Source organism: Rhinolophus sinicus, linkage group LG03, assembly GCF_036562045.2.
Source record: "Rhinolophus sinicus isolate RSC01 linkage group LG03, ASM3656204v1, whole genome shotgun sequence".
Classification (NCBI taxonomy): Eukaryota; Metazoa; Chordata; class Mammalia; order Chiroptera; family Rhinolophidae; genus Rhinolophus; species Rhinolophus sinicus.
In genome coordinates this window covers 176,219,128-176,507,485 of record NC_133753.1, presented here as the reverse complement: position 1 = coordinate 176,507,485, position 288,358 = coordinate 176,219,128, and the positions used below count along the sequence as shown (strand labels likewise).

Sequence of the window (288,358 nt, the reverse complement as noted above, 5' to 3'; positions counted from 1 at the left end):
TCGTAAAGTAACCCAGCCACAACAAAACATTCAGAATGTCCTCAAGTTGGGCCAGACCTATTTTCATTCACTACCTAAGTGATCATTACACTATTTTTGCAAAACAACTCTTTGAACTGTCTCTAAGTGCTTTGGCTCCAGAGATAGCAGATACAACTTCATAGAACCTCAGTGGAAAGCTATGGTCTTAAAATCTAAATGAAGTAGCACTTATAATCCGAACGGCTTTCTTTCCCTATCATAATTGTCACCCTGACACAACACCAACACTGAAGAAGCAAGCCCTAATTGACATCATGGCAAGGAGCCAAGCCAAAGGCTTGTAAGTACAGAGCAAGCCTTTTAACAACCAGGATGAGGTCGTTTGTATTGGGACAAGTCTAAAAGGTTAGCACAGCCTATCCAAGCACAGAGGGTCATACTCATAAAAACTTAGAGTCAAATGAAATGGAATAAGCCATAGCATTCACTACAACACAGTATAAATGAACTAAACATTCTCTTCCAGAGGAAATCACCTAATGAATCCCATAGGCATGTTTTTAATTGGGGTAGTTTAAGGATTCTAAAAAAAAACAAGCAAATAAACACATAAAAACAAACGAAAAACCTAAATACTGGTGAGTTTTCCTTGGAGAAATATAACCAAGATTATCACTTAACAGGAATTATAATTAGCATTACTTAGTAAACAAGCAGTAATTTTGATTCCAAAGCTTGAACAGAATTTCACAAGGAAAAACAAAGGGAGACAATAACCTAGAGCCAAGCAAGCTAATTATTAGCAAATATAATAATGCAAAATGCTTAAAGTCTATACCATTCAGACACTCTGTTCTAACGTTGTAAAATTTTAATAAGACATACACTAATGTGTGGTACATCATATTTCATTTTAACTGATGTGTTCTACAGGGAAGCAGCATTAGCGTTTTATAAAATGAAAGCTGTTTAGCTGGATTTCAGGGATTTTCTTCGTAATCAATAGAGTAGTTTCAGAGAGATGATGTGTTTTTATAAATTGAATATACTGGGTAAATGCAGTACAGCAGTTTACCTATGTATAGTCATCCTTTGGTTTCCACAGGGGATTGGTTTCAGGACACCCTCTTAGATACCAAAATTCGAGGATACTCAAGTCCCATATATAAATAAGATGGCAAATACTGTATTTGCACGTAACCTATGGGCATCTTCTTATATATTTTAAATCATCTCTGGATTATTTATAATATCTAATACAATTTAAATGTTCTGTAAATAGTTGTTATACTGTATTGTTTAAGAAATACTGACAAGAAAAGAAAGTCTTACATGTTTAGTACAGACCCAACCACTGTAACTCTAACTATATAGTACACATCAGCAACAACATAACTTTTATTTTCAAATATTTTTGATCCAAGTTTGGTTGAATCCACAGATTTGGAACCTGAGGATGCGAAGGGCCAACTGTAATAAAAAAATTAAAAAAAAAAAAACAACTCAAAAAACCAAAAACAAATGCAGGAATAAAAGGATTGGCCTAATCATGTTAGGTTTTTCCTTGAATATTTTGCAATCAAATAAAAATCTGTTCCACTGAAGTCTTAAGTGAAAACTTGGAGTGTAGCTAAATTCACTGATTAAGGGGATGAAAGTAGTAAAAAACATTAGTCTGATTTATTAAATCATATGGATTATGAAATAGCTTTTAATGTATAATGGGACATAACATGTTGTTTTAATGAGAATGGATCAGGAGCAAGATGGTTGGCAACTGAGCCCTGGTTTCAGTGTGTATTAGCTTGTGAACTTGGACAAGTCATATCCTTTCCGATTGGAGGTTTGTTCAGTAGCACTGATTTAAAAATAATTTTTTTTGTCCATCTCACAGGGTTGATGTGATGATAAGATGAGATCATGTACATTGAAGCACTTTGTAAACTCTTAAGTGCTGGATACATGTAAAGTATTTTTATTGTAGTCAAGTCTATGCAATAGCAACATAAGCTAATGAAGTGTTGCCTGATATTGATCTTCAGGGAATTTAATGAATACTTGACTGTATTTTAAATTAACACCTCAATTTTGTGTATCTAACTACTGCCTCTTAAGTACTCAAAAGTTGTTTCTCTTAAGTAAGCCATTCTCTGCATGGTCTTTTCTTCATTGTAATGAATATGATCATGTCGATTTGCATTAAAAGTACAAAGAAAAATTTCAATCCAGCACCTGCACTCTCAGTTGTTTCAATTCATTAAGGAAGCAAATGGTTACTGTGTGCTAAATTCTGTGGGAGATAACCTGGTTCCTCTTTCACTTAAGAGCTTTTCACTAATAGAGACATAAGTTATAATTGTATATAATTAACTATAATACAAAGCAGATGAAAAAGTACTTATAAGAATGGCCCAGAGAATAGAGGGAGATCCAAGATGGCAGTGTAGATAAATACTGTGCCTGTGAACAAATTAAAATTCCAACTAAATTATAGAACAATCAACCTGGAGAACCATCTGAAGTCTGGCTGAACAGAAGTTTTATAACTGAGGATATGAAGAAGAAGCCACGTTGAGACTGGTGGGAGGGATTGAGTTGTAGAACTGGCTAACCCCAAACCTCCGTGTGGTGGTTGAGAACCCCTAAGGATATCTCAGCCGTAGAGTTTCCTGCCAGAGGAGTGAGGGATCCCAGTGCCACATTGGCCTCCCAAGCCCAGAGTACTGTTGCAGGGAAGAGGAGCCCCCACAAAATCTGGCTGTGAAAAACAGTGGCGATTCCAACCATCTGGGTGGGACGGAATGCTGCGGGAAATACAGGTGTCCACTTAAAGGGCCTGTACACAGACTTACTCACTCTGAGGCACTCACCTCCAGTGGAGCAACAATAACTCAGGGATATACAAGGGGCAGACTGAGTTGTGCTGTTCTGGGTTGAGGGCTGGCAGACAGTCGCCATTTCCCTGTAAAGAGGTCCACCTCCTGAACAGCCGGCAGGCAGGCGCCATCTCTCCTGTGTTGAGCCCGCTCCCACACAATGTGAATCTGATTGACTTGATGAGCTCTGCTGCTCTGCCCTGCTGACTCACTGGGATCCTACCCCACCCACCTCCCTCAACCCCAGAGAAACTTTCTCCAAAAGCAGCCAGCCCTTCCCACATTGCACTCTTATTTCGAAAACTATCAGAGTCTGACAGACCCCAGGCAGTGACTGGCCTTGGTATCCTCTGAGTCTTTTGCTGAGTAGCTTCAGGCTCAGCACTGGCACCAAACCAAAATTTACGTTAAGCTGATGGCCACAACTCTCCTCACTCTGTCTCATTCAACTTGTATACAGCACGAGGCTTTATCAGTAGCTGAACCTTAAGAGAGCTGGCAGGTGGTAGCAGCCTCAGGGTGTCCCGGCATTTTGCAGAGCTACCCTTGGCTGGCTACTGGTGGCAGACATCCCTGGTTCACAGTGTGACCTCTCCCATATACCTCCAGGGTTAGCAGAAGCAAGAACATCCATAGATGGCTTTGTAGATTCTACCAGATAGTCCCAGCTGGTCACAGGCAGTGAGTGACCTGGGCCTGCACCAGAGGCCCTCACAATAAGCCCCTTGGAGGCTTAAATACTTGGATGTTGGCTTCAGACCACAGCAGAGCACTGCCCAATTAGCTCCAGAAGTGGTATACCAAAAGGGCAGCCTTGACATGCACCAGAGCCCACTGGGGTAAATCACACTCAGTGGGGTAAGCCCCACACACAGCAGCCTGTAAGCTGTGTACCTGGCCAGACCTCACAGCCAGTCAGCCTGAGGATCAATCCCACCCACTGATTTCCAATAGCAATCAAGGCTTAACTCTAACAGTAGGGAACACACAACCCACACAAGGGACACTCCTGGAGCACCTAGTGCAGATGACCTGTGCAACTGGGGCCCCACAGGGCACCTACTACATAAGGCCACCCGGTTAAGACTGGGTGACATAGCAGATCTATATAATACATAGAAACAAACAGAAAGGCAGCCAAAATGAGAAAACAAAGAAATATATCCCAACTGAAATAACAGGAGAAAACTCAAGAAAAAGAACTGAAAAATAATGGAGGCCAACAACCTACAATGCTCAAGGAACTTAGTGAGAACTTCAACAAAGAGATAGCAAGCATAAAAAAGGACGTAGAAATCATAAAATGAAGCAGTCAGAAGTGAAGAATACAATAAATGAAATGATGCATTAGAAAGAATCACCAGCAGACTAGATGAAGCAGAGGATCGAATCAGTGATTTGGAGGGCAAAGTAGCAGAAAACACTCAGCCATAACAGCAAAAAGAAAAAAAGAATCCAAAAAAATGAGGAGAGTTTAAAAGACCCCTGGACAACATCAAGCATAACAATATTTGCATCATAGGGGTATTAGAAGGAGAAGAGAGAAAGAAAGGGACTGAGAACCTATTTGAAGAAATAATGACTGAAAACATTCCTAATCTGGTGAAGGAAATAGACATACACATCCGGGAAGTGCAGAGTCCCAGACAAGATAAACCCAAACAGGCCCACACCATAACACATTATAATTAGAGTGGCAAAGTTTAAGGACAAAGAAAGAACCCTAAAAGCAGCAAGAGAAAGGCAACTAGTAACTTATAAGGGAGTTCCCATGAGATTGTTAGATGATTTCTCAACAGAAACTTTGCAGGCCAGGAAGGATATGCACAAAATTTTCAATGTGATGAAAAGCAAGGACCTACAACCAAGGGTATTCTACCCAGCAAAGCTATCATTTAGAATCAAAGGACAGATAAAGAGCTTCCAAGACAAGACAAAGCTGAAGGAATTCCTCACCACCAAACCAGTAGTATAAGGAATGTTAGAGGGACTTCTTAAAGATGGGGGGAAAAATAGATCAAAATTATGATAATAAAATGGCAATAGCCACATATCTATCAACAATTACTTTGAATGTCAATGGATTAAATGCTCCAATCAAAAGACATAGGAAGGCTGAATGGATAAGAAAATAAGACCCTTACATATGCTATCTACAAGAGACTCATTTGAGATTGAAAGACACACACTGAAGGAAAGTAAAGGGATAGAAAAAGATATTTAATGAAAATGGAAATGAGAAACAACAACAATAACAACAGCAACAACAACAAAAGCTGGGGTAGCAATGCTTAAAACAGACTTAAAACAAAGGCTATAACAAGAGACCAAGAAGAATCTGGTAATCCCACTTCAGGATATTTATCTGAAGAAATCCAAACACGACTTTTAAGGGGGTATGTGCATCCATATGCTCATTGCAGCATTGTTTACAATAAATAAAGAGAAGGTAGTACATATATACAATGGAATATTGCTTGGCCATGGATGGGAATGGGTTCTTACCATCTGTGGCAGCATGGATGGACATAGGGGGTACTGTGCTGAGTGGAGTGTCAGACAGCGAAAGACAGATGCAATGTGATTTCACTTATATGTGGAATCTAAAGAACAAAATAAGCAAACAAAACAGAAATAAACTCATAGATACAGAAAACATACTGATGGTTGCCAGATGAGAGGAGGGTTAGCAGTGAGTGACTAAAGGGAAGGGATTAAGAAATACAAATTGCTTGTTACACAGTAATTATGGGGATGGAAGGAATAGCATAAGGATTATAGTCAATAATATTGTAATAACTACGTATGATGCAAAAGGGTAATAGATTTGTTGGGGTGACAGTTGGGAGGGGCTTGGGGACAGGGTGAAAAAGGTGAAGGGATTAAGAAGTACAAACTGATAGTTACAAAATAGTCGTGGGGATATAAAGTAAAGCATAGGGAATATAGTCAATAATATGGTAATAAGTATCTATAGTGCCAGGTGGGTACTAAACTAGTCAGGGGGATCATTTCTTAATTTATACAAAAGTCTAACCAATATGCTGTACACCTGAAATTAATATAAAATAATATTGAATGTCAACTGTAATTAAAAAATTTAAAAATGGGGGAAAAGGTGAAGGGGAATAAGAGGTCCAAATTTCCAAGTATAAAACAAATACGTCATGTGGAGGTATTGTAAAGCATAGGGAATATAGTCAATAGTGTTGTGATAATGTGGTACGGTGTCAGATGGTTGCTGGACGTATGGTCATCACTTATTTAGGTGTATAAATGTTGAATAACTATGGTGTACACCTGAAACTAATATAATATTGTATGTTAGCCATATTTTAATGAAAATCTTTTTTTTTTTTTAAAGAATGACCCAAAGTCCTACTGATGCTCTAAGAAAAGACTATTTCTAGAGAGAGATTTAGAAAAGTTTTACAGAGGTGAAATTTCATCAGATAGATGTAGTTCAATAGCATATTCTAGGCAAACAGACATAGAAAGTGGAGTCAAAGAGTAGTCTAATTTGGCTGGAATATACAGTTCATGGGGGAAGTAGAGGGGAACTATGGCTGGAAAGACAGGCTAAGGTACATCAGGAAGGATTTTAAAAACAAAATACAGGGAGAACAAAAAGCCAGTAAGAAGAGAAGAGAGACATTTTCTCCCCTCTTAAGAGACTGTGTCTTATTATTATTTGTCTTATAACAAAAGCAATACATGTCTGTTCAGGGGGAAATCCTCACAAAATAACAAAAACAAGCAAACAAATAAAATAATCATTTAAATCTCACAATGACTCTTGTGAACTAATCCACATTTTACAAAGTGAGGAATTCACCTTAGAGAAGATAAATATTGCCCCGATCCATTGATATAGACTGAATTGTGCCCCCCTCCAAATTTCATATATTGAAGTCCCAAACCCCAATTGATGGTGGGGCTTTGGGAGTAATTAGGTTTAGATGAGGTCATAAAGGTGTGTGTGGGGGGGGCTGGTCTGATGAGATCAGTGGCCTTATAAGAAGAGATACCAAAGAGCTTGTTCTCTTTCTCTTCTGGAGCTCTTACAAAGAAGATGTCATGTGAGCACATGGCAAGAAGGTAGACATCTACAAGACAGAAAGAAAGGTCTTATGAACTGACCATGTGGCACCTTGATCTTGGACTTCCAGCTACCAGAACTGAGAAAAAAATAAAGTTTGTTATTTAAGCCACCCAGTCTGTTTTGTTTATGGCAGCCCAAGCTGAGTAGTACACTCATATGGCTGGTAAGTCTAGGCTCACACTTCTAACCTCAAGATTAAATGAAAATAATATAATCTACCCCCCAAAGCTAAGGCTAATAGTAATAATAATAATAATAACAACAACAGCCAAACGTGTTACATGTGCAACACTTTACATATATTAACTCACTAAATCTTTAGTATAAAGTTATGACATTTTTTCTATTACAATTCCTTAGTGTACTAATAAAATAATTAAAACTACATTAGAAAAATAAATTTTTATTGCAAAATAAATAATAGGGAATGATTAATAACCCAGGATACTCTTTAATAATGATAGATTGGATTCAATATGCACACACAACTCTCAGTGAAGTCTTTTGTTTTGTCTATAATTAATTCCTAGGCTGACAGTGTTTCTGGAACTAAATTTTTGTAATCTCATGCTTCACCTACTCATGGTGAGAAATTAAAATGGCCTTGAAATAGAAGAATCTGGAATGTGTGACAGGCATATACACATGGGACACAAATATGCAGACTGACTGGCTCTCAAAATGTTTCTCTGTTTAGAAGCCTAAATGTGATGTGTTTCAAGAAAATTCACAATAAGATACCTGATGGCCTGGGTATTCTGAAACACACACAGCCTTCATATACCATTAATGATCTGTCTAGAGAATAAATAATCTTAGTTAAATAAAGACCTTATTGCAATCGAAAAATTGCTAAAGGAGAAAGATACACACTTATTCATCAACTTGGAAGGATCATAAAAGGACCAGAAAAGCACAATTAGTGGTAATAGAAGAAAAATAATGATATAAGGGAATGCGTGAAAGAACAGTTCTAATAAAATTATAATGATTTTGAGAATTAACATTATGAAGGACCAGTTTAAACTAATTGAAAAATCTCACAATCCACTTCTCCCCTCAAGATTTTCTCCCCTTCCCACAGATCTTATGAACTCTTTCATTTTTTAATATATTTAATAATCTTCATTTTGTTTTAGAAAAGCAGCATGTTGATTTTGGAGAAGAAAAATCTCATCCCAGGCAATTTCTCCTATCCTACAAAAATAGCTTTTAAAAGTTAAACAATAACAACTATAATACTTGCACAAGTTGAGACTTGACCCATCTTTTGACAATGGGATAGCAAGTGCATTAACCAAATAGCTTAAGCACTCAAGAATCAATTGGAGACAATTAATGGTATGAACTAATAAGGTGGATCTCTCACATCCAAAAAGTATAGTCAACAAATGCATGTATTCTTGTATTGTAGCAAAATCAGATTAATCATAAAATAAAATTAATACAACATGAATTATATTTATACAGATGTCTTCAAGTAATGGACACAATAACAAACATCCCATCTCCCAATTTAAGTTCTAAAATAATTGAGAAAAGACAAAAGGATTAGCAGATAGAGACCAAAATAACTCCTTTGTTGAAGAGATTCTTTTAGAAAATCTGGCATACATCTGCAAGCATATAGGATTTGTCATACTGAACCCCAAGACTCGTCAGATTTACAAATAAACATGGGACTGGAGAGAACTCCTTACCTGCAGGGTTGGGTTTCTTCCTCAGAGGCCTTTCCCAATACTGACTCTCCAAAGGCAGTTCACTCTTAAGAAAAAAAAAAAGCAAAGAAAGGATCTCAGTGACCCATGCCTTCTTCCATTCACGCTCAATTCCCAGTGATGTCTAAGAGGGTACAGAATGGCTAAGAGTGTTAAACTATGTGAAGTTCCTTTACATGGAAGGAAACACCAGAAGTTAGGAAGAAGTGTTTTCCTGCTTACAATATACATTGCAATAATTTCTGAAATGTACTCTCACCAGAGGATGATTGAATCATCACCTCAAAGCATTCATCTGGTCCCGGTCCCCAGGACTTCCTATGTCATGCAAAAGATAGAGTTACCCCAGATAGTAGAACTCCAAAAACAAATTTTTAGTGATTCCAAAGGTATAATAAAAAATAACCAGAACACCTCCTGCACACTAAGATGGCTCTAGTAGAAACTACAGAAAATAGTGAGTGTTGGAGGGGATGTGGAGAAAGTGGACCCTTGTACATTGCTGCAAAACGGTGCAGCTGCTGTGGAAAACAGTTTGGCAGTGTGATATTATGACTTACAATAAGAAATACATATTTGGTCTTAAGCTTGTTTCTGGCATGGAGGTAGTAAAATCCTTGGAATTTTCTGAGTGTTGAGATCAACAAAGTTGTCTCTAATAATGTCAATAAGGTGACCCCTGAGCCCCACCTAAGGATGGGGCTGGTTGCCAGGAGAACCAAACATGTGATTAGAAGGTTGGAACTTTCAGTCCCATCCCTGATTTAAGAGGAGGGAAGAGGGCCTGAAGGTTGAATCAATCACCAATGGCCAATGATTTTATCACTCATGACTGTGCAATGAAACCTCCATAAGAAGCCAAAAAGGACAGGGTTTGGAGAGCTTCTGTGTTGGTGAGCATGTGGAAATTTGGGGAGAATGGAGCACTCAGAGGGAGCATGGAAGCCCCACTCCCCTTTCCACATACCTTGTCCTCTGCGTCTCTTTCATCTGTTTCTGAATTATATCCTTTTATAAAAACTGGTGATTTAGTAAGTAAAATGTTACTCTGAGTTCTGTGAGCTGCTCTAGCAATTATGTTTTTTCTTAGTGTGTGTGTGTGTGTGTGTGTGTGTGTGTGTGTGTCAAACACACAAATTTATTATTAAATTTATTAACCTTATGCTGACTTGGGATCTGAATCACAACAAGCAAGGTTTACAAACATTGAGGTTGCAGAGAAATTCATTCTCTTAGAGCATGATGGTTTCATAGACTAAATTTAAATACCTAACCTCTTCAGTTTATTCTTGTGTATGGTATGAAGAATGGCACTTAATTTATCTTTTTCTGAAAGGTTACTCAGTTGTCCCACCACCATTTATGAAATAGGCCATTATTGCCCATGTGTTGGGAGGTGCCATATCTATGATATATTATGCTCTTTACTTTTCCATTTGTATATTAGGTCCAGTTCTTGGCTTTCTTTTCTATTACACTTGGTTTGTCTATTTATGGAACAGCATCACCACGATGTTTTAATTATAGGGGATTATTTTATGAGTTAATGTCTGGTATGCCTAGTCTTTCCATATAATTTATCTTTTCAGTGGTTTCCAGACTATCTGGACAAATTTATTTTTTCATATGAACTTTTGAATCAACTTGTCTAACTCCATAAAAACTGCTTGTGCATTTTAGTTAGGATTATATCACATCAGTTATTTTTTGAATTTATATTAAATTTATTGGGGTGACATCAGTTAATAAAATTATATAGGTTTCAAGTGTACATTTCTATACTTCATCATCTATTTATCTTATTGTGTGTTCATCACGCAGATTAATTGAACCAGATGTGGGGGTCATGAGAACCTCTGATCTACTGCCAGTAGGTCTTGCGACTGGTATCTGTAGTGTTGGGGAAAAGTGTGCAGTCTTGTAGACTGAAAGAATTCTCCTCAAATATATGGCATAGAAACAAACCTTACCTGAATTTGCAGCCTGCAAACTACATATATATAGTTATATATATATATATATATATATATATATATATATATATATATATATATAGAGAGAGAGAGAGAGAGAGAGAGAGAGAGAGAGAGAACCTATTGGTTCTATGGTTCTATTTCTCTGGAGAACTCTAAGATGGTACATACCCCAAAGAATTAAAAACAGGTACGCAAACAAATACATGTACATGAATGTACCAATAGCACAATTCATGATAGCCAAAAGTGGAAACAACAGATGAATGGATAAACAAATGTACATTAACAAATGAATAAATAAACAAAATGTGGTAATCCATAGAATGGAATATTATTCAGCTATAATAAGAAATGAAGTACTGATGTGTGCTTACAACACTCAAAGACATTATGCTAAGTGACACAAGCCAGACACAAAAGTCTCGTATTGTATGACTCCAATTATCTGAAATATCCAGAATAGGCAAATCCATAGAGACCGAAAGCAGATGGGTGGTTGTCAGGTGCCCAGGGGCCGAGGATGGGGCTCAGGGGATGACTGCGTAATAGGTATGTGGATTGTCTTTGGTGAGGAAGGTGTCTCAGAACTTGATAAAGGTGGTGGTTGCACAACATTGTAAATGTACTACCTACCACTGAATTGTGTGCTTTACAATGCTTAATTTCATAAGGATTTCACCACAATTTAAAAAATGCAGTAGAACTTGGTGATAAATTAGACATAGAAGAGCAGAGGACAGGGTGAAGTGAAAGGCGAAACCAAGGTAGGTGTCCAGGCTCAGCGTATGGGTGACTGATGATAGCATTAGGAATACTGGAAATATGAGTTCAGAGAACAAGAGGAAAATGCAGCTTTGTACATGTTGAGACTGAGGCAACGTGGCATTTATGTGAAAAGATGTTGAAGACATTTGGAAAAAATGGAAGCACAATGTGGATGACAGATGAGAGGGAGAGTCTTGTGAATAGAATTCCGCCACCCATTTTCCACCTGTGGTCATCTCATCAGTCTTCTAGGATTCTTCAAAAATAACACCTCTGGCTCTACAATAATTTTTGTTTCAAGTTATTGCAATTGACATGGTAACAAAAAAAAAATTGACTGTAAAAGCATTAAGTATTAGTGTAATATAAATGTTAATAACATTTAGTACTATACTAACTATAATGTTGTATACTAATAACTAGTATAATACATATCTACCTAATTAGTATAGTAATAGCACTAACATACATTTATTACATGAATGCTTTTTAGTATGATTTCCCATTCAATATTTCCTTTGGATTGCTTCAGTCTTAGGCTGTGACAACAGAAATCTGAGGCCCAAAGCAGTGACAAGGTCATGTTATATAGTAGGTTGCAGCTTGGCTTTCTTTCATCCCAGCTCTGGGCTCATTTCTCTTTCAGAATAAAATTCACATTTTTGGTCTGTCTTTTGTAATTCATTCAAGTCCTTCTATTTGCCTTTGATCCAGTATCAAGTTCAAATACTAAATATTCAGAGCTAGTTTATAACAAAGTAAATTTTAAAACATTATTTGCTTCATATAGTTGCTTTGCATAAATGAAAGATTTTAGTTTAGTTAAATACCTGCTGCAAAGTTTAGGAACTATTACAGATAAATCTTTGGTTCACAGAGGTATAACTTGGAGTAATAGCAAGCACTTCTGACATTTGCATTGCTTAAGAATCCTTGTTTTCTGTCAGGAACTAAAATCAGGAGTTGCAAACCAGTCCTAATTCTAATTTTTAATCTGTGTAATCTCAGCCAAGTAATTTATTATCTTCAGCCCCAAGTCCACATGAGAGGATTATATGTAATACTGTCAGAACAGAATGGAAAAATGTGATGTTGACAGACATGTTTAGTGAAATGTCAATGATACATTGAGTAACAACAATGCTTTTGTAAATTGACCCATATCTCAGTGAACCACGTTGGGTTTTCTCCTTTATGGTGAACCCTTCCCAACAAAGTGATCCTTCACCTCGTATATTTCAGCAACCATTCACTGAGCAGCTGATACGTGCTCAACATTTGCTGAGATCTATTATTATCGTTAACAGGCATTGTATTACTCCCCAGAAATACAAAGAATACAAGAGGCACACTTTCTGTCCTTGAGTAACTTATACTTAAATGGGGCAATCTTCAGTATAGTATTAAGTTTGCAAAAAAGTACAAAAAAAAATAATAATCTTGGGGTCTATTTCTGACAGCATCTGTAAGGGACATTTTGTGGAGAATTGATCCTTGAAGGTTATATGGTTCGCGCCTCAAACTGTCCATAACTTGTTATGGATTTATCTTCTAATATTTAATTCATTTTCTGTATTCTCCTTTCTTGGGTTTTTAATTTCTTTCAATTTAATACTTATGTATACACCAATATCTTAGATATAGAGGTTTTCTTGTCCCAAGATTACCCTAATTTCTGAATCTTTGGACCTCATTAACTATTTCCCTCAGTTTAAGAATCAGAGTCATTAAAGTGATCTCCATTGGGACCTTTGTTAGCATGTTCACACACTTTAGTGTGCACAAAATCAGCAGAAAAGCCTGGATTTGGGGGCTTTGTGTTTACCCCCAGATGGCTTTCTTAGGCTGATGGTACAGCCTTTGAAATTTTAATAAACACGTTAGGAGTTTCTGATGTACATTTTCCAAAACCACACTTTGAGAAACATTTTTCTGTGGAATGCTACCTCCCAGCATGACATAATGTTTTTCAGCCTATACAGGAGTTAGAGAAGATAACTCTCACTTATGTTTACTTATTATAAATTATACCCACAATGTCAAACATAGCTTAGCTGGACAGTGTCTTAGCATCTAAGTCTCCTTCAGAGATACAGGAATTAACTCGGATCCAGCTCACAGTTCTTTGGAATTAAAAATTAAACTTTTACATTTAGATTCTTCGTTTGTCTACCAGGCAGCTTTTTCTTGTAACAGTATTGCAGAGACTCACACACATAAAACTTTATTATCTTGTCTGGGGAGAACCAGAAACAGAAATAATGTAGATAGTTTTCTATAGAAATATCACTGTGGAAGAAAGAATGAAAAAGCTCGTTTTGGAGGTTGCAATAGCAAGTGCATTGACCGATAGTGTTTCCTGTATGTTTAGAAATTAAATCAGTGGAAAACAGACTGGAAACTAGAGGCTACACTATTAGAAGCTAGAACCCATGGAGAAATGAGAGTCAAGAGCTGTCATCAGTGCTAAGTAAACAGCAATGCCAGTGGACCTCCTATAACAGGCTGCAAACTGGCACTGTGAATGTGGGCATTGATTTCTCTACAGCTATGGTCAGGACTGGCTGTGTGGTATTACCAGGTTGGTGCAAAAGTAATTGTGGTTTAAAAGGTTAAAAATAATTGCAAAGACCTCAATTACTATGTACCAACCTAACTTACAAGCCACTGCGCCTGTCCCAGCAGGGACACAAAGGCTCAAAGGCAGAGACTGTGGCTCAAACCAGACCCTGGGCACTCAGTGCGAACGTAGTGGGCACATTTTATTCAAATTCGAATTTCTTTTCATTTAAATATAATTTTTAAAATATATTTTATTTAAATTAAATTTAAGAAGCACTTCCAAGGGCTTTGCTAAGTGTTGCACTGCTGTTACACTAAATTACATTCTTATAAGAGCTTTACAAAGATGAATTTATTTATTACTGATAGCCATCTTCTGAGGTAGTACAATTATCATCCCCATTATATAGAGGAGGAAACTGGGGGAAGAGAAAGATTAGATAACTCCCCTGAAGTCATACAGTTAGTATGTCGCAGGGGGTGTTTGGAGTTGTGTTTAAACACTTGATTGTGGATGACTGAATGAGCTCATTTATCTCATCAGTTGGTTATACTCTTGGGGAGAAAAAAGGTCTGGTGAAAATTGTGGGTTTCACTGCTATTCCTATCTCCCATTTCCCTTTCTTTCTTTGCTTGGTGCCTCTAGTCTTCCCAACACTTTACTCCTCAGTTTGTACTATCCCAATGGGCAGTTAAAGGGGTATTTTACAACTATTTTGGGCGAAACATGTGATCAGTCGATTCTTGGTCCCTGAGGGTGCTTCCAGAGCCAGGCACCCCAGTGCTCCATGATTCCCGGGGCCTCTACTCCTGAACAGGCATGTATGTGCTCAGCAGGAACCATGAAATCAATTGCTTCAACAACTTCAAGAGATGTCACACAGACTTCTGGCATTCTCTGCCCACTCACAAGTTGTTTCTAAATAAGGGTCTCCATCCAGAAAACAAGTAAGGGTCATAGTGTTCCTCTGGCGCTGAGGCCATCTGGCTTGGCTAAGAAGCTGCGTAAATCTCTGGCTTCCTCTCCATCCTTACCGACCTTGTCTCCTCATGTTTCATCTGAATTACGTCACCTCTTCCTAACTGCCTCTACTCTGCCAGCTCCCAATCCATTCCTCAAACAGCAGCCAGAAAAGTCTTTTTCTGAAATAAATTTGACCATGTTATTCCACTGACTGGCCTCCTTCAGTGACGCCAGGTCACATTATCTTCACTGCTGTTTCTTCAATTTTCGGAGGCAGAAGAATCAGTTGGAGATCTGGTTATAGATGCAGGTCTCCGGCCCCGCCCCGGACTTGTGAAATCAGTCTCTGAAAGTTGGGCCTGCAAGTCTGCATTTGAAAAATGTTCACCAGCTGATGCTAATGCACATACTTTAGGAGAAATACTAACCTATGGGATAGTTTGGTTTCCTTAACACGTTACATAAGGTGAGTCTACAAGAAGAATGCACGCTTCTGAGTGCCTCGCCTACCTCATCTCCTGTGAGGACCTGTCTCCGTTGCAGCAAGAACGACATTTTGTAGTTCTTTGATATCTTGCACCATTTTCCATTTTCCTTTGTCTTTATTGAGGGTTCCTGCATACAGTAGTAAAGGTTGTGCATCGGACAATCCTAAGAGTTGTCACTCACATTATGGTCTGAGTGGTGGATGCCCTGCCTTTGTTCAAAACATCTCCAATGCCTGGAATGCTTCCTCTCTACTGGACTTAGCTCCCAGTTATCTTACAAAACACAGCTCTGGCACCATCCCTTCTCTGGAACCCAGGGATATTTGTATAACTCTATCATGGCATTTATCACATTGTATTTCCATGTTCCTTTTCTACATCTGTAGTTTCTAGCAGATAGGAATGATTTGAGGGTAGGGTCTTACTTATCCACTTACCCTCACTGTCAAGCATAGTGCCAGACCCAAAGTGGACACTCCTCTAAGGCTTATAGAATTAATGAATAAAATGTGATGAGTAAACCAACATTCATTCATTCATTCACTTGTTCATTCAGAAACTCTCTGCACCTTAGAAAGTTGATCCTATATGTTTACATAAAAATGTAGCAATGTAAAAGGAAAATTATATATTTTAAGTATATTTTAGCATTTCTAAGGTGTTTTAGCAGCAAGTAAGAACATGCAGTTGGCAATGGCAAAAACATTAGGTTTCATAGGTGGAGATCCTAAGGCAACATCCACTTCCGGTTTACTCCAATGTGTTAACAATGCCATGGAGGGCTCAGCTTCCCCTCTGCCACCCGGCCATCCACAGTATCAGCTGATTCCCCTTGAAGTCATAGATGGCTGACTTTTTCATATCTGGTGAAGCCACAGCCTCCATCCAACGCTTCTGGGGCCAGATTGGGTCGTATGTTCATTCCAACACCACTCACCGGTAAAGGGGATGAGAAAACCTCATAACTGAACACGCCCTTTTCAAAACTCAAGTCAGTTCCCCAATTCTCCCAAATACATTTTTATGTCCGGTGGAAGAGAATGGACTGGCTCTCTGGGCGACAACCCCACTGTGCACAGCAGATACCTAGATGGACCTACTGTGCTTTGGCAATCAGTGAGCAGTGCCGGTGGCAGCAGCCACGCTGAGAGGCGCCGCGCTGCCACACTGAGGAGGGGACATCAGGCATCTCAGCTGTTCCTCTTTTCTCATCTTGTTTTCAAGTGGGAGGAAATTAGTGGTTCGGCAAATCCACCTGCCAAACAATTCCGAGAATCAGAGAGTCGTCTGCTCCGGAGGCTGCCTCCCAAGACAGGCGAAGTTAGCTGGGTGTGATGAGAGCCGGGTGATGGCTGCCCGAGGGAGGGGTGCGATGGTAAGGGCGGAAAGGGTCCTCTGTCATCCTCAGGAGCCGAGCGTCGCTGTGGAGTCAATCACCACCCGCCATAGGTAATTTCCTCGTGACCATAGCAGTTCCTGGAATCAGTGTGATGGGAGGAAAGTGCCAACAGCAGGATGAGTAAGCCCTTCAGACCTCCAGCCACGAGAAGAAAGCACAGATGAGCTCCTGCTCAGGGTTTTCAGCCGTCAGCATTTCTTCGCCTCTTTCTCTTTAAGGAGTAAAGCACGGGAAAAAATTCATTTTTAGGTGAGAAATTACTTCTCTCGCCCTGGTATGTGTTAAAATCCACCACCTCTTACCTTCCATTTTCTGTCCATGTGAATTCAACTACAGATCAACCCATCTGAGTGTATTATGTTACCCATGCCAGACTTTTCAGAGATTTTTTTGGTTCATTGGACTTGTTATTTTATTCCTTCAACAATAATCATTTTTCATGGTTCCCATTCAGTTTCTCCTTACTGAGAATAACAGCAAGGAAAAGGATGGAAAATTGTATAGTATTTTCCTGTTATCCTCCTTTCTTCTTGTTATTAGTATTCAAGAATCTACATACCAAAAAAAGAAAAGCACCATCCCTTGCGGCAACCACAAGGTTGCCAGTTGGACTCCCGCAAGGGATGGTGGGCTGCGCCGGCTGCAACTAACAATGGCAACTGGACCTGGAGCTGAGCTGCGCCCTGCACAACTAAGATTGAAAGGACAACAACTTGACTTGGAAAAGTACAACCTGTTCCTCAATAATAAAGTCCTGTTCCCCTTCCTCAATAAAATCTTTAAAAAAAAAAAAAAAGGCATGTTAAATAAATAGATAAATGGTATTTTAATGATTTCCATCTGCCAGGTACTATTAAAATCAGTCGTATGTATGTGTGTATATGCTGATTGCTGATTTTACATATGTATATGTATATAAAGATATATTAAGTGATATATAGATCTCTCATATATATTAAGTGATATATGTATATCACTTAATTCTCACAATAACCATATGATATAAACATTATTTTCATATCTTTCAATCTCCCTCATTTACTGATAAGGTAGGACAGAAAGGTGACATTTCTTGCCCATACCAGGCTAGAAAGTGACAGAGTCAGGAAGCAGATCCATAGGGCCCGGTTTCAGAGCCCACACTTTCAGCGGCAGCTGTCCACCACTTCTCCCAGGAGTGCCAGCTGTGTACCACTCGCAATTGTTTTCGCCCATCCCTTCCTCCATCCCTTCATCCTTCCAGCCATCCAACAGTTCTCACTGAGTACCTACTCCTATGAGGTCGTCTGCTACGCCCGGTGGGTACAGGGTGAACGAGATGGACAGAGCTCTTGCTAAGCCCTTATGAACCTCATATTCTCCCAGCCAACTCATGGCAGCACCCCTCGTAACAATCCTATCTTCAAACATTGTCCCTTGGCTTTCTCTTCTCCAAGTGTAACATTCCCAATTCTTATGACATTTACATTTGTGCTAAGGCCATGCAGGGCTTAAAGTACAGTTTTCTGTGCACTGAAGGCACACACAAAATATGTACAGTCCATGGAAAAGTTAAATCTATCATTACATGAATAGCAAGATCTTTACCTCAAGAATAGCAAGTATGTATTTCTAAAACCATTCTATGGCACAATTTGTCTGGTTTAGGGATTCTCCCCTAAATATTCTTTTATCATCTTTATGAGGCAGAACTTTCGCACATTCTTCATCATATGAGTTTTTATTTCCTTTAAAATGTATCCCTTATGATAGAAGTGAGATATACAGTACAATAAAAATGACAGTGAAACATCGGTCTGTAGTCTTTCATCTTACATTAGTCGACCTTATGTTCATTCCTCCATTTGTCTTGTAGGATTACTTGACAGGTTATTACAAAGCACCAGTAAGTACCAGAAGTGGGGTATGAGAGGCTATGAGGAGCCTGATTGTAATGTTCTAGAAAGAGTTCCTGTCCTTAGGTTATTCTGCAAGACATTATTCTGACCACTCTTTAACACTTTGCCCTCATTTCTTGCCACTACCTCACATATATCTTCACTCCCACTGTGCAGCTCCCATTGCCCTTCTTCAAGTGAGCCATATTGTTTCATGCCTCCATGTTTGTGCTCAGCTACTCCCTCTTGCCTCAAGGCCCAGCCCTTCACCTAACTTATTTATCCTTCCATACTCAGCTCAAGTCTTCACGGACCCCAAGTCTAATCTAGATGCTTCTTTTCTATGGCCCCTTAGCACTCCATGTTTACTTTATATTAGTGATTCTCATACTGGCCTGTGGACCTGCCCTCACTATTCAATGAAATTCCTGACACCAAGGACCTCGGACCTTGTCCTGTTCATCTCTGTATCTTCAATTCCTGATGCATAGGATATGCTCAGGAGATGCTTATGGATCATGAAAAGGACCCCTGAGAAGCTTTATTCCAGAATCAGGCTCACAGCCCTAGAACAGCCCACAATCTTAACATCTGTAAACACAACTCTTCCTTCTTAGAACCCCGAGGCAGAGATTCTCTCTGTGACACCCATCTCTTCCTCACTGCCTTCTAACCTGCAAACATGCACCATCACTCACTATTGAAATGCCTTTTGGTGGACCTTCAGTGTGTAGCACACACCCAGGATAGGAACTGTCCCTAAGAAATATTCTCCAGATTTCTATACCTTCACAACAGACTCAATCACATTGCCTAGGTATGTCCTTTTACTCCTTCTTTTCCGTATCCATTACACAATCATCTTATCCTTCTAGTATCTGTCATTGGTTTTTTTTTTAAATATTTATTAAATTTATTGGGGTGACATAGGTTAGTAAAATTATACAGGTTTTTCAACTGTAAAATTCTATAATACATCATCTGTATATTGCATTGTATGTTCACCACTCAAAGTCAATTCTCCTTCCATCACCATATATCTGACCCCCTTTATCATCTTACCACACCCCCTTCCCCCTTCCCCTTTAGTAACCACTAAACTGTTGTCTGTGTCTGTGAGTTTTTGTTTGTTTCTTTGTCTTGTACATTTGTTGCTTTCAGTTTTATATCCCACGTATGAGTGAAATTATATGGTTCTCGACTTTGTCTGACATTTCACTTAACATGATAATCTCAAGATCCATCCATGTTGTCGCAAATAGCAGTATTTCATATTTTCTTATAATTGAGTAATATTCCATTGTATATATTTACCACATCTTCTTTATCCAATCTTGTACTGAAGGACACTTCAGTTGTTTCCATGTCTTGGCTACCATGAATAATGCTGCAATGAACACAAGTGTACATCTATCTTTACAGATAAATGTTTTCAGATTTTTTTTTGTTGTTGTTAGATACCCAGAAGCTACCCAGAAGCTGGTCGTGTGGTAATTCTACTCTTAATTTTTTGAGGAACCTCCACACTGCCTTCCATAGTGGCTGCACCAATGTGCATTCCCACCAACAGTGTATGAGGGTTCCTTTTTCTCCACAGCCTCTCCAACGCTTATTATTACTTGTCTTGTTGATGATAGCCATTCTAACAGGTGTGAGGTGGTATTTCATTGTAATTTTTATTTATATTTCCCTAACAGCTAGTGATGTTGAGCATTTTTTCATATATGTGTTGTCTGCTTGTATGTCTTCTTGGGAGAAGTTCCTCTGCCCATTTTTTAATTGAATTGTTTTATTGTTGTTACTGAGTTGTATGAGTTTTTTTATAATTCTGAATATTATCCCATTATTGGAGGTGTTGTTTGCAAATATCTCCTCCCCATTCAATTGGTTGTCTCTTTGTTTTATTGATGATTTCTTTTGCTTTGAAGAAGTTTGATCTAGTCCCATTCATTTATTTTTGCTTTTACTTCCCTTGCTTTTGAGGTCAAATTCATAAAATCCTCTCTAAACCCAAGGTCCATAAGTTCACTACCTATGCTTTCTTCAATGCAATTTATTGTTTCAGGTCTTATATTTAGGTCTTTGATTCATTTGAATTACTTTTGGTACATGGTGACAGATAGCAGTCTAGTTTCATTCTTTTGCATGTGACTTTCCAATTTTCCCAGCACATTTATTGGAGAGACTTTCTTTTCTTCATTGAATGTTTTTGGATCCTTGAAAATTATCTACCCATATATACGTGCATTTATTTTTGAGTTCTTAATTCTATTTCATTGGTCTGTGTGTCTGTTTTTCTGCCAATGCCTTGCTGTTTTGAGTATTGTCACTTTGTAATCCAAATTGAAGTCACAAAGTGTAATACCTCTGGCCTTGTTCTCTTTTTCAGGATTGTTTTGGCTATTCGGGGTCTTTTGTGTTTCCATACAAATCTGATGATTTTGTTGTTGTTGTTGTTCTATTTCTTTAGCAAATACCATTTGAATTTTGATGGGGATTGCATTAAGTCTGTAGATTGCCTCAGGGAATATGGCCATTTTTACTATGTTGATTATTCCAGTCCATGAACACAAAATACCTCTCTATTTCTTCTTCAATTTCTTTTAATAATATCTTATAGTTTTTCATTGTATATGTCCTCCACATCCTTTGTTAAGTTAATCCTAGGTATTTTATTCTTTTATTACAATTGGAAAAGGAATTGTTTTTTTTTTTTTTCATTTCTTTTTCTGAAATTTCATTGTTAGTATATAGGATTTTTGTACATTGATTTTCCTGCAACTTTACTGTATTTGTTTATTGTTTCTAATAGTTTTTTTGGTGGAGTATTTAGGGTTTTCTATATAAAGAATCATGTTGTCTGCAAAAAGTAACAATTTAACCTTTCCATTCCCAATTTGAATGCCTTTTATTTCTTTCTCTTGCCTGATTCCTCTGGCTAGGACTTCCAACACTATGTTGAATAACAGTGGAAACGGGGTCAACCTTGTCTTTTACCTGATCTTAGAAGAAAAGCTTTCAGTTTTTCACTATTAAGTATGATATTAGCTGAGGGTTTGTCATACCCTGTTTCCCCGAAAATAAGACCTAGCCAGACAATGAGATCTAATGCGTCTTTTGGAGCAAAAATTAATGTAAGACCCAGTCTTATATTATATAAGATCCTGTCTTATAGTAAAATAAGACAGGAACTTATATTAATTTTTGCTCCAAAAGACGTTTTAGAGCTGATGGTCCGGCTTGGTCTTATTTTCAGGGAAACACGGTATATGGCCTTTATTATATAATTTCCTTCTATACCCATTTCTTAAGTGTTGTAATTATAAATAGATGTTGTATCTTGTTAAATACTTTTTCTGTATCTATTGAAATGATTATATACTTTTTATCCTTTGTTTTGTTTATGTGGTGTATCACATTGCTCCATTTGTGTATGTTGAACCCTTCTTGTGCGTCTGGAATGAACCCCACTTGATTGTGATGTATAATCTTTTTAATGTATTGCAGTACTTGATTTGCTAATATTTTGTTTAAGATTTTTGCATCTGTATTCATCAAAGATACTGGTCTGTAATTTCCTTTTTATTTTGTCATCCTTACCAGGTTTTGATATCAGGGTAATGTTGACCTCTTAAAATGAGTTAGGAAGTATTGCCTCCTCTTCAATTTTTTGCAAGAGTTTGAGACTGATAGGTATTAAATCATCTTTGAATGTTTGGTAGAATTCAATAGTGAAACCATGTGGTCCTAGACTTTTGCTTTTGGGGAGGTTTTGGATGACTGATTCAATTTCCTCATTGTTGATCAGTCTGTTTAGATTTTCCAGTTCTTCATGATTCAGCCTAGGATGGTTATATATTTCAAAGAATTTGCCCATATCTTCTAGGTTATTGAACTAGGTGGCATATAATCTTTCATAGTATTCTTGCATGATCATTTGTATTTCCATGGTATCCATCATAAAACTTCTCTTTCATTTCTGATTTTGTTTATTTATGTCTTTTCTCTTTTGTCCTTAGTGAATCTAGCCAGGGGGTTGTTAATTTTTATTCTTCTTTTTAAAGAACCAGCTTTTTGTTGCATTAATTTTTCTATTGTCTTTTTGTTCTCTAGTTTATTTAATTCTGCTCTGATTTTTATTATTTCCTTCTTTCTGCTGACTTTGGGTTTCATTTGTTCTCTTTTTTTCCCTAGTTCTTTAAGATGTAATGTTAAGTTGTTTATCTGGGATTTTTCTTGTTTCTTGAGATAGGTTCTGTAATGATATAAATTTCCCTCTTATTACTGCTTTTGCAGTATCCCAATAATTTTGATGTTTTATATTTTCATTCTCATTTGCTTCTATGTATCTTTTAATCTCTCCTTTTATTTCTTCTTTGACTCAGTCATTCTTTAGTAGCATGTTGTTTAATCTCCAAGTTTGTAGGTTTTTCCCATTTGTGGTTTTTCCCATTTTCTTTCTGCAGTTGATCTCTAATTACAAAGCATTTTGGCTGGAGAATATGTTTGGTATAATTTCAATGTTCTTAAATTTGTTAAGGTTAGTTTCATGACCCAACACATGGTTTATCCTTAAGAATGTTCCATGTACTCTAGAATAGAATGTATAGTCTGATGTTCTGGGATGAAAAGCTTTGTAAAAGCTCTGTTGATTATGTCTATTTGTTCTAATGTGTCATTTAAGGCTGATATTTACGTATTGATTTTTTTGTTTGGATGATCTATCTATAGCTTTCAATGGAAGTTTCTTTTATACAAAGTTAATAGCAACCACTCAAAAAAATAAAAATCCAGAACTGAACCATATAACATAAAAAAAGAGGACACAGAAGGGAAAAAATCATAGAATACCACCAAACTAAAATAACAGATAGAAACAGAAAGGCCAAGAAGCAGTGGAGACACCAAGCTACCAGAAAACAAAAGATACAATGGGTATAAGAAATCCTCATATATCAATAATTACCCTAAATGTAAACGGACTGAACTCACCAATAAAAAGGCACAGAGTAGCAGACTGGATCAAAAACCAAAACCCAACAACATGCTGTCTTCAAGAGACCGATCTCAGAAGCAAGGACAAATATAGACTCGAAGTGAAAGGGTGGAAAACAATACTCCAAGTAAATGGCATCTAGTGCGAAGCATGTGTAGTCCTACTTATATCTGACAAAATAGACTTCAAGATAAAAAGGCAACAAGAGACAAAGATGGACATTTCATAATGATAAATGGGACAATACATAAAGAAGACATAACACTTATCAATATATATGCCCCCAATCAGTGAGCATCAAAATATATAAAGCAATAGAACTAAAGGGAGAAACTGACAAAAACACAATTATAGTTTTTAAAACAAATACTATTTTTAATACCCTTTAATATTAAAATTGTTTTAGATTTGCAGAAAAGTAAACTACCTAAAAGACGGAGGTGAAAGGAAGGAGTAGGGATAACCTACATTTTCAGGTCTCCAACATACTATTTCAGAGATACCCTTTGGAACATGTTTTCTCTGGCTAGTTCACGCCAAGGGTAATGAATCATGCAAATGCTTTTCCTAAAGTCACTGAAATCGTTATTTACCTCCAACCTGTAAGTTGTTTTGTAATAGACATTGTCTTTGGCTATTGGTGAGGTGGTCCCGAGTTCTGAGTATGGACTGTTCACACAGCATGTGCCAACACTGCCTCAGAGCACTGTTGAGCTCATACCTTCAGGGTAATTTAAGTCAAAGATGGGGAGGCTATAATCTGAATTCAATCAACAGACTGGTGGGAATCCAGTGACTGTTCTGACACATGACATCTAGAGCCCAGAGACAATGCAATGATTTCTGGTCTGGTTTCTGTTATTCTCTAGCCCTGTAAGCACTGGGCAAACACAGCATAACAAACTTGAGGCAAAACAGATAAAACGACTTTTATATGGCTATTACATTGGAAGGCAGTTCTGTGTACCAGAGGTCTGTCTAAACATGCTTAGCAAAGTAAATTACACCATGGACCATCCTGACCTTCCCTTTTAATCCTTGGTGATGTGTTTCTTAAGGATACAACCAAGTTTAATGGATGACTGTTGTTGTTTTGTTTGTTTGTTTATTTGTGTTTTTAATGAACCAAACAGTTTGTCAAAGCTTGAGAATTACTTTCAAAATGAGACAGATAACATTTTCAAGCAAAAGAGTTGTATTTATCTTCTTCTATCTGACTTTTAGTATGCTTATAGAGTGGCACACTTGGATGACTAAAAAGAGAGGAAGAAATCCACGCCAGGCTTAAGAAGTGTATCATCATTTGTCAACACGCATTATTCTTAGAAGCTATAAGGGCCCAGGAAAAATTACACTAAGTGAAGCTTAGGTAGTTATGAAGTCATTTTATCCATGAAGGATTTACCTCCTAATAAAGGTGTACTGTCACTAAAAGCCCAATAAGCATATAAGTGGATGAAAACAAAGTCATTATGGCAATCATTGTTTGTAAGAGACAGTGTAATACTGAGAAAGGAATGTTGCCCTTATTTAAAAGTTTGTGTTCCTATCCATCCATGTCCTTGCCCTGTGTCCTTGGCATGTCACTTCATCTCTTTGAGCCAGTTTCCTTCTTTGTAAAATAAAATATTGTCATCTCCAAAAAGTTGATAATATATTTTACAGTTGTTGAGAAACATGTTATTGAAGAAGTCCAGCTGCTCAATTAAGTTGAGTCTCAGAGTCTTAGATCTCAAGTTTGCTGTCAAGAAACTATTTTGACACCATAATTAGAGGGCAAAGGGAGCTCAACCAATACTCTTCAGACTCAGTAGTGAAAATTTATGAACATGTCAATATGTGACTACAATGAGAAAAATAAATACTAAGGGCACTGGGATACATAGGTTTTCTCGCCAGTGTACTCTCTCTGTGCTGACGTCTCCAGTGACTCCAAATTACAGATGGAAAACTGAGCAATGATTATGAACCCAGAATGAAGAGCCTTAAGATAATATTGAGAACACTTCCAATTTAGGGTGAAGCTTGATGACTCAACTCTAACTCAGAAAATAAAAGGTTTCTCCAGTGATCAGATAGTTATTTTCTCCCAAATCCAATCTCTCTCTCTCTCTCTCTCTCTCTCTCTCTCTCTCTCTCTCTCTCACACACACACACACACACACACACACACACACACACAACTGTACTGGGTAACACTATCAGTATTTTTATTATTATTATTTCAGAAAATAGCAAGTCTAAAAAGAGAGACAGTAAAGAGACAGTGACTTCAAAGGAATGAGTAGCCTGTTATTAACAAGCTTTTCTAACACCTGCTACAATGCAATTGATTAGGTTTCAATATTGTGATTGCCAACATTTTCTAGTCTTGCCAACTTGAATCACATCCAAGTTACCTTGGATTGTTGGTTTGGGTGTTCCCTTCTTCTCAGATCGAATATTTATAAACCAGGTCTTCATTTACTTCTCCAGACATCATCTCATACATCATATATGGGACTCACTATTTTAAGAGGGTAGCCTTATTCAAAATCCCTGTTGAAATGCTTTGACTTTAAAATCAAGTTAGAAAGACCTGGCTGTTCAGGACTGATGAAAGAAAAATGACAATGTGAGATAGACTGGGGATCCTCTAAGGCAATGATTATCATACTTTAGTCCTGGGGTCCATGTTAAAAATGCAAGTTCCAGAGTGTCAGGCACTGAGATTGTAATTCAGTAGGAATTTCAAGTGTTCCTAGATGATTTTAATGTGGGTAGCCAACAGAACCCCTTTCTAAGTTATCTTAGTTACATGGTAGGCTTGGATATTAATTTATTTTGGGAACAATTCCAAGTTTTCAGAAAAATGGAAGCTTAAGTTCACAGTCTAAAAGACCCTTAGAATAAAAACTAAAGTGCGGAGTGGGTCCTATTGAGGTTTTAGAAAGGAGACCCTACCACACAGATGTACCAACCACTCTGCACTCATCCTGATTGACTAATGGCAGTCGCTCTATAAAATCTCTGTGTATTTAGTCTACTCTATTAAAACTGAAATGGAGGGGGAGAGGCTCCCCATCAGCCCCATTTAAGTATATAAAATGCAGCCTTGAGAGTTACTTTTCTTTTCTTGGAACAAGCTCAGTGTAAGTACTCCATAAATAATTGGTGGGCGAATAAATATATTGATAACACTGCATCGATAGCTTCTGTTTTCTCTCCTGTAATACCCATTAGTATTTAAGTTTCTGGGGAAATGGGACTATGCCTGTCTTCTTTGTCATTGTATCCCTAATGCCCAGCAAAATGACATGGTAATTATTCAAACACTCATTGAATACACAAGTGAAAAGTGGAAATGCAAACTGAGAGTATACAGGTAGTCATGCAATCAGGAAACTGAAATTCTTCACCAGGAAGTTCAGCATATGCTGGGCACAAATAAAACTTTTAGTATTTTCTTTTCACATTTGGTCTTTCTGTCCAGAATCAGGGTGATTGCCTTGTTTGAATTGATCTAATAGTGTAAATTTTCATAGCTGGGGTGGGGAGAGAAGTTCTATCCACAGAACAGGAACTTTTGAGGAAGAATTTGAGAAAACAGAATTAAGAGCTTCTCTGAAAAATCGGGCAATTGTGACTGAACAGCATATATGTGTATACACAGGGATGATCACAAAAAAGACACCTAAGACAAGAAAAAACTCGTATCAGTATGGTGACAAATCCTCAAAATGATAGCTTTGTTTATTTAGAGCTCTGGGCAACACTGAAAATACTGGGCATGATGAAGAATCCAAGAGAGAGCTTCCCTTTTCTCAGTGCTGTTCCCTCTGCTGGGCACCTCTTCCTTGGTGCCTTGCACACAGCAGGTACACCATATCTCTCTGAGGATTTGTGAACTGAGAGGCTGTGTTTTCACTATGGAGGCTAGGCATCATCCAACACCCAGCTGTAGGAATTACAGTCCTCCTAGGTATCATGCTTGACGTGAGAAAGCTGATATGTACCCCCTGAGCCCTGGGACGACCAAAAAGCGGATCTCCGGAGTGTTTTCATGTTTCCATGGGTTTCTCTTCTTATGTAATAGGCCAAGTTGTATTAGTTTCCTACTGCTGCTGTAACAAAGGACCACAAACTTAGTGGCTTAAAACAACAGAAATGTATTATCTTATACTTTGGAAGGTCAGAGTCCAAAATGTGTCTCACTTGGATTAAAATAAAGTTGTGGGTAGAACTGTGTTCCTTTCTGAAGGCTCTAGGGGAGAATCCATTTGCTTGATTTTTCCAACTTCTAAAGGCAGCCCATTGCTTGGCTCGTGGCTTTCTTCCTTTTTCTTCAAAGCCAGCACCAGCAGTTGACTTCTTTTCAACGTCACATCCCTCTGATCCCACATTTGTTGTCACATCTCTTTTTCTGACACTCTTGTTATGCCATCCTCTTCCACTTCTAAGGGCTCTTGTGATTATTTTGTATCCAAATGGATAATCCAGGATAATTTTATCTTAACATCAGCAACCCTAATTCCCTTTGAGGCCTTAAATCCCCTTTGCGGTATTCATGCTATTCAGGTTCTGTGACTTCAGACCTGTGTTTGGGTCCATTATTCCACCTACCACACCGGTCTAAGGTCCTAGTTAATGTGGCAATCTGAAATCAGATATGATCTGATTTTAGGCTTACCTCACTCCCAACTATGGACTACTCTCCCAAATAAATAATATATACATAGAATAAAGAGACTAATATTTATATTCTGTTACTGAAACAACTGCCTTCTCTAAGAACAGTTGACTTTGGAAGCATATACAGAGTTTGGAGCTTTTAACTAATGATGAACTGCAAAGCACTGTTCATTATGTGTGAATTATTCTAATGTCAGTTTTATGTGAGACAGTTTAATTTCATGCTGCTGCAGTGCTTGCCAAATTAACTAGAACAGTGGCTATTAACCTCGGTTGCACAATAAAATCATCTGAAAAATTTTTAGAAATTCTGATGCACAGACTATACTAAGACTAATTAAAACTCAATACACAGGGGCTGGAACCCAGATATAAATATTTATTAAAGTTCCCAGATAATTATATCATGCAGCCAGGAATAAGAAGCTGCTCTATAGGCAAATACTCAATTCAAGTATCTTTCTACGTAGATTAAATGGGAGCTGGCTCTATGTCCATAAACTTCTAATAAAAGCAGACAGAATCATTACAATTAACAGAACTTGTAAGGCTTAAATTAGCCTCCATTTCAGTTATTTCAAAATTTTCCACCTTGTCAACTGTGCCTACTTTTCTTTAGATTTTTCTATCTTTTCATGTTTCAAACCAAGTTCAAAAAATAGTTTCCCTACACTCTTCGCAAAAAATTTCCCACGAATATATTTTTTCTTGAATTACTTAAATGGGTCCTTTAATGACACCTTTTCTAAAGAATATTCTAGAAAATCTGAGAGATCACTATTTCCCATGTTAGACATTTAATTCATCTTCCTCCTTGTTACAATACTATGAACATACACATATGGATCCAAGAAGAGCTTTCTGAGGTTTTCACCAAAATCTTCTCAAAGCATGAGACTAAACATGATTTCGTAGAAATCCTGGAGAGTGCAAGTTCTTGGATGCTGCCTCATACTTACTGTATCAGAATTTCTGGGAATGAGACTAGAAACCGATAATTCTTACAAGACAGTGTTTTCCCAGATAGTGTTTTCTTAAGTACACTACACTCTGAGAACTACAAATCTGTAGAATTTCTCTCAATGTGCTTCCATCTTTGGGATCACCTTCAAGAATCTAGGAACAGGGTCAGGAACTGTGGGTTTGTGCTGAGGTAATAGCTCCTTGTGAGAAGATTAGCCTTTTCATGCTGTTGACTCTTTTCAGTTTTTAAGATATTAATTTATCAAGCACCAAAGTGTTTTTCATCCAAGAGGTTTTCACAGAGAAGGATAGACTTCCATTGTGTGTTAGTAGATAGATGGACCAAAGATGAATAGTGATGAATGATGACACAGATAAAATAAACTCAGAAAGCCTGGAAATTATTCAGAGTAGACTGTTAGGGGTTGGTCTCATGGGGTAAGGGCTAGGAACAAAAAATAAAGTAGGTTAAATTTAGATAGAGGAAATTAGGAGAATCCAGTTTACTGTTGTACCCTTGCAAAGTAAATAAGGGCAAACTGGAGAAAAGTTCTGTGAATTGTATCACTTATTGCATATTTTTCAAGGCCATGTTAAAAATTAGTTAAAAAGGGGAAAAAACACCCTGAAACACATAGCTAGAGGCAAAAATGAACCTTCTAAAAAATAAAAACAAGTACATTCTGTTAACCAAGTAAAACCATATGACTGTTACAATTTTTATGGTTTTCAAAATGTTAATCATTGTGTGTGTGTGTGTCTATTTTAAATTATGTAAATGTGTTTTGTGGTCTGGTGTTAAAAATAAATAAAGTTTGTAACCAACTTTAAAATGGAGTGAGGCACATGCTGAAAAGTAAACTGGAAATACAAAGAAGATGAAGCATAAGCATGGAAATGGTGATAAAGAAATGTGGAAACGTTATATTTGAAAGAAAGATTTGTTAGCCAGTGAAAATAAAGAAGTTCTCTGTTGTGTGCCTGAGACTGAAATAATTTTCATTTATTATTCAAATGTTAATTCAGATAGTCTTTTAATTTTTTTTAAAAAGCTAAGCTTGAAAAAAATAAAAAGCAAAATGGAGGCAACATGATTCCAAATGCTGATATAATACTAATAAATCCCTAAGATGAAAAGTATAACTTCATGGACAATCTGTGTTTGGAAAGTCTCAGTGGCTTGTAAGGCTCATAAGCAAGAAAAAAACCCCTAATAATTAATGTGTGAATTTCATATAGAACAAAGAATCTTCATAATTCTAAAAGGCTATAAATTCAATTTTCAGGGACCCTCAGCTGAGCACCATTAAAACAAATAATGAATTATTCATGAAAGCTGCGGCACATTTGTTAAAAATAGATAATGAATTATTAATGAAAGCTAAACACTTCCAAAAAGGGAGGAAAGACTAAAGGGAACTACTCTGCAGCATGAATGGAAGTGATAAGTTAAAAAAGTTTATTACTTATTTATTAAGTGATTTTGTAATAGTCCCAAGTCCTAATGCAGCTTTGAATAGCCTGTTCCATGGATACAAGCAAAATAGAAAAGCAAGACAAAAAGGAAGCAATAGATGTGAAAAATTAGGATTGAAAAACAAACGCATCTTGTAAATGGGTTTAAAACATGATTCAAAGTTTTGACAAGTTTACACGCTTTTCTCCTCCATAAGGAGAAATTCTCAGTATTTATGAGGATTGAAAATATTCAAAATCAACATCAGAAATGCTCAGAATATCCTGGAAAGATACACAAGAAACTAGCAACAGTGACTTTTCTGGGTAGAAGTACCATAGGGCTGGGTGTGAGAGGTGGGAAGATCTATTCTCTCTGAAATGCCTTCACTGTTGCCAAACTTTCTCCAAGTTACCTATATATACCCACATAAGATGAGACCGAACTGACCTCTACTTATTTTGAGAGCAATTTTAGTCTGAAAAACACTGCATTAGATGTATATTGCTGCATAAGAAATGACCTTCAAACGTAGAGACTTGAAACCATAAACATTTGTTACCTCCCAGTTTCTGAAGGTAGGGTGGTTCTGGCTCAGAGAATCTCTGGAGTTTGCAGTCAAGACGCTGGCTACAGTCTTCTGAAGGCTTGACTGCTCTGTGGGATCCTTTTATAAATTCACTCAGGTGGCCGTTGGCTATAGGTCTTAGGTTCTTCACATCTAACTTTCCTTCTAGGGAGTACCTAAGAGGACGAGAGAGTGACTAACTAACATGCAAGCCACATTATCTTTTATAACCTAATCGCTGAAGTGATGTACCATTACCCCTGTCATATCTTATTGGTTACACAGACCAACCCTGCCTGGTACGATGTGGAGGGGACAACACAAGTGTGTGCATAGTAGGAAGGGCAATGGTTCAGGGCCACCTTGGAGGCTGCCTACTGCAAACACCATTTGACACTTTTTAGTGTTTTGCGCTAATCTCCCACATTTGGATTGTTAATTTCTTGAGAACAGAACCCAAGTTATATGATCTTTTTTTTTTTCCTTTAAATGACTTAGAAGTTCTGGGAGACTTTCATTCTCTCTTGGTTCCCTCCATCTCTATGTAACCTTAGTTTAGGGGGAAAGCAAAGTCTGATCCCAGGTGTATTAGGCTGAAATAGGACAATGATGGGACATGAAAGGACAATACAGAGTGAAAATATTTCAAGGAATACAACAATGGACAGTTTGACAAAAATAAGATTTTGGTTATTTTTTTTTAGATGTATTTTCTCGTATCTGGAGGAAATCTCCTGTCGCAGCCTCCTCTACATCTGGTTGATTTTCAAGAGTCAGCTCTAGACATCTGGAAAACTTATTATTGCCTACTAATATACATGCATAGGGCTTCTGGGGCAACGCTATCTTGGGAACTGAAAACTTTCTCTTGCAAGAACAGCATAATCAAATCTACTTTGGTTATAACCAAATCTTCACTGAATACCACTGCTGACAATGTCTTGAACTATTTTAAAAGTCATAAAAGTGAGTCTGAGACATAGAATAATTTGTAAACTATTACTGCACAGCTGTTAAACTATCAATCGAACTCTTTTCATCTAATCTTGGATTAGTCAATGTCCTGTGGCATTTTTCTTTATTGTCCTCTCCAACTCCTTCCTTCCACCATTATGGAGATTTATTTCAAGTTAAACAAACCCAACTTTTCCTAAACCAATAGAATGACTTGAGAGTAGGAGCAGTCACACTCTAGGTTGCATTGAAAAAAAAAATTAATTCTATAACAACAGCAAAGGTCAAAAATTATGTTTAAAAAAGAGGAGAAAAAATACTTATATAAACAAAAAAGATTATTTTGAATACTAAATTTATAGTAAAGAAGGAATGACTGATTATGTATGCCATACCTTAAATCCACCAAAACCAACAGGATGCTGATGGAATGAACACAACACAAGATCCTGTTTTCAGTCCTAAGTATCTATTATCGAAGGAGCATATCTGCTCATTTTTAAAATGGCTTCACATTTTTTAAATAATTTTTATTTTTTAATTACAGTAGACAGAATTTTATGTTCTGGTGTACAACATAGTGATTAGACATTTATATAACTTAAGAAGTGATCACCCACTCAGATAAATCTAGTACCCATCTGACACCATACATAAATATTATAATATTATTGACTATATTCCTTATGCTATAACCCACATCCCCATGACTATTTTGTAACTACCACTTTGTACTTCTTAACCCTTTTCCCTTTTACACCCATCCCCCATCTGGCGACCGTCAAAATGTTCTCTGTATCTATGAGTTTGTTTCTGTTTTATTTGTTTGTTTTGTTCTTTAGATTGCACATATAAATAAAATCACATTGCATCTGTCTTTTTCTGACACTCCACTCATGACAATAACCTCCAGGTCCATCCATAGCACTGCAGATGGCGAGAACCCATTCCTTTCCATGACTGAGCAATATTTCATTGTATATATGTACCACCTACTCTTTATCCATTCTTCCATTGACAGACACCCAGGCTGCCTCCACATCTTGGCCATTGTAAACAATGCTGCAATAAACATATGTATGCACATGTCCCTTCGAAGTAGTGTTTTGGTTTTCTTTGGATAAATACCCAGAAGTGGGATTACTCTTGTTATGGACTTTGTTTTAAAGTGCATTTTGTCTGGTATAAGTATTACTACCTCAGCTTTATTTGTTTCCATTTTCATGAAATATCTTTTTCCATGACTTTATTTTCAATCTGTGTGTATCTTTTGATCTGAAGTGGGACTCTTGTAGACAGCATAAGGAAGGGTTTGTTTTTTTCATCCATTCAGCCACCCTATGTCTTTTGATTGGAGCTTTTAACTCATTAAATTGGAAGTAATTGTTGATAGCTATGTAGTTATTGCCATTCTGTTTTTCATATTTTTTAATCTTTTTTTTCTTCCTCTTATAGAAGTATCTTTACCATTTTTTTTTTTTTTTTTACTGGTTTGGTGGTGGTGAACTCCTTTAGCTTTTTCTTGTCTGGGAAGCTCTTTATCTGTCCTTTGATTCTAAATGATAGCTTTTCTGGGTGGAGTAATCTTGGTTGTAGGTCCTTGCTTTTCATTGCTTAATATTTCCTGCCACCGCTTCTTGCCTGCAAAGTTTCTGTTAAGAAATCTGCTGACAGTCTCATGGGCACTCCCTTGTAGGTAACCGCTTTTCTCTTACTGCTTTTAGGATTCTCTCTTTGTCTTTAACCTTTGTCATTTTAATTATGATGTGCCCTGGTATGGGTCTCTGCATTCATTGTTTGGGACTCTGTGCTTCCTGGACTTGTATATCTATTTCCTTTTCCAGGTTAGGGAAATTTTCTGTCATCATTTCTTCAAATTGGTTTTCAATACCTTGCTCTCTCTTGTCTCCTTCTGGTATCCTTATGATGCGAATGTTGGTACTTCAAGTTGTCTCAGAGGCCCCTTAAGCTATCCTTTTTTCTTTTCTTTTCTTTTTTTTTGGATTCTTTCTCTCTCTCTCTCTTTTTTTTTTTTCTGTTCTGATTGGGTTGCTGATTCAATCCTCTGCTTCATCTAAATTACTGTTGATTCACTAATATAGTCATTGTTTCAGTTACTGTATTATTCATTTTGACTAGTTCTTTTTTATGTTTTCTATCTCCACGTTTATGTTTTCTATCTCTTTGTTGAAGTTCTCACTGAGACCACTGAGCACCCTTTTAACCAGTGTTTGGAACTCTGCATCTAGTAGATTGTTTATGTCCATTTTGTTTAGTTCTTTTTCTGGAGTTTTATTCTGTTCTTTCATTTGGGACATATTTCTTTGTCTCCCCATTCTGGCTGTCTCTCTATGTCTGCTGCTATGTAATAGGTAAGGTGGTTGTGTCTCCTGATCTTGGTAGAGTGACCTAATGGAGTAGGTGCTCTGTGGGGCCCAGGGGTGCAGTCTCCCTGGTCACCTGAACTGGGTGCTCCAGGTGTGTCCCTGTGTGGATTGTGTCCCCTTCTGTTGTAGTTGAGCCTTGTTTGCTGTTGCTGTGTCAAAGGGAGGGAATGACCCTCAGGCTTATGTGGACTGGCCATGATGACAGTGGAGGAGCTGTGGTGCAGGGGCTGACTTGTGAAGCAGGATTCACTTTAGCAGGGCTCTGGTGCCTGCCCTGTCTGCCCTTTGGGCGTGTTGTTTGTGGAGGTTGCTGGGTAGAACTCTGTTGTGGTCTGAAGCTGGCCACTGGGTATGTTGGTTCTGGGTCCTCTTGGGAGGGGCTCTGGTGAAGGCCACGTTCAGCTCCTGCTTGTGCCCTGCCCAGGGCCACTTGGTATGAGCTACAAAGTGATCTGCAGATGGTGGCCACTTGTGCTGGGCTTGGAGGTGATTGGGAGAGGCTAAGCTGTGAACCAAGGTTGGCTACCACTAGTGCTGGGCTTGGGGCTACTTAGCAAAAGGTACAGGGCCCACCGAGGCCAGATGCTTCTTCTCTGGGGTTTGTGAATCTTTGAGAGATTTTAGGAAAGTCTGCAGCATGAGCCAAGATGTGGCCTCACATTTTTGAAGCACTTTTATCTTTCAAAGCACTTTAAAATTAATTGTCATTTTATCCACTGAACAATCCAGGAAATTGACACTTGGACCTAATTATTTTATCCTGCATGGTTCCCATGACGCAGAAGCCTTTCAGACTTCTGTTTCTGCTTACGTCATTGGCTATGTCAATTAATGACTCAAGAGCTACTCTTCTCCATTCCCTGTCTGCATGAACTCAAAACCTTTTCCATTTGATTCTTACTCGCATTTTCCCTATGAATATTTTTTCTGCAATTCTTTCTACTCAGATCACTTTTAGAACTTGAAGTGAACTGAGGCTAACCCTTTTGTTTTTCTGGTGAGCAAATAAATGATCCCCCAGAGAAATTAAATAAATTATCTGGGGTTACAGATACCAGGGACTATTGCATTTGTTACATAGCTTCCTACTGTTAAAATAATGATCCAATCTGAGTTTATATTTACTTTATTCCTCTCAGAACCACCAGGCTCTCTGTTAGATTATGGAAAAACTATGACTAATTACCCTGTCAAGAAATAATACTATCTAATATTGATTGAGTGATCATTCTGTACCAGGCAGTACATCACATGTATTATCTCATTTAACTCTTACAAGAACATTGTGAGATGAGTAATTTTATTATTTCATGTTTCAATTGAAGAAACTGAGGCACAAAAGAACCAAGTGTCTTGCCCAAACACACAGCTGCTAAAGTGTATATCTGTGATCTGAGCTTTCCACCCAAGTGTCCTCTGCCACTATGCCACATTCTGAGGACAAAGAATTAGCTGGCTTTTGCATCCTACCAAAAGTATTGAATAAACACAAAGTGGATGGTTTGGGGGCATATCTACATAGTCTCTAGGATGGGATGAGGGCCAAGGGAGATGTTTATAACATGACATAGTTGTTTACTTTAGTTGGGTGATAGAGATTGTGGACAATAAAGTCTTTCATGGGACAGAAGCATTTTTCTCTCATAACATAACAGAACAAAACAAAAGAAAACACAACACAAAACCAAGAGAGATGGGTCAGAATGGAGAGAAGGTAGCTATATCTAAGACGAAAATGGCCTTCCTATAGGGTTATTATAGAAGGCACCAACTAGGGCTTGGCCCTGGCTTTGGACTGAGCACCCACCTTATCTCTACCCTAAACATCACCACGGTCTTCTTTTGAATGTCCATGAATTTTGTGAGCTATGCATGTACACAGTAAGAATGGGAGATTTTTAAAAAACATATTGATACATATATATAATTTGCAATATTAATGATATACCATCACTTCTGTAGTATAAATATACTTGTACATAAATATTTTTTATTCTATATTAATTACCCTTTTCCTATAATCTTATGTTCCCTGAAATATAAGCTCATGGGAGTAAACACTATCTGTATCACTGACCAGTGAATTTGCAGCTCCTTAAAATGTCAGGCAGCATAGAAAGTGTTCAATATTTTTTTACAGAATGACAGATTAATTGAGTTCTGTCCGGGGTCGGCCATGATTCTGCCTGTCCTGAACAGCGGATATTTCTGAGTCAGTCCACCTAAACCAGTGACCAGGGCAACCTCATTAAAAGGACATCTGGTAATAGTGTTTTCAATTGGGAAAATGCTTTGTACATTCCAGAAGATATTACCAGTCTTTTATTTCAGCTGATTTGACAACAGTCTTACAAGAATAGTATTATTATGCTCATTGGATGGCTAAAGAAACTAAACCAAAGAGGGTTTGAGTGATTAGGTTAAACTCATAGAGCCGGTAAATTGCAGAACCTGGACTAGTATCAGGATTTCCAATCCCCACTCTTTCCACAACATGCTGTGGCATGTAATGAACTAATGGAAAATGGACCATCACCAAAACAAGCATGAACAAAGAATTCATGGGGTTTTATAGCCATGTTGGAAATGGATTAGAACCAAAAGAAGGAAGCACTATGATGCCTTTCCTATTCAAAATTAAGTACAGAGAAAAGAGAGGGGAAAAACAACAAGGTTAAAAAACATACATTTGCTAATTCAAATCTTGGCAAGGGAATCAGGGGTGATAAATAAACTAGCAAAATATGGTAAGAACTCTCAGGATGTAACACAGAAAAACATAAAACTAATGCAAAAGTCATGAGCAGATCAGCCAATCCTTCAACATTAGACCCTTCTGTAAATAATTAAAAGTATGAAAATATCAGCCAGTGTGTGGAGAAATCAGGGCAAAGAAAGAGAGAAAACAAATAGACTCTTCACGGGTGATAAACAGGAAAAGTACCAGGTTTTAAAAACAAGTACCCCAAAGAATCCCCTATTCGCCCCCAAATGAAGCCCCTCACCCTCTATTTTAAATGAATTCTAATCAGTAAGTAGTTTTAGAAATGAGTTCTGGCTGTAACATCCTGAGAGGTGAAGCCATGCTGTTGACATGCTCAGATTTCCACTGAGACCCCAGTGACGTGAAAGTGCTGGAAGCACAAATTTCATTTTTCTTCAGCTCTCCACCCTGGATGAAAAATATTTTCAATCTATATTCATGAAGAAATTTTTCACTGAAAACCACCCATAGCATTGCAAAATATTCTAATACATTTGCCACAATTTATCTACTCCTGCATTCATTTATTTGTTAATTCAACAAATATTTATTAAGTGCCCCCTCTGTGGCAGGAATTAATCAACATAACAGGTAAACCAACGTTTTTGTTAAGTGGGTGAAAACAGACCAATTCTATAGAGAGTATTTGTGTAATATGTTCTATAGGCCGTCTTTCTGTATGTAGTTTACCGTTACCATCTTTATCATAATCATTGCTTTCTGATGCCCTTTAGTGCTTCTCAAACATCAACCTGCTCCCCATCCTCCCCCACAATCAAACCCACAGATCCTTTTTCCTCACTCCCGTATTTGGCCCAGTCTTCGAAATATAGTAGTAAGTCTGTTGCAAATGACACTCAATTTATATTCTCAGGGTTAACATTGGTCTGGAATTTGACTTGTGATAAACCTAAGCCAAAATTCTGCATTGGCAATGGACCCCATTCCTCTTAAAGTGAGTCTATCCTTGGTTTGATGACACATTCATTGTGTGCAATTCCAGCTTCTATGTAGGATCAAGAACTGTGCATCTTATTTTCAATGGGATAAAAATAGATACGATATTTAATGGGTTATTTTGCATGGTCTCAGGAAACAGATTTACAAAGATGATAGAGCAATGATAGAAAATTCAGCCATCTGGACATCTGAAAAAAACCACAATATGTGCTGTATTGGACATCTATGAAGCGGCCTTCTTACCTAACAACATGTAGAAAATTCCCCTCCCCATCCTCACTGTTATGTTCAAAGCCAAGCTCATACATTGTGACCCTCTCTTTTCTCATTACAGTTGATTGGTTCAGGGATGGGCACTTGACCACGCTGAGCTAATTAGATAATGGGTTTTCTTACCTAATATTTGCTGAGTGAATGAATTCTCAGTCTGCTCCCAACTTTCGTCAGTGGGATACGAAAGAAAAAACCTGAATTCATTGCTGACAATCTACCTATGGTGACCTCTAAGAATCTATGAATGCTCCATTTATTTCAATACTGTAAAAAGTATCAAAATGTTTGACTTACCCAAATTTGCCTCAAAATACTTTGATGTTTATTTGGTTGGTTTTAATGTATCTGGAACCCTCAATGACCATTCTATCGTTAGGTTCATGGGGCTACTTTTCAGATCCAGGACAACGCCCTTGAATTTATTTTCCTCCCAGAAATCTTACCCTAGAAACACAGTCTGCTTTCCTTAATGCTTTAATGCTGAACTGAGCCATTCTAGCTCTTAAGATTTGTACTCCAATTCTATTCTAGAATAGAGTACAGGCATATTTTCTGGATACAGTCATACTTTCTGCAGCTCTTAATTTTCTTTCTACCTTGGAAAAAAGCACAACATATCCAGGAAGAAATAAACCCATTAAAGCAACATTTTGAAGGATTACTACTTTTCAGGTTTTGTTCTTTATAAAAGCATAAGAGGCAGGTCAGATAAATCATAACAATATCCAGAAGAATTCTTCAACTCAAGACATGTGAAGAAAACAAAACTAGAACTCCTTATGTGTTTTTTTTTTATCTTTATGGTAAATGTACGCTGAATAATTATATTCAGAATAGATTCAATATAGTGGTCATTTGATATTAATTTCCAATTCCCTCTCAAATTAGTAATTTGTGAAGATATTTAACCAGTAAAAAAACAGTGTCTGTGATTTTTCTGGTCCAAGTTTTTTCTCCAAGTTTCATTGATCTTTTTGGGGATCCTACACTATTCTCCACTCCCACCAATACGCAACAATATATATTCGTCCTTACTCAGGGCCTTTGAAATAACCTGCAAAAAGTTCTCAGGCATTGCTTGTACACTTGTTCAAAATTATTTTCTTTTGTGTAAAAAGAATACAGTTTGGGGTTCATCCTTAGAGCTTTGGGCAAAAACAAAAAGGGGACCTACTTCCAACTAGAGCATCATTAGACATCCCTTGGAACAGAAGCTCAGGGCTATAATAGAATTTTTCTGAAGTTAGTGTAACATAGACTATACAAGTACATAGTTGGGCTTTTTGTTTGTTTATTTGTCTTTTATGAGTTTCATTACTAGCCATTGTGGAGAAATAGCTAAAGGAAAGCAAATTCCCATGAACTTGATTCAGTTTACAAAATTCTTATAGGTATGGTTTACTATTTTTTACTTCTTGTATGTTGGTAGCTAGAAACTGCTCTTTTACTTCGGCTGCCTGCTTTATACCCGAGGGCACATCTCACCAAGTATTAATCCTTCCTTCTGTCTTCCACTAAATGGAAGTGCACACCTAATTAGAGAAGAATAGTGGATATAAACCAATTCACATGCAGTGGTTTCAATTAGTTATTTCCACTTCTCAGGACTTCCAAAAACAGTGACACCTATTTCAGTAATCCCATTAGGCTCTGGGGTTTACGTGATAACAAATCAAACAGATTAGGACAGTGCTTCTCACAGGTTTTCACCTAAATAACTTGAAAGAGAGAGATTTAACTAATACCTGGTAAATTTATAGAAATAGCCCAAATAACCTCCTCACCTCCAATACACAGAAGTACATATATACACTCACCAATTCAAAGAGCTCAGAAAAGATAATTGTAGTTTTTGATTGAGTCTCCCCATAAATGTTTCCCAAACTAGTTTGTGTTCTAATCTTGTCTAAGAGGACAAGATGAAACACACAAAAACCCTGGGCCTTACGTGAGACAGTTCTTGGATTCACTTCGTGGCTCTATAATTTACTACTGGTATGGCCTTGGACAAGCAAAGTGAATCTCTGAGTTTCATTGAGATTTAATGATATCTTATTCCTTCGGGCTTTTGTGAAGATTAAATTAGCAATACTGTATATGACTGTACCTAATATAGAGCTTGGCCTATTTTAGGAACTCAGTATATATTGTGTTCTTTTCCTTTTATTTCTTTTTTCTCAGAATTTAGAAACCAGAGGTAAGAACATCACAAAAGAACAGATGACTCTGCTGACTTGGTAGGCACCAAGAAGCAAAAGTGACCAAATGAACCATTTTATTTAGTAAACCTACATCCTGAAAAGATATTCAGAATTTAATTTATGGAAGCTAGAATTTCTGAATCCCCAGTTTATGTTCTTCTTTGTTCACTGTTGAGTGAGATTGATGTCACCTTTCACATTGAACAATCAGGGACAATTTGGTTCAGAGCGTTCAGATAAGTCTCTACCTGTTTCCCAGAAGTCATTTTTTGAAGGAAAGGTCCAAAAAATAAATTATTTTTGCTTTCAAAAGCCACAGATATATATATATATATATATATATATATATATATATATATATATATATATATATATGATTCAGTGTGCTTCTGAGCCACCCATAGAGACGCTGGTTTGGTAGATCTAGAATTAGGTCTCAGAATCTGTTTTTAATTCACACAAGTGAATCTCACTCAGGTCATCTCTTGGTTATACTTTAATCACAGAAACCTACAGCATCTCATGACCGGAGGAGTTAGGGGCAATATGACTGATGACATTTTGGTCATGATTTTTGTTGAAGGATTTTCACCTGGTATATCTCATGAATCTTTGCCATGAATTAGGAAAGTCTGCCTTTTAAGATTAAAAAACATTCCTCAAATGTCGTCAGCTTATTTACATGTCTTCTTGTCTAGACTGTGTAAAGCAGGTTTTCCTCCCTAATGTGGTTGGGCCTTCATTCAATCAATTAAAGATCTGAATGGAACAAAAAGTCTGAGTGGGAGGGAGTTCCATCTCCTGGACTGTTTGATGTGGAATGTTTGTCTTTTCTAGACTCTGGACTCATGCTGAACCATTGGTTTTTCTTTGGTCTTGAGCTTTTTGGCTTTCAGACTAGAACTACACATCAGCTCTCCTGGGTCTCCAGCTCACCGGTGGCAGATCTTGGGACTTCTCAGTACCCACAATTGTTTGAACCAATTTCTTCCAATAAAGTCTATTATCTATCTATCTATCTATCTATCTATCTATCTATCTATCTATCTATCATCTATCTATCTATTTATCTATCTATCTCTTTCTCTGCAGATTTATATATTGATCTATATAGATATACATATCTATCTATCTGTTTATCTATCAATTGATCTACTTGAAAAATCTTAGTGGCACAAAAATCATAAACTGACTTTGTGGAACCATTTCCTACCCCAAATAATCTTCTGTGAACAAATTGGACATTTGAGTACAGCAATTCTTTCTGCTTCTCTGCAGAGGCAAATGTCTGCATAATAGGAATCTGTTAACAGCCTAACGTTATTGTTAGGAAGAGTGGATCACTTTGGCATCCACAATTTAGCCATTTATGCTTTCAGCATCGTTGTAGAATAATTGACTTGCTTTTTGTCCCAGGACTGCTGAGTCAGATGTTCTGATGCCTTCTCATTTGGTGCATTCCCAGTACAGTTCCATGCTCATGCTATAACCTCAGCATCCTGAGAGTGCAATCAGTACTCCTTTAAATACGGAGAACTTGAACATAGAGAAGAAAGAGGACAGCTGAAGCCCTATCCTGGTGGAGCATCTGGAAGGCAATTTTATCTTTAATAAGCAATACTTAAGCTCCACCAGCCTCAATCTTGGGCCTAATCAGACGCATCTTTGTGTGACAGGTGATCTGTGTTCTTTTGAGAACTACCTGTCCTAATTCACTTCTCTTACATTTATTTAATGGAAAATGTCTAATAGAATTGTTATCCGAAGATATGCTATAAAAATGGAATGATTTCAGACTTACAAACCTGGCAAAGGAAACAGATATATTGTGTGCCCTTGAGTGTAGAGAAATACATTTAGATAGTGCATTTGGATGTCATGTAAAAGAAGATAAAATGAGAAAAATAAAAATCAGAACCTTGTCTGTATCCATGTGCCTCATTTTAAAATATTTTAAAAAATAAATCAGTAGTACTTGAGTGTATTTAAATGTTGATTGTGCATATTAAAGCTCTCAGTGCAGGGCTCTTCTGGTATTCTAGTTTATTCTCATTAACTTTGAATCTCAGAGATGATCAGGAATGAATATCTAAAGTCAATTTGATTAACAAAATAAGAAAGTCAATTTTTACTTTGCTTACAAGTACTGAGATTGTAATTACTTTTAACATTTTCTTATTTGTATTTAAAATAAATATCATACTTCTTGTACCTTTTCTCTCATAATTCTTTCACTTCCAATTTTGAGGGGAAAAAATGAAAAAACACAAAACGTTTTTTTCCCTTCAATAGTATTTACTTTTTTACTGTTAAAGGCAGTGAATGAAACTCTGATTACTGTAAAGCAGGTGTGTCAAAACTGCAGCCTGCGGGCCAACTGTGGTCCGCAATCCATTGTTAATTGGCCCCCAGCAAATTCCAAAAATATATTTAGTTTACTTAAATAAACCAGGTGAGGCAATATGTACTCCACGTCAAGTGAGTGGCCTGGCTGTTTGTGTATTTTACTGCATATGGCCCTTGGTAAAAAACGTTGAAAAAAGTTTGGACACCCCTGCTGTAAAGCAAGCAGTTTTAGGGCAGGTGGGTGGGCTGATGCCTAGATAAAGTTAATTAAACATATATCAAGAAAAGTAAAAATGGATTCCAATGAACTTAATCACTGTTTGAAACCTCACTTTGGGTGAGTTAACTCATTGATAAAGAGCAATGACAATGTCAATGATAGATGAGGTACCCAAAAATATGCATAATTATCTATTTTCTATTTATTCAACTTAGGAAGTGATTTAAGCAAAAATACTATTCTGGGGTGAGCGCAGAATAAGGCAACTAATATTTATTGAGCATCTACTTTGTGCCAGGTGTTGCTATTTCAAAACAAATCTTTAAGGTAGGTATTGCAACCTCATTATTTTATACATAAGGAAACAAACTCTAAAACCAGGTCTTTTAATTGAGCAGAACTAAGGGGAGGAGTAGAGTTTCAAACCAGTTTTTTATTACTATAGAGTTTATTGTCTTTATAGAATGCTGCCATTTGAAAAGAATAAATAGAGACTATAGAAATAAAAAGTACTCATAAACATTATAGTTAAGCATTTATAATGCATACTTTTGTTGAGTTTTATTGAAATACTAGAATTTTTGATTATTAAATTTTTACTTTCAAACCTTCAAATTTGGGACATTTGAAACTGCAGTGAAAGCCTTATAGTGAAGTCTTCTGACTGAACTTTAGGGGAGGAGGCTGGCACGAAATGCAAGCTAGACAGATTGATTTTCAGGAGTGGTGGGATGGACAAAGGATGGATGGTCTAACAACTGGAAGAGGTTTGCTGTAACCAGGTGAGAAGGAAAGGTTGCCTGAAGTAAAACTAAGGGTTGAGGGAGGCAGAGATAAAAATAACGCAGAGATCTAGAGACCCAGGCCCAGCCCAGATGTTGAGTCAACATCAGCCCTGGGGTTCAAGGTTGAGGGATGGAGGAAGCAGCAGTAGTCAAGGCAGCATGAATACCCACATTCCCACCTGTAATACAATGCTGCTGACCATCTTCCTGAGGCTCCTACCGATGCCTCGTGGCCTGCCCCAGATGGGAAAGTTGGGGCCGCCCAGACACAGATGGTAGCAGTGTGCTCAGTGGTGCAGCAGCTGCCGGGGATTCTCTGAGTGGAGCACATATTGTCAGGTCCATGACAGTCATCCAGAGAGTTCCTGTGGCCACATGTGAAAAGCTGGGAGATGAGCATCATTAGACACCCGAGAACTCAGTCTCTCCACACCCCAAAACATGTTTTGCAAACAGAGGGAGGAGGATAGAAGAGCTGAGACAGTGAAGAGCTCATGTGTTTCTTGATGCACTCCACCTCCATGCCCGGGGAAATATGGTCTGTGTCCTGCATCTTAAGGCAGTACCAGAGTTTGCATGCTTCTTTCCAGGAGGGATGACGGCTTTGGCCACCCCTTGATTTCTCTTGGGGATCCTGAAAGATAGGAGAATTTAATGGGAAATGGTGCACCCCCAAATTTTTGATAGCTGTAGTATTATCTTTTGCTATTGAAAAGGATTCCACAGGGCTTCTCTGCTTCGATCTGCATCCTGGATACACATGCATAAGCCAGAAGTCGAGCCAGAGTCTGTAGCGGATATAAATTCTTTGATAGCCTCTCCACAGATTAGGATTTGACTGAGAGGTTAGTTGGCAACAGGTTCCAAATAGCCAGAGGTTAGTGCAGTGTTTGTTGTCCAGGATTTGGAGAGTACAGATGTCTTCCAAGCTTAAAGTGTGGGCTGGCAGGCAGAATGAAAATGCACATTTCCACTGCTGCCTGGTCTAATAAAAATGCGTTAATTATTGATTTACCTTAAGGGGACTAAAAAGTACAATACACAATAACGTTCTTTTACCAGTCCAGACACCAAAGATTTAAAGTGGCAATCCTGGGGATAGTTTTAAAAATTAACAATGCTGAAGTAAAGAAAAATGTTCTGAGATATTTCTATGTTTTCACTATATGCTGAGCTAAGTAACCAACTGTCTTAGGAAGACATTAAAAGTGTCAGAAATAAAGATGAGCCTAATCTAACATTGTTTTACGTAGTGTCTTCAAATGAATTTTATTCCGAAGGGTATTCCACTGATCAATGTAAAAGAAATTGCTTGCTAGCAGGGCCCTTCCTAGCAGTGCCACCTCTAGCTTACACAGTGACTTTGCGTGAATTAGAAAATGGTGCCTCCTCTGGGTGGAGGCTGCCTAAGCAGCAGCTGGTAGTGGGGGAAGCAAAAGCTGGATTTCAGCCCCTCACCACCTTGGCCTCAGTGCAAGTTGAACAGCTATACGCAGCAGCTCTGGTTATATTAAAATAGGTTAAAAACCTATTCCTAAGTGGATGAAACCTAGGTTGGGAGTCTCAAGAAAGGTGTACAATTTTATCTGTGAAGAGCTCTCTCTTAGTCCCCCAGAAGGCTTCATCAAGACCAGCCTTGGACATATTGCTTCAATACTCTGTGTCTCTAGTCCTCCAAAACTTTCTCACACTAACTTTCAAGAATGTTTTAAAACTAAACTATTTATCCCAGTGCACCCAGGAGGAGAGTAAGAGCCAACGCATAAGCTTATAGTTTCCTGACCAATTATTCACTCATCTCTCAACAAAGCTTTCACAAAATGGAATTTGTATCCTCTCAGGTAATTTACTTTGTTTTAAAGACAAATGAGAGTCCTTTGAAGGAAGCTGTCACACAGAGTTTACATTTCAGATGTGTCATTTTTGTTAATGCGTTTGCAAAACACAGGGGAGGCTATAGTCCTCCCTCCATCTGGAACTTCAAGTAGAACACAATTAGCTCTTAGGAGCTGTTGCAAGATGGCTCCAAGATACTGCTACCTGGAGTCTGAGGTAAGATTATACATACATGACTGCCTGAAAAGGAGTCAGAAGAACTACAAATTAGTGGTAGTTAAAAAAGTAAATAATAGCCAAGGAGAAGTGAAGAAATATCTTGGGTATTGCTCTGAAGAGGATTGGAGTTTCCAAGGACCCATTTTGTTTTAATCAGCCATATGATGCATGGTACATGAGTGACTGAGCTGTCCATTCAATGGATAAATATAAACATTCTATCAATATAATAATCATGAATTATGGTGGAAATATGTATCTGTGGATTTTCCTTTCTTACCTACAAGAGTCAGGGGGGAGAAGAAACAACCCACAAAGAAACCCACAGAAATTGAAACAGGGTCACCATAAATGTAAATGGAGTGAAATCACCAATAAAAAGGCACAGAGTAGCAGACTGGATCAAAAAACTAAACCCAACCATATGCTGCCATCAAGAGACACATCTCAGATACAAGGACAAACATAGACTCAAAGTGAAAGGGTGGAAATTGACACTCCAAGCAATAGTATTCAGAGAAAATCAGGTGAAGCCATACTGATAGCATATGAAACAGACTTCAGGATAAAAAAGGTAACAAGAAACAAAGAAGGACATTTCATAATGATAAAGGGGACTATACAACAAGAAGACAGAACAGTCATCAATATTTAAGCCCCCAATCAGGGAGCCCCGAAATACACCAAGAAACTACTAACAGAACTAAAGGGAGAAATTGACCAAAACACAATTATACATCATTGACAGCTATGGATAGATCATCCAAACAGAAAGCAAATAAAGAAATAACGGCCCTAACTGACACATTAGATGAAATGGACATAATTGACATTTATAGATAGAGCAGTTCATCCTAATACATCAGACTATACATTTTTTTCTAGTGTGCATGAAACATTCTCAAGGATAGACCATATATTGGGACATAAAACTAGCCTCAGCAAATTCAAGAAGACTGAAATCATAACAAGTATATTCTCTGATCACAGCCTTTGAAATTGGATATCAACTGTAAAAAGAAACCAGGAAAAACCATAAATACGTGGAGATTAAACAACATACTTTTAAAGATCGACCGGGTCAAAGAAGAAATAAGAGAAGAGATCAAAAGATATATAGAAACAAATGAGAATGAAAATACTTCCTACCAAAATTCTTGGGATGCAGAGAAAGCAGTTTTAAGAGGGAAATTTATATCATTACAGGCATAGCTCAAGAAACAAGAAAAATCCCAAATAAATAACCTGACGTTACAACTTAAAGAACTAGAAAAAGAACAAATGAAACCCAAGGTTAGCAGAATGAAATGAAATAGAGAACAAAGAGACAATAGAAAAAATTAATGTGACAAACAGCTGGTTCTTTGAAAAGATCAGTAAAATTAACAAACCCTTGGCTAGACTCACTAAGACAAAAAGAGAAAAGACACTAATAAACAAAATCAAAAACGAAAAAGGGGAAGTTATCATGGATGCCACAGAAATACAAAGAATCATCCAAGAATACTATGAAGGACTATATGCCACCAAATTCAATAACCTAGAAGAAAAGGACAAGTTCTTAGAAACATATAGGCTTCCTAGGCTGAGCCATGAAGAACTGGAAAATCTAAATAGACCGATCACCAGTAACGAAATTGAATCAGTCATCCAAAACCTTCCCAAAAGCAAAAGTCTGGGACCAGATGGCTTCACTAGTGAATTCTACCAAACCTTCAAAGAGGATCTAATACCTGTCCTACTCAAACTCTTCCAAAAAATTGCAGAAGAGACAATATTCCCTAACTCATTTTATGAGGCCAATATTACCCTGATACCAAAACCTGGTAAGGATAACACAAAAAAAGAAAACTACAGACCAATATCTCTAATGAATACTGAGGGGAAAATCCTAAACAAAATTATAGAAAATCGAATGCAACAATACATCAAAAAGATTATTCATCACGACCAAGTGGAATTCATCCCCGGGGCACAAGGAAGTTTCAACATCTGCAAATCCATCAATGTGATACATCACATAAACAAAATAAAGGACAAAAATCATATGATTATATCAATTGATGCAGAAAAAAAACATTTGAAAGATACAACATCCATTTGTGATTAAAACACATAATAAAATAGGTATAGAAGGAAAATACCTTAACATAATAAAGGCCATGTATAATAAACCCTTAGCTAATCTCATAATTAATGGTGAAAAACTGAAGCCCTTTGTTCTACATTCAGGAACACAACTGGACTGTCCCCTATCACCTCTGCTTTTCAACATAGTGTGGGAAATAAAAGGCATCCAAATTGGGAATGAAGAAGTTAAATTGTCACTCTTTGCAGATGACATGATGCTATATATAGAAAACCCTAAAAACTCCACCAAAAAGCTATTAGAAACAATCAACAAATATAGTAGTGTTGCCAGCTACAAAATTAATGTACAAAAGTCCATTGCATTCCTATATACTAACAATGAAATATCAGAAAAAGAAATTTAAAAAAATTACTTTTGCAATTGCAACAAAAAGAATAAAATACCTAGGAATAAACTTAACCAAGCATGTGAAAGACCTATATGCTGAAAACTATAAGACATTTTTAAAAGAAATTGAAGAAGATACAAAGAAATAGAAAGACATTTCATGTTCATTGATTGGAAGACTCAACAGATTCAAAATGGCCGTATTACCCAAAGCAATATACAGATTCAATGCAATCCCCATCAAAATCCCTATGGCATTTTTTAAAGAAATAGAACAAAAAATCAGCAGATTTGTATGGAACCACAAACAACGCCGAACAGCCAAAGCAATCCCAAGAAAAAAGAACAATGCTGGAGGTATCACATTCCCTGACTTTAGCTTGTACTACCGGGCAACAATAATCAAAACAGCATGGTGTTGGCAGAGAAACAGACACATAGACCAATGGAATATAATTGAGAATCCAGAAATAAAACCACATAAACATGGACAGATAATTTTTGACTAAGAGGCAAAAAACATACAATGGAGAAAAGACAGCCTCTTCAATAAATGGTGCTGGGAGAATTGGAAACCCACGTGCAAAAGAATGAATGAAACTGGACGGGTATCTGCCACCATGTACCAAAATTAATTCAAAATGGATCAAAGACTTAAGCATAAGACCTAAAACAATAAACTGCATAGAAGAAAACATAGGTACTAAACTTATGGACCTTGGGTTCAAAGAGCATTTTATAAATTTGACTCCAAAGGCAAGGGAAGTAAAAGCTAAAATAAATGAATGGGACTATATGAAACTTAAAATCTTCTGCCTAGCAAAAGAAACCATCGACAAAATAAAGAGGCAACCAACTGAACGGGAGAAGATTTTTGCAAACAGTGCCTCTGATAAGGGGCTAATATCCAAAATATACAAGGAACTCATGCAACTCAACAACAAAAAAACAAACAACCCAATTGAAAAATGGGCAGAGGACCTGAAGAGACATTTCTCCAAAGAGGACATACAAATGGCAAATAGACATATGAAAAAATGCTGAACATCACTAATCATCAGAGAAATGCAAATAAAAACCACAATGAGATATCACCTCACTCCAGTCAGAATGGCTATCATCAACAAGACAAATAGTAACAAGTGTTGGAGAGGCTGTGGAGAAAAAGGAACCTTCCTACACTGTTGGTGGGAATGCACATTGGTGCAGCCGCTATGGAAGGCAGTGTGGAGGTTCCTCAAAAAATTAAGAATAGAATTACCATATGACTCAGCAATCCCTCTCCTGGGTATCTACCAAAAAAATCTGAAAACATTTATCCATAAAGACACCACGTGTGCTCCAATGTTCATTGCAGTTTTATTTACGGTGGCCAAGACATGGAAACAGCCAAAATGTCCTTTGATAGATGAATGGATAAAGAAGTTGTGGTATATATACACAATGGAGTACTATTCGGTGGTAAGAAAAGATGAAATAGGAGCATTTGTGACAACATGGATGGATCTTGAGATTATAACGCTAAGCAAAATAAGTCAGACAGAAACAGTAGAGAACCATATGATTTCACTGATATGTGGTATATAAACCAAAAACAACAAAAGAACAAGACAAACAAATGAGAAACAAAAACTCATAGACACAAACAATAGTTTAGTGGTAACCAGAGAGTAAGGGGGGAAGGGGGTGGTAGATGAAGGTAAAGGGGATCAAATATATGGTGATGGAAGGAGAACTGACTCTGGGTGGTGAACACACAATGTAATTTATAGATGATGTAATACAGAATTGTACACCTGAAATCTATGTAACTTTACTAACAATTGTCACCCAATAAACTTTAATTAAAAAGAAAAAAAAGAAAGAATTTGATACAGGATTATCAGATAAGCATTTCTCAAAACTAACTGCATTTAGTCAAGATAAATTTATTTGCCTATCACATATCCTGGGCTGTTCTTGGTATTCAGGGAAACTGATAAAGAGGACAGAAAAAGTTAATAGAAGAGCAAAGCATTTAATAAAAAAAGAAAAAAAAAGAAAAAAAAAGAAGAGCAAAGCAAGGTTAGAAGGGGAAGAATGCTTACCATGCTCCCTAAGATTGAAAAGCTATTCTAGAAAGTGAAGCAGAGAGCAATGGTGGGTGGAGAGATTCAAAGCCTGTTCTAAGCAAGACACGAAATTCAGAAGCTATTAAAAAAAAAAGAAGACAAATTTAATAACATAGATAAAATTTCAAAATTGCAAAAATGTATTATCAACTAACTCTAAGTAAACAAACATACCCAGATATCTCATACTGCAAGGCTCACTGCCCTATTGACAGCTCTCACTAACTGTATTAGCCTATCATTGCCCATGTTAGTCTGCTTGAGCTCCCATAACAGAGCACCACCAAGCAGGCGGTTTAAGCATCAGGAAGTTATTTTTTCACAGTTCTTATGGTGAAAAGTCCAAGACAAAAGGGTTTCAGGTTTCACAATGATGAAATCATGGTATTGTCCTGATGGGTTTTTATCAAGAGGCTCTGGGAAGTCTCTTTCCCAGCTCATTCATGCTGTTGGCAGAATCGACTTCCTTGCAGTTATAGTTCCCTGTTTCCTTGCTGAGTGTCCTTTAGCAGCTACCCTTAGCATCTAGAGGCCTCTCTCAGGTCTTTGTATGTGGGCCCCTCCATCTTAGAGCCAGCAATAGTATGTCAAATTCTTCTCACAAATCATCAATCTCTTTGAACTCTGGTTCTTTGTTTTTAAGGGATCATGTGATTACATTGGACCCATATTTAGAATCCAGGATAATCTCCTGATTTAAATTTTGTAACCTTAATCACATCTGAAATTCCCTTATGCTATGTAATATATAACATCTTCACAGCTTCCAGGTGTTAGAGTGAGGACCTCTTGGGGAGTCAATTATTTAATTTACTACACTAGCATCTATATTAGAGCTTCAAATCCCCCCAAGAAAGATTTGTGAAAACAATATTAAACAATAATGGTGATAGAAGATCATGATTTGTTCCTGGCTTATGAGAATAGTCCTGCATTTTGTAATTCAGCATGATGCTGGCTTTTGACCTGGGGTGTGTGTGTGTGTGTGTGTGTGTGTGTGTGTGTGTGTGTGTGTATCTGACTTCCTCGTTAATATGTGTATTAAAAAATATCCATTTACCCTTAATTTCTAATTTGAAAAATAATAATGAATGTTCAACATTGTCAAATGTCTCTTTGGCATCTAGTATAATGCTTATGATTTTTTTTCTCCTTTGACCTATTAATATGGTCCATAAATTATATTATTTATATTAATTGTTTTCCTATTACTGAATTATCTTTACATTCTGGAGTCATTTTAATATGTTCCTATAATCTGCATCATGTGAGTTTTCTTATATACTGTTTTTAAAATATAATTTTTTTTTTCTCTTATTTGTTAAGTTTTCATATCAGGGTTATTATGCTCTCATAAGAAGAATTGTGATGATTCCTTTTTCTATGCCCTCAAACTATTTAAATATTATACCAGTTATCTGTTCTTTAAGAGTTTAAAAGAGGGAGACCACTTCATGGACCATTGCGCTGTACAACTGAAGCTGAATAATATTGACTGTCAACTATAATTAAATATATATGCACATATAGTCACGGAATGTGGAGTACAGCATAGGGAATAGAGTCAATGGAATTCTAACAGCTATATATAACATCAGGGGGTAGTAGATTGTTTTGTACACCCAAAACTAATTTTAAAAAAAAGAAGAAGAAGAATACCTATGAAAACCGCTTAGGCCTAGCATATTTTGAGAGAAATCCTTTTTAATAAATTTTTATTTTTTTCCCCTCTTTTTAGGGCTTCATATAAAAAAAAAAAAAATCTAGTCCTTCACCACAGTTTATTCCCCACATTAAATACTTGTACACATACTTTGAATAAACACCATATATATCAATATTTCAAGTTTGCTGGTGACCAGTGGACTTGCTTCTTGTTTATATCTTCTCTAGGTTAGATTGACAATTCTACTCACAGACGGACAAGTATGTCTGAAGTTGTTTCTTAGTAGAGAAACTAGTCTCTCAGAAGTCTGTTGATGGATCCAAGTCTTCTCCAGTCAGCACCTCTTGAGCCGTGCCTTTGCTTGGGGCCCACTCCAATCCCTTTGGAGTGTACTTTCTCTTCTAATAATGGCCTAGAGCCACTGCTTTCTGCTTGGGCCTGCTTCTACCTCTTTGAGGTGTACTTTTTCTTCTAATAAACTGCTTTTTCACTACTTCAAAAAAAAAAAGAAAAAAAAAGAAGTATGTTGATGGAAAAGAAAATAAGATGTTAAAGCAATTCCATCAAGTTTTCAATATTAATATATAACTTTTCCCCAAATGAAGAAAACGAAGCTGTATTTTCAAAATCTATCTTTAAATTCTCATCAGTGCTCACTTCCAGCAACTTCCCCTTTAAAGTTATAAATTTATAATATCTTTTGATGAAAGAAATGGACTCAAAAGTAATGAATTTCCCAGAATGAATCTTCTCTTGACAGAAAATAAAATTGAAAACATCTTACCAAATTTGAAGTTTTCAGTTATTACTCTTTGCACAATATTCAAATAATCACCTACTTTATGGTTAATTACTATCAAATTATGAAAAATGTCACAATGACCTGTAGGAACTGTTCTGTCAAACTTTTTGCTACCATTTTTTTTTGTTTTGTTTTATTTTAACTGCCATTGAAAAACACGTTGCATTCTTTTCCTGCACGGACGTATTAAAGTTATTAAAATACAGAAGATATTAGGGAAAAGTCTGGATATCCATTTCATATCTTTAAAATGTTGAGACCAAAAACACTAAGATATTTTTCCATAGCTCAAATATTCTCAACAGAATTTTTCTCTTTGATAAACCTTGTATATCAGCATGCAATGATAGCTGTTTGTCAACTCATATGGTAAACAAAATAAAGAGAATAATCTCAAAGTTACTTCATTAGTCTTATGTAATTCACAAATTTTACAATATCAGTAAGCACACTAGTTAGGTCAGCTGATATTTTTTATCCCAAGACTTTCTCAGTGAAGGAAGCAGGATGTTGACTGATGCTAGCAGTTTCTTAATCTGAGTAACTACTTCACAATATTTTTTTCTTATTGCAGCTGAACCATGGGAGCGTTTTCCTATAGAAAATTTAAATTCCAAACCACATTTGTTGACAAAAGTAAACTTGATTAAAAATTAAAATGATTGCAAAAACTAAAAGTTATAAAAAGAAATACTTATGTTTTCTTATTATTTGTAAATATTTGATTTTCAGTTGATACCTTAAAATATCACAAGTTGTAATGCACATTAGTTTTTTGCTATTTTTAGTAAGATTTCTTTTTCTATTTTGTATTATAATCAATTAGTAGTTTTAAAAGGCTTCCTCGGGTTGACTAGTATAGAATCACATCTTCTGCAAAAATAAGTGTCTTCTTTCCAATATTTATATTTTTCATTTCTTTCTCCTTTCTAATGGTACCAAGTAGTACATCCAGAATTATGTTAGGCTAGAGCTTTTCAGCTTCAGCACTATTGACATTTTGGGTTGGCTACTCATTGCTGTGGAGGGTGGGGAGGATTCTCCTGTGCATTGTAGAATATTTAGCAGCATCCCTGACCTATACTCACTAGATGCCAGGAGCAACAAGATGGGGTCAAAAAGGTGAATTGGGAGTAAATAAGAAAGCAAAGAGGACAGACAGGAATAGCAATTAGGAAGCTGGGTATTGAAGGGTAAGGTTTCTGTGGAGGAGTATAATCTATTAGTGCCTTTTAGATGCTTTTTGATTTATTATTTGTGAACATTTATTTGCTTAGAAATTAGTTACACAGCATACGTTTATTAAAAATCTGCAGAGATAAAAGGAGTATAGGAAAATGTTCAAAATTATGAGAGTTGCTATTTCTGACTGGAGGAGTCCCTGGAGTTATTTTTAGCTTTTGAAAATACCCATGATTTGTTGGATTCAGCTTTTTAAAATTGTGCATCTGTGTATTTATAATGAAATAATATCATTTAAAATGTTAATTTACAAAATTTGGTAGATGCTGAATAACCATAATTATGTTCAAAGCTACATCATTAGAAAATCTAAAAAAGTATTAAAGCTACTTGTTTATGGATTGTAGGAATGTGTTTTTTGTACTTTCCATTTTTTTTGGCGATAAACATGTTATTTTTGTGTTGGAAAGAACTTTTGTTTATTTAAAGGAAATATTTTAGAGAAGGTTCTTGACCAAAAGCTCTGAGGAATGGTCATAGGAATAAGTTGTTAAATACTGTGTTTCCCCAAAAGTAAGAACTAGCAGGACAATCAGCTCTAATGCGTCTTTTGGAGCAAAAATTAATGTAAGACCCAGTCTTATTTTATTATAATATAAGACTGGGTCTTATATAATATAATATAAGACCGGGTCTTTATAATATAATATAATAAATATAACATAACATAACATAATTCCAGGTCATATAATATAATATAATATAATATAATATAATATAATATAATATAATATAATATAATGCCGGGTCTCATATTAATTTTTGCTCCAAAAGACGCATTAGAGCTGATTGTCCAGCTAGGTCTTATTTTAGGGGAAACACGGTAGAGTGAACACCTCTAGAAGCATTAAGTTAAAAACAAAAACAAAAGTAAAAATGTTCTAACTTGCCTTGTAGTTAACTTTATGTCTGACGAAACAGAAACAGCAGGTAGATAATTTCTATTAGAAATGCAGACCAGTAATAGGACAAGCTACATAATTTTCAGAGGTCTATGCAAAATGAAAATGTGGGCCTTTTGTTCAAGACTTAAGTTTTCAGGATAGTGACAGAAGTGCATTAGAAAAAGTGTGGGGCCCTCCTGAGCACGAGATTCTGTGAAACAGCATAGATTACATGCTTTTGAAGGGGATTCTGCCAATGTGGGATAATGTATTTATTTACCAAAGAAGAAATAGTGGGGCCTGGCAGACAACATTCATGATAGCCAATGTAAGGGGTGCCCTAGATTTTAGAAGGGTGGGAATAAAAAAGTCAGAGAAAATGTAGGCATGACTTCATGATGTGAAACTATGAAAAGCCAATGTCAGCGAGTTGAGAAGCTCTTGAAAATTTAATTCTGATTTCATAATTACAAGTGAAAAAAATGGGGGATGGGTATATTAAAAAAAAAAACATGCTGATTACACAGGTCTCCTTAGATGGGTCAAATTTTATAAGGACTTGTGCATAAGATATAAACAAGGACATACAACCAAAGGGGAATGTCAAGGGATAGTACAGTATCTCCCCACCCCTTTTTCCCCAAGTATATGATCCAAGACCCCAGTAAATGCCTGAAACTGAGGATATTACTGAACCCAAAATATACTATGTTTTTTCCTATACATACATACATAACTTTTCACTTAAAGGAACCACTTTACAGATTCTCTTTGCATATCTGAATTGCCAGCATCACTACTCTTGTGCTTTGGGGCCATTACTAAGTAAAATAAGGGTTACTTGAACACAAGCACTGTGATACTTTGACAGCTGAGCTGATGACTGCTAAGCTACAAATGGGTGTGGATCACATACAAGATGCTTATTGTGGCCAAAGGGATGATTCATGTGCAGGGCGGGACCCAGCAGGACAGCGAGAGATTTTATCACGCTACTCAGACCCCCACACAATTTAAGACTTGCAAGTTAATTATTTCTGGAATTTTTCCATTTAACATTTTTGGACCATGGTTGACTGGGTAACAGAAACTATGAAAAGCAAACCATGGGTAAGCGGGGACTACTGTATGATAGAAAAATACCAGAGTGGTCAAAGCTCAGAAGGATCTGAGTCTTGGAAGGAAAAGTTTACACACACACAAAATAATGGCTCTTTGTATCTATATTACAAAAACAAGTAAAGGATAGCAGCTGCAAGATAATGAGTTATAGGTATAAAATGAAAACTCCTGGATAATAAAACAGTTGGGATGCTTGTGTTACTTATTGACAAGATGAATTGTGAGAGTTCTGGGTGGTGGATAGGAGTTAACCTGAGGAAAATTTTCTGGTACATTTTCAAAAACTATTGTACAAGTTCTGACAATTAAGTTCGTGAACTCATCCTAGAAAAAGTGCTACATACCTCATTACTGAATATCAGTGTGTCACCTTTGAAGTACTCCCCTTGGGAAGCTATGCACCGATGCCAGCACCTACTACACCCTTCAAAGCAATTTTGGAACTCTTTCTGGAATGGCCATCAGAGCTGTCATCATATTACCCTTGATGTCCTAAATGTCATCAAAATGTCTTCCTTTCAATATTACCTTTATCTTCGGGTAAAGACAGAAGTCATTGGGGGCCAGATCAGATGAGTAGGGAGGGTGTTCCAATACAGTTATTTATTGGCTAAAAACTCCCTCACAGACAGTGCTGTGTGAGCATTGTCGTGATGCAAGAGCCATGAATTGTTGGCGAAATTTCAAGTTGTCTTTGTCTAACTTTTTCATGCAGCCTTTTCAGCACTTCCAAATAGTAAACTTGGTTAACTGTTTGTCCAGTTGGTACAGATTCAAATGAATAATTCCTCTAATATCAAAAAAGGTTAACATCATTTTGACTTTCGATTTGGTCAGACGGAAATTTTTTGGTTGTGGAGAATTAGCTGACTTCCACTGTGCACTTCAACACTTCATTTCAGTGTCGTGTTTGCACACCCGTTTTTCATCACCAGTGGTAACACGGCGCAAAACACCGTCTTGCCTCTCCAAAAGGTCTTGGCAAACTTCGACTCTCCTTTGCTTTTGTTCATCTGTGAGCTCCTTTAGTATCATTTTTGCTCACACCTTTCTCATGACAAGATTTTCAGTTGAGATTTTCATAACTGCTTCTTTATCAATGTTTACTTGATCTGCTATGCTTCTCACAGTCAGCTGACAATTTTGATGCACAATTCGATGAATTTTTGCAATGTTTTCCTCAATTCTGCTCGTTCTTGGCCACCCTGACCTCTCTTCATCAGTGATGCATTTTCTCCCCTCAGAAAAACGTTTAATCCATTTGTACACTACTGGTTTTCTTCATGGCACTTTCCCCATGAACTTGGACTAATGTGTCCCTGATTTCACTTCCACTCTTGCCAAATTTAACAAGAAATTTAATGTTTGTTCATTGCTCTAATTCAAGCTCAGACATTCTCGCAATGGCACACAAAAACACACAACAATAATAAATGCCACTCAGCAAGACACCGCCAAACATCAAATTGAACACAGCTGTGAGACACTGATATACCAAGGTGATGAAACCTTACTGAGCTGTTTGCACAGTGCTGCCAATGTAAGCACACAGTGGTAAGTTCACTAACCTAATTATCACCTCATATACATCTGAAATATTCAGATAAAATATTTGCAGTTCCAGCACTGTTCAGAGACTTCAGTGTCTGCAATATATCATAGGAATTATAAGCAAAACAGATGACCTGGGTTCAAATCCTAGTTCTGCCATCTACCATCATACTGGCTTTATTTAATCTAGGTCTTCTGGTGGGATTTATTCATATTCCCTTCTGTCCTTAAAGATTCTGGCTCTTAGATTGTTTCACTCTAGTGTCTATGTGTCCACTCTTCTAAACCAACTCAAATTCCTTTGGGAAGTAGAAATACTATACATAATGAATGACAGAATGAAAATCTGGCCTTCCGGGCATTATGTCCTGAGGCAAAACCTTGCAAAGTTGTAAATAAACCTATGCTTTAAAATGCCATTTCTTTAAATATTAATATATTTTTTAATAGAGGTGCTAAGCTTTGAAATCAGATTTCATGGGATCATCCCAGACGAACTACTTTTCAGTTGTGTGACTTAACTTTTTGGTACCACAGTTTTCCCATCAGTAAAACAGGAAAAGTGACAATATCCCTCTGATAAGATAGTTGTAAATCTAGATACATTATATGTAAAGTGTTTGCTATAGTACCTGTGATTAATACATGTTAGATGAATGGCAGCTGTTACTAGTATTGCTAGTATTGTTATCATTGTTAGTTATTGGCAAACTTTGCTATAAAAAAGATTTAAAAGAGCTTCAAAGATCATGCAATTCATAAAATATAATTAGAAGGAAGTGAAAGACATTAAGAACGTGTGTAGTTATATTCTAGACTAATCACTCCTTTGTTAATTTTATTCTATCTTTAATTACCTATTTTTGTTATTGGAATTATAACCAATTCTCAAATAATTTTAAAGTTTTTGAGTTATTAAGGGGCTTACTTTTTGCTTTCTCATTTCCACTCATAGTGTAAACCAAGATTTTTCCAAATATTTAGAAGTAAATGGGCATTATTACATACACTCTAAACCACATGCATGAGTGTGCACGTACACACACGTACACACAGACACACACTATATATATATATATATATATATATATATATATATATATATATATATATATCTCACCACGCCCAAGGCACTAGAAGTCCCAAGGAGCAAAATTATAATCTTTCTAAAGTGCAGCCCATGTCATTCTTCTAGACAGAAGGTACTTATACTAACCTATACGATGATTTACTTAAACGACCAGAAAACATCATATAAATGAAGCTACAGGAGAGATTTTAAGAAATCCAGAGCCCTGAGTCCACGGCAAACCTAGCAAATCAGACTGTCCTGACATGAGAAGTTATTATAAGGTTTTTTTCACAACCTGACCTTCCCAATTAGGATGAATAATAACGTTGACTGCAACAAAAAGTGTGCTGATGGCTGCAACAGGAGGCTTTTCAATAATTCAGTTATAGGAAAGCAGTAAGAATCAACTCAGCACTTGGTGTCAGAGAAGTAATTGCAGGAGACTGAAAATAGCAGGGAACTGAAAAAAGCTGTTGAGGGTAAGACTGGAAAGGGAATAGGATTGCTGAAGTGTTCCTTCCCACATCAGCAAAGGGGAAATAAAGCTTCACATGTAGATCCTGTTCTCCAGCAAAACCTTGCTATTCTATTCACATGTAACTTCAGGGGGAAAAAAAACTGGACTTCATTTTGAATGCAACCATTTTGGATTTAAAGTTGACAAAGAGAGATAGATATTTAGCTGATTTAGTCATTTTGAGTATCTATTTAGTGGTTCTGGAGAATTCTTCCCAGAAAATTGACTTTCTTTATATTCACCAACTTCACCCACACTCTACTCTCCAAAATCAAATTTACAGTTGATGTGAAATAGATTTGAACCCCTCCTTCTCTCAAAAATCTCTTCAATTCTATATTAAAAATAAAGGAATGGGCAAGAAATATTTTTGCCTGGATGAAAGCCCCACCCTTTTGTCTGCTGATGAGAACATTCTCCATCCTGAGTGACTTCATGAACTGCTGCCTTAAAGAACCGACAATTCTACAGAATCTTTCTCTTCTGTGATAGTATTTACCATGTTTTTTTTTTAAAAAAAAAACACGTAATGTCTTTGGGCACTAAAAAAGGGCTGCTTAGACTAACAACCATATCCATTTTATTCTATTTGAATCTAAAATCATAGCTTCTCCTTTAGTCATTCTTTAAGCAATTAATATCTACCAGTTTAAAAGCATTTCTGCCATTTGTTTTGTGCCTTTTCTTGGAAATTGATTCTGTATTTGTACTACTGTGAGGCAAACTGAAGTTCCCATTTGTTCGTATTCAGTATTTCTGCCTGTGGCAACTCTTGCTCCTACTTATTGATTCCATTATTTTATAAAGGCTATTTTGATGTCTTTCCCTTAGAAAAAAAAGTACTCAACTTGTCTCTATCTTTTTCTGTGATTTAAGAGGAAGTGATTTTAAATGTAAAAGAACATAATTGACAATACTGGAAGTTTCACAGAGTTCTGATCTTTCACCCCTATTCTTATTAATTTTATCAATAGAAAATATTAAAAGCTTGCTATATGCCAATCACATGCTAAATGTTTTAAGTGCATTATCTCATCTACTCTTTCTCATAACCCATCTATGGAGGTGGTAATATTGGGCCCACTTTACAGATGAGGGCTATGAGGTACAGAAATGTCAAATCACCTGCTCAACGTCACACGAGTAATAAATGCAGAGCAGGGACTTGAAGCCTAATTTGGATGACTCTAGAACTGACATTATTTAACACCATTCAATACTACCTTACGTGTTCACTACCATTGTGTACTATTTTTTCAGTTTTGTAAGCTCTGTATTTGTAATAGCCTGAATTATGTCCCCCAAAGACCTCAGGTTCTATTCTTGGAAACAGCAAATGTGAACTTATTTGGAAAAAGGGTCTTTGCAGATGTACTAAAGTAAAGGATTTTGAGACAAGATAATCCTAGATTATCCAGGAGGGCCCTAAATGTAATCACATGTATCCTTATAAGAGGGAGGCAAAAGAGTATTAGACATAGACAGAAGAGGAGGCAGAAACTTGACCATGGAGGCAGATATTGGAGTGATGTGGCCACAGGCCAAGGAATGGCAGCAGCCATGGGAAACCACCTTTTTTGACCCCATGATTTCTTTACAAAGCTCTATATATTTCAGCGCCTTTCACACAGTATTTACATTTGTTTCTGTTTCTTTCTCTTCCACTGGTCTGTTAGTTTCTAAAGGCTACGAATTGGCACAGAGTAGGTATTCAGTACATATTTTTGGAAGGACAGAATTAGCTAGAGTTTGTAGAGGTCAAATGGCTCACACAAGTTCACTGTATTAGTCTCCTACTCCTGCTATAACAAATTACCAGGAACATAGTGGCTTAGGTAAACACAAATTTTTTGTCTTACAGTTTTAGAGGTCAAAAGTTCAAACTCAGTCCCACTGGGCTCAAATCAAGGTGTTGAAAGGCTGATTCCTTCTTGAGGATCTGAGGGGAGAATTTGTTTCCTTGCCTTATTCAGCTTCTAAGGATCACCTGCCTTCCTTGTCTGGCTTCCTGTACTCCAAAGCTAGCAGTGGAGCATTGTCCAGTCTCTCTTTTTCTAACCTCTCCCTTCGCATCTCCTTTCCTAACTCTGGCCTTCCCACCTTCCCCTTACTAAGGACCTTTGCAATTATACAGGGCTCACCTGGATAGTCAGGATAGCCTCCCCATCTCAAGCTCCTTAACCTAATCATGTCTGCAAAGCCTCTTTTGCCAACAAGATAACATTCACAGGTTCCTGGGATCATGACATGGACATCCTTGGGGGACCATGATTTGTCTACCATAGTCACATGACTCCTTCTGGGAAACTCTTGGGTTTTGCCTGCCACCAACAATAAATACCCTGATGACAACTGCATAGGCATCTTCAGCCCAAGTTCATTCTCATGGATCTTCAGACCTCCAGAGCCCAATGTTTGCTCTCTATTTCTTTGTAAATGCCCCATAGATATCATAAACTCGGGATATCCCAAATTGAATTTATCAACTCTGCTGTCACTTCCATCTCTTATTGGCCATGGGCTCATCAGTGGCCACAGCAGTCACCAGACTAGAAACTTTAGGATGTACTTGTTTCCTCTTGTTCACTTACCCCCGCTTTAATCAATCACCATGTTTTGCTGATTTCACTTTCTAACTCTTCCCCAACTCTCTCTCTCCCTCTTTATTCCTCATGCCATGTCTTGATTCAGTCTTTCATGAGTTCAAACCTGGGCAATAAAATGTCTTCTAATTGTGTCTGCCTGATTGTGGTCACCTTCCCTTAAATCCATTTTCCTATCTGCAACAGAGGATTTATTTAATCGCTCTATCTTAACTGTTTTCTATACCCTACTCTACTTCTCTCACTCTTGTTCTCTAGGGAGCACATTCTCAGTAAATACCTTTCACAAGAATCCACATCTCAGGATCTTTAGGGAATTCAGCTTAGAACACAATCTCTATCTCACTCATCCTGGAATTTCCCTCCTCCCTCACCTCCACCTGACTTCCCCCCCTGCCTCATTTGTTTTCATTGCATTACATATTCATACCCAGGCCAACCACTGTTAAGGGAACTGTCATTACCAACATAGCCTTACACTATGTATCTGAGATGGAATAGATTTGAGGAGATCAATCATTCAAACCACTGCAAATATTAATGAATGTGACCAGCTTTGAAGGAGGATTTTATTCTTCCCATGGCTAACTTGCCTGGGACACTGGGGAATGAATTTCAGTGTTGGTTCCACCATGCTAAATCTGAAATTGTAGGTAACTATGATGAAGACACATTAGCTTATTTAACTGAATAAGCTTTTGCTAATCTAAGAGAAACAGCATTTTTCCAGCTCATCTAATTCTCAGGCAATTCTAATGCCCTAAGTCTCTAAAGTCATTTAAAAAATTTTAATGAGAGAACATTTCTTCTTTGGGAGATGATTCTACCAAAGCATAATACCGCATTTTGTGTGTTCCATTGCACAATGACACATAGTTAAGTTGACAAGAAAGCTTCGTGTCTTTGCAGAGCCCAAATCTGCTAGGCAATGCTGTGAGATTTAACAACACTCATGTCCTGAAACTATAAGGTCAAGACAAAACGTAGAAATCAAAGTGTCTCAACCTATTATAAACAAAATTCATGTGAAATAAATTTTTCTGGACATTTATAACACCACCAGGAACAATTATCTGCTGCTTCCATTTATGGCGAAGTTAGGAAATTGGAGCAAATGGGGGACAACATACAGTAGTCTCTTCCTTAATATTTTTTGACTTACCCCTCCCCATATTTCAAACTCTACCCTTGTGATAAATCTCCATACTTTTTGGCTCTCTTTTCATTGTAAGAAAACACAGTGAAATGAAAAAAGAAGGGGGTTGGAAGCCAGGAAGAGGTAGTATTTATTAGCGGAGAAAAAAATATATAGCCCTTACTCTTTTTTTCTTTTAATTCTCCAACTCTTAAAATGGAATTTGTGGGGGTTTTATCTTGTTTTACCACTTCCTTGGGAGAACATGTGAAGATAAATGTGAATACTTGAAAAGTAAAACAAATTGTTACAAGGAAGGAGTAATTAAATCAAAATACTGGCCGGCATTCCATTATTTTAGAAAGTGAAAAAGAAACTATAAAATTTAGGGCCCATGTATGTGATAGTAGCTTAATAAAGATACTTTTATAACATAGGAGGTGTCATAATGAGACAAAAAGCATGTTCTTTTGTGGGAGTCTGGAAATTTGAGTCTGTTCCCTGCCTTACCACTTATTCACTATGTGACCTTGCTCAAGTCACTTAACCTCTCTAGTTTGAACTTTCCTTCTTTGAAATATTAGAGATAGTACTACTACTAATAATAAAAATAATGCTGTTAATTGTAACAGTGTTGATATTTGCTGAGCACATGACAAGCACGGTGTGACATGTTTACACATATGCCCCGTATTCTTTTCTCAGAAACCTCTGATATAGGTAATCAAATTCCCATTTTATAGAGTTGGTGTACCTGTTAAGAGGCTTTACATATCAAGTCATACAGGAAAGCTAATCCAACTGACTTATGCAATAAGGAGAATTGATTATTTCTCATGACAGAAGTCTCAAACTCTATTGATGTACTAACTCAGGGATGTCCCAAGGAGCCAAGGTGTCGGCACCACTTTCCTCCTACCATCCTTGACATGTGGACTTTAATTGTTCTAGCTTGACCCAGACTTAGGGACTCATAAAGAAAAGCAAGGACTACTTGGGCCTTAAGCCTAAATTGCATGTTCCAACTATATGGGTGACTTTTATATTATAATATCAAGCAATAGTCTGCCTAAGAGTGAAGTAATGATTTGATTTCCCATTTGTCATTGTCCTATTGAGTCCCTAAATCCCACAGGACACTCATGGAGAGAAGATGGCATAGGACCACAGTAGAAATCAGTACTTCTGGATCTCCTGACCATCATAACAACCTGGAATCCCCTCAGCCCTCAGCTCTAAAACAGACATGTATCTATTTGCAATACCTGGGATTCCTATGCACTATTTGAGTCTGCTGAAACATGGCCTGGATGAATACCAAAAGAAGAAATAAGTTTAGATTCCGCTATATCTTCTATTTAAATAGTTGAGCAGATGGATAAAGCTGGCCTATAGGGGCAGCAAAGACAGGTATGGACTCGAGCTAAAATGGCATGAAACGACTGAGGGCTTTACCTCTGACATTTCAGTTATGGTTTAAGTCAAGACTGCCAAGTTGTTGCTTGAAACAAGCCTGCCACTTAAGCAATAACCTTTAATTTAATTAGAAATTTCTTTAGCCATGTGTTGAAGATCAACATAATTTAGTAACTGAAAATAGTTGGTCTTTTTCACAAAAATAAATGTTTGTTAAAGTTCTTGGGAATACACTGGCTCTGGAACACTATCCGACAGAATCATCCACGAGTGGCAAGCTGCGATACTCTGGGACTCTCTGAAGTTCCTCCTTGCAAGACCAGCTTGCCTCAGACCCAGCGTGGGCCCAGTCGCCTCTCCCGGACCAGGAACCTTCTCCACCTCAATTGACTCTGGAATGTGGTTCGTTATTAAATTCTATTCTATTCTGTATAACCTTCTGGGCATACCAGTGCATTGGCCTCTGGAGGGACATTGGTTCCCAAAGAAAGCTGTGTTATTCACTCTATCTGAATCTGTGTGTCAGGACTTTGTTCCCCACTTATGTCAGGAGTACCATACAGGGACGTAGGGCCCCGCAGAGGGGTTAGATGTCCCCTTGGCTTTCAGGCAGACACTGAAATGTGGCGACTGCCCTTACAGGCGCTCGCAACACTGGATTTCTCACAGCATGTCTACTGGGCCCCAAGAGGGATGTCCTGTTGGGAGGCATCCAGAGAGCCTAGGTTGCAAGAGGCAAGACAAGAGCTGCATGGGTTCTTCCTATCTAGCCCTGAAGGTAATAACACAGGGTCATTTTCTCTGCATTCCACCCCACTTGCAAAGAGAGGGGCATTAGACCCATCCTCTTGAGAAGAGGAAAGTCAAACAATTTATGGCCCTCTTCATCTGCCAAAAGTTGGTTGATTAGCTACCTAAAATCCAGCTTCTCAGAATGCTCACAAGAAGCCCTCTCAGAAAAGACATAACAGTCAGTGGAAGAGCTTATTTTAGAGACTTTTATCTATCGACTCTCCTCATAGGTTAAATGAGCAGAGTGAGTATTTCCACTGAGCTCATAGGATAAAAAAACACAATTCTTTTTTCCCTGTAACTCTGTTTATAGGTGTACACATAGTGAAATTCTTGCAAAGATTGAAGGGATTGTTTTATTAACATTGATTTCCAGGAGAAAAATTTCCATCTGCTCTTTCAAACCTGGGATATTATTTTCCACCAGATGTGTTAAGTGTAAGTGGTCATGTTATTTTTCTGAATTGTTCTAGATCAAATATTCATATTTTAAAAGTGCAGTTTTGAAAGAAGCCACATTCACCAAAAAGAAATCCTGGCAGCAGAAAATGTCACCCATAAACCATGATATGGTAATTGCTTATGCAAAAAGATCTATGTTTTTGTTTGATATTGTCTGTGGCTAAAAAGAGGAATCATATCACTTGAATAATATATCTCATTTTGACAGATATACTTAAGTAAATGTCTATTTGAGATTTTTTTCCCCCCATCTTTGAATTTTCCAGGAAAACTTCAACTTTATCTTGACTTGTTTGGCTTGAAAACAGGCAGTGGCATTTGAAAAAAAAATTCATTTTAAGCTGGGCAGAATAGTCCTATATTAGTTGTTTTTACCTTCAAGGTCACATTTAAATCAAAAATAACAAAAAATTAAAAGAAAATTGAAAATGTTTATTCTCATCACTCCTGGCCCAGTGCTTTTCAAAAGATAATGTGCGTATAAATCATATAGAGAACTTACCCTGTCTATTCTCACTTTTGAACTGAGCTGGAGATTTTGCTTTTTCCAAATCTCCCAGCTGATGTAGATGCCACTGGTTAAAAGAATGTATTTTGAGCAGCAAAGGGTTACATCAACCTAGCAATAATTAGATTTGACTGGGAGGGGAGACATTGGGAAACGGAACTGGCAGAGTCTTGCTATCTGTTTAGATGGACTTCCAAGAGTAACATATTTTTATGTATTTAAAACTCTTCTTAAACTTTTTAATTTTTAAAAAGCTAATTTATCTTTATCAATGGCAAAACATATGGAAATACAATTGGAAATACTATTAGGGTTTATTTTATGAATTTTAATGAAACAAATGGTAAACATAAAGCATTGCATTTGCTCATAATTGCAGTTAGATGCATGATAAAAAAAAATCAACATATTACTATAGCTGAGGAAGGAAATCCATTTTCCTAAGAATAAAAACAAAGCTAAGGAGGAAGTTCAAGAAGGCAGATTAGGTATGCCTGCTGCCTCCCAGGATCACATGACAACTAAATTATAAATTACTCAACTTCAAGAATCATCTGAAGACTATCTGAACAAAAGCTCTATAACTAAGGTTATAAAGAAGAAGCCGCAGAGACTGGTAGGAGGGGCAGTGTTGTGAAATGGGCTGACTCCGAACCCACAGGTAATGGTTGAATACCAGGAGGGATACCCCTGAAAAGAGAGGGGTACCAGCCCCTCATCAGGTTCCTGAGCCCAGGGGTCATGTGCCAGGAAAAGGAGTCCCCACAACATCTGGCAGTGAACATCAGTAAGGACTCTGTCCATCTGGCCCAGTGAGACAGAAGGTGGCTAGAAACCCAGATGTCCTCTGAAAGGGCCTGTACACAGACTTACTCACTTCCAGTCACCTGGGCTCCTGCGAAAGGGCAGCAACTCAAGAGGTGCTGGAGACATACGGGGAAAGATTGAGGGCTGGACAGACAGCGTCCATTGTTTCTGAGTACAGCCTGCCTGACATGTAGCCGACCAGAAGGTGCCATCTTTTCTATGTTGAACCCTCCCCCAAAGGGCCAAATCTGAGGTTGAATTGGTCTGGTAAAATCTGTGCATGCACATCAACTTGGTGAAGTCTTAGTTCTCTGCTCCGCCCAGCTAGTGCTGCATAGCCTGGGGTGCCCTCGGCTCCTGGACAGCAGGCCCTGCCCACAAGCTGTGAAAGCCTTGTGCAGTAGTTGGATGGTTACAGTGGCCTGGGGAACTGTCAATGGTAGTAAGCCACAACTTGCACTGCTGCCTCTCCTGGGTGGCTCTTGTCCATTAGTGTCAGTGGGATGTTAAATTCTCCTACTATGTTTGTGTTACTGTCAATCTCTACCTTTATGTCAGTCAATATTTGTTTTATATATTTAGGTGCTCCTATGATGGGTGCACAGATGTTTACTAGGGTTATATTCTCTTGTTGGATTGATCTCTTTATCATTATGCAATGTCCTTGTTTGTTTTTTATTATAGTCTTTCTTTTAAAGTCTATTTTGTCTGATATAAGTATTGCTACTTCAGATTTTTTTCCATTTGCATGAAATATCTCATTTCCATTTGCATGAAATATCTTTTTCCATCCCTTCATTTTCAAATTGGATAATCTGGAAGAAATAGATAAATTCCTAGAAGCATACAATCTTCCAAGGCGGAACCAAGGAGAAACAGAAAAATCTGAATCAGCCAATTACTACCAATGAAATTGAATCAGTAATCATCACGCTCCCAAAAAACAAGTCCTGGACCAGATGGCTTCACAGGTGAATTTTAACAAACATTCAAAAAGGAATTAACATCTATTCTTCTCAAACTATTCCAAACAATTAAAGAGGAAGGCAGGCTCCCAAGCTCATTTTACAAGGCCACCATTACCCTGATTCCAAAGCCAGACAATGACATTACAAAAAAGAACACTGTAAGCCAATATCCCTAATGAACATAGATGCAAAAAATCTTAACAAAATATTAGCAAAGCAAATTCAGCAATACACTTAAAAGATAATACACCACGATCAAGTGGCATTCATTCCTGCTATGCAAGTTTGTGCATTATCCACAAATCAATTAACATGATCTGCCACATAAACAAAATGAAAAACAAAAATCATATGGTCATATCAATAGGTGCAGAAAAAGCGTTTGACAAAATCCAGCATCCATTTATGATAAAAACTTTCAGCAGTATGTCATCAAAATGGTGGCGTGAGGTGAGTCTCTGTAAATCTCCCCTGGAATTTACAACTAATCGAACAACTATACCTCCAAAAAGGACTCCCTGCACAGCAGACAGGCAAGACGAAGAGGCCCACTACTAAATTCACCTAAAGGTGGGTGAATCGCGCAAGCGGGGGAGGAGGGAAGGGAGAAGTGTGGAGATGGAGATGAGCGGGCACAGGACGCAGACCTAGCTCAGTGCTCCGAGCTCACTGCATCCCAGAACTACCACAGCTTCGGGAGAGGGAAGAACTCGGACTGCTAGGGCTCCGTTTATGGCCCACAGGGCTGAGGGAACAGCATATAACACGGCTGAACCCAACACTCACGGCAGAGACCTCGGAGAAAAGACTGAGGGAAGAAGGCTGAAAATGGTGGTTTAAGCCCTCACTGCCACAAAGAACAGAAGACTTAGGCACTGAGACTAGCCACCCCCTCTCTACCCTCCCAGAGCTCACCCCACCACCACCTGCCTGGTGTTAGAAGCGGAACAGTAGCAGTGTCAGATCAAAAGAACAGAATATTTGCTGTTCTGAGAACTGTGGACCGCAGACACAGATTCATAGCCCAACTAGTTCCGGCAAAGGGGAGGGAGCTGTGGAAACAGGACCAGCTGTGGTAGTGGTCGCCGTCATTGCTCAGGGCCACCTCTCACAACTCACCCCGCTCCTGGCCCCACCTATCTGGGTGGATCCCTGCAGGAGTAAACAGAACTGCTGAAACATACAGGCTCTGAATCTGGTGCAGGAAGAGCTTTGGAACTTCAAAAAGCTCTCCGCATACCCACCGGGACACTGCACCCTGTGACCCAGGTGAACTATTAACAGAGGAGAAGCCCATCTTCCAGGGAATCCCCCCATTGTGTGAGAAGCTGGAATAGTGCAGAGAAAACATAGCACTACCGTGTGAGAGAGAAAAAAAAGCTGCAGTTGGAGAGAAAATAAAACATTCTACCAAGTATTGGGAAAAAAAAGAAAGCCCTGTTCCTACCAACCTGTTGCAGAAGCCACTCCTGTAGATGTATAGGAAGAGAAATAACAAATCAGTAATTGCCATGAGTAACCAAGGCAATAAGACAGCTCAGAAAGAAAGTGAAAAGTCTCCATAAAAGGAACTTAAAGATATGGAAATATGTGACTTAAATGACAGAGAATTCAAGATTGCAGTTCTGAAAAAACTCAACGAGATGCAAGAAAACACAGAGAAGCACTTTAATGAACTCAGAAACACAATCAAAGAAAAACATGAGCATTTTACGAAAGAGATTGATATTTTAAAAAAGAACCAAATAGAATTTCTGGAGATTAAGAACTCAATAGAAGAAATTAAGAATGAAATAGCCAGCTTAGGTAGTAGAGTTGACCAAATGGAGGAAAGAATTGGTGACATCAAAGATAGAAACCTGAAAATTACACGGATTGAAGAAGAAAGAGACTTGAGACTTAAAAGAAATGAAAGAACTCTACAAGAACTTTCTGACTCCATCAGAAAGAGCAATATAAGAATAATGGGCATACCAGAAGGAGAAGAAAGAGAGAAGGGAACAGAGAGTATATTCAAACAAATAGTCAATGAGAACTTCCCAAACTTGTGGACAGAACTGGATCCTCGAATCCAAGAAGCAAATAGAACACCTAATTACCTCAATCCCAACAGGCCTTCTCCAAGGCACATTGTATTGAAGCTGTCTAAAATCAATGACAAAGAAAGAATCCTCAAGGCAGCCAGGGAAAAGAAGACGGTAACCTACAAAGGAAAGCCCATTAGATTATCATCAGATTTTTCAGCAGAAACTCTACAAGCCAGGAGGTAGTGGAACCAAATATTCAAACTATTGAAAGAGAGAAATTATGAGCCAAGAATAATATATCCAGCAAAGATATCCTTTAGATATGAAGGAGGAATAAAGACCTTTCCAGACATACAGAAGCTGAGGGAATTTTCTAATACACGACCTGCACTACAAGAAATACTAAAGGAGGCTATTCGACCACCATCAACAGGGACAATTTGTGGCAACCAAAACATAAAAAGGGGGAGAGTAAGGCCTGAACTGGAATATGGGAATGGAGAAAGTAAGCATGCTGAAGAAAATGGAATACTCTAAACGTCAAACTTTCTTTCACATAAACGTAAGGGTAACCACTCAAAAAAATAATAATTCAGAACTGAAATATATACTGTAATAAAAGAACGAATGGAAGGAAACATCATAGAATACCACCACACAGAAATAACAGACAACAACAAAAAGGCAAGGAAACAATGGAGACACAGCCTTACCAGAAAACTAAAGATAGAATGACAGGAAATCCTCACATATCAATAATCACCCTAAATGTAAATGGACTGAACTCACCAATAAAAAGGCACAGAGTAGCAGATTGGATCAAAAAACTAAACCCAACCATGTGCTGTCTCCAAGAGACACATCTCAGCTACAAGGACAAGCATAGACTAAAAGTGAAAGGGTGGAAATTGACACTCCAAGCAAATGGTATCCAGAGAAAATCAGGTGTAGCCATAATGATATCAGAAGAAATAGACTTCAGGGTGCAAAAGGTAACAAGAGACAAAGATGGACATTTCATAATGGTGAAGGGGACTATACAACAAGAAGACATAACAGTCATCAATATTTATGCCCCCAATCAGGGAGCACTGAAATATACTAAGCAACTACTAACAGAACTAAAGGGAGAAATTGACCAAAACACAATTATAGTAGGGGACTTAAATACATCATTGACAGCTATGGATAGATCATCCTAACAGAAAATAAATAACGAAATAGCAGCCCTAAATGACACATTAGATGAAATGGACATAATTGACATATATAGAGCACTTCATCCTAAAACATCAGACTATACATGCTTTTCTAGTGTACATGGAACATTCTGAAGTTAGACCATACATTAGAACATAAAATCAGCCTCAGAAAATTTAAGAAGATTGAAATCAGACCAAGCAAATTCTAAGATCAGAAGGCTTTGAAATTGGATATGAACTGCAAAAAGAAAGCAGGAAAAAACACAAATACATGGATATTAAATAACATACTTTTAATAACGACTGGGTCAAAGAAGAAATTAGAGGAGAGATCAAAAGATACATAGAAACAAAAGAGAATGAAAATACATCCTACCAAAATTTTTGGGATGCACCGAAAACATTTTTAAGAGGGAGATTTATATCATTACAGGCTTATCTCAAGAAACAAGGAAACTCTCAAATAAATAACGTCATGTTACACCTTAAAGAACTAGAAAAAGAACAAGTGAAACCCAAGGTCAGCAGAAGAAAGGAAATAACAAAAATCAGAGCAGAACTAAATGAAATAGAGAACAAAGAGACAATAGAAAAATTAATGTGACAAAGAGCTGGTTCTTTGAAAAGATTAACTAAATTGACAAACCCTTGGCTAGACTCAGTAAGATAAAAAGAGAGAAGACACTAATTAACAAAATCAGAAATGAAAAAGGGGAAGTCATCACGGTAACCACAGAAATACAAAGGATCATCCAAGAATACTATGAAGGACTATATGCCACCAAATTCAATAACCTAGGAGAAATGGACATGTTCTTAAAAACATATAGCCTTCCTAGGCTGAACCATGAAGAACTGGAAAATCTAAACAGACCTATCACCAGTAACAAAATTGAATCAGTCATCCAAAACCTTCCCAAAAGCAAAAGTCCAGAACTTCACTAGTGAATTCTACCAAATCTTCAAAGAGGATCTAATACCAATCTTGCTCAAAGTCTTCCAAAAAATTGAAGAAGAGACAGTACTCCCTATCTCATTTTATGAGGCCAACATTACCCTGATACCAAAACTGGTAAGGATAACACAAAAAAAGAAAACTACAGACCCATATCTCTGATGAATACAGATGCAAAAATCGTAAACAAAATTCAAGCAAATCGAATGCAACAATGCTTTAAAAAGATTATTCATCACGACCAAGTGGGGTTCATCCCAGGGGCACAAGGATGGTTCAACATCCACAAATCCATCAATGTGATACATCACATAAACAAAATAAAGGACAAAAATCATATGATTATATCAATTGATTCAGAGAAAGCATTTGACACCATCGCTTTATGATTAAAACACTTAATAAAATAGGTATAGAAGGAAAATACCTTAACATAGTAAAGGCCATATATGACAAACCCTCAGCTAATCTCATAATTAATGGTGAAAAACTGAAGCCCTTTGCTCTACGTTCAGGAACACGACAGGGCTGTCCCTTATCACCTCTGCTTTTCAACATAGTGTTGGAAGTCCTTGCCAGAACAATCAGGCAAGAGAAAGAAATAAAAGGCATCCAAATTGGAAATGAAGAAGTTAAATTGTCACTCTTTGCTATATATAGAAAACCCTAAAGACTCCACCATAAAGCTTAGAAACAATCAACGAATACAGTAAAGTTGCCGGCTACAAAATCAACATACAAAAGTCCATTGCATTCCTATATAATAACAATGAAATCTCAGAAAAAGAAATACAAAAAACAATTCCTTTTACAATTGCAGCAAAAATAATAAAATACCTAGGAATAAACTTAACCAAGGATGTGAAAGACCTATATGCTGAAAACTATAAGACATTTTTGAAAGAAATTGAAGAAGACACAAAGAAATGGAAAGACATTCCATGCTCATGGATTGGAAGAATCAACATAGTTAAAATGGCCATATTACCCAAAGCAATATACAGATTTAATGCAATCCCCATCAAAATCCCAATGGCATTTTTTAAAGAAATAGAACAAAAAATCATCAGATTTGTTTGGAACCACAAAAGACCCCGAATAGCCAAAGCAATCTTAAGAAAAAAGAACAATACTGGAGGTATCACACTCCCTGACTTTAGCTTGTACTACAGGGCTACAATAATCAAAATAGCATGGTATTGGCAGAAAAACAGATACATAGACCAATGGAATAGATTTGAGAACCCAGCAATAAAACGACATAAATATGAATAGATAATTTTTGACAAAGAAGCAAAAAACATACAATGGAGAAAAGACAGCCTCTTCAATAAATGGTGCTGGCAGAATTGGAAACCCACGTGCAAAAGAATGAAACAGGACTGCTATCTGTCACCATGTACCAAAATTAATTCAAAATGGATCAAAGACTTAAGCATAAGACCTGACACAATAAACTGCATAGAAGAAAACATAGGTACTAAACTTATGTACCTTGGGTTCAAAGAGCATTTTATAAATTTGACTCCAAAGGAAAGGAAGTAAAAGCTAAAATAAATGAATGGGACTATATCAAACTTAAAAGCTTCTGCACAGCAAAAGAAACCATCGACAAAATAAAGAGGCAACCAACTGAATGGGAGAAGATTTTTGCAAACAGTGCCTCTGATAAGGGGCTAATAACCAAAATATACAAGGAACAATTGCAACTCAACAACAAAAGTCAAACAACCCAATTGAAAAATGGGCAGACAACCTGAAGAGACATTTCTCCAAAGAGGACATACAAATGGCAAATAGACATATGAAAAAATGCTCAACATCACTAATCATCAGAGATGTGCAAATAAAAACCACAATGAGATATCACCTCACTCCAGTCAGAATGGCTATCATCAACAAAACAAATAGTAACACATGTTGGAGAAGCTGTGGAGAAAAAGGAACCCTCCTACACTGTTGGTGGGAATGCAGACTGGTGCAGCCATTATGGAAGGCAGTGTGGAGGTTCCTCAAAAATTTACACAGAGAATTACCATATGACCCAGCAATCCCTCTCCTGGGTATCTACCCAAAAAATCTGAAAACACTTATCCATAAAGACACGTGTGCTCCAATGTTCATTGCAGCTTTGTTTACGGTGGCCAAGACATGGAAACAACCAAAATGTCCTTTAATAGATGAATAGATAAAGAAGTTGTGGTATATATACACAATGGAATACTATTCAGCAGTAAGGAAAGATGATATAGGAACATTTATGACAACATGGATGGATCTTGAGAGTATAATGCTAAGCGAAGTAAGTCAGACAGAAAAAGCAGAGAACTATATGATTTCACTGATATGTGATATATAAACCAAAAACAACAAAAGAACAAGTCAAACAAATGAGAAACAAAAACTCATAGAAGCAGACAATAGTGTAGTGGTTACCAGAGGATCAAGGGGGATGGGGGGTGGGAGACGAGGGTAAGAGGGATCAAATATATGGTGATGGAAGGAGAACTGACTCTGGGTGATGAACACACAATGGGATTTATAGATGATGTAATACAGAATTGTACACCTGAAATCTATGTAATTTTACTAACAATTGTCACCCCAATAAATTTTTTAAAAAAAGAAACTTTCAGCAATGCTGGAATAGAGGGACACATCTCAACATAAGAAAGGCCATATATGACAATCCCACAGCTAATATCGTACTCAATGGGGAAAAGCTAAAAGCATTTTCCTTAAGATCAGAAACAAGACAAGTTTGCCCACTTTCACCACTTTTAATCAACATAATACTGGACGTTCTAGCCACATCAATCAGATAAATAAATAAATAAATAAATAAATAACTGACATCCAATCTGGAAAAGAAGTAAAACTGTCATTATTTTCAAATGACTTAATATTATGTAGAGAACCCAAAGATTCCACCAAAAAAACTATTAGAACTGATGAATGAATTTAGTGAAGTAGCAGGATACAAAATTAATATTCAGAAATCTGTTGCATTTTTATATACACCAATAATGAACTATTAGAAAGAGAAATTAAAAAAACAATCCCACTTATAATTGCATAAAAAATAAGTGAAATATATAGGAATAAATTTAACCAAGAAAGTAAGAGACATGTACTCAGAAAATTATAAGACATTGAAGAGAGACATTAAAGAAGATATAAATAAATGGAAATATATATCATGCTCATGGAAGGGAAGAATTAAGATAGTTAAAATTTCCATACTACCCAAAGCAATATATACAGATTCAATGCAATCCCCATCAAAATACCAATGGCATTTTTTCATAGAACTAGAGCAAATAATCCTAAAATTTATATAGAACCATAAAAGACCCCGAATAGTCTCAGCAATCTGAGAAAAAAGAACAAAGCTGGAGGTATCATGAAACCTGATATCAAATTATACTACAAGGCCATAGTAACCAAACCAGCATGGCATTGGCATAAAACAAACATATAGATCAATGGAACAGAATACAAAGCCTAGAAATAAATCCATGCCTATATGGTCATTTAGACTCTGACAATGGAGCAAGAATATAAACCGGGGTAAAGAAAGTCTATTCAATAAATGGTGCTGGAAAAACTGGACAGATACATGCAAAAAATTGAAACTGAACCACCTTCGTACTCCATATACAAGAATAAACTCAAAATGCATTATAGACTTAAATGTAAAACCTGAATCCATAAAACTCCTAGAAGAAAATATAGGAAGAAAATTCCCAGACATTATTACCCTTAGTTATATTTTTACTGATATATTTCCTTGGGCAAGGGAAGCAAAAGAAAAAATAAACAAATGGGACAACATCAAACTAAAAAGATTTTGCACAGCAAAGGAAGCCATCAACAAAACAAAAAGACATCCTACTGAGAGAAGATATTTCCAATAATACAGCTGACAAAATTTATAAAAAATGCATACAACTCAACACCAAAACAAAAACAAACAAACAAAAAATCCAACCCAATTTATAAAATGGGCAGAGGACCTGAATAGACATTTCTCCAAAGAGAACGTGTAGATGGCCAACAGACATATGAAAATGTGCTCAACATCACTAATCATCAAAGAAATGCAAATAAAAAACACAATGAGATATCACCTTAGATCTGCCAGAATGGCCATCATCAGTAAATCAGCAAACAGCAGTGTTGGTGAGGATGTGGAGACAAGGGAACCCTTATGCACTGTTGGTGGGATTGCAAATTCGTGCAGCCACTATGGAAAACAGCGTGGAGTTACCTCAAAAAATTGCAAATAGAACTACCTTATGATCCAGCAATTCCACTCCTGGGTATTTATCCAAAGAAATCCAAAACACTAATTTGAAAAGATATAGGCACCCCTATGTTTAATGCATCTCTATTCACAATAGCCAAGATATGGAAACAACCAAAATGCCCATCAAGAGACAACTGGATAAAGAAATAGTGGTACATATATACAATGGAGTATTACTCTGCCGTAAAAAAGAATGAAACCTTACCATTTGCAACAACATGAATGGATCTAGAGGATATTATGCAAAATGAAATAAGTCAGACTGAGAAAGACAAATACCATATGATCTCATTTATTTTTGGACTCTAAAAAACAGAATAAAAGAATAAAGAAAAGAGAAATAGACTCATAGATACAGAGAACAAACTGATGGTTTTGGGGGAATGGATGAGAAAGGTGAAGGGATTAGGAAGTATAAATTGGTAGTTACAAAATAGTCACAGGGATTTGAAATAAGTATAGGGAGTATAGTCAATAATGTAAAAACTATGTATAGTATCATGTGGTATCAGTTGGATCACTTCATAAATTATATAAATGCCTGAACACTACGCTGTACACCTGAAACTAGTAATAGAATAATAATGAATGTCAACTACAATTTAGAAAGTATATTGTCACTGGATTTAAAGTACAGCATAGAGAAGTTAAGTCAATGGTTTTGTAATAGCTATGTACAGTGTCAGATGGGTAGTAAACTTGTTGGGGTTATCACTTTGTGAGGTGTATAAATGTCTAATCACTATGTTGTTTTGTACACCTAAAATAATAATAAAAAATGGGAATAAGTTCTTCTGAATAGATATTTCTTCAAAGAAATGTAGCCATCAAGCACATGAAAAGATTCTCAACATCATTATTCATCAGGAAATGCAAATCAAAATCACAATGAGATATACCACTTCATATCTGCTAGGATAGATATAATAAAAAAGACCAGCAATGATAGCTGTTGGTGAGAATATGGGTGAATTGGAACCCTTACACATTGCTGGTGCAAATGTATTATTGTGCAGCCATTTTAGAAAACAATTTCTCAAACAGTTAAACATAGATTTACCATGTGAAAAGCAATTCCACTTGTAGGTATATATCCAAGAGAAATGAAAAGATATGTCTACACAACAACTTGTATATGAATATTCATAGCAAAATTATTCATAATAGCCCCCAAATGGGAAGAAACAAATTTCCATCAATTTGTGAATTAATAAAGAAGATGTGGCATAGCCATACAATGTAAATTATTCAACAATAAAAAAGAATGAGTTATTAATATGTTATAAGATATGTGAGCTTCGAAAACATCATGTAAAGTGAAAGTTGTCAGTCACATAGACCACATGTCATATGATTCTATTTATATGAAATGTCCAGAAGAGGCAAATATGGACAGATAAGAAGTAGATTAGTGGTTGCCTAGGCCTGAGAGTATTGGAGAAACTGAGTATGGGTTTTCTTTTTGGGGTGAAGAAAATGTTATAAAATTGATCGTGATGATAGTTGCAGTTCTGCGACTATAGTGAAAATCATTGGATTGTACACTTTAAATGAGTGAATAACATAGTATGCTAATTATATCTCAATAAAACTGTTATATTAAAAATAATAAATAAACAAACAATGGCTTTGATTGATATTGATAAAAACTTTATGTAAAGTGCTAATATTAATTGTAATGGATTTTGCCAAATTTCTGGACTGATGATTATAGTTTTGTAGATGTAGAAATAACAATTTTTCCTTTCATCCTTTAAAATATGTATTTTACAATCAGATATTATAAAATAAAGATAATGAAAAACAAACAAACAAAAAGCACCCAAAAAGCCACTGTTAATATGTTGGTATCTCTTTTCATACTTGTTTTTTAAATTAATGTATAGTTTTTAAAGAATTCAGAACAATGTTTACTGATGTTAGCTGTTTTCTTTTTTTTACTTAATAATGTCATTAACATTCCATGTTAAATATTTTTCTATCATATTTTTAGTTGCTTTATAATGATCTATTAGCAGGTATTTCGTAATTTTTCAATAATCTTTATTTATTTAAGTTACTTCTATTTTTCACTATCTTGCAACACTAACATAAACATTCTTAAATGCTCATTTTTATACCTGTTCTCCATTTTTTCTTACAAAAACTTTCGTAATCGGTACTACATTAGTGCCAGCAGTTTATAAGGGTTCAAATAGCGTGTGTGTTTCTAATATCCTTGCGTACATTAAAGTAATTTCAGAAAGAATAGGACAAATGTACAAGATTTACCCCCTCCAACTCACTCACTGTCTTAATCTTTGCTAATTTGATAAATGGACTTCTCAATTGGCGAAGTTGCTGTGAAAAAGCCACTGTTATACACAGTTAATGGGAGAGTAAATCAGAACAATATTTCTGGAAAACAATTTTTAGCTGAGTATTAAGAGCCTTGAGAATGTCCACACCCTTTGACTTATTTCTGAGAATTTGTCCTAAAGCAACAACTCAAGTGTGAAGAAATAATTGTACACAAGAAAACATACCCCCCAAAAAAAAGAAGACAATATATCCATTTATATTTTTAATAAGAAAATCTTATAAACATACTAATTGTCTTAAAAATAAAGAAATCACTATGTAAATTATGACATGTATTAAAATTATTAGGCAAGGATTAAAATAATGTTTACAGAGTATAAAACGGGCATGCAAAAATGCTGTGTGGAAGGAAATATACCCAAATTATTAAAAAGTGGCTGCCTGTGAGTGGTGAAATTCACATCGCATAACTCAAGGAAGCATCGTTTACACAGACTATAATGTAAGTGCTACCACCTGGAGTTGTGCAGTGAAATAACACTGGTGAGATTATTGAATTTTTCATTCTCCTTGACTAGAGGGCACATGTCCCCTTCTGGCTAATGTGAAGGAAGACCCAAAGGGAATTTTCATGAGAAAGACACCAGAAGACTAATAGCCAAACAAGGGGATGCTTATTAAATGCCCCAGAGATGTTCTGCTAGATACTGGGAAACAAAATATAGAAACAGAGAAACTGAGCTACACTGTGGGATGGCTTTACTACCTATTAATACTAAAAATAAGTAATACTGTAAAATAATGGAACTAGTTTGGTATTTCAGACCATATGCTCAGGAAGTAAAACCTTAGTTAGTCTCTGTAGCATAGGGAATATAGTCAATGGTATAGAAAAGCTATGTATGGTGTCAGAGGCCAGTAGACTGGGATGGGGGTTATCACTTTGTGAGGGGGTAAAAATGTCTAATCATTACGTTGTTTTATGCACCTGAAAATACTACTACTACTACTACTAATAATAATAATAATAAAAAGATTGTATTTCACCTGATAGTGGAAAACTTAGTCTGATCAATTAAAGCTAATGGATTTTGCCTCAGTTGTTTCTGGTACGAACTTAGTGTAATCAGGTCTTTTAATTCCTCCGCCCCTCTTTTCCCCAGAAGACTCCCAAATCCTAGCTCATGTATTGTCCTACCACCAGTGGGAGAGAGGTTTCTGGTGCACGGTCATTGGCGTCTGCTGGTGTCCTCCACTGCAAAGATAGCTTCAAACCCCTCTGATCTCCAGCGACTGGCCTGTGAAGATCTGTATGCTCCTCAGTCTGACAGGAGGCCACTCCAGGGCTGGGGTCCTCTCTCAGCCACTTTCTCTCAACTCATAGGGGCTGGAGATAACTTTTGCTCATTCTTCTGCGCTATTCTGGGCTGTGTGTGTGTGTGTGTGTGTGTGTGTGTGTGTGTGTGTTGTGGGTAGGGTGGGATTGTGGGGAGAAAGACTCAGACCTCTCTACCTGAACAAATTATGCTACCATTTCTCCTCTGTGGCCATTTCAGCTTGGGTGTGAGGAAACAGGGAGGAGCAGAGCGGGCTACTCTGAGAAGTTTGTAATCTCTTTGGGCTTCACAAATGACATAAGGTGTTCTCTGACCTGATATTCCCAAACCTGTGCAAAGTGTTATCATTTACTTCAGTCATACAGAGGGACTCAGCCCCACATAAGAGAAAGATGGGCAGGGTACAGGGACTCTCCTGTTTGTGTTCCCTCATTCCTTCCTCACATGTCTCCAAGCCAGTAAGACCTTTATCTAGCCCATGGTGGCAAGACTATCTGGCATCTCATCTATTCTCTTTCCAATCAACCGGTTGTGGCCAAGTTATATATATCAGGCCCTTGCAAATCAAAAGCCTTGGCTTTGAACTACTATTGTGTCTTCAGCTCCTTAGGTCTCCTTGCTTATGTAGTGATCTACTCTTCAAAAAAGTCTCTCCATCGAAGTCAAGATGGAGTTTAGCATAGAATCACCACTCTGCTGACCACCATTCCCAGGGCTCATAAAAAGGGCCTTTGCCCTCCGACTAAGACCTACCTCGCTGCATGCAGGACTCCGTACCTCCATCAAAAGGAGTCCAGTGGGAGTCCTGGAAATCTTCCTGTTCTTGGCACATCAACGCCTTGGCTCTTCCTTGCGTACACTAAGCATGCTCCCCACTCAAGGCTACGATGTTCTTCCCTCAGTTATCTGCTTCCTCACTTCTGTCGGGCTATTCACAAAAGTCATCTCTGTGAGGACTTCCTAACCACTCTATGTAAAATTTCAACTACCTGTCCATATTTAATAACTCTTTTCCTTCCAATTTTTAATTTTTCTCCTAAGTAATCATCACAAGATTGCAAATACTTTTTTTCTTATGTCAGTCTGTCTCTCCCATGAATATAATCTCCAAGAGGGCAGGGATTTTGTATGTTTTGTTTACCACTATACTGCCTGTCAAATAAAAACATAAGTTTGGAAGTCAGTAAGGAGAGACTTCACTCAAAAGGATTATCCCAATAAGGTAAAGGATACTACGGCAATTGAGGGGGCACAGAACTATTGCAATAGGGAGAACACTTTAACCATGAGATCTGCAAGCATCTCAAAAGTCAGATAAATAAGGGCTTCCACTAATGAGGAGGAGTAAATGCGACTTGAAAGAACCAAGAGTGAGAAGTAAGATGAGCAGGTGAAGTGATAGGATGGTTAATCAGTGAGTATTTTCCCCGAGGTTAGCCAGTTCTTGTCATTAAAGAGGGAAAGAGAGGTTATTCCATGTTCCAATGTTCAAGGGTGCACCAAAGTTCAGTTCCCTTATTCTTGGGGGAAGGAAAGAAGCCTGACTAAAGTTTGGTCAACTCAGGTTGGTGAGCATTTTATCCAAACTGGTCAAGGGGTCCAATAATTCAGCTGATCACTATGATATAAAGAATAGGAATTTGGAGGGTCTGCATCTGACATTGTTGTAGGTGAACAAGGGGGTCATCACAGAGTCTTACCTAAGCAATAAGAGGAAGGGTTGTTCTTTGCAGTGAGCTGTTTCGTAGAACACGAAAGGGTGAGGGTGATTTCTGGACCCACACTGTATTCCAGGAGGAGCCTGTTTCTAAGCCTAGGTAAATTTCAACACTGTTAGTTAGTGCCTAAAACAGTGCCTGCCATAGAATAGGCACCCAATAAATATTTGTTAAATAAATGAATTAACACCGCTTAAGCAACGAGGTAGGTGAAAGAGCAACTAAGGAATAGAAAAGGATGGGAAAGCGCAGTTACTCCCTCAGACTTTACCTTCTAAAATAATAATTAGTCATATACTAATATTGTTGCTATTGAGGGCTCACTATGTGCCAAGCTCTGTGATAAAAATTTTATGGACACAATCTAGCTTCAGTTGCAACTGAGCTGTGATCTTCAGGTTGTTTGATCCTGTGTTAGCTTTTGCTTACTACTATTTGAGATGGACCGATTGACATGGAAAGCAGAAGACTTACTATGCTTTCTTCAGACATCTCCCTTTTTGAAGACTTCTTTAAAAAAAAAATAACTTTCTCCTCAGGTTTTGTGTATTTATTATTGAGCTCTCTATAGACGTTATCTTTTGAAAGAATCTAGGGGGACATGTCTGTAACCGTCATAATCCTTGTACTTCTTATGTTTCATTCAAGAGGCTGCCTAAAATTTTATTTATATGAAATACTTCACAAGCTTCCAACAGAGATATCATTTGAAGAGTACAAGTATTCAAGTTACTCTCTCACAAAAGCAAATATGATTATTTAACTTTTCCCCGTTGTCTTAAAGAGGAACAGAGGAAAGAAGAGAAGCCACTCCCTAGAACGAAGCATCAGTGTTACCTTATATAATATCAGAGAAGGGATTTGCTGGGAACTCTTGAAAGGTTGTGCCCCTTTACTTTGCTTCTAGAAGAAGAGCACCCATTATAAACACTATCTGCACATTTATTGGATTCCTATAGGTGTGGAAGTGCACATACTAGAAAGTTAATTTCTCCAAAAGTTTACACCTACCATTCTGGAGTCATAGAATTTCCACTGCAAATCTGAAGTTTAGCTATTGTGAAATATTTATCCACATGAAATTAAATTGTGTCTGAACTTTAAAATATTAAACTCATTATTTACTTCTGAATACACAATAGTTGAAAGCCTTTGTTGTTTAAAAAAAATCGTATGAACATATGTGCCAAACTGTGAATTATAAATTTAACATATGCTAGCAAAGCCCTATTTTTGAATAATTAGTAAATAGTTAGTACATTTAATTAAAATTTAACTATTATAAAGTACTTGACAAGGTGGTTTTCAAAAGCATTTGGATTACTTAATGAGATTAGAAAGATTAATTTAAATTCCAGAATAAATAAAAGATCCTTTTTTTTCAAATTTAATTAAATTTCCCCTGGAAAAAAATATGGTATGACTTCTTCTAAAAAAGCAACTGCCATGTTCTTTCTGTCTCAAAATATTTCAAACACATTTTTAAGGACATTGGGACAGCGTTTGGAAAAGATCTAAAAATAGAAAAAAGGTTAATTGTTATGCCAGCAATTTGAACATACTGCCATCAAGTGGTGGTGGTAATTCCGAAGGTTGTGTCTCTACACTTCAGGAACTAGGCTACCCAGTATGGGCAAAGCCTCCTTCAGACCTTCAAAAGAAGCTCAATCTCTGTGAAGCATTTCTCATGAAGGTTTATTCGGACCAACCCCATTCTTCTCTCAGTTGAAGAGGAGAATAGACCTTTGATGTCTTGGTATGGGATTTGCCTGTGGACTCATTCTCACTATAAAGTCTGCTGTCTATTTTTCCTACTTAGTAACTCAGTCTTATCTGCTCCCGATATTGTGTTTGCTTCAAGGTCCAGGTCCTTGCTTTTTCATGGCGTCTAACCTGGGCAGCCCAGGTTCTACCTATTTAGTAACTAAACGTGTATACGGCACGTACGATGGGCCAGGCACTGTGCTAAGCATTGATCAAGTAGTAACAAATCGTAATTCATTTTAAATTCATAGCAACTTCGTGGAGTTGCTATTGTTATCAACCCCCTCTTATTTGTCTCTTAAGATGAGAAAATACCGGAACTTGAAAACCTGAGATTCAAAACCAGGCATCCTGATTCCTGAATGTCTGCTCTGAACCTCTTACAGTCTACCATCCCCACACAGGACTGGATGATAGGATACGTTCCAAACAGTAAACTTTAAGCTATATGCACAGATGCTATATATACAACAACCCAAACATTTAAGACACACAAATCCATGGAGCATTAAACACATACTGTATTTAAAGGTAACAGTAAGAGCCCCTTATAAGAATATTAAAAATCTAAAATCCAGTTTGATCCCTTTCCCACTTATCCTTAATTCTTCCTTTATTTTATTATTTCTAGCCTCATCTCATATATGATTTTGTATTGAAGAGTTCATTTGTTACTCACATTGAGTCTAAACTATTATGGAGGTTGGAAGAGATTTTCCAAGCACATTATCCTATATTCTTTTGGGGTTAGCGAAACATTTAAGTGCCTCTGATCCTTTTCTTTGGATTTTAGGTTCATTTATTTCCTAGTTTTTCCTCTTAGCTACAGAAGAAACTATTTAAAGCATGATTCCCAAATTTTTGGTCTCCAGATCTCTTTATATTCTTAAATATTATAAAGCGCTTTTCTTTATGTGGATTAGTATCTATTAATACTTACCACATTTGAAATGAAAATGGAGAATTTTACAGATACTCACTTATTAATTTATTTTCAAAAAATAATAAACCCATGACTTAACATAAATATCATGTCTTTATGAAAAGTAGATGTTCAAAACCAAAAATATTTTGTGCAAAGAGTGGCATTGCTTTGTATTTTTGCAAATGTCTTTAAACTTTGGTTTTACAGAAGACAGCTAGATTCTTATATCTGCTTCCATATTCAATCTGTTGTGATATCACATGTCATATAGCTTCTGGAAAACTCCACTGTACATTCATAGGAAAATGAGAGTTAAAAAGTTAATAATGCCTTAGTATTATTGATACAGGATAGCTAGTATGTCCCTAGGTAGACAGGGAGGTCCCTAGTGGAATAAATAAAAGACAGCCACATCCTAAAACTCCAGGTTTTGAAATCACTCCTTCAGCTCCAGGACATAATGTAACAAGGCCTTGAGATTAATCATAAAATTCCTTTTGGCCTGACAAATGGAGCAGATCTGATAGATAAAAGTGAGTTATTTTGCTAATTCCTTTAGGATGGGCAAGCAGAACAAACATGGTAGATGAATTTCATTAGAAGGCGCCAGTTCCCTTCTTCAAACAGTCACCTTCTTCAAACAGCTCCCCTTCCCCAAACATACAAAGGAAGGTATAAAAGTAAGAGCTTTTGCCTCAGTCATGGGGCACCCCCATTCAGGACCCCTTCCCACTCAGGAGCTCTGACTCAGCTTTCAATAAACTATCCTCTTGTGAAAACTCTTTGCCTCTCCTGAGTGCATGTTTCCATTATTCGGTCTCACGAGACACGATCCCGGCCTGCACCCAGAAACGGCCAGCAGATCCAACATCATCTACATCATTTGGGAACTCACAGGAAAATACTCCTACATCATTTTTAGAAGAATTATTTTGACTTTATAGACCCTCTGGAAGGTTTATGAGGCAGCAGATAGGAGAGAAAGGAGAAAAAAATGGTTACTCTGGTATCCTGTTCCCATCTGTCATTCACCCTTGTGATGATGCAATAAAAGGGAAAGATCAAGAGAAAGCTAAGGAAGACTTTTCTATATTATGAGCAAAAATGCACTGTGGCCGTTTTCTCTAACTTTGGAAAAGAAAATGATTGCTTTATTTTATTCTACTTATTAGTGAAATGAAAGAGACTGCCTTAATTTTCTTTTAGACCAGAATCTTTTAGACATTAAGTGAACACAATGCTGATTTAACAAAATGATTAGCAGTCAATTTGCCCTAGGACGAGTTGCACAGCAATTTTCTTTTAGACCAGAATCTTTTAGACCTTAAGTGAACACAATGCTGATTTAACAAAATGGTTAGCAGTCAATTTGCCCTAGGACGAGTGGCACCGCAACTTGCAACTTCTATAACATGCCTGAGAAGAGAGTTATAAATTTCCTGAGAAAAAGCATTGTAAAGACAGGAAAGGTTTTTCGTTTTAATGCTGGGAATTTAGTCAGGAACTAACTATGACCACACTAAAAGGGAATAAGAGTAGCAAGAGAGTCAACTTCACTATAAATTTTGCACTAATACTATTACAGCAACAATAACTGCTACTACTACTACTATTAGTAATAGTAGTAGTAGTAATAATGATGATGATGATGATGATAATATGTACTGTATAGATGTAACAATATGTTTCATAGTTTCCAGGTTCCCAAGCAAGCACTAGTGGACCATATGATAACAGAAGTCTACAAGTTACATTTTATGTCAGGCAAACTGTTGCCTCCACCAGGGCCTTGGCAAAGATAGAGCTGGGTGTGACTTTTCATCCAAACTCCTCATTTTACATGTTAAGTAATCAAAGTCCAGCAGGGTGAAGAGACTTGCCACAAGTGATACAATATCTAGTCATTTCAAGAAAGAGAACTAGAAGAGAGAACTGCAGATCCTATGCAGATAAAGTATGTTTTCATTACCTCCTTACGCTTAAATAATGATAATACTACCTCATAGTTACAGAGACCTTACTATATGCCATGCACTCTTCTAATTTGATCAGTTCCATTTTTAAAAATAGTTAATTTCAATTCTAACACATTATTTTCTTTAAAAAAAATAAAACTCTGCTGCTTATTTCTAATTTCTTAAGAAAAACTTCACTCATTGATTTTCAAATATATTTGCTAATATATTCAAGGCGATACAATTTTCTGATAAATATTGTTTGTAGTTACATCCCACAAATTTTGATATCTGGTACTTCCATTGTTGCTCAATTCCAAATATTCTGTAACTTCTGTTGCAATTTGGTCTCTGATGCAAGATGACTGTGAAAAACATAAATTAAAGAGCAAAGAATTTAGAAAATGCTAGATTAGGGAAAGGTAGTGAACAAGGCATAGGTAAAAGGACTAGAAGTGGAAAAAGTAAGAATTTGCTGTGAACGACATGAGAAGTGTTTTCCTACTGGATAATGGTTTCATGGCACAGAGGCCAGCAGCTGAAAGACACAGGGTCAGTAAGCCCAGCCTCCCTGGCCCACCGTAAAATAAAACCATTCGGTCCATACAGCTGAAAGGTCACTCATCCCTGATCCTTTTGAATGCTACTTTGGTAGATGTTTTCTAGATGTCTGTTTTTAACCCAGCCTTCAATATATATTATAAATTACACGGATACCAATTAGAAGGTTTATTTATAGGTGATGCAGTGAATCAATAAAAATTATTGGAAAATGTTTCCGTTTGATACGACACTGTACTCCAGGGGCTCCACCAAGCACTTGTATGAATGCTTGAAAAGATTCAAAGCCCTTTCAGAGAAAGAGAAGTAGAAAGCTAGAATGGATATACAAATAAAATGATGTATACATGCAAGAGAGTAAGATAAAATTTGAGTGGAGTGAAAACAGGTGCAAAAGAAATGTTGATAGAAGAGCTGACATTTGATCTGCACATTGAAAAACAAGCAAGATTTCAATATCATAGCTCATTAGGGAAGTAGAGAAAAGCACTCTAGGTGATGGACATAGTAAAGGCAGAACATGTCAGGGACAACAGTTACAATGGTGGATATAGGTGAGTGGTAGATTTAGGCCTGGGGGATTTATAAGGTCTTAAGTGTTATATTTAAAAAAAAAAAAAAAAAAAAGATTTTTATTCTGCTGAAAAACAAATGCCCAGGTTTAGGCAAGTAAGTGACATGATCAGGTCTCTTTTTTTTAGGTTTACTCTGGGACTTCTGGTTTTCCCTCTGACATGTAAGGAGCTTGGAAATCTTCACTCCCACTCTTGGAGAGGGGGAAGGAAAAAAGAAAAACCTGAACAAACTGAAAGTCAGTGACTGTTTTTGGACCCATCAGAAAAGTGAGGTCACAGGGAAGTACCAACCCTATGTATGGAAAGACAGGCAGATATACCCAATCATAGCCCAGAAAAGCTAACCTAGAGCAGAAACTGCTGGGAGTCATAAGCTCTAGGAATATTTAAATGGTAACTTTGATGAATTGTTGGAGGCTGAGTGTGAACTAGTTCAGAGTGGAAAACTGCTGGGGGCTACAGTATTGGAGAGGAGGGGAGCAGAGGTGCAATCTTTTGTTGGTTTTATCTCCAGGAACCTGACCGGCTTCTTACTGTGAAGAGCCATTGAAGATTCTCTCATGACTCTGGCAAAGCATTCTTCTTAACAATTTAACAATAGCCTACTCTTCAGGAAAAAAGACTTTAACCGAGGTTTACCCTACCCACAGAGAAAGGTATTTACCTGCATTTCCCTGACTCCAGCTCCCAGCCTTCCTGTCTTACCTGAGGGAAAATAAAAAAGCTAAGAAATGCATGTGTAAGTCATAGATGCAGGAACACGTGTCCACTAAAGAAATGAAATTTAATGTTAGATTATTTAACACTTCCCTACTCACCATGTTTCCCCAAAAATGAGATCGGGTCTCATTAATTTTTGCTCCAACAGATGCATTAGGGCATATTTTTAGGGGATATCTTATTTTTTCATGTACAACAATCTATATTTATTCAATTATAGTCATGTCATCTTATTCTGGAACATCATCATAACGTACTAAATGCGTCCGTCTGGCTGAGATCTTAACTGGGGCTTGTTTTCGGGGTAGGTATTATTTTCAGGGAAACACAGCATTACCTTACCACCATATTAACAGAATTCCAGTGTAATAACAGTGGATTGTAGATGAAAGAGCTTCACTGCACAGACTTTCTAAGTAGGACACAAACACAAGGACACTAGAGGGATTGGAAACCTCTGGCACCTGCAGCTATAGCAAACATTAAACATACCTCAATTCTTAATGGTTAACATAAAACTTTACATTCAAGGCCTTTTAATTTAGTTTCTATTACTCAATACATCATGTCTAGTTTTCAACAAAAACTTACAAGACATGCTAATAGGCAAGAAAAAACAGTCGGAAGATACAAAGTAAGCATCAGACTCAGATCTGATACAGATATAGGAATTATCAGACAGGGAATTTAAAATAACTGATTAATATGCTAAGGGCTCTAATGGAAAAAGTAGATAACATGCAAGAAGAGATGGATCATGTAAATAGAGACAGAAACTCTAAGAGCCTAAATGAAATGCTAGAAATCAAAAGTACTGTAATAGAAATGGAGAATGCTTTTGATGGGCTCATCAGTAGACTGGACATGGCCAAGGAAAAAATTAGTGATCTTTAAGATAGGTCTATAAAAACAGGACAGAACATTCAAGAACTGTGGGATAATTTCAAAAGGTGAAACAATACATAATTGGAAGACCAAAAGGGGAAGAAAGAGTGGACAGAGAAAAATAAATATTTGAAGAAATACAACCACAAAATTTCCAAAATTGATGACAAAACACTAAATCATAGATCCAGGAAGTTCAGAGAGAATCAAGCAGAATAGATAAAAAAAAAAAAAAAAAAAAAAAAAAAACCCACAAAAAAAAAACAAACAGAAAAAAGCATACATCTAGGCATATCATATTGAAAATGCAGAAAACCAAAGACAAAGAGAAAATCTTGAAAAAGCCAGAGAGGGAAAAAATATCTCACATATAGAGGACCATGGATAAGAACTACAATAGACTTATCAAACATCGTACAAGCAAGAAAAGAGTGAAATGAACTATTTACAATGTTGAAAAACTGCAATGGATTTACTTTTGGGGATTTGGAGGAGACATGGGCAGATGGTGCGTTCATTAAGCAACAGTGAGGATTGCAAGCATTCACATTATGTAATGGAATCCGGTCACATGGTCTTTCCTACTACTGATGGTGATTATATAACTAACTTGTTTACCAAAAGGAAATTACCCATATTGAATTATCCATCTTTGGTGTTTTTCCTCACTAGCTATGTCCGTAGTATTAGTAAGGCATCTAAGGAAAAATACACCAACTCAACATTATATTGTAATTGGGTAAGCTTTTTAAAAAAGAAACAGCATTTTCTCCACCTAGTTCCTAACTTTTACCTCTTTTGACTCATATTTCACTCTTGTGTTTGTGGTTATAATGAAGAAAAAGTATATTCTATCATTCATCATTGAGTTTTTCTGCCCATTCCCTGTCAAAAAGTTCTTTGGTTCCCTTCCCACCCCACACCCCATGGAGTCAATCATGATAGTGCAAAACAGGTATCAATTCCAGGAATCTTAATATATCTTATTCAGAACATCTTTGATTTCTTCCTTATGTAGTACATCTTGCCTCCAGATTTTATCCTCAAGTTTAGACTTAACCTTCTGTGAATTTTGGGTGCAATAAAAGTTTGTCAACTTCCACCTTCCCTTTATCAGTCTCCCTTCCATTTCTAGGATTGCTGTCTCTTTCACCAGACTTAGTTCATCTACGATGTCCTGCATCCCATTCTTGCTGATCTCTCTTAAGATATTAACAGATAAGATGTAAGTGGAATAAGGTGTAAAATCTGATCTCAAGTCTCCAATGGTCTTCATGTTAATAGAAGGTTCTGATTTCCAAAATCTTTAAAGACTCAAAGGAAAGCAGCTTTGGAGGTAAATGATAGACACTGTATTTATATTTTATATAGATTTCTCAAATAATGGTGGCCTATTCTGTTTATAAGCAATTGTGCTTCCAAACACATGTATTTTCAACCAGTACTAGAAATAAGCACAGTGATCTTCTCTTCCACTTTTTATGCAATGTTTTGTACACATGTGCACATATTAATGTGTGTATATATATATATATGTATATATATACACACATATATATATATTTATTTATTTATAAACATATGAAAGAATATGTTATGGAAATTGCTAGTATCTAGTAAAGAAAGGCAAATATAAACCTTCTTTGAATATGACTTCCGCATACAGACTATTTCCATTATTTGACTGGTAAATTATTTAAATTCATACCCAGTAGACTTGTCCTGATGCATCTTTTGTCAGAATACAAATTCTATCTGACTAATGAAATAAAGGTACATTCAAAACAATAAAATTTAATATAATTATTGGTCATCACATCGTTGCTATTTTAGCATACATTATAATCATTAATTTCCTGGTAGCGGTTAAAATCCTGCCGTCTTTGAAGATGCTCTAAGTATATTTAATAGGAATTATTTGGTGAGACTAGCAGGAATTTAATATAAAAAGAGCTCCATCTGGTAATAGCAAATTAATGGTACTTGAACATTGAGTTCCACTTTCCAAAAACTAATTAGGCATAAAAAAATAAAGTTTCTTAACAAATATAGATGCATTTTCATTATACTTCCATCGCAGGTCCCCTCTGTCCCATGAGTGGTTTAGAATAAATAAGACTTCAAAAGACCTGTTATTAACTTGGAGAAACAGTACAAGATGACAAAGTAAAGAAACTAAAGTTAACTTTATGCTTAAGTGTTTAAATTTCTTTTTGGTACAGCTTGATCCAATCTTCTCAACCTTTTAGAGGATTTTATAATTTAATCAGAGGCTCAGATGAGAAATGTAGGAATATGATATGTAAATAGTTAGTAACCAGAGCATATATAGACCTTACTTTGGATTTGACTTCCTGACACAATTCAAAATAACATGATTCAAAGCATCTGGATTAGTACTACAAGAATTCAGCAATCTCCCAGGGGTCACAAAATTTGAGAAACCTTTTTCTTCTTGAGGATTTGACTTATTAAGGGCAATTCTCTCGTATATCGTGGAATTCTTGGGTGAAATTTGTGTATGTGTATTCTGTAGATTCTATAGAAGAAGATCTTGAAATTCTATTAAAGTTTGTAACCTCCACGGAAAACTTAAAAATATTTCTTCCAAAATCGAACTATATTTATTCTTTCAGAGTGCATAGAAACATAGGTGATGCCCTAAAAGAAGAAACTGGCTTAGTCTGTAGAAAGGCAACTGCTGATACTTTGTCCTCAGCATGTAAACACACACACACACACACACACACACACACACACACACACACACTCCCTTTCAGCTCTCCAGTATTCCAGTGTGGAAGGGTTGCAAACACCATGGAGACTGAAGACTCATATCCAAGTTGTCTTCCTTTAAAGATTAAGCTTTTTTTTTTTTCCTTCTGGTTGGCAGTTAATTATTGAATAATCAGTTTTATCTTACTAGAGATTCTTTTTAGGTTCTGTTAGCCCTTATTTTACAGTTAAAGTAGCTTTACAATAAAAAGCATCTTTTATATCTGGGTTTTCCCTTGAATGCTCTGAGTCTTTAGAGAGGTTTCTCCACTCTGGCTGGTTGGAACTCCAGTTGCTCCTAGAAATCTGTAACATCTAGAATCTCCAATTAGTTCCCAATCCCCCTGTGCATCGAAAGACTTGTATTGGCCAGATTCAAGGAGACACCAAGATAATTTCTAGAGCGCCTTCTCTATATAGCTTCTCTATTATCCTACCATACAAATTCCAACTGCTTCTTCAGGCCCAAATTCCAATCACTGTTTCTTCCACCCAGTGGGATCTTTGCCCTCTGTTTGGTGTCCGTTTCGTTAAGCCATAGTCAGAAAAATTCCCCAAGGAAGAAATCTGAGGTGAATGTCCACTATGTATCCACTGCCCAAAAAGTTGCTTAACATGTTTTTCTAGCTTTATAATTGATTATAGTGGATAGGAAGCGTAATACCCCTTTTATTGCACCATGCCATAACTGAAAGCAGAACATGAGAAGAAAGCAGTTCTCATGTTCACATGTCCCTTTGTGATTATCAATGTCCTAAATACAGAGGAATGGGACCCAGCCATGACACAAAAGAACAATTAATTATACAACGTAATACAAGGTACTAAAATGAGGGGTACATGTCAAAAATCCCATTGGCATTCAAGGATTCGTGCCACAGCATTTATTGAGTGAGCATTTTGACAGTTCTAGATTTGGGCATGTGAAAATTGCGGTAGGTTCTGGATATGTGAAAATGAAAAGTAATCCTTGTATTCAGATTCCAAGATTCTGCAGACACATCTTACCCCACTGGAGTTGAGATGAAAAAACAACTGTCAATTAGAATTGTTAATGATAATTTTATAAAAGAAATCGGATTTAAAAAGTAGGCTTTGGTGCAACTGGCCAGATAGAATAGATTCAGGAACTAGTATATATTGTTATTCATGATGGAATGTGTGAAATTAGAGATTCACTGAGTAGGATAGAACCAGATTGTGGAGTGTCTGGAAAGCCTGGCATATACTCTTAATGGGAAATGAGGAACCACTGCAGTTTTACAAGGTATGAAGAATAGTGTGGTGAAGGAAGATCAATCTACCAGAACTTTTCAGAAATATATACAGGCTGGATCATCATCTACATATAAAACATTGGAAGCATAATAAAGAAAGATTCCATCAAGAGTATAAATATAGAAGATAATGACTCTTAGCAGTTAGTCAATTCAACAAAACCCTGATTCTCTGGAAAATATTTTTTTAGAGAAAAACTGCAGTGGAGTTATTTGTGAAACTTGGCACACATAGAAATCCAGTTTGCTGTAAAACATAATCTATGAAAGAGATAAAAACAGGGGCCTATCTGTACAAGTACAACGTTGCGATAAAAATGATTTGATTACAGTCAGCAAAACTGAGAGTTTATTGCTAATGGTAATTTTTTGCTTGGGAAGGAAAAAGTAAGACATGAATTTCAGGCTCTAAATTTATGATATTAAAGTGTGGTTTGGCTTTTCTGAAAACTTCAGTATGGGAAAATAAGAAATTAGAGCAAGAATTCTGATAAATGAACTTCATTTTCTCTTTCTTATAGTTATAGAACATGTGACTCACCTTTTTTCGTATGGTACCAAGTTTTTTGTTTTATTTTGTTCTGTTTTTTTAACTTAATTTTGCTTCAAATCTGGTTGCTCTCTAAGATTGGAAATTTAAATGTTTGCCTGAGAAAGACACAATCCGTATATAAGACAAATCATATGGGCTTAGAAAATAAGACACATATTAGAAACAGTCATATCTGCTTTAGTATAAAAGACTTCAAGAATTTTGAAACTTTCACAGCATTATTGTTATTTGCCATAAATAACAAGAGCTAAAGTTGTCTCCTCTTCTGAGAACCTAAATCAACATTGATTTGCGAAAGTGTTGAGAAATACATTAGACGATTGCAAAACTGACTTGTTGGCTAAGCTGTGGGATAGTTGGTAAAAGTTAGGCATCTGAGAAAGTACTTATTTTGAACTTGAAGAAGGAAGAAGAGGTTGGGAAGATGGAGGGTGCAGGAGCTTTTGTGAAGGGGATGACTGATGAGCTAGACCCTGAAGGATAGACAGGATTGGCTGACATAGGAAGTTGCCTTTTTTTTTCAGAGTAAGTATGTAGAGGTGGGGGAGTTGGGACCTAGTAATAAATGTGAGCAAATTGTGTAAAGTGAATTTGTGGCTTACAGTTAAGGCTGAAATGAGGCTAGGTTGTAAAGGACCGTCCATGGGGTCTTTATCCACCAGGACAGTGGCTCCAGAAATGTTACAAAAGAAAACAACAAGAAACAAAAAATGAAACCAAAACCCCCCAAACCCACACATTTACTCTTCCTGTATTAAATGCCCTCTAATAATTTGTATTCCATTTTATTCTACAACCATTTCCTTTATAAAAAATTATGGCATGACCCACTAAAAAAACTATATATTCATTTAAGAAGTCAAGACCCACGTTGGTAAACACTGCTCTAGTGAAGTTCATGAACTTGTCTGAGCTGAGGAATAGAGAAGGGCTTTGGGAATATGAACTGGACTGGTTGCGCAGGATGCTTGGAGGGGAAGAATCACCCTAGCTTCGGTGGTTCTTGTGGACACTAAGGAAAATATTTGTTTTTCTGGAAATATTTGAATTAATGAATGTAAACTGAACTAGGCCACTGAAAAACATGCAGAGGAAAGGTAATGAAAGAATGATCTAAGGTGATGAGAGGGGAGATGAAGAAATGCATGCAAGATATAATGGAGTGAAGGACCAGATAAGATTTATTTTAAAGATTTGATTATGTATGATTATGTGTGTATAAACATTGAATTGGTCATAAACAACATCAAAGCCACGATATGAAATAATTGCCTCAAAAACTTTTAAAAATGTTATATGCTAATCTAAACTTATCTAATCTAATGCAAGGAAAAAAATCTATAGCCTTAGGAGAAAAGGAAAGAAACATTTGTTAAGTGTCTATTACCCTGTTTCCCTGAAAGTAAGACCTAGCCGGACAATCAGCTCTACTGCGTCTTTTGGAGCAAAAATTAATATAAAACCCAGTCTTATTTTACTATAATATAAGACCCAGTAATATAATAGTATAGTATAGTATAGTATAGTATAGTATAGTATAGTATAGTATAGTATATCATAGTATAGTATAATATAATGTAATATACTGGGTCTTATATTAATTTTGCTCCAAAAGACTCACAAGAGCTGATTGTCTGGCTAGGTCTTATTTTCGGGGAAACACGGTATGAGCCAAGCATTAACATGTGCAGTTTCTCATTTAATCCTCAAAACTGTCAAACGAATATTGATGTCCTTATTGTACACAAAAGGCAACTGAAGCTCTGAGAAGTTAAGTAGCTTTTCCAAAGTCAAAGAGCTAATCAAATCAAAAGCAGACATCCAGACTCAGGTGTGTCGGGTTCCAAAGCTTGAGCTTATTGATAGGGTAAAATTCCACTATGGAAAAATGTTACTTTTTTTTAAAAAAAAGAATGAGGTGTATTCCATTTAAGTACATAGAATGACTTTTCAAATCAACTTGTAGTCTCAAAATAACTCTTTATAATCTACTCTTCACTATTTACAGAGAAGAAATAAAGATTTATAATGAAATGACAGGAAATGCTTTTAAAAATAAAACTTTTATTGAATTTTAAAATTGCTGTGGTAGTTCTAATTGGACGCAGGTGCCAAATATTCTAAGAATTTTAATTAAAAAACAATAGGGAAGCTATCTCAGGGACAGATGAGAAACTGTTCATTTCTTTAATCATCTCCTCTCCCAGCTGATTCCACATAAGGGAACAAACAAGCCATATATCATATTAATGCAAAATACCAACATGGGCAGTTTTAGAAACTTTACCCAAAGCTGGGATGTTAACGGGAAGACAATAGATTTAATGTTAAAATTGGACTAACAACTAAACCAACAATTTCAAGAGAAAAAAAAAAAAAACTACACACAGTAAAATGCATTTATTTAAGTAATAGCTCAAAATTTTCATTATTTTAATGTCATTTTCAAGTTGGATGCTTTGGAGACTGAAAAAAAATATTATCCTCTTCTTATGAAATGAAAGACTTTGCTTTTTATTTTGTAAAGTGTCTATATCTTCATTTATCTAAAATCTGTATATAAATTTATTTTCCAAAATACCACCTTGACAGACCGTTGTTTGAAGCTGGGTTCCAAAGACAAACACTGCAAACAACCCTTTGAAACAAACAACAACCAAACAATTCCTATATATAGGCACAGAAATATTCTACTTTGATATGGGAATAACAGTCCATATCTATAGGTGGTTTATGAGCGCAGGCATTTTATTCCTGTGCAGCTTTGGAGTTTGATACACCACCATCTATATCCTTCCCCAAAAGCAATTTTCTGAGCAATCGAGAAAATAATTGATTTCTATTCCTCTGGTTCTACAGACTGATATTAAAGTTTCAAACCTCTTACTAAATGTAGCACTAGTCATCAATTTAAATATGCTACTAGGATGACAAAAAGCAGGAGTGCCTCGGAGGCCATTTCTAGGCACCTATCCTACCTTTAGAAGCATTTTCAGAGATGATTTGCTTCCAGTGCCAACAGCCTTATAGGATATATTCCCCAAGTTACAGAGGCTTTTTAGAATCTTATAATCTTCCAGATTTGGGTAACTCTAAGGTGAGACATATCAAATGCATCAGGCCCCAATTCTGTTGTCAATAAATCTCTGTCAGAATTCCCACCGTAGTCAGGCCTGCTGTGCCAGATGTCAGGAAACGCATGGATGGGAGATTTAAAAGTAAAGCCAACAGTGAACTGGTCCTAAACTTTTATCCAATCCAGAGACACAGATGAATTTCAGGTTAATTTTAATAGGCATTTGTTCTAGTAGAACATTACTGTTATTGTTCCTACAGTTTAAAAGAATCATAATTTGGCATATCCAGGCTTTTCGGGGAGAAATTACTTATATTTGTGGCATGCATATATACATTATTTTACACCTATAAGATTATGGTATATAATATGTATATCATTTTTTTCTATTATTCCATCTAAAATTTTAGAAATTGTTAAAGGAAATTTTTTCTGGCACTTGTTAAAAAACGAGAAGGAACAGTTTATTGAAGGCACTACTGCACTGGGGGTTTTGCAGTAGGGGAGAGAGAGTCGGAGCTCAATTTTGAATGCAACAGGAAGTGGGGATTTATTGCCAAGGATTAGGGTTGGGGTCAGTAGATGGAAAATCGCTAAGGAGTAAGAGGGATTATATCAGGGGTCAGAAGAATTCTGGCTAAACTGACTTGACAGGATTCTTGCTGAAGGCAGGCCAGGCAAATCCCATATCAAGGCTGAGGAATGAGGAATTTGATCAGATATGGAGGGTGGGGGATTTTCGCTGAACTGACCCAGCAGGATTCTTGCTAAAGCTGGACTAAAAGACAGAACACCTAGTGGGATACCAAGTCTGTGACTCTAAAATGAATAAGACACATTCTGTCCTTGCTAGGGTGGCCCATAAGACATAGCAATTAAAACCAACAACTTGTAAGTCAATGACAAAACTGCTGGCCTTAGAGTGAGATCTTCAACAGGTTTCTTCAAAACACAAACAGGAAGAAAAAAAATTCCCCTTCAATCAAGACTCTTTTTCTTTCTGCTCATCCCAGACCCCTTGCCTAGTCCATAATTTTCCCAGCCTCGCCCCTTCCTTACATCCACTCTTCGCTACCTTTTCGGGCCCCTTACCAGGCTCCGACCCCCACCTAGCACACATTCCAGTCACACCCGCCAGCAGGTGGCAGGCCACGATTTTCTGTCCCCAGCGCTAGGCTCTGGGCGCCTTCCTTTCTTAGCCTGTCCTTTAGCTTCGGCCTGGACACGCTTCCTTAGCAACGGGTTGCCCTTGGCAACAGGAAGACGCGAACTGGTGGGCTTGGTTTCCCTGCTTGTTGTGGAAGGCTCAGGCCGAACCATGTCGGAGATCCTGTGTCAGTGGCTCAATCAAGAGTTGAAGGTGTCCCAGACCGTGAGTGAGTGACACAACCTGGGGATAGTGGTTAGGGGAGAGCGGGAAGCGGAGCCTTGGGCGCGACAGGCTAGAGGAAGGTGGTGGGGATGGCACGAGCTGCGCAGGTGGGGCACTTCAGGGGCCCAGCAGCGCCCCAGGCCCGTCCAGCGGCTCCCCTCCTGGTCACTCCAGCCACCGCAGGGCTTCTCCCATCCTCATTCTGCCACTCCCGGTGGGTCCAACCCTGCAGTTTCTGACCTAATGTGTGGTTCTAAGCAATCAGAGGGCTTAGGGAGGGCTCCCTTGCTTCTGTGGAGAGAGGAATTTGCTGGGCTCTACAGTCTGGCCCTGACATTGCCCTTTGCACATTCTCAGAAGCATGGTGTGCTGGCAAGCCAATGAAATATGAAGCCTTAAAGCCAGCAACCGCACTACTACCTAGATATGTGCTCCTGGACAAGTTTCAGTGCCTTCTCTGAGTACGTTTCCTCCAGAATAAAATAGATCCAAACATACTTTCCATACTTAACTGCCAGCAGAAGAGGGTGCGTGTGAAATGAGTTACTGCAGAATATGTTAACATTTACAAATTTTAGCAGTTTTAGCTCAAAATTTTCAAATATTAGCTATTTCTGACTACTGTTTACTCTTGCCCAAAGCTGACTTTATTCACTAACTTGGTTTTATCCCAAACATGAAGTTGCCACCCAAAGTCTCTAAATCTCCCAACCACAGAGGTAATTTTACATGCCGTCAACTTCTGTGACAATCAAGTAATTCCAGCACAGCACTGTACTTCATCTCAACTTCTTTCTGTTGTTTCTTCAACAGGAGTTTGTTTTTCAGATGGGATGGGTTTTGCTCAAGGCAAGAGGTTTTCAGCCCAAATCAATTCAGTCTGTTTCCCCAGAAGCATCCTTGCATAATACCAGCTTGCTACCACAGGGACAGTAGTGCCAACCTAACCTTAGGTTATCCATAGTATTTACTAGATCAGTAGTGTTTCTGAAATGGCGAAGTGTTTATTATCACTTCGAAACACTTCCAGCTGCATTTCTTGAGGCATAAGAAAACCACCACCCACACACTCCCTGGAAATTGCAATCAGTTCTTTCCCAGGATTCTGTGATCATCCCATTGTGTCTCTGTTTCTCTACCAAAATACGATGGATGCCGACCTCAGGACTATGTTTAGCATTTTTCTTTTCTTATTCTTTTCTCACCATAGGAGCCAAATGCTTCTGAGGCTCATAGGGCATATCCTGCCCTAAAGTTATACTCTTCCAATGAAAAGCAATTACAGATTGCTGAGTTCAATTTGGATCATTTACTTGTTTAGTAATAAACCACACCCTTTACTCAAGAGCCCAGTCTATTACATATTGAAACACGTTTGAGAAAAGTAAATTAAATTAATGAGAAACATAAAAACAGTAATATGACATTATAATTGTAATTAGTTTTTAAAATTTTGTCTATGAGAGGAGCAGGAAGAATTACTTCGTTCTGTGAAGATTAAAAGAATGGAGACTTTTTAAGTAAGAGTTTTAACAATATAAGCTATAAATGGAAAATTCCCACTGTCTGCTTTCCTGAAGTGTAAATGTGGAAGCTGTTAGCAGAAACAGCTACAGTATTCTGGATCCCATTCGCTAAAAATGCAGATTTATTTCTTGGTTCCAACTGCTTAGGGAAGTCTAGACAGTCCCCAAGGTAACCAGATTCCATATTGTAAAAGACTGTTCAGACTATAGGAAAAACACTTCACTAGCTTTGGAAACAAGATAGGATCTATGCCCCAAGAAAACACACTGCCAGTTGATAGTTCCCAGCATTGGATAAGCTGTCAGTTCTGTGGTTCTGTGATTTACAATGGTAGACTTTGAATAGTTTATAGAAACCATCAGGGAAGGACTCTAAGTGGGTGCATTCTCTGGGGAAAGTAATTTGGCAACTTCCATTTTTTTTCTTTTATTTATTTTTGTTTCTTTCTCGCATATATTTAATTTGGCCAATTCTGGATAAGGGTTCTGTTAAGAGCAAGGACTTGGAGGCCAGACTTCCTGGGTTGAAATCACTTATCTACCACTTACTAACTTGTAAGCTAGAGCAAGTTATTTACCTAAATGTCATCATATTCAAACAAGAGTAATAATAATACCTCACTTATTACATGAGATAATAAATGTAAAGCATTTAGAATAGTACTTGGGATATAATAAATGCTTAATCTCACTTTTCAGAAACTATCTGAAACTATACAAAAATAAAATCATCGATATGTAAGGATATTTGAAACGAGGATGGTTATTGCTACATGGATTGTGGGGGCAAAAAGAAAAAATTGGAAATAATCTGAATATTCTGCAGTAGTGTAATACTTTGGTAAATGGAGCTGTAGTTATGCTATGAATTGTTATGTAGTTATTAGAAAAGATGAGTTATTTTTTATAACTTTTAACCTAAAGAATATTCATGTATTTTTGTGAAGAAAAAAATCAAAAGTTATAGTTTATTATGAATAGTATAATTCCATTTTTATGCCAACTAAGAAATAAACAGATGAATACACGTACGTATATATGTTTGTATGAGCATAGAGAAATGTGTGGAGAGACATATACTAGACTATTGACATATACGTGAAGTTTCTTATTGTGGTTTTGTGTAAGTATAGATAAAAGTGTGGAAGGATATAAACCAGTGTATTGGTGTCAGTTACTCTGGAGAAGGAGAAGATAGTGGCTTTTCTTTATACATCTGTGTCATTTGGCTTGTTGATTGTATTGCCTTCATAATTTGAAAGGAAAATTCAATATAGCATTACGAACAAAAAAACAATAAACATCAAACTTCACATGACAAAATAGGAGAAAACGAGGTTTAACACTTTAGTTGAACTTTAGTAAGAACCTTATAACTAAGTATTATGGGGGGTGACATAGTTATTTTTTCAAACGAAGTTTATAAAGGAAAGAATAATAATAATAAAAGTTACCTCTTATTGAGCACTTAGGCACTTACACAGACCCTGTGCTAAGCCCTTTACTTAGGTTTTCTTATTTAATCCTAAAACAAAACAAAAACAAACAAGAAATCCCTAAGAGGCATTGTCCCACATGTACAGGTGACTGAAAGGGGCTGGGAGAGCTTGGGGGTTTGTTCACGGTCACACAGCTAGAAGTTGTGCTCTTGGGCACTATATTGTTATACTAGAATTTATACTTAGAGAATATACTTTTTTAAATGCAGCTCTTCCAATTGTATTCATGTGAGCTCCTTTTATAAGGATTATTGTTCAATTTGAAATCACAAGAAGTACAGAAATTCAACCACCGAGGCATGTTATAACTTTACAGGACGTAACCTAACTCCTAAATGATTAAGTGCCAAAGGTGCATTTGTTAATGTTTGTTTAGAAGTGATTCCATCTCTATGTTGTTTGCTGGAACAAAGAAAACAGGATGAGAATGCTAAGGGAGTGCATTTGCTGCCTTGATGAGGCTGATTGGTTCAGTCATTGGAGAGGCAGCTAAAGCCAATTGATTTCTGGATAATTCTGCAAAGCAGAAGTCAATTGGGATAAAGCATATTACATTGAATTTTGTGTTGCCTGGATTACCCTGAATATCAGCGGTAGAGCAAATGAATGCCAATGATCAATTGAAAATAATCTCCTTCCACTTAATGGAAGGAGGTTTCTGGAGTCACCAGAGACTTGATTAGTCTCAATGTATGAAGATTCAAGTCTATGCTACCAAAGTTAAGGATCTTCAGTTAGCTCATTAACCAGACCATTGACCCTGGAAAATAATGCTTAGATGTATATGTTAATGAGATGGCTTAGAATGCAAACAATTACTCCACACAAAATGACATCTGAAATTCAAGCAATTATTTTTGTCAACAAAATGACATCTGAAATTCAAGCAATTATTTTTGTAATGAAATTATTTTGTAATGAAAAATAATACCTTAATGTCATTAAAGGATTTGTTGTAAAATTCATTAAGAACTCTTGTTATTTTCAAGAATAAGTTTTGCCTCTGTTTTATAAAACTTATGAATTCACCATAAGAAGAAACTAGCCTCAGCATATCTCCATAAATTACTGAACAGCTCCATAAATGAGTAGAAGCCTTCTAAATCCATGTACTGAACCAATCAGATTCTTTGCAAAGATGGATGTACAAGATGGTCCGTGTTCTTTTGGATTCTGGGCGTGGCTGTGTTGGAAATTGTGTAGTATTCACAGTAGAAATAATAATTTCTAGGTCCCAATTTTATACACTGAAAGGTAAGAATAAGAATTGCTATATATTTGGGAGGGTATTAAATGAGATTGCAAATGGAAAATATATACCACAGTGCCTGACGTCTACTGTATCAAGATACTCAGTAAATATTATTTCGACTATTTGTCTTTGTTTCACTTTAGTGCCTAGTAGAGTGCCTGTCACATAATGGCACTTAGTAAATAATTGTTTACTACATGAAAGTCTATGAGTGAGGCAAAAGGAGAGTATTGTTTAGGCTGAACCTTATGGATTTGTTCATCTCGAGAAGGTCGTGCTGGATACTTTGATTTTCAGCTTTGTGATTTCAGAAGCTGTTTTATTACTTTAAGCAAGTTCTTAGGAATCGTTTCATACTAACTGAAATTACATTTTGCTGATTTTACAAACCAGGGTACCAATTCATCATGAGGAAAAGGATAGCAGAATAACCTATACTGGCAATTGAACACTATACACCATCTTAATGGGCTGGTCCACTCAAGAGAAGATCAAATTTATAAATCATATTGCTCATTGACAATTAGAAATTAGACATTTTAAAATAACTCTCAAATCAAGCTAATATTTGATGTGTTTTAGTTACCTGCTCTAGAGATATTATATCTACATAGCTGTGACTTAGATTAGATTAGATTAGATTAGATTAGATTAGATTCTATAAGATTCCTTCCTCCTCCTCCTCTTCCAGCAATTCCTGGATAAACCATACTGTTTGATGCTATTTTCCAGTGTTAGTACTAGTACAAAAGCTTCTGATATTACAATATTGTGTATTTTTCTTTTGTTACAGCAAATCTCTATTCTGAATAATGTTAATTAACACATCCAGAGATTATAGTTTACATGATGTATAAAATATTTAAAAAGATGAATTATGAATTTTAACAGATCGTCTATGTTCCTTGTTAATTATTTTTTGTATAAGTTGGTTTCCATAGGTGACTAATTTTGTTCTATTATATTAATTCTTAGTAGTTTTTGTTTTAGAGAGTGATCTTTTCTATTATTTGTCCCAAATTTCAGGGGCATTCTTTATTTGGGTCCCCTTGTGCATTAACTATATTTCATTGATTAGGTCTTATGTTAAGACCTTTTCAAAAGTATCAAATTTTATTTTAAAAATAGAGATATTAAAATATTCTATCGAGTATTCATTTATATGCATTTTGTAATATATTGTGGTGAGCTGTGACCTTACCATATCATAGAATCGTATAGCTTTTGATTTGAAAAAGAATCTTGACGTCTAATTCTTCTTTGGCATATGAGGTCATTAAATCAGATATTAGGTTGGTGCAAATGTAATTGCGGTTTAAAAGGTTAAAAATAATTGCAAAAACCGCAATTACTTTTGCACCAACCTAATAGATTTAGAGATTTTTTGAGGCTTATACAGCTAGGTAGTACAAGTTAGCAGTAGATTCTGGGTCTGCTGACTTTTAATTCATTCCTCTTTTAACTTGGCGTCATTAAACCACACATTTTCTCATACTTCATCCCTCGGGGTCATTAGGAAATATATTGATTCTCATGTAATATAACAGATTTTGATATTTTCTGGCTAGCTCAGGAGAATTTTCCTTGATTAAAACTTGGCTTCCATTGACTAGAAATTGAGACAGCAAATCTAAGAGCAGAAGGCTGTTATGTAAATCAGTGTCAAAATTTTAAGATATGAAGTCCTAAGAAAAGAATGTCATCCAAATTTTAAACCATTAGAGAAGGTTACAATAATACAGAGATTGTGTTTCAAATAGTACAGCTTGAGAATTTTGATAAAGTAAGTCTTCAAAGGAGACTGGTCATCCTATTCTTATACTGGAGGAAAAGAAATTGTCAATGTGCTCCCGCCAAAGGCCACAGGATACACCTGTAGTTAAACAAAGTTGGGTTTATTGACTTGTTGCCGACAGTAGAGAACACATACCATGGGGAACTGAGGGTGTTGTTTGAGGAGGGTTCAAGGAAGCAGTGCTTTGCTCTGAGTTGGATCTTATCAAGAAGCGTAGGGCATAGGCATCTCTATGATTGGGCATCTCAATACATCTTATCCAGGAAGACCTTGCAACTACTCAGTAGTGGCCAGTATCAGGAGATGTTTAGTCACTTCTGTGTTTTGGACAATACCATTTTTCGTCTGAGCACAAGCATAATTACAGAAGGATTTTTTTTTTCATCTTGCTCTATGAGGGTCAAAGAGTGGCCTTGTCTGGTGTTGGTGTGCTGTGAAATTGATTATGTTGAGCAGGAGAAGGCCAAGGCCTACCCCTGAGTGCTGGCCCAGCTCCTAGAAAGATCAAGGCCTGATGGGGCCAAGCCAGTTCCCAGGCATCAGCAGCTGTTTTTCTCTCTCTCAAATGAAAGTGAATTTGCTTGGCATTTTAAATGTGGTTGACAATGCAGGTTAGACCTTTGCTCTTCTCGTAAAGAAGGATGAAGGCCATAGAATGGACAGGTCTACCGCCTCTTTTCTACAATTCCAAAATCCAAACATTTCTTTATTCGTTTGCTGGCAAAACTTGGCCAGAAATGCTGTGATGCTATGTTTAGTTTTTATTTCTCCCACTGAAATGGGCTATAGAAATCAACTATGTTTGATTATATGTGTTTCTGGTGGGAGTGTTATAGCTTATCTGGCCCTAAGGGTGGGCCTGTATCTGAATTTAAGGACAGTGTCAAATATTTGCTCTCTGAGCATTGGATTACCTTTAAATAATAATGTTTGTACTGTATTGAGCCATTGATGATGTATTATTGAGCTTCTGAATTGTCTAATTAATGTGACCTGTTGTCTTAAATTAGGCAGTAATAAGAGCAATAAAAGTTGTCACTGAGCCCTTAAAGTATGCCAGGAATGATGCTAAGTACTTTACATGCATTATGTCATTTAATTCTCAAACCAATTCTCATGAGGTAAAACTCATCTCTCTCCCTCTTTTAAAGATGAGCAACTGAGGCTATTATAGCTGCCCAAAATGTAGTGGTGTCTAAATGAGCAAGAAGTCAAACCCAGAGACGACTCCTCCAGAGTCTGTGCTCTCCTCGTTACCATTTTGGAATGTAGAAGGCATATCTCCTTTATAAGGTGTGATCAAAAGATATGGTGAGCGTTTACATATAAATAAAATTATTACAGTAAAAGACACATTGCCATTAATCCCCCTCAAAATACTCTCCCTCACTTTAAATACACTTATCCCATCATTTCTTGCCACTTTCTAAAGCAGTTCTGGAAGTCCTCTTTCGTGAGTGTCTTTACTTGTTCCTTCATCATGGCAATTCTCCATGTCACACGTCATATCTGGTACAGCAATTTCTGTCAAAACATTATGGTGTATCCTCATCCACCTTATTCACTGGATCTAGTACTGTGTGACTTCTGGCTCTTACCCAAAGTCAAAAGGACCATGAAAGGTAAATGTTTTGAATCGATTCAGGACATCGAGGCAGCCATAACAGTGCAATTAAAAACACTCATGAAAGAGGACTTCCAGAACTGCTTCAGAAAGTGGCAAGAATAGTGGGATAAGTGTGTTCGAAGTGAAGGGGGAGTATTTTAAGGGGATTATTGGTAATGTGTATTTTACTGTAATCATTTTTTTTTTTTATTTAAACATTCTACATATTTTTTTTATCACACCTTGTATGTCCTTTCTCCAGCTGGCTCAGGGCCATTTCACCCACTGTCCCTGCCTAATATAGACCTTTCATAAAGGCCCACATCAAAGATTTCAGCAAAGGAAACCTTAGTGATGGGGATCGGGAGATTGGAGGCACGGTTGAGTTGTTGCTGACCAACCTTATCTGGGATGTAATCATTTTTGAGCTCAGCCTGAGATCATCACTGGACTCCCATGGTTTTTTATTCCTCATATTCTTCATTGTTCCTTGTCTCAGAGCAAACCCACTTCTTCTTTCCCATAGGAAATTCCAGTTGGTAGTACAAACTATCTTACAGAGGTGGCCGTCGTGAAAGTAGTCATGGTATTCAGGAATATTTTGTGAGAAGAAAAATGTGATAAACCAAGGAGAAAACAAATAAGCTTTTGTTTGCTTTTTCTGTTTTCCTTACTGTTTCTCTTCTCCCAACTCTCTCCCTTTCTCTCTTCGACTTCTTACCTGCCTTCTCATACTTTTTAATCTCTATATTTCTAGCTTATATATTTTACTTTATCTTTTTCTTGTCATGTCTAATTTCTTACATGTATTCTTTTTTCTTCTCTTTTATTTGTACATGTTTTCCTTTTGTTGCTTTGTTCTCTTTCAACCATGTAGCACATAGTAAATCTAAAGTGTCTTCTGCATACAAAAGTGCAGATAGATGTTTTTTTACTTGATTATTTGTAGTAAATTATTTAACAATGAAATAATAAGTGTTTACTGTTCTTCTTTAACTTTTATATTTATAGTTGCCTCTATTTTATCCATATCTGAATTGCCTTATTAAAACATGCCAATTCAAAGGAAGTCGATTATGATTTTATTTTTCTAGTGACCTTTTTGTAGCAAACGATTTATGACAGACTGTTTGCCTGCTATATTGAGAGTGACGGAATAGAATATGCCGTGTTGCCCCGAAAATAAGACTGGGTCTTATATTAAGTTTTGCTCCAAAAGACTCATTAGGGCTTATGTTCAGGGGATGTCATCCTGAAAAATCATGCTAGGGCTTATTTTCCGGTTAGGTCTTATTTTCGGGGAAACACGGTAGTAGTTATTCCCCAGTTATTCAAGGGCTAGACTTCATGCATTCAGTCAACATGAACAACAGGCACAGTGAGAAATCCAGAGGTAGTGGGAAGGGGACTGAGACTACCTGAATACAGCATAGCTACTGAATGCAAAGCTATATATAGTCTCTAGACGATTAATAGAAATTCATAGTCTTGACAACGGCTACTTAAAAACTAAGAGAAAAATAGGGATGGGCAAGGGAAGAGAGAAGGGGGGAAAAGAAAAAAGGACAGCACAGGAAGAAGAGGTGCAAGGGCCGTCCAGAACAGCCTAGATGGCACATGAAGACAGTGGTGGCAGCTGAGACCAGGGAACAGCATTGGTGGCCAGCAGTGGCAGGGAAGGAGAATGCATCAGTGACTCAGAAGGAGGAGATGGAACATCTCTACCCTTTAAAGGCAGGAGACATTTGGATCTCAGTTGCTTCAAAGATGATTACTGTATGATGCCAGAAGGCATAGTCAATAGATTCTAACGCTAGACAGCTCAGGAGCTCACTCTGAGTAAATGGAATCCATGGGGATAGCTGACATCTCTTTTTAACTACTCTGTTATTATACTGATTCAATGTAAGAATTGGGGTATTATTAAGAGTATAAAATATTTTGAGAACAGATACTAGAAAAGCTTTCGGCAAAATTGTGGGCTGGTGTCAGATATTCAAGAGTCTCATTCCTATGAGAGTGTGTAGTCCAATGAGCCAGGTCTCTGCGCAGTGGCCATTACGGAGCAACTCACTTCACCACCCCTGCAGCCACTCGCCAAGCATCAGTTCTGCAACTCCAACATTTCTTCCTATTCAATTGGCCACCTTATTATTAGTCAAATAGATAATAGAGGACAATCTGGTACAAATGCGTGTGTGAGAACTGCAATGATATACAGTATTTTGGCTGCTGTTGTCTAAAGGATCCTGATAGAAACATGTTGAGGATTTTGAAATCATTTGAGAGCTGGCTTTGTTCTATGATAATACAATTTATTTTATGCATCAATTTTATGTCTCATCCTTGAAAACCAGACTACCCTATATCCTTCACTTCATTACAAAAAAAAAAAAAAATACAAGTGACCCCAAACTAAGAACATTTTCAAAGAAAGCAAATTCTATTTAACACTTTTCTTTAATGCCCTTATCATTAGGTGCCTCCTATGAGGCACGTGTGGCACCAAAGAATTTTCATTCATGACCTCTAATCTTTAAAATAGCTCTCCAAGTAGATATAGATACGTCCCATATGTTCTAGAGATAAGAAACTCAGGAGCCAGTTTCCAACATGGATGTCTCTGGCTGCACAGACTGTTTCCGTCTGGACTACCTTCATCATTGCACAGAACAACAACTGGACCCGAGTAACCCCCTTGAACCACCTAGGCACATCTTGACTCTATTCAGTAGGCTTTATTTAAGAAGGTGCAGATGATTTTTGTAAAATTTCCATTGTAAAAAGATTAACATTGAGTCTTAATTAATGTTTTAAAAAGTTAGATTGCTCCAATAAATTTAAAAAATAAATTAAAAAAAAAAAAAGTTAGATTGTACCTGACTTGGCCAGAATACTATGCTATCATCATCTATAGGTTGTATTGCTAACTAAGGTATCAGAGTGTAATTTTATAAAATATATTGAAGGTTTGTTTTTAAATCTAAGGTTATACCTTTTATTGGTTTTACTTTCATTTGACCAGACATGTCTTTTCTTTCAAAATTTCATGCGTCATCAAGAATTGATATATATTTATTCAGGAATCTTTAGAAGATGTCTACTGTTAAACTTCCATCGTTTTACTTGGTTATTAAAAGATATTTCTAGAAGTATTTTCATGGCATTTTGTGTTCAAGTTAAATTATGGAGTTTTACTCTATAAATACATAATGAAGATATGTTAAGTTCTAGGTGCAACATGATATTTACTTTTGAATCTCTCTGTTTGAAAATTCAGGTCCCAAATCCTTTGCAAAGGCATTTTCCAGTGGCTATCTAATTGGAGAAGTTCTGCACAAGTTTGAACTCCAGGATGATTTTTCAGAATTTTCAGACAGGAGGTAAGTGAGATTATTCCTCACTTTAAAAAAATTCAATTCCTTTGGCATTTGGATGGTTTTAGCCTCCAAAATTAACTTTTACGAATCATCAATCTCAAGATCCCCTTTAAACCTAAACCAGCCAAGGAGTCCTTTGGTTTGGAAATTGTTGCTTCCTCCTGTGTTCATTTCCCAGGAGTACAGAGCACAGAAAGGTATATGGTTGCAGCAAGACCTCATCCTTAGAAGGGACTCACTTTAATCTCTTCTGTACTCCTGCATTTTTAGGCCAGGTTACTACTTATTTTGTTAATTGGTCCTGCTTTCTTTTAAGAGAAGAAGTGAAACAGCGTACAGCCAATTAGTGTTTTTCTTTGTGTTTTAAAAATATAAAATAGAACTTAATAGTAAAATAATAATAATAATAATATTTTTTGTTTTTAGCAGCTATATTGAGATATAATTTATATACCATCATTCACCATTTTAAAGCATACAATTCAGTGGTTTTAAGTATATTTACATATTTAGTATGGTTCACAACTATCTACACACCCAGCCTCTGTTGCCCACTGACATTCTGTCTCTATGGATTTGCCTATTCTATAATTTTGTACCCACAGCATGTGGTGTTTTGTGACTGGCTTCTTCCACTTAGGATCTTTTCAAGGTTCATCTGTGTTGTAGCATGGATAAGTACTTCTTCATTTCTGTTTATTTGCTGAATAATGTCAGTTGGATGTACCACATTTTGCTTATGAATTTATCAATTGATGGATATGAGTTTTTTCCACTTTTTGGCTATTATGAATAATGCTTTCATGAACATTGTGTTTTTACGTGGAAATGCTTTCATTTCTCCTGGGTATATAGCGAGGAGTGGAATTGCTGGGTTGTGTGGTCCGTGTTTACATTTTGAGGAACATCCCAACTGCTTTTCAAAGCGCCTGCATCATTTACATTTATACTAGTGATGTACGAAGGATTCGGTTTCTTCAGTGCTCGTCAACAGCTGTGGTAGCCTGCCTTTTTTATTACAGCCATCCTGGTATCTGATGTGATTCTGATTTGCGTTTCCCCAGTGACTAGTCACGTTGAGCATCTTTCCATGTGCTTATTAGTCAATTTGTATACTTTTGTTGGTGAAATGTTATTCAAATCTCTTGCCTGTTTTCTTTTAAATTTTATTTCTTTAAAGCAGTGTTAGATTCACAACAAAATTGAGAGAATGATTCAGAGATTGCCCTTTAACCTCCTGCCCACCACGTTTATAGGCTCCTCCATTACCAGTGTCCCCCACCAGAGGGTACATCCGTTATGATTGGTGAACCAACACTGACACATCATCGTCACTCAAAGTAAATAGTTCACATGAGGGTTCACGCTTGCTGTTGTACATTCTATGGGTTTGGACAAACGTGTAATGACGTGAATCCACCGTTGCAGTATCACACAGAGTGTTTTCACTGCCCCCAAACCATCTGTGCTCTGACTATTCATCCCTTCCTCCCCGCAACCCCTGGCAACCGCTGATCATCTTACTGTCTCCATAGTTTTGCCTTTTGTAGAATGTCACATACTTGGAATCAGATAGTATTCGGCCTTTTGAGATTGGCTTCTTTCACTTAGTAATATGTATTTAAGATCCCTCCAGGTTTTTTCATGGCTTGTTATCGCCTTTCTTCTCAGTGATGAATAATACTCCATTATCTGGAGATACCACAGTTTCCTTATTTATTCACTTACTGAAGGGCACCTTGGTTGCTTTCAAGTTCTGACAATATGAGTAAAGCTGCTATAAACATCCCTGGACAGGTTTTTTGTGTGGACATACGTTTGCAGCTCCTTTGGGTAAATACCAAGGAGCAAGATTGCTGGATTATAAGGTTCATTGACTATTTTAAACTATTTTTGAGGAGATTTAAATTTGTCTGTCTACTCAGATGGCTGCTAGACTGCTGGTTTTTACAGCTTCCACTGTTGCAAGTTTTGACGTAAGAAACGTCCAAACCTGTAGAGAATTTTAATGAGTTTATTTGAGCCAAACTGGCAACAACTGCCAGGAAGCAAAATCTCAGTGGATTAAGAAAATGCTCTGGAGAATAGTGGGTGTGCAGCTTATTTTATACGTTAGAATCAAAGGAGGAGATGTAAGGAAGATTACATAAAATCCATTGGTGGCAGATTAAAGGGGGTGGGAAAAAGCAAAGCGAGGAAATCTCTGGGATTGGGTAAGATAATTTCTTTTACATTGGTGAGTGAGTACATGCTAATTAATAATTAACATTTACAGCACATGGAAATGGTATTTGGGAACAAGTTAACAGTGAGAGGTTCTGTGGCCTCGTGCTCTGGTGCAAGTAGACAAGCTCATTTAAAGTTCTGATTGACCTTTGTCAAGGAAGCTGCAGGCCAACATGTGACTACTGGCCATGACCCAATTTTAGTGAAGGGGTTTTATGTTCAGACCATCCTATGTGGTTAATTTCAGTCTCTGAGTTTGTAGGGTCTGCCATTGGGGCCTACTCCTGAACTTGTCAGGTTTAATATATGGCCCCTTTTTTGTCAACACAGAGTTGCTGGGTTTTAAGGTTACATGGAGCTGGGAAGAAAGGAATGGAAATTGGGCAAGTAAAAATGACCAAAAGCTCTCTGTTTTCACTGAGATTAAGTTTCATTTTGTTAAATAAATGCTACTTGGATTGTTTCAAGCCCTGGGCTAATTTCTAGAGTTATGAAAAAGTTGATTTTTACAATTTTGTCTGTTTTCTTATTGCCTTTATGGCAGAATGGATTTTTGTAAATTCTTAATCTGCCGCTCTGAAAGCCTCTCTCTGAGTCCGTAATGTTTTAACTTGATATTTCCCAGTCAAGCATTCCTTAGCTTTTGACTGCCTAGAATAGTAGGCCTCCATTGAGCAGTAACTATGTTGCAAGGCCTCTGGGCAAAAGAATCTGATACTTCCATTCTAAAGGTGAGTTATTCTCTGATAAAGGTGAGAGATTCTAAAGGTGAGAGATTCTGCTAGTTGTACAGGTAATAATAGTATGATACAAGACAAATCATGGATTGGTAATATATTTTCATATCAAGCAACCCCTCTTTTGCTAATCCCAGATAATTTCTTAAACATCTACGATACTGGGTAACATTCTAATCCATACTCCCGTATCTCACATCTCTTTCTCACGGACAAAGCATACAAGTTCCATCACAGTTTGGCCCCAACTGCCTCCTTGGCCTAAACTCCCAGGCCTGTGCCACCTCTATTCCTACCTGCACTGCCTTCCCTTCACTAGAAGCCAGTGTCAGCCTCTAACGTATCAGATGTCCAGAGTAGGTAGGTCAGTATCCACACCCTCCTTTTTCTCCTGTTTGTTCTCAGGAGTGTTCATATGCACAGATTGATTTGTGATGACTTGTGTGTAACCAGATTTCCAGTCCTTTTTTGTTGTTGTTTATTATTCTTTTGTGGAAGTTAAAAAACAAAACAAAAAAAACTTACCTTACATGTTTACTTATTATAACACTGATCACTTTATTGTCACTCTCTATGAGTCTCTTTTACGTTTCACATTGCATATGCAAACACCTTGAAGTTAGGGGTATTGAGTCATTTTTCTTTGCATCTACAGAGCTATCACAGACCTGGTGCATATTTAGCTTTCAATAAATGTTTTTTGAGTTAAAGAATGCTATGTATCCTGGTAAATCCTACATACAGAGACCTTGTCTGAACTCAGTAGAACGAAAATGCTACACCCACATCTTTAGGTGTGGTATCCCCATCAGCTTAAGAAACTTGAGATATTCCAGTTTCTCTGTCTTTCTCAAGTCATGTCTTACAAGGTGCTTTCCAGTGTGACCGTCCTCCACCATTTCCGCTGCATTTTCCACTAACCTGGAGCCCTAAGCTAAGCTGCTGTGGTCCAGAAACACGTCATGTATTTTGTTATGCCTTACACTTTTGCGTATTAATATTCTTCCTTCACTTTCACCACGAGAAACTCTTTTTCATTCTTAAGATCTAGCTCTAAACTCTTCGACTCCCCTAGCAGAGTTATTTCTCTTTTTCTGTTTGTTCTAATAACACTGTGGACAACTCTTTCCTTATCACATTAAGTTGTAATTCTTTATTTATACAAGGTCAATTTTTTTCAGAATGCCGATGTCCAAACAATGATCCATAGATGAGTATGTCAATGTTCACTCCTCAACTAGATCACAGAGTTGCTGAAAGTTACAGAGTATGCTTATTCTTTGTGCTCCAAGCTTTGTCCCTGGCCCATAGCAGACATACACTAATGTTTATTGAATAAATGAATGATGTCAGAATGTGTACCTGTTTAGCTATAGGAAACTTAAATGACCATACTAACCATATCATTCATGCAGTATATCAGGTGTACTAAATTGACTTGTTAGCAGGGCCATAGAGGGCCTTTGTGTGAAATGGGAAAAAGGACTCCATCTGAATAGACACAGCTGTGAAGACACAGAGAAGCCTTAGTGAACAGAGAGGTCTTTGTGCAAAGACAAAGGATGAAGCAGCCTCAGGCCAGGCATAGGGCTTGGCAAGCGGAGCACAGGGTAGATTTCACACCCTTATCTCACCTTTGGACAGGTGTGTGTCCTGTTTATCATCGCGTGTAACAACCATGCTTTTCACCCACTGTAAAAGACTAAGTTTCTATCTCACCGAGAGTCATCACGATCCTTAACATGGGGAGAGGGACCTACTTGTCCTGACAACAAAATACTATCCATCATTAGTTCTTGGAACAATCCACTTTTTTCCAGGGCACACAATCTTATAAAGAAGGCAAGGATCAGTAAACCCATGGATATGACCTTTGTAACAGTGTATTTGGTGAGGAAAAGGGTCCCTCTTTGTTAAAGCCTACTTTTTAGGCAGCTGTCTAGTATCAGAGCTTGTGATTTGGTCGGTATTTTTAGTTGCTTTAGTCTAAAATGTAAACAACAAACAAAGTATATGTAGCTAATCACTTGAAGTTATTTGCTTTGGAAATTACTTAATCCTAAGAAGAACTCATCTAACTCTGAAAGACTTCTCTGTTTTAGAATATCTTTAGTCCATTTCGAAGGGTGAAAAATGGGCAGAGTAGTTATAAGATTGAAAAATAAAGAAGCATGGATATCCCTGGAAGGGCAGCTTCTACTTACCTTGTAAGATGTATTCCCTCACCAGGTGGTAAGCAGGAGAGGAGGCAGGTAATCCCTTGGTAAATTAGCACTGCAAGTAGAGAGAGAGAAGACTTTTATCAGAATACATTTCTTATTCCTTAGAGTCATCGCTTACATCAGATGCTTTGTCTCCAGAGCAAAAATGTCCCAGTGGTTTCTCTGTGTTCAAAAACAATTGTTGATTATCATGTAACTGATAAAGTATGTGCTATAACAAGAGTGGACTTCCATCAATTTAGGCAGCAGTTATACTCTCCAAATTTTGAGTGATTGGAAATTTGAAATAAATATTAATAACTTTAAGAGAGAAGACGTACTGTTATACCTGGGTACTTCGGCCAGTCTATAAAAGCCATTTTAAAGTTTATGTGTAACGAAACCATAACATTAGTAGGCTTACACTACATTCTGAGGGCCATGTAATACAAGTAAGAGGATGGGAAGTGCCCTTCACTTTTATTGGGTACAGGGCTAAGTGTTGATAAAATCTGGAAACAGCTAATGTTTGCTTTTGGCTTCTCCCTCCTGAATTATGTCGCTCCTAACCTCTGCAACTCAAGGTTATGACCCAGGCCAAAGCCCTGACAAGTGGCTCTAGGCCTTAGCTTTCTAAATATGTGTAGTGGACACAGACCTCCTAGGACAGGGAGCCTGTCCAAGGAATGTAACCACAAGTCATTGATCTGACTATCCTCTTTTACAATCATACTCTTTAAAATATGGTCTTCTTTACCCAAATCATTTTAGGCAAATGTTTATCTCAAACTGTAAAAGCATTTGTGGGGTCACAAATTGCAAACCTGGACGTGAGAAAACCTAAAAAATAATGTTTACTCTTATTGTCGATAATATTTCCTTGTAGCATGCATTATCAATTCTCATTCCCTTTAAGATTGGTTTCTTTTTTACTAATTTAAAATATTATATTCAAAGTTTGGTTGATGTATTACAATAGCCTAAGTATACTTTACCAACTGTTTCCGTTAAAAGCGTAATAACAAATAAAGGAAATACTACAGTAAGTTACACCACACAACTGGGAAAGGAATTTCAGTTATCACGTCACTATTTTTGTTGTTGTTGTTTACTTTGCATCCCCGTGATACTGGCTCCTTATCATGTTAGAAATCATTCAGATATTTCCCCAGTCTCACCTCCTTTTAGAGACGGATTTTTAACTTGCAGTTAATGGCACCTTGGGCTAGATTTTAGGAGGTTCACCAGCACCCCAAAATGGTATACACATTTTGTATATATGCATGGATGTATATATTTTTTTCCTGTGGAAAAGGTTCCATAGTTCTCCTCAGATTTTCAATGGTACAGATGATTAAAAAAAAAGTTTTAAAACCACTGCTTGAGAGCAATCTCTTGACAGATAGTATACTAGGGACAATATGTAAAGTTTTAAGTTTTAAGTGATCTCCATAAGCTTCTAAAAATTTAATTGAGATTGCTGAAAGTCACTGCATCTTCCCCAAATAATTTTGTAGTCCAAAATGAAGTTATTGAATGAGTAACCCTATAATGTTAGAAATTCTGCCAAATATATGGCAACTCCCTCTGTTTTAGGGTACCATTTTTGGAGAGAGGGTAGGACTTTCACTTATATTCAAGTATATTCAGTATATATGTTTTTTTCTATTAAGGAATGTCACTGAATGTTCAGAAGTTAAAGTAAAGAGAAAATAGGCCAGTGGTTAAAATTGATATTTGTATCCAGTTGGATCAGAGAGAAGCACAAGAGTTGAAAATACATCCAGCATCTTTGGTTTTCTTTCTGTCACTGGATCCATAGGTGCATTAACAGCCCTAGATCATTTGAAACTTCTATTACAACACTTACCTCAACTTATCACTATTTGTTTATTCATCTATTTTTTCCCCATTATGAAATCCTCAAGGGTAGGGACAAAGGCTTATTCATCTTTGTAAGAATTTAACAAATATGTAAATTTATTTAAATTTATTCACATATTAAATAAATCTTTCATATAATGGGTATTCAATAAATGTTTTTTGTTGAAATAATAAATTAATAAATGAATGAAATAATGAATTTCTTCTAAAATATGAGCCTAATCTGATAGCAGGTAATTAAAAAATAAATGTAACATAATTAGAAAGTTTTTACTGATTCTTTTATTTATTAAATTTATTGGGGTGACATTGGTTAGTAAAATTATATAGGCTTCAAGTGTACATTTCTATATTGTCTATATATCGCATTGTGTGCAGACCACACAGAGTCAGTTCTCCTTCCATCACCATATATTTGACCCCTTTTCCCTCTTCTATCACCCTCCACCCCCCTTACCCACTATAACCACTAAACTGTTGTCTGTGTCTTTGAGTTTTTGTTTGTCTTTTTCCTTTGTTGCTTTCAGTTTTATATTTCATATACAAGTAAGTCATATGGTTCTCTGACTTATTTCTCTTAGCATGATAATCTCAAGATCCATCTATATTGTTGCAAATGGCAGTATTTCATCTTTTCTTATGGCTGAGTAATATTTCATTGTATATATGTACCACATCTTCTTTATCCAGTCATCTGTCAAAGGGCACCGTGAATAATGCTACAGTGAACATAGAGGTACACATATCTTTATGAAAAAATATTTTCAGATTTTTTGGGTAGTTACCCAGAAGAGGGATTGCTGGGTTGTATGGTAATTCTATTCTTACTTTTTTGAAGACACTCCATACTGTTTTCCATAGTGGCTGTACCAATTTACATCTCTACCAGCAGTGTATGAGGATTCAGTTTTCCTCACAACCTCTCCAACACTTATTATTGCTTGTCTTGTTGATAATAGCCATTCTAACAGGTGTGAGGTGGTATCTCATTGTGGTTTTTATTTGCATTTCCCTAATAGCTAGTGAAGTTCAGCATTTTTTCATATATCTGTAGGCCGTTTGTGTGTCTTCTTGATCCCCTGCCCATTTTTTAATTGGATTGTTTGTTTTTGTTGTTGTTGAGTTGTACAAGTTCTTTATATATTTTGGATATTAGTCCCTTATTGGAGGCGTTGTTTGCAAATATCTTCTCCCATTTGGTGGTTGCCTCTTTGTTTTGTGGATGGTTTCTTTTGCTGTAAAGAAGCCTTTTAGTTTGATAGAGTCCCATTCATTTAGTTTTGCTTTTACTTCCCTTGCCTTTGAGGTTAAATTCATAAAATCCTCTCTGAACCCAAGGTCCATAAGTTTACTACCTATGCTTTCTTCAATGTAATCTTTTGTTTCTGGTCTGATGTTTAAGTCTTTGATACATTTTGAGTTACTTTTTGTATATGGTGACAGATAGCAGTCTAGTTTCATTCTTTTGCATGTGGCTTTCCAATTTTCTCAGCACCATTCATTGAAGAGGCTTTCTTTCTCCATTGTATGTTTTTGGCTCCTTTGTTGATAATTATCTGCCCATATATATGTGGATTTAATTCTGGGTTTACAATCCTATTCCATTGGTCTGTGTGTCTGTTTTTCTGCCAGTACCATACTGTTTTGATTAGCATTTTGTAGCCTAAATTGAAGTCAGGAAGTGACCTCCAGCCTTGTTCTTTTTTCTTTGGATTGTTTTGGCTATTTAGGGTCTTTTGTGGTTCCATACAAATCTGATGATTTTTTTTTTCTATTTCTTGAAAAAGTCCCCTTGGGTTTTTCATAAGGATTGCATTGAATCTGTATATTGCTTTTGGTAATATAGCCATTTTAACTGTATTGATTCTTCCAATCCATGAACATGAAATATCTTTCCATTTCTTTGTGTCTTCTTCAATTTCTTTTAATAGCGTCTTATAGTTTTCAATGTATGCATCCTTCACATCCTTTGTTAAGTTTGTACTTTATTCTTTTTATTACAATTGAAAAAGGAATTGCTTTTTTCACTCACTTCTCTGACATTTCATTGTTAGTGTTTAGGAATGCAATGGAATTTTGTACATTGATTTTCCTGCAACTTTACTGTATTTGTTTATTGTTTCTAATAGTTTTTTGGTGGAGTATTTAGGGTTTTCTATATAAAAAATCATGTTGTCTGCAAAAAGTGACAATTTAACTTTTTTATTCCCAGCTTGGATGCCTTTTATTTCTTTCTCTTGCCTGATTCCTCTGGCAAGGACTTCCAACACTATGTTGTATAACAGTGGTGATGGGGGCATCCTTGTCTTTTACCTGATCTTAGAGGAAAAGCTTTCAGTTTTTCACCATTAAGGATGATATTAGCTGAGGGTTTGTCATATTTGGTCTTTATTATGTTGAGGTAGTTTCCTTCTATACCCATTTTCTTAAGTGTTTTAATCATAAACGAATGTTGTATCTTGTGAAATGCTTTTTCTGAATCTATTGAAATGATCATATGATTTTTATCCTTTGTCTTGTTGGGTATTATATGACTTTTTCCTGTTTCCTTTTTTTTTATGTTATGTGTTTCAGTTCTGGATTTTTTTTTTTTTTTTTTTTGAGTTTCATATATACAGTACTTTTTCTTCAGCATGCTTCATATCTCCATTCCCTCTTGCAAATTCAGACCTTTACTCCCTCCCCTTTTATGCTTTTGTTGTCATAAATTATCCCTGTTTATGATGTGAACTGATTTCTGAGTTGCAGTAGCAAACAGTCTTTTTCTTCTCTTTTACTTTTTTACATTTTTATCTCCTTTGCTCTTTGTGATATGTTTAAGTGTATAGTGCCCTATTCTGTGTAGGGGTTGCCATTTCCTGCTTCTGTCTGTCTGTTAGTAATCTTGCTCATGGTCTTGTATCCCTTTGCCTTTTTGTTTCAAGTAGAATAAACTCCTTCAGTATTTCCTGTAATGCAGGTCTTGTGGTGCAAAATTCTCTCAGCTTCTGTATATCTGGAAAAGTGTTTATTCCTCCTTCACATCTAAAGGATAATTTTGCTGGATATATTATTGTTGGCTGGTAATTCTCTTTCAATAGTTTGAATATTTCATTTTACTCCCTCCTTGTTTGTAGAGTTTCTGCTGAAAAGTCTGATGATCTTTGGGCTTTCCTTTGTAGGTTATAGCCTTCTTGTCCTGGGCTGCCTGAGGATTCTTTCTTTATCATTAATTTTTGACAGCTTCAGTATAATGTGCCTTGGAGAAGACCTGTTAGGATTAAGGTAATTAGTCTTGCATTTGAGGATCCAGTTCTTTCCATAGGTTTGGGAAGTTCTGATCAGCTATTTGTTTGAATAGACTCTCTGTGCCCGTCTCCCTCTCTTCTCCTTCTGGTATACCCATTATTATTACATTGCTCTTTCTGATGGAATCAGATAGTTTTTATAGAGTTCTTTCATTTCTTTTAACTCTCAAGTCTCTTCTTCCATCTGCATCATTACCAGATTTCTATCTTTGATGTCACCAATTCTTTCCTCCCTCTAGTCAGCTCTATTTCCTAATCTCGCTATTTCTTTCTTCATCGCTTTTATTGAATTCTTCAGCTCCAGAATTTCTATTTGGTTCTTTGTAAAATTTCAAACTCTTTCGTAAAATATTTATTTTGTTTGTTGATTTTATTTCTGAGTTCATTAAACTACCTATCTGAGTTTTCTTGCATCTTGTTGAACTTTTTTAGAACTGCAATCTTGAATTTTCTATTATTTAAGTTACATATTTCCATATCTTTTAAGTTTATTTTATGGAGATTTTTCATTTTGTTTCTCAGCTGCCTTCTTACCTTGTTTATTAATGGCAATTACTGGATTATTTCTCTTTCTGGGCATCTAAGGGAGTGAATTCTGCAGCAGGTTGATATGAAGAGGTCTTTCTTTTGCCTTCCAGTAGGTAGCACCGGAACATTTTATTTTCTCTTTTGCTGTTCAAGCTTCCTGCATAGTGGGAGATTTCCTGGGGAGGTGGGCTTATCCTCTGTGACCAGGTCACCTTAGTCTCAAGGCACCACCTTGTGGGAAGGTGTGGTGGGCAATGGGGTTCTGAGCCTCTGAAATATCAGTTCTGCCCCTGCAGACAGATGCAGAGGTCTGCTCAGCAACCCTGCATGCACCTGCTGCCATCAGCCAGGAAAGATGGGGGCGGGGTGGGTTGGGAGAGGTGGCAGGCGTTTTTTGTGGCTCTGCTCTCCTCTGAGCAATGGCAACTCCCAGACCACAGCTGTCTCACCTCTATAACTCCTCCCCCATCACTGGGATTAGCTGCACCATGTGTCTGCCACTCAGGAACTGTCTCTTCAGTTCCCATGGCTGCAGATATCCTGCTCTTCAATCCGACAGCGCTACCATGTTGTTGTTGTTTTCCCCCCTGGGGACCACTGCTAACACTGGGAGGATGTGGGAAGGTGAGCTCTGGGAGGGTTAGGGAGGTGGTCGGGCTTAATGGCTTTGTTTTTCTACCTGGCAGTGAGGGCTGTCTGACCCCCATTGTCACACTGCAGTATTATAGGCAGTATTATATACAGAACCCTCAAGCAGGATTGCTAGGGCCACAGAAAGTGTACCGGCAGTCCCAATCTTCCCCTCTCCCAGGTCTGCCATCAGCTCCGGGCTGCGGCTGCGTCCTGCAGCTCCTGGCTCTGTGCTTTCCCCTTCCCCACTTCCCGTTTGCCCCCATTTGTCTTCAGATGTTTCAATGTGTGGACATCTCAGACGTGTTTTTGTGTTACATATGGAATCTTTTATTGAATTATAGCTGTTCAATTTGTTGTAACTTCAAGGGGAAAATTTCAAAGAGCACCCCTCACTTTTTGAGGTCACTTTTACTGATTCTTAAAGTAGTAGTATAAACTGTAAAAAGAAGATTACATAATTAATTTGATTAAATAGCTGATACTATTTAAGTAAATATTTTTGGCAGTGTCTAAGAGGATCGTTATTAGAGATGCCAATGCAATATTTTTGGCTATTTTCACATTAAGTTATTTATTCTTTATTTATTTCACATATAAGTTATTTATTCACATTAAGTCATAATAATATCTAGTCATATCACTTAAAGAATTGGATATTTAAATTTAAATTTTGCCTTTAAAATAACATATTTCAAAACTATAGTTAAGTTTCTCCATTTAGAAGAAGAAATCTAGTTATCTGGTTTTATGTTGACTTCTTGTAGAAATTCTAGCACCTATTTTAGCAGATCAATATATAAAATTAATGAGTTTTAGTTTAGCCATTCAAGAGAAATAAATTCATGGAGTGTGGGACAATGGAAAAGCTCAATGTATTCACAAGATTGAGAGGTTTTAGAGAGGAATGATATATTTAAAAGAACAGGAGATAATTCAAAATATTGGATCATGATAATACCTCTGATACTTGTTTGTTTTTAATTCAATGCTAGTGTCTAAATATGTAAAATATTTGAATGCCTAGGGTTTCAAGTGCCCGACTTAATAACTTTTCTCGCTTGGAGCCAACACTTCACCTTCTGGGGGTGCAGTTTGATCAGAATGTGGCTAACGACATTATCACAGAAAAGCCTGGGGCAGCAACGAAACTTTTGTATCAGTTGTACATTGCTCTTCAGAAGAAGAAGAAATGTGGACTGACTGGAACAGAAATCCAAACCATGCAACCCCTGATAAATATGAGACTTCAAAACATGAAAAGTGTGGCATTTCAAGATGTAAGTACATAAAGAAATATAAGCATATCAATGTAAAACTCAGTCAAGAGAAATGACAGTGATGTTGCATTCTCAGAGTAGCCCCATTGGGTATATATATCCGTTATGGATGTTATTGGCCATACTTGGGTTTTATTTTATATTAATATTTTCAATACATTTACCCATTTTTGATGTCTCCCTCCATCCTATCCACATTTTCAATAGCTTGTCAAATTCTGTTTGCTCCTAATTCCCAGTGCTTTTATACTTGTTCCTCTCTTTCCATTTCTACCCTTATCACATCTGCTCAGATCTCCTTATGAACTACCACAACAACCTACTAACATGTCTCTCGACCTTCAGGCTTTCTTCTAGAGGTTAATCGACTGCTACACGAATCATCCCTAAATTCCATCTACTTTCATTGGGTTCTTCTCTTGCTCAGAAACCTTCTATTTTGCATATATCCTGTCTCCCAACTTAGACTGACATGCAAGACCTTTCTCTAAATCATCTCTACCTGTCTCACTAACTCTTTTTGTTCATAGTCCTCAGCATAAAGTCTTTCTTCTACATTGGTTGGCAACTTGCCCTTGAATAGGACTTGTATATTCCTGCTCTTCCCTGTCTCTCGCCCAAGTTCACCCTTCTCATCTCCTCTTCCCCCAAACTTTTCTCTGGGTACTTCTGTGCAACCTTCCCAGTACACATGGACTCTTCACGTGAACCTCAGGTAATTCTCACTCTCTGGTGTTTACCTCCTGTCCTGATATTGTTGCTAACTTTCATTTTTTATTTGTCTTATGGCCTCACAAGATTTTTCAGTTCCTCAGATTCAAGGAAAATGCCTAGTACAATGCTTTGAACATTGCAAATACTCATTAAATTAGTTTTACTTGATACAACTTTTTAGTTGGCAATTCTATCCAGTTCCTGTGCGATTTCCTAATGGTAAGGGAAGTGCATTAACTTTTCCAGGTCTCTAGGGTAATGGGGAGTGTACTGATGCAGTACTCTATATAGAAATTAAATTAATTAAAATTTTAATTTATGAAGCAACAATGACATAATAGATATGAAGGCCATTTCCACTTTCAGATTTGTCTCTTCTTTATGGACATACTTATGAGCCTGGTAGCAGAATGAACTGAGGACCCATCGAGAGCTAGAAATTAGATTAGGTTTTAAGCTGAATGACTTAGTATTGCATCCTATCTCCTTCATTTGCAAGCTGATTAACTTTGGGCCAGTCCCTGGAACAATCTCAGTCTCAATTATCCCAACTATAAAAACAGTGATGGTTATCTCTATCTGTCTCAGAGTTAGGCTTTTTTGTGGCTTTAAGAAGACAATATACAAGATAATTCTTTGTAAAGTATAAGATAGTCAACAGTAACAAGTGCTATAAGACCTGTGTAGATGAGGCCAAACAAGAGACCACTGGGATTAACATTGGTCCTGGGTGACCTACCAGAGTCAATCATTCATTCACTGAACAAATATTTGTTTGGATCCTACTTTATGTCAGGCGCTTGCACCTTGAACCCAACCCTCTTAGAGGTTACCTTTCAGGGAGAGAAAAATATTTCAGTAGAATGGTGTGGATTGCAATGATTTGAGGAGTAAATTGGAATGAGGAAGAAATTTGGAGGTAAAGGAAAAGAGAAAATAAGAACAGTAGCTGCAGGAGAGAGACTCAAGGAAAGTGTGAGATTGTTTAGTTTATGGATATAGATATGGGGACAATCTGTTAGTTGAGAAAAAGAATCAGTGTCGGGGATGACTGGTGTGATGACCAAATAGAAGGAGATCCTCAAGGGAAGAAAAAGAGAAGGAATGAGTCGATTGGTCAGATGAAGGAGGAGACATTTCAGGAAAAAATAGAGGTGACTTTGATACCGATGGAAGAAGAGACCAGTGTTTATTACATAGTAATATTAATAATGACTAAAATTCAGTGAACGTATATAGTTAGGTGCCAAGCCCTGTTCCAAGGGCTTTATATATATTGTCTCACTTGGTCTTTAGAACAGTCCTATGAGATAGGAATTTTTATATTCCCATTTTGCAGATGATGAAACTGAGGTACGGAGAGGTTAGGTAACTTGCTCAACTTCATGAAGGTGGTAGCTGAGACTCAGACCTAGGCAGTGTGACTCTAGAAGCCACACACTTAACAGTAGATACGGTTTCTCAATGAGTATTTCCTGGGTTGAGGGAAAAATAAGACTTAAGTTAAAGCTATATAATATATACTTGTATGTGTTGAGGTGGAGAGGTAGGAGGTTCGAGGACCTTACATTTTCATTGCCTCTGTGAAAATGGATGCCAAGCGATTTTCAACAGAGAGAAGAGTAGGAAGGTGCGTAAGGGCTTAAAGTCAGCGCAAAGATCCTTAAATGTTATTCCGAGTAAGTCCCAGTATGTACTGAGGTAGTGTCAGGGGAGAAGGAGCAACAATGGTTTGAGCAACGGGACCATCTCTTCTTGTTTGTAGTAGGTCTTCTGCTTTTAAGGAGATCACTACTGGATAAAAAAATTTTAGTTATGTGCATTGTGTCCTCCTCTGTCTGTAGTCATCTTTGAGAGTTCACTGTCTTGCACTGTTGCACTCTCATTTCCAGTGGCCTGGAAGTTTTAATATTTCCTCACTTTTTACTAAGAAGTGGCTCGAGTAATGGAAAAAACCTGGCTTCTCATATTGTCTTTTATGTGTTGAAATTGGTTTTATAAAATAATTTTTATGAGCATGTATTTCCAAGAATTCAAATGCCACTCATTGAAAATTAAACTCAGAGCAAAGAAAAAAAAATTACTGTAAAAGTATATATGAGACTATTTTATAAGAAGGAGTTCAAATCATGTTTTTTGTTTTTTTTTAATTCTCCTTACGTCAATTAAGGATATGAGTGATTACTATGGGGCTTGAAATTATTTTAACCATCGACAATAGTAATTCACAGAAATTTTATTTTAAAGACAAATTTTACGTTTGCTTATAATGACAGTATGCTCTTTATTCTCTAGTGACAGGATCTTTTGAAATGCTTTCTTCATTTAGAGACTTAGAAATCTGATACCACGTCAATCTGATTTCAATCTGATGCGGGTTACACACAAGTTTCAAGAAAAATATAAACACATGAGAGAAGATCTTGTCCGCATGCATTTTGAGAAACTTGAAAAATTTCAAAAAGTCAAGGAAGAACAAAGATGTATTAATATCGAAAAGGTTTTGTAGAACGATTTTAACAGAAACTCCTTAGTGTGTATATATACCGTTTGCGATTTATGCCTAGAGTGCACATTGCATAAGCATCGACGTAGCACAAGCTGCATGTTCCTGATGATGCATCAGTGATGCCTGGCCCTGCTCTCACCTCGCTCTCCCTCATATTTCCCCTCTCTCCTTCCCACTCTTGCTAACTGTCACCTCCACATGTGGCTAAGAACAAGAACTGCCATTCTCTGGAATGGCAGGACAAGTTCATCTCTTTTTAAGTTGTCCAGAAGAAAGTAATGCTTCTTTTATGTTGTAGTGATGTGGTTTGCCACTGGCTACTCCAGGGAAGGCTATGACCATTGTCACCACTGGGGGAGACAGAGGACACTCCCCGTCTTTTTACCCTACTTTGCAATCCCTTGGTCTTTCTGCCTTGCCCCACTTGTGTCTTCCTGGGTGATGGGGGGTGATGCGCTGCTTGCTTCCATTTCCAATGCCCTTAAACATCTCTTAACATCCTCCTGACCCTTCTGACTTTGACGAACTCCTTGCTGCTCCTTATATTTCTCTGGAAGTCTTTAATGGTCTCCAGTGCCTTTAAGGACACAAGAGGACCACGGTGTGTGGAATCGTTAAAGACTTTTAAGAGAATTTCAGGTGGCTATGTGTATGGAATGTGTAAACTACAGGCAAAAGAATTATGGTTCTTGTCATTGCACTGTAAATCACTTTACATTCATATATTTAGAATGATAAGAAATTAACATATTCTGAGTGTAGTCAGCTCTTTGTGGGGGGGGGTTGGATGGGGAGGTGGGTGGTGATAGTGGTAGATGAGAGACAAACTCTGGAAGATATTATGATGCCATTACTTACCAGAGAGTGGATAAAGGATTGGGCTTCCCTAGGCATTGCATGATAAGGAGACAAGGCACTCTTAAAATAGTGTTTAAGTTGAGACCGAGTGCTGGAACCCTATATGGAACCAGCCTACCCAGCTTTGATGTGCCAAGTCTAATGCAGAAAGTCTCCAAAGAAAGTTGAGAAAAACAAATATTAAATATTTTTAAAATATTAGATATTTAAATACTTTTTTCAGAATAGCATTAAATATTCTGAAATAAATTATTATGTTAAAAATCATAAGAAGCAAATAGGACAAAAAAGAGAGCATATGTCTTCCTGGTTTTCTTAAAGAAAAAAGGTAAACATATTGCAGTTAAAGAAAAATTCACATTTTAGAAAATAAACTGAAGAAAAAAATCTAAATTATTTGTAATGTCTGATTTTTTTAACGGTGAATTGAAGTTTCTTATCTTGGGATACAGGTACTAATGATCTTATTAGTTCTATATAATAGTAGTAAAGACATGATTGTTTCACTTGTTGCCTCTTAAATCTTTTATTTTAAAATATTTTATCTGACTTTCACTGTATTTTTTTTCAATTGTGCCCTTCTGCTTATATTCTTAAAATAATTCCATCCTAGATAGGGAAGAGATGATTCAATAATGTCATCACATAATGCAGTGTTAGTTCCGTATTTCATGTAGCCTCTGAACTCGCTGTTTAAGTATGACTGAATTTGGGGAAGGTTGTCATATCTGTTGTGCTCCTAGGAGCCCTCTTAGAAACCATGTCTTAGATTGAATTTTTTCTTCAGACCATCTTCAGAGGCAGAATTTTCTCTTCCCATTATTGGGCAGGTCATGAAGGTGAAACTGGGAAATAATTATTGTATTTGGGTTACCTTTATTATCCTTTCAGTATCTACTCCCAGGAGGAAAATACATTTGATTGGCATAGTTTGGGGACTCCAAAATTGTATTTTTCGTATCATACTTTTCTAAATAAGTCATACTGATTCCTGCTTCATAACATTATGTAGTTGTGGCACCTAGTCCATTGGTTAATAGCAGAGAATTTCAATGGAAACATTGTATGTGCACCTGTGAGTGTATAACTGCCTGTTATTCTCACAAACTGAATCACTAAACTAATGTGTATGGGATATTCAGCAACGCTTGAGCAGAAGACGACAAAATGAAATAATGGCCAAAATCCAAGCAGCTATCATACAGATTCCTAAACCTGCATCAAACCGTACTCTGAAAGCACTTGAAGTCCAAAAAATGATGAAAAAGAAAAAAGAGGCAGACGTAAGTGATATAATATTAAATCCTTTAATATTGTGCTGTGTTTATCTTAATAAAAGAATGATTTTTCCCTAAAACATACATATAGAGGGACTTGCAAAATTTCTTACTTTATTTTCACATTATCTCTGACATTGTCCCTTCTCATTACAAATTCCTTCACTGTATGCATATTCAACCCATTTATACTGTTATTTGTTCAGAAACAGAGACTGTAACTTTAGGCCAGGGATGACAAACTCCTGTTAAACGATAGTACCTTTGTTGAGGACTCTGTAGTCGCTAATAAACTAGGCCAGAATGGGTGTCGTCATAATGGCTTGTGACTCCCCTGGGTACACCAGGGGCCAGTGGACGTGCACATACCATATATGTTCCATTTCTACTATTTTTTTGCTCAATTTCTCCTCACCGTGCTGTACCATTTTTTAATGACTCCTAGAAATGTGAAGTGATTTGCTTGCTGTCAGTATATTTAAATTTCAGATACTACCCAAGGGATATTTTACGAGACCCTAACCAACTGTCAATCATTCCAAAGACTACAATCTGATTCTATGTCAGAGGGGAACAGTACTGCATTTCGATACTGATTCCTACAATCTACACTACCTGCTGCTACAATGATGTTAGTGATATTTTTGCCCATGACCTAAGAAAAAGATTAATAATTTATTGAACATCTGCTATGTCAGACTATGGATTGGGCACTTCACATTATCTTTAATTTGTGAATGACTCTCTAGGTAGGGTATTATTTTGCCCATTTTGTAGATAAGGAAACTGAGACTCAGAAAGCTGACATGTTTTTTACCCAAGTTCATGATGCTAGTAAAGCAGAGGTTGACAGATATCTCTGATTTCTAAACCTGTTGCATTTTATATTAATCCACATTTTTTAATATTAAAAAAAAATCCTGTACTTGGATTCTAAAAAATACTACCCACAGAGGTTTTTTTCTTCCAATCTTAGTACAGTATAATTCTCATATTTCTCAGAGTTGAATAAATTTTATTAATAAGAATTTGCGGTAGACAGAGGATGAGCTAAAATTAAGTTTCAGAGAGCCAATTAGTAAATAAAGTGGCGTAAGAAATGTTTAAATCATTTAAAAATGTTTAAATCATTTAATAAATATTTATATCCAAAAAATGCTTATTCTCATTAAAAAGAATTGCAATTAAGTGTCAACTATACTTCAATAAAAGTTTTTTTTAATAAAAAAAAAATCATGTCCTGACTCTTTGATAATCTTCATTCTTATTAAATGCCCTTTGAGCTAAAATTGTCAGAGCTAAAATTGTGATTTGAATTATTCAGATTAGGCAATTTTCACATTCTGTTAGGTATATTTAGCTTAGAATAGAAGTAACAAATCAGAATTATAAAACTACTCTAGAGTACAGCTTTTTATTATCTCACCTCCTAATTCGCTTGAGTTAGTATTGCATGTCACTTTACAAACTTGAATGAATATGGTAAATGAAGATTTTCAATGGTTTTTAGAGGCAGAAAACTGATACTGAATTTTTTTTTTAAGGATGTGACCAATGAGATTAAGAAGTTTGAAGCATTAATAAAAAAGGATCTCCAGGCAAAAGAGAGGTAGGATATGAACTATTTTAATAATCATAAAGCTACATTCTTTTCTACCTGTAACTTTTGGATATTTAGAAATAGTTTTGTAAAGATCAAGAGGGAAAGTGGCTATTAAGAAACATGAAGTTAAATTACTTTTCTGTGGTGTGCTTGCTCTTCTAAGTTCACAACATTTTTGAAACATTTCACTAAAATTGTTTCCAGTTTAAATTTGTCACAGTAAAGCCTTTATTAGACTTTAGTTGGTTTCTCTCATGTTGCATTTGTTTCATCCTCAGCATTTGGCACAGAGATTCAATAAAGAGTTGTTGAATGAATTTGTTGACCAAATGTCACTAAGTCAGTTCACTGAGTTCTTTGCAAAAAGTGCCTGGTTGATGGACTTCATTTGCCCAAAGATAAATATCTCCCTTTTTGTTTCCTATTAAGGGTCATTGACTCACAGAAAATAATCATTAGTAACTACATTTAGTCATAGAAATATGTAGGAGCAACTTGAATGCTTTTTCTTTTTTCACATTTTTACACGGAAACTACCAAACTCTACTTATTTATGATTCATAGAATATGAAATCTCTGTCAAAGAATAAAAACAGACACAAATTATATACTTTGATTCCATATTAATATTTCTGAGGGAATAGAGTCACATGAGTAGGAAAAAGGAAAAAGCTAGACGAAGAAATGGTGAGGAAGGAAAATGAAGCAAAATGAATACATACAGTACCTTTCCTCACACCCTCCTGATGCCCTCTTCTAATTCTCACTCCCATTTTTCAGTGCTGCCCCTGACTCCTAAAGAAAACACAGTCCAAGTCTACTTACCCAGGTAGCCACCACCTGAACCCTGACCTTGACCCATAAAACTACTGGATTTCTTCCAACTTTTCACTCACTTCACCAGCTATATGCTCTGGAGTGATACACAGATGGCATCTACCAGAATTACCATCTAAACATATTGAATTATTTTGTTACTTGTTGGTGAATGGTATTCTCTGTAGCCTCATGGCTGGCCCTTTTCCTGGGACTCCACACAATTAGAAACCAGAGGTAACACAAAGCACAGCAGCATTTTCCAATCCTGGCACCAGCATGCATTTTGATTGATTGGTGCCCTTGCCATGTCAGTTATTAAATGTTTTAAAGGTCATCCCCGTTCAGCTACAGACCTTCACCCTGTTCCCTATTGCCCTGTTAACTCAACGTGAACCTAAGTCTCTCTATCAGTGAGCTTTAGAAACCACAAAACAAGAGTGGCTTAAATTAGATGGATGTTCACTTATTGCTCATGTCCTAGAAATCAGAATGTGAGCAGTACAAGATGTGTGTTGCAGCTCCAAGGTCATTAAGGACTGCGGCTCCTCCTTTTCTTTTACTGCACTGTCCTGTTATGTGGTTTTCACCCTCAATATCACATTCACAGTACAAGATGGCTGCTGGAGGTCTGGCCATTAGGAAGGAGGCTAGGCAAGAAGTAGATATCTCCAATCTTAAATAGTTCCTTTTACGGGCCTTTCCACAAGTCCCATGTAACATTCTGCTTACATCGTATTGGCCAGAATTCAGTCACATGGCCATGTGTAGCAGAATGGGAGGCTGGGAAATGTAGCCTTTAGCTAGGTACATTGTTTTTTTGAATAAAATTTGGACTCTGTTTGGAGGAAAATAGCAGTGTCTATCACAAGTCCTGTCTCTGTAGAAGGCTCCTTTTGATTCTGCTAGAAATTTCCCTCGGAAGACAATGTAATATTGACACCCTCACTTCTCAGAGCAGCAGGATAGGGCCTATGGCAGCAAGAGTCCCTGGACCAGTCACCTCTGGCTGTGATCAGAATCATCTGAGACTGCAAATACCTCTGATGACCCTAAAATGAAAATGTTGGGAAACACTGATCTAGAGCAAACTTTTAAAGAAAACAAAGGCTATGGTACAATATGGCCCTTCTTAAGCTCTTTTAGTAATCACTAATTTTGGTTCACTCTGAATTCTTAACTTAGAATCAAGCATGTCTGGGCTTGTTAAGAAATGTCATACTAGATGACACAAAGCACTAAAATCCTGTCATAGGTGACTCTAAGGAACAATTTCTGCCGCTGCCTCTTTGCAGCCTGCTCCTGAAACAGTTCCTCAGGGATGTCACCTCAAAATCCATCTTTTTCTCTTTTGTGGAAGAAAAAATGATGTTTCAATGTGAGCAACACAAGACCTCCCATGTCTACTTTTTTCCCTACATGTGCAGTTTTATTTTTTAAGATAAAGCATGAGGTTGTTGGCTGCTGCAGTTTGACATTTGGATTCATAGGTTTCCCTTAGGATCTTCTGAACAACTACTTTTTTTTTCTTTTTTTTTTTTACAAATTTGGCCAAGGTTCCTATTACTAATAATTCCTACACATACAATCATTAACTCTATGGAGGCCTAGGAAGCAAACAGATATAGAGAAACCATAATTATTGCCCTCAAGAAATCCACATCTAGTAAAATAAATATTCACTCAACAAAATATTGTGTGGCTTTATTGTAATAAGATAGTAGATGGGTGGGTGAGTGGGTGGATGGGTGGATGGACAGACTGAGAAATAAAAGAGGAGCAATATGTGAGGAATATTATTAGAAGCATAAATTAGTGTTGAAAGAGCTCAGTCCCATGCGCAATCCAGGGCAAACTCTTTTAAACCACATTTATGTAAAAATATAATAAGAATTTTTATGATCTGAAAAAGTTATGCTACATAATTTTCATAAATAATTATACTAAATCTTAATAAATAGGGTTAAATTTTGATATTACTGAGGCTTTGATAGCTACACAAGTTCTGTTCAATGGTTGTCAGTGACAAGATACAACCGAAGGTTGAGCTCCTGCTGATAAAACAACCAGAATTTTAGTGTGTGATTTTAAAAATTATGTCATACTTATGTAGTGTTTCTTAGCATGTCATTTGATATTTAGCAGACGTCAACCACACGTCAGGCGTACGAGGCATAGGTACGAAGGAGTAAAATAGGACATTTTTCTTATGAGCTCAGAGGTCAGCTGGGAGCAGCAAACCGACAATGATGCACTATAATATAATACGATCTGTCCCATAAGCATGCAATTTTTATACCATTAAATATAAATTAACTGTGCTCTCACAAGACTATTTGTCTACATGAGAATTGATGACTATTTAGTCCCTACACACCATAATAATGTGTCCTTGTCTTTTAAGTAAGATTATAAGTTACATGAAAAATTCAGCAATAATGTAATATTAAAAACAGTAATTATTCATAATACTAAAATTTACTACTTCTTGGCAAATCACATTATGATATATCTTGTACCATTGTATTGTATTCTGTTTATTTTTAAAGAAGTATTCCAATGAGAATTGATTATTTGATTCTTATAGATATAAAATTATCTTACTTTTAATAACTTTTGAATGAATCTATAAATTCTCATCTAAGCCACCATCTGTGTCACTAAATTGTTTGCTTTGTGTTGGTAAGACCACTGGCTCTTCTTGATCCAGGACTTGGGCACGAGGCTAGGTCAGACCTATGCTTATGAGTGTGGCATGATAAGCAAGTCAGCTTTCAACTGCTGAGCCTCCAATAACAGCTGGGTCACTGCCCTAACCAGTCAGAGGCCTTTGGGAGTTCATAGAGCCGCTTTCTATTTGCATTAAGTGAGAGAGTGATAGTGGGTGGAACCATCCATGGAAATACTCTCAGGGTCCAGACATTAGTATACCTAACTGACTCTTGTAGAGATATGCCTTCCCTCACTCTTTGGTTATCAATATTATGCTGCTGTTGACTCAAAACATGAGAGCCGGCAGGAAAAAAGAAGGAGAAACATTCAGAACCTATGGATAGAATGAAGATCATGAGAAGTGAAAGAACAAGTTGGTGATAAGTCTAGTAAGAAGACTATGCTAAGGATCTCAAATGGCATGAGGCAAATGGAATCTACTGGTAAGCTATGGGTGTAATACTGAAGTGCTAATATTCACTTCAATGCTTGTATTGATAAGTTAACAGAGCATCAGGGGAGCCTTCTCCTGAGGTCTTTCTCCATGGTCACAAGTAGTAGCCTGGGATCACATTATTTTTCAATCTAAAATAAAAATTATTGTCCCTAGTGCACCCAAGACTTCTTTAGATACAGCAGGCCAGACGACTACTGATTTATTAAACACTTACTCTGATGATGACTACATAAAAAAAATCCAAAAACGCCTCAAAGAAGATGCTTTTGCAAGAGAACAAAGGGAGAAAAGACGGCGGAGACTGTTAATGGACCAGTTAATAGCCCATGAAGCACAAGAGGTAAGATATTTAGATATTTGTTAAATAGTAGTGCTGGAAATTTTACAAACTGTAGTCTTTTATACACATATATGTGTATCTTTTGTATGTATTATCTGCCACTCTGACCCAAATGTCAATAGCACATCCTCACATCATAACAGCAAGTACGCTCAGAAAAAACAAAACAAAACAGAAAAACTACGTACAACATTGACTAGAGAATCTAAAATCTGGTGATGGTTGTACAACATGGTGAATGTACTTAATACCACTGAATTGTACAGTTAAAAATGATTAAAATGGTAAATTGTATTATTTACCATAAAAAAATACGAAAAAGGAATCTAAAACTTATCGTCAACTATGTGTGTCTATTGTTATCTTTAAAGGTAAAAGGGAACTTCCCCCCAGTTTTATTGAGGCATAATGGACAAATAAAAAGTGTATATATTTGAGGTGTACAATATTATGTTTTGATATATGTGTAATTGTAAAATGATTACCACAATTAAACTAATTAACATATCCATCACCTCACATAGTTATCAATTTTTGATAAGATCTACTTTTATAAGTTCAACTTTTTTAGATTCCGCATGTAAGTGAGATTATGCAATATTTGTCTTTCTGTATCTGGCTTATTGTACTTAGTATAATGTTCTTCAGGTTCATCCATGTTGTCACAATGGCAGGATTTCGTTCTTTTTTAAGGCTGAATAATATTCCACTGTGTGTATTACCACATATTCTTTATCTGTTCATCCATCGATGGACATTTAGGTTGTTTGTATATCTTGGGTATTATACATAGTGCTGCAGTGAAAATGGGGGTGCAGGTATCTCTTTGAGATACTGATTTAATTTCCTTTGGATAAATACCCAGAAGTGGGATTGCTGGGTCATATGGTAGTTCTATTTTAAATTTTCTGAGAAACCACTACACTGTTTTCCATATTGGCTGTACCAATTTATAGTCTCACCCAACAGTTTACAAGGTTTCTCTTTTCTCCACATCCTTGCCAGCACTTGTTATCTGGGTTTGTTTTTTTTTTTTTTCTTGATAATAGCCATTCTAACAGGTGTGAGGTAAGATCTTATTTTGGTTTTATTTTCATTTTCTCTGGTAATTAGTGATGTTGAGCACCTTTTTATACCTACTGGCCATTTGTCTTTTTTTTTTGAGAAATGTCTACTCAGATCTTTTGCCCATTTTTAATTGGGTTACTTGGCTTTTTTATTATCATTTTGGCTATTGAGTGGTTTGGCTTCCTTATACATTTTGGATATTAACCAAAATGTGTGGTCTGCAAATATTTTCTCCCTTTTCATAGGTTGCCTCTTCTCTCTGTAGCTTGTCTCTTTTGTTGTGCAGAAGCTTTATAGTTAGAGGCCATTCCACTTGTCAATTTCTGATTTTGTTCTCTGTGCTTTAGGGTCATATTAAAAAAAAAGTCTTTGCCTGGAGGGAAGGGTCAGGAGTTAGCTAATTGAATGTGGGGTAATTGTGGTGGAAGGCCAAGTGTGTTTCCAGAGAGAATATCATATGGAAAGGCTCAAGCTTTTAGCAAACTAATATATCATCTGGCACGAGTAAGCAGAGGCCAAAATGGTGGAAGGTAAAGTGTGTTTCCAGAGAGAATATAATATGGAAAGGCTCAGGCTTTTAGCAAACTAGTATGTCACCTGGCACGAGTCAGCAGAGGCCAAATCAATGAACCTTATAAGGTATGTAAAGAAAAATAAGGAGATTTTATCCTGAGTACAAAGGCAAACAAGAGTGACCAGGTCAGATTTGCCTTTAGAAAGGTCACTCTGGCTTTAGTTTTGAGAATAGATTGCAGGGGAGCAAAGGAGCTGTTGCTATCATCCAGGTTAAGACATTATTCTGGTTTAAATCTAGGGTAGTGGCAACGGGGATGGAAAGAAGTGCCTCAGGAGCTACTTTAGAGGTAAAATCAATAGGACGTAATGATTCATTAGACATGGGGAAGTGCAAAAGTAGGATAAGAGGCCAGATGTCTAGCTTGGACAGTTAGGCAGATGGGCGTGTCATTTGCTGTGATACGGAAGGTGGTAAGAGGAACAGACTTGGGAAAGAAGGTGATTTGAGTTGCGAATGTAAATAGGACAAAATTGCACATCTAAAATATGAAAGTCCGTTTGAGGATACTTCTTTTATTCACCTAACTACCACATCTGATCTGCTCAGTGGTTCTGTTAACTGAAGGGAAATGTAGGTTTTGTAAAAGTACGAAGAAGTAAAACTGTGTAGCTATAGATTTACTCCTTTCTTAGTGAAAAATTCAAAGAATAACTCTGCCCCCAGCACTTTGTACTAAAAGGTTATTTCTCTCTTCAGATTCACATATATCTTTATTCATTCATCTTGATAGTCTTTCTTTTAATTAGCAAAATTACAAATTTTGAAAATTAAACGATTGCAAAGTAGATTTTAAAAACAACTACCTATTTCAAATTTTGTTAACTAGCAATGGAATTTTGAACACACTTCCATCTGTTATAAATCACTTGTGTGTTGGCTGCTAGGTTTTTTCTATTTTTCTGCTTATAATCTGGGCCTGACATTTACCTGGAAAATGAAGTGAGTGAATTCTTTCTGTTTTTTCTCCCTTTCCACCAGGATGCTTTTAGCATCACTTTTTCAAGGCTCTAACTCAAGATCTGTTCATGGGTGCAGCAACCTGAGAGACATTAAAGAGAGTCAGTGTTCTGGATATTTCCATCAAGGGAACTCCATCTCTGTGCTGTTTCCTCTCTCTGTTGGGGAAAGTTGCTATTCCTATTATAGAACCAGTCTGGGGCAATCAAAAAGGGGTTTCCACTTCCACTGCCTCCTTTCCATTAAGTGTGGTGTCCCCAGCCTCCCTGTGTAGCTGACACAAGTGACAATGCTCCACAGTGGTGGAATGGGAAATTCCCATCTGCAGCATGGCCTGTTTTCCCATCTGTCCTTCTCTCCTCCAAAAAGAAAATGGTACTCTTCAGGGCTAGGATTTCCTCTGCTTCCTGCAACTCTCCATTGCTTTTTGGGAGCATGACATGAATCTCATGTCAGTCCTGGATGATTTCATTCTGGCTCCATGTGTACTACAGCTATCAGAAATGTCTCAGAATGTCTTCGCTAGCTTTCAAGTTGTTGCAGTGTCCCCCTGGCGTTTATATACCCTTGTTTTAGATGGGCTTGAGAAGCGCGAGCCAGAGACCTGTGCTCTCTTGATACCTTGCCTCCTGATTTGTAAAGAAATGAAACAATGTGAATGAAATGATGAGATTTAAGGTTAGTAAGATCACTTTGACTTTTCTGGAGGATAGGTTTTGGAGATGGGTTGAGGGGAAGGCATGGTAAGGAGGGGCCGAGGCTGTTCAAGGTGGGGTAATGTCAGTATGTATAGAAGTGGGTTGGGGGTGATTGGAAACATAGGAGGCAAAATAGACTACTTCTTTAAGAATTAGATATTAGGAGTAATAAGAGAGGAATGAACTTCAGATGGCGCTAACACTTTAGATCACAGAGTCATAGGTTTATAGGGTCATCGACTGAGATGGGGAAATACTGAGGGGGAGAACCAGGTCTGAAGGGGAGTTAGTTCAGGACTTGTTGAGTTCAAAGTACTTCATAGGCATTTAAGTGGAGATATTCAGACTATGAACTCAATTTGGCTCCCAGTTGATTCTGTGGTTATCTGGCTAGCATCCTGGCTCGTTCTTGGGATTCACTGCACTACCTCCACCTTCCCAGAACCTTTTCTGTATTATTCCCTTGGAAGTAGCATTTGAACACTAGGCCCCTCCCCCACTTCTTAACTGAAAGACCTTTGAGTACTTGCTTCCAGGTCTTTCCTGCAGTGCCACATTCCTCCACAGGAGCTGCTCTGGCATCTTTGGAGAATTAAGCAATGGTATAGCCAGAGTAAGTTCCTAGCTCCATTCCTGGAAGGGGCAGAGGACCAAGCAATCAAATTGAGGGTGTTTTAGATTATTTGTCTAAAGCTTCCCCAAATATGGTTACATATAATTAAAAGAGAAATTACTTCTCTTATTTTATTCATTGCATATACTTGTATAGAATATTTCACCTATGTTATGGGTTAAACAGACATCTGTAAGCTGTCCTGAGCACCTAAGCATAATTTATATCTTTCTATGAGAAAGTATCCCACATTTTAATGAAATTTTGAGAAAAAGTATATTTCTAAAACATGAACTACTTGTGCAATGGAACCAAAAAAAAAAAAAAATGTCTTTTCTACTCAACTTTTGCATGCAGGTTTTAATACACTTTATAGTTTTTCATACTGAAGCTTCATATACCTAGTATTGACTCAGCTAGTCAACAGTAATTTTCTTTTCTCCTTTTTAATCATAATGCGTTGTCATCCAAGCAATAATCAAAACATATCTACCAGATCTCATCTTACAACTTAATTGCTTTGTACTATAAACACAGCCAAATGTAGAATATAGTCTATATTTAATATAGAATTCACTTGAAATAATAAATCAAGGTTATATATATATATTTTTTTAAAATATGGTTGTGGCTGCCCCTCATGTATCCCAAACCACCTCAAAATGTGGTAGACAGATGGGGCTATGTTCAGCTGTGTTGTCCTTTTGTTGATTTTAGCTGGCGTTGCACAGATGGTTTCGGTCAGCTGGTAAGTTGGCTGGGGCTGGCTGACTTATGAGAGCTTCATCAAGTCCAGCTGGGAAGACTGTTGTGTGTCTCTCTCTCTCTCTCTCTCTCTCTCTCTTCCCGGCATATTCTCTAGCAGACCAGAAAATGTGGTGGTAGTGGCAGGTGTCACAAGAGAATTAAGAAAATTAGACCCCAACTGTTTTTTGTTTGTTTGTTTATTTTGTTCTTTTTGTTTTGTTTTGTTTTTTGACTAATGTCCCATTGGCCAATTCAAGTCAATGGTCATCCCAAACCCCATATTTAAGGAATGGAGAAATAGATTCTACTTTTTTGATGGGAATATCTTCAGGATAAAACTGCAAAGCTGTGGATGAAGAAAACTGAAGAACTTGTGGCCATTTTTACATTCTGCCTCACCTCCACTATTGGATCTCAAAAGGAAACAATGATTAACATTAAAGCTTCTAGAATTTTATAATCAGATGAGATGTGTGTTTCAAAGTTGTTCATGATTTCACTTTTTTTCTGATATATGTTACTAACAGAAAAAAATTCATATTTACTTTCAGTTAAACTTGCATTTAATCTACATTTTTATATAATTCCCAGGTTCACGTTTTGGTGTTTATCACAGAGTGTTATTGTTATTTGTGTCCTGATTCTGAAAATTATATACAGTATTTCTCCCATAATCTTATAGTGGAAGAGATGATGTGAAACAGTGTCTTTAACGATGCCAGGCTTTCTTCCTGAATAATCAGTTTGTTGAGTGGACAACTCCAATACTTGGGTCTTCTTAGTCTCCCACCTTGAGAACTTTAATTACCTCCTTCTTCCACATGAGGTCTCTGTTTAGACAGAGTGAAAGAGGTTGAAGGGGCTTTGGAGATCATCTTCCACCTAAACCCCTCATTTTATCTGTCAAGAAATAGGCCCTGAAAATTCGAGTTACTTACCCAAGGCCACACGACCAATTAATGGTACAACTGGCTGCAGTGGCCAGGGCCTCTGATTCCCATGTTAATGTTTTCTCCACTATTCACTTTCTGGTTCCCCTTTAATTCTCTTAAAGAGAGCCAAGAGAATGCATTTAATTTCTCTTCCAGATTACAACCATTAGAATTTTCTAAAATAAAGAGTGGGTCTTTTCCCTTTAGCCTCTTCTCCAGCCTTCCCATTCTATCAGATTTTAGACTTTCCTTACACAGGTATTGAGATGTCCCCACTGGGAACTAATCAGCTCTTCCATCTTCAGCCAGTTGGTGTCTGTGTTTGTTTTTATGACTAGTATTTATGTTAAGAATACCTATAGCACAATTCCAAATTTCTGAAAACATACTTATACACTGAGAATTATATCCCTTGTTTATAAAGCCTTGAACACAATCACCTAATGTAATTTTGATTGGATTTTAAAGGAAGTGATAATTCGTTTAAAATAATTGGGAGTTGCAAGACTGTAATGCTTCTAGATACCAAAAGCTTACCACCTTTGCTGGGAATTTTTATTTTTATGACTTGATTCTTGCCATGTTGAAATTTAAATCAAATGGCAGAAACTGACGTGGATGGCTACTGTGCCTCTTACACATTATTTACGGACAGGCTTCTTAGCCCAGGGGCAGACATGGATTTCCCATTGATGGATAACTGGCCCTTCCAATGGTGTCTGCAGGAGGCTTATCGGGAGGAGCAGCTGATTAACCGGCTGATGCGACAGTCCCAGCAGGAGCGCAGGATCGCAGTGCAACTCATGCACGTTCGGCATGAAAAGGAAGTTTTGTGGCAAAACAGGATTTTCAGAGAAAAACAATATGAGGAAAGACGACTAAAGGATTTCCAGGATGCTCTTGATCGAGAAGCGGTAAACAATATCTCCCTTAACAAAAATCTTTTAAGGTTAATTTTGATCCTTTCTACCAAGTCAAGGTAAACAAATCTGGATTTAGTTGCCAAATCACTGAACAAAGTTAATTTTTGTATATGGCCTCTCTGTGTTCTCTCCCCATTTTTATTTTTGTATAATTACACTGACAGCACGTACAGCACCCACATTCCGTCTCGGTTCTACAAATATTTAACGCTCCCCACTAGTCCTTGTGTCTGCGTGAGTACTGATCTCAAGCGTCTTCTTCAAAAGCTGAATTATCGGGATAATTGTGCCATTCCTTTTTTATTTTTATTTTTGACAAGAGTCACGTTGTATGGATTGAGTGCCCTTTGCTTGCATTAGAAATGATGTGTTTAGCTAATTTTTCTAAGTGCCTATTAGAAAAATATGTTTGCTTCACAAACGCAGTTAATTAAGTGCAGGATAGTATAATATGTATAGCAGCACAGGCCTCATTATGCTGAGAAACATTATCTTGAGTTGGTTTCTGAGGATTGGGACCCTCAGGCCCCTTAGGGCCTCAGAGACCAGCATTGTGAGGTTCTGAAGCACCTGAAAACAGTTACATTCCATTACCTTTTCCTAAAGCTGAGGTGTCTGCCTCCCTGATACCCCTCCCTTGCAGATAGCCGATTTCACAGTTTGGATGCACCCGTGGCTGGTGCATAAATAAATGTCGAATTGAATTTGTCAAAGGAACACTTCACTTTTTCTTTCCAGTATCATACGAACTAAACAAAATATAGTTTATTCCCCACGGCGTTATCCTTCTACTGCTTTACTTTTGTGAAGAAGAAGAAAGAAGTTTTAAAAAAATTTATTGTTATCATTATAGTTTTGTTATTGTCTGTGGTGAGGGAAGGGGGGATATCCTAGAAGTACTTTTAAATTTATTAAAAATGTTAAAGTTTGTTAATGGTTCTCATAGGCTATTAATGTATTTCATATACTAAGATTCATAGTATTAATGATGACGTGGTCACTTTCTGTGGAGGATACTCTCGTGTTTTCCTCTTGTTTCTTTGGCTGCTCCGCCTCAGCCTTCTTCGTAGGCACATTCTTCTGTAATTCCAAAACATTGACTGTCAGTCCTGGGCCTCCTTCTATCCTGTATGTTAATTCCTCAGGCAATCTCTTCCAAGACGGTGGGGGTATGATTACTGCATTAGACAAAGGGCCCAGGTCACAGGGCCGAGTCCTCAGGGAAACACACTCCAGCCATCAGGCACAAGCCCAGTCTGTTGACCTCAGCTACCTGAGCCCACGCATTGCTGCCAGCAGCACATGCCTCTGAGGAGGCTGTCCCAGGCTTTGTGGGTCCCTTCCAGGTTCCCCTTTGAGGCTTTGCTGTCCCCAGGAGCTGCCAGGGAGCGGGGTACACATCTCTTTCTCTCTTTTCTGAAAACCTTCCCCTTTGAGTAACCTATATTAATTTGCCTTTGAATTTAGTCTTTTAAAGTGAGGAGGAGCCCCCAACAGTTTCAGTTCTCCATCCTGCAAAAATTCCCTAAAGCAGGAGTTAAAAAGACTCTGATTACCCGCTAGAAATGAAGAAAGGGGGAAATTAGAGAGAAGTTATGCAAATTACCTGCCCTGCTCTCATTTCCTCCAAACCATTCTCCATTCTGCAGCCAGAGGAATCCTGTGGACTCTCAGATTTGGCCACTATGCCCCCCCTCCCCCGCGCGCACACACACAAATATCCATGGCTTACTTTCCACCAGATTCCTGCTCCTAACTTGTTCCCTCCACCCCTGGCCTCTGGCCACACTGGTCTGCGCTCAGGTCCTTGAACAAGTTATTCCTTCTACTTTTCCCCGTCTTCCCATGTGCGTTTCCCCAGTTAATAATCATCTTCCAGGGCCCCGTGCACCTGCCGCTTCTTCTCGAGGTCAAAGCCCCTGTTATGTAGCCCCACACGCCACAGTCTTTCCCTAGTGACACCTATCATAGTATGTAATGATACCTTTATTTGTGTGGCTTCTTGACTACCTCGCCTACTGGATGAAAGCTCCACGAGGACAGCGACCATGTTTGCTTCTGTTTTCCCAGAGCTTAGTTAGGCCAATGTCTGGCACAATGAGAGAGAGAAAAAGCTCATGTTTTTTTCATCATCAGCAGTTTTCATCTGTTTGTTTTGTTTTTAGATAAAATCTGCTAATCTCTTTAAGACAAGAGGGCATCTATTAAGACAGCTTCTGATTTCAAATTCCTGTACCACCTACCATTGTCATTAACAATAAACAAACAAGTTGATATTTAACATTCATTTGGAGCATTTACTTAAGCATCGAGCACTGTTCATTACTTGCATATATAAGTCTCACAATGGCCACTTCACAGGGACACCATCCTCTTCTGCACTTTACACGTAAGGAAAGCGAAGCGCAGAAAGCTCGCAATCACACAGCTTGTCAGTGGTGTAACCTGGAGCACAGCCGTCTCCATCAGACTCCAGAGTCTGCGCTCATAACCACTGAGATTTACTACCTCCCCAGACTTCCTCTTTCCTTTCCTTCTTTCTTTTTTTAGGGCTGCAATCCATTCTCCTGTGACGGGACAGGAAATTTATGGTGGGTTTCACACAGGGGAGGGTTGGGGGCTCGGTACAGGTAGAAGACTAGGTGGCCACAAAGAAGGAAGAAAGGCATGGGAGGAGGAGGGAGGAAAGCTGCTCTGTCCTGCTGGGGACATTCCACTTTCCTTTCGAGCTTTTGGTGTCCTCATGTCCTAAATGTTTCCCCATGCTTTACAGGCACTGTGGTACACCAACGTCATGTCCCATTCTACTGTCACTCTCTCCATAAATTCTCATCTAACTGCTCCTACTCTCTCAGCCTCCTCTTTCCTCTGAACTCACACTTCATGAAGCATGCCATAAAGCTTTTACTTAAATTGTATGCTTTCTCCATGAAAATAGAGCCTACAAAATAATAAAATAACAAATTCGGTTGTATTTCCTGAACATGCCCAATGAACAGGATTGACCTTAGAGGTCACCTTTCCCAACAAAGATACAACTAACAAACAAAATAAAATGACAGTCACAAAACAAATTAACCTTCCATTTGGTTCAATGGACGATATCAGTCCATTGTCATGCATTTAGTCATTTGTGAATATTATCATGATAAGAAATATTTGCTCTCACAAGATGATCTGGTTAGTTTTCCTGTTAATGCCAAGTCTTATTAATATCACCGCTTTGCGTTGAGGAAATAGAGGTGTAGGGAGAGTATGATTTGCCCAAGCTCTCACAGCTAATACCCGACTTCTGTACACAACCCGGGGCTTGAATTCCATCGCAGCTCCACCAAGGCTCCAGTTTACCTCCATTTTACACACACTGGGTTAACTTATAAGAGGCAGGTCTTGTTTCTGGAGCATGTTAGCACAGGACAGAATTCTTCAAGGAGCTGGGATAGCTATTTGAAAAGCAATATTTTGTCATGCTGAGTTTGCCCTTTGTACTTTGTGTGAAGAAGGGGTTTTCTAAATTAAATAATGGGCAAACTGAGCAGAGAGTGATGGCAAACTGCTTAAATATTTCATTACTTACTGCAGATATAGATGTCTCTATGAATGATTTATATCAATTTATTAAGGATGTAATAGCAGAAGGCACATTTAACATTTGTTGACAAATGTGTTATATTCTCAAGCCAGTATAATCAGGGAGTTTACAAAATGTTTTCTATGTATAAATCGGTATTCTAGAACTCTCTCACTAAAAGACAAAGGGCATTGTCCAGAGCAGATATGTCAGGTTAAGGCTCCTGACATGGGTACGAAGAGGCTAGCTATGCTTGGGGTCTGGCCCAGACTTGCCTGTTTCTCTGTGATCCCCGCCTCTGACTATTTGAAACCCATGAAGTCAAGAGTTCTCTTAAAACATTTAAAATCCAATTTGTCATTAATCCATGGGCTTTCCCTGGTTATGCCACTTTTCTCTGCACTGTGTTTCACTGATAAGATAAGCTTAGAGGAGAATATTTCCAATTTTGTCTTTGCCATCATACTCAGTACTTAATATATTAAGGAGAAAATGCTCTTTTATTTACTTTTTTTCCCCCTGGCCTACAAGGAGGTTTCAGTCTATCTAGACACATTTTGGTTATTGAAGTTAAGACATTATTTTCATTTGAATCATTGCACAATTACAGTGACGTAAAAATGTCTTTGCTACCTTAGGCTTTGGCAAAACAAGCCAAGATCGATTCTGAAGAACAAGCCCTCCGAGAGAAGGAAGCTCATGAACAAATTGCTGTGGAAAGAGCTCAAGCTCGTTACAAAAAGCATTATTTAATGTGTGCTGATATTTTTGATCAAATACTTGATTTGTCCACTAAAGTGGCAGACTATCGAATGTTGACAAATAAGTAAGTATTGTTTTTATTATACTTAATACAATGGAGACACCACAGAGAATGAGAAAGAATAAGATTGTAAACTGGACAGTAGGCTGAGAATTGAAGAGAGATAAACATGTTTTATGAAAGGAAGATAAGAAGTGGGATCCAGAGTACCTTGATTACCGATGTAATTCACACACTGACGGGCCTTATTTAATGTGTATTTATATGTTTTTTAACATTTAAATTTTGTGTCTAGATTCTCTATGATTTACTAGGACAACTAAGATAATTTATTTGAAACACTTGAAACTTCTTAGAAGACGGGAATTATTTAAAGATTATTTACTAATAATTAATGTTATTTATTTTCATTACACCTTGTTTCTAAAAGTAAGCAAAGTATTTATAAGCAAAACAGAAAACAAAAAATATAAAGAATATGCCAAAATAAGAGCAAAGGAAAATCCAAATTAAAGTAGAAAGTTAAGAACAAGGGATAAATTAAAACAGAGTTATAAAGGCAGCCATAGATTTGCCAGTTACTGCAACTGAGCTGCAAATTTCATCTGAGCTTCCTGGTGGCCAAAGCAAAAAGGGAAACACAATCTGTTACATGATTTCCATTTTCCATTCTAGTTCTTTACAAAATACAAAACTTTTCTTGGAACTCAGTTTAGAACAGCAGTTTTCTCATGTGACCTCACCCAAGGTACACTGAATAGAGTAGTGGAGAATGTCCTCAGCAATGTCTTTTAAGCATATATACCGTGTTTCCCCAAAAATAAGACCTAGCCAGAAAATCAGCTCTAATGTGTCTTTTAGAGCAAAAAATTAATATAAGACCTGGTCTTATTTTGCTATAAGACCGGGTATAATATAATATAATATAATATAATATAATATAATATAATATAATATACCAGGTCCTATATTAATTTTTGCTCCAAAAGACGCATTAGAGCTGATGGTCTGGCTAGGTCTTATTTTCAGGGAAACAGGATAGCATCTGGCTTCATAGACCTATTTCTTGTGCTGTCCTTAGCTCAAAGCTGATGGGGAATGGCATCGCAGTAGATCTCAGTGAAAGCAATTCTACAAGGACAACGATAAGGCAATTCAAATCTTGTGTACCTTTCAAGTCACCCACACTGAGTTTTTCTTGAGAACCTGTGCTAAAAAGAATGAAAGCCAGATGATCTACAGGGTCAGACAGGTGAGGGGGAAAGCAGCCCATCACATCATCCATGATAGGGACATCCTCCACAGTTCTCACCCCTATAGCCATTTTTCTGACCCACTGCCATATAAAAAAAACAACTAAATGAAATAACATAATGGTGAGGACATTTGGAGATAAAACTAATAAGGTAGAAGACTGAGAAAAATAAAATAAATAGCACTGAAAATGGAAAGGGATTAAGGAGTGAGCATTTAAAAATACTTTTCAAATTAAGGTAAATTCAAAAATTTGGAAACTATAAGAACAAAAATATGAGGAAGCTAAACTATAAAAGGGTTAAAAGGAAAAATGATGCAAAGCATTTAATGGTTAAAAAAAAAATAGATTTTATTACAAAAGGTAAAAGTAGGAGATTTAAATATAAAAACACAAAATAAGATCATTTAAAGGGGAAAAATGTACAGAATAAAGCAGATTGGTTTCCCCAAACAAATAAAGGCTCACAATTTAAAATTAAGACATCAACGCAAATCCCATTGTGCCCTGGGAAAACAGATTCAAGGCCCTCTTCCCTATTCTTCCCACGAAGTACAACACAAAGCACAGGGTGTTATACATGAAACAGACACAAGAAGGATGTGAAAGGTGGGAGAAGTCAGACCGGCTAGTGACCTGGGGACCCGAGGATGACACAGCGCTGAGCTTCCTCAGTTTTCTTTTGGCCTCACACATCCCAGAGCTGAATATTCTGGGAACACAGAAATGCCAGTGGTGCCGACAAAAATAGCCCCAACTAAAACCTGCTGTCTCTAGCCAAAGGACCAGTAAAGTAGCCTAGCAAGATGGAAAACTTTCAGACAGTACAGTAACCATTCTCCATCCAATACCACAGAAGAAAATAGACCCCACTCCCACCCTTGCCAGCAAAGGCCACGTAGGGAGCCTGGTCTCCTGCCTTCATGAGGCTGTAACAAGGAACTCCAACACACCCATCACAGTAGATCTGAGTAGGCCAAGTAAGAAGCATGGTCTTCCACCCCTCCCTGCTGGAGTATTGTTACAAGAGGCCCATTGGAGGGTCAGGACTTTCACCATTGCCCAGTGGTAACGAGCCACCCCCACTGCAGTGGAGACCATATGGGGAACCAGAATTGCCACCTCCTCCCAGCAGTAACAAGGATACCCTCTCCTTGGGTGGCAAGGAAGACCAGGTGGGGACTTCTATCCATACTAGTCAGTAACACAACGGCACTTTCTCTTGCTTAAGCAACATCAGACAAAGCAGCTAACACAGAAGGTTTATATAAGATCCAGAGTCTTGCAACATAATACAAAATGTGTAGATTTCAATTAAAAAAAAAAAAATCACTCGTCATTCCAAGAATCAGGAAGAGCTCAAACTATAATGTAAAAATTGGATGTAAAAATGCAGTATATAGATGTTTATATATGGATGGACTTGAGATATGCTGAAGTCCTGACCCCCAGTACCGCAAAATGTAACCTTATTTGCAAATAGAGTTATTGCAGACATGATTAGTTAAGATGAGGTCATACTGGTGTAAGGTGGGACCTTAATGAAAGATATATGACTTGTGTCCTTATAAGAAGTGGAGAAGAGACACACAAGAAGAACACTGTGTGACAATAAAGGCAGAGTTACACAGCTGCCAGTCCAGGGATGCCAAAGATCCCCTGACACCTGCCTAGAAGGGCCTGGAAAGAAGACTGTGGGAGGGGATTCCTCAGATTCCAGCACTGCGAATGCTTTTTGAGGGAAGAGGTTGTAGAGACAGTCTTCGTAGCACTGGCTGGGTCAGCATAAGGGAAACCAGGTGACGACCGACTGTCTTACTTTTCAGGCCATATAAGTATTATTTCTATGTTGAATAGTAACTTAAAAATCAGCTTACAGAGAACAACTTATTAATAAGTTGCAGACTTCCTATATGGATTTAGTTTGATTATTGTAATAGTTCACAGAGACATATACTAGTCTGTCTTTTATTACTCTATAAATCATGCTTCATGAAAATTAATATAGAGAATATATTGGCTATATGAAACCATTTCACTTTAATGAAAAAAAGACATAAAAATTTAAAGTTCCAGAGGTATTGATATCATAGATCTTTTAAGGGGGCTTTTACTTTGAAATTTAAGTGTCTTTTAATTGCAATGGCATACAATAATTACACATATATGTTAAGATTTTATTAGTCTACCCTACTGACAGTCAAGATAAACTCATTTTAGTGTATGTTCTTCGCTAACTAACATGTTATCAGTACATTTTTTTCCTAAGCATAGGTATATTTTTGGTATCAGCCTATTTACATGAACTGACTTGTTAAGATTGCTTCTTAACAAAATGATTAATGTTTCAGATAGTAGGCTATAGACTAACTGTAAAATTAAGTTTGAACAATACCTAAGTTGTGAATTATTTACTACACTATAGAAGACAAAGCCATTTCAATAATTCTGATGTTATTTCTATGCCTGAGATTATTAATTTCTAAACTCCTGTATCTCCATAAAGTAATCTTCAGCAACTACAAATATTTTGTTAATGGAAAACATATGATCATATGTGAAGTTTTACATTTAATTGAAATACTACTTTTTTTTATTGTGGCAAAACATCCATAACGTAAAAATTGCCGTTTTAACATTATTAAGTATACAGCTCAGTGGCATTAAGTATATTCACTTTGTTGTGCAGCCATCACCACCATCCATCTCCAGAACTTTTTCATCATCCCAAACTGAAATGCTATACCCACTGAATATCAACTCCCATTCCCCCCTCCTCCACCCTCCGTAAACTCTGTTCTACTTTCTGTCTCTACAAATTTGTCTATTCCAGGTACCTCATATAAATGGAATCGTACAATATTCTTTTGTGTCTGGCTTATTTCATTTAGCATAACGTCTTCAAGATTAATCCATGCTTAGCATGTATTAGAATGTAATAAAGAAATACTACTTTTTAAGTTGTAATTTCAAGCTCTAGTCCAACTATTTTTAGAGAAATATATGTGAATCATGTCACATATATATTTTCCTCCTTTGCACATCTTGTTCCCCTTGGAACTGTTTTCCCGTTTCTCTGTCTCATTACCTCCTAGTCATTCATCATACTCAAATAGAAATAAGTACTGAAAAATAATTTTAAAGGTTACCAAATATGCAATGACAATAAGATCACCATAGATTAGATTTTTCTGTTATAAATTATTTGCAAATATGTAAACCAACTGTCATTTTAAAAGGGCCTTGGAAAGTATTCAGTCTGTTCATTTTGCATAGGAGGACATGAACATTTAAATGATTTCTTAATTTGCACAGCCATTTAATATCAAAGCCAGGAATCCAAAAACCTAAGTATTATGCTAGTTCTAATTATTTTTAGATATATTGTTCTGTTAGTGCACAGTCAATAAGAAAGTTTGAAGAACCACTGGCTTTAAGTAACATTCATTCCTTCAAACCTACCAAGTTCCAGACATTGTATTAGCCACTAGGAATATAATAGCAAGTGGAATCCCTGGTCTCAAACAGCAGACCCGGGGGAATAAATCTAAGAATAGAAAAATTAAGGTTTAAGGTGTATATTTGACTAACCGTTGATTCATCTCTTTTTATTATTATTATTATTATTTTGCTATAGTCTGATTCCGCATAAGATGATGCATGATTGGAAGGAACTGTTTTTTAATGGAAAGCCCATATATGAGCAAGCCTATACTAAGCATCTACCAGCTAAACCCTCTGAACAACAACTTATAGAACTGGAAAAAAGGGACTTGCTAGATAACAATGATTATGAAGAATATCAGGTACAAACTAATATGGAATAATTAGAATTCAACATAATAAATAGTGTTTCTTTAACATCAATTTTGTGATATTATTTCATTTCATTCCTATTAATAGAAATAGGTATTTGATGTTTGCATTTTCCCTGGGTTTACTTTGTATTTATACTACGAATTTTAAATTCCTAACTATTCATAATCTATTATCTGTTACTCCCAGTAATATTAAAAGAGTGGTCTGGAAAAAAAAAATCAAACGTAATACATTACCTTGACAGATAAATTTCAGAATTTTAAAAATGTTTTAACTTGTTTATTAGCATTTTTCTTTGTATCAGCTATCTACCTTTGCTTCAAAAACCCTTATTAAAAGGTATTTCTCTTAAAATTTATCCAAATAGTATACTGTCTTTGGAGGCAAATGGAAAAGGAGGAGGTCTGAGCTTTACGAGGAGCATAGATTCAAACAATATTTTATTCAAAGATTTAAAAAAAAAAAGTTTTAGGTGCCAATTGTGCTTCTTAGAAAAGCTGCTGAAAAGCCTTTGGGGTTAGACAGACCAAGGACCTATTACTGGCACTGCCAGCTGCTGTCTGACACCTTATAGGCAGTTAGTCCCTTAAGTGCTAAAAGACTCGGTTTCGTAGTTTATGAAATAGGAATAATAATATACCGGTCTTGTTTTGTTGTTGTGAAACGTAAGGTAATGTGTATTGAACACTTGGCCAAGTGCAATGCATGTTGGATGCAAATAATACAAATCAATTTCATTGGATAGAAGTCTGTGTAGATCAACAACAATGAAATGAAGAGTGGGGATTTTTTGTTAGAAATATTGAATGAGTTTCAGAAGGGTGGTAAGTGCAACATGAAAAACAGAGAGGGAAAGCTGATTTGACCCAATCATTTGCTGATATTTAGCACATACTCAATAAATGTTTGTTGGAAGGATGCATTAAAAAAAATGAATGAATGACAATGAATAGGGCAATGTGTAAAATAGCACTGATATGTAACTATTGAAAGAAGCTTATGGAAAGATAAGGAAAGAAAGTGAGATTGTGAGAAATTATACACCATCTTTTAATTGGATGAATCTGTATTTGTATTACTAAAAGAATTATTATTTATTAAGGAGTAACTAGACTCTTACAGGATTATAGGCATATTTATTATGAATGGTTGTAGAATATACTAGATCTAGTGTGTCCACTTAGAATGCTTCGTAATAAAATTCTTTGACAATACCAAGCTATGTAAAACTATTTCTTTCCATTGTAAAGCCATTGTATTTGACACATTTTGCTGATTCATGGAATATTAATTTCTAAGTTATTTCATGAACAGCTCTACTTACTCTATTTTTGTTGATCGATAAATCAGGAGACCTAGCAGTCTGCAGCTTAGCAAAGATTTGCCTTTTTAACTTTTTTCTTGTTTGGGAAATTGTCACCACCGGAACACGCATGTCTTACCCACATCCTGAAGCAGCTGGTACATTTCTTTTGCAGGAAATTGTACACTTTTGTTAGGAGTATGTGAACGTCTGGCAGTGCAGTTTATTTTGTTGCTTTTATTATTTGTCTAGAAATGAACGTTACCTTAGGATTTCTGATTCGTGTTTATATGCACTGCTCTTTTTGACTACATGATGGAAAATATACCTCATACAGGTGTTAGGACGTATGTATGTACTGTAAACTATCCTAATAGTCATTCCCTTACTGCTAGAGCTTTTGTGTTTCTTCAGGATCTTGTTCAATGTTCCTGCATACAAGTAAATATACATGTTTCAACTTGTAAAATAAATTACCTGGCTTAAATAGTCTTTCACAAGATGTAGAGGACAACACACCCTGGTTCAGCTAAAGGAAACAGCTGTCTACATTTATCATTGCTAAATTTGCTCAGCATTTTTAATCCTTCAAGTAAATGCATAACTTAGAAATTAATCTTCAAAAGCTTTACACTCTTAGCATACTTTATGGATGCCCATAAACACCATCCTTAAAGAACTGATACCTCCCAGTTTTGAGCCCATAATTTTAAAGCTCTGTGAAACTATCATGATTAAAAAAGTTTAAATATTACACCTAGAAATTGGCATAAAACAAATTTTTGCTCATGTACACATCATATGTCGCTGATGAAAATTTGACTCATTTCTTAAGATCATTTCCTAAATCATCACTCTATTTATAGAATGTCTACAAGTGAGAGAGCTCTAGTCCAGGAATGGTGTGGCCAGAAATATCCTTTATCACTCCTAGGAAGGAGATAGGAACAGCAACATGGAATAGCTGGACCCCGCTGATCCCAGACAACTGCCTGGGATAACAATTAGTTATTTAATAGAGAGTTATTTTGGAGAGGAGCCCCGAAAACCCAATGGGCCATGGGCAGCAGGCTAAGCCAGGAGTCCGGCTACTCTAGCTCAACTGGCAGCCCCCGCATAGCAGCCAGTGGTTCTCAATTATGCAGTGGACTCATCCTGGTCAACCCCCCACTTCACCCCCTGCCAAATGCAAGTCCTTTTCATGAAGATTCTGCCACAACGCACTTGGCAATTTGCAGAGCTCTACTGTTCATGCCCACGAACAAGTTGTAGTAGGAATTCCTACAATTTGGAAGAAGGGTGTTTTGTGTCCAGCACATCATCCTGGTTGTTTTACATTGTTGCTGTTGTTTTTTAATTGCTATTTTTATTTGTGTTTTTAATGAAAAATTATTGTGTAAGTTTATGATCACTTGTGTTTGCTGTGGTTGTTGGGTTAACCCTAAGTGTGTGTATTGTAATGCACATTTTTTATCAATAGTACTTTTGGCTTATGATTTTCCACTAGCTAGACTTTAAGATGCATTTGTATATGTTGTGGTTTAACATTCATGCTCTGGTCAGTACAGCCAGCGTATGTACATACATACATACCCATCCCCAAATTTGTTTACACAATGACACTATTGCCAGGTACTTTTCCAACAGAGAATAGGGATGTGGGACTAAATGGGCCATGGGGTTTTTTGTCTTCCTATGTAAGTCTCTTCTGACTTGTTTGACCCAAAGACTTCAGACACTATCTTGTTCTTTCTCCCAACTCCAGCCTTTGGTATTGATCCAGTGGCGTTCTAGACTCAACTTCTGACAGTGGACTCTCTGGCTTAGCCCTTGCCTGGCTCCCTGGCTTCTCAGTGAATGACCTAATCTTCATAGTTCATTATTGAATCAGGTTCCCTTACAGGCAGAAGAATATCAATTTAAAGCCTCTGTCACTCAAGTGACATCACTGGATAACTGACTGAATCACAGTGGTAGATTTTAGTAATACGTAGATGAGTTTTGAGGGCATGTGACTAGACCATTATTATTTATTTATTTGTTTAAAAGGAATAGATTGTATTAATCAACTAGGCTGCCATAAGAAAATACTATAGACTGGGTGGCTTAAAAAAATAGGAATTCATCTCTCAATGTTCTGGAAAGTCCAAGATCAAGGTGCCACCAGATTCAATTCCCCGGTGAGGACTCTCTTCCAGACTTGCAGAAAACCACCTTCTCACTGGCCCTCACGTGAAGCAGGGAGAGAGAACTCTGGTCTCTTTCCTTCCTTCTCCTTCAACACTAACCCCATCATGGAAGCCCTACCCTCATGACCTCATCTAAACTTAATTACCTCTGACAGTCCCCATCTCCAAATACCGTCAATCACTGTGGGAGTTGGGGGACACAATTCAGTCGATAACATACTTGTTTATTCTGGACACTTATAAAATATCTCAAAGTGCAAATGTACTATTCAAGTATAGGAACCCATGAAATTGCTGGTTTCATAGATTCTCTTGTTCCCTGCTGAGAAATCTTAACTTAAAATGCTTATTTTTTGACTATGAAAATATGATATTTGTATTTTATGTTGATATGTAGGAGGGTAGCTTATTTTTAAGGAGGTAGAGTAAGCAATTGCTTACCTGATGCGAGTTGAGGGGTTCTGTCAGGACGTCTACTTTAGAAATTCTGTCTGCCATTGTACCTGATGCCCCACATTCTCACTGCCTTGGATTAAGACGCCAGAGGCACTGGTAAAATACCAACATTTTCCAAGGAGGTAATATGAATCGCAATCAGCCTCTAAAATAGGAGCTGGGAAAGAAATTTGTACTGAAAGCAATAGTCCCACTATTTGTCTAGTTTAGTTTTTATGTTATGCATTTCAAAGCTGCAATTTCTCCTCTCTGTTTCCTTAGAGTTTTTCCCCCAACTCCTTTAATTCGTTCTGTAATGGTAAGTTATCTGGTTGTTTTTTTCTGGCTAGGTCCCATTATGTGGCTGTGTCTTAGTGGGGTTACCAGTACAGGCTTCCCGGGGCTTCCTACCACCAATTCTCTGGTTCATCCTCTACCCACTTTGACAACCATAGGAACCAGTTCCTATGCATCAAATCTAGCTTCTCTTCAATCAAGTGTTCAAACTTTCCACCTAGTCTTTTAGAACAGGCTATGAGGGTCCGAACTCTCCAGCTATGTCTTGGTAGAGAAATACAGCAAGAACACAGTGTGATTGATAATCTCGAGAAATTTGAGTAGATACAAGAAAGTCTTTGGATTTTAGTGTGAGGCAGATGAGTTGGTCTGAGAACCAGAAACTCTCCCACCTGGAAGACCCTCCCACCCCACTGCTCCTGTCCTGTGCCCAGGGTCTGTCATCAGAAATATTCTCTGATGCGCTGGACCTGTAGTAGTCTTTCATACATTACTCTAACTTTTGTTTGTTTGTTTGTTTTTGTTTATACCTCTTTGAGGTATCAACCTTAGCCGTGAAACAAAGAAAATAGAGTGACAGTAGTCATTACTATGAGGGAGGGTATTTTGTGTGGAAAAATTCTGTGTGAATTTTGCAGTGACAAGATAGGTAGACCAAGTCATAGTGTCTACATGCTTCGTGACATGAGAGAAATTCTAAACCATATCTGGCTGTCTTGGCTGAGCAATGGCAGCAAATAAGTGAATTCAGATGTAGAAGCTTCTGGACAAGGTCTTTGACCAGCAAGACCATAGAAATTAATATAGAAATGATCTTGACACCATGACCTCCCTGATGAACAGAGCATAGTTTGAGCAAGCAAGGAATGAAGTTTACTGTTTATATAAGGACTGCCACCACCATCAGAATTATTTGGTGGCCCTTGCACAGGAAGAGATCTGATATGAAGTCCGGGTGATGCAGTCCCATGGCCATTTGGGGGTCAGGAGAAATGCAGTAGCCTGAGTCTTTGTTTTAGACCCAGGCAGTTGTGCTGTGAGAAGCATTGGGCTAGCTGCACAGCTGCTATAATTTCCAGTGTGCCACCTTCAACACCTTGGAAGGTCCATTGTGGCTTCCCAGGTCAGAGAATGGAGCCAGGAATAGGAACCTGTCATTTTGGGGTACATAAGCTACTCTCCCACTGATCTCCTCAGGGAGTTGCTTTGAGCATGTCTGAAATCAGAGTGCCAAGCTGAAGTCCCTGCCCATCATTTGCATCTGATTTGTCACTGATTTTCAGCGGCACTGAAATGTAGGTTTTCAGGACAGAGGATCTCTCAGAGTGGCTTAGTTTCAGTTGCCCCCGATAATCAAAACTACAAAACAAAATATCAGCCCAGTGATTCTGGTTGCCTGATATATAGTAACCAGTAGCTCAAAGTTTTGGAAAAAGAAGTCTGCCATTGCTCACAAGTGCTGAGCTTTCTGAACTAATGGATTCACGACAAGCTAGAGTTATTGGATTGCATAGTGAGGTGTCAGGCTCTCTAAAATGTGGACCTCTAGGCTTGACAGTGATCTTCATCACATGCTGGATAATTGACCGTGGCCAATTTGAATGTCCCTCCAAAAATAAACACAAGGTAGATGGAGTCTGTTGCCCGGGGTCGTCTTTTGTGATAAGTTAGAATTAGACATGATATTATTTCCATACTATTAGATGAGGACAGATTGGGGAAGGCTACTGCTGGGACAGAAGTGATCAGATTACTGGGTAAAAGTCCTTATTGGATGAGGACCATGTCTTCAGATTTCCTAATGAGTCAGAATCAACCATGGGATCCACTGGTAGATAAGCATTGGCTTCTAGCCAGAACAGTCTTCAGCTCAGCATGGTAGTGAAGTCGAGTTAACCTCTGTTCCTAGTTACCATGGTCTATGCCTGCACTTCCTGGCAACATATACGTGGCCCAGCCTGAGCACTCTAACACAGAGGCATACCTTCTCTCTGGGGGTGCACCTACCCTACCAACATTAATGAGAGGTGTACATCCCCATGCCTCCAGCTCTTCTGGAATCTGAAGGCCAGACTGTCTGGCAGGAAGGTGTGGCCAGGTACCTAACCGTACTGTGACCTGACTGGAGGTCAGGTGACTAACAAAAGCTACCAAGCTCATTCAGCAGGGCCAGTTCATCTTTGCAAGTTGTTCTGAGACCTTTAAACTGGGCCCCAACACAGAGCCCATTCTATCGCAGCTCCTGGATGAGAAGTCAGAATTTAGATGCCATCAGTTCACTGCCTTCTCTCTCCCTCCTTGTTAAGGAAAGTTCAGGGCAGTGTCCATTCCCGTTGGAACCTGGCTATCAAACAGGCCCCTTACAGTGGTCAAGAAACCCTATAGGGCTGCCAGGTTACATGAGCTGAATACCGCATCAGTTAAGATATCCAACCACCCTTTGTGCTTCTTCTGAAAATCATGGGTAGTTGTCAGGAATTAAGTCTGAATTACAAATTTAGGCAGTACCTCCAGATTCCGTCGGGGTTTTTGGGTGATTAGCAAAGAGAAAGCCTGAGAAGAGAAGGCAAGAAAGGACAGAGGCTCTGAAAGCTACAAAGTTGTACCTTAGTCCTTTCCTGTGGAGTATGGCTTTTTTTCTGAGTGATTGAGTTGTCTGTTTATCTTATTTGGGGATCTCAGTCATCTTTGTACTTAACCAAAATTGCTAAAATTTAATATTCATGTATTCACTTATTATTCAGTTCACATAGACTGGCAGTAGTCATTACTATGAGCCTATACTATTGATTGATTGATTCATTAATTCAATCAATACATATTGAGTCAACTATGTGCCAGTATAGTTCTAGGTATTGGGGATATAAAGTTGATTAAGATAGAGATCCTTCCCTCGTGGGGCCTACAATTTAGTGGGGATGGGAGAGAAACCATGCCAGAGCATGATGTTAAATGTGGATAAGCACAGGAGTTACGGGGCTGCAATGGAATAGATGAGTTTCAGCTGAGTTGTTAAACATGTATAGACATCAGCTGGTTTAAAGGTATTAACTCAAAACTGACCTAATCCCATGAACTGGGAGCATATTTTTATACTCTCCCTTTCCATGACTTCATGTATTCCCAAGCATTTAGACCAAACTAAACTCAGCAAGTATGTTTTGGGTATCTAAGAGTCCCCTGACTCATCAGAATATTTTAGTAACTGCTGAAGATATCATTCTTCCGTATACCTAAAAAAATTTAAGAGGAGATATGTAGTTGTCCAATAAACAAGCTATTGGATTTTGCCTGATTGAGATATCATTTTCTGCCCACGGTGTTTGGGCTTGAGTTAATTAGTTATCTCTAAAACTTTTCTTTTGGATACAATTTAACTATTAGTCTATTTTCAAATAGGCGTGAAGTTTTACTGCATTTTGTATAATTATACTTGGTGTTATTTAATGAGATTTTAGTGATTATGAAAAAAAATTAAAATAGTTATTGTACGAAAAATTATTTTCTAAGATACCATAAAATAAGCAACCCATAACTAAGATCTAAAAGCAATCATCACACAAATAAGATATAAAAATGTGAATAAGTCAGATCTTTAAAATATTACCAATTATGAGAAGTTGCACCTAAAATTGTATTATTATTTTAAAAATATATTTTGATAAATAAATACCCACTTGGTCACTCTATCGGTTGCATCAGTTAGTATAAAGTTAAGGGTATACCCTTCCTATTTGCAGATATCGAAGAGATGAATCCAAGATGGTACTTAGAGACATGAAATCAGAACTGAGGGTTCCTGGGTGTCTTGGCCAGTAAAATACCCTTTATTTTTTTGTTTTAAGATAGTGGATTGAGACTAAATTATGAAAATAATTTATGGGTCACAACCATTATTTATTTTTAAAAAATGGAACCACAACAAAATAACTATAATGCAATGCAATACATTAGAAAATAATGCAAATCACCAGTAGTAAGGATAAGTATTTCATAAAACTTTGTTTTATGTACTCATATACCTTCACACAAATACTGGTTGACACTATAAAATGTATTTCTTATGGAATGTCCTGGTCAAAAAATGTTTGAAAGCCACTATCTTAGAAGATTCAGAACAGTGGTAATTGTGCTCCAGTTGAGGTCAGGTGGGTCAAAAAGTGCTCACAGGCGTTCAGATCAATAAAAAGTGGAGAAATTTATGGAGAGATCCAACATGGTAAAGTAAACACTGTGCTTGTGTCCTTCCATGAACACATTAAAATTACAACTAAATTATAGAACAATCAACCTGGAGAATCATCTGAAGTCTAACAGAACAGAAGTACTATAACGTCGATACTGGTAGGAGGGGTGGAGACGCAGAACAGGCCCCAAACTTCCCTGTGGCAGTTGAGAATCTCGGCTGCAGAGGTTACCCCTCCCCAGGAAGTGAAGGCCCCCAGAATGGAGCACTGGTGCCAGGAAGAGAATCTCCCGCAACATCTACCTGTGAAAAACGGAGGGGATTCTGAACATTCTGGCGGGACAGAAGGCTGCGGGAAACCCAGCCGTCCTCTTAAATAACTCGCGCACAGACTCACTCGCTCGCAGGCACTCACCTTGCATTCCAGCGGAGATAGTGACTTCGGGGGCCTCAGAGACATACGGGGGGGTGCAGACTAAGGTGTGTGGCTGCAGGGGGAGGACTGGAGGGCAGTTGGTATTTTCCCGTTGCGGGGTCCTCTTTCCATGCAGCCAGCAGGCCAGAGCCATCTTTCCTGTGTTGAGCCCGCCCCCACAGGGCAAATCTGAATCTGATTGGCCTGTGAGCTCTGCTGCTCCGCCCTGCTGACTTAGCACCCAATGCACCGCCAGAGGCACTTTCTCTGAAAGCAGCCAGCCCCTCCCGCATTGCATTCTTTCTTGCAAAACTATAGGAGTCCATGGGCCCCAGGCAAGCAGGGACTGGCCTCGGTGTGCTCTAAGACTTTTGCTGAGTTGCTCCAGGCTCAGCACTGACACCAAACCAGAGTCTACATTAACCTAGTGACCACAACTCTCCCCATTCTAGTGACTCCCTGAGACCCTGCCTCATCCAACTCACATACTGCATGAGGCTTTACCAGTGGCTGAACCTCAAGGAAGCTGGCAGGTGGCAGCAGGCCTCCTGGTGTCCTGGCTTTTTGCAGAGTTACCCCCAGGCCTGATACTGGTGATAGTCATCCTCAGTTCACAGCATGGCCTCTCCCATGTGCCTCCAGGTTTAGCACAGGTGGCAAACAACCACAGATCACTTTGTAGCTCCTACCAGGTAGCCCCCAGCCAGTCCTGGGCCTATACCGAAGCCCTTCCCATAAGGCCCCAGAACCAACATACTTGGCTTCAGACCATATCAGAGCACTGCCCAATTAGCCCCACAAGTGAGGTGGTCTCAACAGGCACCAGAGTACAGTGGGGAAAATCCCACTCAGTGGGGTAAGCTTCATGCACAGCAGCCCATAAGCTGTGGATGTGGCCCAACCCCACAGCCAGTTAGCCTAAGGGTCAATTCCACCCACTGACATGCCAACAGCAATCAAGGCTCAACTGTAACAGGAGACTACACACAACCCACGCAAGGGACACTCCTGGAGCACCCAGCTCAGGTGACCAGGGAGACTGTGCCACAGAAAACAAGACATGTGCTGCTTACAGGAGACTCACTTCAGATTGAAGACTCACACGGACAGATGGTAAAAGGATGGAAAACAATATTTCGTGAAAGTAAAAATTGAAAAAACAAAACAAAACAAAACAAAAAGCTGTGGTAGCAATACTTACACCAGACAAAATAGACTTTAAATCAAAGGCTGTAAGAAGAGACAGTGAAGGACCCAGTAATCCCACTTCAGGGTATTTATCTGAAGAAATCCGAGACATTACTTCAAGGGGAGGTGTACATCTGTATGTTCATTGCAGCATTATTTACAATGGCCAAGATGTGGAGGCAGCGTGGGTGTGGGCCTGTTTGGGTTCATCCTGTTTGAGACTCTCTGTACTTCCTGGACTTTAGAAAATATAATACAGCAATGTACTAATTTACTTTCCCACCAGTAATGAAAAAGAAGTATGACTAATCTTTCTTTCTGTGTTAGACAAAATTGTTTTATTATGGTACATCAGAGTTTTATTTGGATATTTTTATTACTGTGAATTTGAACATTTCTTCAAAAGCCCATTGGCCATTTTATTATATTTTGGGAATTGTTTGTTTATATCCTTTGTGTCTTTATTCTTCTGTTGGGATATTTTTCTTTTCTATGTTATTACTTACAGTTTTTACGTACTAAGACTCTTAAGCTTTTGTCAAACATATCTGTTGCAGACACTTTCCCTTTGTTCTTTATTTTTAAATTGCATGTGTGTTTGTTTGCGTGTGTGTGCGTGCGTGCGTGTGTGTGTGTGTGTGTGTGTGTGTGTGTGTGTGTTTGGGGGTGTACAGAATATTTCATTTTCATACAATCAAATTTATGGGCCTTTTCCTTTGTGATTTTCATGCTTTAAAAGACCATCCTAGAACCCATAAATATTCATTCAGATTTTGGTGCCTTCATGCTTTCTTGGTTACATCTTTCATTCTTCTGGAATCTATTTTCATGAAAAATTTAAGGATATATAACTTTATTTTGTTTCCAAGTATATGGCCAGTTTTTCTAATACCAGTTACAAGATGATCATTCTTTCTCTGCTAATATGAAATACAAACTTTCTTCGTACTAAATTCTTACATATACTAGATCTGTTTCTAGAATTGATATTTTTGTGCAGTGACTATTCTATTTCTGCAAACTTTTTTTTTATTACTATATTCTTAACAAATGCTTTAATATCAGGAAAGTTAGCGCTCTCCTGACTTTTTAAGTTTTTAAATGAATATGTTTATTCACTATGTTTCTTCTGCTGCTTGAATTTTAGAATCATTTGTCATATCACCCTGCAAGGGAGAAAGTGAGACTCGCACTATTACTGTTATTACATTAAATCAGATTAATTTGGGGAAGAATTAAATGGTTTATAATTTTGAAACTTTCTAACTCACCCTTTATTCAACTCATTTTTCTTATATTCCTCAGTAAAATTTTGAGGCTTTCTATCTATGGGCTCTTTATATACTTCTTGTCAATTCCAGTGATTTTTATCAAAGTTTTTAGTTGCAAGCAAAAATGTTGACTCTTCCTGAGTAAGCAGAAAAAATATTCAAAATATATTGGGTAGTTCAGTGAATCACTGTGTGTGCTCTAGAACCAGACTCGGGGTTAAACTTCCAAGGAAGATGATCAGAACCATCACAACAAGGTCTGAGGAAAAAACTGTCACCACTGCCACCATCACAGAACACTAGAATTTCAGGTTGCAACAGCCACCTCTACACCAGGAACTCAACTCCACAGCAGCCGCCATTTCTAGGGATATAGCTACTTTCTTTTTCTTATTTGCACGGGTTAGAATTTCAAGAATAATGTGACCATTAATGCTAATGATGAACATCTTTTTCTTATTCCTGCCTTTAATGGAAAAAGGTATCTTTGTTCACCATTATGTATCAGTCCAGACAGTGATAGGAACTCATCTTAAATTCATAGTATATTAAGAGATTTGCTCTGTTTTAATTTTATTTGTACTTTTTCTCCTCAGAAATGAATTTTTAATTTTATCAGATGCTTCTTGGTCAAAATGATAAGATGCTTTTATTTTTTATTTTAGCCTATTAATGTGATATAGCAATAGGTTTTATAATAGTTACCCTTCCCTGTATTCATGAAATAACTCTTATTCAATCATGGTGAGACAACTTCAATATAGTATAGGGCTTATGAGCACATGTTCTGAAATCTGCTCTCCTGGGTTCCAACCTAGACTCTGCTATTACTGTTTGCTGTGACCATAGACAAGAAATTTAGCTTCTATAGTACTCAGGTATTTCTTACAAAATTGGAATGATAATAATAATATTTATGTAAGAGTTGTGTGAGAATCATGTGAGATAATTCATGAAAACAACAGTATATGGCACATAGTGTGTAGTAAATGTCAATTAGTATATTTATTGTCTCTTACTATAATGCTGATTTAGTTAAAATTTTAGGCATGATTCTTGCAAAATGTTCCCAAGTAAGATTGGCTTGTGGTTTTCTTTTTGGATGTTGTTTGTGTCAATTATCTTTGATACCTTTTACTATCATGGTATTTACTTTGATACTTTGATACTATCGTGGTTATGTTAGTTTTGCCAGTTGAACTGGAAAGCTTTCTATTTTCTTCCATATTCCAGAAGACTAAACATTTCTGTTGTTTAATTTTCTGTTGTTAAATTTCTGTTTAATTAAGGAATAAACATTTTTCTGAAAACCATCAGGGCCTTCAAGTTTCCTAGGGATATAGTTCTTTGACAAATTTTCCATTTATTTCATGGCTTTCATCTTTTCAAATGTTCCACTTAAATTAATTTTTGTCATTTGTACTTTCCTAAAATATCATTTTTACCATACAGTAATAAATTCAAATTTATTATAGTAGAGTTTTACATAATATTTTCTTAAAGATTTTTAAGTCTCCTTAAATTCTGTTATTGCTTTCTTTCTTATTATGTTACAAAATTGATACTTGCTTTTCTTCACCTTTGTTCAGAACTAATAGCAATTTCATTATCATGATTAGAATAGACAAGTTCTAGAAATATATCAGTAAAAGGTATCTCAATAGTTTGCTCTCTAATTTATCAATTTCCATTTTTATGAGTTCCTTTCTCCTTGTTTCCTTTATTTATTTTTAAATTACTTTTTTTTTTTCTATTTCAAGGCTTAGTTATTTATTTCTCTTTTTATTTTAGGTCAAGGCATTTTAGCAAAGGGGTCATGAATCTTCCTCTGAGTACAGTTTGCTCCCATTCCATATTTTTAATAAATCTATTATTTTAATTTTTTTTGACATTTATCCTTTTAATTTCCCCTTTACTCCAAGAATTACTCAAAAAGAATGCTTTTAATTTTTAAGTATCTATATTTTTCATGTCTTTCAAAAATCCATTTCTAGTTTTATTACACAGAGCTCTGAGAATGTTGTCTGTAGATTTTTTTTCTCTCCCTCTAATTGTTTGATTATTTTCTTAAGAAACCTGAAAAAAACTAGAAGTCAAACATAGTAGACTTAGAGGACACCGTATGGAACAGGAAAGTTTTCTTTTAGCTTTCTTATTTTAAAATAAGCTTAGTATAAGCATACGATAGCAGATGAACTATTACTGTGTTTTATCTGCTTACTGATGATAGCATCAATTTAAGTAGCTTAATGATCAACCTGAACAATTCTCATTTAAGTCAATATGCCTTCTTTCATTAACTGTTAAGGATTTTAGAGTTGAAATTTTTTTGTTTTGTTTTGTTTTGTTTATGTGGGGTGCTCATGTTTCTGCTCATTAATATAAATTATTCATGTTATTACTGATTTATGTCATATGATTATTTAAAGTATTGATTAGCTTTTATTTGCTATAATTTGGATTTACTTTCAATATTCAAATTTCATATATGCCTAAATTGTACATTTAAGAATATTTGTTTTGTTTGTTTTATTGTTATTTTTGCAGAACATGGTTGGAGAGTGGGCCATACCAGAAGAAATAGTTGATAATGTACCACCCTCCAACAATTGCATATTGGGCCATGTGATTCACAGACTAATTGAAAAATCTCTTCCCCCTCAAGCTGAATCAATAGAGCCTGAATTACCTTCATTTGCTATTAAAGGGTGCTTATTGGGGAAAACATTGAGTGGAAAAACTACTGCTCTAAAGTTTCTACAAAAAGGTAGAATTTCCTTTTTTATTTTATTTATTGTATTCTGTTTACATTGGTTGTAGCTGCAAATGGCTATGTCTATAGAAAACATACATGAGGATCTTCTGATATATTAGGAAATTCTGTCATCAAGAATTTTATAATAGGATGAGCACATAATTTATTGTCCAAGGAAGACACTTGGACAATAGAGTTTAGAGTCATAAACTGTCCCAGGTAAACCTGGATATGTGGAATGCTATGTAATAATAGTGCATAGACTAAATAGAAATAGCAAGTCATAAACTTTTCCTCATAGACTTTACTTACTTTACCAATAGCTGAAGCAAGAAATTAATAAGTTGTCACATATATAATAGAAATCCACTTAAAATTGTAAATATGTTAATTACATTTGTTGAGTTCTTAACCTCACTTTAATGAGGTTTTGACTTGTTTTGCAGAAGTGTTTTCAGTTAGAAGCAAAATCATAGGTTTCCATCTCTTCAATTAGTTTTTATTCAATAATACAATACCATTATTCTTTTCACTGGAAAACTCAAAATTTGCACTGAGGCTGTCTACCTTGTATCATTCTAAGGCAGAGAAGAGTAGGTCATTACTGAGATGTTAAAAAGACCTCCTTAAAAAGCAACTTGACAAAATCACAATGAGATACCACATCACATCTTCTAGAATGGGAATAACAACAACAACAAAAACAAAAAAATCCAGAAAGTAACAAGTGTTGGTGAGGGTATAGAGAAATTGGAATACAATGCTGGTGAGAATATAAAATGTTACAGCCCCTAAGGAAAGCAGTTTGGTGGTTCTTCAATAAGTTAAACAAAGAATTACCATATGATCCCAGCAATTCCACTACTGGGTATATACCCAAAAAGATTAAAAACAAATGTTCAAAAAACAGAGGAAAAAAACCTGTATAAGAATATTCATAGCAGCATTATTAATAATAGCCGAAAGGTGGAACTAATCCAAATGTCCATCACCTAATGAATGGATAACAAAACATGGTATATCCGTGCAACGGAATATTATTCATCCATAAAAAGGAGTGAAGTGCTGATACATGCCATAACATGAATGAACCTTGAAAATATGATACTAAGTAAAAGAAGTCAGACCCAAGAGGCCACATATTGTATGATTCCATTGATATGAAATATCCAGAACAGGTAAATTCAGAGAGACAGAAAGCAAATTAGTTGTTACCAGGGGGCAAGAGTGGACCGCTTAATGGGTACAGAGTTTCCTTTTGGGGTTATGAAAATTTTCTGGAACACAATATTGGTGATAGTTGGACAGCATTGTAAATAACCTAAATACCACTGAAATGTATCTTTTAGAATGGTTAAAATGGTTAATTTTATGTTATGTGATTTTTAACACAATAATAAAGAAAATAGCATGATCCAAAAATAAGTTTAGGGTGCCCCAGAGACAGTGTTAGAGGATAAAGCCAGCCTAGGACAATCATGTCAACTTCCTAAATGAAGAGCTATTGGTAAAACTGTCTCTCTGTACTTTAGACTTTCCCATTCAGATACTTTCTATTGATACTCTTGTCCAAGAAGCTATCCAAGCATTTCATGACAATGAAAAAGTCAGTGAGGCCCTCCCAATTCAGAATGAAGCTGAAGAAGAAGCTCTACCAGTTCTGCAAGAGAATAGTAAAGAAAGCCCGGCAAGTGTGATTTTCGTTTCCTTTCTTGCACCTCATATATTAGAGACTTGAAGCTGAATGAAATCTGAGAGATCTTTTAGACCAGAGGTTGGAAAACTTTTCTATAAAGGTCCCAAAAGAAAATATTGTAGGTCTTATGGGCCCAGGATATTATGGGGTTACTTATGTAACAAGAGCAGCCCTCCCCTACCACTGCCAGTTTCCCTGGGTGGGCCATCCAGAGTGGTGGGCTGGCTTAGCTCCAAGTTACCTTCAGTTGGAGACATTTTCCTGAGGTAAGAGCCACAGGCTGGTGAAGGCGTGAAGAGGCTGAACTGCAAGGGGTTGGAGGATAGTAGCGTATGAGTGTTATGGGCAAGTTCACCAAGTCACCAGCTCCTCGAGGGAAATTCCACCACTGAGAGCCTGGCGGTGGCTAACAGCAGGGTCCCCACATTGTAGTTGGAGACCAAGGTCAGCCCTGGGAAGTGGCCAAGGCAGGCACTGGAGCTGAGCAGGGGCAAGAGGCAGAGGAGGATGCCCAGCTTAGTCCCCAGGCTCACAGCGCTGTCCCATGGAGTTGTATATGCTCAGGGACTGTATAAAAATAGTGAGCCCTGCCAAATTTGGTCCATGGGCCATCATTTGCAGACCTCTGATGTAAACTCGTAGATCTCAATTTTGGGAGGTGGTGGGTGGGAGGGAGGTCTCCATATTATTTGCCAGCACCACAGTCCCATGATTTACCTGCATCACACTCCCATCAATATTGCTACATTATTGCCTGAAGGTCCTAGGACAGAAAAGAGAAGAATGTGGCCCCACCTTGAGAATTGCCATGCGGTTCAGCACTCTCATTTTAACCGGGAGACAGTAGAGGCCCTAAGCATGAATTGGTGTCCTGGGGGGTCAGAAGGCTTGTAAATGTCTAGGCTGTGATTGGCATCCCTGATTCTAAATCTAGTACTCTCTCCCCCACCTTATGCTGTCTCTGCAAGTGAATAAATTAGCAGAGAATCTAATCCAGATCATTTGCATGAGCTGCAAAATAAATATTACTTAGCCATGAATTCTGAAGATAACTGGGAGAAGTTCTATTCATTGTGGGCTGTTGTTTCATCTTCCATATTACGGTACTCTTTGTATTCTAATCAATAGGGTGCTAGATAATGCACTTATCTTTTCTTTACTTCCGCATGGCGAGGACTGACACCTCTAGGGTTGTTCTTTCTAGAGCTTTCCATAAACTCTACCTCTTTCTTAGCTTCCGCTGTATTTTCCTAATGGCAGTTGCTGTATTTTACATAGTAATTGAAGACCAACCTAAAGACAGATTACACTACAAGTTACTGTGTTTTTCCATAATTATCATCAAATTTTGTTTGTTCCTGGAAATCATTCAGTCCCTCTTAATATCATCAATGTTTTAGATAAACTGGTATACTTCAGTAGCATTCTTAATTTTATGTTTATAAGTGTGTGTGTATGTGTGTGTATTTTCTCCTCAAAGAATCTGCAAAATGAATTTCCAGCTGATTCAGTCTCAGATGAAGCATTACCAGAAACTGAAGGTGAAAATACACTTAGTAAGTAAGATATCAAAACAAACCATCTGTCATTTACATTACAGGGACAGATAGACAAACAGCAAGAATATATATATATATATATATATATATATATATATATATATATATAGCACAAACATCTTCCCAAGCTTCCCAAACCTAATGAAAATTTATCCCCCTTGGGATCTGGGCTTTAGTCCTTCAGGTCCGTTGTAGAGCCACTGATGGAAAACAATTTTAAGTCTCAAATACCTTTTGTATATGTGCTAGTGAAGGCTGTGCCATATTGAATAGTTTCCTTGTGTTGTAGAATAAAGTTGACTGCCATCATCATCATTGCCATCACCATTGGACAATGTGTAGATTTATTATGAGCACGCAACTCTCTTAGAGCAGTTGAGTTTTCCATCTTTTAAAAGGACATACTCTGTCCCTTATGTTGGTTATTTGTTTCTTACAAGATATTTTAAATTGATTTTTAAACTGAGTACTATGTAACTTATTTTATTACTAAAGTACAGTTAATTATAAATGAACTCTGAGAACTTCATATTTTTTCCACAGAATTTAACCCAAAACCCCTCTGACTTCTAGAATTTTCTACGTTTAGACTTGCTACCTATAACTAGATAATCCAGGAAAATAAAACTATAAAGAATTAACCTTTTAACATTTCTTGAGAAAACTTGTCTTGTTTTCTGAAAACAAAACCCAAACTGTATTAAAGTATTTCTAATAATATTGTTATGTGTGAGCCATACTGGGAGGAAGGAAGCGGAAAACACCAAGCCACACCGTGGCCAGGATCTTAACATTGTGGAATGAGGGTAAAAGTCATGCTGTGGTGATTCTATTACTTCCTTTCTCTGAGTATCTCGGGCATAACTGGGTCCAATCACTCATTTGTCCAAAACCATAGATGGTCAAATACTAACCTAGTTGTTAGTTGTAAATACTGGAGTTTGTTCTTACCACTTTTCCTGTTGCTAGATACTGACACTAACAAAATGCCGAAAGCTGAAGAAGCCAAATCAAGTGATAGTTTCTCTAAAGTAAGTACCATAATCTAATTTTGGCTACTAATATATTGAAATGCATCATGCTGTCTGACTTCAAGTGAAATGAAACAGCAACGTGTTCCTGTTTGGTTTAAAGTAAATCTGATGGTAAGATATTAGCTAAATCTGAGTTTACTTAATATTCTTTATATTCTTAACATTCTTTATATCTAAAGGAGTGGAAATTGCTATTCAATTTTGCCAAGTAAACGCATTTTATTTTTGACTTATGCCAAATTCATATTTGTGTGTTTTTCTTTACCAGTTAATTTATGATTTATTTCCTTTCACACTCAAGAATTTTCCCAGAATGATCCTAACTAGCCTTATCGATGACTCTACAGAATATTTTATTAATCGCAGAAAAAAATGTTTATAACAATTTACTCACTATTGTTTTAATAGATACTATCTCCATATATAGTATTGCTTTACTGTATGAGGAAACATGTTTTTGCCATCAAATAGAATGGTCATATTAATCAAGTAGAATTTCATTTACTTTGTTTTTATTGCATTTGATTGCTTTTATTATGCATTTCATCATGGTAAACAATTTTATAATATTTTAGACTTCAAAACTGTTTAACGATAGAAAAAGCTTTGGAAGGCTATATACCAAACTGTAACCATGACGACTGCAGGGGAGGGGATGGGCTTAGAGAAAGTGCTGAAGGGGGCCTTCCTTACAAGTTTTACTCTGTGTATTTGGAATTTAAATTAGCAAGAAAGCTAAGTGTATTTTTTTATGTTTACATTTATTGAGTTTCAAATTTCCCAAATTCCGTATTCAGTTCAATTCAAAGGGCATACTTTGTTCTGTTCACTGTTGGAAGGATTTGAGATATATCACTGAACAAAAAAGAGCATTCCAGGACCTAATAGAGGTTGAATAGAGGAAGACAGATAATAAACTAAAAACACATACGTAAATGAACTATATGATCTGTTAAAGGGTGATGATGCCAGCAGAGAAGAAAAAGTGGAGTAGACAGAGGAAGGGGATCACAGTCACAGGCCCTATGAGAGAGGGGAGGTCGCTGTCTTACACGGGATAAGCCTCCTTGAGAAAGTGAGATTTAAGAAGATTGAGAGAGTCAGCCAGCTGGAACCCGGGAAGCATGGCAGGCAGCGAGAACAGCTGGACAACAGACATGAAGCAGAAAGGGGCTTGGCAGCAGGGTGGGAGAGAAGCGTAAGACACGAGGTTAGAGAGATGCACAGGAAGGGAAAAAGAGTCAGGTCAGCCAGGGCCTTCTAGGCAATGATTAGGACGTTTGGAGTAAGAGGGGGAGTCTTTGCAGGGTTTTTAGTAGAGATGTAACTTATTCTCACTCCGGTGGCTGAGTTAAGAATACTTGTAGACACTAAGGAAGTTCCTGTTGGTATAGGGTAGCTTTGTTGGACTAGCCCTTCTACAGTTAACATTCTAATGCTGAACACAATAGAAAAGCTTATTATTGAGGGCCAAACGCAGCTGGTAAAAAGCAAAGCAGCCAACAAGCAAGCAGCAGAAACCAGGCAGAAACTATATGGAATATGACCGTTGAACAAAGAAAATTTCACCGGGCAAGAGCCAAGCTTCTACAGGTTATCCCAGGAGCACGCCCCATCTGCATGGCATGAGTTGCTAGGACTCAGGCAGAAAGCCTCCATCTTTTTTATTTAGGGTATTAAAGGATGAAGTTTGGGATGCCAGAAAAGCTGAAAATTAATGAGGAAGATCTTGGAAGGGAAGGAGCCGCAGAGGAGGAACCTCAAAATCTGCATACACATTTTCCTTCAATGCTTGGCTGACTCCAGAATTGTGACAAACGATCAGTGTCTTCACTAGAGAGGATGGCCATTTAATGTTTTTCTTCCCTGCAAATAGTTAGAAACTGACTTTTAATTAGTTATACTCTGCTATTCCTTGTTTGTTTTCACAGCTCACTGTGCGTGCTCAGCTTGGTGCAAAATCAGAAAAGTTGCTGAAGAAAGGAAAGAGCATTTCCGATGTGTTGCTCGTCGACATCCTGGTGAATGCTATTAAGTATGTATTACTTTTCGTATCTCTTTAATACATTCTGTATCAGATAGAGGTATATAAAGAATAATAGAGAAATATTTTATTTTTAATGTCTGATGAATACTACTTATCTACCTAAGAAAGCATACAGCAAGGTCAAGATATATTTTATGATTTACATGCCTATATTTTACTTCCCCCTTTACCATCCATGACTTCATTCACCCAATGGGAATTCAGGTCAGTTTCTATTCCATGGGGGGAATTCAAGGAAATATCGGATACTATTTGGAAAGGCCAAGGGACAGATTATGGAGGGCAGAGATCCTAACTGTGTGCTCACAGGCCAATGGGCTTCCTCGTTTTGTGTTTCAGGAGGAGGGAGGGAACCCAGGGATCCAAAGGTTGGACAGTGACGGGTAAGCAGGCACTGAGAAAGTAGATTTGCACAGGCAAGCATAGCACACAGGTGATATGTGATAGAGTATAAAGAAAAAGTCAAAATAGGCCACAATTCTGTAATCTCTCTCTTCCTCCTTTCTAAGAGCAAAGGCTTCTCCTCAGCCCTCCTTTGTAATACAGAAAAAAGAGAAATTAAAAGAAGCCATAGAGGCTCCACTGATCCATATAATAAAGAGATGAGGCTTAGCAGAATGGGAAAAAGAATCAAAAAGTCCACTGTGAAAGAGTTTGGAGACCTTGCAGTAGGTGAGGAAATGGCATTAGGGTAGCTGTGCTGTGTGGGAAACGGGAAGACTGAGAGAGGTAAGGAAAAGTTTTAGGGAAATTTCACTATGCATCGGGAATGGACTGCCCTTTAGTGTTTCCTGAGACTCTATCAATAATTTAAGTTGCCTCGTAGTTGTGATGGATCTTGAAACGATGGCTCCTTGAATACAATGGGGTTTTATGAAACAAACAGGGGTGTGGTCCATCAGGGCTGAAAGGAATCATATTCTACTAGTTGTAACATTTCTCAGAACCGGCACAAAATATGTTTTACCCCTGGGACTCCTGGTTCAAAAACAAACAAACAAAACTGTATATGAAAAAAATCGGCTATAAAGCAGATCTTAGCCCTGGTATCAGTGGAACTGGAGTGTCTACACACCACCCTGAGAACTTTGCTACCCAGCTACCGCCATCCCCGTTGCCCCTGAGGCACCTTCACAGCACTGTCAGCAGTTTGAAATCCTTTCATCTGGTGCAAATCCATCTTTTTTTGATGAAGAAACAAAGGCATATGGCAGCTCAGTAAGACAATCCAGTCTTATACGTATAGTAGCTCTTCAGGCTGTGGGTGGGGGAAGAGGTCGCCCAGACCTGGGGAGGTACTCAAGAAACTTCTCCACCTTAAGCCAATGAATCAACAAACCTGTTCTATGCAGAGTGCTTTACCAAGCACCAGACAAGTTATAAAAGCCAAAATGCACCTTTTTCTGCTCTTTATAGACTTATGGGGGAAGTAGAGGCAGTGGCATGAAGGCAGCTTGATACTGTGGAAGGATCACTGGAGTTGAGGTCATTTGCAGTTTTGCGATTTTGAGCAAGAAATGGAACCTCTGAACTTCAGTTTTCCCCCTCCTTCCTTGCCACGCTGTCAGGAGCATCACATGTGGGCACCAAAGAAGACTTACAACCCTTTAGAAAGGGGGTTCTAGTGTTTGAAAACTATGAGTTCTAACAGGGAGACAAAATCTCAACTTTTGATCCAAACACCAAAATCTCAATTTTGCATCATTTAAGGACTTAGAAGAGCAAAGCTGAAGTTTATGCCCTTTTCACATTGTTTTCCAACTTAAAGAACTACAATAATAATTCTTAGAGGACCCATTCTCAGTAGAGGATGTGGCGCTGAGGGCAAAATTCCCAAAAAATGGTCCTAACCCTACAGCAACTTTGAATTTACTTGAGATAAATAAGACTCACTTGAATTTTTCTAAGTCAATAAATATAATCATTACCAGTTGTGTAGTGAAGAGAATGAGAGCCAGAGGAGCTCCAGTCAGGTGGCTATGACTCTAGGCTGCATTGGGCGGGGTAGGAAGCACTCTCCAGGTTGGCCATGAATATCCATGTGCTAAACTCTCAAAATGCATCATTTCCGCATCCTCACAACCACCCTGTGAGGTCTGTTATCCCACTATGTACAGATGAGGAATCAGGTTCAAAGGAGGAACTGCCTATGAACGCAAGCTAGAAAATCCAATTCATACTCACATAACAATGAGGAGGTCTGTTTGTTTGAAGTAAATGGTTCAAAGGTGTGAGAGAGAAGACGCAATAGCTAAGTAAGTTGTGTCCAGTTGGTTTTAAATACCATGCTATGGCCTTCAGAATAGATTTGGAGGGCAGCAGGCACCCACCCACAGAAGGACTATGAGCAAGGGAATGATTGTGATGCATTAGTCAACTAATTAATGTTAGCTATAAAGTAATAAGATTCATGCAGAAAGAGATTCTTGTGGAACTGAAAGAATTGTATTATTTCCAAAGTACTTTTCTTTATCAAAATGTTCATGGTGTGTCCATTTTCAATTTAGTGAGATACCTGTAGATCAAAGCTGGGTCCTCGATGGTTTTCCAATGACATTAAACCAAGCAAAGCTGCTGGAGGAAGCTCTCACAGGCTATGACAGAAGCCTCATAGAACTGGAGAGAAAAAAAGAGCAAATATCCACATTGGCTGTTGATCCTACAGCTGCCAAAGAAGTGCCTCTTCCTCCTGCTGCATTTGACTTTGTCATGTTATTAGATATTTCAGATAATTCCTTACTGAATCGCATGCATGACACCATGGGTAAGCTGGACACCTCTTTATTCTTTTTCTTTTTGATATTCTTGTCTACAGGTCAAAGCCCTTTGTCTGTTTGTTCTTTGACTGAATCTGTGACTATTCCCATGTGCAATTGTAAGTGTATAACGAAGACTTTGTTTCAGCCTTCCAAAGAGTTACCTAGCAGAGCACAGGTGCCTCCTGCTTTGACTGTCAGCATTCAGCACTGCAGGCCAAGCCTGGACCTAGCAGAAAATTCCATGCCAACTGCAAACATCTCACTAAACCTTTCCATCACTTGGCAGCTGCCCTGGCACAGAGGTGCCATTTATGAGACTGGCATGCGTGGAGGAGCTTCTTGTAGCTATCCAGTACATCTAGGTGGGTCGCCCTCATGAAGGTCAAAACCCACATCTGTGCTGCAAACAGGGATCTGATAACATCCTTCCCTTGGATTGTTTGTCAGCTCTGAGAAGCAGGTATCAGTTGGCTGACATCCTCACATGGTGGAGTTGAATAGTCTTGCCAAAATTTTGTGGTTTATTTAACTGCTTTTCATTGTTGAAATGAAAAAAAAAAATTACTTTATTCCATAAGTTAAACACTTACGGATAAAAGCATATATTCTTGAACCCTGACTTTCCAACGTAGGAGGTATTTAACCTTGGGAGAGTACTTCATTGTTCTAAACCTCAGTTTCACAACCTATGCGATAGAATGCCTCATTGTACTGTTATGGATAGGAAAGAAAAACTGTTTCTTTACTCGCAACACTTTTGACACCAAATGTATGAGTTTTCCACAGCATCCAATTCTCTGAAGACACCACATGGGCATCCTAAAATTTAATTCATTTCTGGCACTACTTACCCAAAGTTAGTGCAGACTCCACAGGTTAAGGGCTCAGTCCCACAAAACTGCCCCCAACTTCAGATGCCAATTTCAAGCATGGATCCCTCAGTTACCAACATGTCTGTTCGACTTGACTACTACAAATTCGAGGGTTTCCATGACCTGTCACCAGGTTCGATAATTTGCTATGTCTCACAGAAATCAGGGAAACACTTTACTTACTATTACTGGTTTATTATAATGGATATTATAAAGATGCAAATGCACAGCCAGATGAAGAGGTACATAGGGCATGGTCTGGAAGGGTCCCAAGCTCAGGATCTTCTGCTCCTGTGGAGTCCAGAGTGCACTACTCTCCCAGCACGTGAATGCATTCGCCAATCCAGAAGCTCATCAAGCTTCTTCAGAGTTTGTATGGAGGTTCCATTATATAGGCATGATTGATTAATCATTGGGCATGCTGTGATTAGCTCAGTCCCCAACCCCTGTTCCCCAGGGGGTAGGCTGAAAGTTCTAGCCTTCTAATCACCTGGTTGCTTCCTCTGGCAACCAGACCCCAATCTCTAAGAGTCACCTCATTGACATACACTCAGAAAAGGTTGAAAGGGGCTTATTATGAATAACAAAAGATGCTCCTCTCACCCTATCACCCAGGATATTACAAGGGTTTTCAGAACTGTGTGTCAGAAGCCAGAGACAAAGACCACCTATGAGAATATATTTATTATATCACAATATCACAGGTATTAAATGAAGTAAATGTTAGACACATAGGGTGGAATCTGCCACATGATAATAAGCATATAGCAAATTCATCAGGAACAGTTGTGGAAGACTTTGAAATGAATAAAAGATTATTGGGCATCCTTTCAATAGAAGGCTGAGTATTGTCTATTGGACCCTTTTGGAGTAGCTGATTCCATAGGGGTCTGTGTCTTTCATTGGCCTCGACTTAGCTCTTCTATAACTAGAAATTATTGGAAACTGATAGCAACTCAAATGAGTGTTGTTCATAGACATGCAAATGAATTTTTCAATCAACATGCAATTAATTTCTACACCTTTGAAAAGATGATTCCAAATACTGCATTGCTCTCCACACAGTGACCAGTTTTTCACCTATTAACGTCTATTTCAGCACTTGTGATCGCCTGTAAATGTGTCTGTTATTAAGATTCTCATTTAAACTGGTTGCAACATCTTACTGGTGCTCTCATTAATTGGAGTTAAATTATGTCCTTTTACATTTGTTTGAGAGTCTTGATTTTTACCTTTTTTTCCTAAAAAAAAAACACAAAAAACTTTTTAACAAATGGTAACATTTAACATTTAAAAAAAATTATTGCTGTTACTAATGCAATGGCATTTACTAATATAATGACAATAGATGTGGGATCATCTGTTTCAGTGCTTTTGTTTATAGATGGGAAGTTAAAGCATGAGCCCTTGACTTGTCCAAGGTTATATTCATCCTTATTTTGAGCTTGTGTAATTTTGAGATCTTTCTTTCATTGTTTACTTAAATGACAGAACCATTCAATATTACTTCAGCTATTGAGCCCCGTAGTTAAAACTGGATGCTGTCCATCAAATCTCAAAAGAGAATTTTACTTCTCTTTACACAAGGGGACAGGAGCCGGGCTGACAGTTGTGACGGTTCTGCTTGTTCAACCAGCTTCCCATTCATGTTCAGGGAACTGTGAGGACTGACTGGGAACGCTGCCAGTCCATCTGGTGGCAGAAGCGGGCGCTGAACTCAAGATAAATCTGACTTGAAAATAGGTTATAAAGTGCACGCATACACACACCTGTGGATAAGAGGGCCCGTGAAAGCTGACTGTAAGGGCCTCAGCGGTTTGCCTACCCTCTTGGGACTCCATGGGAAGCATATGGTTGTGTGTTTCAAAATAGAGGGAAATCAACTGGCAAGAATTTTTCAAGAAATCATACTCAATCTACTTGGAGTTCTTTCAATTTCTTAATGAAATGATATAACAAATTATTCTGTCAAATTGATTGCAGCTGATGTTAGCATCGAAATAGTTTAATTTCCTAATTCTAGACCCTTGACTTATAACGAGGCTTCAAAATGCCCTTTCTTCACTACTCCAGGGAAAGTTTCTCCTTTGCCAAATTTTATACTTACATGCACACAAATAATCTTATTTTTCTACTATCAGAAATTGGTATTAACACACGATATGATCTATTTCTTTTTTATTGTATATTTCTAGTATTGAATATTTCTAGGTCTGAAGGGAACTGAGCCAGTCCCTCAATTCAGGCCATCTAAGCCATGAAAACTAGTGTGAAATCATTGAGCTTATAGTTCTTGTTTTGGTCAGAAATGAGTATGCTAAATACTTGTCTGCAACTTTGAAAGTCAATCTTCAGCTTTCATATTCAGGTATTTTCAGAAAAAGTGTTATTCTTTCGTATCTTAAGATTTTTCTTTCTTAGACTGTAAGATCTGAATGGGCTTTGAAAGATCATTTTGCCAATTTACTCTCCTCATCTTAGGCAAGACCCCACCCAAACTATTTTAGACAGATAAAACTCTGTCTTTCTAAAATATCTTGTTCACTCACATATTCATTTATTATTTATTGCATGTTCACTAAGCACCAGACACTATGCAAGGGCACTGGTGATAAACTAATAAAGAAGAAATGGAGTTTATGGAAAATTCTAGATAAGGAACCAAGGGATTACAGTATAGAGTTGTGTGTTCCACATGGCAGCCACTAGCCACATATAGCTATTTAAATTCCTTAAAATTAATAAAAATTCAGTTTCTCCATCACACTGGCCACATTTCATGTACATATGTGGTCAGTGGCTACCATATCAGACAGCATGACGTACAACGTTTCCCTCATCTCAGAAAGTTCTGTTGGATGTCACTGGTATAGAGTGATGGGAGCTGAAATGGTGCCACCAGCAAATATTTATCTAACATTGATAACATGTCAGGAATTGATAATACAGAAATGAAGGTCAAGTCCCTGTCCTCAGTAGTTCATAGCGTAGTGTAAGAAGAAACAAAAGTAAGCTGCGTATTATAATATGTAGTCAATTATGTGCTACAATAGGTGTCCCCAGCATGGAGAGGTAAGCCAAGGGAGAGGAGGAAAATTGAGAGAAATGCATTTGCAAACCTTGGTAGGTGAGCGTGGTCCATCTAGAGAACAGCAAGTCCCTCAGTAGGGCTGAGAGGCGGCAAGCTATGGGGGACACAGCAGAAATGAGCCTGGAGAGTTAGACAGGGGCCAGATGAAGTGTTTTACCCCAAGCTAAGTGGTTTGCACTTTATCTTGAAACCACGTGAAGTCAATGAAATATACTAAAACGTAGATTTAATGAAATTAGATATGCTTTACATAATGGTCATTCTGGCTTCAGTGTGGAGGATGCATTGGAAGGGGAGTGAGACTGGAAGCAGTGAAATGACTTAGAAAACTATTACTGTCTGAAAAACAACAGAAGCATTAAGACAGCTGTAAGAAGCAAGGTCGGAAGAGTCAGCGTCAAGCAGTATTTTAGGGGTAAACTACAGAACTTAGTGATCGGTTGGGTTGGGGGATGCAGCACAGGGAGAGCAGGATGACTTCAGGTTTATGATTTGCACAGTTTTTTGAATGATGGTACCATTCGCTCAGAGAATATGGAAAGAAACACACAGCATCTCTTAGGGACATGTAGAGCTCCAAGTGCCCGTGAGACTTCTAAGATTAGAAGTTAGAGAACAGTTCTATAAATGGGTCTAGATGTCAGGAAGAAAGCATGCACTGAAGTTAAGGATTTAAAGGTAGGAGAAATCTTCTAGAAAGAAAAATATGTTTTATAAAAGGTCCAGAATGACACCCAAGAAAACAAGAATTTAATAGGGAGAGCCAAGGAAAAAGTATTTAGAAGCAGCAGCTAGAGAGAGGCAGAAAGCCAGGGAGAGTAACAACTTATAAGCAATGGGAGGACAGATTTTCAAAATAAGGGTGTTGTACTATCCCTGTCCCAGACTGGTGGGGGCCGGGAGGTCCTGAGGCCAGGGCTGGGGTGTGGGAGCCCAGTCACTAGGGTGGGGGGCAGCACGCTGTCCTGCAATGCCTGGGGTCCATGGAGAAGTCTGAAGGACAGCATCGTAGGGAAGCAGCCTGCAGCCAAAGCCAGGTGGGCTCACAGGCCAAACATCAGTCCAGCCAGGGCTGGGCAGAGAGGAATGGGCCAGACTCAAAGCCAACAGGCAGGAGGCCAGGAAGGGCTAAGGAGAGGGAACAGCCAATGTGGAAGTAAGACTGTGTCAGAATGAAGAATAGGTGGCTTCCTGGGTTCTTAGCCCGCGCCTCAGGCCATTGGTCAGTGTGAGAGGGAGCAGCAGGATTCCTAATATGGCGAGAGGCACAGGCAGATTTTGTGTGCAAGCCCCGGATGCTTGCTTAACCTGTGACTAACAGTGACTGAAAAGAAACATGAGGGGGCTTCCAGGACTGATAATACTTGTTTCTTGATCTGGGTGCTAACTGTTTTTCATTTATGAGATCACTGGACTGTCTAGTCATGTATGCATTATTTTGGGCAGCTATAATTCAATAAATACCTTAAAACTTAAAAAGAATTTTGGAGCCTAGAGTCAAATTGGCTGGAATAAAATCTCTTCTCTGCCATTTATGAACTATGCAATTTGGGCCAATTATAGAATTGCAATCTTACCTCACAGGGTTTTATGAATATAAAATAATATTACATGTGTAAAAGTATTTAAGAATTATGTGCTAAATTTTACCTATAAATGTGACAGAGAAATAGAATAAGATAAGGACTGAAACATATCCATTGGCCTTGACGTTTTTGATGACTGTAATGAGAGCTGTTTCAAAGGGGAGGAGGAAGGATGGATTGCCTTGGGTTGAGGCATGAATGGGAGGCAAAGAGGTGGAGATTAGGAGTGGAAATAACTCTCAAGAAGTTTGTCTCTGCAACAAAGAGCCATAGCAACTGTGTATTTACTGTTATTTCTTTACTATTCTCTCTCTCTCTCTCTCTGTCTCTCTCTCTCTCTCTCTCTCTCTCTCTCTCTCTCTCTCTCTCTCTCTCTCTGTCTCTCTCTCTCTTTGAGAAAAGAGTGCATGTATATGAAAGAGCTCAGCTGAATTTTAAGCCAGGGAATTAGTGAGGTTACAAGTCACAGGGTTGTGTGTTTTTCTTGAAAAATATCTACCAGTTTAAGTCTTGGAAAGAGAGATGAATATCGTCTGAGGCTGGTATAGCAGAAAGACACAGAAATTGAAGTTATTAAATGAGAAAGAGAAGCTGAAGTGTTCAACCATGTAACTCAGGTTTGCTATAAAATAAAGTGAAGTCAGGATAATGCTGGTATCTTAGGGGGAAAGGATGTCTAGGGACTGAATGATAGAATCATTGGCTCTACAGAAGTGCTGGACCGACAAATAATAGGAGTAGAAGTCATTAAGACTGCAGAGATGGAGCCATTCAAGGTGGCCACAAAATCCAGATTGTGACCATGGTAGTAAGTTCAAGAACTGGAGAGAAGGGGAAGGGGCTGATGCCTGGGTGGGTTTGGGGACAGAGGAATGCTGACTCATGTGCTGAAGTCCTTGACAAATATGAGAAAGTGATCAGGAGATGGTGCATGGCAACATCTCCTGGGAAGAGCTCCCACAATTTCCTTCAATCACCCATCACTGATGTCAGTAATCTCTGAGTTTTATAAATAACCTAAAAGCACGATGCTGTATGCTAAATCCATTTCCTCTTTTTCTGTCATGACTGTAGATGGAGAACAATTGACCGCTGTGAGGGTCCTTCATTCTCTTGAACACTGTGAATTCACTCTTCAGTGTTCTCTTGCATTGACTGAGTAATTCTAATTTATTTTAATCTAGTCCAAGGCTTTCTTTCCTCTTTATGATTTTCCATTTATTCTAAGTTCATGAGTATTCTGAACTTTGTCCCATTAATCCTGAATAAGACTCAATCAGAGATGTTGAGATTGTTTTTGTTCTCTTGTCGTCTATCCCTTTTTATTTGTTTTACAGGGAAAGATCATAAAGTCTAGAAAAAAAGACAAATTACTTTATTATATTGTAATCAAATATTGACAAATAATTTTATGCATATTTGACTTTATGTCCATTTCGTTATTTCATTCTTAATTTTTACATCAGGGTGGTGATTTTCTAATTGTTTACTGATTTGTTATTCATGATGACCCATTATTTTTTATTCTCATCTCTTCATAGTTAATCCCGAGATCCTTTACATTGAGACTACAACTCCTATTTAATGTCGTATTTTACCTCGTTTTTTCCAATTTCCAAGGAAAATTTAAATTCTGATCCCAAAACTACATTCTTTCAACATCTTAATAAACATTTGAATTTGGATGAAAAGTGGGACCCTATCTATTTGACTTTCTTGCATCAGTACATTTTAACAGTATTTCTGCAACTTTGACTGTTTTTGCAAGTTATCTAATTAAGTAATTTTCATGTCATAGCTGAAGCATTTTCAACTGAGATCCGTCATAAAGATATCAATCAACGTGTAGCTGCTAAAAGCCAACATGCGGATGAGGACCAGAATTTAAGAGACCAAATACAGCATAGGTTAGTTTAAAATTCAAAATTTAACGTCCTGCTTCTTGTTTCTTGACCTGTGAACAGACTAACAATTAGTCACCTTGTAATCATGAGATCTAGGAAAGGATATGTTTCCTGCCATTCAGTCTTTTTCAGGTAAAACAAAACTAAGTAGCTTTAATGTTGAGTGAAATATTTATCTACTTGCTTTCTTTCACATTTGGAGCACAAATCATCATAATAGAGGAAGAAAAGAATTAAATCAGGCAACACTTCCCTCTATGGTTACATAAATTTACAAGGTCATAATATGGAATCCTAATTCAGCCCTCATTCAGCAAATGCCAATGAAGATTCTGGACTTGAAGCTTTCAGACAAGATAAAAACCAATCAATATGTTATTTAAGAAACCTCACGTGTTATGTGACAGTCAAACAGCGAGGCATCAGACTACACAGTGTAGTTCTAAAATGACTTCTATTTTGCCAAAATGAAGTTAAGCTTAAAAACAAACAAACAAACAAAAAAAACATTCTTTTGGTTGTGTGCAATTTGCTCATTGGAAAAGAAAATTTAGACAATTTTTGAAACCCTGAGCAGCCTAAATATATGAAATGAGCCAGGGAAGAGTAATTGCAGCTACATTAAGCCAGTTCTTTCTCTGGGAAGACAGGAAAGTTTCAAGTATCGTCTCAAGAATGTAGTTGAGTAAAACCAATAAGTCTGAATCATCTATAATACCGCAAAGATCTCTTCAGTTTCTATCTCTAAGAGAAAACGAGATGACCTAGGTAACTCAGGCTGCAGCTGCCATCAAAATTGTGCTGTTATTTTATTATGAGTGCAGGTGATGTTTCCTTAGATTTCCACTTAGAGAACTGAACCTACACTAAAGGATTCCTGAAATGATACCATTTTCAACTCTTATTTTATTCTTTCATATGTCTCAAAATGTATGGCTTGATGGCATTAAATAATTTCTCTTTCTAAAGTGAACTCTTCCATTACCTATGGACCTCTTAAAGTTGCTCTTTCAGACTTAACTAGATTGGCAGTTTATAGTTTCGTTATGTCAGATAAATCATGCTTAATAATACTCAAATACTTCAATCAGTATGTGATATTCATATAATATTTTGATTTTGTAGACTTACAGGTTTCTTGGACAACTGGCCTTTACTGGAACAATGGTTTACAGAACCAGAAGATATTTTGATAAAAATCAATGCTGAAGTAGATAAAGAGTCTTTATGCCAAAAAGTAAAAGAAATGTTTATGACTGAAATGATAAAAAAAGAGAACAAAGGTAATTATATTTCTTTATAATTTTGTGTTTATGTAACTAAAATGTGTGGTTTTAATGAATTTAGGAGGAAGTGAAAGTGATTGCAAAGTTCTCTCTCTATTTGGATTGTATTATCTACAAGTGTCTTCTACTTTTCACTTTACATTTCTGCAGCAAATGTTTCCAAATAAAAGATTTTTCTCTTTGTTTTAATTTAATTTAATCAAAAGAGGTCATCTAGCTGAAGGCATTGTTTTCATGTAAAAAAAAATTAGCAGAGTTAAAATTAAGGATATTACAGAGAAGGGTAAAGATTTTAATTTATTAATCTCAGCCTTATAAGGAAACAGTGAGTGAATTCTCCTTTTAAGATGGAAACACTAGGCACTTTATTTCCCCCAATCTTCCTGTGTTGGTATGAATTTACTGATTATTAAGTACTTATGTATAAGCCTGTTTCTGAGATACATCTTACTCAAATTAAACCATCCTGACCCCCTTCGTCCGTCAGCTAATCAATAGTAATTACCTAATAACTTTTCGTAGTGTTATTAGAATTTATTATTGAAAGGGATCCGAAGCTCATACACTGCCAATGCCAGACTTCTGTAATTTTGCACTTAAGAAATAAGTCTTTCCCTTGTTCATCAATTGCCCCTAATTATATTGTCAACTGCAGTTTCTTGGTACAGTAAAAAAATGGTCAAAGTTAAGATCACAAGGATTCTAAAATTGCCTTCATAACAAGCTGTCTCCCATCACTAGATTTGTGATCTAACTGCCACAATGTACCAGTGAACAGATACCAAAATAGCTCCTACGCGTAAGCCACAATCACCATGGGGATTCAGAAGCTCACACTTAGAAAGACAAGCTCCTCCATCTACATGTCTACTTTCCAGAAAAGCCCATGTGAAGCTTTCAGACAAAATAAACACCAATCCATACATTATTTAAGTGGCCTACCATGTTATTTGTCAGTCAGAAATTCGGCTGAAAGGAAGAAGGAACCTCCCACAGCAATCCTAGAGTCTTGGCTGAAAAGCAAGACCAAATAGATTCTAAGCTGTAGCTTCAAACATCTACAGGTTAGAATCAATTTGTTCCACCCAGCTATCAGACTCACTTCAGTGTTTTCCTAAAGATTTCATATGCGGATCACTGATGACATTAATAGACTAAATTGCCATTTAGTTAAGATTTACATTCCAATCAGCTAATTACTTCACCAAATATTTTAGCATTGAAACAATAAAAATTTACCCAGCCCAGTACTCTGTATTAAACAGCCTGATTAATTTAAAAAAGAAAAAAGAAAAAGATGTGGTACTTTTACATATATTCTGATGTGAAAAAAAAATGACCACTGTATACTGTTAACTAGGAAAAAGCCGGTTATATATAACATAGTCTTGTTTTTGTTTTTAAAAGTGTGTCTATGTATTAAATATATAAGCACAGAAAAGAGTCTGACAGTATACACAATATTTGATAGTGGGGGAAGGAGAAAGACAAAGAGATTTGACAGACAATTTCCCATTCTACTTATTTGTCTAAATTGTTGGATTTGTTTAAAACAATAATTATATATTACTTTATAATCAGAAAAAAAAAGGTAATTTCCACTTTGAGAAAACATCTAATAGAATGAAGCCTCCTTGATTGCTGAATTGAAAAGAATAATCTAAAAGCAAAAGGAATATGTATAAAAAGAAATAGCCGTTCAAGAGTGTAAGGGTTCATTACCAATGGTTTAGTCAGTCAAGTTGCCGTTTCCAGCATGGGAGGCTGGAAGGGCAGGGAGAGCAGGGACAGTGTGCCAGGAAGGGTGAACTTGAATCACGAAAGGCAAAGGGCCCTAACAAGAACAGGCTCTGGGCTGTCTCCTATGCTTGGAACACTCTTCCATCAGATATCCACAAGGCTCACTCCTGACTCCCTTCAAGCCTTTGCTCAAATAGCACTTTCTCAGTGGGCCTTCCGTGCTCAGCAGTCTATGTAAAACTTAAACAGCCACCCCACAGCACTCCTGATCCCCTGTCCTCTCTTCTATTTATTTTCTCCGTAGCACTTAACGCCTTCAACCTCTCATATAAATTAACTTATTCATCATGTCTATGGTTTGCCTGCTACCACTGGACTGCAAGCTTCACACGGCGGTGATTTTTCTCTTTTGTTGCACTGCTGTATCTCTGGCAACTGGAAGTGTGCCTAGGGTTGTTTGTGGTGGCAGTAGTAGTAGTAGTCGTGGTAGCAGCAGTTTTACCTCATTGTTATGACCCTTCCTTTCTGTCAAGGCACAATTCACATTCAATAAATCGTGTAACATGAATGAATGAATGAATTGCTAAAACGTGATTGAACACTAGGTGCTATTCTAAGGGCTTTCCATGTAATTACTCACGGAAGGGGGTGCTGCACATTTCTTTCCCTTTCCATTTCCACCCCACCCTCACCTCTTCTATCACATTGTTCTTTATCTTCTCTTTACACTTTTTTCATCTTGTTTTTCCATTGGAAATTTTGAAATAATCCTTTATTTTCCTATTCCACTACATTAGCTACTTCTAGATTACTGCATTTGCATTTGGCACCCCTCAACAAGCCTGTCTACCTGCTACACACACACACACACACCATCCCGATCACTACCACCAACACCATCAGAAGCAAGACAACTGGTATTTCTTACCAAGCAGAGAGGCTTAAAATCTTAAGGACTGGATAACTTAAGGGAAAGCCCTAAAACATGAATTTAGTCTTAAATCAGTGAGGGCAATTTATTAGGTTGGTGCAAAAGTAATTGCGGTTTAAAAGGTTAAAAATAATCACAAAAACCGCAATTACTTTTGCACCAATCTAATATATTAATTTAGGTGGTTTATTTTAGTTCAAGTGAAATAGTAGGTGTCTGGAGTCCCTAATAAAAATCCATTCTTATCACCCTTTTAAAGTTAAAAAGAAATTAGAAGAAAGGGAAGCTGAGAAAAAAGAAGAAGTTTCCCCGGCTGAGCCTCTATCGCCCTCACCTCCCCCTCCTCCTCCTGAACCAGAAAAAGAGAAGGAAATCCATCCTCACCGACAGCATTCAAAAACTCCTACTGCAAAAGGAAAACCACCATCAGGTGATTGACAGAGTAATTTATAATCTTGTTTGTCAGTTTCTAATTTTCACTTGGAAAAAATCATTACACATTATAGTAGCAGTCGGTTCATCTAGATTCACACTTTGAGCAATGTCAGTCATATGCAACCAGGCTATATGCTCAGATGGAAGTGAGAAGACGCTTAGTAACTAAGAGCATGGTTGTCACAAAGCTCAGGTACTTCACCGCATAGGGAAGACTGAAGTCCTCACGACCAGTTTTACTGAGTAGAGTAAGAGCACAGATGAGAAGAGAGGAAAGACACAGAGAATAAGCAGAAGAAGCTTAGAGCAGATCGAGAGGACAGACCACTGTTTGCTAAACTGTAGAGTTTTATGTAGAATGAGAGCTTCCTAAGAAAATGAGACTTAGCATGGTCAGTTGTCCACAAGAATAAAGGAACAAATCAACAGCACTTCTTAGAGAGTAGAATTTATATGTAACTTAATCTTCAGTGCTATGTAATTATACAAGGATAGAAACAAGTACCTAACATCTCAGTAAACTTATATATTTATAGTATGTAATATGTATGGATAAAGACCTTGTGCAGAGAATATTTTTTAGCTTAAGTTTTTTTCCTATATCCTTAACCACTAAGGACCATGAAGTCAAGTGGTGGACAATGAAAATAGTGACAAAAGTAAAGTGCTTAATTGTTGAAATGCATGATAATGGTAGAATGTCAATATCAGGTTTGGTCCAGTGCATATGAACAAATGTGGCTCTAGTTTCTTATTTCAGCTTTATAAGTGACTGACTATGCAGTGACACAAGTCTACCTAAGTGTTCTTGATATTGTGTCATGGTTGTATTTCTAAATGCCATATGTTTCTGCTTCGTGGAGGTTTGACATGGGTCTGAATATGTTGTAATTTATTTATTTATATTAAACAAATACATCTCAAGACTTTAGTAGTATATATGGGTCTATTAAAGACCATCGTATTCCAATAAAATGGGGACTTAACTAAAGGCAAAATACACAAACTCTAAAGAAACATTTTTTTATCATATGAACAATAAAACACAAAGCCACGAATTAAATATACATCCTTCCCCACTACCTCACTGAGCATTTAAAAAAAAACAATTCAGAGGTCTGAAGGAAACATGGAAATCTTTAAAATGCCTTTTAGGACTGGGGAACAGTTTCACAGCAGCTCAAGTGAGCCTGCAGTTATCCAGCACAGTCCTTTCAGCTATGGCCGCAGCTCTCCCTCCGCCTTCCCCTCTGCTTTCCCCCTGGACCTGGCTCACAGTCAGGAGTATCTGTGTCGCTGAGCCATCCCTCAAACCGATTCCTGGTGTTTCTACTTATAACACAGTTCAGCCTTTACGTTTCTGAAGTTTTCTTGCAAACTTAAAATTGTATTCTTGAATACTGTGCACCAGAGGAATAATAAAGCTGTTGTTGCTTCAAAGAATGGTTGTATCTGTCTCTTTTTTTTTGTCCACCAAGGTTAAGGCTAGTGCCCCATCTTTCATCTCCAGAGGACTAATTACTGTTTTCCAACAACCGTGCATATTGGAAGGAGATCTCAGTGCTTTGGGGTGTTGATGGGCAATAGAACAAACAGTGCTGTGCTAATGGCTCAGGGAAGCTTGGTTAAGGGATTTGAGGGAGGGATATTTCCAGTAGGTTTGTTTATTTTTATATAAGTAATGTACAAATTTTTCAAAAGAGAACATTTCGGAACTGAAACCCTGAGGCCCCTGAATGTACCCAACTCAAAAACACACAATTACAATCTTTTAGACGTTGAGATGAAAGGAAAAGAGAATTATTTACTTAAAAAAAAAAAAAATCAGGGTGGAGGGTAGAAATGGGGTAAAAAAGGAGGCATAGTCCACTGAGTACTAACAGTCATTCTGTCCAAATATAGCTCCTCATTGTATATGCTTCAAATACACGTGGGATTAAATTTGAAAAACATCACAGTTACGTTCTATTAAAGAGTTTATTATCAAATTTACTACCAAATGTCAGAATTTAATTTAAAACTAAAATTCTCAGTGTGATAAAATACAATAGCACTACCCATGCTGCTATTCAAGAATGCTTTTTGAGATTTCAGAACATATTTTGCAACTGATTGAAAAAAAGTGGGTAGAATGCATGCTGCCCCCAGAAGAAATTAGACTTGCCCAAAATACGTCAGTGTCTTAGATATCTCTATTTTTACCTTCCTCTGTTGCCTTGTACTTAAATTTAGAGCTAGTTAAATATTAGGTTGGTGCAAAGGTAATTGCAGTTTTTGCAATTAATTTTAACCATTTAAAATCACAATTACTTTTGCACCAACCTAATAGTTAGGTAACCAGAATATTGTTATTAAAGGAACTAGGAGCTTATGTAGACTTTTAATATTACTATTATTAAGCTTCTTTCTTAAAAACAATGGATTCAGATATTTAGATATTTGTTTGTTTGTTTGCTTATGAGTTTGGTGGTCAACTATTTGGCTGTTTAAAAGTCCTTTTATAGAAGTTAAAGTTTCAAGGTTAATCATTCTCTATGTCTTGCTCTTGTCTTATTTCTATGAAATCTTTGTTGTCAGATCTGCAATATTTAAGTGTAAGTAATATGCGTTCTGCATTTACACATTCTTATAACCATCACTTCTAAATACACAGAATAGTTCAGATTGGGTCTCTCCATCACAGATATTTAAATTGACCCATATAGTCATCCTTCTACCGAAGAAAAAAACTGTAGCTCAGGACAAAGGGAGGGAAATGATTGAACTTGTTTAGTGAGTAATGCAGAATGTAGCAAACTTTTTCAAGAAACTTGAAATTATTTGGGACATCTTATTGACCTTTGACCATCAGTTTCCCATTTTCACCCTTTGAAGACATTTTGAACTAGATTCCAGGGAATCCAAGATAAATATACCCAATCTATCCTCTGCATTATAAGTTACAGTCAATGAAAAATGGATAATGCAGAAGTCACAAGGCAACCGAGTATGCAGTCAATTTCAAGGATGCACAATTTTAAAACAATGTGATTATTTAACTCTTCTTCAAGGGGTTATGGCATCGTTCTTGTTTTATAGTTCCAGTCATCTTATTGTGCAAGGATCATTCAGTTGAAATATATCCAAATAGAGCCATATGCTTTAAATTGTCTTGTGACTAACTTTTAAAACTCTGCAGCTATGTTGCATTAAAGAGTTTATAATCAAATCCACTATGAAATGTTGACATTAAACTTAGTATGACAGAATAGTACTATCAAGGCTGTCATTCAAGAAATTTCAAACCAGAGTCTGTCTTCAGATGAATTTTAACTCACAGCAAAGGCCTGAGACATTTTAGGTGGTTCACAAATGTAACTGTTTATCTGTGAGAAATAACATTTGATTGCTTACAAATCATATAGCCCAAACTATTAAAGAAAATCATCAATGATATATATGTGTTGAATTTTATTTAGAACCCCCACATGGTAAGCCAGAATCTCTTCAGGAAGGAAAAGGGAAGAAAGGTGAAACTTCACTCAAAGGAAAAGGTACAGCAGACAAAGGTAGATAACGGTAATATGTAATTCTGCATTTTCTAACAGTCTCAATGAAAAGCTAGATTTGTATAGTAGTATACGTTAAATATTTCTCTCAGGCATTTGTAAACCATAAGGCTCTCCCAAAGAGTACAACCTCAGTGTTTCTGCAGCCTGGCTCTCAGCAAAGTCCTGCTGACACAAGTGATGCTTGTAAGGAATAATTTAGAGAATATCTAATACAGAATATCCCTTCATCATAGATATTATAGGTGTTATCCTTGGGCTAAGCTATGCCAATAGAAAGCTACATACTGAACCATATTTCTCGGGCACCCATGGAACTGCTTTCATTGATAAGCACTTTGGTATAAAGTCCTTAACTGCCTCTATGACATAACACAGCAGTGGAAGTGAGACTTTCATGATAAGGGATAATATGAAGGGATAATATGCCCACTACATCATTCAATGGCCCCTGTATGAAATCGTAGGTGGCAAATTTCACTCAGAATCAAAGGACAGGAAAATCTTTCTTCCTCTAAGTGATTAGATAATTAGCTAAATTATAGCGTTTCTTTTTCTATTTTGGCTGTCTAGAAGTTCAGAACCAAATTAGTGCTTCCAATTTAATATCTGTGCAAGGACCTATATTTCACTATCTGCCTTTTAATTCATCTCCTGGTTTTGACCTTCTACTTTAAGTTGTGTTTTTCCTGACCCTAATTTTATTTAATTCTTTTTACTTTATTTTATTATTTCTGTGAAATAAGGGGGATATAATTTTTTTAAGTAATTGACGTTGGTAGAAGAAAATTCCAGCCTCTAAAAGCATATTAGTTGAAGCTGCAATAACAACTAATTAATTACTGAAATGCAGTGTGGTTACAGACAGTTAACATTTTCCATAGTATGTTTAAATGAGTTGTCAGAGATTGTATAACTCTGTTTAACTTTTCATTACCAATGACCAACATAGTTGGTACCCAAGAGTGTGCAATGTTCACAAAATGATGTACTAAAAATCATCTTTATTTTTGGCATCTAAGATTCATAATCATGATTTTCAAAAAGAATCCCACCCTTCTCTGATTACATGATGTGATTGGCTTATAACTGGAGCCATTTGGTGAGTTAACACTGAGATAAAAATTTTAGCTAAAAAGTTAAAGGCTATAATTTATGCTCAGCTCTCACCTATTTACTAATAGAAAAATAATTTTCACACTTACATTACACATCCCTTGTTTCTCATTGTGATCAACAAAAACAAACGAAGGCTCACCATAGAATCATCAAAAGTAGAAATTAAGTATACCTATGCATATTAGGTACCAAATCATCAAGTTAGGCAAACACTGCACATGCTTTAAGAGCATCCTTGGTTCTTGGTTAAAAGAATATACACTCCAAATGAACCATGAGCATATACAAGTTCAACCATATGTAACTATATGTACTGGAGCCCTGTAGTTAGCTCAATTTAAGTAACTCCCAAGGACTTTCAAAAAATTTTGCTATTATTTTACTGAAATTCTCTGGTGTTTAATAATACTTGAAATAGGCGAAAAAGAAAAAGAAACCCATTCCAGTTTCACATTTCTAATTACAAAGTTCTTCTTCTTAGGAATTCTTCTTGGAGAAATTTATCTTAAAATGGCTATAGTGTTATCACTTTTATTTCACCAGAGATTCAGGTCAAAGGATGAAAAGTCATCATATAGAAAAATATATGTGAACATTTTGGTTATTGACTGAACAAGGATTTTCTTAAATTTTCCTAAATTAAAAAAAAAAAAATGATCTAGATATGGGACTTCAGACCTGTGGATGATGGACACTCTTTTTAAATGTATAGGTAGAAGTCACCTAAACTATCCAGAAGATAGAATTCACAATTTCCCCTCTACTTATAATCCATATATTTTTAACTAGTATAAAAGTAGAAGATATATGTACTTCCTAAATAGCATTATTATTAAATAATACTCATTAAAGAAATATATTTTGGGGAAAAAACATGCTCCCAACTTTACAGGCATCTATAAAAACTACATGTAAACTCTGAATAATTAATGGAAAGGTAAGTGGAATTTAAACAGAATGAATTTCTAAACTCTAATAGCCTTGATCATTTAAGGAAATATTGGTTCTTTCCAAGTTAAGGACTTTGGTCGGTCACAAAGTCTTTCAGAGCATAAGGGTGCCACTTAACTGGTCTAGACTCCCCTCTTGATGCTGTCACCGAAAGTCAGCATGTACCATTTCTGGATTCTGAACTAAAATGAGGCTCTTTCTCCTCCTTTTCCTCCTCCTCTTCCTCCTTCGTCTCTCTTTCCTTTCTCTCCCTTCTTCTGTCCCCCCCTCCTCCTCTCTCATGCCTTAATTCACTGAGGTTTACAGCAAAGCAGTTACCTTCATCTAGTTTCCTGCTCATGCAGGGAATGTGGGGATATTCAGAAGCGACAATTCTCCTTCTCCCCCTCCCTCACCGATTCTGGCCAACTCTTAAAATAACTTCCTTCCTCCCTGCTCTTCCCCTGGACTCCAAGGAACACCCAGAGAACCACTCCTGGTATAGCTACCCTCTGTCTCATTCAGGGTAGGGAGTTTAATTTGCCAGTTTTTGAAATAGGAAATGAAATGTACTTTGCTCCAGACTCTAAACTTCGTAAGCACCATATGTTCATTGTGGAAGCAAGGACAGAGATGAAAATAAAATATCAAGTTGCTTTTCATAGCCAAATGAATGACAGAAATTGGAATTGCTTTAAAAAAGAAAAAAAACCTGTTATTGGTATTATTGGTTAATTTGGGAGCTGTAGAGAATGAGATTTTTTTATTTGGCATGGCTGCCCAAAATTGCTTAAAAAGTAATTAATGAATTGCCTGAAGTCCTTGGCAATCGTAGATTTAGTTGTCCACCTAAGTAGATGGTCCCCTTCATCTACATGTAATGGAATGACTTACTATGCATGTTTAAGGTTCTCCTAAAGGAAAACCACAAGGAGGCAAAGTAGCAGTAAAGAAATTGCCTGCTGAATCTACAGAATTGTCACCTACTCCAACGGTGCCACCACCACCTAAGCCAGGATCAGAAGAATGGGTCTATGTGGATGAACCAATTCCTGAGGTACGGCAGTTTACATTCAAGCTAGTAGAATCTATTATTTTTCTTGTTTATAGTAATATTCACACCATTATTTGCACCATCCAGAAGGCCTTTCATAGCTGGATATAAATATATAGTCATCAAAAAACCGAGATGATTTTTGAGATTACTCGTTGAACCACATCTCCTCCTTTCTCCTCTCCTTCAAGTTTCTGAATCATGCTTTCAGCTGCTGCTACTGAGTGCTGAAATGAAGGGAACAAATAGGTTCTGTGAGGACCAATTTTCTCCCCAAGGACAAGTAGAAATGCAGTTTCCTGGAAGAATGACTTTCCTCAGAACACATATCCAGCAAATTATCTCTCTTTATCCATGTTCTCATGCCCACATCATAATGCTTTCAAATCAAGTTTAACCTCTGACTTTTTAGAAATAGAAGAAAATTTTTGAAACTATACTACTAAAAGGCAGTTTTCTAGCTGGAGAACTTTCAGTGGGTACACTAGTGCAAGGCAAGGAGGTGCTCCAGGCAAGCCCTGGACGCTCCAGCCAGTTCTTTGTTCCCTGACAACTGCAAAGCCCAGTTGCCACGTAGGCGTATCTGGTTTCTTTCATAGACAAATCATCTTAGGAGAAGCACAAAGAATAGTCTTTCCTTTAAAACTTTTTAAAAGACAACGAGTTTTTTTTTGTTTGTTTGTTTTTTTAAAGACTCGGTCCCTCTCTTCTTCACTGCAGTCCTAACTCGGCCCTGACCATCTGTCCCAGACATTTGAGACCCAATTATGAATTGCAATGACTGTGGTGTTGGCTGTTTTTATTGAGGCTTCCTGGGCAAATATCATGTCTCCTAATTAGATTATAAACAATTTGGGGGAAGGTCAGAATATGTGAAATAATACACTGTATTCAATACGGAATCAAACACCGGGCAGAGGGCGTAACAGATTCTTAATAGGGCTCTAATGAATAAATGAATGAATTGACATTGAGGAGGGAATTACAACAGAAAATAAAGATGAGAACACTGAATTATATAATGGATGTATGTAACTGATATTACTCAGCGAAACACAAGCTACTTTTAAAAATAAATATATTGAAAACCTGTCATAGAAGTAGGATATAGAAGTGAGTTGGGGGATGGGAATAAAATTAAAATAATATGATTTGTCAGGGGTGGAGAGTGAGAGACAAAAGTATTGAAATTCTAAACTCTAAACCTTGAAGCCCTTGAGAGAAATAAAATCATAGAAGACAAAAAGGAAATAGAGGACAGAAGTAAAAAAAATAAATAATAAACATTAACAATGAGATATGGCACTAACTCCCAGGTAGATTTCCTAGCAGTCAGGATTCCGGCAGAAATTAGATGATAATTTAAGGAGAGTTGAATAAAGGACTATTTACATGTATGTGGCCAGTAAGTAAGGAAACCTACAAGGATTAGATCATTACGCCTGAAAGAGGGATAGCTGGGAGCCATTATGGCCCGTAGTCTGGAGAAGGTAAGGAAAGGGAGCAGATGCAAGACCCTCAAGAGGACCTCTGCATGGAGAGGGCCATCTGACAGGAACTGTGGCCTTCAGCAGAGGGATACAGCCACCTACATTGACCCAACAGAAGAGAAAAGGGAAATACTTAACCAGACCTCATGTTCTTCCTGCTCTTGCATCTCTTGCCCAGGAGGTGGAAGACAAGGGAGTTTCCTGAAGCAGTTCTCGTTAGTCTTCCAGGGCCCCGAGCAGGGTGGACAACAAAAAATAGGAAGGGACAATAAGATATACGGTACAGAACTCCAGTTATCTAAGCAAAACTATGTAGAGAATGCCTTTTGCTACAACTAGAAGTAGCCTAGAGCTTGAAAACAAGGAAGGCCACGTGATCCATTCTAGTCTTTTCTCCACTTTAAGCATTTCACACATAAGTTGCAGAGTTTACCTGCCAAGGACGAGGAAAGACAGATGGACGTCCAGTTAAATTTGAATTTCCGATAATTGATTAATTTAACTGAGCATCTTATACTTTATCTGGTAACCCTAGTTCCAGGCCTTCCAAGGACCCCGGCTCTACCTTACCTCAATAGGCAACAAGGAAAGAGAAAGAGAGAGAGAGGTTACTTTCATATCTGGCTCTCTCAGGTGGAGACAGCAGCCAAGTTCAAGGAGAAACTTTGTCCCTCTTTCATTGCCAGCAAGGGAAGGTGCAGAGAGAACCAAAGGAGGCAGTCAAAGTGAAAGTTCTTTGTTTTCTGTTCTGAAGCTTTGGAGAATATCTGCTTTGCCTACCAATTTCCTATTATGCTCAGTCTTCTCCAACGAAGAGAATACTATTTAATTGGAAAGGATGGATCTGAACATCTAGTCACATCACATAAGTTCAACTTCCCAGACCCAGGAAAATTACACCTGGTTCTTCCAGAGACTGGAGGAACCTAGAGATATGATATTATCAATAATTCAAAGACATCACAGAGGATATGGGAGATTCCTGAAGACTGGATGTAGGAAAATGCCTAAATATTTAATGAAAGACAGATGGGATGTAGCAACATATAGACCAAGAATCATGTCTGATCCCTGACAAAATTCGAGAGATAGTTATTAAATGCATGACTTCAGAGCACTAACAAAAAACGAAACTGATCCCCCAGAGCCCACACAGTTCACCAAGTCCAGCTGACCTGGCCCGTTCCTTTTCCGTGATAGCAAGGTTGGATAGGCAGGTCAGAGAAGTCCCACAGACATCGCATACGTTGAGTTCAAAATAGTATTTGACAATTTCTCATGAAGTTCTTGTAGATAGTGAGAGCTGTGAGCAGGATGTTAGTTCAATTGGGTCCATTCTTATGTGGGAACTCTTCATGCACCAAGTGTTAATTAATGGATTGAAGTCAACCACGTGGGAGGTTTAGTAGTGGACTTATTTAAAATGGTCTTTATCATCATTCTGGATAACATATCCTTTAAGAGAGATCACTGACAAAGTAGAAGCCAGAGGGTGGAACTAGGTAAGAAAAAGGCATCAAAATAATGTCAGAGTAGCATTAAAGGAAGTGTAAATGTTTCATTTAGATGAATGAATACTTGAAGTATGGTTGGATATAGAATTGTAGGCTTTTAGAACTATATGGAGCCATCCAGTCTCCTAAAAATTTAACTGGTGATAAAATTGGGTTCAGGAGAGTCAGCTTACACCCATGTTAACATTTATGGAGCACCTGTTATATGCTGCAGTAGACGCTGGGCATCTCCAAACAAGCAAGTTTCATCCTGAATCTCAGCCCACCTCTCCTCACTAATGTCTTCACATATTTGACAGGCCGTCATAGGAGAGACTGTATGAATGTAGTCTGTCCTTCTCCAAAGGGCACAGCTAGGCTGCATGGACACTACAGCAAGGCAAATTTCTGCTTAACACAAGGAAGAATTTTCTGTGAATTATGTGACATTGGAGGGAGCTGCCTTGGAATGTTGTACTTAATGCATCATTGAGAGCCACAGGGAGATTGGATAATCTACCTCTAGTATTTGGCATTTCTACATTGGAGAGAAAATTAGCCCAGATTACCTCTAATGTCCCTGTGTGTGATTCCCTGAGTAAATAAATGCACAGCCAATAAGGGAATAATGAGTTCAGCAAGTTTATATTGAATATAATAGCTTTAGTTTTATTTCATTTTGATTATTTCATGTTTTTAATTGTTTATTTGCATCATTAAAGATAACATAAAAGAAACTTTCCAATTTTCATGGTGCACAGAGCAAAGATAAAAATATCCTGGGTAAATTCAGAGAAATAACTTATTATCACTCTGACGTGAGCACTAGGTGTTCTACCTACTAGGCAGTTTTCCAACTTAGGCAAAATGTGACATCTGTGACAATTCAATTCATTCATTCATTCATTCCATAAATATTTCTTGAGCACCTACTTTGTCCCAGACACTGTGGAAATTATAAGGAAAACTGTAAAGTGGCGAATAAGACAACCATTGTTCCTGGCTTTGTGAGATAGATGTTCTCAGAAATTAGCTGGAGGAGGGGAAGTAAAAAAGGAGCAAGAAGCTTCACAGAGGATGTTTTAAGTATTTGCAAGTGTATCTTGATCACCTTGTTTAGTATTGCTCTTTTGACTCAACTATTCAGAAGAATTTTCACTTTGAAATTATGATTTGTATGCTTTCCTATTTCACAGGAAATGCCTTCATTTTTAGTACCTTACTGGCAGCTAATAGAAACTTCCTATATAAACTCTGTCAAAACAGTACTCGGGCATTTGCGAGAAGGCCAGCATGCTGTGCTTACTTACTTCTATGAGATTAAGTAAGTAAAGTTTCCAAAGTTCGAGTTTTGCAGTTTACAGGCATGACATGTAAGCGCTGTCTCATTCTCTTTGTGCCTCACAGAGCAAGTTTTCAGCAGTTTCTAAGGCGTCCAGATCACAAGCAAGATTTTGTATCTCAGTGGCAGGCTGATTTCAACTCTCTTCCTGAGGACTTGTGGGATGATGAGGAAACAAAAGCTGAACTACACCAAAGAGTGAATGTAAGGGAATCTGGGAGCAAGCAGGCCGGGGTCTCCACACTCTCAACCCTCGTACTGCAAAACCTTAATTCATTCCCTTTTTACTTTCATGAACATGTGAGGATGAAGAGGCAAATGGTTTGAAAACTTGCCTTTCAAGAGTGGTTGCGGAAAGGCCCACTGCAAAGGTGACACTTGAGCAAACTCAGTACAGAAGTGATTGAGTGAGCCATGTAGATATTTGGGGGAGGAGTGTATCAGTCACAGGGACAAATGAAGGCAAAGGAACTGAAAGAGGAGGAGACTTGCTGTTTGAAGAACAGCAAGGAGACAGGTGTGGTTGGAGCACAGTAAGCATAGATCAGAGTGTCTGGTGATGAGGTCAAAGAGATCACAGGAGACTAGATGACCTAAGGCCTGGGAGGTCATTCTTAGGATATTGGTGTTGATTTGAATGACAGTCAAAGTCTTGGCTGCTGGGTTCTTTAAAAAGCCTATAGTAGAGTAAAAGCAGCAGGGAGACCAGTTAGGAAACAACTGAGACGCTACTGCAATTAAGTGACTTACTTGGGTGAGTGAAGTGCTAGCGGATTTAACCCAAGAGGTATTGAATTAACAATGTCCTAGTAAAACTAAAGTATTTTACCTGTTCTTAGACATTCCTCAAACAGTAATTAATAGCTATGTAAATCCAAAGATTATCTGCCTTTTCTATCTTTTTTCTACTTATTTATAGTGCCAGCCCTCCTCGAAACTTCCCCATATCAGTCAGGTGATTGTTGGTAGAATGATAAGGTTTTTAAGTTAAAAATATCTTAGGTGGAATTTTTTTTCTAATTCCAAATGTATCGTATATTTATTGTAGATAAATTAGGTAATAAAAAGAAGCAAAATTTAAAATGGAAAATCCATAATCCCATTGCCATTCGTTAACTATTGTTATTACCTTGGGGCAATTATTTTTGCAAAATATGTGACTGTAATATACATTTTGTTTTTTAACATTCTTTTTCACCAATATTACATGTTTTCTTATTCATCTACCTTATTATTTTTATGTCTCAAAGATATTTCATTAATTGACTATATCATAATATATTTAACAAATTTCTATTATTAGTCATTTCATTAACAAATATTTGCTGAGCACCAACTTTTTATTCGATAGAATTATACAGTAAAATGTCATCAGCTAAATATTTACCACATCCTTAGTTATTTTCTTGGGCAAATTTCTAAAAAAGTGGAAATTGCTGATTCTAAAATTATGGTTAGTTTTTAAACATATTAAAAACTTGCAAATGTCACTCGAAGTAACAGATTATGAGAATGCACCAAATATTGGGTTCTACCTTTTTTGTTAATCTCTGCCAATTTAATGGGCAAAAATATGGATATCTTCTGTTATTTGCATTTCTGTTTTTACACTTGAAGTTGACCATTTTTTCCTAAGTTTGCCATCTATTTTTCTTCTTCCTGAAGCCTGTTTATCATTTCTTTCCATTTTTATGTTGGGTTGTGCTCTTTTTCTTTTTGCTTTCCAAGACCTCTTTACATATTAAGGATATAAACCATCTGTTGGTCAAATGTTACAAATATATTATCAGTTTGATGTTTGTCTTATATTATTTGAGATGAGTTTTAACACAGAGAAATCCTTTAATGTTTATGCAGATAAATGTAGAAAAATTTTCTTCGTTGCTTGTCTTTGTGGTCAAGTTAGAAAATACATCTCGAACCCAAGATTATATATAATTTACTTAACATAATCTTTTAAACTTATTTTAATTTTAATTTATTTTAAGTTCTTTTTTCAGTTGGCTAAAATATGAACAATTCTTATATATATAAGATAGATAATAAAAAAGAACACGTGGTCTCTATTTGGCAAGTTCAATAAGTTTTGGCCAAATCAACTGCATTAATGATATTATAATTCTTTTTAGCAGTGACTCCTCAGCAGGAGTATATAGTAGAGAAACTTGTAAAGTTTTAAAAAATAAACCTTCCTTTGCTTTGGGCCCTCTGTCTGAACTCCTTAGGTTTAGGATGGGCCTTTATATACCATTCAGTTTTCAAAGTGTCATAAGTAATTCTGATTGAAACAATTGTTCTATTTTTTTTTATATTTTTATACTTACATGATCTTATAAAAACCGATGAAAGTAAGTTAAGAACCCCTATGACTGATATATTTCTATCCATTTCCTTGCTATAGTTTTTGATTTATAGATATTAATGCAGCAGCAGTGTTTTCTGAAGAAGGGTTAAAATACATAAAGCATAGCCACCATGAATGAAGTGAACTGTCATGGATTTGTGCTAAACATGGGCATGTGATTTGGTGTCTTTCAGACAGAGTAGAAGCAAAATAAATATCTGTTGAATGAAGGAATACAATACATGTGCGCTTTAGGTCTGAATTTTCTTTAGGAACATTTTTTAAGACAGGCAAAGGATTTTGGTTTTATTATACTGAGGTAATATGAGCCGTGACCCTAAAGCATAACGGTGATATATCTTTTTCTTCAGGACTTACGAGACCGCCTGTGGGACATTTGTGATGCCCGGAAAGAAGAGGCAGAGCAAGAGCGTCTGGATATCATTAATGAGGCCTGGTTGCAGGACTCCACTGGAATAGCAATAAACCATTTCTTCTCACTGATGCAGGTAAGGGCACCACTGGTAACGATGACACAGACTCTTTCCTCCACAGCCACTTTCCTTACGTAACAACTCTGGGAATGTGAGGGGTCTGTTCAGGAGTCGTGTTACTCTCAGCACTCTGTCAAGCTCCAACTTGCCAAGGAACTTAGCTGAAATCAATCATTTTGGCCCCAGCCCAAACAAGCACCAGAACTGGGAGCATCTCAAGCAAACACTCACCAGCCCTGCTTCCAGGAAGCCTAAGAGCTGTGGAGGGGACCCCAGAGATGGTGTCTCTACTAGTTGTTACCTCATCGTCCTCTCACAGCAGACACCCAAAGTAGTCAGCCAAAGCCTAGGAAAGCATCCATGCCACATGGGCTAGATCAGACTCAGAAGGCATTTGATTCCAGAAAAAGGTTTATGTCTGGATTGGAAAAGCAAGACCATTCATCAGGACAACCTGATTAAGGTATATTTTGCAGACTGTTTAAATAGAAAATCGCACTGGACAAGAAGACAGATTTTCTGTTAACAGTGGGGAGGGAGTACAGACCAAGTCTGGATACTCAGCTCTGCTAAGAATAAGGGTAGAGAGTGTTTAAGAGCTGGGGTGGAGGGGAGAGCAAAGTAGTAGGCTATCTGTGTTTTCTAACTGACCTCGCCTAAAGGGAGAATAACCTTTCTCCTATCTTCGTGACAGGAGGGAGTTTTACCACTTGGAGAGAATCACCCTCCCATGTGAGGCCCCTCCCCTCCCAGAGGAACTGACACATGAGGGCTCTCTCCTTTGTTGCTCCATTTCAAAGAGATGGTTCTCAGATCCCGGAGAAAGACAGTTCTGGGTTCTAAAACTAGCAAGCTTTTTAAAAGACTTACGTCTCAAAGAGACAGAGAACAGATTTATAATGACAAGTTTTCTGAAGTAATACTCTAAGAACAAGGACGTCAGGAGCCTAGAGTTAGGAAGAAGCCCATGTGACATTTAGTCAAGCTGAGGGGAATATAGTCTGTCTTGGTCAAGCTGTGTCTACAGGAGTATTTCTTCCTAAGAGAATAGCATTAAGAATAGAGAATGGAAAGGGGGACATTTCTAGTCTTCAGCTGATTAGCTTACATGAGGAGCTACTGCAGGAGATGAGAATATTTATTTGATAATCACTAGAGCTAGCATATAGTAGGTGTTGAATAAATACTTGTTCCACAAATGACTATGAATGCTAGTACTTCCAGCATTCAAAGGGACAGACCCCTGGGACTGCAGCAGGTTGGACCACAGGAGGCCTGAAAAGTCAGCAGAGACCTGAGAGGCAGGAGCAGCCTCACCAGTTACCAACTCTGGGATCCAGATGGGAGCTACAAAGCATAAATTGTGCTAACGATTAAAGTGAGACTCCCAAAGCAGCCAGAGCCAGTCTGGGTAGCATCCAGGATACCAGTTTGGGCAAGCAGAGACTGAATGTTGGAACAGGTGTGTCAAAAGCTTATAGCACAAGTAACTGAAATCCAATAATGCAGGTAAAGGGAATAGAGCTAATTTTTATGAGTCATTCTCATTCGTCTGAGCAATATATGCTTCTTTTGGAAATGATGTAACTCTTACATCTCAGCAATACCTAGATTTAAGGCTCTCACCCTGAGAAACTGAATCCACATCTAAAACCAACCAAGGGAAAGGAAGATAACAGTCTATAAGACAAGTTTTCTACAAGATAAATTTTAGAAAATGCGGTCCTAGATGATTTCAAAAATTCCTTTCAAAACTAAGATTTTGGGACAAGAAAAATGATAAGAAAGAATTAATTACTAGTTATCATAAATGTGAGCTGAACGTTAATCGATTCTGCTTATATGAGAATATTGGATATAGAATGGAATCTTATTCATAGGTAGTTATATATGAATCAAATTATGCCCCTTAAAATAAATTAATCTTTTATATAAAATAATATAATAGGGCTAGCTTACCTTGAACACTGTCTCAAATACCAACTACATAAAATAGGATCTACTACATTTAATCATAATTAAAGAGTTCTCTAAGTTAAGGAGGAAATAAGTTCCTTATTTTAAAATTTATTTGCCAAATAATGGAACGCTATAATTCAATGACTAATATTAGTTTGGTGCAAAAGTAATTGCATTTTTTGCGATTATTTTTAACCTTTTTAACTGCAATTACTTTTGCAGCAACCTAATAATTTTTTTATAACCTTGCAACACATTCCTTCAGTTCCCCAAAGTTATTTGTCAATATCCAATTTGTACAATTTGGGATTACATTTGCATGCTACTCATTTTAAGTGTGGTATTTATTGTGTAGGTTCCCCTGAGTAGAATTTACAAGACTCATTTTCTCTCTACTATTTTACCAAATCTAAGCATGACAGGTACAAACACTTACTGTCAAGCTGTGAAATTAGTCCATAGATGAATATGTTAAAACTCAATTTGGTTTCTCAGCCAAGGAAAGAGACAAATGTTTAGTTTTCCTCATTATTTCAAAGAGCTAGTTTGAAAAGTTACTGAAGTACATATTTATGTTTAAAATCCAAGTGGAGTATTTAAATATGTTCCATAATTTAAAACAGTATATGAATGGTAATTTTATTGTATACCACAGATTCAAATTAACCAAATGAATTTCTTCTTGTTTCATTTATTTAGCTAGAAACGTTTAATAATGCCGAGAACAGGTTTTTCAGGAGCAATTTGGCTTAGCTTTTCAGTATCAAAAACAGACTTACTGAAACTGTCCTTGTCTTTTGTTATCGACACAATACAAAGCAGACTTTTATTTGTTCCCAACTGTGAATATGGCAGTAAAAGACTATTTCATGTTTTATGAAATAAATGGCAACATTAATTGCTTGCAAAATACAGGGATCGCTTCATAAATACCCTTGGGTTAGGTTCAGCTGAGGGCTTTGAACAGTAGGTCAGTTTTGTTCTTTCTTAAGAAAGATGCTTTCTATAATTAACTAGCTATCATGGAATACATGAATATAAGAGCTTCAATCTTTAAGCCCTCGGGTACTTGTTTAAGTAACCCCACTAACTAAAGCAAAGTCTGGAGGTCGTGTTTACACAACCAAAGAGAAGCACAGATATGCCAACTGGTCTAATACCTAATGGGAGAACAGGTTGAAAAACTCATGGTCTACATTCGTGTATTTGGCACTGTGCAGGGTCTCACTATGCATGCATTTCATCATTACTGCAAAGGGAAATGACCTGGCTGGCAGGGAGTCACTTGTGAATAACTCATGCTCACCTTGCCACCTACTCCTCTGTGTTTCTCCATTTCCCTCGAGGCCCCTACTGGCAAAGCCAGCAGAGGGGTTTTGCTGTGAGCATGGAGAAGTGATCTCCCTACCCTGCATATTGAGCACGAATGGAGACTGTAAAAAAGAGAACAATTCATTATCACTTTGCCTTTCTGTTTGTCATTTCTCCACAATTAGAGGACCAAAACCTGGTCTTATTTTGTATTTCAGTTTTTTTGTATTTGTATTTGGTATTTATATGTATAATGAAATCCTCAGAGCACGTAGTACCACATTTGGAATCAGAAAACCTGAGAGCTAGTCCCCAGTAATTCTCATTAAGTAGTGACTGTTATTAATATTGCACAATATGACAATAAACTATTCTTACTTACATGCCCTATTTTAATTGTAAGTGTTGTATGTTCTTGCTTTGTTTGTTTTACCCTCCCTGATTCCAGAAAGGATTTGAAATGACCTGAAAACAATAAGGTTATATAGTGATCTGAGGCCCATTTCTTCTCTCTCTTGACTTCCATCTATTCCCATCATGTCCCTAGCAGGCCCATGTGTAAGCAAGAAAACACAAGAAGGAAAGTTTGTACTCTCTTCTTGATACAAATACAAGAGAAATGTTTAACTCAGCAAGCCGCTGAAAGAGAACTTTGAAACGAAAAACAATGAAACATTCCAAAGGCAGTATAAACCATCAGAGCCACCAAAAGAGGCCAAGTTCCCATGTCTACAGTAGCAGCGCATTCTGTTCTTAGCACAAAATAACAAGTCAGGCATAACAGGGAAGCTATTAATGTTGGTTAGTAGAATGAAACAGGCAAAAGAACAGCCAGTTCTTATTTTCTGCAAAACAACTCTGCACCAATCTTAGTCTCAAATCACTGCTATGAGTATCCACTGGAACTCTCTCTCAGTCAATCAATGTATCAACCAACCCACCAATCAACCACAGTCTAACATATATAGGGAAACAAGCACAATGTATTTTCACATAGCTTGTCTATTTTATTCCTTCAAAGACCTAATAATAATAATAACTATTAATTAATAACTAATAATTAGTAATTACTAATAACTAGTAACAATAACAGTGATATTATTATCATCATATTTGTATAATTCCAGTAGGAACAGAGCCTCAGAAAGTCAAGTGACATGCCCCAGTTCATATGGCAGAGCTAGCTAGACCAGAGTACTTCCCAGTAAAGGAATTCTAAATTGAAATTCTTTTTCTATTAATAAATGATGGGCCACCACTACTGTCTTCCAAAGCAAAATGTTGGGAAATGCATTGTATACTATATTAAACATCTACAGATGATCACACAACCTTTGCCTTAGCTTATTAGACACATGTATTTCATGCGTCTCGGACTGAGATTTAACATTACTTGATTATTGAACTGTAAATTGCCCTTGTGGGTGGAGGTACACCGAGTAGTAGACGCTCAACACAGTGCCTTCTAGGCAAGGTACCGTGTCAGAATTCCAAGCACTCTAAGACCCAGAGAGCCCAGTTCAAGAAACCTCATCTGATGCTTCCAAACAAGGCCAGCTGATTGTTTGCTGGGGTTCACAGTCAGCTTTCTGAATCATCGCTCTGTTCCCCAGCAACTGGAGTCTCCCAAACCAAACGCTTGTTCCTATTATTGCTCCTGACTCTCCTCCACAAGTTTCAGCAAAAGTGTCCTTAGAGCTCCTCTCTCCCCATTTCTTGCCCAAGATGAAAGCTCTTCTCACTTTTTATTGCCGAGGTGGGTCCCTCCGTCTTGTGGATCTCTCCCACCTCTGTTAGCCTTTGAGATCCTGGGATCCTTAGGGGTAGAGTATTCCAGGGCAGCTCCGAAATTTCTACATGGAGCGGCAGTATGGTTGAGAGAAGGAGGAGGGAGAGTTTAACGCTGTGTTCTCACAGCACTTTACAACACAAAGAGACCGCCTTCATCATCCATACTCAAGACTGGGGAGGCTGCTCGACATCTTCCCCACCCACCACGAAAACGTTGTTGCCTCACTGGGATACCCCCTTGCAGACCTCACATCTGTCACATCCTGCTTTTTAACTGTCCACTGGAAGCCAATACCAGTCATCTTAAAGTAGTGACACACAGACCTATGTGGTTTGCTTTTTCATGACTGATTTACTCCTTGTCAGAAGTTTACGCCCTGGATAAATTTCAAAATTGTGTTTGCTTAGCATTGCCATTGTTTAATCCCCTTCCTCACAAGTACTGAGCATGCAACCCGAAAATTACGTTTTGTCATTGTTTGCTTCTAGTTTCCACTTGTTTTTAAGATGTTCTAGACCACAAAAATGTGAATAGAGTCTTTTATAGTCTTTTTGCCATTTAAAGAGTTCTTCCAAGAAAACTCTGAAAACTGAGATTAAAGCGAGACAACAAAATTCACAAAGTAACATGGTCATGAAAATAGACTTCTGTTAAATAAAATCTTTATATTTCCTGTTTTTTTCTGTTTGTTTCCAAAGAATTCCTCTAGTATCTCGATCATCTGTTTCTCCGGATGTAACTACATCCAAACCCAAACCAAAAACCTTACTGAAGGGCAAAATCGATCACTCGCTAGAAAAAATAGAGTTAAACTTGGAGGCAGATGAGAAGCTGATAATGGACACCTGGCAGCAAGCTTCCTTCGCAGTATCTCAGATGGTAAGCCATGCTTGTCGTTACATTTTCTTTCAGTAATACCCATTCATTAAGTACCAACGCTGGTGACATGCCATGGGTGAAAAATTTACACAATGTTCGCAAGCATTGTATAAATTTATGCCCCCATTTTTTTTTTTTTTTTTTCTGAAAGAAATAGAAAGTGAAATAATTCAAACAGCAAACACATGAGATCAAGAAAGGCATGAACCAACTTTTAGGTTATTTTCTATGCTGGACCAGGCAAGGTTCCAAACAGGGGCCTAAGGGCCAATCAGGAAATATCATGGAGAGTAGGTCAAGTATAAGGCAAAGGGGGGAAGGGGCAAGCACCGTGGCCAAGTGGAAATCACACCCCTGTCTAAAGAGGTAAGTGCCTTACCCAATCCTTGTCATTTAAAATGAGCCCCAGCATGGCCAGATTTTCCAATTTTACAAGAAAAAACAGAAATTCTGATTTTTATGTGAAACCTACTGATTTTAACACGTTAGAAATAAAATCAAGTTTAAAAAAATTTACAGAGCCAAGCAGAGCATACATCTGCCCTATAGGCCTTTAGTTTAAAACCTCTGCTAGGCATTTTACATAAGTCACCTATGGGGTAATTATTAGTATCCTCTTTACAGTGGAAAACTAAAATCCAGAAAGGTTAAGAAACTTGCCCAAGGTCACTCAGCAGGTAAGTGTCAGAGATGGGACTTCAACCTGGGTCTCTAGGACTTGCAAGTTCCATGTCCTTTCCACCTTCCCTGGGAGGTAAAGAGATGACAGTCCCTGTATGCAAGGAGTCTGTACCACATCAATGGAGAAAGGAACAGCATACAAATAACTTTAGTCTAAGCAGAGGCTTCACCCCGTCCAGAGGCACACAGAGTTTACCTCGGATGACCACTGTTCCCACATTCTCCAGTTTCCATCTCCATTTTGTGTCAAGCCTTCTTCTAGTTTCTCTGAAATATTTCATTCAAACAGAAAGCAGAGTCAACTTTCCAAAAGATTTTGTGGAAGAGGCAGAAGAGGGGCTTGCATCACAATCTCGCAGTAAGCAATCAGCACTGTTGATTGGGCGTTTTCCAAGTCCCTTCCAGGCTGCTCTGCCTCCAGGGTTCTTTTCTCTGGCCTGGTCCCATAGCAGCCATAGTGCCTCCTTTCTGCCCTCCCTCCCTCTCTCTCTCTTTTGTTCTCCTTACTTCTTTCTTTTCTCCGTCTCAAAAGTGAACATAAACACCTCTCATTGTCTTGCTTCTTTTAAAAACTATTTTAGTGTGCGTTTTGACACACATAAGACAAAAATGCATGAAATATAATTGCATGGCTTAACGAGCCCACCCCAAACACATCCTCATGGAACCACCACACAGGGAGACATGAAAAGGTCTGCACCTGCCAAGTCCTTCTTATGCCCCTTCCCAGCCCTAACTCCCTCCATCCCCATGAAAGGGACCTTCCATCTTGCCTGTTTAGTAATCATTTCCTTGACTTTCTTAAGAGCTTTATTACCCAAATCTATACCTCTACACAGCATAGTTTAGCTTTGCTTGCTTTGAGCTTTAAATAATGGACTCATACCCTTTGTCTCTTTGGGCCTTCTTTTGCTCAGCAATATTTGTGAGATTCCTCCCATCCTCTTAAGTGTAGCTGTATTCTGTTCATTTTTGTTGCTGTGTAGTGTTCCATTATATAAATAGACCACAGTTTATTTAACCAGTCTGCTTCTGGTACACATTTGGGCTTCCAGTTTGGTGCCGTTATGAATATTGCTGCTGTGAGTATTCTTACACATGTCCATTGGTGCTCATATGCACCCATAACAGGTGTATATCTAGGAGTATGTGCTCTCTTCAATGTCAGTAGACAATACTGTACATAATACTTCAACTTTCACAGGTGACACTAAATCCTTTCCCCATCTCACTGCAGTATCAGTATCATCTTTGCCATGAGTTAGGTGATCACATATTATAAATTAGAGCAGCCGCATTGTCTATTTGTTTGTCTATCTTTGTACCCAGACCACACAACATCATACCATTTATTTGTTATCTGGATGAGCAAATGTTTCTACCTTGTCATCTGTCAAGAGCACCTTGGTTCTTCTAGGCTCTTAGCCTTTTCATATTAATTTCCAGATCAGCTTGTTAAGATTCATGAATAAGTTGGCTGTAGATTTTTTTTTTCAGGTAATATTTACCGGATTATTGAAATTCAATTTCATTTCTAGCCTACTATGAAGGGTTGTGTTTTTTTAATGAATTGTATTATCAAATGTCTTTTTCTATATCTATTGAGATTATCATATGATTTTTCTACATTTTATGTTAATGTGAAATATATTGATCAATTTTCTAATGTTAAACTTTCATCGCATTCCAGGAATAAGTCCAACATTGAAATGAAGCATCATCCTTCTTACCTATTGCTGGATTTGTTTTCCTAATATTTTGTTTAGAACTTTTGAACTTTTGTTCATGAGTGACAAAATTCAGTAATTTTTCTTTCTTATATTGTTCTTGTCAACTTTTAGCATCCAGGTAACACTAGCCTCACAAATTAAGTTGGGATATAGCTTTGGGAGGTTTTGTGGAAGTTGGAATTTTTCTTGAGATGTTTGGTAGCATTTACTAAGAAGCCATCTAGGCCTATAGTTTTGTAAGACGTCTATAGGAAGAGTTTTGTTACTCGCTCCACCCAAAGAGTCATTTTCTTTAACAGGTATAGCATACTTTCTATTTTCCATTTCTTCTTGGAAAAAAAACCTGGATTGGTTTTGGTAAGTTTTGTTTTGCTAGGAACTTTTCCATTTCTAGATTTCTAAATGTATTGGCATGAAGTTCTTTAAAATATCCTCTAATGTTTGTGTTGATATAACACAGTATATTGTCTACTTGATGTATCTGCATGATGTCCCTTGTGCCAGTTTCAACGCTGAATCTTTGTGCTTTTCCCCTTCGTTGATCAGCTTACCCAGAACTTCATCAGTTATATGAGCCTTTTCAAATAACTAGCTTTCAACCTCATTGATTCATTTTACTTTATTTGTTTCTTCTTAATTTTATTTTTTTCTTCATTATTTTCTTTGGGGTTATTGTCCCATTCTTCCCTAGGGCTTTGAAATGGGTGATAGTTTGTTCATTTTCAGTCTTTCTTTTTTTCCTTCTGTGGCTTGCTTTAACTGTATCTCAAAAAATTTGATATGATGTTATTTTTGTTATCATTTTGTGCAAAACATTTCAAAAGTATATTTTTAATTTTCAAAATAGGATGCTGATTTCTAGCTTAATTACATTTCAATCAGAGGACACACTCATGTAAATTTTTTGAAATTTGCTTTATGGTCAATTTTGGAAATGTTCTGTGTGTTCTTGATATATATATATATGTATATATATGTATATATATATTCCATTGTGTCTATATATAATATATATGTTATGTATGTATTACATATACACAATAATTGTTTTATATATAAGTATTTATACATTATTATTTTATTTATTATATATATTATATTTTAAATATGCATAAATAATTATATATAATTGCTTAAATCTTATTTATCCTTTCAAAATTTGTTTTCTTCTTTGATTTATCAAGAGATATATGATAAAATTACACTCTGAGAGTGGATTAATTTCTCTCTATAGTTTTTATCAAGTTTTGCTTTATGTATGTTTGAGGCCATGAAGTTGGGTATATACAATTTTAAATTGTTAAATCCTTCTGGTGAATTGAACCTTTTATTTTTATCAGGTAGTCTTCTTTATCTATAATGGATTTTTTTTGTAAATTGTAATTTGGGATATTGTTTACGTATCTTTTTCATCCTTTTTTTTTTTCAACCTTGCTGTATCTTTTCTTGCTTGCTTTTTCCCCTCTGTAAGTTTATAAGTGATGCATTCTATTACTATTCTCTTAGTGTCTACCCTAAGAATTATACATGAATTACTAACTCATCAAAGTCTAAATATTACTTAGTGATTCATGGTGTTATTTCTACAGTAACCAAGATGAAATAATTTTAAATATATAATCCAAATGAGAAAAGAAAGTAGGACAAAAAAAGATTCAGGACAAGCAATACAAATAAAAAGCACCCTGTAAGATGGTAGATTTATACCCCAACTATATCTACAACTATAATACATTAAACTAAAATGATCCAGATAAAGGAACATGATTAGTAAATAATTATAAGAATACAGAAACGATCTTCCATTATTGACCTGAGAGGAGAATTGACCCGAGAGGAATTGAGATGATCCCCCATAGCCAGCAAAGTATCCTAAACACTTGACCTAGAGGCTCAGAACTCCATATCCCGTTGGTACCACCTCATCCAAGCTTCTCATCAATCGACTAGATATTGCCGCCTACATATTCCATGGGTATTAACCACTTCAACGCCCCGGCTAATGCCATTTTTCTCTCCTACATTATACTCCTCCTTCCTTGTATTTGCTTAAACCCTGTACTTGCTTTAAGTCTTCAGAGCTGATTCCTACCTTCATTCCTAACCAGTGGGTTGCCTGTTTCCTGAAACCCCAGGCTTCTGTGATCATATGCTCTTCCAATCCTTGTACCAGTTATTGTGTCTCCCACTCATTAGCTCTTATAATCTAGATTACTGTTTGTAATTTTTATTTTGTTTTTTTTCCTGAATACATAAGTAGATTCTAATACTTTTTATATATCCCACACCTAGCAAAATGTCTACATTTAACATACTACTAAGCCCTAAAGACAGTCTTGAGATGCTGCTGCTGCTATACTAATAACACGGATGATAATATCAATGATGATGGCGGTGACAGTCATGGTTACTGATAAGGCAACAACAGCTACCAAGCACCAGCGAGTGGGGAACCAGATCTAAGAATTCTAGGAAAAAATATGAATTATTATTTTTACTGCCAGATCAGCTATATACACATAATTTACAAGTCTTCTGAGTCCCGTTAAAATCACCCAAGGGAAATGACATTTTAAAATATGATGTGTAGACATTTTACATGTCTAAAACATTATTGGAAAGGGAGTATCATACAACACAATGAGCCCTGGCTATCCCTCTTGATTAAGTAAGCTATGTGATTTTAAGAAAATCTGAATCTTCAATTCTTTATCTGTAACATGACAGACATTCCTTATGTTTCCTTTCTTGAATAGTTGAAAAGAGTTAATAAAATAATGTATAAGAAAGTGCTTTAGAAATTGTAAATAAAATAGATCATTATGTTAAAAGACTCATTCAAAATTGTACTATTTTCCTTGTAGACCTTCAAAAACTACACAGAAAACATAGGAGAAAGGGTTGTATAGTAATTAATGTTACTCATAATTATATTTGAATCCTGCTTGTATGTTTCTAATAGACTTTTATGACTTTGATGTCACATGACCTTAAGGAAATTTTGAGTTCCAAATGAGACAGGCATGATTCAGTACATTGTTGCAGGGAAAAGAATGCCAGCTAAGATGAGTGCAACTGAAATGAGAGCACTTTTAACACAGGCTTTCTCCTACACAGCAATTTACCAGGAGCTATCCATTTAGTATGCCATGCTAATTTTCAGCAAAACTTTCTTCTAATTAGCAGGTATGCAATGATTTCAAAGAAGCAAGACATAGCTAATTCCCACAGTGTCAAGACATTATTTCTAGTTTCTTCAGCCTTACAGGTTGCATTGCTAGATGTATTGTGAACTATGTCGACTTTTTTGAGAAAGACCCAAAGGTCTTCGAGGGAAGTGGACAGAAAAATGCAGATGGTGGTCATCGTCGTCGTCATCATCATCATCACCAACACAAGGGTGTTTACAAGGGAGAAAAATCCAATTTTAAAGGAAATTGCTAACTTACTGTGCTTTGCAAGAACAGATTCAAAATGAATTGCTTGCAATTTAGGGGGGACTGTTAACAAGTCTGCTTTCAACTTTACCAAGAATTTGGAAGTACAGTATATGTCATGAAATATAGTTTTTATCTAAAGAGCATCTGATTGGGGAAAAAAAACACCACCACAACACTGGCTTGCTCTCTGTAACCTTTCTGCATCCTTCCAAAGTGCTGCTGGTACTGAAGAAGCAAATTCCATCAATTACTAAGCCTTTCCTGGGCATCCCCTGTAAGCACAGCGCAGTGCTAAAAGCTATGGAGGGTACCAAGAGGTGGGACTGGCTCAGCTCATGGGAGCCTTAAAGCCCATTTGAAGGGTGGGGCAACACTTAACCCTCACAGAACAGTTGGGGACAGTTCTACGCCGAGCCATGGGGTATGAAGTGTAGCAGGAATTTGGAGAGGGCAAGAATTAGCAGGTCTATCTCACCCCCAAGACTGACCTTCTTTGAGGGTAGAGAGATTGTGCCTTAATCATCTTTCTGTTCAATTCCACCCAACTTCCTCTTTCTCCTCCCAGCCCCTGACCCAATTCTCCCCAGAAATGATGTCAGGTTTGGACACAGTAAGCACTTCAATAAATAAATAAATTCCCATGGACCACCATTTCCTCACCGGTTGCCTTATTGAGATTTTACAATTTTGAACCACATGTGACTCCTGCCTCCAGGGTGTGTGCAGGGTTTTCTTTCTTCCTCTTAGAGTCTTTTCTCGCCTCTCGTTTCTTAGGGTTACACCCACAAACTCCCTCCACTTCCTCTGGGACAGTTGGCCTTAACTCAAAAGGCCCAATCTTTCTAACCGTAGGCATGGCCCCAGCTGCGTAAGCCCCAAGACAAGGCTTTTCTGCTGCCTGAAGCACAGAGCCAGCCTCAGAGGAGAGATGGAAGGACTCCGGCACCACCCTGGCCCTCCCCATTCATCAGCATTTATGGGGTGGCCACAGAACTAATCTCTCAAACCAGAATACTTGTGAGAATGAAAGGAGGGGGCTGCTGACACGGAGAGAAGCTTGATCGAAGGTCCCCAAGAAAATGAAGCTAAGAAGCAACAGTGAGGTTGGCCTATAGGAGAGGTCATCCTCATAAACACTGCACCTTCCTGGGATGATGTTGAATTAGAGTAGAATGGAAGCCCAGGGTTCAAGTGTCCACGAGCCCAATTAATACAGGGCATGGACTCCCAAAAATGGTGTGGAAAGCGTGAAAACTTCTTACCCGTTTTATGCATAAAGTACAGATATACATGAAACATATAGAAAGATGCAATCTCTTCTGCAGTATTAAAACTTCATGGATATAGAGGTATAATTGAACCCATTCTTAAAAATTATTTTAAAATATCAAAAACAAAACAAACAAACAAAAAAACCAAACTTCATGGAAAGGGATGTGATTGGGAGAAACTGTCTTAAAAACTCCATAGGGGGTCAATCATGAAAAAAAAAAAGAGAAACACTGATATAGGAAAATACCCCAGATTGAAGGCCAAGAGATAATAGGAACTTGGAAGAACAGGAGCTGTTAAATCCATAACGTCTGAGATTAAAAAGAAAGGAATTTTTGCATGACGATGACCCTGTCACAGTCTGGAGGTGGCCATGCAGAAACATAAGGAGGCAGTCATTGCAGGCACGGCGTGGGACAGTGAGCTGCGTACACACCAACGGCCAGGGGGAAGTCCCATCTTGGGACAGGGCCAGATTTCCATTGAAGTAAAACATTGAAGTGTGTGTTTTGTAAAGATTGAATACATTGCATGCTTGTTTGCAGCGGAATAGGGTTTCAATGGAATCACGTGAGGACAAAATCCAAACGGTTATCGTTTTGCGCAAATGTTCCCTTACCTGAAATATTGTTCTTATACTACCAGGTGGCTGCTGAAATTCATCAGAGGCTCCTAGACGAAGAAAAAGAAAACCAACTATCAGAAACAAAAGAAAAATCTCCCCAGATGGGTGCAAATAAAAAAGCCAAAAAGGAACAACCCAAGAAAAAAAAGGAGGACAAAAAAGAAAAAGGTACTCATGGTTTAGCATCCAGAACCATGGACGCTTAAAACTCTCCTTGGTAGAAAACCAGCATTTAACCAAGCACACTGGCCTCTAAGCCACTGGAAGACTGTTCGTTGGGTTTAACTTCTAGAAACAGGCTTCTCTGAACTATGGTGTTTGTTGGCAAATCATATTGCATACCAGTCGCACCTAACTTGTTTGTCTGAGTGGCCAAGTATATTCAGGGTAAAATTAACCTCAAAGACAGTTTTGAACATGTTAAAACAATTCCAAGGTGACACTATGTAATCTGAAAAGTGTGTGCAAAGGGATTGATACTTGCTACAGTAAACAAGAGAAGTTTAAAAGTTAATTATATATGCAGAGGGTGCCAAAAAAAAGTACACACATTTTAAGAAAGGAAACTGTATTAACATTGTAATACTCAATATATACCGATAACAGAAGATGTGAATACAGGTCACATTTGACTTCTGCAATTACAAGAGATGCTCCAAGTGGTAACCATCAGCATCCAGACATTCCTGATTATGGCAAACTACTGCTTGAGCAGCATTGACCAAAGTTTCCATTTGTGTACATTTTTTTGGCACCCCTGGTATATATGTAAGTTTAAGGTTTAATTCCAAGTTTAATTCAAATTTCAGGTTTTATTCAAGCAATTCCTTCTCTCCTAGAATCCTCCTGTATAAATCTCTGCCTCAGAGGCACAATGGAAAGAGGAAAGAAAAATCAGGTGGGAAGAGACCACTGGTTAACCTCAGGGATAAGCTCTGCCACAAACATTATCCTCCCCTCAGAATGTTTCCACTTGTACAGTTTTGAAGTGACTTGAGACAAGAGAGAAAGAGATGGAAGGACTTGAGCAAAAGTCACGCCATTCATCAATTGCTCACAGTATTTGTTAGGCACCTGCTACGTGAAACACTATGATGAGTGTTAAGGACACAACACTAAACTTAAAAAAAGAAAGGAAGGAAGGAAGGAAGGAAGGAAGGAAGGAAGGAAGGAAGGAAGGAAGGAAGGAAGGAAGGAAGGAAGGAAGGAAGGAAAGAAATGTGTCCTGCCCTGTAGACCTGTACTCTAGCAGCAGAGATAGACATTTGACCAATCATTGCTCTTTGGTAGGGAGGCACAAGTCCCTTGAGAGCGAGGTCACCTCACTCCACCTGAGGGGATAAGCAGACACTTCCTAGATGGAGCACATTTAAGCAGCCATGAGTAGGAGTTAAGACAAAGCCCTGAGGATGGAAAGGGGTAGCGGATGAAGCGAGGATGGTGGCACTTGAAGCGAAGGGAAGAGTAGCACCACAGTAGAGAACACTCCATCTCAAATGATAAGAATAAAAGACATAAGTGTCATGTGAAGGAAATGTTTCAATTTACTTTAATGGAATAGTTAGTTGAGTCCAACATCTTCATTTTGCCAATGATAAAACAGAAATCCAGAGAGATTAAGGTTCCTTTCATCTGTAACTTATACATACATCCACTATTGCAATGAACACATCTTATTACAATTTCTTTGTTGACATTTATGTCTTCCTCAAAATATTTGAACCCTCAGAGGTCAGACCTTCCAGAACGATTTATTGAACTAAGTAGAATGATACAAACTAGGCCTGCAACGAGACTCACACTGCTAAATTCTCAAATACTGCCAAATTCTTATTTTCTAATTCTCTTATGTAATCACTAAAGTACTTGTGGTTGTGTTAGTTAAAAGATAATTAAGTAGATTACAGATTCTTGACCATCAGCTTCATTTCAGCCATATTGTCTTGAGGTTATCTTCTGTCTTTTCTTGATGAGGACCTCGGAAACACTTGGCTAATACAAGTAACCCTTAAGGAGAGGTACTTCTTCTGCCATTGGCTAATGGCATCCATGGTATGTTGGGGTTTCCTAATTTCTGTCCACAAAGTCTGAATTATACCCTCTTTGGAGTTGGTAATTCCATCTGTGCTTGCTGCATGCCTCGTTTTCCCATGATGCTACACAAATGGGACCTTTTTATGTGCGTCTACCCCAGATACCACATGGAGAATTCTCAACAAAAGATTATCCATCACTCACGCTGTCAGGACCACGGTTTCTCCTTTCCAGATGTCACTCGAGGTTTATAGCTCCACACTTTTCACTTTGTACTCATTTTCTCCAAGTACCATGTGTGTACCCTGGTATGTTGTAAGTTTACTCAGTGTCTTTCATTGCCATTTCAGGTAAATCATCACCTATAGCAGAAGCCAGTCCTGTAACGGTAACACCAGAGGAGATTGACAACATGGAAAAGAAAAATGAACTGAGACTCAAAATAAAGGAAGAGCATCTTGCTGCCCTGCAATTTGAAGGTAGCAATTGGAAAGAACTAAGATGATACTTTTCAGTAGAAAATAGATCAGCTGGCAAACAGCCCACAGCCACTCAAACTATGTCTATGAGAACACAAGGCCAACTGAATGAGAAGTATGGCATTCAATTGGTTGTTTCCACGTGACCCTGTGAAATCTAGATTTGACTCTTGTACAATTGTCTGCTAGGATCTCAGAGAGTTGAAGAAGAGATGAGGCGAGCACCCGCAGTAATTAAAATCTTAAAGAATAGAAACAAAAAAAGAATAATTTAGAGGTGGCATGATTTTACAGGTTGAAAGAAGGCTTGAGGCTACATAGGTGGGTGGTTTTATATTATAATAAGAATAATTTAGGCCTCTCGTTAGAAAAATAAACCCTGTCCAAAGGTGAACAGGCCCTGAAAGTGGGTTCTTGGGAGCAGAGGCCATAGAAGAGCCAATCACGGATCAAGAATGTTCAAGGGCCTCCTTCTGTGTGGATATGGTAAGGACTCCACAATACTGTCTCCTGCTAGCTCATCAGGTTGTCTCATAATGCAATGCAAAGTAGAATTTTAAAAGATCAGGAAACCGAGCAAAAGTATTCTAACTGGAAAGAAACCATGGTCAATATATTAGATGACAAAACCAGAAAATTGCAGCATAGAGTCAGCTGGGGCACATTAACAACTTAATGACCATTAGCTCTTTTTTAATTATTATTAGTTTCAGGTGTACAAAACAATGTAATAATTAGACATTTATCATTTATATCCCTCACATAGTGATAACTCCCTTTCCCCATCTACTACCCCTCTGACATCGCACACAGCCATTACATTTCCACTGTCTCTATTCCTAATGCTATATTCCACTTCTGTATATATACAATTTTATATATATATATAAAATTGTAGTTGACATTCATTATTGTTCAGCTTCAGCTTCAGGTGTACAGTGCAGTGATCAGGGACCTACTCATCCCAGAGGTGGCCTCCCTAGTTAGCTCCTAACAATGCTTTCCATCCCTGGCTTCTCTCCTCTTGTCCCCTCCCCATCCTACTACGACCTGCTTCCGTAATCTCAAGAGTAAAATCTGAAGTAAATTGAACATGGGAGAATCTGTGAGGTCAGGGAAGGCAGGACACAGCTTTTCCCCCACTGCCTGTCCCACCTCTGCTTTAAAAATGCTTCACCTTTCAGTTCTTCAGTACGTGATCCCCGCTGTGCCTCAATTCCCATTCAAATAAATATTTACTGAGTTCCCATTATATGCCAGGCCCTGCAGTAGTTGCTGGAAACACACACACACACAACAAACAAAAATAAAACCCAATCTGGAGGAAGAGAAATGCAAACTCCATATAATACTCTAATATTGGAGGCTGGCTTATAGGACAAAGGGCACATGGGGAGAGTCAAGAAAGACTTCCCAGCAGGCGATTTAAGGCTTCAGCAGAAGTGACAGAATGTGGAGAAGTTTGCCCTGGGGACAAATGCAGCAGGGATGGGAGGGGAGAACAGGTGACCTGCTCCGGAGTCTTATGCATATTCTAGGAAAGGGACACAGGGAGGCCACATCATGGAGGGACATATAGACCCTGCCAAGAAAGTTACATTTTCTCTCATAGCAACCAGGAGCAAGGAAATAATTCTGAGCAGAAAAGCAACAGTGATCCCCTGTGCAGGTGAGACAGGGCGGAGCTGGGTTTGCACTTGAGGTGGGGAAAGGAACGTACAGAAAGCAGGACTGAGGTGATTGCGGTAGTTCAGATGACAGATAATCCGTGCCCAAACTAGGCCAGTGACAATGGAAAAAGCAAAGAAGAAAGGTCAAAACGATATTTTACAGGTACAATCCACAGACCTTATTGTGTGCCAGGGACAGCAATGGGCCCTGGGACACATAGGCTTGATCCTGTTTCCCCAATGCTGAGAAAGACGATGGCATTGCCATCTTAAAGTTCTAAAGTAGAAAGATCATCAAGAGAGTTGCACCCTTTTGAAATTAGGAAATTATCTATTTGTGTTTTTCCATTTCAATTTGTCAAAGAGTATATTGCTATAAAGTATGATACATGTAAAAGCTCTATAGTTTTTGTTGAAATAAACTGTCAAATGACTCTAACACATGCTACATTTTGCTTCTCAATGAGATGGATGGGTATTACTTATCTATATTGCTATATTAAATGTGTACCTAAAGCTTCACAAATTGAGGCATGGTTGGTTTAAAATTGAATTCAGTTCATCAGGAAATGCATGTACATATAATACACTTAAAAATCTTTATTTCTCTTTTTAAATAGAGAGAGCCACACAGTTCCGACTTGAACTGATAAAGATAAAAGCATTGGCTTTCCTTGAAGATTTAGTGACAAAGATGGTTGATGTATATAAACTCATGGAAATGTGGCTTGGTGAGAGGTACTTGAATGAAATGGCCAGGTAAAGTGCTGCCTGACTTTTAAATACTACACTTTGTTAATTCCTGAAGACCAAAATTGGCAAAGGTTATTAAGGTATATACAAGTGTTAATTACATTTATAAAGAGAAATTTTGACCTTTTAGGAAATCACATGTACATTTGTATTGACTCTTTTCAAACAGTTAATCACGTTTCAAAGGGTTGAATTGCAATATCCAGTTTTGCACATTATTTGAGTTTGCTTTTTACATTGCTCAATGAGGACCTTAGTTTACAAGGTAAGATTTTAGATAACTTTAAAGTATTTTTCAGAAGTAAGATAATATTTCCTTTCTTTCTCATGCCAGACTTATTATTAGTCAGGGCCAATTAATGGGAGATTAAGAAGTCAGTGACTGGAACGTTTCACGGGTTAGGCTGAGTCCCTTGACTGAGTAACACCCTGTTGAAAGAGTAACACCCTATTCTGTTTTTCTGCTGGGTTCCAAAGGCTTTCCAGATGCTCATTGCTAAGAGTCTCATCCTCTTAATTCTCCCTTAAAAGGCATGAAGAGAACCCTCGGCAGAGTGGAAACAGCCCTTATCTGAGAGTCAGGAGGCCTGATCATCCAGGAAACGGGGGTTCTCTCATTGTCCACACATTAGCAGTGTGCCTAATTGTTTCCGCCTCTTGCCTTTCATCTATAAAAGGAAACACTCCAACCAGGGTATTTCATAGGTTTCTACTAGATCTAGATTTTGTGATACACTACAGTTTGCGATAAACATTTACTGAAAATTTGGAAGTTGCTACAATACATAGAATACAGATGGCAAGTATTCTCAGAAGCAACAACTGCCGTCTAAGAGATGGTTGCTATGGTTTGATTTCTCCAATGCTTGTCTCATAATGAAAGTTCTGTTGTAAAATCTTCAGCCTAGTTGTTTATATCTGTTGCTTTACAGTAACACGCGCACACACACACACAAACAAGCGTGCGTGCACACACGCACCCTCAGCCTGGTGACCTTACTGCAGTAATGTTTAAAACAATTTGACTACTGAATCGCCAACTCAGTTACTCAGCAGTGTCATAGCTGTGGTGTTCAGTTCTGTTCTCTGCCTGTCGCTTACAAATGAAAATACATCTTCTTCATTCTTAGGATTCACAGCTCCCAGCCATGTGGCCATCAAACATAAATGCTTCTTATTTTTATCAGAGGTACTCCTATTTCTCAGGTGTAGAATTCTTTAAAGAATTTTTGCAATAACCAAAACAGAAACAGTCCTAGATTTTGACTTCTTGTGGCCACGTGTATATATATACAAAACCTCTGAATGTGGCCACAAGAAGTCAAAATCTAGGACTGCTCAGCTCTGCTTTGTGTCTTGGTTTTTGCAAAAATTCTCTAACAGTTAAAAAAACCAGGAAGAGCTTCAAATCCCACTTTTCATTTCCCTAGCATTTTTCTCCTCCCATTCTTGATTAAGTTACTCTTGGTAGCCTTCCACTAGATGGTGCACTTATTTTGATGTGCTGGTTATGGCTTGATCTCAGTTTTCATCTGGAGTCTCTCCTCATTCACTGTTGTAAACTCAGGAGTTATCCAATGCCTTTCTCCTCTGGCCCCGAGCACACAAACACCATCAAATATAAACTAACTAGAGAAGACATACTCTGTGGACACTCACAAATACAGCATCCTGGGGTTGAATTCAAGGGTGTCTTTTGAAAGAAAGCAACGAATACTAACTTTTAAATTTTCAGTATGTATTTTGGTATTCCTGAGTTATGTAAGAGCAGGTGAGCAGACTAAAATGCATTTTTCTGCCATGTTCAATCTTTATTGCAAGATATAAACAAGATACTTTCAGTAGTACCGTGATATTATATTAATACTTATTCCTGTAAAAATCTTCTCTGGCCTTTAAAAGGGTCTTTAATTGAGGCCATAACTATAATCCCCAGTTGAACTAAATCTGTGCCCTATGCGATTTCACTTTAATAACCATAAGGTGTTCAGTTATGTGTGATTGGCTCCATTGCAAAGATAATGAAATTCAGAGACCTCAGGTAACTTACCCAAGTGGTGTCCTGGAATGAGAATTCAGCTTCCCGCGCTTTTTCCACTGAACCACAGTGGTTCCTAACTATTGCTGCTTATACTTAAATTTATAATGTTTATATAAATCTGATTCACTTTATAATTTATCCTGATTCCAGATAAATGTGTTATTCTAGCAGTCATATTTTACAAGTATTTTTTCTGCCCTATAACCTTATTCTGGTTCAAACTTAGAATAAAACATCTCTCTTGACATAATCTTGTTTACATAGTAAAATATGTTCTAGTACTAATATAACCATACTTAATGAAGTCTCTTTTTGTTCATCTTTGTGTATAATGTGTGACTGTTAGCTCTGTTAACGAGCAGGTATTTGTTTCTAATCTACACTTATTTATTTGTACCCTGTCTTTTTACAAATGGGTTTGAAGAGAAATTAGAGTTTTTGAACATATAGATTGAATTGTCTAACTCAGCTATACAATGTGTTAACTTTGTGTGGCTATCCAAAAAGCAACACCCATTAATCTAATAGTATCTCTAACGAGGGTAACCCCTATTCATTTTTCCACTTTCAGTGTAGAAAAATTAACTGAGGTAGCTCGCTATCACATCGAAACATCTACAAAAATCCAGAATGAACTCTATTTAGGCCAAGAAGACTTCTTCATTAATGGTGATATAGAGGTCTTCCCAGATCCCCCTCTTCCGATACGTCCTCCACCCGTAGAAAAGGAAGAAAATGGCACCTTGACCATCGATCAGCTTGACAGTCTTCGAGATCAGTTCTTAGATACAGCGCCCAAAGGTAGGAAAAATTATTATTATGCAAAGAGCATAAAAAAGGTCAAGATCAACCAGGCTGTCAATCATTTGCCCACAAATATTAATAAAATCAGCCCTTTGGGATTACATGGCACAAAAATGAGCCCTTGCTTTGTTCTAGTTTATCTCGTATTTACTTCAGCCAACAGAGATCTGAATTAAGCAAACAGGGGAAACACAGTGTCTAATACTTTGGCAGTGTGGTGACCCTCACTCCTGGCAGTTCTGCTCTCCTGCCTCCCCTGCACCTGGCCGGCAAGTTGGTAAATTTGAGTATTACTCCATCTGGCAATTGAGAGACAGCCTTTGTCTGTATTTCTAGTTTAAGTTTTGTATTGGGATTATGAGTTTGTATTGGTGGAAGTGGATTTTGAAAATTATCAACCACTCATAATCCCTTTCAGAAGGGACCTTAGTATTTGTGATGATAACCATCGTATGTCTTGGCTCCAACTTCAAAACCAGAGTTTGTATTTCAACTAAAAGTTATAAAATGAATAAGAAATAGCAGCTATAACTTGACATGTGTATATTTTAGCAGATTAACTCTAGAAGCCCTGGGGACTAAAAGATGTCAACTGATTTATCTGCTTTCAGAGTATGGTAGAAATACAACAGCTTTCAAGGTCCAGTCTAAAAAGGAAGGAAGGGAGAAGAAAGAATGAGAAGGACAGAGATAGTTACATTAAAAAAAAAAAAAAAAAGTAGATGTAAAAAGAAAACCACTTGCACTATGGGCTTAGAGTGGAGTTTGAAAATGCAAGCAAAAAAGAAGACAATAGAAATGTCTATCTAGGTTCTTTCTGGAACAGAATATGAACTTTATAAAAGTGTTCAAGAATGCAGAGCCAAGGGGAATCAGTGCACAATGAGGTTGGTCAGAGAAAATTTTGTGGGGCAATAATTTGGAGGGAGGAACTGAAAGAAGAGTGCTTTGATGGTAAAGATACAGAGGATATTTAGAGTGAGCAAAACAGTCACTAGGAAACATATAGCTATGAGGCATGAGTACAGATGTTGCAGGAAAGGTCAGAAGCCTGCTCTGCTTCTCCTCCCCAACTGCAGGAGCTTCAGGCAAACAGATGGGGAGGCTTCCTCTGTCTGGGGAACCACCTCCACCCACCCCAGCGGAGCACTTAACCCAGATTTAATAATAACAGTTGGAGTTAATGCAGAAGTTACAAGGCTATGTAATACTGTGGGACTTGGGGATCTACATGGTTCAAAATGAGTTATGGTCTATGAGCAAACAGTTTGAACTCTTTTCATTATTATTATCTGTTATACCATTTGAAAAAATATCTATTGCATATGCTGCTCTTTTAAGTACGTGTAAAATACTTAGCACAGTACTGGGTAGTCTATCAATAGAAGTAATATTCTTTGTTATCATTTTTGCTAACGTTATAAAGGGAAGGCAAAATAATAGTCATTCCATTTTCTGCATCCCAGAGTCACAGAATTAGAGGTCCTCATGACATCTTCAGAGTCAGGCTACAAAGGTTGACAGTGCCCCTCCCTGAGGAAGTCCAATAATTACCACTCACCCCTTCTCCCCATTTCACCTGGCCCCAAAAAACATTCTCTGACTTTCATTTTTCTTCCTCCATTCTGTGATTGTTCTTCACTGCCTTAAATGATACACCCTGAAATGAAGTTTTCGTCATATTCCTTCCAAGAATTGGAAAACAATATGTTATGATACCTTGCATTTGCCCTAGAACTCTACAATTTCAAAAGATGGTATTAGTTGAAGTGATAGCAGCTTTGAAAGTACGGACCAACTGGCTGAATGTACTACATTTCTAAATGTGTGATCCTACAGAACTTGCTGCTTGAACTTGAAAATTGCTATTATTATTTCTAAGTTGGAAATAAATGAGCATTTCCTTATACTATTTCATGTACGCCAATGCAACCGATGATATCTGAGATGCAAACTTCAAGTTCACTAAAACACGTATTCAAATAAGATGAACAGATGGATTTTTTGGAAGCAAGCATACATATTTACACATAACTGTCATTATGTGACTAGGCCCACAGTAAGATTTTTTAGCAAATCTACAAAATCCTTAAGTTAATGTCCTTAAGTTATACTTTGTAACTTTTGTTTATACTACATAAATAAAAATTATGGAGGGAAATGGATAATCTTTGCTTAAAACAAGTGCTAAATACTTTAAATACTTGTGAGTAGCAACTGTCAGGATATAAATGGAAAGAACTAAAGCTTAAGGACTTTTCTGCTGAGTATAAGTTAATCCACTTGAACATTAAAAGTCTTCATTGAAATAGTTCTTACTAAAGATAATGTGAAGTTGAAAATGCATCACATACTTTAATGTTTATATTCAACACTCCTTTCCTGGTCAAATTCTGCCATTTGTGATGATTCCAAATTTTTGGTAAAGGTGGTAATTATATATAAAATACCATTTCTTGATGTTTGTCACAAAGATGCTGGGGACAAACATGACCTCATGTGTGATAATCATACAAGATTATGCAAAATGCAATGAAACAACTTGTCATGCTAGCATTTTTCTTGCTACTCAGCAAAGGTCCATACTTTAGAATCTTAGGAGCAGCTTAAGTAAAAGACAGCCACTGAATCTACAAGATGTTCTTTCCATTGATTGCCCCAGGAATCACTCCCATGAGCATACTCCCAGCAGAGAGGGGATTTAGTGAGTATTTTCTGAATTATAACAATAGACAAAATTGGCATGGTGTCAGGCCCTGTGTGTCAAGCCCCATTTCCCTGTTAATTCACTTCTTATCCATGGCTGGATGAGTAAGAAGACCCATCCATGGGTAAGAAGAGTTAGGCAGTTCTTTTTAAATCTACCTCTTATCAAATGACTGTAGTAAGATCTTGGGCAAGTTCTTTAACCTCTCTCTGTGTCACTTTCCTCATCTGTAAAATGGGGTAATTCATGGGGTTGTTATGAGTATTTACGTAATTGATATATATATAAGTATCTGGTAAATAGAATGTGCAATTTAAGTATGATATAAGCCATTATCACTGCATTGCTTACTTATGGTAATATCACATCGTTGTATAAAAGGTAGCACTATACAGTATTGATGCAAACTTCTTATTATCCAAAATGTTGGCTTAGCATCCTGAGGTACACATACCCCAACAGCCCTTGCAGCATTACCCCAGAACACTTCCAAAAAAAAAAAAGAAAATCACACTACCTGGTAAAGCTAAACCATGAAGTGTGTGGCTCCCCTGGGACCGTAAGCATCCATAACAAAACACTCATCTTGTGTACTGCAGTGAGCGCTGGTAGGCACAGCTTGTCTCTGAACAGCAAGTGCCAGCACATGAGGAAGACAGCCTTTCTCCAAGGGAAGCACTTTGGAGTCTGTAGAAACTAGAACACGTGAGCAATGTTCTTCTGTCCCCACTTAAGCCATAGGAACTCCTTTTTCTTGTCAGCCCATCAGTACTCCATGCAATGTCTGTAAAGACAGTTCATGGCTACTTTGGCTTCTGCTGAGAGGCTATCTGGAGAGAACAAAGTTCAGCAAATTCTGTACCCTCATTCCTTCTTCAAGAGAGGCAGCATTTAGTTGTTCAAGACATGTGACATTCTTCTAAAAAGTGACAAGGAGCCCTCCTGCAAACCCCTCCTGGAGACCCTAAGAATCAGTGACTGGTCTCAGAGACAGAGGACACAGATTCAGACCTCTAGGCTGTAGAGGCTCGGCTAGATCATTCAGCTACACGGTCTTCACAGGAATTCAAGGCAGGAAGAAGTTACTGCCACGTGTGTGGATCAGCACAGGGGGTTCGCTTGCAGGAAAGTTCCAGCCAGCACTTTCTAGGACGAGAAGCAGGAGCAGGGTATTCCAGGCACAGGGAAACTGGAGTAGACATTGAGATTTTGAGGTGGCATTACATATTTAGGGAACAGCAAGCAGACCAGCTGGGGCATGAAGCAGGAGGAGGTGAGGACCACAAGGAGGCTGTGGTCAAGTTGTGAAGTTTCAAGTAGCTGACAAAGTGCACACAGCTGGGCTCAATGGCGTTGAGAGCCCAGGGATGTGGAAAACAGATTAGAGGAAGGTGGAGACTCTGAGAGCAGCAGACGCTACTCTGCCCCTCTACAGAGCCTCAACCAACCGGGAGGAGTGAGGACATCTGGGTTGTTGCTGGAAAGGAGTAACTAGAAAGTTCTGTGGGCTTTTCTAGGCTTAGCATCTCTGAGAAAATTATAAACATATGATAGTCTATATTTGCTGGTAAGCGAGTCCTGTATTTTGATTTGAAAAGTAATTAAATTTGTCTGTTATTTACACAAATCAAGAAATATAGGAAGGTCTTTGTGCTCGCTTCGGCAGCCAATGTACTAAAAAAGAAATATAGGAAGGTCTCTTAGGAGAGGTATGATAGAAGAAGGATTGGTGTTATTAACAGGAATATGTTGTCAGGTGGCAAAAATCGAGGGATTACAGCAAAAAACAAGTGTGGGCCTTCATATGCCCGATGGTTCTCTCCGTGGGTGAACTCCTTCCGCTAGATCAGAATCAGGTCACGGAAATGCAGTGGTAGATCTAGAAGACTTTGGACCTGGTAAAACTGTCTGTGGGCAGTTTCAGGTGTTGCTTCAGGAAGAAACATTTTCTCACAAAGCCAGAGAATTTACATGGGGCAAATGAATGTATGTGCTCAGAATTCAAGATAACAAACACTTTCTAGAAAACTTGTCCATAAAACTGAAAACAGCAAAGCTAGCCTAATCAGTAGTGAGAGTTAAAGTCCTTTCCTTTAGCAATAAGAGACTTCGTTTTTCATGCATTCATTCAGTTATTCACTAATATTTCTCTGTGTAGAGCAGGTACCTCGCCTGCTGCTAAAGGCCTAGTGTGGGACACTGACAAGTCACCCAATATGTAGGTAAGAAAACGAAGGCATCAAGTGCATGGAGGCTTGTTTTCAACAAGAACAGTAGTGCTCAGGATTTGGGGGAAAAAAAGTGTAGGTGGGGGTGGCCATTTTAACAACAACTGCAAAAAGACTGATTCAAAGGCAAAATCGAAGTTAGATGCAAACAAGGTAAGAAAGGCAGCGGCAGGTTGACCAATGTCAAAGGTTTTCAATTAAAAGACATTAAGAGATATGAGATCAAGAAAATCAATTCAAAAAGGAGATTTATTTTCTTAAACGTCTACCAAGTGCTTAGCACTCGTCTGGACGTTAGGGACACAAAAGATGTAAGTGTGTTTCTATCAGCAGAGTTTAAAATTTGATTGAGGAGTCAAAGCCTAGGACAGGAAGATCAACATGAGGTATTTTAATATTATGCTAAGTGAAATAAGTCAGACAGAAAAAGTCGAGAACCATGTGACTTCACTCATGTGTGGGATATAAAACTGAAAGCAACAAAGGAACAAGACAAACAAATAAAGAAACAAAAACTCATAGACACAGACAACAGTTTAGTGGTTACCCAGAGGGTAAGGGGGGAGGAGGCAGGTAGAAGAGGGGTCAAACGGGGTTCAAATATGTGGTGATGGAAGGAGAACTGACTCTGAGCGGTGAGAACACAATGTGATATCTAGATGATATATTACAGAATTGTACACTTGAAACCTAACCATTGTCACCCCAGTAAATTTAATTTAAAAAAAGAAAGAAAAAATGTATCACACAAACACATATTTCAATATTCATCATACTATAAAATAGGACAATGTAATGCTCAGCAGTGTCATGAAAGTTGTGAGAGGAAGATATGTTTGTGGTCCAGGCGCTCTGCCTTCAGGGAGAAACTGGTATTTTAGGACTTTGTTTTGTGCAATTTGTCTTTTTTTGTCCTTCCATCCAAACATATACACATTCTCCTCTCGGTCAAATTATCAAATGTCCGTCAAAAATGAGACCTTTGAGGAAAAAGAAAAAGATGAGGCATGAGGCACAGCTGCTTTACAAAACCATTTGGGATGGGACTCATGCCTGACACACTTTTTGTAACATGGTGGCTCGACCACTGCCAGAGAAGGCGGGGCTGAGGTGGGAGGGAACAGATGTCCAAGGCAAATGTTGCAGACACGCTGCCATGCATGTTCTGTTATCCTTTTGTGCTCACCATGGGAAGGAAATGATGTCTAAAAGCAGTGCCTGTTATGTATGGAGAGATGGATTCTAGAGTGAAGAAGGTCATAGAGCCCTTATGAGAAGCCGGTCATCGCGCAGTATGTAAACAAGGGGGCTGTGGAATAGGCTTCCTGCTAGTGAATCCCAGCTCCACCACTTACGAGCACTGTGACACTGAGCAGATTAATTAATGTCTCTGTGCCTTAGTTTTTACCCAGAAAATGGTGATGATAGTAATTAGTCTATTTTCTTAACTATAAAATAAGAATAGTATATTATGAGGATTCAGCTATAGAAACCACTTAAAGTACTAACCAGAATGTCTGATAAGTAGTAATCACTCACTATAATTTTTCCAGAAATAATGAGCAAAAGTGGGTGGCAGGCATTAAGCAAAACTGAGGGCAGACATTGGTGAATACTTAAAATAACAATGTAGAGTTATGTTAAAGACAGGAATCCTCCAGACGATGTGAGTCGAGTCACCGAAAAGCAAACAAAGCCATGGAAATTTGACCGTTACCTTCCCAAGAGGAACAATCAATTTTTGAAAATTTGGCTGAAAAAATACCCTTGGCTTGTATATGATGAGATACTAAATCTTATGTTCTGTGGCCTGTGTCGGAAGCATGGAGTGAAGTCAAGGGCAAATCAAATGAGCTTCTTTTATGGCACCGACAATTTCAGTACCGAATTTCTCAGTGCACATCATCTCAGCGAGGCTCATGCGCAGGCTTCATTAATGGAAGCCACGAGTGCTTCTCCAGTGCACAGAGCCACCACGGAACTGATGGTGAGGGCCATGAGCAAAGTGACCCTCGGGAGAGTCGAAAACTTATTCAGATCATGCCATGCGATCGCCAAGACTGGACGTCCCCTCAAAGATTTTATCTGGCTGTGCAAGTTGGATGATATGAAGGGTGTTGATATTGGCCCGGTATTCAGAACTAACAAATCGGCAAGAACATTTATGTATTTTATTGCGGAAGTAGAACGGAGACATCTAAGAGAGAAACTAGAAGAAAGTAAATTTTTCTCTGTCATCAGTGATGGAGTCACAGACAGTCCAGTGGAGGGAGCTGAACTTGTCTACGTGCAGTTTGCACAGGCAGGAAAAGTGCATTGCCAAATTGTTGGGGTACAGACAGCAGTAAAGAAGGATCCCCTGGCAATAAAAAATGCCATTGAGAAAACTCTAGAGAGAAGTCTTCAACTTAGGCTGCCGAACAAATACTGGGCAAAGAGACTGGTAGGTTTTGGAAGCGATGGTGCCCCCAGCTCAGAGGGAGAAAGCAACGGGGTGGCCCTGCTTTTAAGAGAAATTCAGCCACGTGTGCTAACTGTATATTGCTTTGCACATCATCTTGAACTATCTTACAAGGCACTGTTCCAGAGCATTCCCCTGTACAATGATGTCAGAGACCTTCTTCATAGGGTTTATCACTTCTACCACAGTTCTCCGCATCATAAGAGTTCTCTGGTAACTGCTTTCAAAGGCCTTCGCCTTCGCCCCGTGATGCCTTCTCAAGTAGGAGGCAGGAAGTGGCTTCAGGGATTACAGGCAGCCCTCCAGAACTTTCTCAAGGGGTATCCTGCGATTGTCCAGCAGCTGCATTCAGTAAGTGATTTTTGAGATGCTACACCATTTCAGTTTTTCTGAATAACAGAAAGAATTTTTATCGAGCAAGTTGCAATAATAATCTTGAGAACGATAGACCACTATTTTATTCCCCACCTGTGTTACAGACAGATGAAGACGGAAGTGACACCAGTCACCCGAAAGCCAAAGAACTTCTAGAGTTCCTTCTCCAAGCAGACATGGTCAAATTTGTCCATTTCTTGGTGGATGTCATCAACGTGCTTAGCATTCTCTCCCGTGTCGGTAAGAACAGAAATTCTTCCATCGCGGATGTATTTGCCACCGTAGCGTCAACACTAGAAATGCTCAGCATATATCAAACGAGGTGAGGAGTCGGGGATGATCTGAGCGTATGTCAATAGACATTTCAACTTGGGAAATCATTTGTCAGGTGCTTTTTCATTCAATTGTTTGCTTGGGGGACTTTTTGTTTCTCTCTAGACCAGGGCCCAAAGAACGTAGGGTGAATTCAGTCACACACTTTCATGGTTACTGCCTAGAAGGAAAAGGAAACATTTCTGATGTGAGGAACACGGTTTTAACACACCTTATCCAGAGGCTGCGAGGCTGTTTCAGAGATGCCAGCCAAGATGTAGTGAAGGCAACCATGATTGGAAGCTTTAAATTGTGGCCCACACAGATAAATCAAGGTAGCGTATGTGCACTGACTCTGAACCTTCAGCTCTTTGGCTGTCTGTATGAGTGCCTTTCACATATGTGACTTTTCATTTTGTATACGGATGGCAGAATTTGGAGAAAAAGAGGTATCCGTCTTGACTGCACATTATGAACCGGTATTGGAAGCTGCCAATGTGCACATCGATGAACTGGACACTGAATGGAGCATGTTGAAATCAGAGATTTACGCTAGGTAAGCGTAAGTAAACTAGTTGATATTTATAAATATTTGGGTAAAAGTTAGGAGTCTCAATCTTTTACGTTTTTCACGTTCCCTCTCAGGTTTCAGAACATCCGCACATTGACCTGGGATTTTGTGAATTCTGTTTACTTACACAAGTATCCAAATATCCTGACACTCGTGGACCTGTTGCTGACCCTCCCCGCAAGTTCAGCTGAGACAGGACGTGGCTTCAGTCATATGCAACGCACCAAGTCACAAATGCATGCCAAGATCAAGGCTGATGGCATGACAGATCTCCTGATAATTCAGCTGAATTCTCCAGACATTAATAACTTTGACCCCAGGAAAGCTATCCATTTATGGAATAGGAGAACACCATCTTCAACTGGTGACACCAGACCCAATTCAGATTGCTCATCAAACTCAGAAAGCCATTATGAAAGTGATTAGTCATATGATAAATACCGACTTCACCACTGATCATAGACAAAAAATTATTTCCAAAAACCTGAAAGTTGAAAGTAAAACTGTCGCAGGTCTTCTCATCCAACACAAAAGGCGTTTGGCACCTTCCAGATATACAAAGCAAAAATCCCAAGATTGGTTTCCCAGTAACTTTCTAGTCCTGCTTCTATATTCACACATTCTTTCACATTCTTTGGGCAGAGGTGTATACTTCTAAGCAATGGTGTTATTTTGATATCATCTTTCTGAGAGGTATTGCTAAGGGTTACCGGACTATGATTATGATCTGAATTCCTTCAGGCCTGGGACACAATTAAACTGTTTTTCCTGGATAATTCTAAATGATAGTTACATCAGATAATTAACTTAGGGTCAAATTGAAAGGGAGTTTCTTTTTGATCCATGAACAAAATTTGTAAGTTTATCTGTTTCTGTTACCGCATAATATGTGAAGATCGTATCACTACATGCCTGGGTTACTTAAGTAACAAGGTCAAATATTAAAATAGTCTACAAATTTCGCACTAAGGTCCCAGGTAAACAATTCCTATGTAAACTAAAAGTATTGTATTACAGTACTTTGCTTGCATCATGGCTATTAGTGACAGTGGAAATATTTTACATGTCTACCAGAATTTGTAAATACTTTGAGCTTCTTCATGGTTTCAGTAGAGTTTATTTACGTTTTCGTCATGAGGAACATGAATGATTTATTTCTAATATATCTGAAAACCAATGTAGTATCATATAAAGATGATTTTATTGAAAAGTCTACTACCCTGGAAAGCGTTCTCATCTCTGTAAAATTGGATACTCAGGTTTGATCAAAAAGGATAGAGAGTTTCTTTCTGAACAAGCTGCTGGATGGCTAAGCATATCAAAGAAATACATGTTCTGCTCTTTCTACCCAGAAAATTACCTTCCAAATCTCAAAATTGTATATTTGGCTTGAACCACTGAAGTTTTAAAAGGATTATTGTATGTTCCTAAACGTTAAAGGAAATGATGATGTTTATGTCGGACTTTTAGCAATGCTAAAAGTTTAGATGTATAAAGAAAAATTTCAGATGCTACGTTTTCACTCTTTTTATTTCTAAACAAAGAAGAATACTCTGGACCTGAAAGACACACAATACATACAGGAGTCTCTCCTGGGTTTCGAAGTTACCTCTATTACGGAAATTAGACACTTTTTAACAAATTATTTATTTTGCTTTCCTATTTCTTTTTAAATGCATGTGCATGCAATTTGAAATGAGAGACTGAGCAGACATCTCTGTTGGAGTAGATTAGTGTATAAGTAGTAAATTAGCATAAAGTAGATTAGTGTATCAGAACAAAGTAATTAAAAGGCTAGTGATCTTTAATAAAATACTTTGGAATAGTGAACCAATTAGGTGATTAAATTAAGTCTTCCAATCCCATAATTTAACAATTCAAATCTCCCTACATTTACAAAAACAAATCTATTCTGATCTAAAGAGCAAAATGAGGATAAAAATCTTACCTCAATAACTGTGGTGATCTGCATGTTTTTGAAGCACCTTTATCCCATGTTTATCAAAATATTTTACTTTTGTGTCCTACTGATAATAGAAAAGCTCAGAATTTTGTTTTAATTCAACCTATTCTGAGTAAAAGGTCAAAGAAAACTCCAAACTAATAAAGTCTCAGTATTTTGTCCAATCTGGAATGATTTATTATTCAGCAAAAAAAAGATATTTTGACTTAGCTGGGAAACATAATGGGAGAGCATCAGAAAGTTTATTATAATTTTTATGTATTCAAAATGTCTTATTTCTCAAAAGGTTACACTTTTAAATAATATGAATACAGTGACTACACAAATACCCATTATTTATTCTATTTGGGCAAAATAAAACAAATCCTTGTCACATCACTGAAAAATATGTTTCATTGTATTATAGGCATAATAGGAAATAAAACATTTACTGATATTCTGCTTGATTTGGTCACCCTGAACTATGGAACAAACAACTTTCCTAGTAGTTGGATGAACCTCACTCAACCTGAAGTAAGTGTCAATTTTGTTTGGGTTTCAAAGCTTTGAGAATTCTTATTTGATCAGTAAGTCAGTAGTTTTAAAATAACCAGCTCTTGCACAGTATCTAACATTTAGTAGACAACCGATAAAACTTGAATGAATGGACTTGAACTTGAGACACATACGAGTAGTATGCACATGCTCAGTATTCAAGGAATGAGTGAGGATAACAGTGAATGAAACATTATAGAGACTGAGGCTCAGCCTCTAAGTTTGTATCTATTGCTACCTCGTAGAATGATCCTAGTAATAGTAGATGCTTCTGGCAGTTCTTGCTTTTCATCATATTCTGTTTCTTAAGAATGTATCAGAAAACAAAGCGGTTAAAGAATATTTCCCTACAGACAGTAGAGCCCTTGCACAGCCATTGCTATCATCTTTATTCCTCCTCTACCGAGAAGGTACAAGATCAACTGGAGTCACACATGTAAAATCGTTGTGTAACAGTAAGCAAAAACACAAATGTCAAGGAAGCAAAAGGTGAAACACTGTCTAGGTACTGTCTGATGAGGATTGGTTGGTAGAATCCGAGGGAACATAAGTCAGACTGGTGTTACCCACCAGTCTACAATCCTACTTCCTGCCCCTGAGTCTCTGACTAAGAAACACGAGCAGGGAGAGATTCATTATAGACTCATACAAATATTCCAACGGCATTTCTTGTTTTCTTCTAGTTGCAGGAGTTAACATCTCTATTAACAGTAAACTTGGAGTTCGTGGACTGGCGGAAATTCTTGTTAGTAACCGCGCTGCCTTGGCCCATCCCTCTGGAGGAGCAGCTCCTCAAGACCCTGCAGAGGTTCAAGGCTGTGGATGAGGAGCGGTTGGGCACCGTCACTTTCCAGCAGTACATGCAGGTTGCTGTTAACCTCTGGTGGCACTAACACCAGACTACTTTTGACCTAAAAAGTAGAATGTAACTTTTGACCTAAAAAGTAGAATTGCTTTGCCAGAGCAATTCTGGTGCAGTACAGAATCCAGATTGCCGAGAACTAAGGAAGTGAATAAGTCTTTAGGAAGTGAAGACAAGAAATGATTCATTTTTGAGAAGTTTGAGTAAGGAAGGTGTGAGAGTGAAATCCTGTAACTAAGAAGGGCCTGAATTGCTTATTTTGTATCTATTAATTGAATTCATCCTGTTGCTCACCATTTCACAATTCTGGTAGACACAAAAGATGGAAGCATTTATAGTTGCTACTTCAGAAACAGGGTGATACCCTCTCGGGGCCTGTATCTCCAATGTATACCCCCATTGAAAGATCACATCCCTCCTGCTTCTCTTTTCTTTCATCATTAATGGATGGCATGCTTAAGGCCATCTCTGAGGTTCACAAGATCCTACAGTTGAGCCAGAAGAAATAGCACTTGCATGTTGAGGAGATTCCTTCAAACTGATCAAGAAAGGTGCTAAGCTGATTGGGCTCTGATTTATCTTCCCAGTAGAGCAATGTATGAATTCTATCACTGTCCTGGACTTACAACTCGCAAAGATGATTTTGTCTAAAAACAAAAACAGCAGAGCAAAACTGACTGTTTTTATCATTGGCTTAAGATTTTAAAAAGATTTTAAAAAGCGGGCACTTGTGAAATTACCAACCTTCACTATTTACAATATGTGCCAATTACACAGGATATCAATTTAAACATCCTTTTGCACAAACATGGGATGAACAAAGGGTGTTAGCAATTTTTACCAAAGCGCTGAGCTAAAACCAGAAAGCTTTTACCAAAGGTGTGAATTTCTTAGAGAAAGCTAGCTGCTGCGTATAGTAGAAACTCAGAAATACTTGAACACCACCTGTGTTCTGGGAGCAATTGAGTTCTGAGCTCTGCCCTCTCCTCTTGCCGACCCAATCCCCACTCCTCAGGAGCCCCAGGACGAGGAGACCATTTGGAGAGGCCCACCTGACCATCCCACATGACTTTTACAGATTTCCAACACTCAATGGCTCACATTAAAAAAAAAAAAAAAAATGTATGGGAAAAGTCAAAACAGCTTCTAGAGCAAAACTTTTTGAGATTTATTGAAAATGTCACACTAAAACAGTGAAATAGTATAATTGCATTACTGTTATGAAGCTCTCTGGGAGAGAAAGGCTCTCTACTCTGCTTTTTTATTTTGCCTGTCTTTTTTCTTTTCTTTTGACTAATTGCAAGTTTACCACAACAGCCACTTAAGAGTGTGCTGATTTCCCCAACTTCTGAAATGGAATAAGATACAGCGTTTGTGAAGTCAGATGGGCTGTGTACCTCAGCTAAGCAACACGAGCATAAAAGCCCATTTGCCCTTTGCTCCCAGCCCCACTGCAGGTGTCACATGCTGTCACTGTCATGTGTAGACGTTTAGTCACACTCATGTGGACTTCTTTGATGTTGAACTCTCGACTCATCTTCTATCGGTGAGAATGCATGTTATTATTATAGGCTTAATGAGTCAGACATTCTAAGATCCAAACAGTTCAGCACTTATTTTCTAAGGAAAAGTTAAAAAAATAAAAATAAAAAATAATTTAAAAAATTATGTGGCCACATTTTAGCAAGAGAGTACAGAGGACATTTCCATATTTTAAGGAGAAATCACCTAACTATCCAGTGAGGCAAGATGTGGGGGACTGAACCTTGCTTTTCAAACCCGACTATACAGGTTCAGGGATAACATTTCATATTGTAAAAATTGTCATGGATGACATTTTAAAACTCCTAAATTGTTTTCCAATTAGATTATTTTTTTCTTTGTAATATGACTCTCTTTTGCGTGAAACACTTTGAAACAGTTTCCCAGTTTATGAAATGTCCCATATTTTTAGAAAGCTTATATGAATCATTAGCTTTAAAAATCAGGGAAAATTCCTGTGCATTGATACAGTTGGATATGGAGTTGCGAGTTGCTTGAGCGATGGGAGAAAGGGCAGGAGTCCTATCTCAGTGTCTTTAGTTCCCCTCTAGCTTTTTTTTTTTTTAATATTTCCTCTTTATTAGTGGTTTTCAGCAATTTGATTATTGTGTTCCTCAATGGGGTTTTCTTCTGCTTGGGGTTCACTGAGCTTCTTGAATCTGTGGGTTTTTAGTTTTTGTCTAATATGGAAATTTTTCAGGACATTTTTTCAAAATATTTTTTCTATACCCTCTGCCTTCTCAAAATCCAATCTCATGTTTATTGTCTCACAGGTCACCGATGCTAGGTTCATTCTTTCCAGTCGTTTTTCTCTCTGTACTTTATTTTGCAGTCATTTCTATTTCTATGTCTTCAAGTTCATTAATTATTTTCTCTGCTGTGTCAGATTTGCTATTAATACCATCCAGTGTATTTTTCATTTCAGATATCATATTTTTTATCTCTGGAAGTTCAAGTTGGATTTTTTAATGTCTTTCATTTCTCTCTTCATTATGTGCATATTTTTCCTCTATCTCCTTGAACAAATGAAATATATTTAGAATAGCTAAGTGAACATAACTTTTTTTCATTCTACCCTCTGTGCCATTTCTGTGTTCATTTCTATTGTTTGATGCTTCTTCTGGCTGTGGGTAATATTTTCTAGCTTTTTTGCATACCCAGTAGCTTTATATTAGATGCCAGATATTGTGAATTTTATATGGTTGGGTGCCCAGTTTTGTGTGCTTTAAATATTGTCAGCCATTCAGTGACATGACTTGGAATCAGTTTTATCCTGTCAAGGTCACATTAAGATTTGTAAGGGTGCTCCCGTGCAGCCTTTAGTACAGGGCTAATGTGGCCCCGCTGCGAAGGCAGTATCCTCCTGGGGCTTCACCCTACTCCTTCTGTATTGGGAGGTCCTTGCACTCTGCCTGGTGATAACACGAACTATTCCCAGCCCTCTGTGAGTCCCAGGAATCGTTCAGCTTACTCCTTTACCGGTTTCTTCCTCCAACTTCAGGTATTTTCCACACACATCCACAGATGGTCTCTCAATTAAGATGTGAGAAGATCCCTTTGCAGATCTCTAGTTTCTTTCTCTCTCTCTCTCTCTCTCTCTCTCTCTCTCTCTCTCTCTCCCCCTGGATCTCTAGTATTCTGTCCTGAAAATTCTAGCCATCTTGACCTCCTTTCATTCCAAAATCTGTCTTCTCGACTCAGCAAGACCGCCAACCTCTACGTGATGCCTCCCCTGGCGCTGCAGCTGGAAACTCCCTCCAGGCTGGAGCACTAGTGAGGATCTTCCTTCGCTTTCCTTCCCTGAGGAAGTGTGATCTGAGCCAGGTCTGGAAAGATGTGTAGGTTTACATGGGTGGATAGGAAGTCACCTCAGGTAGGAGGGATGGTGTGAGCAAAAGAGCAAGAGTGGGAAATGGTCTGAGCAGAGACTGCTAGGACAGACAAGATTAAACTTTTGAGAAGATTGATATGGTTGCATGGTATAAGCTGAAACAAATAAGAGGGAGACTGGAAACAGAAACAGCTCTGAGGTTACTGGAAGGCCCATGACAGAATAGTGAAGTCCTACACCAGCGTGGCAGCAGTGGGAATGGAAAGAAGCGAGAGATGGACAAGGCATTGCCAAATGGGACTAGAGGGATTTGGTAATTGGTATCAAATATGGGCTGAAAAACAGGGATGTCATTAAAAAGTACTCCTTTGAGTTCTTGAGTCAGACAGTCAGTTACTCAACAAAGATTTTCCAACAATGTGTACCAACACCACGGTAGGTTCTAAGAACAGATAGCAACATAGACAGGACATGTGGAATGCAAGCTACTGTTATGGGTGTAGACCCCTCCAAAATATTGCTATGCGAGCAAAATCTAGGGCAATGATTCCCAAGCTTCATCATATGTTCCAGCAGTTAAATATAGCTGGCATCCCTAATATGTGGATTTTCATTTATAAGTTATACATGTGTACTACTGCACTAATACATTATACAAATTTTAAAAAATAAAATTTACAAAATAATCAGATTAAACTACATATAAATGAAAGTTCTAGTATTTTCTCCTGCATTCCCATGGATTCTGCAGACTATTTTGGAGACCACTGCGCTAGACACATGCACAAGATGGGTTCAATCTCTATGGCTCGTAGAGGAACAATTACATCTCAGCATAATACTTTAATTATTTCTATTTTTATTTTTTGTATAGGCTGGTCTATGGTTTACAGGAGATGAAGATACAAAAATTCCAGAAAATCCTCTTGAACCACTGCCATTCAATAGGCAGGAACATCTTATAGAGGTAATTACTACAATCTTTTAAAAATTTAGTACTTTAACACTGATTAAATGTTTTTATCTTTCTTCCACTTATGTAATTTGTTTTAGACACCACTGCCACCCTCCAATTCCTCTGCTGTATCCCCAAAGTACAGACTTTCATACTCACTCAGGTGGCATCATGGGAAGTTCTGAGGGAGGGGGCAGGGCCGAAATCTTAGGCAGAATCCTACTGGTAACTCTCTATGTGATTTTGGGCAATATCTACAACCTGGTTTCAGTTTTCTGATCTGTCAAATAAGCTAACATGTTATTCACCACATTTGTCTCTAAGTGTCCCTTCCAATTCTAAAAGCTTAGGGTAAGAACTGTCATTTTTACCAACACACGTTTTTGTTGATTTCTCTTTGATTTTGACTAACTTGTGCAACATGTCAAGGGTTTGCATTCAGTATTGCCCATGGCCCGTCCGATTATTATTATTATCAATAGTAATTATTGATAATATGTTGATAATAATATTATTTTAAAGCTCTATTTCTAAGGCCACAATAGAAAACAAGACCTTAAAATCTAAAAGCCACTCTGACTTCAGTGTAAATATTTAAAATAGAAAAGTATACATAACACAGCCAACCTCAATAAGATATGGGAAAAAGTGAATGGTAGATCTAGACGTCACAGCAAGCTATGTATATCGATTATTCAATTTCCAGCCAACCATTAGTCCAAAATTGCAGTACAAAATTGAACATGACTCCAGTTATAACCTTAAAGTATGCAATTTCCTTCAATTGGATGCATATGTTTTTGAGCATCTCTGCTAAATGCTAACAGGACAGCAGGTAGGAGAAAGCAGTCAAAGAATTACCAAAAAAAACCCAAGCTACAAGGCTGGCAGTTGCAGGGGCAGTTTTTGTTTTGGTTGTCACTGATTTTTTTTACAATATGAAACTAGAGAACAAAGATCAGTATTCCTATAAAGCTTTGGGAGGCCATCTCTATATGATTTTGTGAACAAATCTGCCAAAAATGTAAACAGGTTCTTACGTGGGAAGAAACTGGCAGTCTGAATAGCACTTTCCTTGCCAGAAGTTTTCAGCAATGTCATTCAAGGGCAGAGCCCTTTAGCTGCTCACTCAAAAACAAAAGCCAGAGGCAGACGGTGCTCATCATTCCTGAGGACCGAGGGCATAAAACAGGAAGGGGACTTTGGGTGCCAAGGAAGGAAAAGGCTCCTACCTGCTACTGCCCAAACGGCTGAAAAATGACATTGAGTAAAGGAACAAAGTTGAGAGCGGAGGCAGAACAATGAAGCCAGAGTAAGAAGCGCTCATTTGGGGCAAAGGATGGCTGACAGGTGCATGCATGCATGCGTGCCTGTGTACGTGCGTGTGTATGATGTCCAGCGGACAGAACAAGAGAAAGGAGTGGTGTTTCCCATCCCTCTCTGCCTCAGGGATTGGATACTCAGCATTACATACATCTTGGTGCTCTTCAACTGGGATTAAAAGCACAGATTCCACAGCCGACAAGCTGTGAGGTCTTACTGGGGTTACCTGGCCTCTCCGTGGCGTGGTTTATTTTAACCCCTCTCTGGTGGCATTGTTGTGGACAGTGAGTGATTGGCCCTACGTAAATGCCAGTCTATGTAACTACTAACTATGCATGGTTAAAGAATGGCTAATAGCTAACTTACTAAAGAAAGGGATGCAAAGAGAAAACATAAAACAAGTTTGCTTCTTTCCTCCAAATCATGGGGGGGGGGGGAGATGCCCCAGGAAGAGGGAATTCTGAGGGTCAAGATCCCTGGGCTCTTTGTTCCCAGTTCTGTGCTGACTCACTGTAGGAATTCCAGCAGGTCCCTTCACCTCCCAGAGCCTCTGTGTCCTTTCCAGGAGAGGGCTTGGACTACAATGTAGGGTCCCACCAGCTTCCCTGCTTTGTCATCTGTGCCCTCTGTGATCCAGGGTCTGCCTCAAGCCACACCCAGCAAGGGCTCCTGGAGACAGGCCATGACCACTGTCCATGGGCTTGGATGACCTCAGAGCCCAGGCACTGGCTGAAAGGCCCAGCTGCATCCAAAAAGGGACCCCTTGGACAGTTACAACATGCTTATTTATGACTATCAAAGTTCAGCAGGCCAGGTCCTGGCTTCTCAGCTTTCCACACACTCAATACCCAGAGCAACTATTCCAATATTTTAAAAATCCTTAGAGATTTCCTGAGAAAAGGCAATGAATTTTGCTATGTTCACATTCACAGGTGTTGTCTTAACCTCTTCTCCACAGCTTCTGTCTATGTGAAATCCTTCCATTACTTTAGGCTGTTAATATTTGTTGAAGCCAGACTCATGGTGTGAAGTACTAGCTATGCGCTAGCAAATCCCAAACGTCTATTTCCACCCCAAACCTCTCTTTCAAATGTTAGACCGCGAGATGCAACTGCCTACCTGACACCTCCACTTGTGTGCTAGTAGACATCTCAAACTCACCACGCCCCAAACTAAGTACCTGACTTCCCAGCCCCGTCATCCCACTGTTCCCATCCTCACCTAAAGCTCTCTCCGTCTCAGTGAGTGGCAACTCTGTCCCTCCAGTTGATGACATCAAAACCCTAGGAGTCATCCCCAATTCTTCCCTTTTTTTCAAACCCCACATCCAATCCCTCAGGGAATCTTGGTAGTTCTACCTTCAGAATATATCCAGGATCAGACCACTTCCAAGCCCCACTGCTGTCACTGGAACAAACCACCGTCACCTTCACCTGGATGACTGCAATAGCCTCATGATGACTTTCCCTTTTTCTCTCTTGTCTTGGCTCAGATTACAGGCAGATCATGACAGCCTATTGAAACCATCCCACAGCTCTGCTTTATACTCAGAGGAATAGCCGAAGTCCTTAAGAAGCCAGCCTGCCTTGCGTCTTCTGACTCTTTTCCCTCTCTCACCTCATCTCCTGCTATTCTGCTCCCGCCGTACGACTCCAGCCACACTGGTCTAGTCCTTGTTGATCAAATGTGCAAGGTGTTCTCCTGCAATTGGCCTCAACAGATCCTTCTGCCTGCAATGCTCTTACCTTGGATGTCCTGACTCCCTGCCTTCCTCCAAACTTTGTTCAAATTTTACCTCTTAATTCTGCAATCTGCCCTCCTTCCCACTCTTCACTCCCAATTCTGCTTTTTCTGGACATACTTTTTTTTCTGTGTTTCCATAATCACTATCTAATTTACTTAATTTATTGTGTTTTCTTTATTGCACATCTTCTGCTTCTAGAAAGAAAGCTCCTCAAGGGTAGGCCCTTTTATCTCATTCCTGGTGAATGCATTTTAAGCGCTGAGAACAGTCCATGCCTAGCACATCCTAGGTGCTCAATAAGTACTTGTGAATACTTAGTTATTCTCTCACAGTTTCTGTAAGTCAGGAGTCCAGGCATGGCTTCGCTGGGTACCCTGCTCAGAGTCTCTCAAAGCTGACATTGAGATGTCAGTGGGGTTACAGTCTTATCTGAGGCCAATTCCAAGGCTGGTTCCAAGACTGGCTTCCAAAATGGATTGTTGGCAGAATTCAGATCCCTGCAATTGCAGGACTGAGACCTCCAGCTCCAAGAGGCTACCTGTTGTTCCCTGCCACATGGCCCTCTTCACAACCTGACAGTTTGCTTCTTCAGAACCACAAAAGAGCATCGCTCTGGCTTCAAATGTCTTAATGTGGGGGACCTTTTTTAAAGGGTTCATCTGATTAGGTCAAGCTCAAGGACAGGCTCCCTTATGATTAACCCAAAATCAACTGATAAAAGAACTTAATTGTATCTGTAAAGTCCCTTTACCTTTGCCACATAAGGTAACTTACTCATGGGAATGGCTTTCCCATCACATTTACAAGTCTACCCACACTCAAGGGGATGGGACTATACAGGATATGTACTCCAGGGGTGGGAACCTTTGAAGCCTTCTTAGAACTCTGCCTACTACAATATTTTAAATGATCGGAAGAACATAGCAAGCTTTACCTTTTTTAAATGTCCAATCCATTGAGTTAAAATGAATCCTGTGTACCTACAGAAAGAGTCTCCATATCAACTCCTTTTATCTTTGCACATCTTCCTTCAATAGATCATATTCAACTTCTTTATTAATAGAAATAATCATGTGCTGTCCCTGCATAGCATTTATCAGAGTGGTTCCACAGAAATAATACTGAAGGCCAACAATTCATGTGAAAGAAATGGAAGAGAAACACCCAAGGACAATGCCGTGGTTACCTATTAGTGTCAGTCCCCCTTCTACTCTTAGTCCTGCTGGAAATCCCTAAAGTAACTCAGAGGCAACTGAGAAGACGAAGAAAACACAAGGTCCTGGACAAACCCAGTAGCCGCATCACGACTCCTGAAAAATCCAAGGATGCCTTAGCAGCCACATCAGAGAGTGTTTTTAAGCATCTCAGCCTAGCTCTGCACCTGGCTTACAGCAGACACTCGGGAAACATTTAATAAAACATTGGTTGATCCTACTAACTCTACAACTCTTTTCTGCTTTGTCACATAACAGATTTTATGCATTTTCCTACCAAAGTTATTTTTATTTAAATGTTTGTTGGATTTGTCAAATATCTGAAATGTATTTTTCCAATCTCCTGTATGTCTACCTAAACTTGCTCATAGTTGTCAGGATTGTCAGTGGTAGAGAATAACGTCTCTGGGTCCAGACACTTGCTTCTCAAAGTGTAGGCCAGAACCAGCAGCACTGAAATCACCAAGGAGCTGGCCAAACGTGCAGAACATTAGACTGCCCCAGAACCATCGACTTAATTAAAATCTGCGTTTCAAAACGATTCCCTAGGTCATTGTATGCACATGTTTGAGAAGAGCCAGTGGCCTCCCCCAATAAGGCCCCGTAGGTGCTTGGGGGTGGCCTGTGTGTCCCAGGGTTTGGTCTTGGCTTGGGATGGGGAGACCCAGAGAATATTAGATTCCCAAGGACTAACTAACTGCTCATGCTGCCGAATGCGTAAGACCCTGAGAGTAGAGCTAACCATCAGCTCGGTCCTTAGAATGAGAGAGAGACTTGCCAAACAAACCGCTCTTCAGTGGTTAGCACACATACTGTCTCCCTGGACGTGAGCCCACACTGAAAGAAGTCACATTACTGTCTATAGATTAAATATGAAGTTCAAAGCAAGGGGGGCCCGTTTAAAGGTTTCAATGCCTAGAGTCCTAGTGGCTTTACACATTGTTCCCTTCCCCTCTCGCCACTCCCCACAGAGAGGGATATACCAGAAGCTGCATGTTTAGGAATTAGAGCGGATGCTGTATCAGGAGGGTGCTGAGGACAGACAAATGGGTCCTTGGGGCTCCCTTTCCCTACTGACCATGTCCTCCCTGCCACCTTTGTTAGTGCATTCTTTCCTAAATGTGTTGACGCCACTGAATAGCATGCAATTTTCTTTAACATTAGAATTCCGAGCGGTACTTTTTACGTTTTTTACTTAGCGTACTCTTCACTTAGTACCATTCATTATATGTTAGTTTCACCGATTCAGTTCTCTGGAAGTGATCTTGTTCCAAAGCTGCTGGAGGGAGGGCTTCTCCACTGCCTGTCCGTCTACGGACTGCCTGAATGTATACATTTTATGTTTGGTTGAAATCCTTTTCGTATGACAGTTTTTCTTTAGGCTGTTTGCTGACTCTGAGATGGATCCACCCCGGCTTGACTACACACAGATGCTGCTTTATTTCGCTTGCCACCCAGACCCTGTGGAAGGCGTCTACAGGGCCCTCAGTGTGGCCACTGGGACTCATATCTTCCCACCAATTAAAGCTCCTACTCATGCTGCAGAAGAGGTAATTGTGTTCCAGAAATGGAATAGCACTGGGGTCTGCAGGGGGTGCCCGAAGATTCTAAACTTCTAACAACAGAATCTCTATTATTTTCATCTCTATATTTTCCTGGGGACCTAACACAATGTTTTACACCTACTCAGTTTTCAATAAAGCCTTACTCAATTGGATTAAGAACTGAGGACCCACGATCCAAAAAAACACACAATGCTTTTTGTAGTAAAATCAAAATTTGCTCAAAGTTTCTTAGTGGCATCAACATTTGCTCTGTGAGGGCATTTCATTTTCCATGAAGTGCTGCTCCTGATCAGTGAGAAGGACCTGGGTATCAACCCAAGGTATTTGTCACACTCTGTGGAAATTCTACGTGACCCAAGTTCAGGCCTTGGACACATCCCACATGCCCGTGACACTGGTAGTGTTTCAGGGCAAAGCTCAGCCACCTGAAAGCCACTGTCACTTTGTATCACCTGCATCCAAGGACAAAGAAGCAAAATTAATATCAAATAAAACCTCACATTCCCCTTAGATTTATTTCTAAGGGGTTACCACTCCCTGGCTTTTTTAGGTGGAAAAGCTTCAGAACAGGGTACTAACTAATACACTTATTAGGTGCCCATGAGTATGACCTTTTTAGTCTTGCCCTGACCTTTTGGGGACAGAGCTGTGGCCCTCGTGATGGAATGCTTTTTTCTGTTCTTCCTTTGTAGACTCAGAGGGAGAAGGGTGCTGTCAGTCCAAACTCCTCAGACATCCCAGATACACTTCTTTCCTTTTCACACATGTTTGTCAAAATAGAGTATGCTTGGGTTCTGTCGGGCGGGGATGGCAATGGGAGTTCCTGTGACAGCTTTCACACCTGAGAAGAAATAGACTCTTCGGCACAACCCTACATTTTGACCCTGAGCAGGTACACGAGGATCTCCTTCTCCTTACAGGGCCAGACAGATGCCTAGTAAACTGACAACTCGGGGCTCTGGCTCTTCAAACCGATGTGCTATAGATACTGCTTCAGCTCGCACACAGCGACAGAAAGTTCAGCAGGGCGTGTGGATTTCCACTAAAGAATGCGGTCTTCTTAGACAGTGGAAGGCCAACTTAAATTTTCCCACACAAATAAGGAATTGGCATGGTGTGCCTTCACTGGGACTGCATTTGCCACTTTCCCAGGGATGTCACTGCACCCCCTGACCTGGAATGGTGTCAGGCACCCCCGCTTTGTGTTCCCATAGCATGCTGTGCTCGGCCCCTCTCCTCATAGCTAACTAGCTTCCTTTCTGAGCAGGGAAGGGCCGTGTGCCTTGTTCTACATCCTGAACCTACTGTACCCCTGAACCGGAATTACTGACACAGAGCTCAGTAGATACACAGCAGAGCTCACTGAGTGGGTTAATCAATCAGTTAACTAGCTTTGTAAATCAGATCCTCTGCAGAGCCTGTGAGGGACACAGAAACCAAATTTGCTTCCCTGAAGGGACTCCGTCTAATTTCCCCTGTCTGTGCAGAAAAAAATGAGACGACGATGTCCCAGACATGGACGGAACACAGAAGAAAGGACAGCTTAACACGGGGTCTTACCAACCAAAAGAGAATTTCTGCCTTTTTCTCTCCCACCCCCCTATCTTTGCTCTTGCTATTTCCTCCATCTGCAGAACCCCTCGGGGCATCTCGAAGGGTCTGAGGCCTCCCCACTATCCCAGGCCTATTTCAGCCGCCAGATTATTCATGAAGCTTCCTCTGACACCCAAGAGCTACACTGAGCGCTCTCTCAGCTTTGCCCCCTTTATGTTCCGCTGGCAAAGCTGAGCACCATCACAGGCACATATGCATTTAGTCAACAAGTATTTATCCAGCACCTCCATGTGCTGGGAACACCCTAGGGAGAAAATCGGTAAAATATAGACTCCATCAAATGGTAATAAGTGCTACAGGACCAAGGAACATAGGGATAAATACAGAGCTGGGGCCATGGTTGCATTGTCGAAGAGGGTGGTCACAGAAGGTCTCTCTGTGAAGAGACCTCTAAGCAGAGGCCTGGAGAAGGTGAGGGAGACTTGCAGGTCCCTGGGGGAAAGCATTTCAAGTGAAGACAGCAGTAAATGCAAAAGCCCTGAAGTGGGGTCATTTTTCTCCATTATAGTTGGAGAGAAATGAGCTAGAAATGGTAAGAAAGGAAAGTGATGGGGCAGGGGGCTTGGAGGGCTTGGCAGCCTTGACTATGCCAAGGAACGAGATGAGAAACACTGGAGCTTGGCCATCTGACTGAAAAGGCATGGGATCTGTCTGGCTGCTGTGTTAAGACAAACTGCAGCAGGGCAAAGGAGGCAAGAAAGAGAGCTAGTAATTCAGGAGGGGGTTTGTTTACCTAGTGAATCCTGCTGCTAAGCTATTTCTACCTTCAGTTAGGGACATGTTACCCCAAAGGAGCTGCCACACAGCAAATGGTCAACTAATGTTTGTGAACATGGCAGGAAAGAAGGGAGGGAGAGAGAGAGGAAGGAATGGAATCCAGTCTCCAAGGTAGAGTGGAAACCAGCAGGCATTCCAGGCGGAGGCAAAAACAGGATCCAGGAAGCTGCAATGAGCCAGAAAGACCAGGGAAGAGGAAGCAAGTGCTGGAACTGTTGCCACAGCAACAGACGGCTGCCTGCGTGGGTAGCAGCCAAGCCAGCTAGCGCAGGGCTGCGTCCCTCCTGTCCCTGAAACCGTCATTCAGAGTAAGCTAGTGCCCCCGCCCAGGAAGCAGCTGCCCCCGACTGCTTCTCTCAAGAGCTCTTTTAAAGCCCAAGGACACTGCACCAGAAGTGACCCACAAACACTGCACAACAGAGTGAAATCAGGGTGAGGGGCAGGTGATGGAAAGCATGGGTCACACACCACATGTATAGCCCTGTTCCTGGCTTGGAGGGAACCCTGGGAGCTTCAGACACGCAGGATTCACCCGCTTCCCACATTCTCGCTCACTTCTTGCCCTGCCATCCTGCCTCCAATTATGCCACTCTGTTTCTGTGCCCTTTTCCAACCGTGTTCTAGTTTCCTGGGCAACCTCATCCCAGGAAGCCATAATGAGCCTGCTCAGAAATAACACCTCCAACAGATCTATATTCACTCCCAAGACACTGAATAAGATCTTTGCTGATGCTTTCCGCATAAACAACTGGAAATCTCCCTGCTATTTCTTATTTTCTTACTCTATTTCTGAGACTCATGCTGTTCTTCTCAGTGTGGTTCAGACCTGTTTGAATCCACATCTTGGGTAATTTAAAAGATGTTTAAAAGCAAAGCATTTATGAGTATGCACTAGTCCCAATGAAACTTTAAATAAATTGACATGTGGGGAAATGGTTTATTCTGGCCTGTGTGGTGTGGGGTTATGATGTTGGAATTCAGTAAGTCGTGAGCTTGAATTTCCCACATTTGGAAAGTCTTGCTGAAGTATCTTGGCAGAGCTCTTTGAGGTCCTGGAGTCTGAAAGCCTTGACGTTTCATCCCATCTTGTTCTTTGACATTTGGTCCACATTAGTGCCATAACTGACCTGTTCTGCCTCCAAGATGCAGGGCTGACCTGATTCAATGTAGAAATGCATGGGCAGGCACCATTCATTCCAGAGACAATTTGTTGGGAACCCTGGAGGGCTGCCTCTGAGACTTAGCTGAGTGTGACATAGTGTTTGCTAGTGTCACAGTCTGTACCACTGCTTAGTCGATAATGTGACTCATACAGAGTTTTGATGCCACTAATAATTGCTCATTCAGAAGCACTGGCTTTTCTGCAAACTTTTCTGCCAACTGGCATCCTGGTTTTGATCATGCACCTACATTCATCATCACGGTCTTTCCACGAAGACTGTCGGAGAGAACCCTCCCTACTGCACACCCTGCAGTCCCACCAGCATGCTTAGCTGGCTCCTTTGGTCCCAATTTCAGCCTCGCTCCCCTCCGTCCCCTCCCACTGACCACTAATTCTATTCTGTCCCAACCCCCTAGAGAGCAAAAATTTAAAAAGCATCCTGTGACATTAACTAGTTAAGGATTCTTCACTAAGATTTCAAGTGTTCAAATGGTTACCTTTCAGCTAAAATTGAAAAATACATTTATCCAATGATGATTATGCCAGGTCTTTGAACAGTTAGTCCCTCTCTAATTATGGAAATAGTGCAGAGAGGCCAGGTTCCTTCTCTCTTTAATTTTCGAATCGCCTGCTCATCTAACCTGACTAATTGTTTGCTCACCCACAAGTTCTGTCTTTAGCGTGTCCTCCCAGCACGTGTGCTACACTCTGAATAGAAATTCATTCATCCTTCACTCACTCAGCACACTGTTTTACATCTCTACTGTGCTCATTTCACTGAACTAAATGTCCTATTGCCCTGGGAAATTACTGACAGGCAGCCAATGTGACGATCTCCAAGTGTCCCAGGTGGAAAAAAAAAGCTAGTCTCACATTTATGCCAGGTAGCGTTTCTACTGTTTAAAATGGAGAAGAGTCTGAATAGATGACAGATAGATAGATAGATAGATAGATAGATAGATAGATAGATAGATAGATAGATAGATAGATGATAGCTATAGCGATATAGAGATATTTATACTTAATTCCAAAATCTTTACCTGATAGAGCATTCTCTCTCTCTCTCTCTCTCTCTCTCTCTCTCTCACACACACACACACACACATCTTTAAGATTAGATTACATTCCCAATTTACCAAAGGATGTAGAAACCCAGCCCACACAAAACTGGAGGAAATGCCACCTGTCCTTATTACACTGCCTGAAGACCCTACAAAGTCCCTATAGGGACTGACAACTACTAGAGGTTTAACCTTGTGCTGCGTCATCAACCTCATCACATGGGACTTACATGACTATTTGGAAAGAACTTGCATGACCTGTGTACTTAATGCCTTTCCTGAATTGACTGTGTACAGACATTGGCACCCTCTTTTTTTTTTAAGCCTAAATTAGTATTTTTTCCTTCCTTGGAGTAAAAAAGAACACACAGCTCAGGTGTTCTGTGATATCAGGACTGTCAACATTCTGAAGATGCTCATTTTTCTATGGCAAATTACCAAATATCAATGACCTCATCATCAGACACACACACACACACACACACACACACACACACACACACACACTACAATACAATAAATACAAATCTACTGTAGAGAATTTGGAAAATACAAAATAAAGTAAAAAAGAAATCACCTATTCTACTAACAAGAGGTAACTGCTGCCAACTCATTAAGATGTCTGTCTCTTTTTCTTCCCTGACAAGGAGAGATATATAAGAAAATGAGGATCCTTGTTTATTACTTTGTGCTGTTTTCTCTTTGCACTTATCCTATTAGCGGTTTCTCATGTCACTAGGTATTCTTTTAAACCAAAAAATTAATAGCAACATAGTATTCTATCACAGAAATATACTATAATTCATGTCACTATTCCCCCATTTTTAGAATCTTAGGTTTTCTACGTTTTCTGTAAGTAACACTGAATGAACATTTATATACAAAAGTGTTTCTGCACATAAATATTTCTTTAGAATCAATTCCTAGATCTATAATTACTGAGTCAGAGTAGGAATATTTTTCAGGCTTTTGGTACATAAGAAATTACTTCAAAAACAATGTACTCTTTACCATACTCAAAATGCCGGTGCCTGAATTCATGACTCGGCAAGTTTCAAAGCACAGTAGTAAGAATCCCAACCCGACCTTTCTATATTCTATTTGTTTTCTATTTTCCCTTATGAATGTTGAGTCAAGTTTAACCTCCGATATCCAAACAAATGTTTCCAAAGCACTTAGAATCTATCGTATACCTGAAACCTATGCAACTTTACTAACCATTGACACCCAATAAACATTTTTTTAAAAAAAGAATCTATCAAGCTTGAGAAACAAACTTGCCATAACCTCTTGTCTGCAGTCAATTTCTAAAGCAAATCCTGTTAGAACTTTGCATCAATGTGAAGAAATCTGACACCAGCTACACAAATTCTTTCCAGTGTCCATTTATTGAGGAATGCAATGTGCCTGTCAGTAAGCCAAAGCATGTATAGAGATGAGTAAGACACACTCTGCACTGAGTCCTCTCTGTAAACTACCAGCAGAATTGTTTCAGGATTTTTTTTTTTTTTTTTTTTTTTTAGTTTCAGGATTTTGATGTGATTTCCAGTTCAGCAAGAATATTCTCTACAGACTTCGTTTAGCTAGTTTGTGGTAGTCACTGTCATTCCATTGCATAAAAAGTGTGTGACAAAATTGGTGTTTTCTCAATGTCTCTATTACTTAGAAGACGTCAGTCTGACTTCATGTTCTCTTCATTTAATTGTGCAGACCAACTCCTTTACCAATACAAGTCCTATTGAGGAATATCCTGAACTTGAGGAACATTTTGTAAGTGAGGAAAGGGAATTAAGAGAAGAAAGGGTGGAAAAGGAAGAAGAAATTCCTGAAAATGCCAACACTGAAAAGATTTCCATGGAAACACTGCTCAAAGTGTTCCGAGGAGGAAATGAAGCACAGGACGCTAACAGATTTGCCGGCCACCTAAAGACAGAGAACATTTATTCGGAGGTTCGTTAGATTATTTCGTAAAAGGGGCAGCCTATACCTAAGAAAAGTTGCCCCCAATTTTGAGCATATTTTCATCGAATTTCTTTATTAAGTAAAACCATTTTTTAACACCTGCAGGATTGTATAGTTAATTAACTTTATTTTTTTTTCTTTAAAGGACTTCATAAAAGTATTTCAGGACCTGGGTGCTAAGAATCTGGAGCCAGTTGAAGTTGCTGTCCTTTTGAAGCATCCTTTTATGCAAGAGCTGATTTCGAGTTATCCAGACTATAAAATTCCTGTGAGTATTACCCAAAGGCATCCTAATTTGGCTGAACTCAGATTCAGAGCATGGTGGGACATTTCGAGTATAGACAAGCCAAAAGGGGATAAAAGCTGGACTTTGCCAGAACAAGGTCTGGGGAAGCTAAGCTGGTAATAGCATCAGGCCAGACAGGCTAGTCCAAAATACCCAAGGGCAGCAAGGTCAGGTACAGTAGAGATAGCTATCAGTACTAAGGATAGCACTCTCAGTACTGTGGAAAGTACTATAAATACTAAGGATAGTACTCTCAGTACTGTGGATGGTACTATAAATACAAGGGATAGCACTCTCAGTACTGTGGATAGTACTATAAATACTAGGGCTAGTACTCTCAGTACTGTGGATGGTACTATAAATACTAGGGATAGTACTCTCAGTACTGTGGATGGTACTATAAATACTAGGGATAGTACTCTCAGTACTGTGGATGGTACTATAAATACTAGGGATGGTACTCTCAGTACTGTGGATGGTACTATAAATACTAGGGATAGTACTCTCAGTACTGTGGATAGTACTATAAATACTAGGGATAGTACTCTCAGTACTGTGGATGGTACTATAAATACTAGGGATAGTACTCTCAGTACTGTGGATAGTACTATAAATACTAGGGATAGTACTCTCAGTACTGTGGAGCTGTCTCATCAGGACTATGTGACTACCTTGGAGCTACCACAGAAGGCTGGAGGTGACAGTTAAAGCCAGGTAAGTAGCAGTATTAGTGTTCTGGATCATTCCAGCCAATGACCCTCACCGATGATCAAAGAGTAGGGAGAATAAGATCTCCCCTTGCCAAAGAGAACTAAGGAGACCATGATGCCCAGCCAAGTGCTGACGTCATCATGGCTCATATTGCCGATGCAGTGTGGGTGCTCATGGTGCCTAAGAAAGATTGGATGCCAGTTCCATCAGGGAAACAGTGTTCAAGATGGGGAAACTGGGGACAAAACCCAGTGAGACTGGACCAACCCAGCAGAGGAAGAAAGGGTGAAAGGAAGCACTGCACCCCTGAGCTCACACAGTAACCAAGCAAGTTTCAACCCCATGTGTTGAATGTGCCTCCACCGTGGCAAGTCCCAGGTCTCCAACAGCAAGGGCTAACGAAGGCAGAGGCTGACCCCTTTCCGGGTGAGCTAGTTGCTCTGATCCTCTCACATACCAGTTGAAGAGCATGAAGTCCCCCTATTTGGCTCCTGCTAGTTGTTTGTTGGACTAAAAGTGTTTGCTGAGCTTAAGATAAAAGCACTTTCACTTTGATAAAATACAGTGGTATAAGATGCATTTCTCCTGACTTCTCAGTGATAACTATCTATGCCCAGAAATGAGACTATCCAGACTTAAACATCTTTTTACCTAAATTTATAGCCTCTAAATTGCTGATCCTTTTTGAATATGAATACCCGACCTTAACTTTCTCTTGATCCCGGCTTTCTCATCTGTTAAATGGAGATAACAGCCATTCCTATTTCAAGGATGATGGTGAAGATTAAATGAGATTGTGCATCTAAAACACTTATGCATCTAAAACTCTGACACATGGCGAGTGCTACAAAAATGACGGCTATTACGATTACTATTCGATACCGAACACTTACTACTGAGGCCAGAAATATAAGGATCCATGAGAGACAGAATAATGAGTACAAAACTCAGTTGCTGCTCTCAAGCAATCCACTTGTTTCCAAGAGCATTTTTACATGCAGGAATTACAAGAGAATGATCTAAGGTAAACCACGCAAATGCAATATTATGGGAATTCAAAAAACAGGACTTTGTGTGTGGGGGGGGGGGGCTAGAAGCAGGGTCTTTAAAGATGGCCAGGGTTTTAGAAAGTGGAGGGAGATGACAGGATGTCTCCATGGATTTTGCTGTTGGATGGAGAGAAGGCAGCATCCTAGGTGCGAGGAGCGGCCTGGGCAAGGGTATGGAGGCAGAACTGCATGGGAGCAGCAGGAGCCTGCCTGGTTGAAGAGCAGTCTGTGAAGGGTTTAGTGATCCCATTGGATCAGTAAGATCCGGCCAGACTGTAAAGAACCCAGACGTCCCATAGGGACACTTGAATTTGATTTGAAAAGCAATGGAGAATGGATGGACTTCTGAGCAGGGGCATGAAGTGGTATTGATTTCTCCATCCCTAAGTGTTTCTTTGTCTCTTAGCCATATCATAAAATTATGTCCCTCCACGTAACAGTGGCTCTTTTTAAAATTATTTGTGTTTGTTTAACTAGGTCTGAATTATTTAGAAACACAGTTGGCAGTTATTCCAAGATGCTGTCTTCATACATTCTACAAATACTTCCTGTTTGCACTGAAACTAGTATGTGCATGTCCCTTCTCAGCATTTTATATTCCACACTTTCATTAACAAAGACCAGCTGTTTTCCCCACTTAGAATGAGGAAGGCATAACTCAGGTCAACCCTAGCATTACTAGGGACTGAGCACATCAGAACTAGACAAAGGGGTTGAGAGAGGCCGATGAGTCAGTGTCACATGCAGGATGGAGGAGAGTCGCCAGCTGTGGGATCTGCCCCCTATTTTGCTTTCCTCTTGGCAAACGTCATTCTGTAGAAGGCGGGTTCCAGAAGCTCATCACTTTAGACCGCACTCCATCCTACACATTCTGTTCTGCCTTTCAGGGAACAGTCTTCTTATTTGGAAAACCACTAAAATAATGTTCCAAATCCCTTGGAATTACGGTTAATAGTATGTATCTTATATTGAGAAGCACACGCAGGAGCATAAAATGATACCGCAATTATTTGCTCCCTTCATGGGAGAAAAGCTCCCTACACAGTCTGCATAATTTGGGAGCATCCTTACTCTGCCCAGTGAAATATGATTAACTTGCTGAGAAGATTCTGCTGGTCATTTTCCTGAGAAAAGAAAACAACCAACAGATGAGTGCCTTTCAGACCCAACCTTCTGAAGAGGTGTCCTGACTCCACAGGAAATCTCTTTTTAATTTGAATATTTCCCTCATTTTGGAAGGCGTTTCATCAACTTGCAGGGCATCTCAACTGAAGTCCTACTGTCATTTTAGACAGCATGGTTCCTCTTTGTGCAGAACTATCTCCAGTGTGGCAGGATGGCTAACACTTTGGGCTGCTACCCACTATATTCCAGGAGCACCTACACATATTTACCACCAAAAGTACCTCTGCATATTCCCCACTTCTCCCTGGTGCTCAGGCGCCCTTTGACTGAGAGCCACCCAGCTGGAGGATGTCGCACCTCCACTGAACCAGCTTCACAGGACCAAGATGGCCTGACACTCTACGAGCAGAAAGAGAGTTAGTCTGTCTGCCAGTCGGTCTGCTCAGTCTCGATCCTTCGTTCCCAGCGTGCTTCTGCTGAGTCAACTTCTTTCACTCTTGTTCTCCTCATCCTTCACATCTCCTCCCTGGCCCTCCATGGAGGAATCTGCTGAAAGGACAGTGGACCACCATAATCGGGATTCATTCTTATGATTGTGAATCGAGGAGAGTCGAGCCTATGACGTGAAAAGCCTTAATTCTGATATTTCAAAATGAAAGAGGTTCCCTTTTCGGTAAGATGCTCTATTCTCATTTTCACTAAGCAAAAAAGAAAAGAAAAATAAAGAAGAAAGGAAAAAGGAAAGGAAAGGAAAAAGGAAAGGAAAGGAAAGGAAGGGAAGGGAAGGAAGGAAGGAAGGAAGGGAAGGAAGGAAGGAAGGAAGGAAGGAAGGAAGGGAAGGGAAGGGAAGGGAAGGGAAGGAAAGGAAAGGAAAGGAGAGAAAGGAAAAGAGAGAAAGAAAGAAAGAAAAAGAAAGAGAGAGAGAGAGAGAGAGAGAGAGAGAGAGAGAAAGAAAGAAAGAAAGAAAGAAAGAAAGAAAGAAAGAAAGAAAGAAAGAAAGAAAGAAAGAAAGAGGAAAAAAGAAATCTCTGAAGACTCAGGTACTATCACATTCAACTTGTCATCATTTTTTGCTCCAGATATCCATGTGCAAGTAAATAGATCACATTTAAAAATGAACTTTAACCACAGTGATGTTATTTGAAGATCTTTCAAGATAAGTAGAGCAAAAGCTAGAGTGTGGTTTTTCAGGTTAAAATGTGTTTGCGCTTATAAACAGTGGGAAGTGAAGGTTGTTGCCTAACAGCTATGTTTATAAGTTTCGTGTTTGGAAGCATCAACATTTAAAAAACACATATTTGAAAAAGCCACGTATGCATAATTATTTTGATGTGTTTTATTTTTGCTCCTATTGGGGGTGGCCTGGCTTTGTGGTTAGGAGAGCAGGCTTGGGAGCCACACTGATTGGTTCACACCTACCAGATGTGTGACCTTGGGCAAGTGACCTCATGGTGCCTTGGTTTCCCCCTCTGTAAAATGGGGTTAATTATCATACCTCAGAGTGTTCTCATATGGGTTAAATGACTTAATATATATAACATGTTTGGCAGATAGATATCGCTCCATAAACAGTAGACAGCACTATTTTATTATTATTATTACTATTAAGATTGCTAGTCTGTTGGTAGGTGCAGTGCACAGGAAATATTTCTGAACTGTGTGAAATTATATGTGGATGAACAAACAAGCTGGCATGTCATCTCTTGAATTCCGTGTCTGTTCTTGGAAAGGAAGAAAGTTTTCACTGGTGTAATGCCATGGTGATGAAAGGTCTAAACTGAAGCCCCAGGGAGTCCCATGTGATCAATACCCATGTGGAAAATCCAGATTTTATGTTGGATTTTATAGTTATTCAATTCAAGTCATGTATTGGACTTCTACTTTCATAGACCTCATATTATACAGAGAGGTTATTTTCAAGTAATATTCCCCAAAGATTAAGAAAATGCTTTGGTTAAATGTAACAAGATCAATGAGGATACTGTAACTGGGTTATTAGTGAATAAAGTCAATTAATATCCTATGCCAAATGTATTTACTAATGCAAAGGAATGCATGATTTTTTATACTAACCTAACAAATGTAGTTTTTCATAGTCAGCACATGCTGAGTAAATGTAAATTTCTTCTAACAAACCTATAAATCAAGTATATATACTCAAAATCAAGGTGGCCATTCAATAGGACATAACAATACATCTTTTAGTGTTAAAATCAGAATGTTGCAGGAGAATTTCTGTGAGGTCCCAATTACATGAGGACAAAATACCTATAAATGTAAGTGTGACTTGAAGGGACTTTCATCCTATTTTGTTTTCAAGATATCTGACTTTAACATATGCTCCAACCTTCCCCTTTATCTTTATAACAAAATATGATGGCTGCTTCAGTGCTTTGTGTTTTCATAGCACCCATGTCAAATACCAGGAGTGCCAAAAAAATGTATACACATGACTTGTATTTATCTTTTGTTATCGGTATATATTGAATATTACCACTTTAATACTTTGATTTCCTTTCTTAAAATGTGTATACATTTTTTGGCACCCTCTTTATTTCCAGACTCTATCAAGCTTTTCTCAGTGAACTGCTATTGAAAATTATGGCCCCTGATTTCAGCTATAAACTTCGCCAAGGTTGGTTTAAATATGTGGAGTTTATAACTTTCCCCATGCTATGGAGTAGCAGATAAACACAGGTCAGCTTGTTCCTAATCCTCAAGTAAACAGTCTACAGTCAGCATTAGTTATTATAAACTCACTAGTCAAAGAAGACATGCTATTAAGAGTTGTGCTGGGTAGGCCCAGAAAGGTCAACGGTGAGCAGCTGTTCTTTTTCCACTTATTTCACTCAAATTTGGCCTTTGGCTGTAGGAGATCTGTGTTTTCAAAGAAAAGTTCCCTCAAGAAAATGATTCACTCTGATTCCTGGCAGTGAGTGATAAGCAGCGTGCGTGTCACTCAGCAGGATCAGCTCTGATAGTAACTAACTCACGTCTTGGTGAGTAAAATGACCACAGTCAAATTGAAACCTTTGGAACTTAGTTCTGAAGAAAAGAAACTCATACTTTTAAAGTACTTCCCTAAAGTTGTGGGGGGGAAAAACCTAAAAACTGCATACATGTTAATATAATTGTACATTTTGCACATGTGTTTGTACCCCTTCAACATTATAATAATATTTTAAGTTTATTTTTAAAATATCTGTGATTTAAAAATGTAAGCTAGCTGGGTATTTAAAGTGGATAAAAAACATCATTCTATCCCTGATATTAAAAATACGTGGAGAAATGAGGCAATCCCTACCTCCTCAATAATCTGTTGTTCTAAAATTCTACAAGTCCATAGACATGATTAATTTGTCATTAGAATTTTCCTTGAATAGAAGGTGAATACTGTTTTTTTATTCATTAACAGGGAAATAATCTTTTGGCTTGCCCACTATGTGTCAAACTCTGTGTAATGGCTTTTATAAATGTTATTTAATCTAATATGACCATTCTGTTATTACATGAGGAAAAACAGGCTTCAAGATCTCTGATATCTTTCTAAGCATGTAATTAGTAAGCTGCAGGGCAGGATTCAAACTACATGGAGAACAATTTTCTCAAAGGAAAAAATAAAAATCAATTTTCTGTTTACTTACTGTCATATAGTAGATGATCATTAACCTTAAGCCATTTATAAATGTTTATAACTTCTCTTTGAATCTCTTCTCATAGGATATTAAAATGATTCTCCAGAGGAGTGAGCATGTGCAAGGAAGTGATGGCGAAAGATCTCCTTCAAGACTTACAGAAGAAAAGAAATAAAGACACAAGAGTGTGATTTTTATAATTTGTCATTGAATCTTCCGAACGTCAAATGTAAACATGGTGTTTGTCATATATGTTATCCTTCTAAGTATAAAAATGACCCCTACCAGGTTATGAGGTACACAGAAAAGGAGGCCATCTTTAACTCAGAGAATATTCTCTAATAAATCTTAAATTTCAGAGCAAAAATCCAAAGAAGTAATGCATTTGGAAGTGATTCAAAAATAGAAGGCACCAGAACAATATGTTCAAAAATCAACACATGAACAATCCCTATGCAAAGCATCAACATGAGGCAGATGCAGTGAATATTCCCCCAAAGCTCCATATAAGGGCAGTTCTGCTGTGTACATTTTGTAGTTTTTGCTGCAAGTGCAATAAAATTTCAAGGTTCATCCCATGAGCCAATGAGTAGTTGACTATACTGTCAAATACTCATATACTCATGCTCCTATCGTTTATTCATAATTCTTTCATAATAGAATATGTTTCCTGTATAGGAGATGAACAATCGTATCTAATTAACTAGTGACTCAAATTCAATGACACTCATCTCAAGAAAATATGTTTTTCTTTGTAAGTGAGTAATAATGTATTCTCAGTGCTTAGGCTCTTAGGAAACCCCTCAGGTCTCCGCACTAGCAACTCCTAAGGACATCTTGCTGGATCCTCCTGTTCTAAATGTTGCCGGATCTCCTTCCAAATGGTGGAGGATCCCAGCATTCAGTATTCTCTATCTACAGTCAATACCTGGGTGATTCATCCATCTCCATGACTTTATAGGTATTACAGAGGCTAACACTGAAATTTCCATTCCCATCTTCCCCGGAAACCCAAACTGCCCTCTTCCCGTCCACTAGATTACCACGTGCATAGCTCATAGTCATTGCAAACACGTACCCACAGTCAACAGAGGGAGTCTTTTATAACACAAGTCAGGTCTTATGACCCCTCTGCTCCAGTCCTCTCCCATCTCATGCAGAGTTTAGTCCAAGTCCTCACCTTGGTCTTACCCTTTGCTATATCTCTGATCTCTCCTCCTGCTATTCTCCTCCTTCACCACTCTGTTTAAGTGACAAATAGCCCTTGTTGATCCCAGAATATACCAGGCACACTCCTGCCTCAGGGACTTTGCACTTGCTTTTTTCTCCCTGCCTGGAATGATCTCTCCCAAATATCTGCATGGACTTCCTTCAGGTCTCTGTTCAAATGATACTTTGTCAGTATGGTCTTCCCTCAACACATAATACAAGATAGAAATAGCCCACCTCCCACACACACCTCACTCCCACTTAAACATTTTTCCATTGCACTTAACATCTGACAAACAACATACTTACTCTTTCGCTTATCTGTCATTCCACTAGGCTGTAAGTTCCATGAAGTTAGGAGTTTTGTGTATTTTCTTTATTGTTATGCCCCAGAATCTAAGACTAAAATCATAGCCATCTTTAAATTGTGCTGATACATCTGTGCAAAATGTGTCTAAATATCACACTTAGATTGAGCACTAAAAAAATGAGCACTCGCAAAACAATTTCTGTTGTAAGTGGGAATTATATTCTGCTTTTAGAGAGTGACATATCTCCTAAATTTTCTTCTTAAGGGCTAAGGTTCACCCAAGGCTTCATTCCCAGAACCTTTGTCTTTAAGATGATGGAGGATGGTGACCCAGAAGCATGCTTCAGAGGTAGAGAAGAAACTCTGCCAGAGATTTCAGGCTTTGAATTTAGCTGATTTACATGTAATTCTAGTTATTACTGGATAATTCTATTATTCTATAGAAAGCAACAGAGAAATACAGATATCCCCTGCTTTCTGAAAGTTTACATTGCACCACTTGAATTTACAAAAGACCTACATTATTAGAAAGACCTACATTATTTCCTTCCTTAAATAGGTCTCTTTTTCCATCACAGCTGGCTTGCAATGTCCACTTATTTCAAAGATCCATTTCTCCCTCTTTAATAAAGATTGATATTTTAAATTAATTCCTAGGAAAAACCTGCAAGGTAGTCACCATTTCTTCTAAATTGTAGGTCCAGGCGGTGTCAACATGGACCTCTTGAAATAACTACTTCCAGATCATTTCCTGCCAACATAGCATTGGCCTCATTGGAAGTTAATGCCAACTTTGGCTACGTTGTCTCCATCCTCATCAAACTTACCTACCAAATTGTTACCCTCTTCAGTGTTTTCCACCATTTGTGCTCTCTCTCTCTCTCCCTCTCTCCCTCTCTCTCTCTTCACTAAATATTACCATGTCCTCCAGCCATTGCTTTTGTGAGATGGATCTGAAGTCTCTTGTCCTGGTTGCTCTTTGGATGTCAGGGTGGCATTTGACAGGGTTATTCATGATATCTTCATGATAGCCTTAGAAACAAGGTAAATAAATATGGGCTGAATGCAAAGACAAGTGAAGGTGTATCGGAGTGGAGTATTGGTGGCGAGACTTTAGCAAACACAGACAATTCATGAATTATTCATTATATCTTATCCTTGATGGACACTTAGCTATAGCTGATACTGACCATCTCTGTCTGATTCACCTCTGTGATACCAAACATCAAGAAAGAAATTCAAAGAAAAATGCAGAATCTATGCAAATTATAATTGTGGTTGACACAATGTTGGCAGAGATTTGAATTAGATTCTGTTTAATAAGAGAAAGAGGACCCAATAACAAGGTTAAGATATTAATAATATGTAGCAATAAAAAATAGGTATAGAAGGAAAATACCTTAACAACAACAACAAAAAAGGGCCATATATGACAAACCTTCAGCTAATCTCATAACTAGTGGTGAAAAACTGAAGCCCTTTGCTCTACGTTCAGGAACACAACAGGGCTGTCCCCTATCACCTCTGCTTTTCAACATAGTGTTGGAAGTCCTTGCCGGAGCAATCAGGAAAGAAAAAGAAATAAAAGGCATCCAAATTGGGAATGAAGAAGTTAAATTGTCACTCTTTGCAGATGACATGATTCTATATATAGAAAATCCTAAAGACTCCACCGAAAAGCTATTAGAAACAATCTGCCGGCTACAAAATCAACGTACAAAAGTCCATTGCATTCCTATATACTAACAATGAAATCTCAGAAAAAGAAATACAGAAAAACAATTCCTTTTGCAATTGCAGCAAGCAGAAGAAAATACCTAGGAATAAACTTAACCAAGGATGTGAAAGACCTATATGCTGAAAACTATAAGACATTTTTAAAAGAAATTGAAGACACAAAGAAATGGAAAGACATTCTGTGCTCATGGATTAGAAGAATCAACATAGTTAAAATGACCATATTACCCAAAGCAATATACAGATTTAATGCAATCCCCATCAAAATCCCAATGGCATTTTTTAAAGAAATAGAACAAAAAAATCATCAGATTTGTTTGGAACCACGAAAGACCCCGAATAGCCAAAGCAATCTTAAGAAAAAAGAACAATGCTGGAGGTATCACACTCCCTGACTTTAGCTTGTACTACAGGGCAACAATAATCAAAACAGCATGGTAGTGGCAGAAAAACAGAGACATAGACCAATGGAATAGAATTGAGAACCCAGAAATAAAACCACATAAATATGGATAGACAATTTTTGACAAAGAAGCAAAAAACATACAATGGAGAAAAGACAGGCTCTTCAATAAATGGTGCTGGGAGAATTGGATAGCCACGTGCAAAAGAATGAAACTGGACTGCTATCTGTCACCATGTACCAAAATTAATTCAAAATGGATCAAAGACTTAAGCATAAGACCTGACACAATAAACTGCATAGAAGAAAACATAGGTACTAAACTTATGGACCTTGGGTTCAAAGAGCATTTTATGAATTTGACTCCAAAGGCAAGGGAAGTAAAAGCTAAAATAAATGAATGGGACTATATGAAACTTAAAAGCTTCTGCACAGCAAAAGAAACCATCAACAACATAAAGAGGCAACCAACTGAATGGGAGAAGATTTTTGCAAACAGTGCCTCCGATAAGGGGCTAATATCCAAAATATACAAGGAACTCATGCAACTCAACAACAAAAAAACAGACAGTTTTTGGGTTTTTTTGACAAAAATGACAAAGAGACATACAAATGGCAAATAGACATATGAAAAAATGCTCAACATCACTAATCATCAGAGAAATGCAAATAAAAACCACTATGAGATATCACTTCACCCCAGTCAGAATGGCTATCATCAACAAGACAAATAGTAACAAGTGTTGGAGAGGCTGTGGAGAAAAAGGAACCCTCATACACTGTTGGTGGGAATGCAGACTGGTGCAGCTGTTATGGAAGGCAGTGTTGAGGTTCCTCAAAAAATTGTGAATAGAATTACCATATGACCCAGCAATCCCTCTCCTGGGTATCTGCCCAAAAAATCTGAAAACACTTATACATAAAGACACGTGTGCTCCAATGTTCATTGTGGCTTTGTTTACAGTGGCCAAGACATGGAAACAACCAAAATGTCCTTTCATAGATGAATGGATAAAGAAGTTGTGGTATATATACACAATGGAATACTATTCGGCGGTAAGAAAAGATGATATAGGAACATTTATGACATGGATGGATCTTGAGAATATAATGCTAAGCGAAATAAGTCAGACAGAAAAAGCAGAGAACCGTATGATTTCACTTTTATGTGGTATGTAAACCAAAAACAACAAAAGAACAAGACAAACAAATGAGAAACAAAAACTCATAGATACAGACAATAGTTTCATTCTTTTTGCACAACAAATGAGAAACAAAAACTCATAGACACAGACAATAGTTTAGTGGTTACCAGAGGGTCAGGGAGGTGGGGGTTGGGAGACGAGGGTAAAGGGGGATCAAATATATGACGATGGAAGGAGAACTGACTCTAGGTGGTGAACATACAACAGGATTTATAGATAATATAATACAGAATTGTACACCTGAAATCTAAGTAATTTTACTAACAATTGTCACCCCAATAAACTTTAAAAAAATAAAATAAATAATAATAGGTAACACTAGATAACAATGGCTAATACCATAGAGGGTTCACTGTGACTCAGGCAATGTGCTGGGAGCTTTACAGGCTTTATTTCATTTAGTTCTCGTAACTCTGTGAAATAGGTATTCTTAAGAGTGCCATTTACATGTAAAGAAAATGACGTTTAGAGATTACATAACTTGCCCAAAGTGTCACAGCTGGCAAATAATAGGCACAGGCTAGAAACCTGATATTAATCCTCTCCTTTCAGTTCCCACAATGTGCACCTTATTTCAAAAGCTCTCAACATCTTTCTTCAAGACTCTCGCAGTAACTCTCAATTAACCTCCCTACTTTTTGCATCTTCCTCCAAATCTTCCATTTTTCTAATCCAACCCAGCCTCTACGCTACTCCCAAATAATGTTCCTGAAACTCTGCTTAAGCACATCACACTTTTGCTCAAAAACCTTACCTCTGCCCCCTTGATATCAAATAAATTCCGCATCTCTTAGAATGTTATTTAGAATCTGACCCTGTCTTTCTATGCTTATCATCTTTCTCTCACACTAATGTTCACACAACGCCACTTCAGACAGCTTCTGGTACTTATTAGATATCCAATAAGTATGGAATGAATTAATGAATCAAGAGGGATGTCTCCTTTTAACAAATTCTAGGAGGTGGAGAGGAACTTTTTATAGTAAAGATGTTTCTACAATCTTATACATCCTTCATGCTAGAAAGAACTGATTTAATCTTTTAGGAGTGTGTGTGTGTGTGTGTGTGTGTGTGTGTGTGTGTGTGTGTAAGGAGGGTCACTTTTCTCCTCCCTGAATGGCCCCCTTGAGCTCTGGACAAAAGAGACTGAGTGACATCAGGGTACCTCTGCTAGAAACTGACTGACTAATAGATGCTAGTGAAACGCACAAATTCTATTATAATCAGCTCCTTTTAGGAACTGGAGCCTGGTCTAACTCTGAACGGGTCAGCTCAGCAGCCCCCACCATCTGAGCTCCCTGTAAGCCCCTCACCAACTCCCTATCCATTTCCTATCTAAACAAAAGGTGCTCTAACTCTGCCCCCAACACCCTTAGCAACTTATTCTGTTTCTCATATTTTACTGGCATATTTGCCTTAATAACAAATTTATGTTGCCTACTGCACTAGTTCTGCCTCCAGTAGTTCTTCTGTCACGTTCTCTGACACAGACTTAGCCAGGGCACCTTCTGTTACTAAAAGCATCATTAAAGATTCTGGTGAACTAGGGATAAACAAATCTTTAAGCACATTCACTCTCAGGTTCTTAGCATAAAGACAGAGTGAAATTTTGTTTTCAAGCCTGTGTCAAAACAAATCTGGAAAGAGATGCCACTAGAGACTTGTGGCTGCAGTTCAAAGACCCAAAAGGGCCGCACTGGGCTCAAAGCAGGGCCTTGAGCACTTGAGCTCCAAGCAAAAGCTGTTGTGTCTTTGCTCACTTCACGCTAACCGCAGAGAGACAGCGATACTGAGTACTGTCTGAAACAGAATCACCTTGCTGTGCCCCCACAAACCAGGCTGAAACCACAACATCCTTCTCGCCTACGGCAGAATTCATCATGCTTTGCGAAGGATGAAGGCTTACTCTTCTTCGACCAGTTTCACTGTTTGAGCTCATTTCATGGTAAAGTCCTTGTACATCAAGGACTTTGCTACCATGCTCCTTGCAAAAGAGTCTACAGGAAAAGTGTCCTGAATTGGAAGACATCACTTAACTTTCTCATGCTGCAGGAGGCATTTACAATTTCTTTCTGAACTTAGGTACGTTTCATAAAGTTTACCCATCGTGCCAGTGGGACTGTTTGGAATGTTCCTTTAAAATGCTAAGGTGCCACTTGTAAAAATATGATGCTGTTATTTCCTTCAGAGGACAACTTCCTCCAAGCCAATAACCTTATTTCTAAACATTGTATTTTCCTAGGGGAGGTGAGAGAGGTAGCACGCAGGTAGTAATAAATGCTTCTTGGGTATTTGACATGTGCCAACCACTATTCTAAGCACTTTCTAAGAATTCACTGATTTAATTCTTATCTATAGGCAACCTTATAAGATAGGTATATTACTATGCTCTTTATGTACCAAAGGAAGCTAAGGCGTGAAGGTGTTAAGGAGTTCACCTAAGTCACACAGCTATATATAACAGGAAGAGGCTAGGATTCCTACATAGGAGAGCTGGAATCTGTCTCCAGAATCTTTGTCCTTAACTCTTCCACTGGCTGCTTTTCTATCACCTGTGGGTCAGGTAGAGGCCTCCCAAGGTAAAGCGGCATGTGCGACGTCCCATAGTAGTTTCCTCGACCCTCTCGCTTGAGCATTAGCTCCCTAGTGACAGCACTTTACCAACAGAGGCTTATGAAATGTGGCTCACCGACAGACATATCTGACTTTTTGCGGCCAGCTGGCTTGCCTTACCTGCATTCCTAATTTCTCTGTCTTTGCCCACCCGCATTTTGATCTCCATATTTCTAATCACAAATCCGTCTATTTCACCCTTGTTCTGACCCCCTGGGGTCCACTCACCATCGAGACTCCCACCTTAGCAGGAAGGGTCTAAACCTTTTGTACTGACAAGCACTTTAGAAGGAAGACAGTGGGACGGATGAGCCCCCAGAATACACTTCTCACGGTAAGCCCTCTACTGCAGAGGGAACATGAGAAATCAAGGTTCTTCTGTAAACCTTGCAGATTAATTTAATGGTCAAATGAAGGCTCATGTGCTTTAATTGAATTTCTCCAGTTTTCTCGACTGCATGATCATGAGACAATTTGACCACCAGAGCACAGGTTGCAAACACAAATGCTAGAGGGACTTGGCAGGCATTTTAAAAATACTTAGCAGATCAGATTTTTTTTTTTAATGGCTTCTCAGTCTTTCTTTAATTCTCCCATTTTTAAAAGCAAGCACAGAATACATTTCACTCTTTTTTCAATTCTACTGCAAGAAAACAGAGGACAAGTATGATGATAAACAGCAATTAACCTTCATCCCCAGTACTAGAGGGGGGCCATGGGGCGTGGTGAAGACTGTCACCCACTCATTGGCTGCTGCCAAATGTTCCCCAGCAGTACCGTGGGAAGACAGAAATTCTGGTTCTTGTTGCAAAAGTCTCTCAAATTGCAGATATTGAAAACTAATTCAAATATTTTGAACCTCTGTATGAGACAAACGATTACGTTCATAGGCCTTGTGTGTGGCCTGTGGCCTATCAGTGTCCCACTGTCAGGTTTCCCCAAAGGGTGTTACTGCAGCAAGTCAGAGGGGCCAGTCACAGCAGCAGGGACAGGCCGCCAAACCCAACACTTCACAGCTTAAACCCTGTGCCCAGAGCCCCCTTTGTGTGACTCTCCACAAGGCACCCTCTCGGAGACATCCCGTCCTCCAGACCGATACTGCACCACGGCCGGAGACGGCAGGTTGGCTAATAGACTTCAGCCCCCATTCTCCTCTTAACTGGTAGCGTTTCTGCAGTGCACAAACCGCCCAACCATGTACAGCAGCCTTGATGTGGCCCCACCCAGCATATCTGAACATTCAAACCATGTGGATGAAACAATAAAATCAGCTGAAGAAGGCAGACAGTCCACAGCCAGGATTCTCCAGCTGTTGTTTGCAGACATTTGACCTCCCAGGAGGCTAGGAGTCCACAGCTAGACCAAAATCAGAGATATGACCCTCTCTACAGCCCATTTTCTCATTGCCTGCATCTCCCGTCATGCTAGATGTGGAAGAGTAGATACTGCACATACGTGTGGCACAAGGCTGAGACTTGAAGAAACATAGACGTGGTAAACTCGGACAAGTCCGAGGATAAGCACACAAACACACTGCATAATCTGTTGATTCCTTTGCCCACACGTACCTTTGCATAAGGAGGCTGTTTAGCAATGTACCTTTTACCTGTCAATTTCATCTGTAGGGCTAAATTGAAAAATCGAAAAGCCAGCAGTGCTTCCTGTAGCCACCCTTCCCCCTGTGACTAAGAACGGGGCAAGGCCACTGAGGTGGTGATTACTAAAAACTCACAGATCATTTGTGCTCACACTTTTGTTCCAAAACCACAGCTGGTGGATCTATTCCCAAATTGGCTGCAGACCCATTTCCTAAGGCATCCCCTTCCTCTCAGAGAAATGCCGAGAGGCAAAAGAGTACGGTCAGAAGATCTATTTGCCACACTTACCCCATCACTCTGTCCCCTTTCACTGCCACCATCACATCCCCTTTCCTTCATGAAAATAAAAATGTATCTTTTGAAAAGTTCATTACTAATTGTAGGGGCACGCTGGGTGAAAGCACTGCCCGGTTCTCTTCCCATACCCTGGTTCCCCACCTCTGTCTCAGCACCCACCCATCCGCACCAGACATCCTCACATCTGAGTTGCACTTGGGCAGAAGCTCTGAGGCATCAGGTAGCCTGAGAATGGAGCACCCCTCTCCCTCAACTTCCCTGGGATGTGATGGCTGCTGCATTTTCCCACACAGGATGAAACGGACTTCCATTTGCACACTAGAGACAGCAAGAAGAAGTGGCTGAATATCAGTTAACACGGCCCTTGCCATAGAGCTAATGACTCCCTGGCTTGTCCTTTGCCCCTGGAAGTTCCTCAAGAATTGAGTAGACAGTATCTGGTTAGCCATGCAACATTCTCATTTAGGTACTAGGGTCCAGAGAAGTGCAGACAATTAACTACTATTTTCATGAACATAGAATTTCTGCTGGGGGTGTAGTAGGAAGCCCAACATAAACTTAACCTGGGACTCAAAAGCCCATATGCAGAAGATAAAATCCTAAGACAAATGTAACTTGAGGAGGAGCTAGAGCAGCTAGATTCACCAACAATGTCAGGGCCACAGAATGTTTTCTATTACCTGGATTTGTCTTCTGGTGAAACCCTCTCATGCTCATGATCTCAGGAGAGACGGACTGCAAGTAAATGCTAAAAGGGCATTTCACCAAAACTCTGAGACACGATACCTTTACAAAAGAGTGTCACCAAAAGAAGGCAAAGTTCTTTCCTCCTTCAATCTCCTTCACTCCACACACACACCAGGACACCAGTGTCCCAGATGGAGACAGACGGCCACCAGGAGAAAGAAAATATTCTGCAGGAGGAAATATTTCTGGCAGGAGTGGTGATGCCCAGAGGAAGGGGACAAAGTCAGTGAAAAGTGAAAAATGGCTGACTCCTCTGTGGCCAACCTCATTTGTTTGTGAGCGCATAAAAGAACAACTCCACCCTCTCCAAGATTCCCCAAAATACTCAGGCAACATTTCTCAGGAGTCTGGTGGTTTTGAGAGAGTGGATGGGTTCAAGGGCCAGAGAATTGTGAATTATTGCTTTTAATGTAAAACCATTTAGACCCATAAAGTGGAGACAACTGAAGAAACTCGATTTAAAAGATTAATATATTTTAAGCTTCAAAGCCTGCTTAGAATTTCCATATATTTTCAACTTAGCCTGCATGAAATGTTCCCTAAGAATTAAATTGTAGACACAATGGATCGTTGAGGCAGAGGGGGATTCTTGTCCTAGGAAGATTTCCAGGACCCCACAGGGCAATGGGGATGCCCTGTTTCTAACCTTCACAGAGCTGCCTGCCCTACTTCTTCAGACCTGCCCTCATCTTGGTGTCAGCAGACCTAGCAGGGACTCTGAAGATGACAAATCCTGTGTCTGCTTGCCAGCTCTCTGATTCACAAGAAACCTGAGAAGTCCTGTATTTCAAGAATTTGAATCAGTGCTAACATTTTTAATGCAGTTTCTTGGTGTTGGGAAATCATACGCTATTTATCGTGCAAATTTAACTGTGGGATGATGATCACAGTTGACAGTATGGGGTTGTTACAGAAAAAGTTCAAAAGTTCCCTATGACACTGACTCACTCTGTCATTTGACATTTGCCCTGTCAAATATTCCCTTGTCAGACAACCTCGATTGACATCACTACATTTTCATATCCTCAAAAAGAAAAGTGTGTTGCTCGGGGAATTTTCCTTTCCCACCAGGCTTCTTAAACTGGAGCACACTAAACAGGACAAAGTTGGCCGAAGTGTGTGAGGAAGATACATGGGGCCACAGGGCTGCCATCTCCCTGGAGATTTGAGGGTGGAACGTAATTATTATATTTGCAAGGAGTTGCTCTTAAATTTTTTTAAACAGCTAATACATGCACATGGAAAAAAATGCAAAGGTTATACGACTATATGGTGAAAAACAAGTTTCCATCTCAGTCCTGTCTGTCAATCCCACAATGCTTCACCCAAGAATCAACTACTATTATTAATTTCCTAATTATTCTTCCAGAGAAGATATTTGACCAATACATCCCCTCTCAAGTTAACACAGATGGTAAGTGATTTACAACACTGATTTTCAAGTGGTAAAATATGTATGAGTCACCCACGGATCTTATTAAAATGCAGATTATGATTCAGTGAGTCGGAGTTTGGGCAAATATCCTGCATTTCTAACAAGCTCCCAGGTGACACCAAGGCTGCTGGTCCGTGGATCACACACTGAATAGCAAGTAGTTAGAACATTATATTTACTCTAATACATCTTGGTAGAAATTTGAATTATTAGGTTGGTGCAAAAGTAATTGCGGTTTTTGCAATTATTTTTAACCTTTTAAACCGCAATTACTTTTGCACCGATCTAATAATACATGCTTTTTGGAAAGCAGTCTTATAACATTTATTAAAATTAAAAATATTTGAAGTCTTTAACCCAGAAATTCCATTCTGGGGGATGTAGCCCAGAGAAAAGCAATATATACACATATATATATATATATATATATATATATATATATATATATATATCTCACAGCAGAAATGATGGGGATAAAAGGCCCACTTACAGGAAATGACTGAGTTAATTGTGATATATGAACTCAATCATTCTGTTCAGTCATTAAAAAAAAGAAAAGAGGAAAGAAGAAGAGAGATAGGCAGAGAGAGAGGAAGAGACTTCGAGAGAGAGGGAGGGAGAGACTTCAGGGGTAACTTGTAGATTTAGAGAAATGTCCACAAGACATCATTGAATGAGTAAAGCCTGATTCCAGGAAGTATGCATTATATGATCCTATTTTTGTAAACTAAAAGACAAAAAACTAAATCATATATGTGTGAGCTTACACATATGTAGTGTTTAGATACATATATATCCATGTTCACATATGTGTAATGTGTATATACACATGTGTGTATGCTATATGTGATTCTATAAGCATGTAGAAAAATATGAGAAGATACACACTAAGTTATTAACCTGGATTTAGGGAGTGGGAGGTGATTGTGGGTGAAAAAGGGAAACAAATAGAAAATGAGAGAAACATAGTGTTAAAACAGCATGTATAGAGCATTTTAGAACTTGACTCCAAAGGCAATGGAAGTAAAAGCTAAAATAAACAAATGGGACTATATGAAACTTAAAAGCTTCTGCACAGCAAAAGAAACCATTGACAAAATAAAGAGGCCACCAACTGAATGGGAGAAGATTTTTGCAAACAGTGCCTCCGATAAGGGGCTAGTATCCAGAATATACAAGGAACTCATGCAACTCAACAACAAAAAAACAAACAACCCAATTGAAAAATGGGCAGAGGACTTGAAGAGACATTTCTCCAAAGAGGACATACAAATGGCAAATAGACATATGAAAAAATGCTCAACATCACTAATCATCAGAGAAATGCAAATCAAAACCACAATGAGATATCACCTCACCCCAGTCAGAATGGCTATCATCAACAAGACAAATAACAAATGTTGGAGAGGCTGTGGAGAAAAAGGAACCCTCATACACTGTTGGTGGGAATGCAGACTGGTGCAGCTGTTATGGAAGGCAGTGTGGAGGTTCCTCAAAGAATTACGAATAGAATTGCCATATGACCCAGCAATCCCTCTCCTAGGTATCTACCCAAAAATCTGAAAACATTTAGAGATAAAGACACATGTGCTCCAATGTTCATTGCAGCTTTGTTTACTGTGGCCAAGACATGGAAACAACCAAAATGTCCTTCGATAGATGAATGGATAAAGAAGTTGTGGTATATATACACAATGGAATACTATTCAGCAGTATGAAAAGATGATATAGGAACATTTGTGACAACATGGATGGATCTTGAGAGAGTAATGCTGAGCGAAATAAGTCAGACAGAAAAAGCAGAGAACCATGTGATTTCACTGATAGGTGGTATATAAACCAAAAACAACAAAAGAACAAGACAAACAAATGAGAAACAGAAACTCATAGACACAGACAATAGTTTAGTGGTTGCCAGAGGGTAAGGGGGGCGGGGGGTGGAGGGTGGGAGATGAGGGTAAAGGGGGATCGAATATATGGTGATGGAAGGAGAACTGACTCTGGGTGATGAACACACAATGGGATTTATAGATGATGTAATACAGAATTGTACACCTGAAATCTATGTAATTTTACTAACAATTGTCACCTCAATAAATTTAATTTAAAAAAAAAAAAAAAACCAGCATGTATGATATTATCATGCTCATATAAAATTGTATGTATGTGTATAAGTAGGTTTATGCACAAAGAAATTGGGAAAACATCATTTTTATTTAAACAAACCCCCAAGTATGGCATCATGAACAAACTATACACACATTTTAAGACAAAAGAGGAGACCAGTGCGCTCAGAGCACAGCCTTTCTCTCTTCACAGACTTTGGTATAAATGTTTGAGAATCCTTGCTTAGCCCATTGATACCTACCTACATGGTACCTCCTAGCTTGATTGCTTTCAGCAGAAAACAAACAACAACAAAAAATGAGAGTGAAGATTGATATCTCAATAATGGTCACGGAGGACAGGATTTGGGATTCCCCAAATCAATTGCTCATAAGGACAGGCAGCATAACTGTGATTAAATCCCCTTGAGGTCTTCATTGAGAGTTATCACCAGTTTCCCTTCGTGCAGCTCAGAAATTGCCACTTATCTGAAACAGCATTGTCTTATCAAAGCTTGTTTTCCCTGAAGAAATAAACACCAAATTAGCGGCATCTATCCCACATCATGGTGCAGAATGTGGGGCAGGTTACCAGCGTACGTGAGATGCACCTAATTTGAAGTCTTTTTATCCGCAGAGTTAAGAAACATTATTTCTTCCTCCCCACCGCTTACCCACATCTGAGCGTAATCAGCCAGACACTTAAAATACACATATGGCAGATCAGCTAGAAAAAAAAAAATATGGCCACACTTGCAGTTTTTTTTTGTTTTGTTTTTTTTTTGAAGATTTTTAGATAATATCAAAGATTGTTTCCAAGCCACAGTCCTGGTTTTTATAGTCCAGGGCAATGCTTTAACCATTTCAGAAATGGAGCAGGGTACAGGTTCCTAGCTCTTTCTCTTTGTAAATACAGAACAGATTTTAATTTGATTTAAATGGCAAAGCTATTAGAACTAAACAAATATGTAATTCAATATGTTTAGTTATATCACCAAAAATGTTATTTTTATGAAAAATTGATAAGTACTTAGACATCCAGACATCCCTAATATCTGCTGTCTGCTTCCTTCTTTTCTGAGACGGTTCCAGCCTAGAGGAAACTTCTAGCCATGGGTTAGGACAAAGACAGTCTTCCTTATCTCATTTTTCTTGTCACTTTCATTAACTTTTCTCACACTAGTGTTGATGGGTAGTACACTATTTACTTATGGTTTGTTAAGGCAAGTCTGCAAAAGTTGGTGTTCTGAGGGCTTCAGATACCAACCAGATGTAAACCTTCAGTCTTCCTTGGCAAGTAACTTTGTGTTACTCTCACTTCCATCCGTAGGAATGAAATGTCGTCCACCAAAGAGTCCCCAGGCCTTTATGAATAAGATGGTGGGCGCCAAGGCAACTGGCAGAACTATAGAGAACTCTGATCTGTCATAACTTCCCCTTACAGCCAAATATTGAACTGCCAGTAAATGTTCAGGCCCATCCCTCCCCGACAAAGCATTAACCTCTCTGGGATAAGAGGGCACCAGGGAGACGAAGTCCCGTTCTGCCTCCTCCCCAGATCTTAAGAATATTACGGTCAATTGGAAATTCAGGGTTCTAGAGCTGTTGCTGGTTCCTGGAAATGAAGCCAAGCAATATTGCAGGGGAATATAGAGTGTTACATGGATTGGGAGGGACACACCATGATGAGACATAAGACTTGGTGCACATAAGTCAGGTACTTTGCATCATGAGTACCCACCCCTCCCCACTGTCACATAACTTCATAACATTTTACATAATTTGTATGATTTAATAGGGAACCCCTTATGAATTCAGGACAGAAGTAAGCAATATAATATTCTCTAAGCAATATAATTCTATTGCTTATAAATATTCAAGACATGCATTTACAGGAACTAGGGTGAAAAAAGTACTTCCTGATCAAAGGCCATTTTTCATATGCTGAACTTTTTTTCCCCCATAAGTTAGCATCTCTGAAATTAGAATGAATCTTACAATTAATGTCATCTTGATTTGGTAAATTGCATTAAACAAAACAATATTAATTCACATATAAATGCTGTTGGTTCTAAAGCAACTCTAAGTACTTGTAAAATAAGTTCTTATCTTAATCATACCCTCAGGTTTTTTGGGTTTTTAATCATGTATTGACATAGGAAGTGTTTTATTTATTGATAGTACCTAATTAAACATCCTTCTAGGTTACCTAATTTACCTGAATTCTGAAGTATTTGGTGCCACAGTAGTATTTTGTTTTTAAAGGGTAATGTTTACTGTTGCTGTGATTGTCTTACCTGTGTCTCTCCAGGCTTGAAGACTGACTGGCTACTCTTGTCATTCTACCCAATTCATGGGTTGCAACTCATATTTCATCACTTTGGAAGGAGGATTATGTAACCCTAACTTCCAATGTTACATAGATTTTTGTTGTGAGAATGGAACGCCTACTTACACAAGGAGAATTGTGCCTCACAGGACACTGACTTGACCTACTTTGATGGGAATGTGTTGCGCAATTGCAAATCACTTACCAACACTAGCTGACCTATTTCCAATTATATAAGCCTTCTCTGAAACACTTATTGAGAGGGAACATGAATTAAAACCATTATGGAGTTGCCTCTTCAATCAGGTTGAAGCAAAATGACAGAAAATACTACTACAAAATTCTATTCTACTCTGCTGTTCAGCTAGAGACATCTTTTTTCATGTTCCTCTTTTTCCTCGCGTATTCTTAATGCTTGATTAATAACAATCCTTAAGAACAAAACTGCTCCTTTAACTAACTCTTACCTCCTCTACAGTGACCAGTTTAATTTATCTTACTAGAATGATGAATCATACCTGAATGAATGTTTTTTAGTCTCTGAATTTAAAACACATTTGCAGGACCTACTTATTAATAAATTATCTACCAGTTGGGTTATTGCTTTGTTTGTTTGTTTGTTTGCTTTTTGAGTATCATATAAGACATTACCTGGATATTAATTTTTTTATACTAAACACTACTATACGTAGGATACATGGAAATCCAACTCAATATGGCACTAGATTAAGCTTTTAGAGGGTCCAGTGTTAATTTACAAGTTCTAGAATTACCCAGATAAAATATCCATCCATTCATTTTTATTAAACAATTACCAAAGTGCTAATTACATGAATTTTGGGTGTTCTCTTATTGGGGAAAATGTTTTTAACACCTATAAACCACAAGCAGAGTGTCAGAGTAAACAAAGCTCTTTGTTCCCACAATCTGTTTAAGAACAATTTGTATCTCTAAGCAAAAATTTATATCAACACAATTCTGGCATAAAGTGCTGACTTAGAGCATACATTGACCAACTGCTCAAAACGTAGCAGGTCTATAGAAAGAAACATCTGAGGATGAGCTGGACTTCAGAGATCAAGCAGAAGAGGAAGGCAGGGAATCCTTTTTAATTTCAATTCAAAATTGGTTCATGATTTCTATTGTGTTTTTATTACCTGGAAAACAAGATCAAATCCTACTTGTTTGAAGTCAATCTCAGAGCCCACCACTACTTTAAAATGGCTAAGATATAATCAACTTCTGGTGCATCACTAAAATAAAAGCCTTTGTGTCAAGATAGAACTATTGTCTTAACTATGTAAACAGGAAACCTAATCTCTCTAAAGTTTCCTACCTGAACACCTTTTGTGTTGTTCAACAAGCAAGTTGGTAAATCATTAGGAAACATCAAGATGCCGCCTGCAATGGTTAAGATCTTGCTTCTTTGACATAGTAACTCACTGCAAGATAACCAAGACAGGGATAGTTACAGTCAACCAGAACTGAGCCAATTGTGTGTTATCTGCAACAAAAAGAGAGAAGGGACCAAAGAGGTAGAAAGAAGATAGGAAAAAACATATTTAAGATGCTGGCTTGCTTTCTTTCATTGGGAATTCAAATAAGAATGCCAGGACATACTGAGCCTGGTTGATTAACTAATTTTCTTAAACTTGAAGTCAACCCATTTAAAATTTAAAGAAGAAGATACCTTGTCCTTGAAAAATCTGAAAAATTGTTCTTTTCTTGTTTGTTTCATCGAACTAACATCAAGACATGTATTTGCCCTCATGGAAAGTGCTGGAGTATATTCCAGATTGTACCAAATACAGTAGGGCTTTCAAAAGCCGGTGCTAACAGACGTTTGCTGACATCCCAAATCCTATGCTTTGATCTTAAGCTAAGCAGAAACAGAACTTGGAGAGACATCAGAGAAGTATGCAGATAGCTAAAGGGCTGGGAGATGATGCAACAATAAAAACATAAAGGATTTGAGATTTGCATATAACCTAGTAATGTTCTCCAACTATGTGAAGGCTCCTCAGAAAACCCATGAGTAGCAATTCTTGATGTTTACTAAGCTCAACAAGAGAAAAATGAGCCTCAGCCACTGCATGAAGGATGAGCTTAACTTGCAAGCTTTCTTTATTCAGTGCATGTTTATGAGGAGTGGAACTGGAGGACCTCTAATGAAGTTCCATACAGTCATGATTCCGTGACTTCTACTTCACAATCAACACTACAAATATTCCACTATGTACTCATTTCCTCCATGCTGATTGAGTACCAACTGTGTGCCAGGTACTATGATGGTGATAAAGAAATGGACAAGATATCAAGGTTTCTTTCAGGAAATTCTCACTTAATGAAGGACACTGCCTAATAAACAGTGTCCTCATTACCATGAGTACCCAGGAGAGGCTATGGGAATGTAGCAGAGAAACAACTAAAGTGTGTAGCTGTTCAGTAGAGGAAGACTAACCATTATTAGAGTAAAAGCAGCTATGGAGTGTTTTTCTCTGAGACAGGATAGAGGAGTTTTCTTTTACTGTGTTGGTTTGGGGAGAATCTTTTCTAGGTCCAAACTAACTTTTAGAGTTTGGCTCGTTCCAAGAGTAGGAGCAGAAAAAATAATTTTCCTCCCACATTTCTAAGTTCTTTTAGTTGGGCTAATAATCAGATGAACAGGAGAAAACAACCAAATATAACCAAATATAATACTCATGTGGGGATGCCATAAAGATATAATACCCGAAGATACATTGGACAGCTGAGGCTTGGATGCTCTTCCGGAACTAAGGAGAATGGGCTGTGGTTTGGACTTCAAAGGGCAGGAAAGCAATTCACGTGGAGACGAAGAGCACATGTTTGGTGAATGAGTGTTTGCTGGGCCATCTTGAGCAACAGGACACAGAGAGGGCTTTGAACAAATGGACCTTGACGGGTTCCTCGTGGTCTATCACACACTAGTTCATATCAAACTACAGCTATCTACGATGAATTCTCCATTCCAGAGCAAGTCCTTTACCTAAGTCCCTTTTAGGCAGTTAGGGGAAAAGTCAAAGGTTTTCCCTGAGTCTTTTGTGTCTTAAAAACAACCAGCTTAAAATAGCCAATATTCCAAAAGGCATACCTGGCGGTGGCAGACTCTGAACCCCTCACAAGGTTATCATCTCCAAGTTGTGTTCTTTGGGGCAGGTTAGTATAGCAGTTACAAGGATGGGTTTGGAATCATACAGACTTGCATCCTACTGAAAACAGCAGTATGGCCTTGGAAGGTTATTTAAAATCTCAAAGTCTGAGTTCCTACTACATAAGGTTGTGGTAATAACTAAATGAGGGGAGAAAAAAGTGCTAAGCAGGTATTTGCAGTGATGGTGGTGATGATGATGATGATGATGAAGGAGAGTGGGCCCCTTCACTTGGCTGTTTGAGGAGCTCTTGCTAATTACAAGCCTGTTAAGAGTTGCTCCTCCCTCAGTGCAACGTAACCTTTCCGTGGATTGCTTTTTCAGTGGTAGTTTTCCTACTATGAGCTGTTTTTCTCTCTCCTGCCTGGGGTTCTTTCCATTTGTCACTGGGAACTTTCAGACTTTTCTTTTCATAAAATTACTCATGATTCTTTCCCTCGATTATGGTCATAACAATTCCTAATCGCCAGCTCAAATTCAGAATGGATTCTTACTTTACATCATAGTCATTCCCTCAATTGCTTCGTAAACAAACATTTCTTATAATTGCAAAACATCTACCTAGAAAGTTGAGGGAAAGGGGTAGTGGCACTGGTTTCTTTTTCGGTGTTAATCAGAGAAAGACTGAAAGTGATGCTTATGACTAAACTTTTGAACAAATGAAACTATTCAAGTTGATGAAGTCTTTGCTTGAAGTTGGTGGTTACTATTAAGTTCATACTTCCAACATTCTGGTTTTTAATCTTAACTAAGTTTTTTAACTTAATTTTCCAAGTGATGAAATTTTAAGTTTCCAAATAACTGTAAACAGTGAAATATACTTTTGGATCCCATTTCTCAGTTCATTTGCAAATGTGAAACAACATCTTGATGACCAAAAAGGAGAAAACGTTCTGAGCAATCATGAGCCAAAATTGATGGGAACACAAAGGAAAACAAACAAAAAAGTCCTGAATGTATGTACTGGAAAACTGACAGCGATAAGCAGGTTTTGTTTTGTTTTGCCAAGTGAAGGGCAAATAAAAACTTACATAAAATTGAAAAAAAAAAAAGGTAAATGTAGGAAATATTTGTCTACCATAAAAGCATTGAAATAAATGCAGACTGTAGTGAAGACTGTTTAGTTCATACCCCCACTTCCGTCAGAAAGATGAGAAGTTTTTTCAATCATTTCAGAGCAGCCTTGTTCTTTCTTCCCCAGCTGTCCATCTCTTCCAGCCTCCTAGGACCCATGAACTTGGGAGACAATGTTCAAGAGCTGTGTCTACAAAGCACCCAATGGGAGGCTGAAAGGGGGAAGGCTTAGTGCATGATGTGACTGACCTCCAAGAATTTGCCTGCTTTTATTTTGAATTGCCTGAGTTTGGGGATTTAGGAGAAGGAGCTCAGGTTTGCATGGAATCAAACAAAGGGAGCCAAGAAGCAGACCAACAGAGGTGCAGAGGACAACAAAGAAAGCAGATCTGATGGCCCAGCCAGCAATGACAACCACCATTTGCTGACTACCTGTTATAGGTCAGGTTCCTACTAAATGCTTTAAGGTTCCTATCTTTGCAAAAGCATTATTATATGCATTTTTTAAATTAGAAAACTGAGATTCAGAGAAGTGACTTGCACAGCCATGTTCTCTCCACCGCCCTGTAACTTCTCTCTGATATTACCTGTAGCTCTCTAATGACACTTAGCATTTTCCATGTTGTATTTTAGTTATCTGTTTTATTTGCCTTATATTTCCATGTTGAGAGCATATGGATTTTTAAAAATTTTTGCATATTCTTTAGATCTAGTCCCAAATTATTGCTCAATGAAATTTTTTAAATGGATTAATAAATATTACAATTTAAGAATGTTGTCTAGAAAAAAGGTTTATGTTTCCCAATCTATCCGTTTATTTATTTCTTACTATGGATATTCTAGTTGCATGAATTTGAGTAGGTCTTTTAACTGACCTAAGTTTCAAATAATTCATCTGTAACATGGGAATAATACTACCATTTAAACGGGTAATAGTGAGGCATAAATAAAATAAATGTTTACACAAAGTAAGCAACAACAAAAACTATTACCACAGAAGCTCTCCTATCCTATCAGGAGTGGGAATTGGTCAATTAACTGAAATTAATAGAATAAAGAGTAGAATCATTAAAAAATTATAGCCTAAATATTTTGACTTAAAAAACAAATTAATGTCTATTAATTTATCAATATGTTAATATAAGACTAAGAGCTCTTTTTGAGTGTAGGTCCTCTTATTAGTTTGATGCTGTTTTCTATGTATACTCATAAGAACTCATCGAATAATTAATTTCTCATTTTTATTCCTGTTAAATAGACTAATAAACAAATGATACTTGTGAAATTGAGTGAAGAATGTGTTTAGATGCTTATGATTTTTTTCTTACCAATCATTAACAATTTTCTCAACCTACTTTGATTGCAATATTTCAATACAATAAATGAATCAACTTTTTTAAAGTAATTCAAATGTCTTCATAGAAATAATAATTTTTTATTGTATTTAATAGTTGTCGTGCGGAAGACCCTGCTCGCTGCGCCATATGTCATGCGGGGCGGCCTGCGGAGTCTCTGCTCCCGCTCCCCACACAAGAATGTAGGATATGGCTAGGCCAAAAAGGAACACCCACAGAGCCATAGGTAGGGGAGTCATACTACTATAGTCTCACTGGAGGCTGGAGCCACACAACCTACAACCTGTTGTCCATTTCTCTGCCTGCAAACCAACCGATTCACCAACCAACACAGCTGCGGCAGTTATATCAGTGGCTAATTGGCTAACTGGTTACAGCTGACGGCCAACTAGTCACAGCTGGTGGCCATCTACTACCCAAGCCAGCATCTTTCCACATGAAGCCAAGAGCCTGGAAACTGCTCTCTGGGACTCTGTCCCCACAATAGTACATAAATATTTATATTTAATAGTACATAAATATTTAATATTTATGTAGTATTTAACTAACTTGTGTAATTACAATAACAAGTACATCTAGCATAAACAAGTTTGCAGACAAAAACAATTTACCTTTTGTAAATAAACAACTCCACTGGTCAGAGCAGTATGCCTTGGTCAACTTACCATAGTGTCAATCAGTGTATTTACAGGAAACAGAGATAATTAGTTAATCTGAAGAGTCAGTTATGGGAAGCCTCTGTTATAAAAGTTGTTACGGTCTGTTCTCTCTGTTAGCCCACAGCCTTGGACAGAATATAGTAAACACCATAGTCAAAAGAAGAGAGGACTGTTGAGTTTTACCTTCTTGGATTTCTTAATAGGTTACTGACACTGCTGTAACCTCCAGAGTTTCACTTCAGATAACAAGAGAAATTTAAAGGAAGTCAGATAGGAAGGTAAAAGCAGTGCCAAAGCTTCTATTAGACAAAGAAGAAAGTCCAAAGGATTGAGAGACAGGATTAATAAGTTGCAGAAGTGCACTTTGCCTCTCTAACATTTTAAATTTTCACTTCTGGTATTTTTCACTGCCTTCACCTGTTTCTACTTTATTGTTAATAATAAAACTGTTAGAAAATTTAAAAGATCAGGTGTTTCTGATTGCTTTATTTAATCTATTCACATTTATTCTGTAACTCCACAGAAATAACTTTAGAAATCATTGAGTTCTGTGTTTTTCAGCCAAAACATCTTAAAAGTGAAATCTTCTCTTCAAAATGAAACTTTAAAAGAAGTTTCAATACATTTAAAAAATTAACAAGAGACCTATAATAATTATAGAGGAATCAGGTAGTGCCCATGCCACCCTCTCCCAGTGTCCCCTGAGGACCCGCACAGAAGCCTAGAGCTCTATGAAGACCATCAAATAACTGTGATAACCTTGTTCTTTCTGTGCAGTCAGTCTAAAACTAGTTACATTAAACACACACACACACACACACACACACACAAGTTATAAGTAAAGGCACTGATAACAAATACGAATTTTACTATAAATTTCTTGGGAATTTGGAGCAGAGTTCTTATATGGTATGTCACACCATAACATAGCCTAAGACTCTCAATTTACCCAAAGGTCTATGCCATAGGGCAGTTCTCGTTTCAGTTCAGTGTCTCTTTTGTCCCTCACCACTTCTTTTCTCTGGCTACTCAAGCTCTCTGTATCCATTCCTATAATTCTCCCCACAACACACATCAGCCATTTCTTTTCTTAAATAAAACAAAGCAAGTCAACTGTCCACAAATGTCACAACCTGGTTTTAGCCACATGTGACCACCCATGCCTCTCAACAGGCCCTTGGACAGCCAGCCACCATTCATTCAACCACACACTAATCTTGTCCCATTTCTCAGACTGAAGGAGAACACCTCAGTGTCCCATGGTAAGTCGAACATGCTTCCCACCACGTAGCTACCAGGAAATAAAACCATTTCAAAGAACAGAGATATCCTAACCTATGCACCTCTATGAGCTTATCATTTAGTGTGAAATGAGCAATTTTCAATCAACCTCACTGGAGTCCCATGAACAACATATAATTCTTCAGGAGATCCAAGATGGCAGAGTAGGTCAACACTGTGCCTGCTTCTTTCCATGAACACATTAAAATTACACTTAAATTATAGAACAATCAACCTGGAGAACCATCTGAAGTCTCGCTGAACAGAAGTTTTATAACTAAGGATATAAAAACGAAGCCACGCCGAGTCTGGTAGAAGTGGCAAGATGCGAAACTGGCCCCACACCTGTGTGTGGTGGATGAGAATCAGGAGGGATATCTCAGTTTCAGAGGTTCCCCCCAGAGGAGCTAAGGACCCCACACCCAGACTGCCCTCCCCAGTCTAGAGTACTGGCACTGAGAAAAGGAGCCCCACAACATTTGGCTTGGAAAAATAGTGGGGATTCTGAGAGTGCAAGTGGGACAGAAGGCTGCAGGAAACTCAGGCAGTCTCTTAAATGGCCCACGCATAGACTCATTCACTCACAGGCACTCACCTTAGGCTCCAGCAAAGAGCTGTTGACTTGGGGGACATCAGAGGCATATGTGGGGGGGGCAGACTGAGGTGTGTCTAGCTTTAGAGCAGGGGCTGGAGGACAGTTGCCATTTTCCCCATGTGGAATCCTGCTCCAGAGCAGCTGGCAGGCAGCCGCCATCTTTCTTGTGTTGAGCCCACCCCCTACGCTTATGGCCAAATCTGAATCTGATTGGCCTGGTGAGATCTGCTACTCCACTCTGCTGACTCACTGATATTCCAACCCACCTAACTCCCTCAAAGCCAGAGGCACTTTCCCACAAGCAGCCAGCCCCACCTGCATTGCATTCTTCCTTGGAAGAGGGTAAAAGGTGTCAAATATATGATGATGGAAGGAGTAATGACTCTGGGTGGTGAGCACAAAATGTGATATATAGATGATAAAAAATAATATAAATGTCTAACCACTACGCTGTACACCTGAAATTAATATAAAATAATATTGAAAAACTAAATAAATGACAGGAAAAAAACATAATTCTTCAAGTCACATCATCTGAACTATGATTCATCTCTTCTTATATTTGTACTGTGATCCTAGCTAATCATACTAGACTACTAAAATATGACTCTTGTTAGTAATACTTTCCCCAACTAGATATAAGAATGAGACTTGAAGGAATATTCTCACTAAGGTATTGCCCTCTCCTTTTCTCTCCTCTCCATGATTTTCTTAAAAATATATACCTATGGTGAATTAAGAAGACATTTGAAAATATGAACAAAATTTGCACAAACCATTAACTAGACTGATCCAGAAAGAACAGATTTAAATTTCTAAAATCAGGAATGAAGGAGGAGACATTCAAACTGAGCATCCTTATAACTTTGATTAAATTTAGTTTTAAATCCTAGCTCTATAAATCATCTCTCTCTCACTCTCCATACGTATATACATATATATATCAGAGATCCAGCCTTTCCCCATAATTAGCAACCCCCAAGACAGCAGGTGACTGTAGCCTGGACCTGACTAATGGTCACACAGCCCTGACCTCTCCCAGGCTGAAGGTAACATCTTGCCCTAAGTTATGTTTCAGCTCCTGAGCCCTAAGGTGAAACAATCCCCCTGGCTACTTTCTCATGAGACTGAACAGAGGGACTCCAGAAAAGACTTCAGAATTGTCTTCAAGACCTGAAAAAATGATTCATTACCCTTACCTCACCTCTGACCAATCAGCTCCCAGCATGACCCCGAATCCCTAACCCATGATGTCGTGTGATTTTGCCCCATAGAATCTGTAACCTGCTCACCATTGGAGAGCCAGGTCTTTGAGCGCTAGCTCACCTGTGTCTCCGAGCTTGGAGCCACTTCTTTCAATAAACCTTTATTTTCTTTGTTGAAAGCTCCTGTTCGTGTTTCATTTGGCTCCGATGCGTGCAGGCAAATGAACCCCCTTTAGTTTGGTAACAACATCACTATTGATCTTACAAGAATAAAAAGTATTACAAGGGAATACTATAAAAAACTGTTGCCAACAAATTAGATAATCTAGATGACGGACAAATTCCTAGAAAGACACAGACTACCGAAACTGACTCCCTATCATCAATAACCTGTCACAAATCCCTTTCTCTATATTTGGTGGAATTGGACTTTTTTTTCCGAAGGTTTCTTAAATGGGAAATAATTTTTTTTTAAAGGAGTTTAGGAGGCATAGTTTTCTTTTCATTGTTTAGATTTCCTAATGAAATCTCATGAAAAGCCACTCAACTCAAATTGCTTCCCTTTGCATCCCTCAGACTTAACTCATGTCCAGGGATTTTTCTTTTCCCTATTTCCAACCCCATCTAAAAATGTCCAAGGTTATACTTTTGTTCTCTGGACTTATCAATTACCTGAAACTTCACTGGGGGAAAAGCCAGACCATATTAGAGCATCGTCCCTGTTGGACAGTGGGAAGAGAAGTTGATGGCTGTGTTGAAATAAAATCCTCACTGGCCCCATGAGAAGGATGGCTGGCAGAGCTCTGAGTTACGACAGTGTGTAGAGTGGAGAGATAAGGCTCTGGTTCATCTTGCAAGGAGATCCTAGGTACTGGCAGACAGGTTGCAGCTGGAGGCTCCATTGCTTTCCACTTGAGTTCTCCCATTTGCTCCTTCTTGACCTTGGGAACATGGCCTCTTTTCCCATCCCTTCTCTCCATTCCCTTCTCCTCCAATATGAATCCTTTTGAGTGATACTTTAGGGGTCAAAAAAGTTGATTATCCTTTTTTTGTGTGACCCACTGTATGCCTCTCCCCTCTTTACCTCCTCCAAGGCTCAGGCTTGTGCAATTCAAAAGCAGAAAGAGACTCTTCTCTTCAGTGTTTTCAACTGGTGCCTTTCTGCCCTGAGTCAGAGGTCAGAATGCCTGGCTTTTATATGAGGAGAATGGGTGAGAAGAGCAAAACAGGGAAGTAAAATGCAAGGGCAGGGGCAGAGAGAAAGCAGTGATTAATATTTCCAAAACATTACCATTCTGGAGCTAGACCAACAGCATGCTGGCTCAGCCTCCTCCTCTTCCCTCCTACCTCCTTTGGTGGCCCCCAAAACTTTTATGAATGACCCTCTGAAAACCTGGGTACAAAACACTGCCCAGAATGACCTGAGATATTACTTAAAACAAGATTCTGCCTTTGTGGGAAACATTGTAAAATGATCACTGCAGGCAAAATTCAGCTTCCCATAGTGAACTGGAAAAACCCAGAGTCCTTTCAGTGAAAAAGCAAGTACAAGATGTGCACTAGTCCAAATTCTAAAGGTCCCTGCCTGCCCCTGCCACTTTTACCATTCTGCATTTGGCAGAAATAGATCCCCTCCTTTCTGTTTCCAGCAGTAAAAGAGAGTTTAGCTATGAAAGCACACAATTTGGGTCGAGTTAGGGAATAGACTATGCTTTTTGTAGAGAGGAAGGAAGTTGCTTTGAAAAAGGCCCAGGCAGTACTTAGAGAGAAGATGGTGAGAAGCCTCCCAGGAGCAAGACCAACATCCCTCCAGTCACTGGGGATTGAATAAGAAAGGACAGCTTCTCCCATCTGCTCCTGAGTAGGAAAGGTAAAGACCAGCACAAATATTTAATGCTTGAGTTGCTCTGTTGGACATACATCTCCTCACCTGCCAAGGTGAGATAACTGGCTAGGATCCTTCAGTATCTCAAAACACAGAAACACAATCAAGAGTCTCAGACACAACTGCCTTGGTCTTTCATAGTCCATGGTCCCCATGATGCCAACTCAACTGCTTCATCATGGAGTTCCCCCCAGGTCAATGTATTAGAATATAAAATTTGGGGTAACAGTTCTTTTTGAGAGTCTAATAAAAGAAAAAGACCATTTACCTCCATGTATTGCTTAGAGTTTCAGGAGATTCATGGAGTATTCAGGTTGAAACCCTGGATTTAGAAGTTTGATTCTCTTTAAAGCCTCTTCAGATCAGAGATCTGAGATCAGAGAAAATGACCCTGGTATAAATATTAAAAGTCTTATTTCTCCAATGGCCAAGTGTAAGCTCCACCCTGCCCAGATCTAGGTCCACTCACCTGATAGGTCATTTCATGTCCTTTAATCCCAAGGTCAAATACCTACTCTCTCCTCCCATAGGTGGCGATAGCTACTACTGCCTATGTTCTTCATGATACGTACTTCTGCATTACTGAGTATACAAATCTTGCAGAGGCTATTTGTTCTCTCCAACATTCCTCACCCCTTCTTCCTTTTACTAATAGAACCTCCAGTTTTATTTGGGGACATAGTTACTTTTTTTCAGACTACGTTTTCCTTTCTTGCTTGCAGCTAATGTAGCCATGGTGACTACTTTCTGGCCAATAGGATAAGAGTAGAAGTGATACATGCAATTTTCAGATCATGTCCTTAAAAAGGAAACTGATTTCTCTTCACTTTCCTATATCTACTTCCCAAGGTCTGCAATGAGATGATGGTGCTGGTATGCTGACCTCAAATACGTAGACAAGATCAACATCCAGGAAATGAAAAAGTAGGCTGGGTTACTAATTGAATGAACTCATGGATCATCTATTATGAGAGAGCAGTCAATTTGCACCTTTGTTAGAACCACTATATTTCTGGGTCTCCTTGTTTCAGCAGCAGAGCCCAACTAATACATACAGCAACAATGAAAAAAATCCTATATTAAATTCCAAAGTCTCCTGAGACTGATAAGTAAAAGGTTTACAAGTTTACAAGTAGGTAAGGAAAAGTAGGTACAATTTTCCCATTTTCTTAAAAAGTTTCTAGAAGTGACTTTGCCCAGCTTCGTATAGTCTGGCAACAAACAGATCTCTTGTTCCTTTTTTTATAGGAACACTTGCTGCTTCTGTGTGGCAATTCCATGCACAGTATCACTCAGGGTTACTTTTAATGTTGACCTTGCATATTTAGATGTTTAGGTATAGGACATTATAAGATACCAATACTGTTCTTGAGGACTCACTTTACACAGAGGTGCTGAGTTCTAAGAGGGCAGGAGAAGCATATGAAGTAGAATTGAGGGGTATTTTTACCAATTTTCCCAATTGTCTGGGTTTGAATGCAGCTGTGGCAATCAGTATTGCAATCCCTCAGAAAGTATTCCATGGGGGGTTAAGAGCTCACCCCAAGGCAAGGAACTCTGTGCAGGGCCATAGGCCAGGGCCCAGGACGGTGTTACTTAATCCATACTTTTCTCTGTGGGGCTCTGTGCCTTACACTAGGGTTGTGAGCGGGATCCTGCCATGAACTGTCTGCTGAGAAGGGCCTGAGAGAGAGACTGTGAGCTCCACACAGACACACACCTCTCCAGTTGCCCACAGAAGCACCAGGATCTGCAGCCATTGAAGAAGTCATGCCACTTTCCCCAAGAATGGACATAATTGTTCACATTTTTATTGAAATTGGAGTATGTCCTGACATCAAAATACTCTCTTTCTGGCAGAAATGTCTTCAGTAGAGAATGAACAGTTGGCACTCAAAGACTTCCATTTTTGTTACATCCAAAAACCAAGACTAAACTCTTATAGAGGCAAAACAAGTATGACATTTCAAACTCTGCCCAAAAAGAACACAGCGACAGCAGGGCATGGGGCTGAAGACGTGGGGTAAGGAGGAAAGGGAAATGAAAGAAGAGCCACAACAAGGAAAATATTATGCTCCTGGAAATGAAACTTCACGATGCTGGGACTCCCCCTGAGAACCCCAGAGACTGACTCAGCACACGCTGATAAAATACTAAAGACAATCCATTTAGGACTAGAGCAAGATTAGGCTTCCCTACAGCCAGCCTCACCTACCCTACCTGACAAACTTGGGTTTTTTTTCTCTTTTCCCATAGTTCTTGGTGGTCCCCAGTCACTCTATGAGCTGGCCTGGATTTCTTTTTCCCAGCAGAAGATTGTTTTCCATGTTATGGATAAAATCTGTTAATTAAAGAAGATAAGTGATAATAGAAGGAGGAGCAGTTAATACAGATTTCACAGAATGTGTTTTGGAACTGTTTGAGTGTTTTTCAAACATCAGATTTTACCCAGGATATTCCTATAGCAACAGATATTGCCCATTATTATTACTGTTGTGTAGCTTTTGTTGTTTCACTTTATTGTCCTTCAAAATTCAATCTCCAGGTGAGTAACTTTGAAATCTTTCTCATTCAGGACAAATTACTAAATGTTTGAAGGGCTATTTTATAAGCGTCATCTAAAAACTGACTCAGGGAAATACTTTTGCGCTTGAAACATTGTGTTAGCCAAGGGTGCTGAAAGAGATAATGCATTGGTATTTGTCCCACTAACTTTATAATTTCTGTCAAGGATGGAAATGAAATTTCTGTTCCTAAGAGAAGGAACTCCAGATAGTGAGTCTTAACAAGAAGTTCAGATGTTCAGCCTGAATTTGCCCAGGAAAATTTTTGTCCTTAACTGATTGAGAAAAAGAGAGAAAACATGGGACTTCCTGAGGTGGACTTTTACCAAGTCAACGAACAACAATCAAGCCGAGTGTATACATTCCTCCAACTCGAACATTCCGGAATCTCAAATCTAGCTAAAAGGTCATTTATCTGTGCTCGTTTGGCCCTCTACCAGTCATATAAAGGAAACATAACTTATTACAGTGTGAAAATAAAGAGATAATATTTATTTATTTAATCTTTATTTAATAAAGAGATAATCTTCCTTATGTGCTTTCTCTTTAACAAGTAGACACCGCAAAAAAACATAAAAAAGAAGGAGAGACATGACCAAGTGATACTGGCAGTCTTACCAGGTCATTGTGTTCTGTTGTACATGAGGAACACTCAAATGCCTTTCCTTTTTTATGATTCAGCACGTTATAGCAACTCATGAAACTAAGAGAACACAACATATAAAAGAGAGAAGAGAAAGTCATGATGAAAGGAAGCGATGAGAGAAGATGCTCCAACCAAACTGCCACATCAAAGGATTTGCTTTGCCCAACTGTCCAGTGCTCGGATCCTGATTTCTCAGTTGGAGGCTCAGGGGTCCTGAGCGTATTTCCTGATCTGCTTTTCTGATCGCTCCACTTCTCTCATGGACAGTAATGACAAAGCAATACAGTAAATGTCTCTCATTTGAGGGACAGATGGAGTGAGGCAGTTCTTCCTCAGCTTATTTAAATTTCTGAAGGACTAACAAGCCCTGGGTGAGGAAAGTGGAGAAGGCACCATTGTTCCCCCACCATTTCTAGAAGGACTAATGAGCCTTCTCATTTCTTTGAGTTCCTCACGCTTCATCTAGGTTTCTCTCTGAGGTCCTTCGGTGTCTCCTGCCCCACCCAAAGAGAGCAAGCGCACCAGTGGAAATCCCCTGAGCAAACCAGCACATGCTGTACAAAAATATTGTGCCTTGGCTTTGTTCTTTTACATCTTCACAACTAAAGGAAAGAGATACAATCAAAATGATAGTCCACTTAAATGATAAACAAGAGTATTTAAAGAGACATGACCCAGTTACTCACCCACGGAGTGAAAATCTGTGAGCAATTCATGAGATCTCAGCTGGTGATAGATATAATTTGTGATTTTCCTTGAACACTTATTTAGTTCATGAAAATTTATAATTATAGCTTTCTTGAAAGGATATTCATCTCAATGTACAAAACCTACCAAGTTTTGTGAATCAGGCTTCTGATTTTCTAACTAAGCTTTCCAAACAAGATTAGAAAAAACACAAATTATCATCTGATGCACCAAATTGTCATTCTTTATTCAGTTTGGAAGATGTTTGAAAATGCCAAAAGAAGGTCTCAGCAAATGGAGAAGAAAGATTATGTCCCATGCAGTTGTCTTCTTGTTCTGAAATATCCCTTGAACTTGTAGTCCAGAGTGTGACATTACAAACAGGGCACCTCATCTCTGTCACCGGACCTGCCTCAACACGGAAGAGGGCTTCCCAAAGCCTGATACAAATGCCGCGCGTCCTCTTTTCTCATTTTATAAGGTCGTCATATATTTGTCATGCTGAGACAAGCTAATGCACTCAGCTTTCAGATTCTCTGTTTTATACTCTAGGGGATATAACCTTTGTTAATTTAACCATTTTTATAGGCCCGTAGGATCAATTCTACCCAATAACAATAAATCAAACAGCACCTTGTAATTCACTGTCCACTCAGCATCTCTGTCCTCATTACCTTATAATTGCAGTCTTGCGGCTTTTTTTTTTTTCCCCAAAAGAGAGCCCCTGTGAAGCAAGAGTTTCATGGCCTAAATCCAGGTTAGATTATCCATCAAATGAGCAGAAGTATGTCCTTCAGGAGCCGTTTCTGTCTGTTAATGACAGAATTATCCCTCTCAACCTCTGCCTCTGAACACTAATAATCAAAGACAAAAATTCAACAATTATCAAGAGGTCACCCAGTCTTAACAAATATCACTACTTTAACCGTGAGGCCATGGTGAGAACAATTTTGGTTGGTTGACAAGTGTAGGGAGAGTCTGAACTATCCATCATTGACTCAGGTTTCTGCCCCATATACGCATATCGGTACTAATGTGGTTTCTATGGACCACATGTTCCTGAAAAGTTGTGCAGCAATCAGATTTTCACAAATAGAATCCTATTTTAAATCCATGGAGAAAATAACTATTTTAACCATTAAACAAGGGATCGGCAGATATTTTCCATAAAGGGCCAAATAGTAGATTTTACTTTATGCGCCGTGCAGTTTTTGTCTCAGCTACTCAACTCTGCTGTTGTAGCACAAAAGCAGCCACGTTTCAATAAAACTTTATTTACAAAACCAGGTGGTGGACCAAACTTGGCCCCTCGGCCATAGCTTGTCAACTCTTAAATTAAACAAATAATTCTTTGTACAACTGAAACCTATGTAACTTTACTAACAATTGTCACCCCAATACACTTTAATTAAAAAATAATAATAATAATTCTTGACTGCCAACTGTGAGGGGTGAGGTATAAGTAACTCTTAGAGTAACAACCAGAACAAAACAGCTCTTCTTTCAAAACTTCCTATGTTCAGAGATTGAACTAATTAACACACCTACAACAAATTACTTCATTAAGTGCAGAATCTTATTTTAAAGCAAAATTCACCTCTGACAACCAATTGGTTAGTTTTGTAAGTTAGATTTGTGTCTCATG

At 38.0% G+C, this 288,358-nt stretch overlaps 2 protein-coding genes across 2 annotated transcripts; both read left to right on the top strand.

Annotated features, from left to right (window-relative positions):
- Positions 1-98,610: 98,610 nt before the first annotated feature.
- LOC109450219 (sperm flagellar protein 2) lies at positions 98,611-257,816 on the top strand. Its single transcript, XM_074329218.1, has 37 exons — positions 98,611-98,736; positions 109,691-109,793; positions 122,311-122,563; positions 125,607-125,777; positions 127,787-127,927; positions 129,466-129,530; positions 133,663-133,849; positions 140,167-140,355; positions 144,574-144,761; positions 149,591-149,759; positions 163,604-163,823; positions 165,344-165,498; positions 166,988-167,063; positions 168,036-168,097; positions 170,032-170,135; positions 172,655-172,911; positions 180,254-180,362; positions 181,485-181,642; positions 184,576-184,746; positions 188,210-188,299; positions 191,257-191,405; positions 195,582-195,709; positions 195,793-195,931; positions 198,443-198,580; positions 201,224-201,252; positions 204,326-204,506; positions 212,275-212,422; positions 214,639-214,767; positions 217,058-217,196; positions 219,803-220,032; positions 231,059-231,165; positions 231,870-232,052; positions 236,296-236,388; positions 242,028-242,207; positions 248,547-248,786; positions 248,944-249,066; positions 255,690-257,816. Exons 1-37 carry the CDS (start codon positions 98,679-98,681, stop codon positions 255,777-255,779), a joined length of 5,352 nt encoding a protein of 1,783 aa, XP_074185319.1. The 5' UTR covers positions 98,611-98,678; the 3' UTR covers positions 255,780-257,816.
- LOC141570724 (zinc finger protein 862-like) lies at positions 227,516-230,881 on the top strand. The gene is made up of 5 exons (XM_074329015.1): positions 227,516-227,782; positions 227,911-228,128; positions 228,245-228,453; positions 228,551-228,674; positions 228,764-230,881. Exons 1-5 carry the CDS (start codon positions 227,681-227,683, stop codon positions 229,113-229,115), a joined length of 1,005 nt encoding a protein of 334 aa, XP_074185116.1. The 5' UTR covers positions 227,516-227,680; the 3' UTR covers positions 229,116-230,881.
- Positions 257,817-288,358: the final 30,542 nt, after the last annotated feature.

Bases quoted from the DNA above. Each gene is read 5' to 3' on its own strand.
- LOC141570724 (XM_074329015.1), top strand. From the start codon at position 227,681: ATGCCTTCTCAAGTAGGAGGCAGGAAGTGGCTTCAGGGATTACAGGCA. The intron at 227,783-227,910 runs GTAAGTGATTTT...CCTGTGTTACAG, and splicing joins TTGTCCAGCAGCTGCATTCA to ACAGATGAAGACGGAAGTGA. The intron at 228,454-228,550 runs GTAGCGTATGTG...TACGGATGGCAG, and splicing joins GCCCACACAGATAAATCAAG to AATTTGGAGAAAAAGAGGTA.
- LOC109450219 (XM_074329218.1), top strand. From the start codon at position 98,679: ATGTCGGAGATCCTGTGTCAGTGGCTCAATCAAGAGTTGAAGGTGTCC. The intron at 163,824-165,343 runs GTAGAATTTCCT...TCTGTACTTTAG, and splicing joins TCTAAAGTTTCTACAAAAAG to ACTTTCCCATTCAGATACTT. The intron at 181,643-184,575 runs GTAATTATATTT...ACCCTTTTAAAG, and splicing joins GATAAAAAAAGAGAACAAAG to TTAAAAAGAAATTAGAAGAA.